This window comes from Oncorhynchus clarkii, chromosome 10, assembly GCF_045791955.1.
Source record: "Oncorhynchus clarkii lewisi isolate Uvic-CL-2024 chromosome 10, UVic_Ocla_1.0, whole genome shotgun sequence".
Lineage (NCBI taxonomy): Eukaryota > Metazoa > Chordata > Actinopteri > Salmoniformes > Salmonidae > Oncorhynchus > Oncorhynchus clarkii.
The window spans coordinates 34,472,027-34,744,092 of NC_092156.1; the positions used below are offsets into that span (position 1 = coordinate 34,472,027).

Here is a 272,066-nt window from a genome sequence, read left to right on the forward strand (position 1 = left end):
GTTGTTGTTCGTGTAGAACTGCTTTGCTTTATCTTGGTCGCAATTGTAATTGAGAACTTGTTCTCAACTTGCCTACCTGGTTAAATAAAGGTGAAAAAATACTACTAATAAAAAACAAAATGTGCGGTGAAATGTTGTTTTACAGGGTCAGCCATAGTAGTACGGCGCCCCTGGAGAAAACTAGGGTTAAGTGCCTTCGACAGATTTGTCGGCTCAGGTATTCAAAAGAACGACCTTTTGGTTACTGCCCCAATGCTCTAACTGCTAGACTACCTGATTTGCCTTAAAGCAGATGACCATCAAGTCCTACCACCAGCAGTTGAACAGAGTTTGCCACTTATGACCTGATTTGCATCTCTGATGGGTGGATTTTCATATCTGATGGGTTCATTTGCATCTAGTAGCTGACGCCGCGCCAGTAAAGCCGCTGAGCAAATCTCCTGACCACACACCGTTATTAATTTGGAGGGCCACAGGCCTGCCAATTGCTCATTGCTAACTGGTATGCTCTTAGAAATTTGGCAAGCCTAGAAGTGGGATTGTATTTTTTTACAAGGGGGTGATGAGAGAAGTCTTGTTTGTATAAGATGGTGTGGAGTATGGGTATTGCTTCGAAATGAACAGATTATGAGTTTGGAGAGAGTGAGGGGGTTACTGTCGGTCGGGTTGGTCGGTGGGACAGACCTGCTTGCTTAATCAGCCAGTGGCTGACTGAACACAGCTAATCTCTGGACCCTTCCATTGAGCAACAAGGTTGGAGACTGACACAGAGAGATCAACAGTTTGGTAAACAAAAGAGAGGGAGCCAGGAGAGAAGGACTGGAACAAAGTCAAAGAAGGAGAGAGCGGACAGAGCAGAGCAGGAGCAAGAGAGTTGAATTTGAAATAGAGGAGAGAAAACTGCAACAGCAAAAATTTAAGATTAAAAGTTAAAGATTGATAGAATTAGTGTCATGGGTGTGGCCACTTAAAGCAGTGAGGCACAACAGCAGAGACAAAAGCAACTTTTGTCTGGTGGTTAGAGGGGGAGGGTGACAGATTGAGGAAGACAGGGTGGGTCAGAGGTAAAGGGGTCAATAGAAAGACTGAGAAAGACACAGTGGGAGCTGTTCAAGAAGAGAAGGCCAGAGAACTCACTCACGAGGCAGAGGCAACGGTATGGATAGATAGAAGCTGGCAGACATAGTAGCTTGTCAAGGGGGAGAGGGGACAGAGAGGGCTAGGCTGAGTCACATACAGGCAGTCGGCATGGGGATAAAGGGCAAGGCGGCTTTGGCCATCGTGGTTCTACTGTTCTTCCTTGGCTCCATGTGGCTCCGTGAGTAACATATTTGTCTCAAGCTAACACTGAGGGGAGGCTGTGTGTGTGTTTTAGAGAATGTGTGTTACTGTGACTTGAGGTAGCAGCATGTGACTGTCTTTGAGTGGCTGAGCATGTGGCCTATACAGTAAACATTCCATGTGTTAGCCATATAGTGTAGCTTTGTTGATTTACACATGCCTCATTTGTTTGAATATATAGAATAATATCACACGGTGTCTGCTGACCTGGGAATCTATAGACGTTTGTTTTCCTCTTGTGGTGGTTAGGCTACGGTCCAGGGCCGGCCCTAGCCTTTTGGGAGCTCTAAGTGTGATTTGGTTGGGGGCCCCCCACCTCACGGGCAAGACATTTGAGTGGCCCTCCTAACATTTGAGTGGTCCCCATCTTGACTGCGGAGATAGATTTGTGTTGTTTTAAAGTACATTTCCTTCAATTTTACACATTTTGCCATGGGGAGTAGACAAGTTGTTGCAGTTTAAAATCAAGTTTTCAGCAATTCTGCACATTTTGTCATGGGGTGAGAGACGTTTAACAATTTTATAAAAACTTTCTTGCAATTCTACTCATTTTGCCATGGGACAGAGAGAATGTCCAGTTCTACAGCAAATTGTCTGCAATTCTACACATTTTGCCAAGAAGTATACCATGTTAATGATGAGCAACTAACAAAATCAATGGAGGTCAGGGCCCCTGGGCACATGCCCTGCGTGCCCATTTGGTTTATGACCATAATAGCTGGTTAGATTAATTTACCAATCTAAAAATTGTAAACTGATTGAGTGACTGTCAGCGACGGACAAAACCAGATAAAAATTGCTGATGCACAAGCAAATTTCAAAATTGCATCTTGTGTATTCTACTATTTTCTCAAAAGTAAGTTTGAGACCCCGACCAAGTTCCTAACTTCAGAAAGTATTCACACCCCTTGACTTTTTCCACATTTTGTTGTGTTACAAAGTGAGATGAAAATTGATTTGAATTGTCATTTTTGACAACGATCTACATAAAATACTCTAATGCCAAAGTGGAAGATTTTTTTATTTTTTATTAATGGAAAAAAAACGAATGTATCTTGATTAGGTAAGTATTCAACCAGTCAATGAATGTTAGAATCACCTTTGGCAGTGATCACAGCTGTGAGTCTTTCTGGGTCTCTAAGAGCTTTGTACACTTGAATTGTACAATATTTGCCCATTTTTATAAAAAAATATTCAAGCTGTGTTAAGTTGGTTGTTGATCATTACCATAGATTTTCAAACGGATTTAAGTCAAAACTGTAAGCCACTCAGGAACATTCAATTTCATCTTGGTAAGCAACTCCAGTGTCTATTTTGCCTTGTGTATGAGGTTATTGTCCTGATGAAAGGTGAATTTGTCTCCCTGTGTCTGGAAAGCAGCCTGAACCAAGTTTTCCTCTATGATTTTGCCTGTGCTTAACTCTATTCTGCTTATTTTTATCCAAACAATCACGAGCATACCCATAACATGATGCAGCTACCACCACCCGTGAAAATATTAAGTGGTACTCAGTGACGTAGTGTTGGATTTGCACCAAACATTATGCTTTGGCAGGACAAATCTTTGCATTATTACTTTGGTGCCTTATTGCAAACAGGATGCAGGTTTGAAATAATTAATGTTAGTATTGTGGAGTAACTACAATGTTTTTGATCCATCCTCCGTTCTCTTCTATCACAGCCATTAAACTCTGTAACCGTTTTAAAATCACCATTGGCCTCATGGTAAAATCCCTGAGTGGTTTCCTTCCTCTCTGGCAACTAAATTGGGAAGGGCTCCTGCATCTTTGTAGTGACTGGGTGTATTGCTACACCATTCAAAGTGTAATTAATAACTTCACCATGAGGCTTCCCGGGTGGCGCAGTGGTTAAGGGCTGTGCCACCAGAGACCCTGGGTTCACGCCCAGGCTCTGTCGTAACCGGCCGCGACCGGGAGGTCCGTGGGGCGACGCACAATTGGCATAGTGTCGTTAGGGAGGGTTTGGCCGGTAGGGATATCCTTGTCTCATTGCGCACCAGCGACTCCTGTGGCAGGCCGGACGCAGTGCACGCTAACCAAGGTTGCCAGGTGCACGGTGTTTCCTCTGACACATTGGTGCGGCTGGCTTCCGGGTTGGATGCGCGCTGTGTTAAGAAGCAGTAAATAAAACAACTTGGTTGGGTTGTGTATCAAAGGACGCATGACTTTCAACCGTCGTCTCTCCCGAGCCGTACGGGAGCGATGAGACAAGATAGTAGCTACTAACAATTTGATACCACAAAATTGGGGAGAAAAAGGGGGTAAAATTTTTAAATAAAATAACTTCACCATGCTTAACCTCTTACGGCCACTTAAACGCTAGCGTCTCTCCTAGCCAATAGCCTGGGGAAATGCGTAGCGCCAAATTCAAATAGTACTCGATAAAACTCAAACTTTCATTAAATCACACATGCAGGGTACTCAATTAAAGCTACACTCGTTGTGAATCCAGCCAACATGTCAGATTTTTAAAATGCTTTTTGGCGAAAGCATGAGAAGCTATTATCTGATAGCATGCACCCCTCCGAAATACCTGAAGGAGACGTAAACAAAATATTCAATCTCAGCTTCTTTTTTTTTACCCATCTACCAATAGGGGCCCTTCCATTGGAAAACCTCCCTGGTCTTTGTGGTTGAATCTGTGTTTGAAATTCACTGCTTGACTGAGGTACAGATAATTGTTTGTGTGTGGTACAGACACTATTATTGCACACAGAGTGAGTCCATGCAATGTGACATGTTAAGCACATTCTTACTCCTGAACTTATTTAGGCTTGCCATAACAAAGGGCTTGAATACTTATTGACACAAGAAATTTCTAAAAGCAATTCCACTTAGACATTGTGGGTTATTGTGTGTAGATCAGTGACACATTCTAAATGTAATCCATTTGAAATTCAGGCTGTAAAGCAACAAAATGTGTAAAAAGAAAAGTGGGTGTGACTAGTTTCTGAAGGCACTATATTATACGTTTTTGGGTCGGGGGCCCCCTAGTGGCCGGGTCCCTAAGCGGCCGCTTATGTCGCTTATGCCTGGAGCCGGCCCTGCTGCTCTCTATACCACATACCAACACATCTTGCTACTCTACACCATAATCAGGGCAAGCTTGTCTTCTCTTCTAACTTCATAAAGCACCATACCTTTAGTTGCAGTGAGGAAAACATGCACTCAACAAAGAAAGAGAGGAGGGAACCACAAAGAAACATTCCATTTACAAGAAGTTGACTGCTGTTTATGCTGCAAGGATGTATGTGAATTCAACATTTGTTATTCACAAGTTTGCAATAATCAATTGTATGATGTATGTTATTTAGATCAACAGGGTAGCCTATTGTCATGCATCTCCCATTATCATAGACGTCAGTCTCATGATATGAGATGGAATGCACGAGTGATCTAATTAGCCTTTATTACTCCCATTGGGCGCACCTTGCCCCTGAGGTCATGACCGTGTGTGACAGCTTGGTAGAATGTTCTAAAAGAAGGACCGTCATATAACATAATGATTATAAATGATGTCTGTCTAACAGAGCCGAGTGAGGTTTTGTCACTATTCTGAAGGATTACATGTTTTGGTTGCACTTTATTTTACAGTAAAAAAAATGACCAGGTATTAACTTAGAAATGACATGATTAATGATCATTATCGTGTAATAACCTACACATGTACATTAAATGTTTGATTCTTTGAGATTCAAAACGTACAAATTGGCACAATTTTGTACTAGTTGGTTACAAATGCCAAGTACATGCCAGTGGATACAGTGCAGTAGAATAAGGTGCTGGTAATGTTTCTGAGTGCATTCTTTAGCAGACCATAGCTACCTCTCCTCCCACTTTATTGACATTGAGATGAGTTAACACATTTTCCCCTGATCTTTGAAAACATTGTATCTTAATCTTAGCAGTTTTCTTTCTCTTTACAGAAGGAAGTTTGGATTACCAGTGGGACTCTTGTCTTAAAGGTTACATTCAGATAAACAGTGTAAGTCAACAAGAGATAGAACTATGGTAAAATGCAATTACAACCTTATTCTAAACCTATTTTCACAGCTGGATTTTATTGGAATGAACTTAATAGGGACCACCAAATTTACTCACATGAACCTCTACTCTCTCTTTCCCACTCCTCTTCCCCCATGCCCAGCCTCGCCATCTGTCTAATGGCAGTGAGGCTGATAGTGATGAGGACGGGGCCATACTGGAGGTGTGTCCCGGTCAGAAGTTCCAGGTGTCGGAGCTGTTGTCTCACCTGCTGGCTGCGCCGGCACCCACCAACGATGTGCTGCTGCAGCCTTATCTGGCTAGTTGGGACGAGCTTATCAAGTAAGCCCATCAGACAGGACATGCAGACACAGAGACCAGACTCCAGCCAGTCAATACACTCACTGGCTGAATAGAAGGGACATTCACATCCGCTTGAATGAACCAGGCTGAATGAACTCTAAACAGAGATGTGGATTATTTGGGCTCTGTGTGGTTGTTGATTGCTTCTCTCCTCCTCCTGCTCCATCCTCTGTGACAGGTTCATGGAGGCTCTTGGACCAATGGTTGGACTCATATCTCAGGAGATTGAAGCCAAAACTTCCATAATCCGTGACCTGACCCTGCGGGAGGCAGGTAGCAGCGATGAGGGAGAAGTGGGCCTAGCCTTGGGGTTGGTGTCTGGTACCAGAGCGCATAGTGGTGGACAGGAGGAGACAGAGGCCTCAGTGGCAGCACCAAGCAGTACCTACCTGTCTTTGCGCTCTATGATCCACACTGAGTTGAGCCGGGGCCTGGTAGACTTCCAGCAGATGACAGAATCTGGGTGTCGTACTCTGCTCCGGCTGCACCGGGCCCTGTTGTGGCTGCAGGTCTTCCTGGAAAAGCTGGGGGAGGGGCCTGTGGGCGGCCGGCTGCGGAGCCCCTCGGAGCTCTGCCGTGAGGCCTATCAGCACACCCTGGCCCACCACCACTCCTGGTTTGTACGCAGGGCAGCGGAGATAGCCTTCATCGCCATGCCTGAGCGGAGCTTCTTCTACAGGCTGGTGTGTGTGACGAACCAGGAAGAGGCCAGCGTGGTGCTGAACAAGGTGGTCCGGGCCATCGGAGAGGTGTATGACAGAACTCAGGGGGTCCTGGAGGAGCATGGCATGCTGGACCTGCCGTAGGAGAAGAGCGGGGGGGGGGGGGGGTTCTGTGTCTGAGGGACCAGCCACATCTGGACATTACAGTAACACTCTTTTCACACTACTGAGCCGAACCAGGCTGAGCTGAGCTGTACTGCGCTGGCCAGGTTACGCATCCATTATGGTTGGAATTATACTGGTAAGGACAATGTGAAAATAGAATAGCAAAACCAGCACATTACTGTTCGGGTTTGCATAATAGCATGAATTAGGTCTTACAGTCTATCCCCTGGTGCCTTGTTCCATATGCTGTACTATCTTTTATCAGGCTAAAGTTCACATGTGTGCAAGACCAATGAGCTGCTCAATTAATCATGAGTGAGTGCTCTCAACAGAGTTTACCAAAAGGGCCAATTTGTATTAGGGGCCATATGACCAAAGTGCTGGAGAAAACAATCAACTGAAGCTAAATGTCTTCATTGTACAAGTCAAGTCATTGTTATGTCACTGTTTGTCTGTGTGAGATCACGCACTGGACTTGTTATGGTGTTGGAAGACCATAGACTGGTTGAAAAACAAGTAACGTATCATGTATTGTTGTAAATTCTGAAGATGTTGCCAATGTAATTCCATAGGTCAGTGATTGTTGTGTTGTTGTATGTTGATGTGTAATTCAGCATTGCCATCATTGAATCAAAAGCCAATCACAAGGCAAAGGACTTTGTCCATGACCCACATTGTGATTATGTAATACTTTTATATGGGATCATTTGTGAAGATCTTCTAGGGCTGCTGGACACATCAGATGGACTTTATTCAGGGTTCTCAAAACCACATTTACAATGCAGTGATTCACTGATCTTAGCTACTGTTGTAGTTATGGTTTAAGTACGTATGCATTACTACAAAATTGACACTGCAGAAGTAATATTTTTGAGTCTGGATCTGAGTACCTCCCGTACAATTTTGAGAATGGAAATACATTCTAGAACAGGGATGGGTAACTTTGATGGGGGTGGGGGCCACAAAACATCTGAACTCATCATGGGGTGCCGCAGTGGCTCACCGGTCTGCGTGTCGACATCCATTCCCAAACATGCAGTCAGAAAGAGCCCTAACCTTTTGGGGGATCCTAGGTCAAATCTTCTAAGGGCGTGTGAGCAAAACAGCTAGAGGAGAGAAAGTTTGTTTTAGAGTTAATTTCCTGCAATTCTACACATTTTGCCATGGGGCAGAGATAAAATTCTGTTTTAAAGCAAATTCCCTGCAATTCTACACATTTTGCCATGGGGCAGAGATAAAATTCTGTTTTAAAGCAAATTCCCTGCAATTCTACACATTTTGCCATGGGGCAGAGATAAAATTCTGTTTTAAAGCAAATTCCCTGCAATTCTACACATTTTGCCATGGGGCAGAGATAAAATTCTGTTTTAAAGCAAATTCCCTGCAATTCTACACATTTTGTCATAGCGTTTTTTTATTTTATATATGATAGCTGACTTAGTGATTAACAAAATCCAGTGGGGCCCCCCCCCAGTTGGTAATTCGACCATGATTACTACAAGTTTAGATAGCTGGCTAGACTACCTTACCAACCTAAAATATGTTCGCTTACATGGGCTAATTGAGTGCATTGAGAGAAACTGATGATTTTATTTGGTTGGAAATTGATCTGTGGGCCCCGTTCTAGACCATCTGATTGGATTCCAGAAACCAATGGTTTGGGCCAGAGACAGAACACACGTGCAAAGTTTTGAAAATTCGTCTGGCTTTGATACTCTGATTGTTTAGAGATTATCCATTAGATGGTGACTTTGTTTTTTTTTATAACAGCCTCCATTTTGACATCAACACAAATGACTTCAATGATTGCAGCAAAGATGTCATGGCGACAATGTCATCGGGCCTAACGGTCGTCTCACGCCGAACTGCGCAAGTTCAGGCCGTCTAATCAAAGGCACTGCTTCGAGATAGAGTTGTTTTTTACAGAAATTAAAATGTCAGTTTGTCACTAACACGAGGTTGGAGTAAACACGTGTTCAACTGCTTAAGACATTGGCTCAGATCTAGGTTGTGCCTTCAGATTTCGAGAAAATGAACAACTAAGGAATCATTTTTTACTTCTCAAACCCCGGACATGGTCTGGTCTATGTTGCAGTACTACAGTATATCCACCAGAGGTCATAGTGTACTACACATGCACATCAGTTCACTGAACCCTGAATGCTAATAACAGTTCGTGGCAAAGTCATTTATATGAACATTTGTGACGTAATCACTTCTAAACCACAAGAATTTACCCTCCCTTCGCTTGGACATACATGCTGCGAATGGCATAATGCCACCATTTTAAGAGATGTTTCAATGTAAACTACAATTACTTTTTTACCTACAAATATATATTTTTAATAAACTGTAATTTAAAAAACTAGTTAGATTAACCTCTGTCGTACAGTAATGTTATGGTTAGATACAATATTTATATATTATTCATGAGATTGAGTATGGAGTTCCATAAACATTTTAATGGAAAGAGTCCAAACAAGTATTATGAGGAAATTAACTGGGGGTTAATGAGCACAGGTGGATGCAAGCCTAATGTGTGAGAGAGCGAGAAAGCTGGTGCTTGCCTGGTATATCAGCCGCTTGCGTTACACTTGATCACACTATTTAAACCCACAAATGCCTCTAATGCTATGTAATCATTGCTCTCTCTTCCTATTGTCCTCCACTGGATCCCAATCGCAAAAAGGATAGATTGGAGGAGGGAGAGAGAGTCAAATTCTGTTGTAATCTTGTAAAGTGGTCAAAGCAGAGTGAATGCGTCAGAACCACTATGCCATATTAACAATCATAGAACAGATAGTCGGACTCTAGCACATTTACGTATCTTGTACTTCTTATGAAGAAAGTGCAAAAATGTAGTGGTTTTGGTTGATTTGTCTCAAGGTTAATATTATACATTGTAACGCAGGTGATCTACAGTACAGTCCAAAGTCTTCCATGAAGGGTATTTATGCTCGGGGTACTTGGCTAGATGTCAAGTCCAGAGATCAGGCTTGCCAGTCTGCCAGAGGAGAGCAGAAATCAAGATACATGAGTGTTGAAGTAGCTGCCTAGGGATTGTCATGGTGAATAAAATTACATTTAGATTACATCCATCTGCCTGATGGCACCGCTTGACTCCACCACTCCCTTACTTCCTCTTTTCCCAGAGCCTCACTCTATTGGGCAGATTCAACTTTATACAAAACCAGTTTGTATCAGCCAATCATTTCGTTTGATTACTGTTTACGTTTACAAAACTAACTGTGAAAGTATTTGTCCATTTGACTTGTGAATTATTCTGTTACAGGTGTCTCCTTTTACTCAAACTGTCAAAAATTAGAATACATAAACTTCCTCTTATGTCAGTGTTGTCATCCTGTAGACTAGAGGGTATTATTTCAGACTGTCTCAGACTCAGTCTGTCTGAATGACTGATTGACTGACTAAAGGATGGATGAGCGTATACAGGCACACTGAAATGTGAAACATAATCTGAGGTGAAATGATCGGAAACAAGGGAACAAAAACAGACCTATCTGGTTGTCTGTCAATCACATTTATTGATTTCTCAAAAAAAAAAATACAATGAACATAAGCAAAAAAAATGATATACATACATACAATAATATACATCCAGCAAAAAAAATATAGAATTATCAGCCAATTCATTTTGGGTGAGAGACTATCCCAAAGTGTTTCAAAGGAGTTCTGCCTTAGATAAGTTTTTAATAAACTGTCTGATTCAAGATTTTCAGGGACATAACGTTTTTATATTATTTTCCAGGAGGACCTTTAGTGAAAAGCTGTCTTGCTAGTTCACACTAGTTTCCACATGCAGTGGTCACAGGCAAGTATTGTGCTGTTTGGGGATAAATCCTTTGCAGTTACTGTAAATATGAAGCTTTCTATTGAATCAATGTAACTGATCAAACCAATACCAGAAGAGGATGCCCTTCTTCATCTCATCATCTTGGTGCCCATATAAAGACATGCACTGTTCACCTAAAAGAGTAGCCAGTAGACAATGACTGAGAAAGCGTTTCAACAGGGCAACCATTCAATACTGCAAGGTTGAAAACAAGACAGAGAAAGTAGGGGTCAGACTTAGAAGAAAGAAAATGCTACTTGGTATGTGTTTAATTGTCAAGTTTTCTTCAGTCTCACTCAGAATTCTGAGATTACAGGTCGAAAACCTACCAGGTAGCACCCCTGTCTTAATACAATACAAAGCTAATACATTATTTCCTCTTTTCAACAAAATAACAATACAAATACTTTATCTCTTTTTGAAAACAAAACTGTTATGTTTCTATTGTTCAATCTTGAAGACGCGCATTAGCAAACATAAGTATATCTATATGTGAACGTAATATTTCTTCTTCCTCAAGCTCTTTATTATTTTTGTTACTATACATTTGTTGCAGTCTTTCCGAGAATAAAAACATACAGCCACACAGGCAAATAAATATGTTGCTTTTTGAGGAAATTTCCAAATGATCACTTAAAAAAACGGATATGTGGAGATATTATTACATAACAAGTGACACTGGGGAACAACACGATCTGTCCACCAAGAGGCACTGTTGTCATTTAGTGAAACATGCTCCTTCTATGTGTATCATTATGTAAGAATAGGACTGCTAATGAAATTACATTCACACATCATTCTGAAACATGTTTTAAATGAAATCCTTTCTCTCAGAAAGATCTGTGGTCTGGCAGTTGCAGCACGTTTTTTCCATACTAATACAATTCTCATGAATATCTTTGGTTGGAGGGAATGTGTCAGGACTAATCTTGTATGTAGCAAATAAAAGCATTACTTTTGCCATCAGGAATATATCCACATATCTGTAAGTGCGTGGCTACACACACCATGGATAGTATACACATTTACTTGTAGATTGAATTGTGAATGGAATGGGCTCATGAGGAAAAATGGCTTGTGGTACAACATGGCAATATGTGGGTCACATGGATAAAACAATGATAATATTGTAGTGTAAAGTAACTGTGGAACTAAGCTCATACCATAGTCTTTCCTAACCTTACATATTTTAACAGAAAGCATGGATGATTCATGTGTGTCTGTGTCTGTGTGAGAGAGAGAGAGAGAGAGAGAGAGAGAGAGAGAGAGAGAGAGAGAGAGAGAGAGAGAGAGAGAGAGAGAGAGAGAGAGAGAGAGAGAGAGAGAGAGAGAGAGAGAGAGAGAGAGAGAGAGAGAGAGAGAGAGAGAGAGAGAGAGAGAGAGAGAGAAAGAAAGACAGAGGGTTGACACAAGGTGGAACTACAAAGAGAAGATAAAGAAGGGGACCTGTTTTGGATTATTTTACCAGATTAAGAGATTACAGTGAAATGAAGCGTGACAGACTGAGTGGAGCAGGAATGATAAGGAATACGTAGCACTAGCACTGCTCAAAAACAAGGACTATTGGTAGGCTACATGCAGCATGCATGTTTAGCATGGAGTCAATTTACTTTGTTCAATCGCTCCTATATACCTCAACATGTATTATACAGCACATCTATCAAACAAAACATAGTATTACTGTCAGTCTTGATGATGATATTACAGAGGCACCACTTCAATCCAAATGAAGGAGAATGTATTGATATACAATACTGACAGAAAAGAATAGGCCCTAAAAGTCAACCCAATCCTTCATTTGAGTGAACAGATGCTAGTGTTCTGAAAGTGTTGCTATGATGTCATAGCAGGATCAGCCAAGGCGAGGTGCCTGGGTTCAGCAGCGCTCGCTCAGATCCACAGATTCCTCAACTGAAGGATGGGTTTTTCTTATTATGTGTACCAAATCAAGTCAGCAGCACATCCAGGATATCTATGCAACAGCACATTGACCACCATGCTCCAGCAAATTCCTAAACGTTTATAGTTAGAGTACAGCCTCCAACTTGGTTGGTCTGTTGTACTCCCCTGTTTAAAGCAATGGAATGGCAGAGAATCCTACAAAAATCTAACAAATGACCGGTATTACCAAAACAGCCCTATAGACATTCTGGTCAATGTAATCAGAAATGTTGGAGTCAGTGCATCTCAGTTTGAAGGCTATCACAGCAGTAACAAGCCATGTACAAAAGTTTAAACAAACATAGAAACAAAAACAAACTCTCTATTTGTCCTTCTCCACAGAACCATAAGCATCTCGTCTTCACAAGAAAAACACAAACCAGCGCAAATCAATACAAAATAAAATAGCATCTTATTTTTTTTACATTTCCAGAAACATGAAATATATGTGATGTACATGCAAAAAGACCTAATCCTTGAGCTGGAGGGACACAGCTGTGAACACAAACCATGTGTGTGCACTGTAAGAACAATGTATATATATATTCATGTTATGGGAGACTGATCCAATTCATGACTGATGTGCAATTCAAGTGTTTATAGCAAAAGAGTCCTGTTTAATGTGAAGAATGAATATGATTTGTCACTCTAATGAATATTGCACATTGCATATGCAACTTCCCAACCTACAGTATAACATTTTTCTTGCAAATTGAATTTTGTTATACAAACAAACACATTCTGTACATACACACATACAAACATACACATACAGTACACACACACATACAAACATACACATACAGTACACACACACAGTACACACACACAAACATACATACAAACATACACATACAGTACACACACACACACACACACACACGCAAACATACATACATACATACATACAAACATACACATACAGTACACACACACACACACACAAACATACATACAAACATACACATACAGTACACACACACACACACAAACATACACATGCAGTACACAGTACACACACATACAAACATACACATACAGTACACACACAAACATACATACATACAAACACAGTACACACACACACACAAACATACACATACAGTACACACGCACACACATACACATACCGTACACACACACACACACACACACAAACATACACATACACTACACAAACGCACGCACACATACACATACTCAAAGGTGTTGACCTCTATAACTCCCCATGTTGGAGATGCTATCTTCTTATAGCTCACATTTCATTCACACAATGGCTGTGTGGGGGGGGGGTTAAACTGGATGATCACTGCAGAGTGCTGGTGACCAGTGGTTTAACATAACCTAATGAATAATTCCCACATAGCAGAGCAGAGAGCTGGGACACTAGGCCTCCCGCTTTCTTAGGACACGAAAGACAATACACACATGAAAAATGACTCTGTCTCTGCATTCATCCACCAATATGTTTTTTACATCATATGTTTAGCTGTTGAACTATTCAAGTGCAACAAAATAGACATACTGATATAAGGATATTATATATAAATAGATATACACGTTTTGTATTGGATTTAGTGTATATTCGTATATAAAGGGGCACTCTAGAGGGAGGCAGCAAGGAAGGACCCACAGTAAACTGGTAAGACGTGTTGATAAATAGACTTCAAGTCAAACTAACTTACAGAACAGAATCAGTCCCAAATCTCACACACAAAAACAGAGACAGAATTACCCCCTTTTTACTGCACCAATCTGACATCACTAAACTGGGCATACAATGCCCGACATCGAGGGTGAATGAAAGTTGTAAACATATTCTATTCGTCAAACTGAGGGTGTTAATTCTGTTATCTGTTTCTGTATGTGTGTGTGTACCTGTGCACAGCATGTTGGTGTGAATATTTGTGAGAGAAAGAGAATGTACATCTATTGTTTAGTGTTGATCCTCAGTTTGAAAGACACTTTTCCAGCAAACTTGTCTCTTTCACTCCCAGGAGGAATGTTGTTGGAGATGATCCTGCACTCAATGTTGATGTCTTCGTTGAGGGTGATGTTGAGGAACTTAATGGCAACCAGAGGCTGGGAGTAGTTCACCTGAAACAAGACAATAGATCTGTAAGTTATTGTTACATAAGCTTTCAGCACTGTTTTCCAGAAACATTTGATCTATAATGTATTGAAAGCACATGCAGATGAATGCGTAATAACAATGTAATGACATTGGATCACTAATATGAGTTATTCTAACCATAAAAATAGGATTATAAGGGATGCTTTGTGAGTGTTGCCTGGTTGGTGTCGCGGGATTCTCACCTGAGCTTTCTTGCCATAGTAAGGGTAGTACATGAGGTTGAAGGCACCATTTTCAGGGTAGTACGCCACCTTCCCAATCTTATCAGAGTCTTCTTTCTGCAGGGGCAGAGGATCAAGGCCATTAGTTAGGGAATGTTGGGTCAAAAGTGTGTGGGCGAGCAGGGAAGGACTGCCCAATCTGAAGGAGTGGACGAGCTTTGAAAGGACACCATGACAATTAGAGTAGACTTGATGGAAATGTATCTTTGGCATTTACTGCGTGTCTATCTCTATACTGTCCTTGTGGACTTGCAATAGTAAACTACTATTTATTGGCATTTATTTTAGACAGAGTCTACCTGTACATGCTATGCTAGAACGTTATTGTATCTCTCTAGCTTGGAATATAAAAAGTTGAGGGTACCAGTGTATCACTAGTAACTATACAATACATATCTACTACAATACATATCTATATGTCGCTAAGATCACTACAGTGGCACCCTTACCCACTCATGCCAACTTTGTACCTCAGAGTGGAAGGACAGAATGGATGGTAACAGAAAAGAAGAGAACAACAACATACACATAGGGTATGAAAGGATGAAATGACATTGTATCACGCAACACAGACGAGCAAAGAAAGACACAGACAAAAAGGAAGCTAATGGATGACATAGATGAGAACAAGATTTCAAGATGGCGTAGCAGTGGGAATGTCTGTTTTGATTGTCTTGTACTGAGCATACTCTCCTGCAACCCGCCTCACCCAATGTGGTATGGATCTGTTATTTTTACACTTTCGAACTGGAACCACCTTCTGAAGCTAGCCAGCTAACTAGCTACTAGCTAGTAGTCAGTTAGCCACTGCTAGTGGTCATCACCGTTAACTCGGACTGCCAGCCTCAGCCCGGGCAACTCCTGCCAGCCTGCACAGCGCGATATCTACCCAGAGCATATCGGCCTGCTTTTCTGTACCACATCTCCGGATTCCCACCGCAAACTCTGAAACTTTACACCGGATTACCGGACCTGCTATCCGAGTGGCTACTCTTGTCTAACGTCTCTGTCCCGAAGCAAGCACCAGTTAGCCTGGAGCTAGCCTCGAACTAGGCCCATCTCCCAGCTAGCTGAAGAGATTCCACCAAGCAATCCCTGGGCTTCAATTACCTCTTGGTAATTGGCCTGGACCCTTTGCTGCCAACACGGGCCCCGCTGATCCATCACGACTGGTCTGCCGACGTAACCGTCTGAGTGGGTTTCAGACTCTCCTGTTGTGACGTCCCCGAGGCCCATCTGCTAGCCTGCTGCTAGCCCCGGCCTGCTAGCTGTCTGAATCGCCGTGTCTCCAGCTAACCTAGCTACTCACTGGACCCGATGATCACTCGACTACACATGCCTCTCCCTAATGTCAATATGCCTTGTCTATTGCTGTTTTGGTTAGTGATTTTTGTCTTATTTCACTGTAGAGCCTCCAGCCCTGCTCAATATTCCTTAGCTAGCCCTTATGGTGCCTCTAGAGACAAAACCTCTCTCATCGTCACTCAATGCCTAGGCTTACCTCCACTGTACTCACGTCCTACCATACCCTTGTCTGTACATTATGCCTTGAATCTATTCTTCCACGCCCAGAAACCTGCTCCTTTTACTCTCTGTTCCGAACGTACTAAATTACCAGTTCTTATAGTCTTTAGCCATACCCTTATCCTACTCCTCCTCTGGTGATGTAGAGATTAATCCAGGCCCTGCAGTGCCTAGATCCACTCCCATTCCCAGGTGCTCTCATTTGTTGACTTCTGTAACCGTAAAAGCATTGGTTTCATGCATGTTAACATTAGAAGCCTCCTCCCTAAGTTTGTTTTATTCACTGCTTTAGCACACTCCACCAACCCTGATGTCCTAGCCGTGTCTGAATCCTGGCTTAGTAAGGCCACCAAAAATCCTGAAATTTCCATCGCTAACTATTACACTTTCCGAAAAGATAGAACTGCCAAAGCGTGTGGAGTTGCAATCTACTGAAGAGATAGCTGCAGAGTTCTGTCATGCTATCCAGGTCTGTGCCCAAACAATTCGAGCTTATACTTTTAAAAATCCACCTTTCCAGAAACAAGTCTCACGGTTGCCGCTTGTTATAGATCCCCCTCGGCCCCCAGTTGTGCCCTGGACACCATATGTGAATTGATCGCCCCCCATCTATCTTCAGAGTTCGTACTGTTAGGTGACCAAAACTGGGACATGCTTAACACCCCGGCCGTCCTACAATCTAAGCTAGATGCCCTCAATCTCACACAAATCATCAAGGAACCTACCAGGTACAATCCTAAATCCGTAACCATGGGCACCCTCTTAGATATCATCCTGACCAACCTGCCCTCTAAATACACGTCTGCTGTCTTCAACCAGGATTTCAGCAATCACTGCCTCATTGCCTGCGTGCGTACTGGGTCCGCGGTCAAACGACCACCCCTCATCACTGTCAAACGCTCCCTAAAACACTTCAGTGAGCAGGCCTTTCTAATCTACATGGACTGGGTATCCTGGAAGGATATTGACCTCATCCCGTCAGTAGAGGATGCCTGGTTGCTCTTCAAAAGTGCTTTCCTCTCCATCTTAAATAAAGTCCATGGAGAATAAGAGCACCTACTCCCAGCTGCCCACTGCACTGAGGCTAGGAAACACTGTCACCACCGATAAATCTATGATAATTGATCATTTCAATAACCATTTTTCCACGGCTGTCCATGCTTTTCACCTGGCTACCCCTACCATGGCCAACATCTCAGAACCCCCTGCAGCAACTTGCACAATCCCCCCGTCTTATCTCAGCTCACTGGTCATCATAGCAACACCCACCCGTAGCATGCGATCCAGCAGGTATATTGCACTGGTCATCCCCAAAGCCAACACTTACTTTGGCCGCCTTTCCTTCCAGTTCTCTGCTGCCAATGACTGGAACGAATTGCAAAAATCTCTAAAGCTGGAGTCTTATATCTCCCTCTCTAATTTTAAGCATCAGCTGTCAGAGCAGCTTACCGATCACTGTACCTGTACACAGCCAATCTGTAAATAGCCCACCCAACTACCTCATCCCCATATTATTGCTTACCCTCTTGCTCTTTTGCACCCCAGTATCTCTACTTGCACACCATCATCTGCACATCTATCACTCCAGTATAAATGCTAAATTGTAATTACTTTCACCTCTAGGGCCTATTTATTGCCTTACCTCCATACTATTCTACATTTGCACACACTGTACATGAATAGAAAAATCTTTATTTTCTTTTGTGTTATTGACTGTACAATTGTTTATGTGTAACTCTATGTTGTTGTTTTTGTCACACTACTTTGCTTTATCTTGGCCAGGTAACAGTTGTAAATGAGAACTTGCTCTCAACTGGCCTACTTGGTTAAATAAATGTAAAATATATATATATATATATATACAGTGCCTTGCGAAAGTATTCGGCCCCCTTGAACTTTGCGACCTTTTGCCACATTTCAGGCTTCAAACATTAATATATAAAACTGTATTTTTTTGTGAAGAATCAACAACAAGTGGGACACAATCATGAAGTGGAACGACATTTATTGGATATTTCAAACTTTTTTAACAAATTAAAAACTGAAAAATTGGGCGTGCAAAATTATTCAGCCCCTTTACTTTCAGTGCAGCAAACTCTCTCCAGAAGTTCAGTGAGGATCTCTGAATGATCCAATGTTGACCTAAATGACTAATGATGATAAATACAATCCACCTGTGTGTAATCAAGTCTCCGTATAAATGCACCTGCACTGTGATAGTCTCAGAGGTCTGTTAAAAGCACAGAGAGCATCATGAAGAACAAGGAACACACCAGGCAGGTCCGAGATACTGTTGTGAAGAAGTTTAAAGCCGGATTTTTATACAAAAAGATTTCCCAAGCTTTAAACATCCCAAGGAGCACTGTGCAAGCGATAATATTGAAATGGAAGGAGTATCAGACCACTGCAAATCTACCAAGACCTGGCCGTCCCTCTAAACTTTCAGCTCATACAAGGAGAAGACTGATCAGAGATGCAGCCAAGAGGCCCATGATCACTCCGGATGAACTGCAGAGATCTACAGCTGAGGTGGGAGACTCTGTCCATAGGACAACAATCAGTCGTATATTGCACAAATCTGGCTTTTATGGAAGAGTGGCAAGAAGAAAGCCATTTCTTAAAGATATCCATAAAAAGTGTCGTTTAAAGTTTGCCACAAGCCACCTGGGAGACACACCAAACATGTGGAAGAAGGTGCTCTGGTCAGACAAACCAAAATTGAACTTTTGGCAACAATGCAAAACGTTATGTTTGGCGTAAAAGCAACACAGCTGAACACACCATCCCCACTGTCAAACGTGGTGGTGGCAGCATCATGGTTTGGGCCTGCTTTTCTTCAGCAGGGACAGGGAAGATGGTTAAAATTGATGGGAAGATGGATGGAGCCAAATACAGGACCATTCTGAAAGAAAACCTGATGGAGTCTGCAAAAGACCTGAGACTGGGACGGAGATTTGTCTTCCAACAAGACAATGATCCAAAACATAAAGCAAAATCTACAATGGAATGGTTCAAAAATAAACATATCCAGGTGTTAGAATGGCCAAGTCAAAGTCCAGACCTGAATCCAATCGAGAATCTGTGGAAAGAACTGAAAACTGCTGTTCACAAATGCTCTCCATCCAACCTCACTGAGCTCGAGCTGTTTTGCAAGGAGGAATGGGAAAAAATGTCAGTCTCTCGATGTGCAAAACTGATAGAGACATACCCCAAGCGACTTACAGCTGTAATCGCAGCAAAAGGTGTCGCTACAAAGTATTAACTTAAGGGGGCTGAATACTTTCGCAAGGCACTGTATATATATATTTTTTTAAAGATACAGGATAGGTTAATTCTGAGAGGGGGGGACTGAAAGAGCGAGAGAGAGGCTCACCTTCGCTCCACAAGTGACAAATGGAGCCTGGCCATCCTTTCCTGGCAACATCCCAATGACCTAGAGGGACAGACAGACCTGTGTTATCCTGGCAGTTCCACCACCATCCCCACTTCATTTCTCCTTAAAGCAGATCCATTCAACTGAGAAATGTTGTTATTCTGAAAACAATAAAACAAACAATTCTAAACTTTTCCAAAGTTGTTTGCATTTAATTGGTATGATCTCTTCCAGGCTCCCAACCATTTCCTGCTCCATTCCCCTCTCCCTTATGTCTCCAAGCAACGCCCCCCCCCCCCCGCTTCTACCATACCCGGTTCAGCTTGATGATGATGCATGGCTTGCCCGCCTGGTATCCATAGGTATGGTCATTGAGGCCAGAGCATTCTTGTAGAAGGGATCGGTTGAACTGGCAGGAGCGCTTGGGGATGTTCTTCACATCACCGCTGTCTGCCTGAATAAAATACTGGTCCGGTGTGCACTTGTCATTCTTTTCAGCCTGCAGAGAGTTGTTGTAGGCTGGATAGGAGAGAAATACAGTTTAACATGTGGTTTTCCCCAATGGAAATTACATATGAGAGCGAGAGAGCGAGAGAGCGAGAGAGCGAGAGAGCGAGAGCGAGAGCGAGAGAGAGAGAGAGAGAGGCGGGCGGGCAGGCAGGCAGGCTCACAGGAGAGGAAGTTGTCCAGGGTTTTGGTATACATGTCCCAGCTCTCAGTGTTGTGGGTGTTGATCTCCATGGTGTCTCCCCTGGGTCTGATCATCATGCCTGGTGAAAATAGAGAAAGAGGAGCGGGAGGGATCTTAGCCTGTTTACAATACAATGTGTGATTGTCTGGGGTGTTCACGACTATACAGTAGCAATTTAAAAAATGTTGGTTTGTAATGTGAGGTTTAAGTGTATCAAAACCTCTTAAATTGTGGCATTGGTGTATTAGTGTATAATACCTGGTGTGCCAAGCCTGTCTTGCCAGGTGGGTTTGTGGTCATCCAACGTCTGCAGCATGACATACATGGTGAGGCAGAACATGCCTGCTAGGAAGATGTAGAATACTAGGTAGAAGAGCAGGATGAGGCCTGGGAGGGAGACACAAACAGCACACAGACACAGTATTAATATAACACAAAAGAAAATCCAGAAAATCACATTGTAGGATTTTTTATGAATTTATTTGCAAATTATGGTGGAAAATAAGTATTTGGTCACCTACAAACAAGCAAGATTTCTGGCTCTCACAGACCTGTAACCTCTTCTTTAAGAGGTTCGTTACCTGTATTAATGGCACCTGTTTTAACTTGTTATCAGTATAAAAGACACCTGTCCACAACCTCAAACAGTCACACTCCAAACTCCACTATGGCCAAGACCAAAGAGCTGTCAAAGGACACCAGAAACAAAACTGTAGACCTGCACCAGGCTGGGAAGACTGAATCTCCAATAGGTACGCAGCTTGGTTTGAAGAAATCAACTGTGGGAGTAATTATTAGGAAATGGAAGACACACAAGACCACTGATAATCTCCCTCGATCTGGGGCTCCACGCAAGATCTCACCCCGTGGGGTCAAAATGATCACAAGAACGGTGAGAAAAAAATCCCAGAACCACACGGGGGAACTAGTGAATGACCTGCAGAGAGCTGGGACCAAAGTAACAAAGCCTACCATCAGTAACACACTACACCGCCAGGGACTCAAATCCTGCAGTGACAGACGTGTCCCCCTGCTTAAGCCAGTACATGTCCAGGCCCGTCTGAAGTTTGCTAGAGAGCATTTGGATGATCCAGAAGAAGATTGGGAGAATGTCATATGGTCAGATGAAACCAAAATAGAACATTTTGGTAAAAACTCAACTCGTCGTGTTTGGAGGACAAAGAATGCTGAGTTGCATCCAAAGAACACCATACCTACTGTGAAGCATGGGGGTGGAAACATCATGCTTTGGGGCTGTTTTTCTGCAAAGGGACCAGGACGACTGATCCGTGTAAAGGAAAGAATTAATGGGGCCATGTATCGTGAGATTTTGAGTGAAAACCTCCTTCCATCAGCAAGGGCATTGAAGATGAAACGTGGCTGGGTCTTTCAGCATGACAATGATCCCAAACACACCGCCCGGGTGACAAAGGAGTGGCTTCGTAAGAAGCATTTCAAGGTCCTGGAGTGGCCTAGCCAGTCTCCAGATCTCAACCCCATAGAATTTTTTTGGAGTTGAAAGTCCGTGTTGGCCAGCAACAGCCCCAAAACATCACTGCTCTAGAGGAGGTCTGCATGGAGGAATGGGCCAAAATACCAGCAACAGTGTGTGAAAACCTTGTGAAGACTTACAGAAAACATTTGACCTCTGTCATTGCCAACAAAGGGTATATAACAAAGTATTGAGATAAACTTTTTTTATTGACCAAATACTTATTTTCCACCATAATTTGCAAATAAAATCATAAAAAAATCCTACAATGTGATTTTCTGGATTTTTTTTATCATTTTGTCTGTCATAGTTGAAGTGTACATATGATGAAAATTACAGGCCTCTCTCATATTTTTAAGTGGGAGAACTTGCACAATTGGTGGCTGACTAAATACTTTTTTGCCCCACTGTATGTCCAAAATGGCACCCTATTACCTTTACACTGGGGCCATTACAGAATATGGCCATTCCATATTTTTCATTTATACAGATTAGGGTACCAATTAAGATTTTGCCCTATGTAAAAACAAAGCCTGAAAAGCTGAAAAGTGAAAAGGTCATGTAGAGTAGGTGTTATGTTGTCTAAGACCCAAGACAATACTTAGTTTGGCCACTTTCTGTCATTATCACACGATACCACTCTCTCTGTCTTCATCACTCTATACCACTCTGATAGGTGAGAATTGTCTGTTAATTGAACGATTACAATATTCCGCCCTGAAACATATTGTATGGAATTGATTAGAATGTATAAAATCATAATCAATAAATGTGTAGTCCTAGTCAGAATTAGGATAAAACAATGTCTTTATGGTATTTTAAACACAGACTGTCTGAGCTTGGTGCCGACCCGACTAGAGATTTGGGAGAGAACGGGCAGTACTTCAAGGACAAGGTCACTATCTCTGTCGGCTGGGTAGTGAGACAGACAGTGTTGTGCGTAGCAGGACATGTGTGTGCGTATGTTTGTGTGTATGTGTGTGCGTATGTTTGTGTGTATGTGTGGGCGTGAGAAGTCAGTATAAAATTAATTGTTTTGTATTCTTGACTTTAAAACTTTCTCTGAATAAACTGTACTAACCTTTTGTATAAGCTGAGTCTTTGACTAATTATTATTATACCCATGGTCTTACAAACCTCGGGAATTGGTCAGAGCTATTGATTGATTGTTATTATCATTGGGATTGGAAATTCTCTTATCAAATTGGTCCTTCGAGCCGGATTTCAATACCTGTTTTCTGTCGTCCCATGGGAGCGCCGAAAAACGTGCACGGACGGATCAGAGATCCGTAAGTTAAAGACCTGACCTCTGGAAATTGAGGTTCCATTTCAGGCCGGTGGCAAACTGGTACGCGACAGAACACGGTGACGAAATCCAACCAAAATTGAATTCTTAGCTGCAAGATAAGGTCTGTGATCTTTATTCATTCGTTTGGGGTTAAATTCTAAACATACAAAAAATTAGAGCAAGATAAATGTGAGGGAGGATTTTAACTGTAAAACTAACAGCAAGTAAGATTTGTATCGGGTATACCGTCCATATAATCTAATGTAGAGAAAGTTTAAGACAAAAGTATCTATGTTAGTGTTGGCGGCACTGGGTCACAGATCTAATTAAGACATTTTGAAGTACAGTGTCTAACAGTAAGGCCTGAAAGTAAAACTGGTAGAAGTACGGTATCTAACAGTAAGACCTAAAAGTAAAACTGGTTGAAGTACAGTAGCCGGAAACCGTAATATAGAAGGCGAAATAAAGTAAAGTAAGATTTTAAAAAGAAAAGGTGACGGGACCCCAGGACAGGATTTGGCAACCTTATTGAGAAAGTTACAAGAAGGATATCAGCAGGGGGGGAAGTATGTGTGTTTGAGACCTAATAACTTATCAAAAGTCATAATAGTAATTATTCCTCAATTCTGAGTAGGAGATAGAGAGAGTGACAAGGGTCAAGAGAGAGAACCAAGGGAGAGAGAGTAAGGAGAAGCCTCGCTGGGGAAACGCTTGGACCTTTAAATGATGACTATTTTCTCCCAACGCGGGAGACTCAGGTTCGTATCTCAGCCTTGGCACCGATAGACTAAAATTCATTCTGATTGTAATGCAAATACTGATATGTTTTTTTCCGGGAGAGATACTGTTAGTTAGTGTAGTGTTTGTTTAGGATATAAACTGAATGTTTTAATAGCTTGTTTAGGTTCAATTGAAAGACTAATCCATTCTAAATAATAGAGGGGCGATTTTGATGGAATGCGTTGTCTTGCCTAAATGGTCCGCTGGAATAACGTATTGGGAATGGAGTCGTATTTAAATTACTGAATCATAGAAGAGACAGTTACCCAAGTCTAATGAATTCTACATAATAGCGGAGAGATAATTGCGATAGAGTGGTGCCCACCGAAATGTTTTTCATTCCTATGGATTGACTGACATACGTTATAAATTTAGCGAAGTACATGGTACTTTTACATTTTGGACATTTCATAAAGGGGAAGCCGAAAGAGAAGAGAAAGTCACTCTTACGATAGAATTCAAGCAGAACTCAGTCTGAATAGGGGTTAGATTTTTGCCTAGAGGCAGGAATAGGAGAGTTGGTTGCAGTGTTGCAAACTAATTTTCAGGGTAAAGTTGCTAGAGGAAGGTTGATTTGTTGCTAAATGATGTTGTGATAACATTGAGTGATAACGTAAAACTGCGTCATTACTTAGAATACACAATAACGTTACTCAAATTGATTTGACAGTTGTTCAGGTAGAGACTCCCACTCTTTTCTGTACTTCTGGCAGTACAATATTGATTGAGAGATGTTGATTGATGTTGTAAGTTCTGTTCAAGATCAAACATTCGTGACCAACTATATTAATTGGGTTTGGCTTGTCGAACTGCTGCTGCAGTCAGCCAACAATGATTTGCAATTCGCTGAAGTTGCTGCTGCCTGGGCTCGGGCTGAGCGCCTGCTACTGCTATCACTCACAATGCACTTTTGCAGCCAGGCAGTGATGTTGTGACTGAGGGTGTGACAGAGAAAATTTTTGTGTCATTTAGAGGGGAAATGCGTGCATTATAGCTTTGACTCACTTTTCAAAAGTAGCTGAATTTGTCAGGATAGTCTGAAAAGATGCTAAATCTAGCAACAAAATTGCTAGGTGGGCATCACTGGTTGGTGGGGCTCACTGGGCTATATTTGGCTGTAAGAGAGGGAGGTCTGAATAGTTGAATCGTAAAAGTTACGTCATAGTTCCCGGTTATAGATTTTTGGTTTGATTGTTTAGGTAACACCAGTGAATTTGAACAGGATGTTAACGTATTCCAAACATTATAATCTGTTTCCATTACGTGGAACCATGTCCGGTCGGTAAAGGGGATTGCAGGTTAGTTCATTTTATTTTAAAGGGACAGTGCACGTTAATCCCAGTTGTGGGTATCTAATGGCAGGATATTCCTATTAAGAATTTTGGGAGACTGTCTGCAGACAGACTGAATGGGTTTCATATATCACCATTGAGGAAATCTAAAACTAATGATTGGAAGGAGTGAAATGGAATGATCATTAGGTTTTGGTTGTAGTTAACGTTAGGGTTACTGAATTGGGGTAGTTTGACAAAGGTTTTTTTGGAGGAAAAGTAATGCTTCATTGTCTTTCTGTGGAAATGTTTTCCGGGGGTTGTAATCTTGAAGGGAGTGAGTGAGTGAAATAGAGGCATGTTTCTACCAAAATTGAAAAGTCCTGGATATGTTGTGTTCGTTTTTAGCTTTAGGGTTTGTGGAGATTTCCATTTTTCTATAGACACGAAATCTTAAAAGGGGTACACATATGTGGAATATGATACGTTTTATTTTATGAGTTTTAATTAAACACGTGAATTCTTATGATACGGGAATGTTCTGGGAATATATCAATTGAGTAACACGACTGTAAAAGGGTGGTATGACTCTTGACCTCTATCATGGATATTTCCTTTGGGGTCTGATCATGCTCAGGGGAGGGCCATTTGGATAATGATTTAAGGTAATTTGTGATACTGATTTTAAGCTAAATTGAGTAACTGATAATTATTTACGAGTTTATAGTTCCTTGACATAGTTGTAATTTGAACCAATGAGAAGAAAGAAATGGCATAGCCTTGGACTAAGGGCAGACATTCTTGAGTCTCTCTTCCAATGGCCACAAGGGTACAATAAGTTCTCTTGGTGGAGGGTTCCAGAGAAGTAACTGTGATCTGGTCATGTTATTTGAAAATTTAGTTTTATCTTTTTTTTTTTTTTTTGAATTTTTACCCCTTTTTCTCCCCAATTTCGTGGTATCCAATTGTTGTAGTAGCTACTATCTTGTCTCATCGCTACAACTCCCGTACGGGCTCGGGAGAGACGAAAGTTGCGTCCTCCGATACACAACCCAACCAAGCCGCACTGTTTCTTAAAACAGCACGCATCCAACCCGGAAGCCAGCCGCACCAATGCGCCGGAGGAAACACCGTTCACCTGGCCACCTTGGTTAGCGCACACTGCGCCCAGCCCGCCACAGGAGTCGCTGGTGCGCGATGAGACAAGGACACCCCTACCGACCAAGCCCTCCCTAACCCGGGCGACGCTAGGCCAATTGTGCGTCGCCCCACGGACCTCCCGGTCGCGGCCGGTTACGACAGAGCCTGGGCGCGAACCCAGGAACTCTGATGGCACATATATATATATATATATATATATATATATATCGCTCCGGGAGAATATTTGGTTAAAAGAATCCCCGGCAGTGGAGGGACTCAAGGCCCCGTATAGTCAACAATTAAAAATTGCTTTCCTCAGTGGAATGCGTCCCGAGACAAGCCGTACCATGAAACAGAACTTAGTAGGGTGGGGGCGAGCCGAGCTAGGAGAGGTGGAGAGATAAGCAGTTCACTAGGTACAGCAAGTCTCAGATGAGAAAGTGGAATTGAGACAGGACAAATTATGGGGAGCGGGGAAATAGACTAGTGAGGAAGAAGTTCAGGATTCTGTAAACACTGTCTGTGAAGGTTTCGAATTGGCTCGTATTGATTTGGTATTACAACAGGAACAGAAATCCTATTCATCATCGATAATAAATAGGGGAAGATATGGTCCTTTGAGGTTTGGACAGGACATATTTTAAGCAAACAGGGCAGATACATTGAGATATCAATTGGTCCTTCGAGACGGATTCTAAGAGAATTTCCAATCCCAATGATAATAACAATCAATCAATAGCTCTGACCAATTCCCGAGGTTTGTAAGACCATGGGTATAATAATAATAATTAGTCAAAGACTCAGCTTATACAAAAGGTTAGTACAGTTTATTCAGAGAACGTTTTAAAGTCAAGAATACAAAACAATTAATTTTATACTGACTTCTCACGCCCACACATTCACACGCACACACACAGACAGCCGCACATACACATGCACACAAACAGACGCACACACATGTCCTGCTACCCAGCCGCCAGAGTTTTGTGACCTTGTTCTTGACAAGTACTCCCTGTTCTCTCCCAATCTCTAGTCAGGTCGGCACCAAGCTCAGACAGTCTGTGGTTATAATACCATAAAGACATATTTACCCTAATTCAGACTAGGAGGACACATGTATTGATTATGATTTTATACATTCCAATCAATTCCATATAATTATATGTTTCAGGGGTCGGAATATTCTAATCATTCAATTAACAGACAATTCTCATCTATCACCACTCTCTGTCTTTATCACACTATGCCACTCTCTCTCTGTCCTTATCACCCTATACCACTCTCTCTGTCTTTATCACCCTATAACACTCTCTCTCTGTCTTTATCACTCTATACCACTCTCTCTCTGTCTTTATCACACTATACCACTCTGTCTTTATCACAATATACCACTCTCTCTGTCTTTATCACACTATACCACTCTCTCTGTCTTTATCACACTATACCACTCTCTCTGTCTTTATCACACTATACCACTCTCTCTGTCTTTATCACACTATACCACTCCCTCTCTGTCTTTATCACCCTATACCACTCTCTCTGTCTTTATCACCCTATACCACTCTCTGTCTTTATCACCCTATACCACTCTCTGTCTAAATCACCCTATACCACTCTCTCTCTCTGTCCTTATCACAATATACCACTCTCTCTGTCTTTATCACACTATACCACTCTCTCTCTGTCCTTATCACCCTATACCACTCTCTTTCTTTATCACACTATACAACTCTCTCTGTCTTTGGTATAGGGTGGTGATAAAGACAAAGAGAGTGGTATAGGGTGAACTCTCTTTGTCTTTATCACCCTATACCACTCTCTCTTTCTTTATCACACTATACAACTCTCTCTGTCTTTATCACACTATGCCACTCTCTCTGTCTTTCTCACCCTATAACACTCTCTCTGTCTTTCTCACCCTATACCACTCTCTCTGTCTTTCTCACCCTATACCACTCTCTGTCTTTATCACCGTATACCACTCTCTCTGTCTTTATCACCCTATACCACTCTCTCTGTCTTTATCACCCTATACCACTCTCTCTGTCTTTATCACCCTATACCACTCTCTCTCTGTCCTTATAACAATATACCACTCTCTCTGTCTTTATCACACTATACCACTCTCTCTCTCTGTCTTTATCACACTATACCACTCTCTCTATCTGTCTTTATCACACTATACCACTCTCTCTCTCTGTCTTTATCACACTATACCACTCTCTCTCTCTGTCTTTATCACACTATACCACTCTCTCTCTCTGTCTTTATCACACTATACCACTCTCTCTCTCCGTCCTTATCACACTATACCACACTATCTGTCTTTATCACACTATACCACTCTCTCTGTCTTTATCACCCTATACCACTCTCTCTGTCTTTATCACCCTATACCACTCTCTCTGTCTTTATCACCCATAGTGGGAAAACAGGCTGCCTAAGTATGGTTCTCAATCAGAGACAACGATTGCCAGCTGCCTCTGATTGGGAACCATACCAGGCCAAACACATAGAAATAGAAAACATAGAACACAAAACATACAATGCCCACCCCAACTCACGCCCTGACCAAACTAAAATAGAGACATAAAAAAGGAACTAAGGTCAGGACGTGACAGTGTGCATAGGGTCGTTGTCCTGTTGGAAGATTAACCTTTGCCCCAATCTGAGGTCCTGAGCGCTCTAGAGCAGGTTTTCATTAAGAATCTCTCTGTACTTTGCTCCGTTCATCTATCCCTCGATCCTGACTAGTCTCCTAGTCCCTGCCGCTGAAAAACATCCCCACAGCATAATGCTGCCACCACTATGCTTCACTGTAGGGATGGTGCCAGGTTTCCTCCAGACGTGATGCTTGGCATTCAGACCAAAGAATTCAATCTTGATTTTATCAGACCAGAGAATCTTGTTTTCATGGTCTGAGAGTCCTTTAGGTGTCTTATGGCAAACTCCAAGCAAGCTGTCATGTGCCTTTTACTGAGGAGTGGCTTCTTGGTCATCACCTTGACCAAGGCCCTTCTCCCCCGATTGCTCAGTTTGGCCAGGTGGCCAGCTCTAGGAAGAGTATTGGTGGTTCCAAACTTCTTCCATTTAAGAATGATGAAGGTCTTTGTTTTCTTGGGGACCTGCACACATTTTTGGTACCCTTCCCCAGATCTGTGCCTCAACACAGTCATGTCGGAGCTCTACGGACAATTCCTTCCACCTCATGGCTTGTTTTTTACTCTGACATGCACAGTCAACTATGGGACCTTATATAGACAGGTGTGTGCCTTTCCAAATCATGTCCAATCAATTGCATTTACCACAGGTGGACTCCAATCAAGTTGTAGAAACATCTCAAGGCTAATGATCAATGGAAACAGGATGTACCTGAGCTCAATTTAAGTCTCATAGCAAAGGGTCTGAATATTTATGTAATTAAGATATATATATATACATACACACACATCCATTTTAGAATAAGACTATAACGTAACAATATGAGGGGTCTGAATACTTTCCGAATGCACTGTATATGTCCACACTTACCTACCATAAATTAGATTTGGTAGCTACTAGCTTGTCTAACTTCAAATCAAATCAAATTTTATTTGTCACATACACATGGTTAGCAGATGTTAATGCGAGTGTAGCGAAATGCTTGTGCTTCTAGTTCCGACAATGCAGTAATAACAAGTAATCTAACTAACAATTCCAAAACTACTGTCTTGTACACAGTGTAAGGGGATAAAGAATATGTACATAAGGATATATGAATGAGTGATGGTACAGAGCAGCATAGGCAAGATACAGTAGATGGTATCGGGTACAGTATGTACAAATGAGATGAGTATGTAAACAAAGTGGCATAGTATAGTATAAAGTGGCTAGTGATACATGTATTACATAAGGATACCGTCGATGATATAGAGTACAGTATATACGTATGCGTATGAGATGAATAATGTAGGGTAAGTAACATTTATATAAGGTAGCATTGTTTAAAGTGGCTAGTGATATATTTACATCATTTCCCATCAATTCCCATTATTAAAGTGGCTGGAGTTGAGTCAGTGTCAGTGTGTTGGCAGCAGCCACTCAGTGTTAGTGGTGGCTGTTTAACAGTCTGATGGCCTTGAGATAGAAGCTGTTTTTCAGTCTCTCGGTCCCAGCTTTGATGCACCTGTACTGACCTCGCCTTCTGGACTTAATGACCTGGATTTGTCTTTCTTTGCAATTAGTTTATGTTTGTTTTTGATCGTTAGCATTTAGCCTCAACAAAAAAAAAGTTAACGTCGGAGGTGTGGATGGGCATGAGTCTCGACAGACCTCAACATGTGATCTTTAACCAGAGATCACATTTGTTTCAAATACTGAAACTATCTGGTGGAATCTGATTTGTGGCTACCCGAATGGGCAAGTGACATTTTGTCCCGATTTTTATTTATTTATTATTGTCTTCAAGACACGTTGAATTGCTTTGACTCTAGTGTTCCATTTGTAGGCCTACATGCGCATTTGCGTAGGAAAAAACAAAAACAAGTCAGGCATCACGCAGTTCTTCTCCATAAATTCCCTTTCCCCTCTGTGTCTCACTCACTCAATTGCGTTCTACACACGTGTCCAGAGTGCACACACACACATTCAGTAAATGGCACATGACAGCCCGCCTGGAGTTTGCCAAATGGCACCTAAAGGATTCCGACCATGAGAAACATGATTCTCTGGTCTGATGAAACCAAGATTGAACTCTTTGGCCTGAATGCCAAGAGTCACGCCTGGAGGAAGCATGGTGGTGGCAGCATCATGCTGTGGGGATGTTTTTCATCAGCAGGGACTGGGAGACTAGTCAGGATTGAGGGTCAGATGAACAGAGCCTCCCGGGTGGCGCAGTGGTCTAGGGTACTGCATCGCAGCGCTAGCTGTGCCACCAGAGACTCTGGGTTTGCGCCCAGGCTCTGTCGCAGCCGGCCGTGACCGGGAGGTCCGTGGGGCGACGCACAATTGGCCTAGCGTCGTCCGGGTTAGGGAGGGTTTGTCCGGTAGGGATATCCTTGTCTCATCGCGCACCAGCAACTCCTGTGGCAGGCCGGGCGCAGTTTCCTCCGACACATTGGTGCGGCTGGCTTCCGGGTTGGATGCGCGCTGTGTTAAGAAGCAGTGCAGCTTGGTTGGGTTGTGTTTCGGAGGACGCATGGCTTTCGACCTTCGTTGTAGCGATGAGACAAGATAGTAATTACTAACAATTGGATACCACGAAATTGGGGAGAAAAAGGGGTACAATTCAAAATTAAATAAATAAATAAATAAAATATGAACAGAGCAAAGTACATAGAGATCCTTGATGAAACCCTGCTCCAGAGCACTCAGACTGGGGTGAAGGTTCACCTTCCAACAGGATAACGACCCTATGCACACAGCCAAGACAACGCAGGAGTGGCTTCGGGACAAGTCTCTGCATGTCCTTGAGTGGCCCAGCCAGAGCACGGACTTGAACCCGATTGAACATCTCTGGAGAGACCTGACAGAGCTTGAGAGGATCTTCAAAGAAGAATGGGAGAAACTCCCCAAATACAGCTGTGCCAAGCTTGTAGCATCATACCCAAGTTGATATTATGCTTTCAATAAATCAATCTTAAAATGGCACTTGTTTTTTTATTGACTGAATATATATGTATATGGGGCAATTTAGCAATTAGGATTTGTTATCTGTAATGGTTATGATAGATTAGGCATTGATGTGCACTTGTGTTCTAAAAATATATTATAATGTTTATTTGCACGAAATGGTTAAAACAATTCACAAAAAAATAATACACCATTTTTTTACACACCCACTTTCAGATAAAGTCAGGTGCCTGTGTGTGTGTGTGTCTTTGTGTGTGATTGAGTATGGCGGGTTGATAAGGGAATTTATATGTTTAAGGTAATGACTAAAGAATTCCACCCTGAAATGTAATTATTAAGATGATGTAACATATATAATGAATTAGAATGATAAACTTCAGTCTAATAAGGTTTGGTCGAGACAAGTAGAAATGTGTGTGTGTGTGACTAAGAAAATACAGAGAACAATTAAACTGTGTATGACCTGACCTGGTTAGAACGTACGACAGGACAGGGAGACAAGATAGTAACTACTAACAATTGGATACCACGAAATTGGGGAGAAAAGGGGGTAAAAAACATTTTTGGAAGAAAAGAGCCATATGCCATTAGACTGCTAAATAGCTAACAGAATGTATTTAATTATATGCATACTCACAGGACTCCACACACTGACACTGACTCTACACACACGCACACACACTCACATACAATCATAATTTATGCTGCTGCTACCCCTATACATATAGAGTGAAATGGTATTGAGTGATATGGCATTGGAACTGACTTTGTACATAGTATGCTTACTTTCTCGTGTTCTTCTTATTTCCTATTTTTATTTAATGTGTGTTTGTTCTACCTTATGTTATGTTCAGCACTACATTGATATTGATTACTGCATTGTTCGGTGTGGAGAAAGAAATGCATTTCACTACACTTCTGCACTTGAAATTAAAAACTTTCATCTTGATATGCGCACAATTATTTTCATGAACATTTGAAATAGTTTCAGGTCGGGTGTTTATGACGTAGCGGTCATCGTTTCAAATCTCGCATGTTAGATACATTACCATATATTATTGCAGATCTTGGTTGTGCAGATAATCGTGCTGATCTTGACACTTAGCAGATATAATTTCTCTTATCAAAATAATTCTTCACTGAAACAAAACCTGCATTGTAATATTGATTGCAACATAATAGCATGTAGTTGAAATCAATAGCACAAACCCACTACTTTTGCGTTTTGTATAGCCTTTTCGGGTTAATAACAGGCCTTATCAACGCTGAGGCTATTTGAAGTAGCAACTGGCCCTCAAATCTCGCTCTGCACCAGAAGACAGGTTAAAGTAATGAGTATTCAATCTAAAGAGGCCCACTGTAGTCTTTACAAAGTACAACAGAGAATAGTATTTTAAAATGGTGGTCAACGGCATATTCATTTAATTTAAAATACACTACATGACCAAAGGTATGTGGACACCTCATGGGCATTAATATGGAGTTGGTCCCCCCTTTGCTGCTATAACAGCCTCCACTCTTCTGGGAAGGCTTTCCACTAGATGTTGGAACATTGCTGCAGGGACTTGCTTCCATTCAGATTAGTGAGGTCGGGCACTAATGTTGGGCTCGCAGTCGGTGTTCCAATTCATCCCAAAGGTGTTCGATGGTGTTGAGGTCAGGGCTCTGTGCAGGCCAGTCAAGTTCTTCCACACCGATCTCAACAAACCATTTCTGTATGGACCTCGCATTGTGCACGGGGGCATTGTCATGCTGAAACAGGAAAGGGTCTTAGCCAAACTGTTGCCACAAAGTTGGAAACACAGAATTGTCTAGAATGTCATTGTATGCTGTAGCGTTAGGATTTCCCTTCACTGGAACTAGTGAAAATCTAGCCCGGACCATGAAAATCAGCCCCAGACAATATTCCTCCTCCACCAAACTTTACAGGTGTCACTATGCATTTGGGAAGGTAGCGTTCTCCTGGCATCCGCCAAACCCAGATTCATCTGCCAGATGGTGAAGAATGATTCATCACTCCAGAGAACGCGTTTCCACTGCTCCAGAGTCAAATGGTGGCGAGCTTTACACCACTCCAGCCGACAGTTATTTTGCTGACGTTGCTTCCAGAGGCAGTTTGGAACTCGGTGGTGAGTGTTGCAACCGAGGACAGACAATTTCTACACTCTATGTGCCTCAGCACTCGGCGGTCCCGTTCTGTGGGCTTGTGTGGCGTACCACTTCACGACTTAGCCGTTGTTACTCCTAGACGTTTCTACTTCACAATAACAGCATTTACAGTTGACCGGGGGGGGGCTCTAGCAGGGTGCCACCTTGAAAGTCACTGAGCTTTCCAGTATGGGCCATTCTACTGCCAATGTTTGTCTATGGAGATTGAATAGCTGTGTGCTCGATTTTATATACCTGTCTGCAACGGGTGTGGCTGAAATAGCCAAATCCACTCATTTGAAGGGGTGTCCACATAATTTTGTATATATAGTGTAGTTCCACTGCTTCAACCCTTACGTCCCAACCTGGTCACAGAGCATTTCGGATTATTCTGTACATAAATGTACGTAGGCCGTCGTTGTAAATAAGAAATTGTTCTTAACTGATTTGCCTAGTTAAATAGAGGTTAAATAAAAAAATCTGATACACTTCAATTAATTTGTTTAATTTATTTTACCTTTATTTAACCAGGTAGGCCAGTTGAGAACAAGTTCTCATTTACAATTGCAACCTGGCCAAGATAAAGCAAAGCAGTGCGACACCAACAACAAAGTTAAACATGGGATAAACAAACATACAGGCAATAACACAATAGAAAAATCTATATACAGTGTGTGCAAATGTAGTAAGATTAGGGAGGTAAGCCAATAAATAGGCCATAGTGGCGAAATAAATCAAATGTAGCATTAACATTGGAGTGATAGATGTGCAGAAGATGAATGTGAAAGTAGAGATACTGGGGTGCAAAGGAGCAAATAAATAAATAACAATATGGGGATGAGGTAGTTGGGTGGGCTATTTACAGATGGGCTGTGTCAATGATCGGTAAGCTGTTCTGACAGCCGATGCTTAACGTTAGTGAGGGAGATATGACTCCAGCTTCAGTGATTTTTGCAATTCCTTGTAGTATGACATGTTATGTTTCGTATGGCATGTATTCATTGGTGGATGTATGTGACAAATTTGCGAAATGTAAAATATGTTACAAATATTAAAAACGTATGATATGTTACGAATTCCAATTTGTTGTTGCTAATGTTAGGTAGGCTAGGGGTTAGTGTTAGAGGTTAAGCTTAGGGTTAAGGTTAGGAGTTAGGTTGAAGGATTAACTTTAGGGTTTGGGGAAGGGTTAGCTAAAAGGATTAAGGTTGGGGAAAGGGTTAGCTAACATGCTAAGAAGTTGCAAAGTAGCTCAAAAATAATAAGTATTTGCAAAGTAGCTAAAATTGTGCAAGTTGAGATTTGAACAAGATGTTTGTGTTATACGCCCACCCATCCACCCTTCAGTAACCTTTTGTCTTACGCAACCATGCCAAATGTAACATATTATACTAATTTAAGTGTCCGGGATTTACCATGTTTCGTCTAGTCTATGAAGTCAGGTTGTATGTCCAGACACATTGCGTATAAAACTCAGTGAAATTAATAAATACAAATAATAATGTAGGCAAAATTTCATGAGCTCACACAAGCTCAAACCACACATAATGGCACATCTGAGCTTCAGCACAGCCTTGCACTGGACAGCTGTCACGTTCTGACCTTAGTTCTTTTGTTATGTCTTTGTTTTAGTATGGTCATGGCGTGAGTTGGGTGGGTTGTCTATGTTCCTTTTTCTATGTTTTGGGATTTCTGTGTTTGGCCTGGTATGGTTCTCAATCAGAGGCAGCTGTCAATCGTTGATCCTGATTGAAAACCATACTAATGTAGCCTGGTTTCACTTTTGAGTTGTCGGTGAATGTTTCCTGTTGTAATGTTTGTTTCACATTTCAGGACTGTTTCGGGTTTTCGTTTGTATCATTCACTTGTTATTTGTTATTTTGTATTCAGTTTAATAAACTAAAATGGACACTTACCACGCTGCACATTGGTCCGACCTCTCTTACTCCTTGTCAGAACTGAACTTCCGGCGCCAACAGAGATGGCCGCCTCGCTTCGCGTTCCTAGGAAACTATGCAGTTTTTTGTTTTTTTACGTGTTATTTCTTACATTAGTACCCCAGGTCATCTTAGGTTTCATCACATACAGTCGAGAAGAACTACTGAATATAAGATCAGCGTCAACTCACCATCAGTACGACCAAGAATACGCTTTTCGCGACGCGGATCCTGTGCTCTGCCTTACAAACAGGACAACGGAGTGGATCCCATGCAGCGACCCAAAAAACGACTCCGAAAAAGAGGGAAACGAGGCGGTCTTCTGGTCAGACTCCGGAGACGGGCACATCGTGCACCATTCCCTAGCATTCTTCTTGCCAATGTCCAGTCTCTTGACAACAAGGTTGATGAAATCCGAGCAAGGGTAGCATTCCAGAGGGACATCAGAGACTGTAACGTTCTTTGCTTCACGGAAACGTGGCTTACTGGAGAGACGCTATCCGAAGCGGTGCAGCCAACAGGTTTCTCCACGCATCGCGCAGACAGGAAAAAACATCTTTCTGGTAAAAAGAGGGGCGGGGGCGTATGCCTTATGACTAACGTGACATGGTGTGATGAAAGAAACATACAGGAACTCAAATCCTTCTGTTCACCTGATTTAGAATTCCTCACAATCAAATGTAGACCGCATTATCTACCAAGAGAATTCTCTTCGATTATAATCACAGCCGTATATATCCCCCCCCAAGCAGACACATCGTTGGCTCTGAATGAACTTTATTTGACTCTTTGCAAACTGGAAACCATTTATCCGGAGGCTGCATTCATTGTAGCTGGGGATTTTAACAAGGCTAATCTGAAAACAAGACTCCCCAAATTTTATCAGCATATCGATTGCGCAACCAGGGGTGGAAAGACCTTGGATCATTGTTACTCTATCTTCCGCGACGCATATAAGGCCCTGCCCCGCCCCCCTTTCGGAAAAGCTGACCACGACTCCATTTTGTTGATCCCTGCCTACAGACAGAAACTAAAACAAGAGGCTCCCACGCTGAGGTCTGTCCAACGCTGGTCCGACCAAGCTGACTCCACACTCCAAGACTGCTTCCATCACGTGGACTGGGACATGTTTCGTATTGCGTCAGACAACAACATTGACGAATACGCTGATTCGGTGTGCGAGTTCATTAGAACGTGCGTTGAAGATGTCGTTCCCATAGCAACGATTAAAACATTCCCTAACCAGAAACCGTGGATTGATGGCAGCATTCGTGTGAAACTGAAAGCGCGAACCACTGCTTTTAATCAGGGCAAGGTGTCTGGTAACATGACCAAATACAAACAGTGCAGCTATTCCCTCCGCAAGGCTATCAAACAAGCTAAGCGTCAGTACAGAGACAAAGTAGAATCTCAATTCAACGGCTCAGACACAAGAGGCATGTGGCAGGGTCTACAGTCAATCACGGACTACAGGAAGAAATCCAGCCCAGTCACGGACCAGGATGTCCTGCTCCCAGGCACACTAAATAACTTTTTTGCCCGCTTTGAGGACAATACAGTGCCACTGACACGGCCTGCAACGAAAACTTGCGGTCTCTCCTTCACTGCAGCCGAGGTGAGTAAGACATTTAAACGTGTTAACCCTCGCAAGGCTGCAGGCCCAGACGGCATCCCCAGCCGCACCCTCAGAGCATGCGCAGACCAGCTGGCCGGTGTGTTTACGGACATATTCAATCAATCCCTATACCAGTCTGCTGTTCCCACATGCTTCAAGAGGGCCACCATTGTTCCTGTTCCCAAGAAAGCTAAGGTAACTGAGCTAAACGACTACCGCCCCGTAGCACTCACTTCCGTCATCATGAAGTGCTTTGAGAGACTAGTCAAGGACCATATCACTTCCACCCTACCTGACACCCTAGACCCACTCCAATTTGCTTACCGCCCAAATAGGTCCACAGACGATGCAATCTCAACCACACTGCACACTGCCCTAACCCATCTGGACAAGAGGAATACCTATGTGAGAATGCTGTTCATTGACTACAGCTCGGCATTCAACACCATAGTACCCTCCAAGCTCGTCATCAAGCTCGAGACCCTGGGTCTCGACCCCGCCCTGTGCAACTGGGTACTGGACTTCCTGACGGGCCGCCCCCAGGTGGTGAGGGTAGGCAACAACATCTCCTCCCCGCTGATCCTCAACACTGGGGCCCCACAAGGGTGCGTTCTGAGCCCTCTCCTGTACTCCCTGTTCACCCACGACTGCGTGGCCACGCACGCCTCCAACTCAATCATCAAGTTTGCGGACGACACAACAGTGGTAGGCTTGATTACCAACAACGACGAGACGGCCTACAGGGAGGAGGTGAGGGCCCTCGGAGTGTGGTGTCAGGAAAATAACCTCACACTCAACGTCAACAAAACTAAGGAGATGATTGTGGACTTCAGGAAACAGCAGAGGGAACACCCCCCTATCCACATCGATGGAACAGTAGTGGAGAGGGTAGCAAGTTTTAAGTTCCTCGGCATACACATCACAGACAAACTGAATTGGTCCACTCACACAGACAGCATTGTGAAGAAGGCGCAGCAGCGCCTCTTCAACCTCAGGAGGCTGAAGAAATTCGGCTTGTCACCAAAAGCACTCACAAACTTCTACAGATGCACAATCGAGAGCATCCTGGCGGGCTGTATCACCGCCTGGTACGGCAACTGCTCCGCCCTCAACCGTAAGGCTCTCCAGAGGGTAGTGAGGTCTGCACAACGCATCACCGGGGGCAAACTACCTGCCCTCCAGGACACCTACACCACCCGATGTCACAGGAAGGCCATAAAGATCATCAAGGACATCAACCACCCGAGCCACTGCCTGTTCACCCCGCTATCATCCAGAAGGCGAGGTCAGTACAGGTGCATCAAAGCTGGGACCGAGAGACTGAAAAACAGCTTCTATCTCAAGGCTATCAGACTGTTAAACAGCCACCACTAACATTGAGTGGCTGCTGCCAACACACTGACACTGACTCAACTCCAGCCACTTTAATAATGGGAATTGATGGGAAATGATGTAAATATATCACTAGCCACTTTAAACAATGCTACCTTATATAATGTTACTTACCCTACATTATTCATCTCATAGGCATACGTATATACTGTACTCTATATCATCGACTGTATCCTTATGTAATACATGTATCACTAGCCACTTTAACTATGCCACTTTGTTTACATACTCATCTCATATGTATATACTGTACTCGATACAATCTACTGTATGTGCCTATGCTGCTCTGTACCATCACTCATTCATATATCCTTATGTACATATTCTTTATCCCCTCACACTGTGTACAAGACAGTAGTTTTGGAATTGTTAGTTAGATTACTTGTTGGTTATTACTGCATTGTCGGAACTAGAAGCACAAGCATTTCGCTACACTCGCATTAACATCTGCTAACCATGTGTATGTGACAAATAAAAAATTGATTTGATTTGAAGAAGAGGAAAATCGTTACAACAGCAACCAATCTTATTAACTGATGCTCGGGTGAGGCAGAAGCTTTAAATTGCGCATTACAGGCTATGCTACAATCTGTTCACAAATTCTACATTTCCGCCGGGTCAAATTGACTCTACGCATTCCTAAGTGTACAATGAAAGGATGCTCATGACATCATTGTAAAGCCTATAGATAACGAGATGCTGCGGACCTGCTAATTTAAAAATTAAATAACTTTGACCATTTATTTCAAACTATGAAGCCGAAGTAGTAAAATTCTAACTAAATGCAGTAACTGCATGCAGGCGGGTGTCACTGTAAAAACAGACATGTTTGCTGGGTTCTTATCTAGCGTGAGTGGGAACATTATCATTGAGTTTTTCTTTACTTCTCCACTGCAGTGTATTTCTGGAGGCTAGGACTGGAACTATATCGTGCACATTATGGGTTGGATTACTTAGCAGCCATGACTGGCTGACAAAGTAGCTAGCTAATATCGATGAGACAACTAAAACGAGGAGCGTTTGTCAATTGTCATGACTAATTGTCATGACTCGTGCATGTTTATGCATACCTAACTAGCTATATATAGCTTGTGGCAATTCAGAAACAGTGTCTGTCACTCTTCATCAGCATAAATAAAAACATATTGATGAGAAAACGACATCACCACTTTGTGCAAATTAAAGACCCGAGCCAGCTAGTTGTTGTCAATTACAAATCTGTTTTGAATAACATGTGTTTTACGGTCGGGACTGACTGCGCGGTCTAAAGTGACTGATTAAACTGCAAGCTGTTGAGCATTTTGAACATGACAACTTTCAAGCAACCCAAATACTACAAATTAGCTAGTTAGCTAATTTATCGAATTAGGAATTTGTTTCATAACCCAAATAAGGTTACACGCTAGCTTAATCTAGCCGGCATAATACTTTATAACTTTTTGTCGATCTGTAATGCTAGTTATCTATGCCATACCAACCTGCCTACACTGTGTGAAATTGCGGGCTATACTTTGGGGTGCTGTAAGTAGTTTTTGATAAAGAAACTGTGTGTGTGACGTCGGATATCCAGTCCGCACACACTAGTCACTGCTCAACTCCATCGTAAATCGTTGAGTTTAATCCGCTAGCCGCCCATCCAACCAGCTAGCGATGGGCACCTAGCTAGCGAAATACTTACACTACAGAAAATACTGTAATGAAACAGCAGGGAGCAGGTCTCGAACCCTCGACCTTTGAGTTCGAGGTCCGGCGCGCTATCGACTGTGCCGCAAAAGAATGCTCGTACGGCAGTCGATTTCCGCACGAGCTTATAAACCCAGGCTCGTTACAAAACATTATTCAAGTCCAAGTTGAATATTAGTAGTGCTGTAGTAAATTATCTATTATACAGACATTTCAAATCGCACGAATACTTTTTAAACCTACAAATATAGCATGTTAATTTCAAGCAAAACATATGTAATTGGATTTCCCGATGTTTTGAAGCTTTCTTTACCTTTCGTGGTTGTTGCTAAACTAAACAATGGGCTTCACGCCATTGATGACAGACAGACCTGTCTTCCTCCATGGTTTTAGAGGTAGAGGGGCCATATGTGCTGCATTGCTGCAGGCGACCATCACCAGGTCAACGAGTAGACTCACCCCAGCTGCTCGCTGTCCTGCCACAAAATTCCCGCGTACTGGGGTTCCATATGGTGTCCTTCCAAGTGCTCTTCTCGGCATCTTTTGCCATTTCTAGATGTTTTTATTACCGGGCTTTATAGCCTAATGTAGATAGTCGTTAGGGTGATATGTGAAGTATCTAGCTGTGAGGTAGGCCTACACTACAAAACTTGTTACAGAGTTGCTCTGGAAACAAACGGGTGCCAATTACTCAGATAGAAAGCAGAAAACCGCTATAAAGTGCACAAATGAAGAGCTGCTTTGCAAGAAGGGTGAAAATCTGGCAGCTCCGTGCTAGGGTATCTAATTACAGTTAATGTTGACACTACACTCGGTACAACCCCGGCATCTGCCGTTCTCGTCAGCATGCCGCAGAGTTTTGATGAGTGACGCTGAAATGTAGTGATACTGCAGTAAAGCGCTCTCTCTTCATCTCTCTCTCTCTCTTTACCAGTCTCTCTCTCGCTCATCGTCACTCAAACCTCACCCCTACCCACCCCTCTCTAACCAATCATATGGCCCCCTACAACCTGTGTTGTTCAGTTAACGTCAGAGGAAGGACTTGAGTGACAAGCATTCCAGCTAATTATAAGCACTGGAGATTCCAACTGCAGCCTGTGCATGTGTCTAAAGACAGTGGTGCCACAGAAATATATTCAATATTTGGTGGGATTGAATGAGAGTCTTGAACATAGCTCATAGTCACATCCATCTGAATGAAATGTCTCCCCCCTCAACATCCCCTTCCTGAAACCCACACGGTGAATAATGGTGATTCCCCCGAGGATGTGTTTATTATTTTGTGGTTAATTCCCCTGCAGTCCTCTAAACCTGGCCGTCACAAGGGAAGGAAGGAAGAGGAAGGAGAGCCATATGGAGCTGACTCACACAATATCAATGTGATGCTTATTTGCACACAACTGGCAACTGGATGTCAATGATAACGTAGCTTACTGTAAAAGAGGCTAGCCAACAAGGAAAAGCAGGGTGATCTGATTATAGGCAGAGTCAGTATAAAGCCTGTCCAGATCTTTTGGGGAGTTACCTTGGTTAAATTGATCCCTGCATTGCGTGGCAGTGGTGTCTGGGCACGGTCAAGTCTAAAGTCTGATGGATTACTCTGCAGTAGTCCCGGTGCCATATTATGACGTGGCCTGCTCTGCCGCTGGCATCCATCCGCGTGTGTGTGTGTGTGAGTGTGCGTGTACATACAGTATACTGCATTGATGAATCTCAGAGATTGGTAACTGGTACAGTTACTGGTACAAGCATTTCCCTACACCAGCAATAACATCTGCTAAATATGTGTATGTGACCAATGAAATTTGATTTGATGAGAATGGTGCCCTCACATGGAGATCTAAGACATTACAACACGTGTGTGTCTGGGCGGTGTCACCGGGTCCATGGCCTTGCAGCAGAATCCTGTTAGAGTGCATTCTGACTGTCTGCAATGGTTTAAACCAGAGACAATCTTCTACATTCACCACTACTTGTGTTACCAATGATAGCAGATATAAGACCTAAAACATAAGAAATGTGAAGATATAATGCAAAGCAAAGAGTTTGTTAGCACGCTTGTATGTCATGACATGAAACATAAACATGCAAAAATCCTGTTCATTATATAAAATGTATTTAATTACGATATCAATGCGAATATAGCACTACAGTGATTTCCAAGGTACACCGTATCTTACCATATCAATATAGTATGGCACTCATATATTGGCCACTGTTTTAGTCAACACACAAAGCTGACAGCTTCTGTAAACTAGTTAGTAAATTATGCATAAGTTATCAATTGTTGTGATGAATTAAAAACAATATGATAACTTGGTATATCTGAAATACAATTGGGCACACTTTTCAATGGATTTGGGATAGAACCCAAACTCTGACATGTTTTCAATGTAAGGAATCCCTGCATGCATTGCAGTTCCTTCTCTCCCTCAAGATGGTCATCATCATTGCTTGTTTGTTTTAAACTATAGTCACATGACTGATAATAACCTGGACCATCAAAACTGACTGGTGAAGGGGGCAAAAAGTGAAGCAGTGACTTAGTAACATTGGTGCAATGTCACCTCAACATTTTGGATACTTTTTCACGGGGTGGAACTGTAAATGTACAGGTTGGTGCGAACTATTAAAACAACAACATCAACCAGGAGACATTCAAGTGCCAGAATACAAGTACAGAGGGATTGACTCATCAAAGTACAAACTTCATCTCACATGGCTTTTTCAGTAAATAAAAACAAGTATGTAACAACCACAATAGTAGTCATGTTAGATATGGCCATGAATACTGAAATTGTATTTGTAATTTAATTAACAACAACAGTAGTAGTAGTAGTTCGAGATAGCAGCAAAGTATTTAAGAAAATGTCCAAACATTGTTCAAACTGAGTTGTTCAAACCTGTACATAAATACAATGTATGTAGAAAAGGGCATAAATACAACAACTGTATGTACTGCATAAAGGGAATATTGCACAAATATGATACGACAATTGTGAGACATTGCCTTCGTCTTGAGGGCTTGTCATTTATTGGTGGAATCATACAGTAATGTGTGTGTAGACCAATTGCAACAGATAAAGTAACTAATTCTTTTTTTTAAACAATTGAACAAATGTACGTTTATACATTATATGCTACATTATATTTATTGATTACAAGTATGAAAGTGGAAACAATTGCTACATTTTCAATACAGTTGTACATCTATTTACAGTAATATATAGGGGGTTTGTTTCTCGTAAGTCTATGCTATGTTTTTATGCAGGATCTTCCAGCATTCTGTTTGAGGTGTGTGTGTGATGATGTTACACAGCCCTATCAACTGCAGCTTCTTCTACTGTCTGTGTTGATAGGTGTGTCCGTGCTTTGTTTTCATCAGCAATATGCAACAGTGAGTCACATGACCAGTGGTGTTTTCTTTCACTGGTGATGTTTTTTGTCCATTAATCTGTGTCCTTTTGTATTGCATTTGAGTGTACAGAATGTGCCATCTGTCATAATGTATTTTTAAATGATTCCCCCAGCAACACTTTCATCTTTTTAAACAACTCCAATTTAACATTTCAGCAGGACTTTTCAAGTTATATGTAGTTATATAATGGCATCTTCAAGAATAATGTTAAAATCTCAAATGACCATCTCCTCACAATTTATTGATGGGGTTTTAAACAGTACTGTATGTCTGATCAATGACATGCAGGATATGACACGTTAACTGTGACTTTGAGTTCAAGTCTGAGATATGTTTTGGCCAGCTGACACGCTTTAACATCGTTACTCCCACATTGGGAACATATTGCTATAAAATTGCAGAAACTTTGAGAAAGTCTGTATATTTACATTACAAATATGCAAACAGTCAGGTTGTATTTCCCTCTTCAATCATGATTACTTCATCTCCACAATAACAATTTACTTCTACCCAAACAACAAGGCAAACCAATCCATCTCATATGTACTCAACATCTTTCAATGTTTCTATAATAGTAAGAATCCCTTATCCCATCTCATTTTTATAAAAGGCTAGAGAGAAGTGTGTTTTAAATGTCTGTAACCAGGTTTCCATCCAAACTTTTTTTGTGAGGAAAGTACCAAAAAAATGTAATGCCAGGCCTGATGAAAACAGACATTTTTTTGGTAAACTTTTCAAACGTCGACAAAACAAAATATGCTAGAGAAGGTGGGATCTTTTTGTGTCGGTAAAATTATTTATGCGAGAAATATAGGTGGAAATGCTATTATGCGCAAATATTAATATTATAACCATCATATCGAAGTAAATTTGAAGTCACACGATGACATGTTGTGTGGTCATCTCACTAGGACTCGTCGGGAAAGGATGCAGTTTATAAGGCTACAGATTAAATAAATTACGATGAAGTTCACAGGGTGGTGAACGTGCAAGGTGATGAGCTTGATGCTACTTTCCAATAAATATTGATGGTCTTATTTGGGTGACATGATCATCGATGCTTGGCTGCCGTTTGACAAATGCACATAATCTTGCTCTTTTGTCCATGATAATCTTTCATCAATATCGGTGTACACACTCGCTATAATAAAGCAACATGTTTTGTTCGAAAACCACCAGTAGACTTGAAAAATTATTTTTTATGCAGTACAATTTAACAGCAACATTTATTTTTATGTGCACTAATTCATCACTCACAGCCTTTTATGTGCAGCAAGTTCATTTAATGGAAACACATCTCTGGTGGGAAAATGCACGTATTGTTTTTATGTGGATTTGAGAATATTCGCATGTAAATCTGTCGTCAATTGGATGGAAACCAAGTTTATGTCTATATGCTTGAACACAAGTGTGTATAAAATGTATCTTGCTGAGGATCAACCTTAAGTCTCATTCAAACTCTCCCTCCCAATGTCCATGACATTTGAGGGAGAGAGGTTTCATGTCAACCATGAGTTGATGTAAACTGTACTTAAAGTAACTGTTCAGTGAAAATCTCACATCAAAAGTTCATATTCTGTTAACTCATACCAAATAATGTTGTTGATTTGTCCTATACTTGTATTTGTGGCCAAAGTATACATTGGAGAGAAAAAACTACTTAAACTTGTATCTCAGAGGTTTAAAAAATGCATGCTATTTCCTCATACTCCTGAGTGGCCTACTCACATTCATATTTTGAATCACCAGTATACGCCCACACCCTTCTGTTGTTCTGGTACGCCCACACCATTCTGTTGTTCTGGTACGCCCACACCATTCTGTTGTTCTGGTACGCCCACACCATTCTGTTGTTCTGGTACACCCACACCATTCTGTTGTTCTGGTACGCCCACACCATTCTGTTGTTCTGGTACGCCCACACCATTCTGTTGTTCTGGTACGCCCACACCATTCTGTTGTTCTGGTACGCCCATACCATTCTGTTGTTCTGGTACACCCACACCATTCTGTTGTTCTGGTACGCCCATACCATTCTGTTGTTCTGGTACACCCACAACATTCTGTTGTTCTGGTACGCCCACACCATTCTGTTGTTCTGGTTCGCCCACACCATTCTGTTGTTCTGGTACGCCCACACCATTCTAACACAGAAAAGCTGATTTTTAACATACTTAATTATAAAATGTTGGAAGGAAAACTATTTCACTCATAATGTAAGTAGTTATAGGTAATATTTCATAGTAATCTGGAAACACTGGACATTTACTTTAATTTAGGGAAAATTAGGCCAAATTAATTGAACCAGTGTTGCTCTTATAGTATAAATACTCCCTCATATAGAGTATAAATACTCCCTCTAGGGGTATAAATACTCCCCCTTAGAGTATAAATACTGCCTCTTAGAGTATAAATACTCCCTCTTATAGTATAAATACTCCCCTTTTATTTTATATCAGCGAAGTTGAGTCGACTAGAGTTTAATAAATGAATAAAGAGTCAAGGAAGGGCTTTTAGAATACTACATTTAAAGGGTAAGAAATCACATTTAAAGTGTAAAATATCACACAGTACTGACTGATTGTATGTCTCTTCTTGGTTTCATGTTGTATTGGTATATCCCTCAACTGAATCTTCCCCATATTTTTCCATCTCTACAAAGTCATACTTTAAATCACGTTTATGTTTCAGTTGTTCATTATTTTTCTGGCCCACACACCTCTAAACATCTTAGTAACCTTGACGACCTTGTATCAGCTCCACATGAAGTGTGTCTTACCATGTGAGAGCACAAAACTCTCATCTTATTCTCATGCATATTCTCTCTCTTCTGTGGTCAGCGGTAATCACACTGTCACTCCTAAGAGAGAAAACAGTCCTCCACCTTTTGTAGAAAGTGATTTCCACCATCTCTCTCCACTTGTAAACTTCTTGTGTCTCACAACAGTTGTGCCCAATAGTACTTATTTAGTACATAGTACTTGCCCCTATCTTTCTACTGTACCTCTCCTGCCCCACCCGCCCCCCTCAGATGGCAGTGTCCCACACCACAGCCTGGGGCCTCTGGCAGGGAGGTGTGCCCGTCTTGCGGGGTTCAGGGGTCCGTCTCCAGCTGGGCAGGATAGGCATGCTGTCCTGCTTACACAGGCTCTTGTCTGGGCGCCGCTGGGCCTTGATCTCTTTGCATAGGCAGCGCTTCCTCTCGATGACCTCCAGCAGCTTACCATCCCTCTGGGTCTGGGCTGCGGATGCGGCGGCGCCCCCGGTGTTGGGAGGCTGTCCCTGGGCTAGCTGAGCCAGGTGCTGGAACTGCAGCTGGAGGTGGTGCTGCTGCTGCAGCTGCTGGAGCTGTTGCTGTAACTGCAGCTGCTGCTGATGGAGTTGGAGCTGCTGCTGCTGTCGAGACAGACTGGGACTGCAGGGTGTCTGGGAGGAGTGGGACAGCCCATGCAACTGGCCAGAGAGAGGCAGATAGGGAGAAAGAAGGGGAGTTAAAGGAAGATGCATGATTTGGGTATTTTGTATCAGTACATTACCTTCAATTTAACCTGGGGTATGCATGAATACGGCATCCATGTTGTATCCCTGTAAACACTGAATCTTTGTTGTAGCACTGAATGCCTGAACAGCTTCTATCCCCAAGCCATAAGACTACTAAACAAGACTGCTAAATACCCGGACTACCTGCATTGATGCTCTTGCACTGACTCTATGCACACACACTGGACGCTACCCACACACTCACACATACTTACACTGACACTCCAACACACATACACCCACACACAAATAACATGTGTACACATGCATACTAATGCCACACTCACACACACCCACACACTTTCACACTCACCACATACGCTGCTGCTACTGTCTATTATCTATCCTGTTGCCTAGTCACTTTACCTGTACCTATACAGTGGGGCAAAAAAGTATTTAGTCAGCCACCAATTGTGCAAGTTCTCCCACTTAAAAAGATGAGAGAGGCCTGTAATTTTCATGATAGGTACACTTCAACTATGACAGACAAAATGAGAAGAAAAAAAATCCAGGGAGGTGTGCCCGTCTTGTCTAGCGTTGGCTGTAAAGCATATTTTGAAAATCTGAGATGCCAGGGTGATTAACAAAAGGCTAAGCTGTGTCTCAATATACACTGCTCAACAAAAATAAAGGGAACAAATAAACAACACAATGTAACTCCAAGTCAATCACACTTCAAATTATGTGGATATTTTGAAGCAACATCTCAAGACATCAGTCAGGAAGTTAAAGCTTGGTCGCAAATGGGTATTCCAAATGGACAATGACCCCAAGCATACTTCCAAAGTTGTGGCAAAATGGCTTAAGGACAACAAAGTCAAGGTATTGGAGTGGTCATCCTCAAGCCCTGACCTCCCTCCTATAGACAATTTGTGGGCAGAACTGAAAAAGTGTGTGCGAGCAAGGATGCCTACAAACCTGAGTCAGTTACACCAGCTCTGTCAGGAGGAATGGGCCGAAATTCACTCAATTTACTGTGGGAAGCTTGTGGAAGGCTACCTGAAATGTTTGACCCAAGTTAAACCATTTAAAGGCAATGATCCCAAATATTAATGGAGTGTATGTAAACTTCTGACCCACTGGGAATGGGATGATAGAAATAAAAGCTGAAATAAATAATTTTCTCTACTATTATTCTGACATTTCACATTCTTAAAATAAAGTGGTGATCTTAACTGACCTAAGACAGGGAATTTTTACTAGGATTAAATGTCAGGAATTGTGAAAACTGAGTTTAAATGTATTTGGCTAAGGTGTATGTAAACTTCCAACTTCAACTGTATATACTGTAGTTACCTCATTCCCCTGCACATCGACTCAGTACTGGTACTCCTTGTATAGAGCCATGTTATATTTACTCGTTATTGTTATTCATTTTTCACTGTGTATTTATTCCTTGTGTCACTAATTCTATTTTTTATTTTATCTTTAACTCTGCATTGTTGGACCCATAAATAAGCATTTCACTGTTAGTCTACACCTGTTTTTTTCTAAGCATGTGACAAATACAATTCCATTTTATTTGAGTATTGAAGACCAAGCTCAGCAACCACCACAGGGTCAATAATAATGTGTTGCACCATATCCTGCCACTAGGGGGCAGTGTGACACCATCTTTGGGCCTGTGGCTCCCCGTGGTGTGCGAGGGAGGGTCAGGCAGCACACGCAGACAGTCTCTGCAGCACAGCACAGCACACTTGAACTGCGTCAGCATTTGAGATGCAGCCAAGTGACTGGGCAAAACGCAACACGATTGGACATCGGCTCACTGCTCCAAAACACTGTAGAGAAGCATACTCCTTACATCTCCGCATACGTCAGTTAGAGCATTGCTCTCTCCTGGACTTATTCTTTAAGGCTGCTGGCCACATCCTTATTCTGCTCACTGAACATATCTCCACACTATAAATAGCTCAGGAGGAGGGTTGTTGCTATCAGCACAGGGCATGATAAGAATGACCATATTCTTCAGAATAATTCCAATACTACTACTTGTACAAATTATAGTAATCACAGTAATACCAAAGATCATCGTTATTATAATAATAGGTATTATTCACCTGACTCAGTGCCTCTCGATGAGGCAGGCTGCTCTGCCTCTGAACGTCGCATCCACCCACCTGCCTCGCACCAGAGGTGGATGATGAGCGGCCGAATCGACCCAGTTCTGGAACACAAAAATAACAAGCAATGTTCATACACCTGTCTATAGCCACAAATCAATAATGGTTATTGTGCTGTTCATGTTGCCAGGGAGAACAGCTGTGCATATAGAAGGCAGTGCATTCTTATATGTGTCTATGTACAACCGCTGGTACATGTGGGGGAGGTATTGTGTGCATAAGTATGTGTATATGTGTGTATATATAGCTCTGGTACTACACATGCTGCCACTGATGATCTTAACCCATAACACCATGATCATGTGACTGTGGATGGAAGAAATCCACCTAATAGGATCTTCAGAGGCATCTGCTGATGTTATCTCTTTTCTAAATAACTTTTTGTGTGCTAGTGAAATCCTTGACATACTTTAGAGCACTTTCCCTCAGAAAGATTCTGCTAGAAGGATTCTGTTCTAGGTGTCTAGGTGCTTACCTCCATTGCGATAGGCTGGGAAGGTTTGGCAGGGGAGAGGGAGACCCCCTCTAGGCAGGGCTCGGAACCCCAAGAACCCCTCCTCCATCCCGGCCAGGGACTCACTGTGGCCCAGCCCCCTCGCTCCAGTGAAGCGTACTGGGATCCCAGAGTGGCCTCCTCCTCCTCCTCTTCCTCGATGCCCTGGGACCAGTTCCTCCTTGTCCACCCTCAGGAGGGCATCGGCACTACCATTCCATGCACGTCCTTCATCCTCTGAGAGGGGAATGACAGAAGGGAATTGTTGAGTAAACATACAATGATTGTCTATTGACAGTATAGTAACAGATGACACTCAATTTACAGTCGAATAGTCTGATTATCCCTCAAAGGGATGAGAGGAACTTCTCATAAAAATACATATTTAATTTTAACCCATGATGCCCCCCCAGCACATGTTAACTTACTTTCTCTTGCTGTCTCTCGGCTGCCATGGCTGAAGGAGAGTTTCCTCTGCAAGGGCCAGTAGGACCCGTCGTCTCCAAAGCCACTGCTGTCCCAGGGCATGAATCCAGCCTTCCCCTGGACGGGCCCAGGCACCGTGCTGCTTTTGGAGGCCACATCACCGTGACCCTGGTGGTGCAAGGAGGGCAGATGAGACCCTCCTCGCAGGCTGTCGTACGCCGGGGGTCTCCGGAAGCCCACTGAGGGGTAGGTCCAGAGCAGGGGGCTGTCTGAGGAGGGGGGCTTGTAGGCAGGCAGGCCATGAGGGGTGTGGGAGCGTTGGAGGTGGGAACGAGAGTGAGGGCGAGAGTGAGAGGAGGTGGAGGAGGACTGGTTTGGGTTTGAACTGGTGCTGGTCTGTGATGAATGGCTGTTGGTGGTGGGAGTGCTCTCAGCCTGAGAGGAGGTAGAGTGGGACCCTGTTTCTCTGTCTCTGTCACGGTCTCGCTCTCTGTCTCTCTCCCTGTGTCTCTCTCTGTCACTGTCCCTGTCTCTGTCTCTGTGATTGTCCCTGTGACCGTCTCTTTCCCTATCTCTGTCCCTCTCTCTGTCCCTGTCCCTGTCTCCTTTGTCTGACTTCAAGTAGAAGCTCACAGACTTGCCCTCCTTGCCAGAGCCCTGGGTCTGGGTCTGGGCAGTGGACTTGGAGGAGGTTTCTGAGCCATTCTTGTTGTTGGTGTTGGGGTTGGGCGAGTCTCCTCTATCTGGCTTGCGGTAGTGGTGGTAGTGTGAGGGGCGGTGGTGGGGGTGGTGGTGCTGGTGGGAGTAAGGGGAGGTGGACTTGGAGGAAGGGGGCAGCGGTGTGGAGTGGCTCCTGGCCCTTAGACCCGGTGCAGGGTCGAGCTGGCTGTCTCTGTCTCTGTCTCTGTCTTTGTCTTTGTCTCTGCTCTGCTTGTCTCTTTCCTTAGACTCCTTACAGCCTGACAGGAGCATGGGGAGATTGGAGGAGGGGGTGGTAGAGGCAGAGGAGGTGCTGGATGGCGTTGTCATACTGGAGGAGGTCTGGATGCTGATGGTTCCCAGTTTGGCAGCAACAGCTTTGTGTTGGACCCCGACCCCGCTGGAGGCAGCAGCAGGCTGGGGGAAGGCGAGCAGCGGAGGCCGGTGCTGCAGCAGGTTGGGGAAGGGGGCCGGGATCTTACTGGTGGACTCTGTCTCTGATTTGTTCCCCTGGAGGAGATAGGGAGTAGGGGCCCGTGGGGGTTGCGGGCTGGAGGAGAGTGGCTGGGGGACAGGGGTGGTGGAGGTGGAGGAGGGGAGGGGCGAGGAGTGGGAAATGGACACTGTGGCTTTAGGTTTGGAACAGGAGGGGGAGGAGGAGGGGCGAGGTAGAGGGGCAGAGATGCCAGAGGAGTGGTGTTTGGAGGATTTGAGTCTCTCGTGTTTGAGAGGGATGCGTTTGTGTCCCTCTCTGTCCTCTGGCAACGGGTACTTCATCTCCTCATAGATGGCCTCGTTTTGGTCTGAGTCTGAGTCGGGTGTGGTGGCGACAGGAGTGACAGGGTGAGGGGTGGCAGTCTGGCTCTCCCTTGTGAACACCTGGCCCACCATCTCTATGTAGACAGGCTCATCATCCCCCTCCTCACCCTGGGGCTTACCCTCACCCCCCTGGAAAAGCAGGGGCGTGGCAGGAGGGGGCACGCGGGCCGGTGGGGGGTCAAACGAGAGCTGAGTGCTGGGACTTCGTTTGGGCTTCAGAGGCGGCACCTTCTTGGACATGTCCCCCGAGTCTGACTTCTTCATTGCTGGAGGGGAAAGAGACAGAGCAATGAACTAGAGATATTTCAATCATCACAACAGGGACAATAATAATAACCCGAATTTCCAAATTTCCCCACTTCACTGCCCTCATTACTGTTGCAGTAGCCTACCATTCTTCTTCTCTGAGTGTTTGGCCTGTGAGTGAGTGGGTAGGGGCGGTGGAGGGGTGTCCGGGAGGACGTAAGGTGCTCTGGGGTCTGAGGAGCTGAGGCGGGTGCTGGGGTGTCGTTTGGGTTTGGTAGGGGGGCAGCGCCCGCCGTGCTGTGACTGGGTGTCAGAGTAATCCTCCCCATTCTCCAGATCTGTGTCTCTAGCGCCCACGGCATGGCAGGACTGGGAGCGGGGGGCCATGGCAGAGGCACAGGAGTGAGGGGACAGATCCTGGGAGGCAGGCATGGTCATGAAGCCCATGCGGAAGTGGCGTCGGAAGGACGCCAGGTCACGGACCTTGCCCACCGTGGCTGAGGAGGGGTCTTTCTGGCTGGAGCTGGAGAACACAGGAAGCACAGCATTCCGTCATTCAGCAGTTAATCACGTCTCAGTCAAGGACCTTAATTTATTTCCCCATTGTGTTGCCCCTCCCCTTTTCTGCCTCGCTCCCTTTTTCTCTTCAGAAACGTTCTTTAAATAGCTTCAGTCCTTTACTCCTCTTCCTCTCCCTCTGTCTGTCACACACACACTGCTGCTCATACATGGATGGCACAGAGAGACTAGCTTCCCGTTGAAGAGTGAGTGATGAGAGATTGGGCGAGGCAGTGCAGCAGCTGTGCATGCCAGTATTGTGTGTAGGGGGGACTCTTCCGTCCTTCCATTTCCCTCCACATCTGCTCCCCTAGCTCACAAACACATTCAATTAGGAAATGACTTCCCCTAAAATCAAACTCTCCAAAATCTAGCAACTCCTCTCTGACTGTAATCTCCCTGTATGTACATCACCGTGTCACTGGGTATCTCTAACTAATTCTTTATCTGTTTTATTACGTTGTCTCTTCACTACACTCGTCATGACCTCTGCCAAGCATTTGATCTGTTTCCATGGCAACTGGCTTGCCTATTTATTGGTTTAGTGGTTTGTCTTAAAAACCCATGAAATTTCACATGGTATTGCTTGCCAATGTACAGTACTAAACATACTGCAAACAAGCACACAAAGGAACTGCACTTTTTGGGGGCTATTTATTGCCTGGGAAAAAAAGGTGTGGCAGTGCAGCATAAAAATTCAAACTGGAGTTTTCTTCAATTAAAATATATTGGAGTTGAATGTATAAAGTACTGTGCTGTTCCTTTGATTAAACAGATTACTCCATTCTTATTTGCTCTCTAAAGCCAATTTTACTTTCAAAAACTTCATATGGATAATCCCTGAAGGTCTTTTGAAGGTCATCAAGACCACATCCAAACTACCATCATGCATGAACACCAAAGATTCAGAACATCTTTGGTTTCCTAACAGGTGAAACCAAAATCTATATCTCTACAATAAAGCTACTGATTTATTCAATTGGAGCAGAATCCATACAACAGTGTATCTCGATGAGCAAAAACATGGGATGGGGAGTTGCAGCTGACATGGTCCAAATCTGGAGTTATTGCATATAAAATATACAGTATAGGTCTGTAAATTAACCTTTATAAAGCTGACTCAGCTGTAACAACAGTGGCTGAAGTCATTAGAAAAACACTGTGCACAACAACTACAGGGGAAAAGAGCTGAAATGATACCGCTACAACCATCTAGAAGGAAATGATTGGCTGTCTGGCACAGAACAGAAAGCCTCTACTGAGTGTCAGCTATGGCTCGTGTCCTTTTCAACCTGTTTCTCCGATTCTATTGATCCTGTTCCACCGTGGCGACGAGAGGAGAGGTAGCCATTGTAATGAAGGAAAGAGGGGATGAATGGGCGGGATCTGACTTCCCTAGCAGGACCAGAGGAATGGTGCTGGAGAAATGGTGCTGGAGAAATGGTGCTGGAGGAATGGTGCTGAAGAAATGGTGCTGGGGAAATGCTGCCGGGGGCAACAACCGCCTTTTTGTTTCCCTGCTGGGAACGAGTGAGGGCTGAGTGTGTGGGTGCACACATCTGTGCATGTGTATGTCTGGTATGTGTGTGTGTTGGTGAGAAAGAGAGAGAGAGAGAGAGAGAGAGAGAGAGAGAGAGAGAGATAGAGAGAGAGAGAGAGAGAGAAAGAGCAAGCCGAGGTAACTGGGTCTTTACGTGTGTGAGAAGAGGAGGAGGAGATGTTGAGCTTCCGAGCATGCAATCAAAGGCCTCATTTAGGAGGTTATCGCAGGTGAGTGAACCCTGAGTGCATGTTGCCTTGTTTGTTTGAGCTAGAGGAAGCAAGAGCGATAAAACATAACAAACTACACGTCAAATGTAGGCCTCATTTTTAGGTCACAATGTGTCCTGTACTACTGATGAGCCTTAATTCTGCCATCATTCTTTATGAAGCGGTGAAGCAGCAGGGAGACAACGTGAGCTTTGCACCTTCCTTTTGAGGGGAGGGAAGCTGGCGCAGGGAGAGGAAACAGCACTGAGCATGTTCATCATGGAGAACAGAGATGCAACTGTTTTCTGTCTCATTGCATTATGTGAAGAAAAGCCAAGAGCAGAGCTCTCTGTGTGTGTGTGTGTGTGTGTGTGTGTGTGTGTGTGTGTGTGTGTGTGTGTGTGTGTGTGTGTGTGTGTGTGTGTGTGTGTGTGTGTGTGTGTGTGTGTGTGTGTGTGTGTGTGTGTGTGTGTGTGTGTGTGTCTTTAAGTGTGCCTGTGTGTATATGTGTGTGTGTGCGCCTGTGGGTGTGGAAGTGTGTGTGCGTGCCATAATCTAGATAGACACCAATGGGCCACATTGGCCCTGTAATGAAGGCCATAAAGCTCCTCTCTTCCCATTTTCTGTTCCTCTCATCTGGTTTCTTATCTTCCCTTCTACATGCCCCCACTCCCCTTAGGATGACAATTAAGAGGTTGCACATAAAATATGAACAACAAAACTCTTCCACTTCAGTTCAGAAATGTACAATTGAACTGAACTGAATAATCTTCATTCCATCTCTCCAGTGCAGCATGCAGCTGTGAGTTGAGATCAGTTCACCTCTCCTCACCTCTTCTTATTGCCATCCTGGTCCTTGTGCCTCCAGTCCAGCCGGCTCTTACGATACAGCAGGTTCATGTCGCCGCGGGGACACTGCTCCTCCTCGCAGCCAATCACAGCGCAATGTAGCCGCTTGCTCCTCCTCTCTATGTCACGCAAGAAATGCTCCACCGCCACATCCTGGGCGGAGCCAGAGCTCATGGTATAGAAGACCAATAGGGTGAAGGGGATGAATGTCACTGCAGACCAAGCTTGAGTCACCTAGACATGGAGAAGATGGGGACATTGTCATTGTTAATAGTCATGTATTATATGTTGAGCTGACATGACAGAGCCCTGTCCAGTTGTCCTCTTATACAGCTCCCCTACACAGCTCTCATGTCGACATGCTGTATGTAGGGCAGTAGCAATTACAACATGGTTATAGTACCTGGCTCCTTCTCTTCATTACAGGTGAACAGGGCAGGAGGGATTCCTCCAGACATAATGAGGTGCTCAGAGACAGGGTAGGACTTACCAGAAGTGAAAGTTAAAAACCAGAGAAGTCGCATTATAAACCATGTCTGACACAATATCTGACCAAAATATGTGAAAACATCCATATAGATGGACAGGCAGGAAACATAACTAATAAGGCTCCTTGTGTCATGGACATCCTTTCCTCCAGGGTAAAATAAACTGGGCATTGAACCAGGTAGCCAGGTAGCCAGGTAGCCAGGGAGCCAGGGAGCCAGGGAGCCAGGGAGCCAAGCAGCCAGGTAGCCAAGCAGCCAGGTAGTGAGGTAGCAAGGTACTGTATGTTTACCCAGTCCACTGTGTTGTTTACCCCAACGCCCAACCTACAGTGGATCACATGAAAACACTATTTATATTTTCATTATCCAATTATGACTATCTGAGTAAGCATGGTAACTCAGCTGCAGTGTTTCTCTCTGGCTGGGGGCCTTGGGGTGGCCTAACTAGGGCTGTTTGCTACCCAGGCAGTAATGTGGTTTGTCATATGTAGCGCACGCAGGGCTTCCTGCACACGCTATTCACCCCATGAAGAGTCAGGCTTGTTGTGGGGCAGATATTTGAGGGCCCAACAGTGTTGTGTGCATTGGAGTATGTATGTGAGCGCGGTGCTGCGATTGGCTAAGAAAAGCGCAGCTGTCAGCTGGTGTGCGAGGGTTCCCAGTATTTTTCCATCTTAAATGTAAAAAAAAATGGAGTGTGAGTGTTCAAGTGCTTTTGGTGGTTTAACTTATACTGCATGGGACACTCCTTGCAATTGGTTTTAGTTTGAACATAATCACGCAAACACTGGATGAAACGCACACCAACATACAATGTAGACTAATTCATTTAGAGGCCTACTGCTACTACACATTCAAGAATGCACTCAATGAACCCACCCATACATAACCTTATTAACCCTTCTCCAACAGCACGGGGAATTCTCTAAACTGATTCCATTAGGTTACACATCAATTATTGTCTCTGTACTTTGTTGTTCTGTTGAACTATCTATTTTTACTGATTGGCATTCTATAAGTAAGAGACCAATTTAATATCTATAACCAATACAAATCTAAACCTTAATCTGATTCCAGTGGAAGAGCGCAGTCTGCAGAGTCATGAACAATATGGCTCTGAGAACACAGGGTTCTCTACAGTGAGAGATGACATCATACAGAGAGCAGTGTCATCCCATCATGATTCTGACATGGCCCTGTGTGTCACCCTGTGTGCCATCGTAGCTCCCTCTATTCCTATTGTCCAGTGCCCTGGCCTCGCTACACACAATGCAGCTGTGGCCTGGCTGCCCTGCGTGGCATGGCGTGGGGTGGCGTGTTGTATGACTCAGTGTTAATTAGGTTAGGGAGTTGAGACGGTGTAGGTTGGGCTTCTGTTAACAGGGCCGCTGATTTGGGCCGTACAATTGTCGCATTACAGCTGTGGGGAAGTGTGCAATTACGCAGGCTGCTGAGGAAAAGGACACTGCTTGGGAGACGGTTCGTCAGGTTCACTAGTCCACTATACAGCACACTTCCTCTACTCCTAGAGCATGTCTTATCCATAGCCTTGGGCCATTCAACATCTTTTCCCCCAAAATGATATTGCTCCTGTCTGTACAGACATAAATAAAATTATTCTAAATACTACACCAGAGAGCATCATTTAGCTACAGAGGATCAATAGCTTCAAAAAATAGCTGTGGATTAAGCTTTATCACAAGTCACAATTTGGGCAGAACATGTGCCAAATATAGAACAGCTTGTAGCATTGTGATCATAGATATCAGTGAGAAAACGTAGGCCTACCATTTGGAAAGCAAATGCCTACTGCTGAAAATAGAAGACTAATCTGTCTGTAGAAGCGAACAATTGTTTTATCAACAACTGTTGAGGGATTCTGAGTGAACAGCATTGTTTTTCAAAGTATCTTATCACTGGTGAGTAGCCTATGCTTCATCTTCATCATTGGGTGAGTCAGTGTCACTGGACACACAGTATTTATATATATATATATATATATATATACTGTATATATATATATATATACAGTACCAGTCAAAAGTTGACATACCTACTCATTCAAGTGTCTTGTTTTACTATTTTCTACATTGTAGAATAATAGTGAAGACATCAAAACTATGAAATAACACATATGGAATCATGTAGTAACCAAAAAAAGTGTTAAACAAATCTAAATATATTTGAGATTTTAGATTCTTCAAAGTAGCCACCCTTTGCCTTGATGACAGATTTGCACATTCTTGGAATTCTCTCAACCAGCTACACGAGGAATGCTTTTCCAACAGTCTTGAAGGAGTTCCCACATATGCTGAGCACTTGTTGGCTGCTTTTCCAACACTCTGTGGTCCAACTCATCCCAAACCATCTCAATTTGGTTGTGGTCGGGTGATTGTTGAGGCCAGGTCATCTGATGCAGCACGCCATCACTCTCTTTCCTGGTCAAATAGCCCTTGCACAGTCTGAATGTGTGATAGTCTAAATGATAGTCCCACTATGCGCAAACCAGATTGTGCATTGCTGCAGAATGCTGTGGTAGCCATGCTGGTTAAGTGTGCCTTGAATTTTAAATAATTCAGACAGTGTCACCAGCAAAGCACCCCGACACCATCACACCTCCTCCTCCATACTTCAAGGTGGAAAGCACACATGTGGAGATCATCCATTCACAAAGACACGGCAGTTTGAACCAAAAATCTCAAATTTGGACTCATCAGGCCAAAGGACAACCAATTCAGGCCACCATAGGCCTACATATACCTAGACATACTAAAACCCCATAGATATACAAAAACACCTAGACAATACAAAAACTAAACCAACCACACTTGTCACACCCTGACCTAACCAAAATAATAAAGAAAACAAAGATAACTAAGGTCAGGGTGTGACCCCCCAAAAGTGTGGACTCCCGGCCGCAAACCTAAACCTATATGGGAGGGTCTGGGTGGGCATCTAACCTCGGTTGGGGCTCTGGTTCTGGACACCGCCCCCCTTCTTTACACTGAGTCCGCTCTTGTATCACTGACCCGTGGATCATCGTCGGAGGCTCTGGACTGCGGATCCTCGCCGATCCCCGCTGTGTGGATCATCGCCGGATGTTCTGGACTGGGGACCCGTCGTTGGACCCGTTGACTGGACCGTCGTTGGAGGCCCCGGACTGTGGCCCGTTGTTGGAGGCCCCGGACTGTTGCCCGTTGTTGGAGGCCCCGGACTGTGGCCCGTCGTTGGAGGTTCCGGTCTGTGAACTGTCGCCGGACGCTCTGGACTGGGTACTGTCGCCGGACGCTCTGGACTGGTTACTGTCGCCGGACGCTCTGGACTGGGTACTGTCGCCGGACACTCTGGACTGGGTACTGTCGCCGGATGCTCTGGACTGGGTACTGTCGCCGGACGCTCTGGACTGGGTACTGTCGCCGGACGCTCTGGACTGGGTACTGTCGCCGGACGCTCTGGACTGGGTACTGTCGCCGGACGCTCTGGAATGCCGAGGCGCACTGTATGCCTGGTGTGTGGTGCCGACACTGGTGGTACCAGGCTGGGGACACGCATCTCAGGGCGAGTGCGGGGAGGAGGAACAGGGCGTACTGGACCCTAGAGGCGCACTGGAGGCCTGGTGCCAGAACTGGTGGTACTGGGCTGGTGACACGCACCTCAGGGCGAGTACGGGGAAGAGGCACAGGATACACTGGATACTCCCCCGGCTGTGTCCAGGGTCCTGCTCCACCTAATATCTCCTCCCAGGTCCATCTCCCCATTAAGCGCTGTTCCTCCTTTTCACGCTGCTTGGTCCTTGTTTGGTGGGTTATTCTGTCACGTTCGTCATAACAAGGAGACCAAGGCGCAACGTGATATGAATACATTCTTCCTTATTAAACAAAGAACACTAAACAAAATGAACGTGACGCTATAACACGAGTGCTGACATGCAACTACACAAAGACAATAACCCACAAAACCAAAACCTGAATTGGCCTGAACCAATTCAGGCCACCATAGACCTACATATACCTAGACATACTAAAACCCCATAGATATACAAAAACCCTAGACAGGCAAAAACACCTAGACAATACAAAACTAAACCAACCACCCTTGTCACACCCTGACCTAACCAAAATAATAAAGAAAACAAAGATAACTGAGGTCAGCGTGTGACATGCATATAGGCTTATAGGCCTAGGCTTCCACTGTATGATATGATAGAAGCCTATGATATGTATGATATGAAGAGAAGCCTCGGCCTAGACACAGAGAAAGAGAGAGTGAGAGATATGCTTTATCGTTGACGGATAGGCTACTGCTGTCTGCTATAAAGATATAGGCATAAAGAAGAAGGCAAATGTTTTATTTTTTCGATCAAAATATTTTTTATAAAAATAAGCATTATGTTGTTAGATTATAGGAGTAACTCTGGTAGGCCTAAAACATTAATCCTTACCTCAAGTTCAACTGTCAGTTGTCAGAGTCAGTTGGAGCACCAAGTCAAGCCATTGTTTATAGGGAAAATACCAGCAGGATATTATATCATGGCAAACACAACATTACAGTTGGAAACTTAATTTGGCCAAAGAAAATGGCTCAACAGAATTAAACAAAACACTTGCTAAGTGGTTTAAACCTTCATAAAAGTTTTGAAAAGGCTATATTGCCGAAATTACCAAGAAAGGCTAGTGCCTGCAGTACCCAACAAATGACAGCAATAGGCTAATGATATTGAAAGGCCTACTTATAACCTTATAATCTTAAACCAAATAAGGAACACACAATTAAAAAGACAGATCAAACTTCATTTAGCCAACAAAACTGTCTCAACAGAATGAAACAAAACATAATTTGCATATTTAAAGAACTGGTTTAGATGAATAAATAGGTCTACAAAAATAACAATGATTTAAAATAATAATAATGATAGAACAAAAAAAACAAAAAATAAAGTAAAAAAATTGCATCCTACCTGAATAGTGAGTTGCCTGCATTTGGCCATTTGTGTGGTATTAAAACATATTCTACTAATGTCTTCTAGCATATAAATGATGCAGAAATGCATTTATAAAAGGCAACTAAAAACATGTCTGCTCAACTGTATGTGTTATAGATGCATGCAATGCTTTACTTTAAAGGGGTATGTTTTTACCCCCCACCCTCCAGCACCCACAAATCAAAACAAATTCTGCAGCTACTGTATGTCCTTAACGGAGCCTAAATTAATATGGAGGAAACAGCATCGCTCACATAGACGTCCCAGTTTTAATCAGGTCTTACATGTGCTATAAGCATACACACGCATACACACGCACACACACACACACATACACATACACATACACACACACACACACACACACACACACACACACACACACACACACACACACACACACACACACACACACACACACTACATAGGCTATACTTACACTGTATATGCAGCCCACAATGTAGATATGCAACCAAAGCCCCCACACTGACACATTAAATCAGCAATTCAGGGATTGTAAAATAAGCTTAAGAGGCATTTACAGGGTCAGAAGTCATTTAAATCCACCTCGTTAGAGCTAGGAGGCAGATGGAGGCAGATGGAGGCAGATGGAGGCAGATGGAGGCAGATGGAGGCGTGATTCGCATTCCTGGATCTGCATGCAAGGCTGCAGAAAATTTAGCCATTCAGCACTTAAACAAACACAACACACACACACAGACACACACACACAGACACACACACTGTGACACATGAACAAACAAAACACACAAACACAGACATACACACTGTGTCACATAAACAAACACAACACACACAGACACACACACAAACAAAACACACTGTGACACATGGACACAAACACACACACACTGTGACACATGGACACAAACAAACACATTGTGACACATGGACAACAAAAACACACTGTGACATATGGACAACAAACACACACTGTGACACATAAACACAAACACACACATTGTGACACATGGACAACAAACACACACACTGTGACACATGGACACAAAAACACACATTGTGACAAATGGACAACAATTACACACATTGTGACACATGGACACAAACAAAACCCTTTGAGCTACAACCCCAAAATGCTCCCAGAATTAGAATGTAGAGGCTTGCCACAGAATTAGAATGTAGAGGCTTGCCACAGTATTAGAATGTAGAGGCTTGTCACAGTATTGGGATGTAGAGACTTGCCACCGTATTGGAATGTAGAGGCTTGCCACGGTATTAGAATGTAGAGGCTTGCCACAGAATTAGAATGTAGAGGCTTGTGACGGTATTAGAATGTAGAGGATTGCCACAGAATTAGAATGTAGAGGTTTGCCACAGAATTAGAATGTAGAGGCTTGCCACGGTATTAGAATGTAGAGGCTTGCCACGGTATTAGAATGTAGAGGCTTGCCACGGTATTACAATGTAGAGGCTTGCCAAGGTATTAGAATGTAGAGGCTTGCCACAGAATGAGAATGTAGAGGCTTGCCACGGTATTAGAATGTAGAGGCTTGCCACAGTATTAGAATGTAGAGGCTTGCCAAGTTATTAGAATGTAGAGTCTTGCCACAGTATTAGAATGTAGAGGCTTGCCAAGGTATTAGAATGTAGAGGCTTGCCACAGTATTAGAATGTAGAGGCTTGCCACGGTATTAGAATGTAGAGGCTTGCCACGGTATTATAATGTAGAGGCTTGCCACGGTATTAGAATGTAGAGGCTTGCCACAGAATTAGAATGTAGAGGCTTGCCACGGTATTAGAATGTAGAGGCTTGCCACAGAATTAGAATGTAGAGGCTTGCCACGGTATTAGAATGTAGAGGCTTGCCACGGTATTAGAATGTAGAGGCTTGCCAAAGAATTAGAATGTAGCGACTTGCCACAGAATTAGAATGTAGAGGCTTGTCACAGTATTAGAATGTAGAGGCTTGCCACGGTATTAGAATGTAGAGGCTTGCCACAGAATTAGAATGTAGAGGCTTGACACGGTATTAGAATGTAGAGGCTTGCCACGGTATTAGAATGTAGAGGCTTGCCACAGAATTAGAATGTAGAGGCTTGCCACGGTATTAGAATGTAGAGGCTTGCCACAGTATTAGAATGTAGAGGCTTGCCACGGTATTAGAATGTAGAGGCTTGCCACGGTATTAGAATGTAGAGGCTTGCCACAGAATTAGAATGTAGAGGCTTGTCACGGTATTAGAATGTAGAGGCTTGCCACATAATTAGAATGTAGAGGCTTGCCACGGGATTAGAATGTAGAGGCTTGCCACGGTATTAGAATGTAGAGGCTTGCCACAGAAGTAGAATGTAGAGGCTTGTCACGGTATTAGAATGTAGAGGCTTGCCACAGTATTTGAATGTAGAAGCTTGCCACAGAATTAGAATGTAGAGGCTTGCCACAGTATAAGAATGTAGAGGCTTGCCACGGTATTAGAATGTAGAGGCTTGCCACGGAATTAGAATGTAGCGACTTGCCACAGAATTAGAATGTAGAGGCTTGTCACGGTATTAGAATGTAGAGGCTTGCCACGGTATTAGAATGTAGAGGCTTGCCACGGTATTAGAATGTAGAGGCTTGCCACGGTATTAGAATGTAGAGGCTTGCCACAGAATTAGAATGTATAGGCTTGCCACGGTATTAGAATGTAGAGGCTTGCCACAGCATTTGAATGTAGAAGCTTGCCACAGAATTAGAATGTAGAGGCTTGCCACAGTATTAGAATGTAGAGGCTTGCCACGGTATTAGAATGTAGAGGCTTGCCACGGAATTAGAATGTAGCGACTTGCCACAGAATTAGAATGTAGAGGCTTGTCACGGTATTAGAATATAGAGGCTTGCCACAGAATTAGAATGTAGAGACTTGCCACAGAATTTGAATGTAGAGGCTTGTCACGGTATTAGAATGTAGAGGATTGCCACAGAATTAGAATGTAGAGGCTTGCCACAGAATTAGAATGTAGAGGCTTGCCACGGTATTAGAATGTAGAGGCTTGCCACGGTATTAGAATGTAGAGGCTTGCCACAGAATTAGAATGTAGAGGCTTGACACGGTATTAGAATGTAGAGGCTTGCCACGGTATTAGAATGTAGAGGCTTGCCACAGAATTAGAATGTAGAGGCTTGCCACGGTATTAGAATGTAGAGGCTTGCCACAGTATTAGAATGTAGAGGCTTGCCACGGTATTAGAATGTAGAGGCTTGCCACGGTATTAGAATGTAGAGGCTTGCCACAGAATTAGAATGTAGAGGCTTGTCACGGTATTAGAATGTAGAGGCTTGCCACATAATTAGAATGTAGAGGCTTGCCACGGGATTAGAATGTAGAGGCTTGCCACGGTATTAGAATGTAGAGGCTTGCCACAGAAGTAGAATGTAGAGGCTTGTCACAGTATTAGAATGTAGAGGCTTGCCACAGTATTTGAATGTAGAAGCTTGCCACAGAATTAGAATGTAGAGGCTTGCCACAGTATAAGAATGTAGAGGCTTGCCACGGTATTAGAATGTAGAGGCTTGCCACGGAATTAGAATGTAGCGACTTGCCACAGAATTAGAATGTAGAGGCTTGTCACGGTATTAGAATGTAGAGGCTTGCCACGGTATTAGAATGTAGAGGCTTGCCACAGAATTAGAATGTAGAGGCTTGCCACGGTATTAGAATGTAGAGGCTTGCCACGGTATTAGAATGTAGAGGCTTGCCACAGTATTAGAATATAGAGGCTTGCCATGGTATTAGAATGTAGAGGCTTGCCACAGTATTAGAATGTAGAGGCTTGCCACGGTATTAGAATGTAGAGGCTTGCCACTGTATTAGAATGTAGAGGCTTGCCACAGTATTAGAACGTAGAGGTTTGCCACAGAATTAGAATGTATAGGCTTGCCACAGTATTAGAATGTAGAGGCTTGCCACGGTATTAGAATGTAGAGGCTTGCCACATAATTAGAATGTAGAGGCTTGCCACGGTATTAGAATGTAGAGGCTTGCCACGGTATTAGAATGTAGAGGCTTGCCACAGAATTAGAATGTAGAGGCTTGCCACGGTATTAGAATGTAGAGGCTTGCCACGGTATTAGAATGTAGAGGCTTGCCACGGTATTAGAATGTAGAGGCTTGCCACGGTATTAGAATGTAGAGGCTTGCCACGGTATTAGAATGTACAGGCTTGCCACAGTATTAGAACGCAGAGGTTTGCCACAGAATTATAATGTATAGGCTTGCCACGGTATTATAATGTAGAGGCTTGCCACGGTATTAGAATGTAGAGGCTTGCCACAGAATTAGAATGTAGAGGCTTGCCACAGTATTAGAATGTAGAGGCTTGCCACAGTATTAGAATGTAGAGGCTTGCCACGGAATTAGAATGTAGTGACTTGCCACAGAATTAGAATGTAGAGGCTTGTCACGGTATTAGAATGTAGAGGCTTGCCACTGTATTAGAATGTAGAGGCTTGCCACAGTATTAGAATGTAGAGGCTTTCCACAGAATTAGAATGTATAGGCTTGCCACGGTATTAGAATGTAGAGGCTTGCCACGGTATTAGAATGTAGAGGCTTGCCACAGAATTAGAATGTAGAGGCTTGCCACGGTATTAGAATGTAGAGGCTTGCCACGGTATTAGAATGTAGAGGCTTGCCACAGAATTTGAATGTAGAGGCTTGCCACAGTATTAGAATGTAGAGGCTTGCCACAGTATTAGAATGTAAAGGCTTGCCAAGTTATTAGAATGTAGAGTCTTGCCACAGTATTCGAATGTAGAGGCTTGCCATGGTATTAGAATGTAGAGGCTTGCCACAGTATTAGAATGTAGAGGCTTGCCACGGTATTAGAATGTAGTGGCTTGCCACTGTATTAGAATGTAGAGGCTTGCCACAGTATTAGAACGTAGAGGTTTGCCACAGTATTAGAATGTAGAGGCTTGCCACGGTATTAGAATGTAGAGGCTTGCCACAGAATTAGAATGTAGAGGCTTGCCACGGTATTAGAATGTAGAGGCTTGCCACGGTATTAGAATGTAGAGGCTTGCCACGGTATTAGAATGTAGAGGCTTGCCACGGTATTAGAATGTAGAGGCTTGCCACGGTATTAGAATGTACAGGCTTGCCACAGTATTAGAACGTAGAGGTTTGCCACAGAATTATAATGTATAGGCTTGCCACGGTATTATAATGTAGAGGCTTGCCACGGTATTAGAATGTATCGGCTTGCCACAGAATTAGAATGTATCGGCTTGCCACGGTATTAGAATGTAGAGGCTTGCCACGGTATTAGAATGTAGAGGCTTGCCACAGAATTAGAATGTATAGGCTTGCCACGGTATTAGAATGTAGAGGCTTGCCACGGTATTAGAATGTAGAGGCTTGCCACAGAATTAGAATGTATCGGCTTGCCACGGTATTAGAATGTAGAGGCTTGCCACGGTATTAGAATGTAGAGGCTTGCCACAGAATTAGAATGTAGAGGCTTGCCACGGTATTAGAATGTAGAGGCTTGCCACAGTATTAGAATGTAGAGGCTTGCCAAGTTATTAGAATGTAGAGTCTTGCCACAGTATTAGAATGTAGAGGCTTGCCATGGTATTAGAATGTAGAGGCTTGCCACAGTATTAGAATGTAGAGGCTTGCCACTGTATTAGAATGTAGAGGCTTGCCACAGTATTAGAACGTAGAGGTTTGCCACAGAATTAGAATGTATAGGCTTGCCACAGTATTCGAATGTAGAGGCTTGCCACGGTATTCGAATGTAGAGGCTTGCCACATAATTAGAATGTAGAGGCTTGCCACTGTATTGGAATGTAGAGGCTTGCCACGGTATTAGAATGTAGAGGCTTGCCACAGAATTAGAATGTAGAGACTTGCCACATAATTAGAATGTAGAGGCTTGTCACGGTATTAGAATGTAGAGGATTGCCACAGAATTAGAATGTAGAGGCTTGCCACAGAATTAGAATGTAGAGGCTTGCCACGGTATTAGAATGTAGAGGCTTGCCACGGTATTAGAATGTAGAGGCTTGCCACGGTATTAGAATGTACAGGCTTGCCACAGTATTAGAACGTAGAGGTTTGCCACAGAATTAGAATGTATAGGCTTGCCACGGTATTATAATGTAGAGGCTTGCTACGGTATTAGAATGTAGAGGCTTGCCACAGAATTAGAATGTAGAGGCTTGCCACGGTATTAGAATGTAGAGGCTTGCCACAGAATTAGAATGTAGAGGCTTGCCAAGGTATTAGAATGTAGAGGCTTGCCACGGTATTAGAATGTAGAGGCTTGCCAAGGAATTAGAATGTAGCGACTTGCCACAGAATTAGAATGTAGAGGCTTGTCACGGTATTAGAATGTAGAGGCTTGCCACGGTATTAGAATGTAGAGGCTTGCCACGGTATTAGAATGTAGAGGCTTGCCACGGTATTAGAATGTAGAGGCTTGCCACAGAATTAGAATGTATAGGCTTGCCACGGTATTAGAATGTAGAGGCTTGCCACGGAATTAGAATGTAGAGGATTGCCACGGTAATACAATGTAGAGGCTTGCCACAGAATTAGAATGTAGAGACTTGCCACGGGATTAGAATGTAGAGGCTTGCCACGGTATTAGAATGTAGAGGCTTGCCACAGAAGTAGAATGTAGAGGCTTGTCACGGTATTAGAATGTAGAGGCTTGCCACAGTATTTGAATGTAGAAGCTTGCCACATAATTAGAATGTAGAGGCTTGCCACAGTATAAGAATGTAGAGGCTTGCCACGGTATTAGAATGTAGAGGCTTGCCACGGAATTAGAATGTAGCGACTTGCCACAGAATTAGAATGTAGAGGCTTGTCACGGTATTAGAATGTAGAGGCTTGCCACGGTATTAGAATGTAGAGGCTTGCCACGGTATTAGAATGTAGAGGCTTGCTACAGTATTAGAATGTAGAGGCTTGCCACAGAATTAGAATGTATAGGCTTGCCACGGTATTAGAATGTAGAGGCTTGCCACAGTATTTGAATGTAGAAGCTTGCCACAGAATTAGAATGTAGAGGCTTGCCACAGTATTAGAATGTAGAGGCTTGCCACGGTATTAGAATGTAGAGGCTTGCCACGGAATTAGAATGTAGCGACTTGCCACAGAATTAGAATGTAGAGGCTTGTCACGGTATTAGAATATAGAGGCTTGCCACAGAATTAGAATGTAGAGACTTGCCACAGAATTTGAATGTAGAGGCTTGTCACGGTATTAGAATGTAGAGGATTGCCACAGAATTAGAATGTAGAGGCTTGCCACAGAATTAGAATGTAGAGGCTTGCCACGGTATTAGAATGTAGAGGCTTGCCACGGTATTAGAATGTAGAGGCTTGCCACAGAATTAGAATGTAGAGGCTTGACACGGTATTAGAATGTAGAGGCTTGCCAAAGAATTAGAATGTAGAGGCTTGCCACAGAATTAGAATGTAGAGGCTTGCCACGGTATTAGAATGTAGAGGCTTGCCACAGTATTAGAATGTAGAGGCTTGCCACGGTATTAGAATGTAGAGGCTTGCCACGGTATTAGAATGTAGAGGCTTGCCACAGAATTAGAATGTAGAGGCTTGTCACGGTATTAGAATGTAGAGGCTTGCCACATAATTAGAATGTAGAGGCTTGCCACGGGATTAGAATGTAGAGGCTTGCCACGGTATTAGAATGTAGAGGCTTGCCACAGAAGTAGAATGTAGAGGCTTGTCACGGTATTAGAATGTAGAGGCTTGCCACAGTATTTGAATGTAGAAGCTTGCCACAGAATTAGAATGTAGAGGCTTGCCACAGTATAAGAATGTAGAGGCTTGCCACGGTATTAGAATGTAGAGGCTTGCCACGGAATTAGAATGTAGCGACTTGCCACAGAATTAGAATGTAGAGGCTTGTCACGGTATTAGAATGTAGAGGCTTGCCACGGTATTAGAATGTAGAGGCTTGCCACGGTATTAGAATGTAGAGGCTTGCCACGGTATTAGAATGTAGAGGCTTGCCACAGAATTAGAATGTATAGGCTTGCCACGGTATTAGAATGTAGAGGCTTGCCACGGTATTAGAATGTAGAGGCTTGCCACAGAATTAGAATGTAGAGGCTTGCCACGGTATTAGAATGTAGAGGCTTGCCACGGTATTAGAATGTAGAGGCTTGCCACAGAATTAGAATGTAGAGGCTTGCCACGGTATTAGAATGTAGAGGCTTGCCACAGTATTAGAATGTAGAGGCTTGCCAAGTTATTAGAATGTAGAGTCTTGCCACAGTATTAGAATATAGAGGCTTGCCATGGTATTAGAATGTAGAGGCTTGCCACAGTATTAGAATGTAGAGGCTTGCCACGGTATTAGAATGTAGAGGCTTGCCACTGTATTAGAATGTAGAGGCTTGCCACAGTATTAGAACGTAGAGGTTTGCCACAGAATTAGAATGTATAGGCTTGCCACAGTATTAGAATGTAGAGGCTTGCCACGGTATTAGAATGTAGAGGCTTGCCACATAATTAGAATGTAGAGGCTTGCCACGGTATTAGAATGTAGAGGCTTGCCACGGTATTAGAATGTAGAGGCTTGCCACAGAATTAGAATGTAGAGGCTTGCCACGGTATTAGAATGTAGAGGCTTGCCACGGTATTAGAATGTAGAGGCTTGCCACGGTATTAGAATGTAGAGGCTTGCCACGGTATTAGAATGTAGAGGCTTGCCACGGTATTAGAATGTACAGGCTTGCCACAGTATTAGAACGTAGAGGTTTGCCACAGAATTATAATGTATAGGCTTGCCACGGTATTATAATGTAGAGGCTTGCCACGGTATTAGAATGTAGAGGCTTGCCACAGAATTAGAATGTAGAGGCTTGCCACAGTATTAGAATGTAGAGGCTTGCCACGGTATTAGAATGTAGAGGCTTGCCACGGAATTAAAATGTAGCGACTTGCCACAGAATTAGAATGTAGAGGCTTGTCACGGTATTAGAATGTAGAGGCTTGCCACGGTATTAGAATGTAGAGGCTTGCCACAGTATTAGAATGTAGAGGCTTTCCACAGAATTAGAATGTATAGGCTTGCCACGGTATTAGAATGTAGAGGCTTGCCACGGTATTAGAATGTAGAGGCTTGCCACAGAATTAGAATGTAGAGGCTTGCCACGGTATTAGAATGTAGAGGCTTGCCACGGTATTAGAATGTAGAGGCTTGCCACAGAATTTGAATGTAGAGGCTTGCCACGGTATTAGAATGTAGAGGCTTGCCACAGTATTAGAATGTAAAGGCTTGCCAAGTTATTAGAATGTAGAGTCTTGCCACAGTATTCGAATGTAGAGGCTTGCCATGGTATTAGAATGTAGAGGCTTGCCACAGTATTAGAATGTAGAGGCTTGCCACGGTATTAGAATGTAGTGGCTTGCCACTGTATTAGAATGTAGAGGCTTGCCACAGTATTAGAACGTAGAGGTTTGCCACAGTATTAGAATGTAGAGGCTTGCCACGGTATTAGAATGTAGAGGCTTGCCACAGAATTAGAATGTAGAGGCTTGCCACGGTATTAGAATGTAGAGGCTTGCCACGGTATTAGAATGTAGAGGCTTGCCACGGTATTAGAATGTAGAGGCTTGCCACGGTATTAGAATGTAGAGGCTTGCCACGGTATTAGAATGTACAGGCTTGCCACAGTATTAGAACGTAGAGGTTTGCCACAGAATTATAATGTATAGGCTTGCCACGGTATTATAATGTAGAGGCTTGCCACGGTATTAGAATGTATCGGCTTGCCACAGAATTAGAATGTATCGGCTTGCCACGGTATTAGAATGTAGAGGCTTGCCACGGTATTAGAATGTAGCGACTTGCCACAGAATTAGAATGTATAGGCTTGCCACGGTATTAGAATGTAGAGGCTTGCCACGGTATTAGAATGTAGAGGCTTGCCACAGAATTAGAATGTATCGGCTTGCCACGGTATTAGAATGTAGAGGCTTGCCACGGTATTAGAATGTAGAGGCTTGCCACAGAATTAGAATGTAGAGGCTTGCCACGGTATTAGAATGTAGAGGCTTGCCACAGTATTAGAATGTAGAGGCTTGCCAAGTTATTAGAATGTAGAGTCTTGCCACAGTATTAGAATGTAGAGGCTTGCCATGGTATTAGAATGTAGAGGCTTGCCACAGTATTAGAATGTAGAGGCTTGCCACGGTATTAGAATGTAGTGGCTTGCCACTGTATTAGAATGTAGAGGCTTGCCACAGTATTAGAACGTAGAGGTTTGCCACAGAATTAGAATGTATAGGCTTGCCACAGTATTCGAATGTAGAGGCTTGCCACGGTATTAGAATGTAGAGGCTTGCCACATAATTAGAATGTAGAGGCTTGCCACGGTATTAGAATGTAGAGGCTTGCCACGGTATTAGAATGTAGAGGCTTGCCACAGAATTAGAATGTAGAGGCTTGCCACATAATTAGAATGTAGAGGCTTGTCACGGTATTAGAATGTAGAGGATTGCCACAGAATTAGAATGTAGAGGCTTGCCACAGAATTAGAATGTAGAGGCTTGCCACGGTATTAGAATGTAGAGGCTTGCCACGGTATTAGAATGTAGAGGCTTGCCACGGTATTAGAATGTACAGGCTTGCCACAGTATTAGAACGTAGAGGTTTGCCACAGAATTAGAATGTATAGGCTTGCCACGGTATTATAATGTAGAGGCTTGCCACGGTATTAGAATGTAGAGGCTTGCCACAGAATTAGAATGTAGAGGCTTGCCACGGTATTAGAATGTAGAGGCTTGCCACAGAATTAGAATGTAGAGGCTTGCCAAGGTATTAGAATGTAGAGGCTTGCCACGGTATTAGAATGTAGAGGCTTGCCAAGGAATTAGAATGTAGCGACTTGCCACAGAATTAGAATGTAGAGGCTTGTCACGGTATTAGAATGTAGAGGCTTGCCACGGTATTAGAATGTAGAGGCTTGCCACGGTATTAGAATGTAGAGGCTTGCCACGGTATTAGAATGTAGAGGCTTGCCACAGAATTAGAATGTATAGGCTTGCCACGGTATTAGAATGTAGAGGCTTGCCACGGAATTAGAATGTAGAGGCTTGCCACGGTAATACAATGTAGAGGCTTGCCACAGAATTAGAATGTAGAGACTTGCCACAGAATTAGAATGTAGAGGCTTGCCACGGTATTAGAATGTAGAGGCTTGCCACAGTATTAGAATGTAGAGGCTTGCCAAGTTATTAGAATATAGAGTCTTGCCACAGTATTAGAATGTAGAGGCTTGCCAAGGTATTAGAATGTAGAGGCTTGCCACAGTATTAGAATGTAGAGGCTTGCCACAGTATTAGAATGTAGAGGCTTGCCACGGTATTAGAATGTAGAGGCATGCCACAGTATTAGAACGTAGAGGTTTGCCACAGAATTAGAATGTATAGGCTTGCCACAGTATTAGAATGTAGAGGCTTGCCACGGTATTAGAATGTAGAGGCTTGCCACAGAATTAGAATGTAGAGGCTTGCCAGCGTATTAGAATGTAGAGGCTTGCCACATAATTAGAATGTAGAGGCTTGCCACGGGATTAGAATGTAGAGGCTTGCCACGGTATTAGAATGCAGAGGCTTGCCACAGAATTAGAATGTAGACGCTTGTCACGGTATTAGAATGTAGAGGCTTGCCACAGTATTTGAATGAAGAAGCTTGCCACATAATTAGAATGTAGAGGCTTGCCACAGTATTAGAATGTAGAGGCCTGCCACGGTATTAGAATGTAGAGGCTTGCCACGGTATTAGAATGTAGAGGCTTGCCACAGAATTAGAATGTAGAGGCTTGCCACAGTATTAGAATGTAGAGGCTTGCCACATAATTAGAATGTAGAGGCTTGCCACGGTATTAGAATGTAGAGGCTTGCCAAGGAATTAGAATGTAGCGACTTGCCACAGAATTAGAATGTAGAGGCTTGTCACGGTATTAGAATGTAGAGGCTTGCCACGGTATTAGAATGTAGAGGCTTGCCACGGTATTAGAATGTAGAGGCTTGCCACGGTATTAGAATGTAGAGGCTTGCCACAGAATTAGAATGTATAGGCTTGCCACGGTATTAGAATGTAGAGGCTTGCCACGGAATTAGAATGTAGAGGCTTGCCACGGTAATACAATGTAGCGGCTTGCCACAGAATTAGAATGTAGAGACTTGCCACAGAATTAGAATGTAGAGGCTTGCCACGGTATTAGAATGTAGAGGCTTGCCACAGTATTAGAATGTAGAGGCTTGCCAAGTTATTAGAATATAGAGTCTTGCCACAGTATTAGAATGTAGAGGCTTGCCAAGGTATTAGAATGTAGAGGCTTGCCACAGTATTAGAATGTAGAGGCTTGCCACAGTATTAGAATGTAGAGGCTTGCCACGGTATTAGAATGTAGAGGCATGCCACAGTATTAGAACGTAGAGGTTTGCCACAGAATTAGAATGTATAGGCTTGCCACAGTATTAGAATGTAGAGGCTTGCCACGGTATTAGAATGTAGAGGCTTGCCACAGAATTAGAATGTAGAGGCTTGCCAGGGTATTAGAATGTAGAGGCTTGCCACATAATTAGAATGTAGAGGCTTGCCACGGGATTAGAATGTAGAGGCTTGCCACGGTATTAGAATGCAGAGGATTGCCACAGAATTAGAATGTAGACGCTTGTCACGGTATTAGAATGTAGAGGCTTGCCACAGTATTTGAATGAAGAAGCTTGCCACATAATTAGAATGTAGAGGCTTGCCACAGTATTAGAATGTAGAGGCTTGCCACGGTATTAGAATGTAGAGGCTTGCCACGGTATTAGAATGTAGAGGCTTGCCACAGAATTAGAATGTAGAGGCTTGCCACAGTATTAGAATGTAGAGGCTTGCCACATAATTAGAATGTAGAGGCTTGCCACGGTATTAGAATGTAGAGGCTTGCCACGGTATTAGAATGTAGAGGCTTGCCCCAGAATTAGAATGTAGAGGCTTGTCACGGTATTAGAATGTAGAGGCTTGCCACAGTATTTGAATGTAGAAGCTTGCCACAGAATTAGAATGTAGAGGCTTGCCACAGTATTAGAATGTAGAGGCTTGCCACGGTATTAGAATGTAGAGGCTTGACACGGAATTAGAATGTAGCGACTTGCCACAGAATTAGAATGTAGAGGCTTCTCACGGTATTAGAATGTAGAGGCTTGCCACAGAATTAGAATGTAGAGACTTGCCACAGAATTAGAATGTAGAGGCTTGTCACGGTATTAGAATGTAGAGGATTGCCACAGAATTAGAATGTAGAGTCTTGCCACAGAATTAGAATGTAGAGGCTTGCCACGGTATTAGAATGTAGAGGCTTGCCACATAATTAGAATGTAGAGGCTTGCCACAGAATTAGAATGTAGAGGCTTGCCACGGTATTAGAATGTAGAGGCTTGCCACGGTATTAGAATGTAGAGGCTTGCCACGGTATTAGAATGTACAGGCTTGCCACAGTATTAGAACGTAGAGGTTTGCCACAGAATTAGAATGTATAGGCTTGCCACGGTATTATAATGTAGAGGCTTGCCACGGTATTAGAATGTAGAGGCTTGCCACAGAATTAGAATGTAGAGGCTTGCCACGGTATTAGAATGTAGAGGCTTGCCACAGAATTAGAATGTAGAGGCTTGCCACGGTATTAGAATGTAGAGGCTTGCCACGGTATTAGAATGTAGAGGCTTGCCAAGGAATTAGAATGTAGCGACTTGCCACAGAATTAGAATGTAGAGGCTTGTCACGGTATTAGAATGTAGAGGCTTGCCACGGTATTAGAATGTAGAGGCTTGCCACGGTATTAGAATGTAGAGGCTTGCCACGGTATTAGAATGTAGAGGCTTGCCACAGAATTAGAATGTATAGGCTTGCCACGGTATTAGAATGTAGAGGCTTGCCACGGAATTAGAATGTAGAGGCTTGCCACATAATTAGAATGTAGAGGCTTGCCACGGTATTAGAATGTAGAGGCTTGCCACTGTATTAGAATGTAGAGGCTTGCCACAGAATTAGAATGTAGAGGCTTGTCACGGTATTAGAATGTAGAGGCTTGCCACAGTATTTGAATGTAGAAGCTTGCCACAGAATTAGAATGTAGAGGCTTGCCACAGTATTAGAATGTAGAGGCTTGCCACGGTATTACAATGTAGAGGCTTGCCAAGGTATTAGAATGTAGAGGCTTGCCACAGAATTAGAATGTAGAGGCTTGCCACGGTATTAGAATGTAGAGGCTTGCCAAGTTAATAGAATGTAGAGTCTTGCCACAGTATTAGAATGTAGAGGCTTGCCAAGGTATTAGAATGTAGAGGCTTGCCACAGTATTAGAATGTACAGGCTTGCCACAGTATTAGAATGTAGAGGCTTGCCACAGTATTAGAACGTAGAGGTTTGCCACAGAATTAGAATGTATAGGCTTGCCACAGTATTAGAATGTAGAGGCTTGCCACGGTATTAGAATGTAGAGGCTTGCCACAGAATTAGAATGTAGAGACTTGCCACGGTATTAGAATGTAGAGGCTTGCCACATAATTAGAATGTAGAGGCTTGCCACGGGATTAGAATGTAGAGGCTTGCCACGGTATTAGAATGCAGAGGCTTGCCACAGAATTAGAATGTAGAGGCTTGTCACGGTATTAGAATGTAGAGGCTTGCCACAGTATTTGAATGTAGAAGCTTGCCACAGAATTAGAATGTAGAGGCGTGCCACAGTATTAGAATGTAGAGGCTTGCCACGGTATTAGAATGTAGAGGCTTGCCACATAATTAGAATGTAGAGGCTTGCCACGGTATTAGAATGTAGAGGCTTGCCACATAATTAGAATGTAGAGGCTTGCCACGGTATTAGAATGTAGAGGATTCCCACGGTATTAGAATGTAGAGGCTTGCCACATAATTAGAATGTAGAGGCTTGTCACGGTATTAGAATGTAGAGGCTTGCCACGGTATTAGAATGTAGAGGCTTGCCACATAATTAGAATGTAGAGGCTTGCCACGGTATTAGAATGTAGAGGCTTACCACATAATTAGAATGTAGAGGCTTGCCACGGTATTAGAATGTAGAGGATTCCCACGGTATTAGAATGTAGAGGCTTGCCACATAATTAGAATGTAGAGGCTTGTCACGGTATTAGAATGTAGAGGCTTGCCACAGTATTTGAATGTAGAAGCTTGCCACAGAATTAGAATGTAGAGGCTTGCCACAGTATTAGAATGTAGAGGCTTGCCACGGTATTAGAATGTAGAGGCTTGACACAGAATTAGAATGTAGCGACTTGCCACAGAATTAGAATGTAGAGGCTTGTCACGGTATTAGAATGTAGAGGCTTGCCACAGAATTAGAATGTAGAGACTTGCCACAGAATTAGAATGTAGAGGCTTGTCACAGTATTAGAATGTAGAGGATTGCCACAGAATTAGAATGTAGAGGCTTGCCACAGAATTAGAATGTAGAGGCTTGAAACGGTATTTGAATGTAGAGGCTTGCCACGGTATTAGAATGTAGAGGCTTGCCACGGTATTAGAATGTAGAGGCTTGCCACATAATTAGAATGTAGATAATTGCCACGGTATTAGAATGTAGAGGCTTGCCACAGAATTAGAATGTAGAGGCTTGCCACGGTATTAGAATGTAGAGGCTTGCCACGGTATTAGAATGTAGAGGCTTGCCACAGAATTAGAATGTAGCGACTTGCCACAGAATTAGAATGTAGCGACTTGCCACAGAATTAGAATGTAGAGGCTTGTCACGGTATTAGAATGTAGAGGCTTGACACGGTATTAGAATGTAGAGGCTTGCAACGGTATTAGAATGTAGAGGCTTGCCACAGAATTAGAATGTATAGGCTTGCCACGGTATTAGAATGTAGAGGCTTGCCACAGAATTAGAATGTAGAGGCTTGCCACGGTATTAGAATGTAGAGGCTTGCCACAGTATTAGAATGTAGAGGCTTGCCAAGTTATTAGAATGTAGAGTATTGCCACAGTATTAGAATGTAGAGGCTTGCCAAGGTATTAGAATGTAGAGGCTTGCCACAGTATTAGAATGTAGAGGCTTGCCACGGTATTAGAATGTAGAGGCTTGCCACGGTATTAGAATGTAGAGACTTGCCACAGAATTAGAATGTAGAGGCTTGTCACGGTATTAGAATGTAGAGGCTTGCCACAGTATTTGAATGTAGAAGCTTGCCACAGTATTAGAATGTAGAGGCTTGCCACGGTATTACAATGTAGAGGCTTGCCAAGGTATTAGAATGTAGAGGCTTGCCACAGAATTAGAATGTAGAGGCTTGCCACGGTATTAGAATGTAGAGGCTTGCCAAGTTAATAGAATGTAGAGTCTTGCCACAGTATTAGAATGTAGAGGCTTGCCAAGGTATTAGAATGTAGAGGCTTGCCACAGTATTAGAATGTACAGGCTTGCCACAGTATTAGAATGTAGAGACTTGCCACAGTATTAGAACGTAGAGGTTTGCCACAGAATTAGAATGTATAGGCTTGCCACAGTATTAGAATGTAGAGGCTTGCCACGGTATTAGAATGTAGAGGCTTGCCACAGAATTAGAATGTAGAGACTTGCCACGGTATTAGAATGTAGAGGCTTGCCACATAATTAGAATGTAGAGGCTTGCCACGGGATTAGAATGTAGAGGCTTGCCACGGTATTAGAATGCAGAGGCTTGCCACAGAATTAGAATGTAGAGGCTTGTCCCGGTATTAGAATGTAGAGGCTTGCCACAGTATTTGAATGTCGAAGCTTGCCACAGAATTAGAATGTAGAGGCGTGCCACAGTATTAGAATGTAGAGGCTTGCCACGGTATTAGAATGTAGAGGCTTGCCACATAATTAGAATGTAGAGGCTTGCCACGGTATTAGAATGTAGAGGCTTGCCACATAATTAGAATGTAGAGGCTTGCCACGGTATTAGAATGTAGAGGATTCCCACGGTATTAGAATGTAGAGGCTTGCCACATAATTAGAATGTAGAGGCTTGTCACGGTATTAGAATGTAGAGGCTTGCCACGGTATTAGAATGTAGAGGCTTGCCACATAATTAGAATGTAGAGGCTTGCCACGGTATTAGAATGTAGAGGCTTACCACATAATTAGAATGTAGAGGCTTGCCACGGTATTAGAATGTAGAGGATTCCCACGGTATTAGAATGTAGAGGCTTGCCACATAATTAGAATGTAGAGGCTTGTCACGGTATTAGAATGTAGAGGCTTGCCACAGTATTTGAATGTAGAAGCTTGCCACAGAATTAGAATGTAGAGGCTTGCCACAGTATTAGAATGTAGAGGCTTGCCACGGTATTAGAATGTAGAGGCTTGACACAGAATTAGAATGTAGCGACTTGCCACAGAATTAGAATGTAGAGGCTTGTCACGGTATTAGAATGTAGAGGCTTGCCACAGAATTAGAATGTAGAGACTTGCCACAGAATTAGAATGTAGAGGCTTGTCACAGTATTAGAATGTAGAGGCTTGCCACATAATTAGAATGTAGATAATTGCCACGGTATTAGAATGTAGAGGCTTGCCACAGAATTAGAATGTAGAGGCTTGCCACGGTATTAGAATGTAGAGGCTTGCCACGGTATTAGAATGTAGAGGCTTGCCACAGAATTAGAATGTAGCGACTTGCCACAGAATTAGAATGTAGAGGCTTGTCACGGTATTAGAATGTAGAGGCTTGACACGGTATTAGAATGTAGAGGCTTGCCACGGTATTAGAATGTAGAGGCTTGCAACGGTATTAGAATGTAGAGGCTTGCCACAGAATTAGAATGTATAGGCTTGCCACGGTATTAGAATGTAGAGGCTTGCCACAGAATTAGAATGTAGAGGCTTGCCACGGTATTAGAATGTAGAGGCTTGCCACAGTATTAGAATGTAGAGGCTTGCCAAGTTATTAGAATGTAGAGTATTGCCACAGTATTAGAATGTAGAGGCTTGCCAAGGTATTAGAATGTAGAGGCTTGCCACAGTATTAGAATGTAGAGGCTTGCCACGGTATTAGAATGTAGAGGCTTGCCACGGTATTAGAATGTAGAGGCTTGCCACAGAATTAGAATGTAGAGACTTGCCACAGAATTAGAATGTAGAGGCTTGCCAAGTTATTAGAATGTAGAGTCTTGCCACAGTATTAGAATGTAGAGGCTTGCCAAGGTATTAGAATGTAGAGGCTTGCCACAGTATTAGAATGTAGAGGCTTGCCACGGTATTAGAATGTAGAGGCTTGCCACGGTATTAGAATGTAGAGGCTTGCCACGGTATTAGAATGTAGAGGCTTGCCACAGAATTAGAATGTAGAGACTTGCCACAGAATTAGAATGTAGAGGCTTGTCACGGTATTAGAATGTAGAGGATTGCCACAGAATTAGAATGTAGAGGCTTGCCACAGAATTAGAATGTAGAGGCTTGAAACGGTATTAGAATGTAGAGGCTTGCCACGGTATTATAATGTAGAGGCTTGCCACGGTATTAGAATGTAGAGGCTTGCCACATAATTAGAATGTAGATAATTGCCACGGTATTAGAATGTAGAGGCTTGCCACAGAATTAGAATGTAGAGACTTGCCACAGAATTAGAATGTAGAGGCTTGTCACGGTATTAGAATGTAGAGGATTGCCACAGAATTAGAATGTAGAGGCTTGCCACAGAATTAGAATGTAGAGGCTTGAAACGGTATTAGAATGTAGAGGCTTGCCACGGTATTATAATGTAGAGGCTTGCCACGGTATTAGAATGTAGAGGCTTGCCACATAATTAGAATGTAGATAATTGCCACGGTATTAGAATGTAGAGGCTTGCCACAGAATTAGAATGTAGAGGCTTGCCACGGTATTAGAATGTAGAGGCTTGCCACGGTATTAGAATGTAGAGGCTTGCCACAGAATTAGAATGTAGCGACTTGCCACAGAATTAGAATGTAGAGGCTTGTCACGGTATTAGAATGTAGAGGCTTGACACGGTATTAGAATGTAGAGGCTTGCCACGGTATTAGAATGTAGAGGCTTGCCACGGTATTAGAATGTAGAGGGTTGCCACAGAATTAGAATGTATAGGCTTGCCACGGTATTAGAATGTAGAGGCTTGAAACGGTATTAGAATGTAGAGGCTTGCCACAGAATTAGAATGTAGAGGCTTGCCACGGTATTAGAATGTAGAGGCTTGCCAAGGTATTAGAATGTAGAGGCTTGCCACAGAATTAGAATGTAGAGGCTTGCCACGGTATTAGAATGTAGAGGCTTGCCAGAGTATTAGAATGTAGAGGCTTGCCAAGTTATTAGAATGTAGAGTCTTGCCACAGTATTAGAATGTAGAGGCTTGCCAAGGTATTAGAATGTAGAGGCTTGCCACAGTATTAGAATGTAGAGGCTTGCCACGGTATTAGAATGTAGAGGCTTGCCACGGTATTAGAATGTAGAGGCTTGCCACGGTATTAGAACGTAGAGGTTTGCCACAGAATTAGAATGTATAGGCTTGCCACAGTATTAGAATGTAGAGGCTTGCCACGATATTAGAATGTAGAGGCTTGCCACAGAATTAGAATGTAGAGGCTTGCCCTGGTATTAGAATGTAGAGGCTTGCCACATAATTAGAATGTAGAGGCTTGCCACGGGATTAGAATGTAGAGGCTTGCCACGGTATTAGAATGCAGAGGCTTGCCACAGAATTAGAATGTAGAGGCTTGTCACGGTATTAGAATGTAGAGGCTTGCCACAGTATTTGAATGTAGAAGCTTGCCACAGAATTAGAATGTAGAGGCTTGCCACAGTATTAGAATGTAGAGGCTTGCCACGGTATTAGAATGTAGAGGCTTGTCACGGTATTAGAATGTAGAGGATTGCCACAGAATTAGAATGTAGAGGCTTGCCACAGAATTAGAATGTAGAGGCTTGAAACGGTATTAGAATGTAGAGGCTTGCCACGGTATTATAATGTAGAGGCTTGCCACGGTATTAGAATGTAGAGGCTTGCCACATAATTAGAATGTAGATAATTGCCACGGTATTAGAATGTAGAGGCTTGCCACAGAATTAGAATGTAGAGGCTTGCCACGGTATTAGAATGTAGAGGCTTGCCACGGTATTAGAATGTAGAGGCTTGCCACAGAATTAGAATGTAGCGACTTGCCACAGAATTAGAATGTAGAGGCTTGTCACGGTATTAGAATGTAGAGGCTTGCCACGGTATTAGAATGTAGAGGCTTGCCACGGTATTAGAATGTACAGGCTTGCCACAGTATTAGAACGTAGAGGTTTGCCACAGAATTAGAATGTATAGGCTTGCCACGGTATTATAATGTAGAGGCTTGCCACGGTATTAGAATGTAGAGGCTTGCCACAGAATTAGAATGTAGAGGCTTGCCACGGTATTAGAATGTAGAGGCTTGCCACAGAATTAGAATGTAGAGGCTTGCCACGGTATTAGAATGTAGAGGCTTGCCACGGTATTAGAATGTAGAGGCTTGCCAAGGAATTAGAATGTAGCGACTTGCCACAGAATTAGAATGTAGAGGCTTGTCACGGTATTAGAATGTAGAGGCTTGCCACGGTATTAGAATGTAGAGGCTTGCCACGGTATTAGAATGTAGAGGCTTGCCACGGTATTAGAATGTAGAGGCTTGCCACAGAATTAGAATGTATAGGCTTGCCACGGTATTAGAATGTAGAGGCTTGCCACGGAATTAGAATGTAGAGGCTTGCCACATAATTAGAATGTAGAGGCTTGCCACGGTATTAGAATGTAGAGGCTTGCCACTGTATTAGAATGTAGAGGCTTGCCACAGAATTAGAATGTAGAGGCTTGTCACGGTATTAGAATGTAGAGGCTTGCCACAGTATTTGAATGTAGAAGCTTGCCACAGAATTAGAATGTAGAGGCTTGCCACAGTATTAGAATGTAGAGGCTTGCCACGGTATTACAATGTAGAGGCTTGCCAAGGTATTAGAATGTAGAGGCTTGCCACAGAATTAGAATGTAGAGGCTTGCCACGGTATTAGAATGTAGAGGCTTGCCAAGTTAATAGAATGTAGAGTCTTGCCACAGTATTAGAATGTAGAGGCTTGCCAAGGTATTAGAATGTAGAGGCTTGCCACAGTATTAGAATGTACAGGCTTGCCACAGTATTAGAATGTAGAGGCTTGCCACAGTATTAGAACGTAGAGGTTTGCCACAGAATTAGAATGTATAGGCTTGCCACAGTATTAGAATGTAGAGGCTTGCCACGGTATTAGAATGTAGAGGCTTGCCACAGAATTAGAATGTAGAGACTTGCCACGGTATTAGAATGTAGAGGCTTGCCACATAATTAGAATGTAGAGGCTTGCCACGGGATTAGAATGTAGAGGCTTGCCACGGTATTAGAATGCAGAGGCTTGCCACAGAATTAGAATGTAGAGGCTTGTCACGGTATTAGAATGTAGAGGCTTGCCACAGTATTTGAATGTAGAAGCTTGCCACAGAATTAGAATGTAGAGGCGTGCCACAGTATTAGAATGTAGAGGCTTGCCACGGTATTAGAATGTAGAGGCTTGCCACATAATTAGAATGTAGAGGCTTGCCACGGTATTAGAATGTAGAGGCTTGCCACATAATTAGAATGTAGAGGCTTGCCACGGTATTAGAATGTAGAGGATTCCCACGGTATTAGAATGTAGAGGCTTGCCACATAATTAGAATGTAGAGGCTTGTCACGGTATTAGAATGTAGAGGCTTGCCACGGTATTAGAATGTAGAGGCTTGCCACATAATTAGAATGTAGAGGCTTGCCACGGTATTAGAATGTAGAGGCTTACCACATAATTAGAATGTAGAGGCTTGCCACGGTATTAGAATGTAGAGGATTCCCACGGTATTAGAATGTAGAGGCTTGCCACATAATTAGAATGTAGAGGCTTGTCACGGTATTAGAATGTAGAGGCTTGCCACAGTATTTGAATGTAGAAGCTTGCCACAGAATTAGAATGTAGAGGCTTGCCACAGTATTAGAATGTAGAGGCTTGCCACGGTATTAGAATGTAGAGGCTTGACACAGAATTAGAATGTAGCGACTTGCCACAGAATTAGAATGTAGAGGCTTGTCACGGTATTAGAATGTAGAGGCTTGCCACAGAATTAGAATGTAGAGACTTGCCACAGAATTAGAATGTAGAGGCTTGTCACAGTATTAGAATGTAGAGGATTGCCACAGAATTAGAATGTAGAGGCTTGCCACAGAATTAGAATGTAGAGGCTTGAAACGGTATTTGAATGTAGAGGCTTGCCACGGTATTAGAATGTAGAGGCTTGCCACGGTATTAGAATGTAGAGGCTTGCCACATAATTAGAATGTAGATAATTGCCACGGTATTAGAATGTAGAGGCTTGCCACAGAATTAGAATGTAGAGGCTTGCCACGGTATTAGAATGTAGAGGCTTGCCACGGTATTAGAATGTAGAGGCTTGCCACAGAATTAGAATGTAGCGACTTGCCACAGAATTAGAATGTAGCGACTTGCCACAGAATTAGAATGTAGAGGCTTGTCACGGTATTAGAATGTAGAGGCTTGACACGGTATTAGAATGTAGAGGCTTGCAACGGTATTAGAATGTAGAGGCTTGCCACAGAATTAGAATGTATAGGCTTGCCACGGTATTAGAATGTAGAGGCTTGCCACAGAATTAGAATGTAGAGGCTTGCCACGGTATTAGAATGTAGAGGCTTGCCACAGTATTAGAATGTAGAGGCTTGCCAAGTTATTAGAATGTAGAGTATTGCCACAGTATTAGAATGTAGAGGCTTGCCAAGGTATTAGAATGTAGAGGCTTGCCACAGTATTAGAATGTAGAGGCTTGCCACGGTATTAGAATGTAGAGGCTTGCCACGGTATTAGAATGTAGAGACTTGCCACAGAATTAGAATGTAGAGGCTTGTCACGGTATTAGAATGTAGAGGCTTGCCACAGTATTTGAATGTAGAAGCTTGCCACAGTATTAGAATGTAGAGGCTTGCCACGGTATTACAATGTAGAGGCTTGCCAAGGTATTAGAATGTAGAGGCTTGCCACAGAATTAGAATGTAGAGGCTTGCCACGGTATTAGAATGTAGAGGCTTGCCAAGTTAATAGAATGTAGAGTCTTGCCACAGTATTAGAATGTAGAGGCTTGCCAAGGTATTAGAATGTAGAGGCTTGCCACAGTATTAGAATGTACAGGCTTGCCACAGTATTAGAATGTAGAGACTTGCCACAGTATTAGAACGTAGAGGTTTGCCACAGAATTAGAATGTATAGGCTTGCCACAGTATTAGAATGTAGAGGCTTGCCACGGTATTAGAATGTAGAGGCTTGCCACAGAATTAGAATGTAGAGACTTGCCACGGTATTAGAATGTAGAGGCTTGCCACATAATTAGAATGTAGAGGCTTGCCACGGGATTAGAATGTAGAGGCTTGCCACGGTATTAGAATGCAGAGGCTTGCCACAGAATTAGAATGTAGAGGCTTGTCCCGGTATTAGAATGTAGAGGCTTGCCACAGTATTTGAATGTCGAAGCTTGCCACAGAATTAGAATGTAGAGGCGTGCCACAGTATTAGAATGTAGAGGCTTGCCACGGTATTAGAATGTAGAGGCTTGCCACATAATTAGAATGTAGAGGCTTGCCACGGTATTAGAATGTAGAGGCTTGCCACATAATTAGAATGTAGAGGCTTGCCACGGTATTAGAATGTAGAGGATTCCCACGGTATTAGAATGTAGAGGCTTGCCACATAATTAGAATGTAGAGGCTTGTCACGGTATTAGAATGTAGAGGCTTGCCACGGTATTAGAATGTAGAGGCTTGCCACATAATTAGAATGTAGAGGCTTGCCACGGTATTAGAATGTAGAGGCTTACCACATAATTAGAATGTAGAGGCTTGCCACGGTATTAGAATGTAGAGGATTCCCACGGTATTAGAATGTAGAGGCTTGCCACATAATTAGAATGTAGAGGCTTGTCACGGTATTAGAATGTAGAGGCTTGCCACAGTATTTGAATGTAGAAGCTTGCCACAGAATTAGAATGTAGAGGCTTGCCACAGTATTAGAATGTAGAGGCTTGCCACGGTATTAGAATGTAGAGGCTTGACACAGAATTAGAATGTAGCGACTTGCCACAGAATTAGAATGTAGAGGCTTGTCACGGTATTAGAATGTAGAGGCTTGCCACAGAATTAGAATGTAGAGACTTGCCACAGAATTAGAATGTAGAGGCTTGTCACAGTATTAGAATGTAGAGGATTGCCACAGAATTAGAATGTAGAGGCTTGCCACAGAATTAGAATGTAGAAGCTTGAAACGGTATTAGAATGTAGAGGCTTGCCACGGTATTAGAATGTAGAGGCTTGCCACGGTATTAGAATGTAGAGGCTTGCCACATAATTAGAATGTAGATAATTGCCACGGTATTAGAATGTAGAGGCTTGCCACAGAATTAGAATGTAGAGGCTTGCCACGGTATTAGAATGTAGAGGCTTGCCACGGTATTAGAATGTAGAGGCTTGCCACAGAATTAGAATGTAGCGACTTGCCACAGAATTAGAATGTAGAGGCTTGTCACGGTATTAGAATGTAGAGGCTTGACACGGTATTAGAATGTAGAGGCTTGCCACGGTATTAGAATGTAGAGGCTTGCAACGGTATTAGAATGTAGAGGCTTGCCACAGAATTAGAATGTATAGGCTTGCCACGGTATTAGAATGTAGAGGCTTGCCACAGAATTAGAATGTAGAGGCTTGCCACGGTATTAGAATGTAGAGGCTTGCCACAGTATTAGAATGTAGAGGCTTGCCAAGTTATTAGAATGTAGAGTATTGCCACAGTATTAGAATGTAGAGGCTTGCCAAGGTATTAGAATGTAGAGGCTTGCCACAGTATTAGAATGTAGAGGCTTGCCACGGTATTAGAATGTAGAGGCTTGCCACGGTATTAGAATGTAGAGGCTTGCCACAGAATTAGAATTTAGAGACTTGCCACAGAATTAGAATGTAGAGGCTTGCCAAGTTATTAGAATGTAGAGTCTTGCCACAGTATTAGAATGTAGAGGCTTGCCAAGGTATTAGAATGTAGAGGCTTGCCACAGTATTAGAATGTAGAGGCTTGCCACGGTATTAGAATGTAGAGGCTTGCCACGGTATTAGAATGTAGAGGCTTGCCACGGTATTAGAATGTAGAGGCTTGCCACAGAATTAGAATGTAGAGACTTGCCACAGAATTAGAATGTAGAGGCTTGTCACGGTATTAGAATGTAGAGGATTGCCACAGAATTAGAATGTAGAGGCTTGCCACAGAATTAGAATGTAGAGGCTTGAAACGGTATTAGAATGTAGAGGCTTGCCACGGTATTATAATGTAGAGGCTTGCCACGGTATTAGAATGTAGAGGCTTGCCACATAATTAGAATGTAGATAATTGCCACGGTATTAGAATGTAGAGGCTTGCCACAGAATTAGAATGTAGAGACTTGCCACAGAATTAGAATGTAGAGGCTTGTCACGGTATTAGAATGTAGAGGATTGCCACAGAATTAGAATGTAGAGGCTTGCCACAGAATTAGAATGTAGAGGCTTGAAACGGTATTAGAATGTAGAGGCTTGCCACGGTATTATAATGTAGAGGCTTGCCACGGTATTAGAATGTAGAGGCTTGCCACATAATTAGAATGTAGATAATTGCCACGGTATTAGAATGTAGAGGCTTGCCACAGAATTAGAATGTAGAGGCTTGCCACGGTATTAGAATGTAGAGGCTTGCCACGGTATTAGAATGTAGAGGCTTGCCACAGAATTAGAATGTAGCGACTTGCCACAGAATTAGAATGTAGAGGCTTGTCACGGTATTAGAATGTAGAGGCTTGACACGGTATTAGAATGTAGAGGCTTGCCACGGTATTAGAATGTAGAGGCTTGCCACGGTATTAGAATGTAGAGGGTTGCCACAGAATTAGAATGTATAGGCTTGCCACGGTATTAGAATGTAGAGGCTTGAAACGGTATTAGAATGTAGAGGCTTGCCACAGAATTAGAATGTAGAGGCTTGCCACGGTATTAGAATGTAGAGGCTTGCCAAGGTATTAGAATGTAGAGGCTTGCCACAGAATTAGAATGTAGAGGCTTGCCACGGTATTAGAATGTAGAGGCTTGCCAGAGTATTAGAATGTAGAGGCTTGCCAAGTTATTAGAATGTAGAGTCTTGCCACAGTATTAGAATGTAGAGGCTTGCCAAGGTATTAGAATGTAGAGGCTTGCCACAGTATTAGAATGTAGAGGCTTGCCACGGTATTAGAATGTAGAGGCTTGCCACGGTATTAGAATGTAGAGGCTTGCCACGGTATTAGAACGTAGAGGTTTGCCACAGAATTAGAATGTATAGGCTTGCCACAGTATTAGAATGTAGAGGCTTGCCACGATATTAGAATGTAGAGGCTTGCCACAGAATTAGAATGTAGAGGCTTGCCCTGGTATTAGAATGTAGAGGCTTGCCACATAATTAGAATGTAGAGGCTTGCCACGGGATTAGAATGTAGAGGCTTGCCACGGTATTAGAATGCAGAGGCTTGCCACAGAATTAGAATGTAGAGGCTTGTCACGGTATTAGAATGTAGAGGCTTGCCACAGTATTTGAATGTAGAAGCTTGCCACAGAATTAGAATGTAGAGGCTTGCCACAGTATTAGAATGTAGAGGCTTGCCACGGTATTAGAATGTAGAGGCTTGTCACGGTATTAGAATGTAGAGGATTGCCACAGAATTAGAATGTAGAGGCTTGCCACAGAATTAGAATGTAGAGGCTTGAAACGGTATTAGAATGTAGAGGCTTGCCACGGTATTATAATGTAGAGGCTTGCCACGGTATTAGAATGTAGAGGCTTGCCACATAATTAGAATGTAGATAATTGCCACGGTATTAGAATGTAGAGGCTTGCCACAGAATTAGAATGTAGAGGCTTGCCACGGTATTAGAATGTAGAGGCTTGCCACGGTATTAGAATGTAGAGGCTTGCCACAGAATTAGAATGTAGCGACTTGCCACAGAATTAGAATGTAGAGGCTTGTCACGGTATTAGAATGTAGAGGCTTGACACGGTATTAGAATGTAGAGGCTTGCCACGGTATTAGAATGTAGAGGCTTGCCACGGTATTAGAATGTAGAGGGTTGCCACAGAATTAGAATGTATAGGCTTGCCACGGTATTAGAATGTAGAGGCTTGAAACGGTATTAGAATGTAGAGGCTTGCCACAGAATTAGAATGTAGAGGCTTGCCACGGTATTAGAATTTAGAGGCTTGCCAAGGTATTAGAATGTAGAGGCTTGCCACAGAATTAGAATGTAGAGGCTTGCCACGGTATTAGAATGTAGAGGCTTGCCAGAGTATTAGAATGTAGAGGCTTGCCAAGTTATTAGAATGTAGAGTCTTGCCACAGTATTAGAATGTAGAGGCTTGCCAAGGTATTAGAATGTAGAGGCTTGCCACAGTATTAGAATGTAGAGGCTTGCCACGGTATTAGAATGTAGAGGCTTGCCACGGTATTAGAATGTAGAGGCTTGCCACGGTATTAGAACGTAGAGGTTTGCCACAGAATTAGAATGTATAGGCTTGCCACAGTATTAGAATGTAGAGGCTTGCCACGATATTAGAATGTAGAGGCTTGCCACAGAATTAGAATGTAGAGGCTTGCCCTGGTATTAGAATGTAGAGGCTTGCCACATAATTAGAATGTAGAGGCTTGCCACGGGATTAGAATGTAGAGGCTTGCCACGGTATTAGAATGCAGAGGCTTGCCACAGAATTAGAATGTAGAGGCTTGTCACGGTATTAGAATGTAGAGGCTTGCCACAGTATTTGAATGTAGAAGCTTGCCACAGAATTAGAATGTAGAGGCTTGCCACAGTATTAGAATGTAGAGGCTTGCCACGGTATTAGAATGTAGAGGCTTGCCACAGAATTAGAATGTAGAGACTTGCCACGGTATTAGAATGTAGAGGCTTGCCACATAATTAGAATGTAGAGGCTTGCCACGGGATTAGAATGTAGAGGCTTGCCACGGTATTAGAATGCAGAGGCTTGCCACAGAATTAGAATGTAGAGGCTTGTCACGGTATTAGAATGTAGAGGCTTGCCACAGTATTTGAATGTAGAAGCTTGCCACAGAATTAGAATGTAGAGGCTTGCCACAGTATTAGAATGTAGAGGCTTGCCACGGTATTAGAATGTAGAGGCTTGCCACATAATTAGAATGTAGAGGCTTGCCACGGTATAAGAATGTAGAGGCTTGCCACATAATTAGAATGTAGAGGCTTGCCACGGTATTAGAATGTAGAGGCTTGCCACAGTATTAGAATGTAGAGGCTTGCCACATAATTAGAATGTAGAGGCTTGTCACGGTATTAGAATGTAGAGGCTTGCCACAGTATTTGAATGTAGAAGCTTGCCACAGAATTAGAATGTAGAGGCTTGCCAGAGTATTAGAATGTAGAGGCTTGCCACGGTATTAGAATGTAGAGGCTTGACACAGAATTAGAATGTAGCGACTTGCCACAGAATTAGAATGTAGAGGCTTGTCACGGTATTAGAATGTAGAGGCTTGCCACAGAATTAGAATGTAGAGACTTGCCACAGAATTAGAATGTAGAGGCTTGTCACGGTATTAGAATGTAGAGGATTTCCACAGAATTAGAATGTAGAGGCTTGCCACAGAATTAGAATGTAGAGGCTTGAAACGGTATTAGAATGTAGAGGCTTGCCACGGTATTATAATGTAGAGGCTTGCCACAGAATTAGAATGTAGAGGCCTGCCACATAATTAGAATGTAGATAATTGCCACGGTATTAGAATGTAGAGGCTTGCCACAGAATTAGAATGTAGAGGCTTGCCACAGTATTAGAATGTAGAGGCTTGCCACGGTATTAGAATGTAGAGGCTTGCCACAGAATTAGAATGTAGCGACTTACCACAGAATTAGAATGTAGAGGCTTGTCACGGTATTAGAATGTAGAGGCTTGACACGGTATTAGAATGTAGAGGCTTGCCACATAATTAGAATGTAGAGGCTTGCCACGGTATTAGAATGTAGAGGCTTGCCACGGTATTAGAATGCAGAGGCTTGCCACAGAATTAGAATGTAGAGGCTTGCCACAGTATTAGAATGTAGAGGCTTGCCACGGTATTAGAATGTAGAGGCTTGCCACAGAATTAGAATGTAGAGGCTTGCCACGGTATTAGAATGTAGAGGCTTGCCACATAATTAGAATGTAGAGGCTTGCCACGGTATTAGAATGTAGAGGCTTGCCACGGTATTAGAATGTAGGGGCTTGCCACAGAATTAGAATGTAGAGGCTTGTCACGGTATTAGAATGTAGAGGCTTGCCACAGTATTTGAATGTAGAAGCTTGCCACAGAATTAGAATGTAGAGGCTTGCCACAGTATTAGAATGTAGAGGCTTGCCACGGTATTAGAATGTAGAGGCTTGACACGGAATTAGAATGTAGCGACTTGCCACAGAATTAGAATGTAGAGGCTTGTCACGGTATTAGAATGTAGAGGCTTGCCACAGAATTAGAATGTAGAGGCTTGCCACGGTATTAGAATGTAGAGGCTTGCCACGGTATTATAATGTAGAGGCTTGCCACGGTATTAGAATGTAGAGGCTTGCCACATAATTAGAATGTAGAGAATTGCCACGGTATTAGAATGTAGAGGCTTGCCACAGAATTAGAATGTAGAGGCTTGCCACGGTATTAGAATGTAGAGGCTTGCCACGGTATTAGAATGTAGAGGCTTGCCACAGAATTAGAATGTAGCGACTTGCCACAGAATTAGAATGTAGAGGCTTGTCACGGTATTAGAATGTAGAGGCTTGACACGGTATTAGAATGTAGAGGCTTGCCACGGTATTAGAATGTAGAGGCTTGAAACGGTATTGGAATGTAGAGGCTTGCCACAGAATTAGAATGTAGAGGCTTGCCACGGTATTAGAATGTAGAGGCTTGCCACGGTATTAGAATGTAGAGGCTTGCCACAGAATTAGAATGTAGCGACTTGCCACAGAATTAGAATGTAGAGGCTTGTCACGGTATTAGAATGTAGAGGCTTGACACGGTATTAGAATGTAGAGGCTTGCCACGGTATTAGAATGTAGAGGCTTGAAACGGTATTGGAATGTAGAGGCTTACCACATAATTAGAATGTAGAGGCTTGCCACGGTATTAGAATGTAGAGGATTCCCACGGTATTAGAATGTAGAGGCTTGCCACATAATTAGAATGTAGAGGCTTGTCACGGTATTAGAATGTAGAGGCTTGCCACAGTATTTGAATGTAGAAGCTTGCCACAGAATTAGAATGTAGAGGCTTGCCACAGTATTAGAATGTAGAGGCTTGCCACGGTATTAGAATGTAGAGGCTTGACACAGAATTAGAATGTAGCGACTTGCCACAGAATTAGAATGTAGAGGCTTGTCACGGTATTAGAATGTAGAGGCTTGCCACAGAATTAGAATGTAGAGACTTGCCACAGAATTAGAATGTAGAGGCTTGTCACAGTATTAGAATGTAGAGGATTGCCACAGAATTAGAATGTAGAGGCTTGCCACCGAATTAGAATGTAGAGGCTTGAAACGGTATTAGAATGTAGAGGCTTGCCACGGTATTAGAATGTAGAGGCTTGCCACGGTATTAGAATGTAGAGGCTTGCCACATAATTAGAATGTAGATAATTGCCACGGTATTAGAATGTAGAGGCTTGCCACAGAATTAGAATGTAGAGGCTTGCCACGGTATTAGAATGTAGAGGCTTGCCACGGTATTAGAATGTAGAGGCTTGCCACAGAATTAGAATGTAGCGACTTGCCACAGAATTAGAATGTAGAGGCTTGTCACGGTATTAGAATGTAGAGGCTTGACACGGTATTAGAATGTAGAGGCTTGCCACGGTATTAGAATGTAGAGGCTTGCAACGGTATTAGAATGTAGAGGCTTGCCACAGAATTAGAATGTATAGGCTTGCCACGGTATTAGAATGTAGAGGCTTGCCACAGAATTAGAATGTAGAGGCTTGCCACGGTATTAGAATGTAGAGGCTTGCCACAGTATTAGAATGTAGAGGCTTGCCAAGTTATTAGAATGTAGAGTATTGCCACAGTATTAGAATGTAGAGGCTTGTCAAGGTATTAGAATGTAGAGGCTTGCCACAGTATTAGAATGTAGAGGCTTGTCACGGTATTAGAATGTAGAGGCTTGACACGGTATTAGAATGTAGAGGCTTGCCACGGTATTAGAATGTAGAGGCTTGAAACGGTATTGGAATGTAGAGGCTTACCACATAATTAGAATGTAGAGGCTTGCCACGGTATTAGAATGTAGAGGATTCCCACGGTATTAGAATGTAGAGGCTTGCCACATAATTAGAATGTAGAGGCTTGTCACGGTATTAGAATGTAGAGGCTTGCCACAGTATTTGAATGTAGAAGCTTGCCACAGAATTAGAATGTAGAGGCTTGCCACAGTATTAGAATGTAGAGGCTTGCCACGGTATTAGAATGTAGAGGCTTGACACAGAATTAGAATGTAGCGACTTGCCACAGAATTAGAATGTAGAGGCTTGTCACGGTATTAGAATGTAGAGGCTTGCCACAGAATTAGAATGTAGAGACTTGCCACAGAATTAGAATGTAGAGGCTTGTCACAGTATTAGAATGTAGAGGATTGCCACAGAATTAGAATGTAGAGGCTTGCCACAGAATTAGAATGTAGAGGCTTGAAACGGTATTAGAATGTAGAGGCTTGCCACGGTATTAGAATGTAGAGGCTTGCCACGGTATTAGAATGTAGAGGCTTGCCACATAATTAGAATGTAGATAATTGCCACGGTATTAGAATGTAGAGGCTTGCCACAGAATTAGAATGTAGAGGCTTGCCACGGTATTAGAATGTAGAGGCTTGCCACGGTATTAGAATGTAGAGGCTTGCCACGGTATTAGAATGTAGAGGCTTGAAACGGTATTGGAATGTAGAGGCTTGCCACAGAATTAGAATGTAGAGGCTTGCCACGGTATTAGAATGTAGAGGCTTGCCACGGTATTAGAATGTAGAGGCTTGCCACAGAATTAGAATGTAGCGACTTGCCACAGAATTAGAATGTAGAGGCTTGTCACGGTATTAGAATGTAGAGGCTTGACACGGTATTAGAATGTAGAGGCTTGCCACGGTATTAGAATGTAGAGGCTTGAAACGGTATTGGAATGTAGAGGCTTACCACATAATTAGAATGTAGAGGCTTGCCACGGTATTAGAATGTAGAGGATTCCCACGGTATTAGAATGTAGAGGCTTGCCACATAATTAGAATGTAGAGGCTTGTCACGGTATTAGAATGTAGAGGCTTGCCACAGTATTTGAATGTAGAAGCTTGCCACAGAATTAGAATGTAGAGGCTTGCCACAGTATTAGAATGTAGAGGCTTGCCACGGTATTAGAATGTAGAGGCTTGACACAGAATTAGAATGTAGCGACTTGCCACAGAATTAGAATGTAGAGGCTTGTCACGGTATTAGAATGTAGAGGCTTGCCACAGAATTAGAATGTAGAGACTTGCCACAGAATTAGAATGTAGAGGCTTGTCACAGTATTAGAATGTAGAGGATTGCCACAGAATTAGAATGTAGAGGCTTGCCACCGAATTAGAATGTAGAGGCTTGAAACGGTATTAGAATGTAGAGGCTTGCCACGGTATTAGAATGTAGAGGCTTGCCACGGTATTAGAATGTAGAGGCTTGCCACATAATTAGAATGTAGATAATTGCCACGGTATTAGAATGTAGAGGCTTGCCACAGAATTAGAATGTAGAGGCTTGCCACGGTATTAGAATGTAGAGGCTTGCCACGGTATTAGAATGTAGAGGCTTGCCACAGAATTAGAATGTAGCGACTTGCCACAGAATTAGAATGTAGAGGCTTGTCACGGTATTAGAATGTAGAGGCTTGACACGGTATTAGAATGTAGAGGCTTGCCACGGTATTAGAATGTAGAGGCTTGCAACGGTATTAGAATGTAGAGGCTTGCCACAGAATTAGAATGTATAGGCTTGCCACGGTATTAGAATGTAGAGGCTTGCCACAGAATTAGAATGTAGAGGCTTGCCACGGTATTAGAATGTAGAGGCTTGCCACAGTATTAGAATGTAGAGGCTTGCCAAGTTATTAGAATGTAGAGTATTGCCACAGTATTAGAATGTAGAGGCTTGTCAAGGTATTAGAATGTAGAGGCTTGCCACAGTATTAGAATGTAGAGGCTTGTCACGGTATTAGAATGTAGAGGCTTGACACGGTATTAGAATGTAGAGGCTTGCCACGGTATTAGAATGTAGAGGCTTGAAACGGTATTGGAATGTAGAGGCTTACCACATAATTAGAATGTAGAGGCTTGCCACGGTATTAGAATGTAGAGGATTCCCACGGTATTAGAATGTAGAGGCTTGCCACATAATTAGAATGTAGAGGCTTGTCACGGTATTAGAATGTAGAGGCTTGCCACAGTATTTGAATGTAGAAGCTTGCCACAGAATTAGAATGTAGAGGCTTGCCACAGTATTAGAATGTAGAGGCTTGCCACGGTATTAGAATGTAGAGGCTTGACACAGAATTAGAATGTAGCGACTTGCCACAGAATTAGAATGTAGAGGCTTGTCACGGTATTAGAATGTAGAGGCTTGCCACAGAATTAGAATGTAGAGACTTGCCACAGAATTAGAATGTAGAGGCTTGTCACAGTATTAGAATGTAGAGGATTGCCACAGAATTAGAATGTAGAGGCTTGCCACAGAATTAGAATGTAGAGGCTTGAAACGGTATTAGAATGTAGAGGCTTGCCACGGTATTAGAATGTAGAGGCTTGCCACGGTATTAGAATGTAGAGGCTTGCCACATAATTAGAATGTAGATAATTGCCACGGTATTAGAATGTAGAGGCTTGCCACAGAATTAGAATGTAGAGGCTTGCCACGGTATTAGAATGTAGAGGCTTGCCACGGTATTAGAATGTAGAGGCTTGCCACAGAATTAGAATGTAGCGACTTGCCACAGAATTAGAATGTAGAGGCTTGCAACGGTATTAGAATGTAGAGGCTTGCCACAGAATTAGAATGTATAGGCTTGCCACGGTATTAGAATGTAGAGGCTTGCCACAGAATTAGAATGTAGAGGCTTGCCACGGTATTAGAATGTAGAGGCTTGCCACAGTATTAGAATGTAGAGGCTTGCCAAGTTATTAGAATGTAGAGTATTGCCACAGTATTAGAATGTAGAGGCTTGTCAAGGTATTAGAATGTAGAGGCTTGCCACAGTATTAGAATGTAGAGGCTTGTCACGGTATTAGAATGTAGAGGCTTGACACGGTATTAGAATGTAGAGGCTTGCCACGGTATTAGAATGTAGAGGCTTGAAACGGTATTGGAATGTAGAGGCTTACCACATAATTAGAATGTAGAGGCTTGCCACGGTATTAGAATGTAGAGGATTCCCACGGTATTAGAATGTAGAGGCTTGCCACATAATTAGAATGTAGAGGCTTGTCACGGTATTAGAATATAGAGGCTTGCCACAGTATTTGAATGTAGAAGCTTGCCACAGAATTAGAATGTAGAGGCTTGCCACAGTATTAGAATGTAGAGGCTTGCCACGGTATTAGAATGTAGAGGCTTGACACAGAATTAGAATGTAGCGACTTGCCACAGAATTAGAATGTAGAGGCTTGTCACGGTATTAGAATGTAGAGGCTTGCCACAGAATTAGAATGTAGAGACTTGCCACAGAATTAGAATGTAGAGGCTTGTCACAGTATTAGAATGTAGAGGATTGCCACAGAATTAGAATGTAGAGGCTTGCCACAGAATTAGAATGTAGAGGCTTGAAACGGTATTAGAATGTAGAGGCTTGCCACGGTATTAGAATGTAGAGGCTTGCCACGGTATTAGAATGTAGAGGCTTGCCACATAATTAGAATGTAGATAATTGCCACGGTATTAGAATGTAGAGGCTTGCCACAGAATTAGAATGTAGAGGCTTGCCACGGTATTAGAATGTAGAGGCTTGCCACTGTATTAGAATGTAGAGGCTTGCCACAGAATTAGAATGTAGCGACTTGCCACAGAATTAGAATGTAGAGGCTTGTCACGGTATTAGAATGTAGAGGCTTGACACGGTATTAGAATGTAGAGGCTTGCCACGGTATTAGAATGTAGAGGCTTGCAACGGTATTAGAATGTCGAGGCTTGCCACAGAATTAGAATGTATAGGCTTGCCACGGTATTAGAATGTAGAGGCTTGCCACAGAATTAGAATGTAGAGGCTTGCCACGGTATTAGAATGTAGAGGCTTGCCACAGTATTAGAATGTAGAGGCTTGCCAAGTTATTAGAATGTAGAGTATTGCCACAGTATTAGAATGTAGAGGCTTGCCAAGGTATTAGAATGTAGAGGCTTGCCACAGTATTAGAATGTAGAGGCTTGCCACGGTATTAGAATGTAGAGGCTTGCCACGGTATTAGAATGTAGAGGCTTGCCACAGAATTAGAATGTAGAGACTTGCCACAGAATTAGAATGTAGAGGCTTGCCAAGTTATTAGAATGTAGAGTCTTGCCACAGTATTAGAATGTAGAGGCTTGCCAAGGTATTAGAATGTAGAGGCTTGCCACAGTATTAGAATGTAGAGGCTTGCCACGGCATTAGAATGTAGAGGCTTGCCACGGTATTAGAATGTAGAGGCTTGCCACGGTATTAGAATGTAGAGGCTTGCCACAGAATTAGAATGTAGAGACTTGCCACAGAATTAGAATGTAGAGGCTTGTCACGGTATTAGAATGTAGAGGATTGCCACAGAATTAGAATGTAGAGGCTTGCCACAGAATTAGAATGTAGAGGCTTGAAACGGTATTAGAATGTAGAGGCTTGCCACGGTATTATAATGTAGAGGCTTGCCACGGTATTAGAATGTAGAGGCTTGCCACATAATTAGAATGTAGATAATTGCCACGGTATTAGAATGTAGAGGCTTGCCACATAATTAGAATGTAGAGACTTGCCACAGAATTAGAATGTAGAGGCTTGTCACGGTATTAGAATGTAGAGGATTGCCACAGAATTAGAATGTAGAGGCTTGCCACAGAATTAGAATGTAGAGGCTTGAAACGGTATTAGAATGTAGAGGCTTGCCACTGTATTATAATGTAGAGGCTTGCCACGGTATTAGAATGTAGAGGCTTGCCACATAATTAGAATGTAGATAATTGCCACGGTATTAGAATGTAGAGGCTTGCCACAGAATTAGAATGTAGAGGCTTGCCACGGTATTAGAATGTAGAGGCTTGCCACGGTATTAGAATGTAGAGGCTTGCCACAGAATTAGAATGTAGCGACTTGCCACAGAATTAGAATGTAGAGGCTTGCTAAAGGTATTAGAATGTAGAGGCTTGCCACAGTATTAGAATGTAGAGGCTTGCCACGGTATTAGAATGTAGAGGCTTGCCACGGTATTAGAATGTAGAGGCTTGCCACAGAATTAGAATGTAGAGACTTGCCACAGAATTAGAATGTAGAGGCTTGCCAAGTTATTAGAATGTAGAGTCTTGCCACAGTATTAGAATGTAGAGGCTTGCCAAGGTATTAGAATGTAGAGGCTTGCCACAGTATTAGAATGTAGAGGCTTGCCACGGTATTAGAATGTAGAGGCTTGCCACGGTATTAGAATGTAGAGGCTTGCCACGGTATTAGAATGTAGAGGCTTGCCACAGAATTAGAATGTAGAGACTTGCCACAGAATTAGAATGTAGAGGCTTGTCACGGTATTAGAATGTAGATAATTGCCACAGAATTAGAATGTAGAGGCTTGCCACAGAATTAGAATGTAGAGGCTTGAAACGGTATTAGAATGTAGAGGCTTGCCACGGTATTATAATGTAGAGGCTTGCCACGGTATTAGAATGTAGAGGCTTGCCACATAATTAGAATGTAGATAATTGCCACGGTATTAGAATGTAGAGGCTTGCCACAGAATTAGAATGTAGAGACTTGCCACAGAATTAGAATGTAGAGGCTTGTCACGGTATTAGAATGTAGAGGATTGCCACAGAATTAGAATGTAGAGGCTTGCCACAGAATTAGAATGTAGAGGCTTGAAACGGTATTAGAATGTAGAGGCTTGCCACGGTATTATAATGTAGAGGCTTGCCACGGTATTATAATGTAGAGGCTTGCCACATAATTAGAATGTAGATAATTGCCACGGTATTAGAATGTAGAGGCTTGCCACAGAATTAGAATGTAGAGGCTTGCCACGGTATTAGAATGTAGAGGCTTGCCACGGTATTAGAATGTAGAGGCTTGCCACAGAATTAGAATGTAGCGACTTGCCACAGAATTAGTATGTAGAGGCTTGTCACGGTATTAGAATGTAGAGGCTTGACACGGTATTAGAATGTAGAGGCTTGCCACGGTATTAGAATGTAGAGGCTTGCCACGGTATTAGAATGTAGAGGGTTGCCACAGAATTAGAATGTATAGGCTTGCCACGGTATTAGAATGTAGAGGCTTGAAACGGTATTAGAATGTAGAGGCTTGCCACAGAATTAGAATGTAGAGGCTTGCCACGGTATTAGAATGTAGAGGCTTGCCAAGTTATTAGAATGTAGAGTCTTGCCACAGTATTAGAATGTAGAGGCTTGCCAAGGTATTAGAATGTAGAGGCTTGCCACAGTATTAGAATGTAGAGGCTTGCCACGGTATTAGAATGTAGAGGCTTGCCACGGTATTAGAATGTAGAGGCTTGCCACGGTATTAGAACGTAGAGGTTTGCCACAGAATTAGAATGTATAGGCTTGCCACAGTATTAGAATGTAGAGGCTTGCCACGATATTAGAATGTAGAGGCTTGCCACAGAATTAGAATGTAGAGGCTTGCCCTGGTATTAGAATGTAGAGGCTTGCCACATAATTGGAATGTAGAGGCTTGCCACGGGATTAGAATGTAGAGGCTTGCCACGGTATTAGAATGCAGAGGCTTGCCACAGAATTAGAATGTAGAGGCTTGTCACGGTATTAGAATGTAGAGGCTTGCCACAGTATTTGAATGTAGAAGCTTGCCACAGAATTAGAATGTAGAGGCTTGCCACAGTATTAGAATGTAGAGGCTTGCCACGGTATTAGAATGTAGAGGCTTGCCACAGAATTAGAATGTAGAGACTTGCCACGGTATTAGAATGTAGAGGATTGCCACATAATTAGAATGTAGAGGCTTGCCACGGGATTAGAATGTAGAGGCTTGCCACGGTATTAGAATGCAGAGGCTTGCCACAGAATTAGAATGTAGAGGCTTGTCACGGTATTAGAATGTAGAGGCTTGCCACAGTATTTGAATGTAGAAGCTTGCCACAGAATTAGAATGTAGAGGCTTGCCACAGTATTAGAATGTAGAGGCTTGCCACGGTATTAGAATGTAGAGGCTTGCCACATAATTAGAATGTAGAGGCTTGCCACGGTATTAGAATGTAGAGGCTTGCCACATAATTAGAATGTAGAGGCTTGCCACGGTATTAGAATGTAGAGGCTTGCCACGGTATTAGAATGTAGAGGCTTGCCACATAATTAGAATGTAGAGGCTTGTCACGGTATTAGAATGTAGAGGCTTGCCACAGTATTTGAATGTAGAAGCTTGCCACAGAATTAGAATGTAGAGGCTTGCCACAGTATTAGAATGTAGAGGCTTGCCACGGTATTAGAATGTAGAGGCTTGACACAGAATTAGAATGTAGCGACTTGCCACAGAATTAGAATGTAGAGGCTTGTCACGGTATTAGAATGTAGAGGCTTGCCACAGAATTAGAATGTAGAGACTTGCCACAGAATTAGAATGTAGAGGCTTGTCACGGTATTAGAATGTAGAGGATTTCCACAGAATTAGAATGTAGAGGCTTGCCACAGAATTAGAATGTAGAGGCTTGAAACGGTATTAGAATGTAGAGGCTTGCCACGGTATTATAATGTAGAGGCTTGCCACAGAATTAGAATGTAGAGGCTTGCCACATAATTAGAATGTAGATAATTGCCACGGTATTAGAATGTAGAGGCTTGCCACAGAATTAGAATGTAGAGGCTTGCCACGGTATTAGAATGTAGAGGCTTGCCACGGTATTAGAATGTAGAGGCTTGCCACAGAATTAGAATGTAGCGACTTACCACAGAATTAGAATGTAGAGGCTTGTCACGGTATTAGAATGTAGAGGCTTGACACGGTATTAGACTGTAGAGGCTTGCCACATAATTAGAATGTAGAGGCTTGCCACGGTATTAGAATGTAGAGGCTTGTCACGGTATTAGAATGTAGAGGCTTGCCACGGTATTAGAATGTAGAGGCTTGCCACATAATTAGAATGTAGAGGCTTGCCACGGTATTAGAATGTAGAGGCTTGCCACATAATTAGAATGTAGAGGCTTGCCACGGTATTAGAATGTAGAGGCTTGCCACGGTATTAGAATGTAGAGGCTTGCCACATAATTAGAATGTAGAGGCTTGTCACGGTATTAGAATGTAGAGGCTTGCCACAGTATTTGAATGTAGAAGCTTGCCACAGAATTAGAATGTAGAGGCTTGCCACAGTATTAGAATGTAGAGGCTTGCCACGGTATTAGAATGTAGAGGCTTGACACAGAATTAGAATGTAGCGACTTGCCACAGAATTAGAATGTAGAGGCTTGTCACGGTATTAGAATGTAGAGGCTTGCCACAGAATTAGAATGTAGAGACTTGCCACAGAATTAGAATGTAGAGGCTTGTCACGGTATTAGAATGTAGAGGATTTCCACAGAATTAGAATGTAGAGGCTTGCCACAGAATTAGAATGTAGAGGCTTGAAACGGTATTAGAATGTAGAGGCTTGCCACGGTATTATAATGTAGAGGCTTGCCACAGAATTAGAATGTAGAGGCTTGCCACATAATTAGAATGTAGATAATTGCCACGGTATTAGAATGTAGAGGCTTGCCACAGAATTAGAATGTAGAGGCTTGCCACGGTATTAGAATGTAGAGGCTTGCCACGGTATTAGAATGTAGAGGCTTGCCACAGAATTAGAATGTAGCGACTTGCCACAGAATTAGAATGTAGAGGCTTGTCACGGTATTAGAATGTAGAGGCTTGACACGGTATTAGAATGTAGAGGCTTGCCACGGTATTAGAATGTAGAGGCTTGCCACGGTATTAGAATGTAGAGGCTTGCCACAGAATTAGAATGTATAGGCTTGCCACGGTATTAGAATGTAGAGGCTTGAAACGGTATTAGAATGTAGAGGCTTGCCACAGAATTAGAATGTAGAGGCTTGCCACGGTATTAGAATGTAGAGGCTTGCCAAGGTATTAGAATGTAGAGGCTTGGCACAGAATTAGAATGTAGAGGCTTGCCACGGTATTAGAATGTAGAGGCTTGCCACAGTATTAGAATGTAGAGGCTTGCCAAGTTATTAGAATGTAGAGTCTTGCCACAGTATTAGAATGTAGAGGCTTGCCAAGGTATTAGAATGTAGAGGCTTGCCACAGTATTAGAATGTAGAGGCTTGCCACGGTATTAGAATGTAGAGGCTTGCCACGGTATTAGAATGTAGAGGCTTGCCACAGTATTAGAACGTAGAGGTTTGCGACAGAATTAGAATGTATAGGCTTGCCACAGTATTAGAATGTAGAGGCTTGCCACGATATTAGAATGTAGAGGCTTGCCACAGAATTAGAATGTAAAGGCTTGCCACGGTATTAGAATGTAGAGGCTTGCCACATAATTAGAATGTAGAGGCTTGCCACGGGATTAGAATGTAGAGGCTTGCCACGGTATTAGAATGCAGAGGCTTGCCACAGAATTAGAATGTAGAGGCTTGTCACGGTATTAGAATGTAGAGGCTTGCCACAGTATTTGAATGTAGAAGCTTGCCACAGAATTAGAATGTAGAGGCTTGCCACAGTATTAGAATGTAGAGGCTTGCCACGGTATTAGAATGTAGAGGCTTGCCACAGAATTAGAATGTAGAGGCTTGCCACGGTATTAGAATGTAGAGGCTTGCCACATAATTAGAATGTAGAGGCTTGCCACGGTATTAGAATGTAGAGGCTTGCCACGGTATTAGAATGTAGGGGCTTGCCACAGAATTAGAATGTAGAGGCTTGTCACGGTATTAGAATGTAGAGGCTTGCCACAGTATTTGAATGTAGAAGCTTGCCACAGAATTAGAATGTAGAGGCTTGCCACAGTATTAGAATGTAGAGGCTTGCCACGGTATTAGAATGTAGAGGCTTGACACGGAATTAGAATGTAGCGACTTGCCACAGAATTAGAATGTAGAGGCTTGTCACGGTATTAGAATGTAGAGGCTTGCCACAGAATTAGAATGTAGAGGCTTGCCACGGTATTAGAATGTAGAGGCTTGCCACGGTATTATAATGTAGAGGCTTGCCACGGTATTAGAATGTAGAGGCTTGCCACATAATTAGAATGTAGAGAATTGCCACGGTATTAGAATGTAGAGGCTTGCCACAGAATTAGAATGTAGAGGCTTGCCACGGTATTAGAATGTAGAGGCTTGCCACGGTATTAGAATGTAGAGGCTTGCCACAGAATTAGAATGTAGCGACTTGCCACAGAATTAGAATGTAGAGGCTTGTCACGGTATTAGAATGTAGAGGCTTGACACGGTATTAGAATGTAGAGGCTTGCCACGGTATTAGAATGTAGAGGCTTGAAACGGTATTGGAATGTAGAGGCTTGCCACAGAATTAGAATGTAGAGGCTTGCCACGGTATTAGAATGTAGAGGCTTGCCACGGTATTAGAATGTAGAGGCTTGCCACAGAATTAGAATGTAGCGACTTGCCACAGAATTAGAATGTAGAGGCTTGTCACGGTATTAGAATGTAGAGGCTTGACACGGTATTAGAATGTAGAGGCTTGCCACGGTATTAGAATGTAGAGGCTTGAAACGGTATTGGAATGTAGAGGCTTGCCACAGAATTAGAATGTAGAGGCTTGCCACGGTATTACAATGTAGAGGCTTGCCACAGAATTAGAATGTAGAGGCTTGCCACAAGTATTAGAATGTAGAGGCTTGCCACGGTATTAGAATGTAGAGGCTTGCCACGGTATTAGAATGTAGAGGCTTGCCACAGTATTAGAACGTAGAGGTTTGCCACAGAATTAGAATGTATAGGCTTGCCACAGTATTAGAATGTAGAGGCTTGCCACGGTATTAGAATGTAGAGGCTTGCCACAGAATTAGAATGTAGAGGCTTGCCACGGTATTAGAATGTAGAGGCTTGCCACATAATTAGAATGTAGAGGCTTGCCACGGTATTAGAATGTAGAGGCTTGCCACAGTATTAGAATGTAGAGGCTTGCCACGGTATTAGAATGTAGAGGCTTGCCACGGTATTAGAATGTAGAGGCTTGCCACATAATTAGAATGTAGAGGCTTGCCACGGTATTAGAATGTAGAGGCTTGCCACGGTATTAGAATGTAGAGGCTTGCCACGGTATTACAATGTAGAGGCTTGCCAAGGTATTAGAATGTAGAGGCTTGCCACAGAATTAGAATGTAGAGGCTTGCCACGGTATTAGAATGTAGAGGCTTGCCACAGTATTAGAATGTAGAGGCTTGCCAAGTTATTAGAATGTAGAGTCTTGCCACAGTATTAGAATGTAGAGGCTTGCCAAGGTATTAGAATGTAGAGGCTTGCCACAGTATTAGAATGTAGAGGCTTGCCACGGTATTAGAATGTAGAGGCTTGCCACGGTATTAGAATGTAGAGGCTTGCCACAGTATTAGAACGTAGAGGTTTGCCACAGAATTAGAATGTATAGGCTTGCCACAGTATTAGAATGTAGAGGCTTGCCACGGTATTAGAATGTAGAGGCTTGCCACAGAATTAGAATGTAGAGGCTTGCCACGGTATTAGAATGCAGAGGCTTGCCACAGAATTAGAATGTAGACGCTTGTCACGGTATTAGAATGTAGAGGCTTGCCACGGTATTAGAATGTAGAGGCTTGCCACGGTATTAGAATGTAGAGGCTTGCCACAGAATTAGAATGTACAGGCTTGCCACGGTATTAGAATGTAGAGGCTTGCCACATAATTAGAATGTAGAGGCTTGCCACGGTATTAGAATGTAGAGGCTTGCCACGGTATTAGAATGTAGAGGCTTGCCACAGAATTAGAATGTAGAGGCTTGTCACGGTATTAGAATGTAGAGGCTTGCCACAGTATTTGAATGTAGAAGCTTGCCACAGAATTAGAATGTAGAGGCATGCCACAGTATTAGAATGTAGAGGCTTGCCACGGTATTAGAATGTAGAGGCTTGACACGGAATTAGAATGTAGCGACTTGCCACAGAATTAGAATGTAGAGGCTTCTCACGGTATTAGAATGTAGAGGCTTGCCACAGAATTAGAATGTAGAGACTTGCCACAGAATTAGAATGTAGAGGCTTGTCACGGTATTAGAATGTAGAGGATTGCCACAGAATTAGAATGTAGAGTCTTGCCACAGAATTAGAATGTAGAGGCTTGCCACGGTATTAGAATGTAGAGGCTTGCCACATAATTAGAATGTAGAGGCTTGCCACAGAATTAGAATGTAGAGGCTTGCCACGGTATTAGAATGTAGAGGCTTGCCACGGTATTAGAATGTAGAGGCTTGCCACGGTATTAGAATGTACAGGCTTGCCACAGTATTAGAACGTAGAGGTTTGCCACAGAATTAGAATGTATAGGCTTGCCACGGTATTATAATGTAGAGGCTTGCCACGGTATTAGAATGTAGAGGCTTGCCACAGAATTAGAATGTAGAGGCTTGCCACGGTATTAGAATGTAGAGGCTTGCCACAGAATTAGAATGTAGAGGCTTGCCACGGTATTAGAATGTAGAGGCTTGCCACGGTATTAGAATGTAGAGGCTTGCCAAGGAATTAGAATGTAGCGACTTGCCACAGAATTAGAATGTAGAGGCTTGTCACGGTATTAGAATGTAGAGGCTTGCCACGGTATTAGAATGTAGAGGCTTGCCACGGTATTAGAATGTAGAGGCTTGCCACGGTATTAGAATGTAGAGGCTTGCCACAGAATTAGAATGTATAGGCTTGCCACGGTATTAGAATGTAGAGGCTTGCCACGGAATTAGAATGTAGAGGCTTGCCACATAATTAGAATGTAGAGGCTTGCCACGGTATTAGAATGTAGAGGCTTGCCACGGTATTAGAATGTAGAGGCTTGCCACAGAATTAGAATGTAGAGGCTTGTCACGGTATTAGAATGTAGAGGCTTGCCACAGTATTTGAATGTAGAAGCTTGCCACAGAATTAGAATGTAGAGGCTTGCCACAGTATTAGAATGTAGAGGCTTGCCACGGTATTACAATGTAGAGGCTTGCCAAGGTATTAGAATGTAGAGGCTTGCCACAGAATTAGAATGTAGAGGCTTGCCACGGTATTAGAATGTAGAGGCTTGCCAAGTTAATAGAATGTAGAGTCTTGCCACAGTATTAGAATGTAGAGGCTTGCCAAGGTATTAGAATGTAGAGGCTTGCCACAGTATTAGAATGTACAGGCTTGCCACAGTATTAGAATGTAGAGGCTTGCCACAGTATTAGAACGTAGAGGTTTGCCACAGAATTAGAATGTATAGGCTTGCCACAGTATTAGAATGTAGAGGCTTGCCACGGTATTAGAATGTAGAGGCTTGCCACAGAATTAGAATGTAGAGACTTGCCACGGTATTAGAATGTAGAGGCTTGCCACATAATTAGAATGTAGAGGCTTGCCACGGGATTAGAATGTAGAGGCTTGCCACGGTATTAGAATGCAGAGGCTTGCCACAGAAATTAGAATGTAGAGGCTTGTCACGGTATTAGAATGTAGAGGCTTGCCACAGTATTTGAATGTAGAAGCTTGCCACAGAATTAGAATGTAGAGGCGTGCCACAGTATTAGAATGTAGAGGCTTGCCACGGTATTAGAATGTAGAGGCTTGCCACATAATTAGAATGTAGAGGCTTGCCACGGTATTAGAATGTAGAGGCTTGCCACATAATTAGAATGTAGAGGCTTGCCACGGTATTAGAATGTAGAGGATTCCCACGGTATTAGAATGTAGAGGCTTGCCACATAATTAGAATGTAGAGGCTTGTCACGGTATTAGAATGTAGAGGCTTGCCACGGTATTAGAATGTAGAGGCTTGCCACATAATTAGAATGTAGAGGCTTGCCACGGTATTAGAATGTAGAGGCTTACCACATAATTAGAATGTAGAGGCTTGCCACGGTATTAGAATGTAGAGGATTCCCACGGTATTAGAATGTAGAGGCTTGCCACATAATTAGAATGTAGAGGCTTGTCACGGTATTAGAATGTAGAGGCTTGCCACAGTATTTGAATGTAGAAGCTTGCCACAGAATTAGAATGTAGAGGCTTGCCACGGTATTAGAATGTAGAGGCTTGCCACGGTATTAGAATGTAGAGGCTTGACACAGAATTAGAATGTAGCGACTTGCCACAGAATTAGAATGTAGAGGCTTGTCACGGTATTAGAATGTAGAGGCTTGCCACAGAATTAGAATGTAGAGACTTGCCACAGAATTAGAATGTAGAGGCTTGTCACGGTATTAGAATGTAGAGGATTGCCACATAATTAGAATGTAGAGGCTTGCCACAGAATTAGAATGTAGAGGCTTGAAACGGTATTAGAATGTAGAGGCTTGCCACGGTATTAGAATGTAGAGGCTTGCCACGGTATTAGAATGTAGAGGCTTGCCACATAATTAGAATGTAGATAATTGCCACGGTATTAGAATGTAGAGGCTTGCCACAGAATTAGAATGTAGAGGCTTGCCACGGTATTAGAATGTAGAGGCTTGCCACGGTATTAGAATGTAGAGGCTTGCCACAGATTTAGAATGTAGCGACTTGCCACAGAATTAGAATGTAGAGGCTTGTCACGGTATTAGAATGTAGAGGCTTGACACGGTATTAGAATGTAGAGGCTTGCCACGGTATTAGAATGTAGAGGCTTGCAACGGTATTAGAATGTAGAGGCTTGCCACAGAATTAGAATGTATAGGCTTGCCACGGTATTAGAATGTAGAGGCTTGCCACAGAATTAGAATGTAGAGGCTTGCCACGGTATTAGAATGTAGAGGCTTGCCACAGAATTAGAATGTAGAGGCTTGCCACGGTATTAGAATGTAGAGGCTTGCCACAGAATTAGAATGTAGAGGCTTGCCACGGTATTACAATGTAGAGGCTTGCCACAGAATTAGAATGTAGAGGCTTGCCACAAGTATTAGAATGTAGAGGCTTGCCACGGTATTAGAATGTAGAGGCTTGCCACGGTATTAGAATGTAGAGGCTTGCCACAGTATTAGAACGTAGAGGTTTGCCACAGAATTAGAATGTATAGGCTTGCCACAGTATTAGAATGTAGAGGCTTGCCACGGTATTAGAATGTAGAGGCTTGCCACAGAATTAGAATGTAGAGGCTTGCCACGGTATTAGAATGTAGAGGCTTGCCACATAATTAGAATGTAGAGGCTTGCCACGGTATTAGAATGTAGAGGCTTGCCACAGTATTAGAATGTAGAGGCTTGCCACGGTATTAGAATGTAGAGGCTTGCCACGGTATTAGAATGTAGAGGCTTGCCACATAATTAGAATGTAGAGGCTTGCCACGGTATTAGAATGTAGAGGCTTGCCACGGTATTAGAATGTAGAGGCTTGCCACGGTATTACAATGTAGAGGCTTGCCAAGGTATTAGAATGTAGAGGCTTGCCACAGAATTAGAATGTAGAGGCTTGCCACGGTATTAGAATGTAGAGGCTTGCCACAGTATTAGAATGTAGAGGCTTGCCAAGTTATTAGAATGTAGAGTCTTGCCACAGTATTAGAATGTAGAGGCTTGCCAAGGTATTAGAATGTAGAGGCTTGCCACAGTATTAGAATGTAGAGGCTTGCCACGGTATTAGAATGTAGAGGCTTGCCACGGTATTAGAATGTAGAGGTTTGCCACAGAATTAGAATGTATAGGCTTGCCACAGTATTAGAATGTAGAGGCTTGCCACGGTATTAGAATGTAGAGGCTTGCCACAGAATTAGAATGTAGAGGCTTGCCACGGTATTAGAATGCAGAGGCTTGCCACAGAATTAGAATGTAGACGCTTGTCACGGTATTAGAATGTAGAGGCTTGCCACGGTATTAGAATGTAGAGGCTTGCCACGGTATTAGAATGTAGAGGCTTGCCACAGAATTAGAATGTACAGGCTTGCCACGGTATTTGAATGTAGAGGCTTGCCACATAATTAGAATGTAGAGGCTTGCCACGGTATTAGAATGTAGAGGCTTGCCACGGTATTAGAATGTAGAGGCTTGCCACAGAATTAGAATGTAGAGGCTTGTCACGGTATTAGAATGTAGAGGCTTGCCACAGTATTTGAATGTAGAAGCTTGCCACAGAATTAGAATGTAGAGGCATGCCACAGTATTAGAATGTAGAGGCTTGCCACGGTATTAGAATGTAGAGGCTTGACACGGAATTAGAATGTAGCGACTTGCCACAGAATTAGAATGTAGAGGCTTCTCACGGTATTAGAATGTAGAGGCTTGCCACAGAATTAGAATGTAGAGACTTGCCACAGAATTAGAATGTAGAGGCTTGTCACGGTATTAGAATGTAGAGGATTGCCACAGAATTAGAATGTAGAGTCTTGCCACAGAATTAGAATGTAGAGGCTTGCCACGGTATTAGAATGTAGAGGCTTGCCACAGAATTAGAATGTAGAGGCTTGCCACGGTATTAGAATGTAGAGGCTTGCCACAGAATTAGAATGTAGAGGCTTGCCACGGTATTACAATGTAGAGGCTTGCCACAGAATTAGAATGTAGAGGCTTGCCACAAGTATTAGAATGTAGAGGCTTGCCACGGTATTAGAATGTAGAGGCTTGCCACGGTATTAGAATGTAGAGGCTTGCCACAGTATTAGAACGTAGAGGTTTGCCACAGAATTAGAATGTATAGGCTTGCCACAGTATTAGAATGTAGAGGCTTGCCACGGTATTAGAATGTAGAGGCTTGCCACAGAATTAGAATGTAGAGGCTTGCCACGGTATTAGAATGTAGAGGCTTGCCACATAATTAGAATGTAGAGGCTTGCCACGGTATTAGAATGTAGAGGCTTGCCACGGTATTAGAATGTAGAGGCTTGCCACAGTATTAGAATGTAGAGGCTTGCCACGGTATTAGAATGTAGAGGCTTGCCACGGTATTAGAATGTAGAGGCTTGCCACATAATTAGAATGTAGAGGCTTGCCACGGTATTAGAATGTAGAGGCTTGCCACGGTATTAGAATGTAGAGGCTTGCCACGGTATTAGAATGTAGAGGCTTGCCAAGGTATTAGAATGTAGAGGCTTGCCACAGAATTAGAATGTAGAGGCTTGCCACGGTATTAGAATGTAGAGGCTTGCCACAGTATTAGAATGTAGAGGCTTGCCAAGTTATTAGAATGTAGAGTCTTGCCACAGTATTAGAATGTAGAGGCTTGCCAAGGTATTAGAATGTAGAGGCTTGCCACAGTATTAGAATGTAGAGGCTTGCCACGGTATTAGAATGTAGAGGCTTGCCACGGTATTAGAATGTAGAGGTTTGCCACAGAATTAGAATGTATAGGCTTGCCACAGTATTAGAATGTAGAGGCTTGCCACGGTATTAGAATGTAGAGGCTTGCCACAGAATTAGAATGTAGAGGCTTGCCACGGTATTAGAATGCAGAGGCTTGCCACAGAATTAGAATGTAGACGCTTGTCACGGTATTAGAATGTAGAGGCTTGCCACGGTATTAGAATGTAGAGGCTTGCCACGGTATTAGAATGTAGAGGCTTGCCACAGAATTAGAATGTACAGGCTTGCCACGGTATTTGAATGTAGAGGCTTGCCACATAATTAGAATGTAGAGGCTTGCCACGGTATTAGAATGTAGAGGCTTGCCACGGTATTAGAATGTAGAGGCTTGCCACAGAATTAGAATGTAGAGGCTTGTCACGGTATTAGAATGTAGAGGCTTGCCACAGTATTTGAATGTAGAAGCTTGCCACAGAATTAGAATGTAGAGGCATGCCACAGTATTAGAATGTAGAGGCTTGCCACGGTATTAGAATGTAGAGGCTTGACACGGAATTAGAATGTAGCGACTTGCCACAGAATTAGAATGTAGAGGCTTCTCACGGTATTAGAATGTAGAGGCTTGCCACAGAATTAGAATGTAGAGACTTGCCACAGAATTAGAATGTAGAGGCTTGTCACGGTATTAGAATGTAGAGGATTGCCACAGAATTAGAATGTAGAGTCTTGCCACAGAATTAGAATGTAGAGGCTTGCCACGGTATTAGAATGTAGAGGCTTGCCACATAATTAGAATGTAGAGGCTTGCCACAGAATTAGAATGTAGAGGCTTGCCACGGTATTAGAATGTAGAGGCTTGCCACGGTATTAGAATGTAGAGGCTTGCCACGGTATTAGAATGTACAGGCTTGCCACAGTATTAGAACGTAGAGGTTTGCCACAGAATTAGAATGTATAGGCTTGCCACGGTATTATAATGTAGAGGCTTGCCACGGTATTAGAATGTAGAGGCTTGCCACAGAATTAGAATGTAGAGGCTTGCCACGGTATTAGAATGTAGAGGCTTGCCACAGAATTAGAATGTAGAGGCTTTCCACGGTATTAGAATGTAGAGGCTTGCCACGGTATTAGAATGTAGAGGCTTGCCAAGGAATTAGAATGTAGCGACTTGCCACAGAATTAGAATGTAGAGGCTTGTCACGGTATTAGAATGTAGAGGCTTGCCACGGTATTAGAATGTAGAGGCTTGCCACGGTATTAGAATGTAGAGGCTTGCCACGGTATTAGAATGTAGAGGCTTGCCACAGAATTAGAATGTATAGGCTTGCCACGGTATTAGAATGTAGAGGCTTGCCACGGAATTAGAATGTAGAGGCTTGCCACATAATTAGAATGTAGAGGCTTGCCACGGTATTAGAATGTAGAGGCTTGCCACGGTATTAGAATGTAGAGGCTTGCCACAGAATTAGAATGTAGAGGCTTGTCACGGTATTAGAATGTAGAGGCTTGCCACAGTATTTGAATGTAGAAGCTTGCCACAGAATTAGAATGTAGAGGCTTGCCACAGTATTAGAATGTAGAGGCTTGCCACGGTATTACAATGTAGAGGCTTGCCAAGGTATTAGAATGTAGAGGCTTGCCACAGAATTAGAATGTAGAGGCTTGCCACGGTATTAGAATGTAGAGGCTTGCCAAGTTAATAGAATGTAGAGTCTTGCCACAGTATTAGAATGTAGAGGCTTGCCAAGGTATTAGAATGTAGAGGCTTGCCACAGTATTAGAATGTACAGGCTTGCCACAGTATTAGAATGTAGAGGCTTGCCACAGTATTAGAACGTAGAGGTTTGCCACAGAATTAGAATGTATAGGCTTGCCACAGTATTAGAATGTAGAGGCTTGCCACGGTATTAGAATGTAGAGGCTTGCCACAGAATTAGAATGTAGAGACTTGCCACGGTATTAGAATGTAGAGGCTTGCCACATAATTAGAATGTAGAGGCTTGCCACGGGATTAGAATGTAGAGGCTTGCCACGGTATTAGAATGCAGAGGCTTGCCACAGAAATTAGAATGTAGAGGCTTGTCACGGTATTAGAATGTAGAGGCTTGCCACAGTATTTGAATGTAGAAGCTTGCCACAGAATTAGAATGTAGAGGCGTGCCACAGTATTAGAATGTAGAGGCTTGCCACGGTATTAGAATGTAGAGGCTTGCCACATAATTAGAATGTAGAGGCTTGCCACGGTATTAGAATGTAGAGGCTTGCCACATAATTAGAATGTAGAGGCTTGCCACGGTATTAGAATGTAGAGGATTCCCACGGTATTAGAATGTAGAGGCTTGCCACATAATTAGAATGTAGAGGCTTGTCACGGTATTAGAATGTAGAGGCTTGCCACGGTATTAGAATGTAGAGGCTTGCCACATAATTAGAATGTAGAGGCTTGCCACGGTATTAGAATGTAGAGGCTTACCACATAATTAGAATGTAGAGGCTTGCCACGGTATTAGAATGTAGAGGATTCCCACGGTATTAGAATGTAGAGGCTTGCCACATAATTAGAATGTAGAGGCTTGTCACGGTATTAGAATGTAGAGGCTTGCCACAGTATTTGAATGTAGAAGCTTGCCACAGAATTAGAATGTAGAGGCTTGCCACAGTATTAGAATGTAGAGGCTTGCCACGGTATTAGAATGTAGAGGCTTGACACAGAATTAGAATGTAGCGACTTGCCACAGAATTAGAATGTAGAGGCTTGTCACGGTATTAGAATGTAGAGGCTTGCCACAGAATTAGAATGTAGAGACTTGCCACAGAATTAGAATGTAGAGGCTTGTCACGGTATTAGAATGTAGAGGATTGCCACATAATTAGAATGTAGAGGCTTGCCACAGAATTAGAATGTAGAGGCTTGAAACGGTATTAGAATGTAGAGGCTTGCCACGGTATTAGAATGTAGAGGCTTGCCACGGTATTAGAATGTAGAGGCTTGCCACATAATTAGAATGTAGATAATTGCCACGGTATTAGAATGTAGAGGCTTGCCACAGAATTAGAATGTAGAGGCTTGCCACGGTATTAGAATGTAGAGGCTTGCCACGGTATTAGAATGTAGAGGCTTGCCACAGAATTAGAATGTAGCGACTTGCCACAGAATTAGAATGTAGAGGCTTGTCACGGTATTAGAATGTAGAGGCTTGACACGGTATTAGAATGTAGAGGCTTGCCACGGTATTAGAATGTAGAGGCTTGCAACGGTATTAGAATGTAGAGGCTTGCCACAGAATTAGAATGTATAGGCTTGCCACGGTATTAGAATGTAGAGGCTTGCCACAGAATTAGAATGTAGAGGCTTGCCACGGTATTAGAATGTAGAGGCTTGCCACAGTATTAGAATGTAGAGGCTTGCCAAGTTATTAGAATGTAGAGTATTGCCACAGTATTAGAATGTAGAGGCTTGTCAAGGTATTAGAATGTAGAGGCTTGCCACAGTATTAGAATGTAGAGGCTTGCCACGGTATTAGAATGTAGAGGCTTGCCACGGTATTAGAATGTAGAGGCTTGCCACAGAATTAGAATGTAGAGACTTGCCACAGAATTAGAATGTAGAGGCTTGCCAAGTTATTAGAATGTAGAGTCTTGCCACAGTATTAGAATGTAGAGGCTTGCCAAGGTATTAGAATGTAGAGGCTTGCCACAGTATTAGAATGTAGAGGCTTGCCACGGTATTAGAATGTAGAGGCTTGCCACGGTATTAGAATGTAGAGGCTTGCCACGGTATTAGAATGTAGAGGCTTGCCACAGAATTAGAATGTAGAGACTTGCCACAGAATTAGAATGTAGAGGCTTGTCACGGTATTAGAATGTAGAGGATTGCCACAGAATTAGAATGTAGAGGCTTGCCACAGAATTAGAATGTAGAGGCTTGAAACGGTATTAGAATGTAGAGGCTTGCCACGGTATTATAATGTAGAGGCTTGCCACGGTATTAGAATGTAGAGGCTTGCCACATAATTAGAATGTAGATAATTGCCACGGTATTAGAATGTAGAGGCTTGCCACAGAATTAGAATGTAGAGACTTGCCACAGAATTAGAATGTAGAGGCTTGCCAAGGTATTAGAATGTAGAGGCTTGCCACAGTATTAGAATGTACAGGCTTGCCACAGTATTAGAATGTAGAGGCTTGCCACAGTATTAGAACGTAGAGGTTTGCCACAGAATTAGAATGTATAGGCTTGCCACAGTATTAGAATGTAGAGGCTTGCCACGGTATTAGAATGTAGAGGCTTGCCACAGAATTAGAATGTAGAGACTTGCCACGGTATTAGAATGTAGAGGCTTGCCACAGAATTAGAATGTATAGGCTTGCCACGGTATTAGAATGTAGAGGCTTGAAACGGTATTAGAATGTAGAGGCTTGCCACAGAATTAGAATGTAGAGGCTTGCCACGGTATTAGAATGTAGAGGCTTGCCAAGGTATTAGAATGTAGAGGCTTGGCACAGAATTAGAATGTAGAGGCTTGCCACGGTATTAGAATGTAGAGGCTTGCCACAGTATTAGAATGTAGAGGCTTGCCAAGTTATTAGAATGTAGAGTCTTGCCACAGTATTAGAATGTAGAGGCTTGCCAAGGTATTAGAATGTAGAGGCTTGCCACAGTATTAGAATGTAGAGGCTTGCCACGGTATTAGAATGTAGAGGCTTGCCACGGTATTAGAATGTAGAGGCTTGCCACAGTATTAGAACGTAGAGGTTTGCCACAGAATTAGAATGTATAGGCTTGCCACAGTATTAGAATGTAGAGGCTTGCCACGATATTAGAATGTAGAGGCTTGCCACAGAATTAGAATGTAAAGGCTTGCCACGGTATTAGAATGTAGAGGCTTGCCACATAATTAGAATGTAGAGGCTTGCCACGGGATTAGAATGTAGAGGCTTGCCACGGTATTAGAATGCAGAGGCTTGCCACAGAATTAGAATGTAGAGGCTTGTCACGGTATTAGAATGTAGAGGCTTGCCACAGTATTTGAATGTAGAAGCTTGCCACAGAATTAGAATGTAGAGGCTTGCCACAGTATTAGAATGTAGAGGCTTGCCACGGTATTAGAATGTAGAGGCTTGCCACAGAATTAGAATGTAGAGGCTTGCCACGGTATTAGAATGTAGAGGCTTGCCACATAATTAGAATGTAGAGGCTTGCCACGGTATTAGAATGTAGAGGCTTGCCACGGTATTAGAATGTAGGGGCTTGCCACAGAATTAGAATGTAGAGGCTTGTCACGGTATTAGAATGTAGAGGCTTGCCACAGTATTTGAATGTAGAAGCTTGCCACAGAATTAGAATGTAGAGGCTTGCCACAGTATTAGAATGTAGAGGCTTGCCACGGTATTAGAATGTAGAGGCTTGACACGGAATTAGAATGTAGCGACTTGCCACAGAATTAGAATGTAGAGGCTTGTCACGGTATTAGAATGTAGAGGCTTGCCACAGAATTAGAATGTAGAGGCTTGCCACGGTATTAGAATGTAGAGGCTTGCCACGGTATTATAATGTAGAGGCTTGCCACGGTATTAGAATGTAGAGGCTTGCCACATAATTAGAATGTAGAGAATTGCCACGGTATTAGAATGTAGAGGCTTGCCACAGAATTAGAATGTAGAGGCTTGCCACGGTATTAGAATGTAGAGGCTTGCCACGGTATTAGAATGTAGAGGCTTGCCACAGAATTAGAATGTAGCGACTTGCCACAGAATTAGAATGTAGAGGCTTGTCACGGTATTAGAATGTAGAGGCTTGACACGGTATTAGAATGTAGAGGCTTGCCACGGTATTAGAATGTAGAGGCTTGAAACGGTATTGGAATGTAGAGGCTTGCCACAGAATTAGAATGTAGAGGCTTGCCACGGTATTAGAATGTAGAGGCTTGCCACGGTATTAGAATGTAGAGGCTTGCCACAGAATTAGAATGTAGCGACTTGCCACAGAATTAGAATGTAGAGGCTTGTCACGGTATTAGAATGTAGAGGCTTGACACGGTATTAGAATGTAGAGGCTTGCCACGGTATTAGAATGTAGAGGCTTGAAACGGTATTGGAATGTAGAGGCTTGCCACAGAATTAGAATGTAGAGGCTTGCCACGGTATTACAATGTAGAGGCTTGCCACAGAATTAGAATGTAGAGGCTTGCCACAAGTATTAGAATGTAGAGGCTTGCCACGGTATTAGAATGTAGAGGCTTGCCACGGTATTAGAATGTAGAGGCTTGCCACAGTATTAGAACGTAGAGGTTTGCCACAGAATTAGAATGTATAGGCTTGCCACAGTATTAGAATGTAGAGGCTTGCCACGGTATTAGAATGTAGAGGCTTGCCACAGAATTAGAATGTAGAGGCTTGCCACGGTATTAGAATGTAGAGGCTTGCCACATAATTAGAATGTAGAGGCTTGCCACGGTATTAGAATGTAGAGGCTTGCCACAGTATTAGAATGTAGAGGCTTGCCACGGTATTAGAATGTAGAGGCTTGCCACGGTATTAGAATGTAGAGGCTTGCCACATAATTAGAATGTAGAGGCTTGCCACGGTATTAGAATGTAGAGGCTTGCCACGGTATTAGAATGTAGAGGCTGCCACGGTATTACAATGTAGAGGCTTGCCAAGGTATTAGAATGTAGAGGCTTGCCACAGAATTAGAATGTAGAGGCTTGCCACGGTATTAGAATGTAGAGGCTTGCCACAGTATTAGAATGTAGAGGCTTGCCAAGTTATTAGAATGTAGAGTCTTGCCACAGTATTAGAATGTAGAGGCTTGCCAAGGTATTAGAATGTAGAGGCTTGCCACAGTATTAGAATGTAGAGGCTTGCCACGGTATTAGAATGTAGAGGCTTGCCACGGTATTAGAATGTAGAGGCTTGCCACAGTATTAGAACGTAGAGGTTTGCCACAGAATTAGAATGTATAGGCTTGCCACGGTATTAGAATGTAGAGGCTTGCCACGGTATTAGAATGTAGAGGCTTGCCACAGTATTAGAACGTAGAGGTTTGCCACAGAATTAGAATGTATAGGCTTGCCACAGTATTAGAATGTAGAGGCTTGCCACGGTATTAGAATGTAGAGGCTTGCCACAGAATTAGAATGTAGAGGCTTGCCACGGTATTAGAATGTAGAGGCTTGCCACATAATTAGAATGTAGAGGCTTGCCACGGTATTAGAATGTAGAGGCTTGCCACAGTATTAGAATGTAGAGGCTTGCCACGGTATTAGAATGTAGAGGCTTGCCACGGTATTAGAATGTAGAGGCTTGCCACATAATTAGAATGTAGAGGCTTGCCACGGTATTAGAATGTAGAGGCTTGCCACGGTATTAGAATGTAGAGGCTTGCCACGGTATTACAATGTAGAGGCTTGCCAAGGTATTAGAATGTAGAGGCTTGCCACAGAATTAGAATGTAGAGGCTTGCCACGGTATTAGAATGTAGAGGCTTGCCACAGTATTAGAATGTAGAGGCTTGCCAAGTTATTAGAATGTAGAGTCTTGCCACAGTATTAGAATGTAGAGGCTTGCCAAGGTATTAGAATGTAGAGGCTTGCCACAGTATTAGAATGTAGAGGCTTGCCACGGTATTAGAATGTAGAGGCTTGCCACGGTATTAGAATGTAGAGGCTTGCCACAGTATTAGAACGTAGAGGTTTGCCACAGAATTAGAATGTATAGGCTTGCCACAGTATTAGAATGTAGAGGCTTGCCACGGTATTAGAATGTAGAGGCTTGCCACAGAATTAGAATGTAGAGGCTTGCCACGGTATTAGAATGCAGAGGCTTGCCACAGAATTAGAATGTAGACGCTTGTCACGGTATTAGAATGTAGAGGCTTGCCACGGTATTAGAATGTAGAGGCTTGCCACGGTATTAGAATGTAGAGGCTTGCCACAGAATTAGAATGTACAGGCTTGCCACGGTATTAGAATGTAGAGGCTTGCCACATAATTAGAATGTAGAGGCTTGCCACGGTATTAGAATGTAGAGGCTTGCCACGGTATTAGAATGTAGAGGCTTGCCACAGAATTAGAATGTAGAGGCTTGTCACGGTATTAGAATGTAGAGGCTTGCCACAGTATTTGAATGTAGAAGCTTGCCACAGAATTAGAATGTAGAGGCTTGCCACAGTATTAGAATGTAGAGGCTTGCCACGGTATTAGAATGTAGAGGCTTGACACGGAATTAGAATGTAGCGACTTGCCACAGAATTAGAATGTAGAGGCTTCTCACGGTATTAGAATGTAGAGGCTTGCCACAGAATTAGAATGTAGAGACTTGCCACAGAATTAGAATGTAGAGGCTTGTCACGGTATTAGAATGTAGAGGATTGCCACAGAATTAGAATGTAGAGTCTTGCCACAGAATTAGAATGTAGAGGCTTGCCACGGTATTAGAATGTAGAGGCTTGCCACATAATTAGAATGTAGAGGCTTGCCACAGAATTAGAATGTAGAGGCTTGCCACGGTATTAGAATGTAGAGGCTTGCCACGGTATTAGAATGTAGAGGCTTGCCACAGTATTAGAACGTAGAGGTTTGCCACAGAATTAGAATGTATAGGCTTGCCACGGTATTATAATGTAGAGGCTTGCCACGGTATTACAATGTAGAGGCTTGCCACAGAATTAGAATGTAGAGGCTTGCCACGGTATTAGAATGTAGAGGCTTGCCACAGAATTAGAATGTAGAGGCTTGCCACGGTATTAGAATGTAGAGGCTTGCCACGGTATTAGAATGTAGAGGCTTGCCAAGGAATTAGAATGTAGCGACTTGCCACAGAATTAGAATGTAGAGGCTTGTCACGGTATTAGAATGTAGAGGCTTGCCACGGTATTAGAATGTAGAGGCTTGCCACGGTATTAGAATGTAGAGGCTTGCCACGGTATTAGAATGTAGAGGCTTGCCACAGAATTAGAATGTATAGGCTTGCCACGGTATTAGAATGTAGAGGCTTGCCACGGAATTAGAATGTAGAGGCTTGCCACATAATTAGAATGTAGAGGCTTGCCACGGTATTAGAATGTAGAGGCTTGCCACGGTATTAGAATGTAGAGGCTTGCCACAGAATTAGAATGTAGAGGCTTGTCACGGTATTAGAATGTAGAGGCTTGCCACAGTATTTGAATGTAGAAGCTTGCCACAGAATTAGAATGTAGAGGCTTGCCACAGTATTAGAATGTAGAGGCTTGCCACGGTATTACAATGTAGAGGCTTGCCAAGGTATTAGAATGTAGAGGCTTGCCACAGAATTAGAATGTAGAGGCTTGCCACGGTATTAGAATGTAGAGGCTTGCCAAGTTAATAGAATGTAGAGTCTTGCCACAGTATTAGAATGTAGAGGCTTGCCAAGGTATTAGAATGTAGAGGCTTGCCACAGTATTAGAATGTACAGGCTTGCCACAGTATTAGAATGTAGAGGCTTGCCACAGTATTAGAACGTAGAGGTTTGCCACAGAATTAGAATGTATAGGCTTGCCACAGTATTAGAATGTAGAGGCTTGCCACGGTATTAGAATGTAGAGGCTTGCCACAGAATTAGAATGTAGAGACTTGCCACGGTATTAGAATGTAGAGGCTTGCCACATAATTAGAATGTAGAGGCTTGCCACGGGATTAGAATGTAGAGGCTTGCCACGGTATTAGAATGCAGATGCTTGCCACAGAAATTAGAATGTAGAGGCTTGTCACGGTATTAGAATGTAGAGGCTTGCCACAGTATTTGAATGTAGAAGCTTGCCACAGAATTAGAATGTAGAGGCGTGCCACAGTATTAGAATGTAGAGGCTTGCCACGGTATTAGAATGTAGAGGCTTGCCACATAATTAGAATGTAGAGGCTTGCCACGGTATTAGAATGTAGAGGCTTGCCACATAATTAGAATGTAGAGGCTTGCCACGGTATTAGAATGTAGAGGATTCCCACGGTATTAGAATGTAGAGGCTTGCCACATAATTAGAATGTAGAGGCTTGTCACGGTATTAGAATGTAGAGGCTTGCCACGGTATTAGAATGTAGAGGCTTGCCACATAATTAGAATGTAGAGGCTTGCCACGGTATTAGAATGTAGAGGCTTACCACATAATTAGAATGTAGAGGCTTGCCACGGTATTAGAATGTAGAGGATTCCCACGGTATTAGAATGTAGAGGCTTGCCACATAATTAGAATGTAGAGGCTTGCCACAGTATTTGAATGTAGAAGCTTGCCACAGAATTAGAATGTAGAGGCTTGCCACAGTATTAGAATGTAGAGGCTTGCCACGGTATTAGAATGTAGAGGCTTGACACAGAATTAGAATGTAGCGACTTGCCACAGAATTAGAATGTAGAGGCTTGTCACGGTATTAGAATGTAGAGGCTTGCCACAGAATTAGAATGTAGAGACTTGCCACAGAATTAGAATGTAGAGGCTTGTCACGGTATTAGAATGTAGAGGATTGCCACATAATTAGAATGTAGAGGCTTGCCACAGAATTAGAATGTAGAGGCTTGAAACGGTATTAGAATGTAGAGGCTTGCCACGGTATTAGAATGTAGAGGCTTGCCACGGTATTAGAATGTAGAGGCTTGCCACATAATTAGAATGTAGATAATTGCCACGGTATTAGAATGTAGAGGCTTGCCACAGAATTAGAATGTAGAGGCTTGCCACGGTATTAGAATGTAGAGGCTTGCCACGGTATTAGAATGTAGAGGCTTGCCACAGAATTAGAATGTAGCGACTTGCCACGGTATTAGAATGTAGAGGCTTGACACAGAATTAGAATGTAGCGACTTGCCACAGAATTAGAATGTAGAGGCTTGTCACGGTATTAGAATGTAGAGGCTTGCCACAGAATTAGAATGTAGAGACTTGCCACAGAATTAGAATGTAGAGGCTTGTCACGGTATTAGAATGTAGAGGATTGCCACATAATTAGAATGTAGAGGCTTGCCACAGAATTAGAATGTAGAGGCTTGAAACGGTATTAGAATGTAGAGGCTTGCCACGGTATTAGAATGTAGAGGCTTGCCACGGTATTAGAATGTAGAGGCTTGACACAGAATTAGAATGTAGCGACTTGCCACAGAATTAGAATGTAGAGGCTTGTCACGGTATTAGAATGTAGAGGCTTGCCACAGAATTAGAATGTAGAGACTTGCCACAGAATTAGAATGTAGAGGCTTGTCACGGTATTAGAATGTAGAGGATTGCCACATAATTAGAATGTAGAGGCTTGCCACAGAATTAGAATGTAGAGGCTTGAAACGGTATTAGAATGTAGAGGCTTGCCACGGTATTAGAATGTAGAGGCTTGCCACGGTATTAGAATGTAGAGGCTTGCCACATAATTAGAATGTAGATAATTGCCACGGTATTAGAATGTAGAGGCTTGCCACAGAATTAGAATGTAGAGGCTTGCCACGGTATTAGAATGTAGAGGCTTGCCACGGTATTAGAATGTAGAGGCTTGCCACAGAATTAGAATGTAGCGACTTGCCACAGAATTAGAATGTAGAGGCTTGTCACGGTATTAGAATGTAGAGGCTTGACACGGTATTAGAATGTAGAGGCTTGCCACGGTATTAGAATGTAGAGGCTTGCAACGGTATTAGAATGTAGAGGCTTGCCACAGAATTAGAATGTATAGGCTTGCCACGGTATTAGAATGTAGAGGCTTGCCACAGAATTAGAATGTAGAGGCTTGCCACGGTATTAGAATGTAGAGGCTTGCCACAGTATTAGAATGTAGAGGCTTGCCAAGTTATTAGAATGTAGAGTATTGCCACAGTATTAGAATGTAGAGGCTTGTCAAGGTATTAGAATGTAGAGGCTTGCCACAGTATTAGAATGTAGAGGCTTGCCACGGTATTAGAATGTAGAGGCTTGCCACGGTATTAGAATGTAGAGGCTTGCCACAGAATTAGAATGTAGAGACTTGCCACAGAATTAGAATGTAGAGGCTTGCCAAGTTATTAGAATGTAGAGTCTTGCCACAGTATTAGAATGTAGAGGCTTGCCAAGGTATTAGAATGTAGAGGCTTGCCACAGTATTAGAATGTAGAGGCTTGCCACGGTATTAGAATGTAGAGGCTTGCCACGGTATTAGAATGTAGAGGCTTGCCACGGTATTAGAATGTAGAGGCTTGCCACAGAATTAGAATGTAGAGACTTGCCACAGAATTAGAATGTAGAGGCTTGTCACGGTATTAGAATGTAGAGGATTGCCACAGAATTAGAATGTAGAGGCTTGCCACAGAATTAGAATGTAGAGGCTTGAAACGGTATTAGAATGTAGAGGCTTGCCACGGTATTATAATGTAGAGGCTTGCCACGGTATTAGAATGTAGAGGCTTGCCACATAATTAGAATGTAGATAATTGCCACGGTATTAGAATGTAGAGGCTTGCCACAGAATTAGAATGTAGAGACTTGCCACAGAATTAGAATGTAGAGGCTTGCCAAGGTATTAGAATGTAGAGGCTTGCCACAGTATTAGAATGTACAGGCTTGCCACAGTATTAGAATGTAGAGGCTTGCCACAGTATTAGAACGTAGAGGTTTGCCACAGAATTAGAATGTATAGGCTTGCCACAGTATTAGAATGTAGAGGCTTGCCACGGTATTAGAATGTAGAGGCTTGCCACAGAATTAGAATGTAGAGACTTGCCACGGTATTAGAATGTAGAGGCTTGCCACAGAATTAGAATGTATAGGCTTGCCACGGTATTAGAATGTAGAGGCTTGAAACGGTATTAGAATGTAGAGGCTTGCCACAGAATTAGAATGTAGAGGCTTGCCACGGTATTAGAATGTAGAGGCTTGCCAAGGTATTAGAATGTAGAGGCTTGGCACAGAATTAGAATGTAGAGGCTTGCCACTGTATTAGAATGTAGAGGCTTGCCACAGTATTAGAATGTAGAGGCTTGCCAAGTTATTAGAATGTAGAGTCTTGCCACAGTATTAGAATGTAGAGGCTTGCCAAGGTATTAGAATGTAGAGGCTTGCCACAGTATTAGAATGTAGAGGCTTGCCACGGTATTAGAATGTAGAGGCTTGCCACGGTATTAGAATGTAGAGGCTTGCCACAGTATTAGAACGTAGAGGTTTGCCACAGAATTAGAATGTATAGGCTTGCCACAGTATTAGAATGTAGAGGCTTGCCACGATATTAGAATGTAGAGGCTTGCCACAGAATTAGAATGTAAAGGCTTGCCACGGTATTAGAATGTAGAGGCTTGCCACATAATTAGAATGTAGAGGCTTGCTACGGGATTAGAATGTAGAGGCTTGCCACGGTATTAGAATGCAGAGGCTTGCCACAGAATTAGAATGTAGAGGCTTGTCACGGTATTAGAATGTAGAGGCTTGCCACAGTATTTGAATGTAGAAGCTTGCCACAGAATTAGAATGTAGAGGCTTGCCACAGTATTAGAATGTAGAGGCTTGCCACGGTATTAGAATGTAGAGGCTTGCCACAGAATTAGAATGTAGAGGCTTGCCACGGTATTAGAATGTAGAGGCTTGCCACATAATTAGAATGTAGAGGCTTGCCACGGTATTAGAATGTAGAGGCTTGCCACGGTATTAGAATGTAGGGGCTTGCCACAGAATTAGAATGTAGAGGCTTGTCACGGTATTAGAATGTAGAGGCTTGCCACAGTATTTGAATGTAGAAGCTTGCCACAGAATTAGAATGTAGAGGCTTGCCACAGTATTAGAATGTAGAGGCTTGCCACGGTATTAGAATGTAGAGGCTTGACACGGAATTAGAATGTAGCGACTTGCCACAGAATTAGAATGTAGAGGCTTGTCACGGTATTAGAATGTAGAGGCTTGCCACAGAATTAGAATGTAGAGGCTTGCCACGGTATTAGAATGTAGAGGCTTGCCACGGTATTATAATGTAGAGGCTTGCCACGGTATTAGAATGTAGAGGCTTGCCACATAATTAGAATGTAGAGAATTGCCACGGTATTAGAATGTAGAGGCTTGCCACAGAATTAGAATGTAGAGGCTTGCCACGGTATTAGAATGTAGAGGCTTGCCACGGTATTAGAATGTAGAGGCTTGCCACAGAATTAGAATGTAGCGACTTGCCACAGAATTAGAATGTAGAGGCTTGTCACGGTATTAGAATGTAGAGGCTTGACACGGTATTAGAATGTAGAGGCTTGCCACGGTATTAGAATGTAGAGGCTTGAAACGGTATTGGAATGTAGAGGCTTGCCACAGAATTAGAATGTAGAGGCTTGCCACGGTATTAGAATGTAGAGGCTTGCCACGGTATTAGAATGTAGAGGCTTGCCACAGAATTAGAATGTAGCGACTTGCCACAGAATTAGAATGTAGAGGCTTGTCACGGTATTAGAATGTAGAGGCTTGACACGGTATTAGAATGTAGAGGCTTGCCACGGTATTAGAATGTAGAGGCTTGAAACGGTATTGGAATGTAGAGGCTTGCCACAGAATTAGAATGTAGAGGCTTGCCACGGTATTACAATGTAGAGGCTTGCCACAGAATTAGAATGTAGAGGCTTGCCACAAGTATTAGAATGTAGAGGCTTGCCACGGTATTAGAATGTAGAGGCTTGCCACGGTATTAGAATGTAGAGGCTTGCCACAGTATTAGAACGTAGAGGTTTGCCACAGAATTAGAATGTATAGGCTTGCCACAGTATTAGAATGTAGAGGCTTGCCACGGTATTAGAATGTAGAGGCTTGCCACATAATTAGAATGTAGAGGCTTGCCACGGTATTAGAATGTAGAGGCTTGCCACAGTATTAGAATGTAGAGGCTTGCCACGGTATTAGAATGTAGAGGCTTGCCACGGTATTAGAATGTAGAGGCTTGCCACATAATTAGAATGTAGAGGCTTGCCACGGTATTAGAATGTAGAGGCTTGCCACGGTATTAGAATGTAGAGGCTTGCCACGGTATTACAATGTAGAGGCTTGCCAAGGTATTAGAATGTAGAGGCTTGCCACAGAATTAGAATGTAGAGGCTTGCCACGGTATTAGAATGTAGAGGCTTGCCACAGTATTAGAATGTAGAGGCTTGCCAAGTTATTAGAATGTAGAGTCTTGCCACAGTATTAGAATGTAGAGGCTTGCCAAGGTATTAGAATGTAGAGGCTTGCCACAGTATTATAATGTCGAGGCTTGCCACGGTATTAGAATGTAGAGGCTTGCCACGGTATTAGAATGTAGAGGCTTGCCACAGTATTAGAACGTAGAGGTTTGCCACAGAATTAGAATGTATAGGCTTGCCACAGTATTAGAATGTAGAGGCTTGCCACGGTATTAGAATGTAGAGGCTTGCCACAGAATTAGAATGTAGAGGCTTGCCACGGTATTAGAATGCAGAGGCTTGCCACGGTATTATAATGTCGAGGCTTGCCACGGTATTAGAATGTAGAGGCTTGCCACGGTATTAGAATGTAGAGGCTTGCCACAGTATTAGAACGTAGAGGTTTGCCACAGAATTAGAATGTATAGGCTTGCCACAGTATTAGAATGTAGAGGCTTGCCACGGTATTAGAATGTAGAGGCTTGCCACAGAATTAGAATGTAGAGGCTTGCCACGGTATTAGAATGCAGAGGCTTGCCACAGAATTAGAATGTAGACGCTTGTCACGGTATTAGAATGTAGAGGCTTGCCACGGTATTAGAATGTAGAGGCTTGCCACGGTATTAGAATGTAGAGGCTTGCCACAGAATTAGAATGTACAGGCTTGCCACGGTATTAGAATGTAGAGGCTTGCCACATAATTAGAATGTAGAGGCTTGCCACGGTATTAGAATGTAGAGGCTTGCCACGGTATTAGAATGTAGAGGCTTGCCACAGAATTAGAATGTAGAGGCTTGTCACGGTATTAGAATGTAGAGGCTTGCCACAGTATTTGAATGTAGAAGCTTGCCACAGAATTAGAATGTAGAGGCTTGCCACAGTATTAGAATGTAGAGGCTTGCCACGGTATTAGAATGTAGAGGCTTGACACGGAATTAGAATGTAGCGACTTGCCACAGAATTAGAATTTAGAGGCTTCTCACGGTATTAGAATGTAGAGGCTTGCCACAGAATTAGAATGTAGAGACTTGCCACAGAATTAGAATGTAGAGGCTTGTCACGGTATTAGAATGTAGAGGATTGCCACAGAATTAGAATGTAGAGTCTTGCCACAGAATTAGAATGTAGAGGCTTGCCACGGTATTAGAATGTAGAGGCTTGCCACATAATTAGAATGTAGAGGCTTGCCACAGAATTAGAATGTAGAGGCTTGCCACGGTATTAGAATGTAGAGGCTTGACACGGAATTAGAATGTAGCGACTTGCCACAGAATTAGAATGTAGAGGCTTGTCACGGTATTAGAATGTAGAGGCTTGCCACAGAATTAGAATGTAGAGGCTTGCCACGGTATTAGAATGTAGAGGCTTGCCACGGTATTATAATGTAGAGGCTTGCCACGGTATTAGAATGTAGAGGCTTGCCACATAATTAGAATGTAGAGAATTGCCACGGTATTAGAATGTAGAGGCTTGCCACAGAATTAGAATGTAGAGGCTTGCCACGGTATTAGAATGTAGAGGCTTGCCACGGTATTAGAATGTAGAGGCTTGCCACAGAATTAGAATGTAGCGACTTGCCACAGAATTAGAATGTAGAGGCTTGTCACGGTATTAGAATGTAGAGGCTTGACACGGTATTAGAATGTAGAGGCTTGCCACGGTATTAGAATGTAGAGGCTTGAAACGGTATTGGAATGTAGAGGCTTGCCACAGAATTAGAATGTAGAGGCTTGCCACGGTATTAGAATGTAGAGGCTTGCCACGGTATTAGAATGTAGAGGCTTGCCACAGAATTAGAATGTAGCGACTTGCCACAGAATTAGAATGTAGAGGCTTGTCACGGTATTAGAATGTAGAGGCTTGACACGGTATTAGAATGTAGAGGCTTGCCACGGTATTAGAATGTAGAGGCTTGAAACGGTATTGGAATGTAGAGGCTTGCCACAGAATTAGAATGTAGAGGCTTGCCACGGTATTACAATGTAGAGGCTTGCCACAGAATTAGAATGTAGAGGCTTGCCACAAGTATTAGAATGTAGAGGCTTGCCACGGTATTAGAATGTAGAGGCTTGCCACGGTATTAGAATGTAGAGGCTTGCCACAGTATTAGAACGTAGAGGTTTGCCACAGAATTAGAATGTATAGGCTTGCCACAGTATTAGAATGTAGAGGCTTGCCACGGTATTAGAATGTAGAGGCTTGCCACATAATTAGAATGTAGAGGCTTGCCACGGTATTAGAATGTAGAGGCTTGCCACAGTATTAGAATGTAGAGGCTTGCCACGGTATTAGAATGTAGAGGCTTGCCACGGTATTAGAATGTAGAGGCTTGCCACATAATTAGAATGTAGAGGCTTGCCACGGTATTAGAATGTAGAGGCTTGCCACGGTATTAGAATGTAGAGGCTTGCCACGGTATTACAATGTAGAGGCTTGCCAAGGTATTAGAATGTAGAGGCTTGCCACAGAATTAGAATGTAGAGGCTTGCCACGGTATTAGAATGTAGAGGCTTGCCACAGTATTAGAATGTAGAGGCTTGCCAAGTTATTAGAATGTAGAGTCTTGCCACAGTATTAGAATGTAGAGGCTTGCCAAGGTATTAGAATGTAGAGGCTTGCCACAGTATTATAATGTCGAGGCTTGCCACGGTATTAGAATGTAGAGGCTTGCCACGGTATTAGAATGTAGAGGCTTGCCACAGTATTAGAACGTAGAGGTTTGCCACAGAATTAGAATGTATAGGCTTGCCACAGTATTAGAATGTAGAGGCTTGCCACGGTATTAGAATGTAGAGGCTTGCCACAGAATTAGAATGTAGAGGCTTGCCACGGTATTAGAATGCAGAGGCTTGCCACAGAATTAGAATGTAGACGCTTGTCACGGTATTAGAATGTAGAGGCTTGCCACGGTATTAGAATGTAGAGGCTTGCCACGGTATTAGAATGTAGAGGCTTGCCACAGAATTAGAATGTACAGGCTTGCCACGGTATTAGAATGTAGAGGCTTGCCACATAATTAGAATGTAGAGGCTTGCCACGGTATTAGAATGTAGAGGCTTGCCACGGTATTAGAATGTAGAGGCTTGCCACAGAATTAGAATGTAGAGGCTTGTCACGGTATTAGAATGTAGAGGCTTGCCACAGTATTTGAATGTAGAAGCTTGCCACAGAATTAGAATGTAGAGGCTTGCCACAGTATTAGAATGTAGAGGCTTGCCACGGTATTAGAATGTAGAGGCTTGACACGGAATTAGAATGTAGCGACTTGCCACAGAATTAGAATTTAGAGGCTTCTCACGGTATTAGAATGTAGAGGCTTGCCACAGAATTAGAATGTAGAGACTTGCCACAGAATTAGAATGTAGAGGCTTGTCACGGTATTAGAATGTAGAGGATTGCCACAGAATTAGAATGTAGAGTCTTGCCACAGAATTAGAATGTAGAGGCTTGCCACGGTATTAGAATGTAGAGGCTTGCCACATAATTAGAATGTAGAGGCTTGCCACAGAATTAGAATGTAGAGGCTTGCCACGGTATTAGAATGTAGAGGCTTGCCACGGTATTAGAATGTAGAGGCTTGCCACGGTATTAGAATGTACAGGCTTGCCACAGTATTAGAACGTAGAGGTTTGCCACAGAATTAGAATGTATAGGCTTGCCACGGTATTATAATGTAGAGGCTTGCCACGGTATTAGAATGTAGAGGCTTGCCACAGAATTAGAATGTAGAGGCTTGCCACGGTATTAGAATGTAGAGGCTTGCCACAGAATTAGAATGTAGAGGCTTGCCACGGTATTAGAATGTAGAGGCTTGCCACGGTATTAGAATGTAGAGGCTTGCCAAGGAATTAGAATGTAGCGACTTGCCACAGAATTAGAATGTAGAGGCTTGTCACGGTATTAGAATGTAGAGGCTTGCCACGGTATTAGAATGTAGAGGCTTGCCACGGTATTAGAATGTAGAGGCTTGCCACGGTATTAGAATGTAGAGGCTTGCCACAGAATTAGAATGTATAGGCTTGCCACGGTATTAGAATGTAGAGGCTTGCCACGGAATTAGAATGTAGAGGCTTGCCACATAATTAGAATGTAGAGGCTTGCCACGGTATTAGAATGTAGAGGCTTGCCACGGTATTAGAATGTAGAGGCTTGCCACAGAATTAGAATGTAGAGGCTTGTCACGGTATTAGAATGTAGAGGCTTGCCACAGTATTTGAATGTAGAAGCTTGCCACAGAATTAGAATGTAGAGGCTTGCCACAGTATTAGAATGTAGAGGCTTGCCACGGTATTACAATGTAGAGGCTTGCCAAGGTATTAGAATGTAGAGGCTTGCCACAGAATTAGAATGTAGAGGCTTGCCACGGTATTAGAATGTAGAGGCTTGCCAAGTTAATAGAATGTAGAGTCTTGCCACAGTATTAGAATGTAGAGGCTTGCCAAGGTATTAGAATGTAGAGGCTTGCCACAGTATTAGAATGTACAGGCTTGCCACAGTATTAGAATGTAGAGGCTTGCCACAGTATTAGAACGTAGAGGTTTGCCACAGAATTAGAATGTATAGGCTTGCCACAGTATTAGAATGTAGAGGCTTGCCACGGTATTAGAATGTAGAGGCTTGCCACAGAATTAGAATGTAGAGACTTGCCACGGTATTAGAATGTAGAGGCTTGCCACATAATTAGAATGTAGAGGCTTGCCACGGGATTAGAATGTAGAGGCTTGCCACGGTATTAGAATGCAGAGGCTTGCCACAGAAATTAGAATGTAGAGGCTTGTCACGGTATTAGAATGTAGAGGCTTGCCACAGTATTTGAATGTAGAAGCTTGCCACAGAATTAGAATGTAGAGGCGTGCCACAGTATTAGAATGTAGAGGCTTGCCACGGTATTAGAATGTAGAGGCTTGCCACATAATTAGAATGTAGAGGCTTGCCACGGTATTAGAATGTAGAGGCTTGCCACATAATTAGAATGTAGAGGCTTGCCACGGTATTAGAATGTAGAGGATTCCCACGGTATTAGAATGTAGAGGCTTGCCACATAATTAGAATGTAGAGGCTTGTCACGGTATTAGAATGTAGAGGCTTGCCACGGTATTAGAATGTAGAGGCTTGCCACATAATTAGAATGTAGAGGCTTGCCACGGTATTAGAATGTAGAGGCTTACCACATAATTAGAATGTAGAGGCTTGCCACGGTATTAGAATGTAGAGGATTCCCACGGTATTAGAATGTAGAGGCTTGCCACATAATTAGAATGTAGAGGCTTGTCACGGTATTAGAATGTAGAGGCTTGCCACAGTATTTGAATGTAGAAGCTTGCCACAGAATTAGAATGTAGAGGCTTGCCACAGTATTAGAATGTAGAGGCTTGCCACGGTACTAGAATGTAGAGGCTTGACACAGAATTAGAATGTAGCGACTTGCCACAGAATTAGAATGTAGAGGCTTGTCACGGTATTAGAATGTAGAGGCTTGCCACAGAATTAGAATGTAGAGACTTGCCACAGAATTAGAATGTAGAGGCTTGTCACGGTATTAGAATGTAGAGGATTGCCACATAATTAGAATGTAGAGGCTTGCCACAGAATTAGAATGTAGAGGCTTGAAACGGTATTAGAATGTAGAGGCTTGCCACGGTATTAGAATGTAGAGGCTTGCCACGGTATTAGAATGTAGAGGCTTGCCACATAATTAGAATGTAGATAATTGCCACGGTATTAGAATGTAGAGGCTTGCCACAGAATTAGAATGTAGAGGCTTGCCACGGTATTAGAATGTAGAGGCTTGCCACGGTATTAGAATGTAGAGGCTTGCCACAGAATTAGAATGTAGCGACTTGCCACAGAATTAGAATGTAGAGGCTTGTCACGGTATTAGAATGTAGAGGCTTGACACGGTATTAGAATGTAGAGGCTTGCCACGGTATTAGAATGTAGAGGCTTGCAACGGTATTAGAATGTAGAGGCTTGCCACAGAATTAGAATGTATAGGCTTGCCACGGTATTAGAATGTAGAGGCTTGCCACAGAATTAGAATGTAGAGGCTTGCCACGGTATTAGAATGTAGAGGCTTGCCACAGTATTAGAATGTAGAGGCTTGCCAAGTTATTAGAATGTAGAGTATTGCCACAGTATTAGAATGTAGAGGCTTGTCAAGGTATTAGAATGTAGAGGCTTGCCACAGTATTAGAATGTAGAGGCTTGCCACGGTATTAGAATGTAGAGGCTTGCCACGGTATTAGAATGTAGAGGCTTGCCACAGAATTAGAATGTAGAGACTTGCCACAGAATTAGAATGTAGAGGCTTGCCAAGTTATTAGAATGTAGAGTCTTGCCACAGTATTAGAATGTAGAGGCTTGCCAAGGTATTAGAATGTAGAGGCTTGCCACAGTATTAGAATGTAGAGGCTTGCCACGGTATTAGAATGTAGAGGCTTGCCACGGTATTAGAATGTAGAGGCTTGCCACGGTATTAGAATGTAGAGGCTTGCCACAGAATTAGAATGTAGAGACTTGCCACAGAATTAGAATGTAGAGGCTTGTCACGGTATTAGAATGTAGAGGATTGCCACAGAATTAGAATGTAGAGGCTTGCCACAGAATTAGAATGTAGAGGCTTGAAACGGTATTAGAATGTAGAGGCTTGCCACGGTATTATAATGTAGAGGCTTGCCACGGTATTAGAATGTAGAGGCTTGCCACATAATTAGAATGTAGATAATTGCCACGGTATTAGAATGTAGAGGCTTGCCACAGAATTAGAATGTAGAGACTTGCCACAGAATTAGAATGTAGAGGCTTGTCACGGTATTAGAATGTAGAGGATTGCCACAGAATTAGAATGTAGAGGCTTGCCACAGAATTAGAATGTAGAGGCTTGAAACGGTATTAGAATGTAGAGGCTTGCCACGGTATTAGAATGTAGAGGCTTGCCACATAATTAGAATGTAGATAATTGCCACGGTATTAGCATGTAGAGGCTTGCCACAGAATTAGAATGTAGAGGATTCCCACGGTATTAGAATGTAGAGGCTTGCCACATAATTAGAATGTAGAGGCTTGCCACGGTATTAGAATGTAGAGGCTTGCCACAGAATTAGAATGTAGCGACTTGCCACAGAATTAGAATGTAGAGGCTTGTCACGGTATTAGAATGTAGAGGCTTGACACGGTATTAGAATGTAGAGGCTTGCCACGGTATTAGAATGTAGAGGCTTGCCACGGTATTAGAATGTAGAAGGTTGCCACAGAATTAGAATGTATAGGCTTGCCACGGTATTAGAATGTAGAGGCTTGAAACGGTATTAGAATGTAGAGGCTTGCCACAGAATTAGAATGTAGAGGCTTGCCACGGTATTAGAATGTAGAGGCTTGCCAAGGTATTAGAATGTAGAGGCTTGCCACAGAATTAGAATGTAGAGGCTTGCCACGGTATTAGAATGTAGAGGCTTGCCAAGTTATTAGAATGTAGAGTCTTGCCACAGTATAAGAATGTAGAGGCTTGCCAAGGTATTAGAATGTAGAGGCTTGCCACAGTATTAGAATGTAGAGGCTTGCCACGGTATTAGAATGTAGAGGCTTGCCACGGTATTAGAATGTAGAGGCTTGCCACGGTATTAGAACGTAGAGGTTTGCCACAGAATTAGAATGTATAGGCTTGCCACAGTATTAGAATGTAGAGGCTTGCCACGATATTAGAATGTAGAGGCTTGCCACAGAATTAGAATGTAGAGGCTTGACCTGGTATTAGAATGTAGAGGCTTGCCACATAATTAGAATGTAGAGGCTTGCCACGGGATTAGAATGTAGAGGCTTGCCACGGTATTAGAATGCAGAGGCTTGCCACAGAATTAGAATGTAGAGGCTTGTCACGGTATTAGAATGTAGAGGCTTGCCACAGTATTTGAATGTAGAAGCTTGCCACAGAATTAGAATGTAGAGGCTTGCCACAGTATTAGAATGTAGAGGCTTGCCACGGTATTAGAATGTAGAGGCTTGCCACAGAATTAGAATGTAGAGACTTGCCACGGTATTAGAATGTAGAGGCTTGCCACATAATTAGAATGTAGAGGCTTGCCACGGGATTAGAATGTAGAGGCTTGCCACGGTATTAGAATGCAGAGGCTTGCCACAGAATTAGAATGTAGAGGCTTGTCACGGTATTAGAATGTAGAGGCTTGCCACAGTATTTGAATGTAGAAGCTTGCCACAGAATTAGAATGTAGAGGCTTGCCACAGTATTAGAATGTAGAGGCTTGCCACGGTATTAGAATGTAGAGGCTTGCCACATAATTAGAATGTAGAGGCTTGCCACGGTATTAGAATGTAGAGGCTTGCCACATAATTAGAATGTAGAGGCTTGCCACGGTATTAGAATGTAGAGGCTTGCCACGGTATTAGAATGTAGAGGCTTGCCACATAATTAGAATGTAGAGGCTTGTCACGGTATTAGAATGTAGAGGCTTGCCACAGTATTTGAATGTAGAAGCTTGCCACAGAATTAGAATGTAGAGGCTTGCCACAGTATTAGAATGTAGAGGCTTGCCACGGTATTAGAATGTAGAGGCTTGACACAGAATTAGAATGTAGCGACTTGCCACAGAATTAGAATGTAGAGGCTTGTCACGGTATTAGAATGTAGAGGCTTGCCACAGAATTAGAATGTAGAGACTTGCCACAGAATTAGAATGTAGAGGCTTGTCACGGTATTAGAATGTAGAGGATTTCCACAGAATTAGAATGTAGAGGCTTGCCACAGAATTAGAATGTAGAGGCTTGAAACGGTATTAGAATGTAGAGGCTTGCCACGGTATTATAATGTAGAGGCTTGCCACAGAATTAGAATGTAGAGGCTTGCCACATAATTAGAATGTAGATAATTGCCACGGTATTAGAATGTAGAGGCTTGCCACAGAATTAGAATGTAGAGGCTTGCCACGGTATTAGAATGTAGAGGCTTGCCACGGTATTAGAATGTAGAGGCTTGCCACAGAATTAGAATGTAGCGACTTACCACAGAATTAGAATGTAGAGGCTTGTCACGGTATTAGAATGTAGAGGCTTGACACGGTATTAGAATGTAGAGGCTTGCCACATAATTAGAATGTAGAGGCTTGCCACGGTATTAGAATGTAGAGGCTTGTCACGGTATTAGAATGTAGAGGCTTGCCACGGTATTAGAATGTAGAGGCTTGCCACATAATTAGAATGTAGAGGCTTGCCACGGTATTAGAATGTAGAGGCTTGCCACATAATTAGAATGTAGAGGCTTGCCACGGTATTAGAATGTAGAGGCTTGCCACGGTATTAGAATGTAGAGGCTTGCCACATAATTAGAATGTAGAGGCTTGTCACGGTATTAGAATGTAGAGGCTTGCCACAGTATTTGAATGTAGAAGCTTGCCACAGAATTAGAATGTAGAGGCTTGCCACAGTATTAGAATGTAGAGGCTTGCCACGGTATTAGAATGTAGAGGCTTGACACAGAATTAGAATGTAGCGACTTGCCACAGAATTAGAATGTAGAGGCTTGTCACGGTATTAGAATGTAGAGGCTTGCCACAGAATTAGAATGTAGAGACTTGCCACAGAATTAGAATGTAGAGGCTTGTCACGGTATTAGAATGTAGAGGATTGCCACAGAATTAGAATGTAGAGGCTTGCCACAGAATTAGAATGTAGAGGCTTGAAACGGTATTAGAATGTAGAGGCTTGCCACGGTATTATAATGTAGAGGCTTGCCACAGAATTAGAATGTAGAGGCTTGCCACATAATTAGAATGTAGATAATTGCCACGGTATTAGAATGTAGAGGCTTGCCACAGAATTAGAATGTAGAGGCTTGCCACAGTATTAGAATGTAGAGGCTTGCCACGGTATTAGAATGTAGAGGCTTGACACAGAATTAGAATGTAGCGACTTGCCACAGAATTAGAATGTAGAGGCTTGTCACGGTATTAGAATGTAGAGGCTTGCCACAGAATTAGAATGTAGAGACTTGCCACAGAATTAGAATGTAGAGGCTTGTCACGGTATTAGAATGTAGAGGATTGCCACAGAATTAGAATGTAGAGGCTTGCCACAGAATTAGAATGTAGAGGCTTGAAACGGTATTAGAATGTAGAGGCTTGCCACGGTATTATAATGTAGAGGCTTGCCACAGAATTAGAATGTAGAGGCTTGCCACATAATTAGAATGTAGATAATTGCCACGGTATTAGAATGTAGAGGCTTGCCACAGAATTAGAATGTAGAGGCTTGCCACGGTATTAGAATGTAGAGGCTTGCCACGGTATTAGAATGTAGAGGCTTGCCACAGAATTAGAATGTAGCGACTTACCACAGAATTAGAATGTAGAGGCTTGTCACGGTATTAGAATGTAGAGGCTTGACACGGTATTAGAATGTAGAGGCTTGCCACATAATTAGAATGTAGAGGCTTGCCACGGTATTAGAATGTAGAGGCTTGACACGGTATTAGAATGTAGAGGCTTGCCACGGTATTAGAATGTAGAGGCTTGCCACATAATTAGAATGTAGAGGCTTGCCACGGTATTAGAATGTAGAGGCTTGCCACATAATTAGAATGTAGAGGCTTGCCACGGTATTAGAATGTAGAGGCTTGCCACGGTATTAGAATGTAGAGGCTTGCCACATAATTAGAATGTAGAGGCTTGTCACGGTATTAGAATGTAGAGGCTTGCCACAGTATTTGAATGTAGAAGCTTGCCACAGAATTAGAATGTAGAGGCTTGCCACAGTATTTGAATGTAGAGGCTTGCCACGGTATTAGAATGTAGAGGCTTGACACAGAATTAGAATGTAGCGACTTGCCACAGAATTAGAATGTAGAGGCTTGTCACGGTATTAGAATGTAGAGGCTTGCCACAGAATTAGAATGTAGAGACTTGCCACAGAATTAGAATGTAGAGGCTTGTCACGGTATTAGAATGTAGAGGATTTCCACAGAATTAGAATGTAGAGGCTTGCCACAGAATTAGAATGTAGAGGCTTGAAACGGTATTAGAATGTAGAGGCTTGCCACGGTATTATAATGTAGAGGCTTGCCACAGAATTAGAATGTAGAGGCTTGCCACATAATTAGAATTTAGATAATTGCCACGGTATTAGAATGTAGAGGCTTGCCACAGAATTAGAATGTAGAGGCTTGCCACGGTATTAGAATGTAGAAGCTTGCCACGGTATTAGAATGTAGAGGCTTGCCACAGAATTAGAATGTAGCGACTTGCCACAGAATTAGAATGTAGAGGCTTGTCACGGTATTAGAATGTAGAGGCTTGACACGGTATTAGAATGTAGAGGCTTGCCACGGTATTAGAATGTAGAGGCTTGCCACGGTATTAGAATGTAGAGGCTTGCCACAGAATTAGAATGTATAGGCTTGCCACGGTATTAGAATGTAGAGGCTTGAAACGGTATTAGAATGTAGAGGCTTGCCACAGAATTAGAATGTAGAGGCTTGCCAAGGTATTAGAATGTAGAGGCTTGGCACAGAATTAGAATGTAGAGGCTTGCCACGGTATTAGAATGTAGAGGCTTGCCACAGTATTAGAATGTAGAGGCTTGCCAAGTTATTAGAATGTAGAGTCTTGCCACAGTATTAGAATGTAGAGGCTTGCCAAGGTATTAGAATGTAGAGGCTTGCCACAGTATTAGAATGTAGAGGCTTGCCACGGTATTAGAATGTAGAGGCTTGCCACGGTATTAGAATGTAGAGGCTTGCCACAGTATTAGAACGTAGAGGTTTGCCACAGAATTAGAATGTATAGGCTTGCCACAGTATTAGAATGTAGAGGCTTGCCACGATATTAGAATGTAGAGGCTTGCCACAGAATTAGAATGTAAAGGCTTGCCACGGTATTAGAATGTAGAGGCTTGCCACATAATTAGAATGTAGAGGCTTGCCACGGGATTAGAATGTAGAGGCTTGCCACGGTATTAGAATGCAGAGGCTTGCCACAGAATTAGAATGTAGAGGCTTGTCACGGTATTAGAATGTAGAGGCTTGCCACAGTATTTGAATGTAGAAGCTTGCCACAGAATTAGAATGTAGAGGCTTGCCACAGTATTAGAATGTAGAGGCTTGCCACGGTATTAGAATGTAGAGGCTTGCCACAGAATTAGAATGTAGAGGCTTGCCACGGTATTAGAATGTAGAGGCTTGCCACATAATTAGAATGTAGAGGCTTGCCACGGTATTAGAATGTAGAGGCTTGTCACGGTATTAGAATGTAGGGGCTTGCCACAGAATTAGAATGTAGAGGCTTGTCACGGTATTAGAATGTAGAGGCTTGCCACAGTATTTGAATGTAGAAGCTTGCCACAGAATTAGAATGTAGAGGCTTGCCACAGTATTAGAATGTAGAGGCTTGCCACGGTATTAGAATGTAGAGGCTTGACACGGAATTAGAATGTAGCGACTTGACACAGAATTAGAATGTAGAGGCTTGTCACGGTATTAGAATGTAGAGGCTTGCCACAGAATTAGAATGTAGAGGCTTGCCACGGTATTAGAATGTAGAGGCTTGCCACGGTATTATAATGTAGAGGCTTGCCACGGTATTAGAATGTAGAGGCTTGCCACATAATTAGAATGTAGAGAATTGCCACGGTATTAGAATGTAGAGGCTTGCCACAGAATTAGAATGTAGAGGCTTGCCACGGTATTAGAATGTAGAGGCTTGCCACGGTATTAGAATGAAGAGGCTTGCCACAGAATTAGAATGTAGCGACTTGCCACAGAATTAGAATGTAGAGGCTTGTCACGGTATTAGAATGTAGAGGCTTGACACGGTATTAGAATGTAGAGGCTTGCCACGGTATTAGAATGTAGAGGCTTGAAACGGTATTGGAATGTAGAGGCTTGCCACAGAATTAGAATGTAGAGGCTTGCCACGGTATTAGAATGTAGAGGCTTGCCACGGTATTAGAATGTAGAGGCTTGCCACAGAATTAGAATGTAGCGACTTGCCACAGAATTAGAATGTAGAGGCTTGTCACGGTATTAGAATGTAGAGGCTTGACACGGTATTAGAATGTAGAGGCTTGCCACGGTATTAGAATGTAGAGGCTTGAAACGGTATTGGAATGTAGAGGCTTGCCACAGAATTAGAATGTAGAGGCTTGCCACGGTATTACAATGTAGAGGCTTGCCAAGGTATTAGAATGTAGAGGCTTGCCACAGTATTAGAATGTAGAAGCTTGCCAAGTTATTAGAATGTAGAGTCTTGTCACAGTATTAGAATGTAGAGGCTTGCCACAGAATTAGAATGTAGAGGCTTGCCACAGTATTAGAATGTAGAGGCTTGCCACGGTATTAGAATGTAGAGGCTTGCCACGGTATTAGAATGTAGAGGCTTGCCACAGTATTAGAACGTAGAGGTTTGCCACAGAATTAGAATGTATAGGCTTGCCACAGTATTAGAATGTAGAGGCTTGCCACGGTATTAGAATGTAGAGGCTTGCCACAGAATTAGAATGTAGAGGCTTGCCACGGTATTAGAATGTAGAGGCTTGCCACATAATTAGAATGTAGAGGCTTGCCACGGTATTAGAATGTAGAGGCTTGCCACAGTATTAGAATGTAGAGGCTTGCCACGGTATTAGAATGTAGAGGCTTGCCACGGTATTAGAATGTAGAGGCTTGCCACATAATTAGAATGTAGAGGCTTGCCACAGTATTAGAATGTAGAGGCTTGCCACGGTATTAGAATGTAGAGGCTTGCCACGGTATTACAATGTAGAGGCTTGCCAAGGTATTAGAATGTAGAGGCTTGCCACAGAATTAGAATGTAGAGGCTTGCCACGGTATTAGAATGTAGAGGCTTGCCACAGTATTAGAATGTAGAGGCTTGCCAAGTTATTAGAATGTAGAGTCTTGCCACAGTATTAGAATGTAGAGGCTTGCCAAGGTATTAGAATGTAGAGGCTTGCCACAGTATTAGAATGTAGAGGCTTGCCACGGTTGCCATAGAATGTAGAGGCTTGCCACGGTATTAGAATGTAGAGGCTTGCCACGGTATTAGAATGTAGAGGCTTGCCACAGTATTAGAACGTAGAGGTTTGCCACAGAATTAGAATGTATAGGCTTGCCACAGTATTAGAATGTAGAGGCTTGCCACGGTATTAGAATGTAGAGGCTTGCCACAGAATTAGAATGTAGAGGCTTGCCACGGTATTAGAATGTAGAGGCTTGCCACAGTATTAGAATGTAGAGGCTTGCCACGGTATTAGAATGTAGAGGCTTGCCACGGTATTAGAATGTAGAGGCTTGCCACATAATTAGAATGTAGAGGCTTGCCACGGTATTAGAATGTAGAGGATTGCCACAGTATTATAATGTAGAGGCTTGCCACATAATTAGAATGTAGAGGCTTGCCACGGTATTAGAATGTAGAGGCTTGCCACATAATTAGAATGTAGAGGCTTGCCACGGTATTAGAATGTAGAGGCTTGCCACGGTATTAGAATGTAGAGGCTTGCCACAGAATTAGAATGTAGAGGCTTGCCACAGAATTAGAATGTAGAGGCTTGCCACGGTATTAGAATGTAGAGGCTTGCCACGGTATTATAATGTAGAGGCTTGCCACGGTATTAGAATGTAGAGGCTTGCCACATAATTAGAATGTAGAGAATTGCCACGGTATTAGAATGTAGAGGCTTGCCACAGAATTAGAATGTAGAGGCTTGCCACGGTATTAGAATGTAGAGGCTTGACACGGTATTAGAATGTAGAGGCTTGCCACAGAATTAGAATGTAGCGACTTGCCACAGAATTAGAATGTAGAGGCTTGTCACGATATTAGAATGTAGAGGCTTGACACGGTATTAGAATGTAGAGGCTTGCCACGGTATTAGAATGTAGAGGCTTGCCACGGTATTAGAATGTAGAGGCTTGAAACGGTATTGGAATGTAGAGGCTTGCCACAGAATTAGAATGTAGAGGCTTGCCACGGTATTACAATGTAGAGGCTTGCCAAGGTATTAGAATGTAGAGGCTTGCCACAGTATTAGAATGTAGAAGCTTGCCAAGTTATTAGAATGTAGAGTCTTGTCACAGTATTAGAATGTAGAGGCTTGCCACAGAATTAGAATGTAGAGGCTTGCCACAGTATTAGAATGTAGAGGCTTGCCACGGTATTAGAATGTAGAGGCTTGCCACGGTATTAGAATGTAGAGGCTTGCCACAGTATTAGAACGTAGAGGTTTGCCACAGAATTAGAATGTATAGGCTTGCCACAGTATTAGAATGTAGAGGCTTGCCACGGTATTAGAATGTAGAGGCTTGCCACAGAATTAGAATGTAGAGGCTTGCCACGGTATTAGAATGTAGAGGCTTGCCACATAATTAGAATGTAGAGGCTTGCCACGGTATTAGAATGTAGAGGCTTGCCACAGTATTAGAATGTAGAGGCTTGCCACGGTATTAGAATGTAGAGGCTTGCCACGGTATTAGAATGTAGAGGCTTGCCACATAATTAGAATGTAGAGGCTTGCCACGGTATTAGAATGTAGAGGCTTGCCACGGTATTAGAATGTAGAGGCTTGCCACGGTATTACAATGTAGAGGCTTGCCAAGGTATTAGAATGTAGAGGCTTGCCACAGAATTAGAATGTAGAGGCTTGCCACGGTATTAGAATGTAGAGGCTTGCCACAGTATTAGAATGTAGAGGCTTGCCAAGTTATTAGAATGTAGAGTCTTGCCACAGTATTAGAATGTAGAGGCTTGCCAAGGTATTAGAATGTAGAGGCTTGCCACAGTATTAGAATGTAGAGGCTTGCCACGGTATTAGAATGTAGAGGCTTGCCACGGTATTAGAATGTAGAGGCTTGCCACAGTATTAGAACGTAGAGGTTTGCCACAGAATTAGAATGTATAGGCTTGCCACAGTATTAGAATGTAGAGGCTTGCCACGGTATTAGAATGTAGAGGCTTGCCACAGAATTAGAATGTAGAGGCTTGCCACGGTATTAGAATGTAGAGGCTTGCCACAGTATTAGAATGTAGAGGCTTGCCACGGTATTAGAATGTAGAGGCTTGCCACGGTATTAGAATGTAGAGGCTTGCCACATAATTAGAATGTAGAGGCTTGCCACGGTATTAGAATGTAGAGGCTTGACACGGTATTATAATGTAGAGGCTTGCCACATAATTAGAATGTAGAGAGTTGCCACGGTATTAGAATGTAGAGGCTTGCCACATAATTAGAATGTAGAGGCTTGCCACGGTATTAGAATGTAGAGGCTTGCCACGGTATTAGAATGTAGAGGCTTGCCACAGAATTAGAATGTAGAGGCTTGCCACAGAATTAGAATGTAGAGGCTTGCCACGGTATTAGAATGTAGAGGCTTGCCACGGTATTATAATTTAGAGGCTTGCCACGGTATTAGAATGTAGAGGCTTGCCACATAATTAGAATGTAGAGAATTGCCACGGTATTAGAATGTAGAGGCTTGCCACAGAATTAGAATGTAGAGGCTTGCCACGGTATTAGAATGTAGAGGCTTGACACGGTATTAGAATGTAGAGGCTTGCCACAGAATTAGAATGTAGCGACTTGCCACAGAATTAGAATGTAGAGGCTTGTCACGATATTAGAATGTAGAGGCTTGACACGGTATTAGAATGTAGAGGCTTGCCACGGTATTAGAATGTAGAGGCTTGCCACGGTATTAGAATGTAGAGGCTTGCCACAGAATTAGAATGTATAGGCTTGCCACGGTATTAGAATGTAGAGGCTTGAAACGGTATTGGAATGTAGAGGCTTGCCACAGAATTAGAATGTAGAGGCTTGCCACGGTATTACAATGTAGAGGCTTGCCAAGGTATTAGAATGTAGAGGCTTGCCACAGAATTAGAATGTAGAGGCTTGCCACGGTATTAGAATGTAGAGGCTTGCCACAGTATTAGAATGTAGAGGCTTGCCAAGTTATTAGAATGTAGAGTCTTGCCACAGTATTAGAATGTAGAGGCTTGCCAAGGTATTAGAATGTAGAGGCTTGCCACAGTATTAGAATGTAGAGGCTTGCCACGGTATTAGAATGTAGAGGCTTGCCACGGTATTAGAATGTAGAGGCTTGCCACAGTATTAGAACGTAGAGGTTTGCCACAGAATTAGAATGTATAGGCTTGCCACAGTATTAGAATGTAGAGGCTTGCCACGGTATTAGAATGTAGAGGCTTGCCACAGAATTAGAATGTAGAGGCTTGCCACGGTATTAGAATGTAGAGGCTTGCCACATAATTAGAATGTATAGGCTTGCCACGGTATTAGAATGTAGAGGCTTGCCACGGTATTAGAATGTAGAGGCTTGCCACAGAAGTAGAATGTAGAGGCTTGTCACGGTATTAGAATGTAGAGGCTTGCCACAGTATTTGAATGTAGAAGCTTGCCACAGAATTAGAATGTAGAGGCTTGCCACAGTATTAGAATGTAGAGGCTTGCCACGGTATTAGAATGTAGAGGCTTGCCACGGAATTAGAATGTAGCGACTTGCCACAGAATTAGAATGTAGAGGCTTGTCACGGTATTAGAATGTAGAGGCTTGCCACGGTATTAGGATGTAGAGGCTTGCCACGGTATTAGAATGTAGAGGCTTGCCACGGTATTAGAATGTAGAGGCTTGCCACAGAATTAGAATGTATAGGCTTGCCACGGTATTAGAATGTAGAGGCTTGCCACGGTATTAGAATGTAGAGGCTTGCCACAGAATTAGAATGTAGAGGCTTGCCACGGTATTACAATGTAGAGGCTTGCCACGGTATTAGAATGTAGAGGCTTGCCACATAATTAGAATGTAGAGGCTTGCCACGGTATTAGAATGTAGAGGCTTGCCACAGTATTAGAATGTAGAGGCTTGCCACGGTATTAGAATGTAGAGGCTTGCCACGGTATTAGAATGTAGAGGCTTGCCACAGAATTAGAATGTAGAGGCTTGCCACGGTATTAGAATGTAGAGGCTTGCCACATAATTAGAATGTAGAGGCTTGCCACGGTATTAGAATGTAGAGGCTTGCCACAGAATTAGAATGTAGAGGCTTGCCACGGTATTAGAATGTAGAGGCTTGCCACAGTATTTGAATGTAGAAGCCTGCCACGGTATTAGAATGTAGAGGCTTGCCACGGTATTAGAATGTAGAGGCTTGCCACGGTATTAGAATGTAGAGGCTTGCCACAGTATTAGAACGTAGAGGTTTGCCACAGAATTAGAATGTATAGGCTTGCCACAGTATTAGAATGTAGAGGCTTGCCACGGTATTAGAATGTAGAGGCTTGCCACAGAATTAGAATGTAGAGGCTTGCCACGGTATTAGAATGTAGAGGCTTGCCACATAATTAGAATGTATAGGCTTGCCACGGTATTAGAATGTAGAGGCTTGCCACGGTATTAGAATGTAGAGGCTTGCCACAGAAGTAGAATGTAGAGGCTTGTCACGGTATTAGAATGTAGAGGCTTGCCACAGTATTTGAATGTAGAAGCTTGCCACAGAATTAGAATGTAGAGGCTTGCCACAGTATTAGAATGTAGAGGCTTGCCACGGTATTAGAATGTAGAGGCTTGCCACGGAATTAGAATGTAGCGACTTGCCACAGAATTAGAATGTAGAGGCTTGTCACGGTATTAGAATGTAGAGGCTTGCCACGGTATTAGGATGTAGAGGCTTGCCACGGTATTAGAATGTAGAGGCTTGCCACGGTATTAGAATGTAGAGGCTTGCCACAGAATTAGAATGTATAGGCTTGCCACGGTATTAGAATGTAGAGCCTTGCCACGGTATTAGAATGTAGAGGCTTGCCACAGAATTAGAATGTAGAGGCTTGCCACGGTATTACAATGTAGAGGCTTGCCACGGTATTAGAATGTAGAGGCTTGCCACATAATTAGAATGTAGAGGCTTGCCACGGTATTAGAATGTAGAGGCTTGCCACAGTATTAGAATGTAGAGGCTTGCCACGGTATTAGAATGTAGAGGCTTGCCACGGTATTAGAATGTAGAGGCTTGCCACAGAATTAGAATGTAGAGGCTTGCCACGGTATTAGAATGTAGAGTCTTGCCACATAATTAGAATGTAGAGGCTTGCCACGGTATTAGAATGTAGAGGCTTGCCACAGTATTAGAATGTAGAGGCTTGCCACGGTATTAGAATGTAGAGGCTTGCCACGGAATTAGAATGTAGCGACTTGCCACAGAATTAGAATGTAGAGGCTTGTCACGGTATTAGAATGTAGAGGCTTGCCACGGTATTAGGATGTAGAGGCTTGCCACGGTATTAGAATGTAGAGGCTTGCCACGGTATTAGAATGTAGAGGCTTGCCACAGAATTAGAATGTATAGGCTTGCCACGGTATTAGAATGTAGAGGCTTGCCACGGTATTAGAATGTAGAGGCTTGCCACAGAATTAGAATGTAGAGGCTTGCCACGGTATTACAATGTAGAGGCTTGCCACGGTATTAGAATGTAGAGGCTTGCCACATAATTAGAATGTAGAGGCTTGCCACGGTATTAGAATGTAGAGGCTTGCCACAGTATTAGAATGTAGAGGCTTGCCACGGTATTAGAATGTAGAGGCTTGCCACGGTATTAGAATGTAGAGGCTTGCCACAGAATTAGAATGTAGAGGCTTGCCACGGTATTAGAATGTAGAGTCTTGCCACATAATTAGAATGTAGAGGCTTGCCACGGTATTAGAATGTAGAGGCTTGCCACAGAATTAGAATGTAGAGGCTTGCCACGGTATTAGAATGTAGAGGCTTGCCACAGTATTTGAATGTAGAAGCCTGCCACGGTATTAGAATGTAGAGGCTTGCCACGGTATTAGAATGTAGAGGCTTGCCACGGTATTAGAATGTAGAGGCTTGCCACAGTATTAGAACGTAGAGGTTTGCCACAGAATTAGAATGTATAGGCTTGCCACAGTATTAGAATGTAGAGGCTTGCCACGGTATTAGAATGTAGAGGCTTGCCACAGAATTAGAATGTAGAAGCTTGCCACGGTATTAGAATGTAGAGGCTTGCCACATAATTAGAATGTATAGGCTTGCCACGGTATTAGAATGTAGAGGCTTGCCACGGTATTAGAATGTAGAGGCTTGCCACAGAAGTAGAATGTAGAGGCTTGTCACGGTATTAGAATGTAGAGGCTTGCCACAGTATTTGAATGTAGAAGCTTGCCACAGAATTAGAATGTAGAGGCTTGCCACAGTATTAGAATGTAGAGGCTTGCCACGGTATTAGAATGTAGAGGCTTGCCACGGAATTAGAATGTAGCGACTTGCCACAGAATTAGAATGTAGAGGCTTGTCACGGTATTAGAATGTAGAGGCTTGCCACGGTATTAGGATGTAGAGGCTTGCCACGGTATTAGAATGTAGAGGCTTGCCACGGTATTAGAATGTAGAGGCTTGCCACAGAATTAGAATGTATAGGCTTGCCACGGTATTAGAATGTAGAGGCTTGCCACGGTATTAGAATGTAGAGGCTTGCGACAGAATTAGAATGTAGAGGCTTGCCACGGTATTACAATGTAGAGGCTTGCCACGGTATTAGAATGTAGAGGCTTGCCACATAATTAGAATGTAGAGGCTTGCCACGGTATTAGAATGTAGAGGCTTGCCACAGTATTAGAATGTAGAGGCTTGCCACGGTATTAGAATGTAGAGGCTTGCCACGGTATTAGAATGTAGAGGCTTGCCACAGAATTAGAATGTAGAGGCTTGCCACGGTATTAGAATGTAGAGTCTTGCCACATAATTAGAATGTAGAGGCTTGCCACGGTATTAGAATGTAGAGGCTTGCCACAGAATTAGAATGTAGAGGCTTGCCACGGTATTAGAATGTAGAGGCTTGCCACAGTATTTGAATGTAGAAGCCTGCCACGGTATTAGAATGTAGAGGCTTGCCACAGTATTAGAATGTAGAGGCTTGCCAATGTATTAGAATGTAGAGGCTTGCCACAGTATTGGAATGTAGAGGCTTGCCACAGTATTGGAATGTAGAGGCTTGCCACAGAATTAGAATGTAGAGGCTTGCCACGGTATTAGAATGTAGATGCTTGCCACAGTATTAGAACGTATAATGCTTGCCACAGAATTGGAATGTCGAGGCTTGCCAAGGTATTAGAATGTCGAGGCTTGCCACAGTATTAGAATGTAGAGGCTTGCCACAGTATTAGAATGTAGAGGCTTGCCACAGAATTAGAATGTAGAGGCTTGCCACGGTATTATAATGTAGAGGCTCGCCACGGTATTAGAATGTAGATGCTTGCCACGGTATTATAATGTAGAGGCTCGCCACGGTATTAGAATGTAGAGGCTGGTCACGGTATTAGAATATAGAGGCTTGCCACAGTATTAGAATGTAGACGCTTGCCACAGTAAATGATGTGGGAAAATATGTGAAAATGAGATATGCCCACAATTTAAACTAATCAAACAATAATTACTGTGAGAAGTATCTCTGGTTATAAAAAAAGGGAAGGGAGTGGCTAACCATTATAGGCCTACAGTATATTGAGGATCTGGGGTGTCAAAGGACTGTGGCTGTTTCTACATTTCCTATTTAAACTCAACCTTGGATGACTTCTGGATGCAGGCTTTGCATTCACTGCCATCTGGATTGTTTGTGGTAGACAGTGCTCCCGAGACAGTGAGCCCAACATCATCAACCCCTTCTCCCCCTCCTACTGTCTCCCTAATTTCTGTCTCCCCACCCGTCTCCCATGTCTCCCCTCGTCCCTTCCTCTCTCCCTGCCTCTCTATCTGTCTCCCTCCTCCCTCCCTGCCTCCACCTGCATCTCCCTCCCTCCCTCCTCCCCCATCCTGCCTCCCAGTGGTGGCAGAGACCTAGCTGCACCTAGCTGTCAGGTCGTCTGCTCTATTGGGCCGTGGGGCAGCTGTCTGTCACTCCACATTGCTGGCCTGTTACAGGGCTCCACCACACCGCCACACCGTCACAGCATACAGCACAGATCCACATGGCGTATTATTATGGCCTGACCCCTGTGGCCGTGTTATGCCGCACGCATTCACAATGTCACTATCACCACACTCTGACACGCCCGGCTATACGCTGTGGCAGTCCAACACACTGCAGCCAATCAGTCAGGGAGAGAGGGACCGAGAGGAAGGGAGAGAGATAGCGATTGAAAGAGATACAGAGAGTGAGAAAGAGAGCGATAAGGGAGAGGGAGAGGTAGAGAGGGGAGGAGTGGGTGAGGGAGAGAGAGAGACAGGGGAGGAGTGGGGAGGAGGGGAGAAATAAATGGTCCTCTAGAGTAGGATGGGTAGAGATGCATAGACAAGGAGAGAGAAAAGAAGAGGAAGGGAGAGGAAGGAAGACAGCTCAGGCAGGAGCTTGACGGAGAGAGGAGAGGAGGTATGGGGGAGATAGGAGAGGAGGTATGGGGAAGAGAGGAGAGGAGGTATGGGGAAGAGAGGAGAGGAGGTATGGGGGAGAGAGGAGAGGAGGTATGGGGAAGAGAGGAGAGGAGGTATGGGGGAGAGAGGAGAGGAGGTATGGGGAAGAGAGGAGAGAAGGTATGGGGGAGAGAGGAGAGGAGGTATGGGGGAGAGAGGAGAGGAAGTATGGGGAAGAGAGGAGAGGAGGTATGGGGGAGAGAGGAGAGGAGGTATGGGGAAGAGATGAGAGGAGGCATGGGGGAGAGAGGAGAGGAGGTATGGGGAAGGATGAGGGAATCCGATAAATAGAGATAGAGAGAGAGATCAAGGTAGAGATAAACAAGAAAACGAAATGGGGACAGATTGATAGAGAGAAATAGAGATGGAGAAAGAGAGCGAGGGGATGAGTAAATGGAGAAAAAAGGAGGCAATAGATAAACAGTGAAAGAGAAAAGGAGCTGGACTGTAAGAATGGGGAGGGCTGCATGTGAAACCAACATGTCTTTCACACCAGTCAATGCGTGTGTGGTCTCCTAGCAACACTGTCTGCTACTTGTCTCTCTCCAACCGCTAAATATTCACAAAGGGGGATGTTAGCGCTGTCGTTCATGATTATCTGAATGGGAAAGTTAACATGCTAGGGATCCAATTCTACCCCGCTTAATTAGCCTTTCTGTGTACACCTACATTGTGTCTTAATTTCCATAGTATATCTACAATATAGATACCATACACTGTGTAGAGTGCCATTTTCACATGTTCTCCAAATGATACACAGTCATCTCTAAGGCTACCAGTCGATTCCACATATATGTATTACGAAAATCCATACAGGCCTACTATGAAATTAAATTGGACGCAACTTTTCCGATGGTGTGATGATGTTATCACGCTGTATTTGGTGTATATTGTTGTGGTAGTTAAGATAATACAGCGTGTTGAGTCACTGTGATGTAATGTATGGTCAGAAAGGAACCCCACTGGGACACTCCATGGGATCACTGCCAACCACTGGGCTCCTCACACTAAAACAAATGAATACAAAGACCTTCATTCTTACAATGCATGAGAAATAGAGCAGTATTGGGTGTCAAATGACTGCATGTGACCGGCAGCACTTCAGAATGAAGATAATTAAATAATGCAATGTATAGAATATAGATTGAGTACAAGACAAGTACAATACAATTCTGAAGGTCAGTGATGGGCAATTTAGATGGGGTGGGGACCACAAAAAAATCTGAACTCATGAGGGGTCGCATTGGCTCAAGAGTCTGCTTACCCACATCCATACCCACACATGGAGTCAGAGTCAGTCGGCCCTAGACTTTTGGGGACCCTAAGTGAAATTTTGGTGCAGTTTTTAACCTGACATCTGAGTGATAGAGACTAACAAAATCATTGGGGGCACCCCGTTCTGTAATTCGACCATGATTAATACAAGTTTAGATAGGTGGCTAGACTAATTTACCAATCTGCAAAATGTTAGCTGACATGAGCTAATTGAGTGATTGTCAGTGTCTGACATAGCAAGAGAAAAACTGCTGATGCACAACCACATTTCGAAATTGCACCTTGTGTATTCTACTATTCTAACTCTCAACAGTAAGTTGAGACCCCAATTGAGTCCCCCCCCAAAAAGAAAAAAAATGAATAGATTATCTGGCATTCCACAGATGTATTCCCGAGAATACTGGGGGAGGAGGAGCAATGAAAATGTACTGTTAAAATGCATGAGGACTTAAAAATACAATTGACTAAGCTGACTAAAACTGATATGGTAGGCAGTATAATCTTCAATTTCTGTGTGATAATTATGACAGACTCAATTTTACCAGATCAATAAAATTAGAATAGAAAGAGAAAGACACTGAAACAAATTTAACTGAGAGAGTACACTTTTAAATAAAAACATTGGATGCTGACCCTAACAAAGTGCACTGGGTATAGTCACCTAGTTCAAGCCAATAGCAGAGCTCTGTGTGTGTGTGTGTGTGTGTGTGTGTGTGTGTGTGTGTGTGTGTGTGTGTGTGTGTGTGTGTGTGTGTGTGTGTGTGTGTGTGTACAGTGCCTTGCAAAAGTATTCATCCCCCTGGCCGTTTTTCCAATTTTGTTGCTTTACAACCTGTAATTTAAATGGATTTCTATTTGAATTTCATGTATCAAGCCCGTAAATAATATCTGGTGCAACTAATTACCTTCAGAAATCACATAATTAGTCAAATAAAGTCCACCTGTTTGCAATCTAAGTATCACATGATCTGTCACATGATCTCAGTATATATACACCTGTTCTGAAAGGCCCCAGAGTCTGCAACATCACTAAGCAAGGGGCACCACCAAGCAAGCAGCACCATGAAGACCAAGGAGCTCTCCAAACAGGTCAGGGATGCAGTTGTGGAGAAGTACAGATCAGGGTTGGGTTATAAAAAATATACAAAACTTTGAACATCCCATGGAGCACCGTTAAATCCATTATTAAAAAATGGAAAGAATATGGCACCACAACTGTCACAACTTCCGCTGAAGTCGGCTCCCCTCCTTGTTCGGGCGGCGTTCGGCGGTCGACATCACTGGCCTTCTAGCCATCGCCGCTCCATTTTTCATTGTTCCATTTGTTTTGTCTTGTTCCCCGCACACCTGGTTTACATTCCCTAATCACACTGCATATATATATATTCCTCTGTTCCCCCCATGTCTTTGTGTGGAATGGTTTTGTTTTGTGTTTGTTGTATCGCGCCAGTCTGGTTTTTCACCATGGGCATTGCCTGTTCCCCATTTGAGGAATTATTGATGAACCTTATTGTTATAAGGTATTTTGGGCTTGTCACTTTTGCCAGTTGGCTTGAGTTGTAGCTGTTTGCGCCCATCTGTTTGTTGCTCTTGGCTAATGAAGTCGCCTGATCACCTATTCTCTGCTGTCCTGCACTTGACTCGAATGACCAGCAGTGAAAACCCTGACAACAACAAACCTGCCAAGAGAGGGCCACCCACCAAAACTCACGGACCAGGCAAGGAGGGCATTAATCAGAGAGGCAATAAAGAAACCAAAGATAACCCTGAAGGAGCTGCAAATCTCCATGGCAGAGATTTGAGTATCTGTCCATAGGACCACTTTAAGCCATACACCCCACAGAGTTGGGCTTTACGGAGGAGTGGGCAGAAAAAAAGCCATTGCTTACAGAAAAAAAATAAGCAAAAACGTTTGGTGTTCGCCAAAAGGCATGTGAGAGACTCCTCAAACATATGGAAGAATGTACTCTGGTCAGATGAGACTAAAATGAAGCTTTTTGGCCATCAAGGAAAATGCTATGTCTGGCGCAAACCCAACACCTCTCATCACCCTGACAACACCATCCCCACAGTGAAGCGTGGTGGTTGCAGCATCATGCTATGGGGATGTTTTTCATCGGCAGGGACTGGGAAACTGGTCAGAATTGATGGAATGATGGACGGCGCTAAATACAGGGAAATTCTTGAGGGAAACCTGTTTCAGTCTTCCAGAGATTTGAGACTGGGACGGAGGTTCACCTTCCAGCAGGACAATGACCCTAAGCATAGTGCTAAAGCATCACTCGAGTGGTTTAAGGGAAAACATTTAAATGTCTTGGAATGGCCTAGTCAAAGCCCAGACCTCAATCCAATTGAGACTTAAAGATTGATGTACACCAGCGGAACCCATCCAACTTGAAGGAGCTGGAGCAGTTTTGCCTTGAAGAATGGGCAAAATACCAGTGGCTAGATGTGCCAAGCTTATAGAGACATACAGCTGTAATTGCTGCAAAAGGTGGATCTTTAAAGTTTTGACTTTGGGCACGTGAATAGTTATGCATGCTGAGGTTTTCATTTTTTTTGTCTTATTTCTTGTTTGTTTCACCAAAAAATATATTTTGCATCTTCAAAGTGGTAGGCATGTTGTGTAAATTAAATGATACAAACCCCCCAAAAGTATATTTTAATTCCAGGTTGTAAGGCAACAAAATAGGAAAATTGCCAAGGGGGGGTGAATACTTTCCCAATCCACCGTACACTTGCGTACATAGTGAATTAGTGTAACTTTTTTTGAGTATGTTTTTAAGGCCAAAACCATACTGTATATTACCTTATTATTCTTTCTTATTTTTGCAAGCAAATTAAAATTACAGTAAACTAGTCGTGCTCTCTCTCTCTCTCGTTCTCCCACCATGGTGTAGTCAACATACAAAGGCACTCAATGACCTCCCTCTCCCCCTCCCTCCCTCCTGCCCTCCATTCCCTACCCCAACCTGCCGTTGGCTTCATCATCTCTGGCTGGTATCTGCAGTAACCAAGGTGACTCAGTGCACTCAGCACACATGAACATTCACTGGCCACACGCACACACACACACACACACACACACACACATACTGTGCTCAAGAAAATTACAAATGGAAGAGAAGCTAAAACAACCCCAGAGCTCCAGACACACACAACCACCTCTACTGTCTCAGACAATACCTTAGTGCTGCTCTGAGAGAGAGAGAGAGAGAGAGAGAGATAGAGAGAGAGAGAAAGACAGAGAGCGAGAGATAGAGAGGGGTGAGGAAGAGAGAGAGAGAAGGGGGGACGAAGAGAGTGGAAGTGAGAGAGAGAGAGAGAGAGAAAGAAAGTTGAGAGATAGAGGAGGCAGAGAAGAAGAGAGAGAAAGAGAATGAGAGAGAAGGGGGGAGAGGAAGAGAAAGAAAGAGAGAGGAAGAGACAGAGTATATACTGCCACTGAAAGCTCAGCATGTGTGGTACAGTATGTGCATAATGAGAGGCTTGGCACAACAGCACATCACACTCCTCAGTGACACCAATGGGTTGCTGCTGAGTCTCTCATACAACAGGATAGCTTGCCCTTGAGACACAGACACACTCTGCCTCAGCTGCCTCTGTGAGCCGAAATTCACACACTCCAAATGACCAGGCCAGCTTGACCTGCTGCTGGTGTCCTGCGTTGCCATGGGAAATTTGGTATCCACCATCATGTCTTACACCCACAGACAGGAACACACACAAACACTCACTTACTTACACTCAATCATGCACACACACAAAACAACATGTCATGCAAACAAACACACACTGATATCCCTCCCACCTCGAAATCTCTGGGGAGCATTTTGGCTAGTTGAGGGTACTTCCTGTGACTACTTCCTGTCATGTGCTGTCTGTGCTACTGGGTTCATCCCTCCCATCTGGGTAGCTCAGGTATAGAGAAGGCATGTGAGTGTGGAAAGAGGTGTGTGTGTGTGTGTGTGTGTGTGTGTGTGTGTGTGTGTGTGTGTGTGTGTGTGTGTGTGTGTGTGTGTGTGTGTGTGTGTGTGTGTGCGTGTGCGTGCGTGCGTGCGTGCGTGCGTGCGTGCGTGCGTGTGTGTGTGTGTGTGTGTGTGTGTGCATATGAAAGAGAGAGAGAGAGCGAGAGAGAGAGAGAATGAAAGAGAGAGAGGAGTGAAAAAGAGAGAGAGAGGGTTGATATCAGTAATGAAAATGGTAAAAATGCAGTTCCTCAGGGAGGACGGGGCGCCCCGTTCTGCTGAAGCCTAAAGACACACACTCCTGAACACTAAGCCAGCATTCTTTCCGAAACAGGATCTGACTATCCTATCGTCTGATGCCAATTTCCCTGCAACATTGCCCTGCGCCCTCCTTGGTACTCTGAAATCTTTTGTATAATTCAGAGCATTTGTTTGTTTCTTGACCAATCAAAAAATTATGAAACTATATGAAACATTAAAAAACATGGATGCAAATGTGTTTTTAGGCAAACCTACAATGCCTCTGACATCATTAAAAATATAGTAGCATCATGAGGCAATGAATCAGGACTATGTGAAATACATACAACATGATCCACAGCCATGTACCAACCCCTTTAATTTCTACCATCTCCCAAAATTGTCATCATATTCTGTCTGAGAAGACACCAATGTCTAAGAGTGTGTCTGTCTGTCTACTGTAGTTGAGGTTTCTGAGTTAAATATATTAAAATTTCTGAGTTAAATATATTTACATACTGTGTGGCAAACCCAGATGAGATGAGATCCATGACAATTAACACAGTATTTGGAGAAGATAGAGCCCTACCCCTGGGGGTGTGTACCCTTTGACCTCTTCTGAAGTGGAGCGAGCAGCAAGGAGCAGTGTTTCTGTAATGTTTACCTGTTTCTGGGCCAGCCAGCGAAAGAGAGGAGAAAGGGATGCTACTGGAAGGAGGTCTGCTGCTCTGCACTGCCTTCCATGCCTGTTTCGCTCCCTCGCTGTTGTGTATGATTCATGTTCCAATAAACCACTTCTTTGAAACATTTATGTGGTTTATTTGTTTGTATCCTATCGCTGCCCTCTTTTGTTCCTTTCAACTGCCTCTTTTCCCCCAAAACAATTCTGCACTGTTACTGAGCAGGAATCATATTCTAAATCTACCTCTCTCTCCCTCTCTCTCTTGTTCACTACAGTCTAAATAGTTGATTAACCCTTTCCCCTTCATTTATCTTCATTTATACTGTATGTCAGCTTTGTGCAGTTCAGTGGGTGAATGGCTTTTATTGCTGGCTCCAACAAAATGGACTTAATCAACACAACACTAACACTAATCACATTATGGTCATTTCAACCAGCATTCTACTGTAAGGCATATTGTACTGTGCCTCCAATTTGAAAGGTCAACTCGACCAGATCACAAATAGATGTTGGACTAGTCTCGCTGCTAGACTCATGATACAGCGACTGATGTTGGAAGATACTAATGTTGGACTAATGTCTGCGCAGAAAAATATAGTGTTTAATAAATTAATATCTGGGTTTCGATCAGACGGAGAGGAGCTCATCCACACAAGCTGAGTTCTCAAAGAGGAGAGAAGAGGAGAGGTGGGGGCTGTTGTTATGAGAGACATACACATCACAATATCTCATTGAAACCCTCATCTCTGTCAAGTTTATTGCCATATAAAGACAGTTATTATGATTGATCTAGACTTCCATGTGACTCAGAACCTTACATCATTTGGGGATATTCTGTGTAGGGGAACTTTTATTTTATTATAATGTATATGTTTTTAGAGGTTAGATCAGCTTTAATATTGCAGATAGATTGTAGCTTCCATCAATGTAATGTTCTGCATAATTTCCAATCCCCCATATATATTGTATATATATATATATACAGTGGGGCAAAAAAGTATTTAGTCAGACACCAATTGTGCAAGTTCTCCTACTTAAAAAGATGAGAGAGGCCTGTAATTTTCATCATAGGTACACTTCAACTATGACAGACAAGAAAAAAAATCCAGAAAATCACATTGTAGGATCTTTTATGAATTTATTTGCAAATTATGGTGGAAAATAAGTATTTGGTCACCTACAAACAAGTAAGATTTCTGGCTCTCACAGACCTGTAACTTCTTCTTTAAGAGGCTCCTCTGTCCTCCACTCGTTACCTGTATTAATGGCACCTGTTTGAACTTGTTATCAGTATAAAAGACACCTGTCCATAACCTCAAACAGTCACACTCCAAACTCCACTATGGCCAAGACCAAAGAGCTGCCAAAGGACACCAGAAAAAAAAATTGTAGACCTGCACCAGGCTGGGAAGACTGAATCTGCAATAGGTACGCAGCTTGGTTTGAAGAACTCAACTGTGGGAGCAATTATTAGGAAATGGAAGACATACAAGACCACTGATAATCTCCCTCGATCTGGGGCTCCACGCAAGATCTCACCCCGTAGGGGTCAAAATGATCACAAGAACGGTGAGCAAAAATCCCAGAACCACACGGGGGGACCTAGTGAATGACCTACAGAGAGCTGGGACCAAAGTAACAAAGCCTACCATCAGTAACACACTACCCCGCCATGGACTCAAATCCTGCAGTGCCAGACGTGTCCCCCTGCTTAAGCCAGTACATGTCTAGGCCCGTCTGAAGTTTGCTAGAGAGCATTTGGATGATCCAGAAGAAGATTGGGAGAATGTCATATGGTCAGATGAAACCAAAATATAACTTTTTGGTAAAAACTCAACTTGTCGTGTTTGGAGGACAAAGAATGCTGAGTTGCATCCAAAGAACACCATACCTACTGTGAAGCATGGGGGTGGAAACATCATGCTTTGGGGCTGTTTTCTGCAAAGGGACCAGGATGACTGATCCATGTAAAGGAAAGAATGAATGGGACCATGTATCGTGAGATTTTGAGTGAAAACCTCCTTCCATCAGCAAGGGCATTGAAGATGAAACGTGGCTGAGTCTTTCAGCATGACAATGATCCCAAACACACCACCCGGGCAACGAAGGAGTGGCTTTGTAAGAAGCATTTCAAGGTCCTGGAGTGGCCTAGCCAGTCTCCAGATCTCAACCCCATAGAAAATCTTTGAAGGGAGTTGAAAGTCCGTGTTGCCCAGCAACAGCCCCAAAACATCACTGCTCTATAGGAGATCTGCATGGAGGAATGGGCCAAAATACCAGCAACAGTGTGTGAAAACCTTGTGAAGACTTACAGAAAACCTTTGACCTCTGTCATTGCCAACAAAGGGTATATAACAAAGTATTGAGATAAACTTTTGTTATTGACCAAATACTTATTTTCCACCATAATTTGCAAATAAATTCATTAAAAATCCTACAATGTGATTTTCTGGATTTTTTTTCTCATTTTGTCTGTCATAGTTGAAGTGTACCTATGATGAAAATTACAGGCCTCTCTACTTTTTTGCTCCACTGTATATACCCCATAATGACAAAGCGAAAACATGTTTTTAGAAATTATAACAACTTTATTAAAAATAGAAATACCTTATTTAAATAACTATTCAGACCCTTTGATATCCTGTTTCCATTGATCATCCTTGAGAGGTTTCTACAACTTTGATTGAAGTCCACCTGTGGTAAATTTAATTGATTGGACATGATTTGGAAAGGCACACACCTGTCTATATAAGGTCCCACGGTTGACAGTGCATATCAGTACAACCAAGAAATGAGGTCGAAGGGAATTGTCCGTTGACCTCTGAGACAGGATTGTGTTTAGATAAAGATCTGGGGAAGGGTACGAAAAAATGTCTGCAGCATCCATCATTCTTAAATGGAAGAAGTTTCAAACCACCAACCCCTTTCCTAGTGCTGGCCGCCCAGCAAAACTGAGCGATTGGGGGAGAAGGGCCTTGGTCAAGGAGGTAGCCAAGAACCGATGGTCACTCTGACAGAGCAACAGAGTTCCTCTGTGGCGATGGGAGAACCTTCCAGAAGGGCAACCATCTCTGCAGCACTCCACCAATCAGGCCTTTATGGTAGAGTGGCCAGACGGAAAGCCACTCCTCAGTAAAGGAACATGACAGCCCGCTTGGAGTTTGCCAAAAGGCACCTAAAGACTCTCAGGCCATGAGAAACAGAGAAACAGATTCTCTGGGCTGATGAAACCAAGATTGACCTCTTTGGCTTGAATGCCAAGTGTCAGGTCAGGAGGAAACCTGGCACCATCCCTATGGTGAAGCATGGTGGTGGCAGCATCATGCTATGGGGATGTTTTTCAGTGACAGGGACTGGGAGACTAGTCAGGATCAAGGGAAAGATGAATGGAGCAATGTACAGAGAGATCCTTGATGAAAACCTGCTCCAGAGCACTCAGGACCTCAGGCTGGGGCGAAGGTTCTCCTTCCAACAGGACAACGGCCCTAAGCACACAGCCAACACAACGCAGTAGTGGCTTTGGGACAAGTCTCTGAATGTCCTTGAGTGGCCCAGCCAGAGCTCGGACTTGAACCTCTGCAGCAATGCTCCCCATCCAGCCTGACAGAGCTTGAGAGGATCTGCAGAGAAGAATGGGAGAAACTGACCAAATACAGGTGTGCCAAGCTTGTAGTGTCACACCCTCGAAGACTCGAGGCTGTAATTGCTGCCAAAGGTGCTTCAACAAAGTAGTGAGTAAAGGATCTGAATAACTATGTAAAAGGGATATTTCCATGTTTTTGCTTTGTCATTGTGTGTATATTGATGAGGGAAAACATGTTTTCATCCATTTTAGAATACGCTGTAACATAACAACATTTTGAAAATGTCAAGGCTACCTGCCACCCCACATATATATACAGTACCAGTCAAAAGTTTGGACATAGAATAATAGTGAAGACATCAAAACTACAAAATAACACATATGGAAACATGTAGTAACAAAAAGTGTTAAACAAATCAAAATAGATTTCAGATTTTTCAAAGTAGCCACCATTGCCTTGATAACAACTTTGCACACTCTTGGCATTCTCTCAACCAGCTTCACCTGGAATGCTTTTCCAACAGTCTTGAAGGAGTTCCCACATATGCTGAGCAGTTATTGGCTGCTTTTCCTTGCTCGTGTTTCTTGGCCCAAACTAGTCTCTTTTTCTTATTGGTGTTCTTTAGTAGTGGTTTCTTTGCAGCAATTAGACCATAAATGCCTAATTCAAGCAGTCTCCCCTGAACAGTTGATGTTGAGATGAGTCTGTTACTTTGACTCTGCATTTATGTGGGCTGCAATCTGAGGTGCAGTTAACTCTAATGAACTTATCCTCTGCAGCAGAGGTAACTCTGGTTCTTCCTTTCCTGTGGCGGTCCTCATGAGAGCCAGTTTCATCATAGCGCTTGATGGGTTTTGCGACTGCACTTGAAGAAACTTTCAAAGTTCTTGAAATTTTCCAAATTGACTGACCTTCATGTTTTAAAGTAATGATGGACTGTTGTTTCTCTTTGCTTATTTGAGCTGTTCTTGCCATAATATGAACTTGGTATTTTACCAAATAGAGCTATCTTCTGTATAGCACCCATACCTTGTCATATATATACTGTACTCTATATGTCATGACGTTGGCCGGTGGGTAAGGTTTATGACCCCCCATAAATACCTTTCTCCCTTCCCTCTCTTGACTCTACAGAGGGACTCTTGAATAGCCTTTGTTAAACATAGAGAGTCTGGGAATATCAAACAAGTGGAGGGAAAGGAACCATATTTCGGTAATAGAACCAGTTGAAAATATGTGTTGGTACTTAATGAATATGATGTCAGTTCGGTTGTCATCTGAGACATTATGACTGATGACAGGACAACCTAAACTGTATCTGGGAAAGTCTACACATTATAGTTATCAGATTCACATGTAATTGTTGTGCAATTCAAATTTTTAAATATACAATTATTTATGAAAATATTAAATGTAATTTTAGCTTCCAAATGAGAGATTTGGGTTTTCATAAGGTTAGGGCTCGGCTCAATCAGTGGCCCGCCCCTGTGAAGAGACATGGGTTATAAACTATGAAACACACCCTTCTCTCCCTCCACTATATAAGCCCTTGACGAAAATGTAACCTCCTGTTCCGAGGACGATAGGAAGATGGTCCATATGTTGAAAAGGACTAACATGTCAACTACAGAACTAAGCCAACCTCAGCGTGAGCTTTGGATGTGAATGGTATGAACTTTGATCTCTTATTCACTAAAGAAGTGAGAAATCCTAGCCATTGAGTTAGCAACAGCAGCTGTAAACGTGGGCTAGGAAAGGACAGACAGAGTATCCCTTCTACCACACAACGACGACACTACAACATAACCCGTTCACCACCAGAGACACTCTTCAAAGGACAAAGGACTCTGTTGGGCAGCACGGCCTTCCATCTACCACCAACCTATTGAAGCGCAGCTCAGAGTAAATATTTATTGCATTTTCCTTTTCCAAATGGGCAGTAATTTAGAATGCATAAGATACTGTATTTACGATAGCATGGCTTCTACCTTTGTTCCTCAAGTCTTCCCGCTCTTTCACTCAAACCCAGACCCCGTTCTTTGTGTAACCAGCTGTCATATCTGTTCCGCCCACTAGGGACGTTTTCCTTCATGACATAATTTGTAATCAATGTATGATTCATTCTGTGTATATGTAATTCTGTGTGATTAGTTAGGTATTTAGTAAATAAATAAATAAACCCAATTTTGTATTGCTGATTCAACTTGTTAGCCAGGGTTCGTGAAGATAACCAAGAATTTACAACTTTCAGATGAGACTGAAACAATGTGACGATTAATGTTGACTGCTATTGATGTAAAATATTACTAGATCTTTAAGAGTTTATTTGGAAGATAACAGCTCCATAAATATTATTTTGTGGTGCCCCGACTTTCTAGTTAATAACATTTACATGATTAGCTCAATCAGGTAATATTAATTACAGAGAAAGGATTTTATAGCATGTCATATCACTTAATCCGGCAAAGCCAAAGACACGACATATACTATCTATTGCATCTTAGTCTATGCCGCTCTGACATTGCTCATCCATATATTTATTTGTTCCTATTCCATTCCTTTACTTAGATTTGTGTGTATTGGGTATCTGTTGTGGAATTGTTAGATATTACTTGTTAGATATTGCTGCACTGTCATAACTAGAAGCACAAGCATTTCACTACACTCACAATAACATCTGCTAATCACGTGTATGTGACCAATTACATTTGATTTGATTTGACAATACAACTGATTGGCTCAAACGCATTAAGAAGGAAAGAAATTACGCGAATGAAATTTTAACAAGGTACACCTGTTAATTGAAATCCATTTCAGGTGACTACCTCAAGAAGCTGGTTGAGAGAATGCCACGAGTGTGCAAAGCTGTCATCAAGGCAAAGGGAGGCTACTTTGAAGAATCTCAAATATAAAATATGAGTATATTTAAATATAATATGAAAATATGTATTGATTACTACATGATTCCATATGTGTTATTCCATAGTTTCGATGTCTTCACTATTATGCTACAATGTAGAAAATAGTAAAAAAATAAAGAAAACCCTTTGATTGAATAGGTGTGCCCAAACTTTTGACTGGTACTGTATATTTTCAAAGAAGAGTGAATCATCATTATTTGGACCGTATAGGTTAATAAGCCATATCTGTTATGGGCCAATAACATATTTAAAATCATCCATCTACCTTGAGGATCTGTTTAGACAATTTGCACATTCGGATCAAAATTACTATTAATTAATATCATCACCCCTTTTGAATTTCTTTACCCATGGGAGAAGTATACCCCCCCCCCCCCCCCCCCAGTCCTTTTTCCACACAACTTCATCTAAAATTGTTGACTGAGTTTCCTGTAAAAAAATTAGATATCATATTCCTTCTCTTTTAGCCAGGTAAACACTGATAGTCTTTTCTTATTATCTGCTAGGTCATTACAATTATAACTGGCTATACTTATTTCACCATTTACCATAATGAGACACAAGTTTCAAATCTATTTATCATAATATATGTTTGTAAACTCATCATTAAAAAGTACCATAGTGAAGCAGATCAACAGCCAAAAGCATTTCCATCGCCCTCACCTCAATTTGCATTAAAATATTTAAAAAAATATATATAAAAAATCCTGCTTATCTTAATTTCCATAATTAACAAATAATATTTGTAATAATGTAGGTGGATTGTTACCTACCATCAGGATTGTTACCTCTAACCAGGATTGTTACCTCTAACCAGGATTGTTACCTCTAACCAGGATTGTTACCTCTAACCAGGATTGTTACCTCTAACTAGGATTGTTACCTCTAACTAGGATTGTTACCTCTAACCAGGATTGTTACCTCTAACCAGGATTGTTACCTCTAACCAGGATTGTTACCTCTAACTAGGATTGTTACCTCCCACCAGGATTGTTACCTCTAACCAGGATTGTTACCTCTAACTAGGATTGCTACCTCTAACTAGGATTGCTACATCTAACTAGGATTGTTACCTCTAACCAGGATTTCCATTACAAAAATTACATTTTTAGCAAGCAATTATTATTTTAGCAAACAATTATTGTAATTCATCCTATATTGTCCTTAACATCTTTACTCCCTAGCAACAGTTGTGGGATACACACACACACACACACACACACACACACACACACACACACACACACACACACACACACACACACACACTCAACCCCTTTCCCCACAACCAACCATAGTCTCAGATTCTCAACAGTTGCACCATCCCCGAGCCCAACTCAAGAAACGTCTTGATTTACAAATGCATATACAGTTGCAGCTGTTTGAGAAGGCAGGGAAAACTGAGCAAAAAAGGCAAAAAATTGGTAGATTTGATTAACCATTTCATGGTATCCAATTGTTTGTAGTTACTGTCTTGTCTCTTCGCTTCAACTCCCGTACGGGCTCGGGAGAGACGAAGGTCGAGAGCCATGCGTCCTTCGAAACACAACCCAACCAAGCCGCACTGCTTCTTAACACAGCGCGCATCCAAACCGGAAGCCAGCCGCACCAATGTGTCAGAGGAAACACTGTACACCTAGCGACCTGGTCAACATGCACTGCGCCTGGCCCGCCACAGGAGTCGCTAGTGCGCGATGAGACAAGGATATCCCTACCGGCCAAACCCTCCCTAACCCAGACGACGCTAGGCCAATTGTGTGTCGCCCCATGGCCCTCCATTTGCGGCCGGCTGCGACAGAGCCTGGGCTCGAACCCAGAGACTCTGTTGGCACAGCTCGTGCTGCCATGCAGTGCCTTAGACCACTGCGCCACCCGGGAGGCCTCACAGGATCAGAATCTTGAGGGGGCGGTGCTGCTCTAGTAGGTCTCTGAACACATTCATCTTTCTGATTTGGCTGCATATAGGCTACTTACAGTAGGCCCATAAACAGATAAGGACTTCTCCTTAGTGTATGGGTCTCTCAGGTGGGTGTCTAGGGTATAGGGTTGGGGAGTGTTCCATAATGATAGGACAATAAATAAATCAACTATATTTCTCATTTATTTTCAAATGTACAGTGCCTTGCGAAAGTATTCGGCCCCCTTGAACTTTGCGACCTTTTGCCAAATTTCAGGCTTCAAACATAAAGATATAAAACTGTATTTTTTTGTGAAGAATCAACAACAAGTGGGACACAATCATGAAGTGGAACGACATTTATTGGATATTTCAAACTTTTTTAACAAATCAAAAACTGAAAAATTGGGCGTGCAAAATTATTCAGCCCCTTTACTTTCAGTGCAGCAAACTCTCTCCAGAAGTTCATTGAGGATCTCTGAATGATCCAATGTTGACCTAAATGACTAATGATGATAAATACAATCCACCTGTGTGTAATCAAGTCTCCGTATAAATGCACCTGCACTGTGATAGTCTCAGAGGTCCGTTAAAAGCGCAGAGAGCATCATGAAGAACAAGGAACACACCAGGCAGGTCCGAGATACTGTTGTGAAGAAGTTAAAGCCGGATTTGGATACAAAAAGATTTCCCAAGCTTTAAACATCCCAAGGAGCACTGTGCAAGCGATAATATTGAAATGGAAGTAGTATCAGACCACTGCAAATCTACCAAGACCTGGCCGTCCCTCTAAACTTTCAGCTCATACAAGGAGAAGACTGATCAGAGATGCAGCCTCATGATCACTCTGGATGAACTGCAGAGATCTACAGCTGAGGTGGGAGACTCTGTCCATAGGACAACAATCAGTCGTATATTGCACAAATCTGGCTTTTATGGAAGAGTGGCAAGAAGAAAGCCATTTCTTAAAGATATCCATAAAAAGTGTGTTTAAAGTTTGCCACAAGCCACCTGGGGGACACACCAAACATGTGGAAGAAGGTGCTCTGGTCAGATGAAACCAAAATGGAACTTTTTGGCAACAATGCAAAACGTTATGTTTGGCGTAAAAGCAACACAGCTGAACACACCATCCCCACTGTCAAACATGGTGGTGGCAGCATCATGGTTTGGGCCTGCTTTTCTTCAGCAGGGACAGGGAAGATGGTTAAAATTGATGGGAAGATGGATGGAGCCAAATACAGGACCATTCTGGAAGAAAACCTGATGGAGTCTGCAAAAGACCTGAGACTGGGACGGAGATTTGTCTTCCAACAAGACAATGATCCAAAACATAAAGCAAAATCTACAATGGAATGGTTCAAAAATAAACATATCCAGGTGTTAGAATGGCCAAGTCAAAGTCCAGACCTGAATCCAATCGAGAATCTGTGGAAAGAACTGAAAACTGCTGTTCACAAATGCTCTCCATCCAACCTCACTGAGCTCGAGCTGTTTTGCAAGGAGGAATGGGAAAAAATTTCAGTCTCTCGATGTGCAAAACTGATAGAGACATACCCCAAGCGACTTACAGCTGTAATCGCTGCAAAAGGTGGCGCTACAAAGTATTAACTTAAGGGGGCTGAATAATTTTGCACGCCCAATTTTTCAGTTTTTGATTTGTTAAAAAAGTTTGAAATATCCAATAAATGTCGTTCCACTTCATGATTGTGTCCCACTTGTTGTTGATTCTTCACAAAAAAATACAGTTTTATATCTTTATGTTTGAAGCCTGAAATGTGGCAAAAGGTCGCAAAGTTCAAGGGGGCCGAATACTTTCGCAAGGCACTGTAACTCCACACTTTTCCAAACACAAAAACACACACCCCACCTTCCATCACAATACACCTGTACATACCAACATACTGAGCCTTCTATGTCCTCTGTGTTTTATCTCTACCATGTTGATTCAGTACTTTTGTGTTCCAGTTCCTTATATTTGAAAATGTATTATTTCGTGAATTATCTTTTCTTCTAATGCTGTCTTATCAATTCATGAAATAATATAAATGGAAAATCTAATACTAATTATTTTACAACATTCCCCATCTAGAATGGTATAGTGTAGTTGTAGTTTATTTCTTTAACAATAGTTGTTTTATTACAATCCCTAACATGGCTAGTATTGGGTGTTCCATTATTCAACTCCTCCATGGGAACGTTGTAATATTTAGAATGGCCATGGAGTCATCTTTGTGTCTCAGAACATTTGTATCAATATACAGTTTATTGACTCTGAGAGCCTCACGCTTCCCATTTATTCTATTCTCCTTGAATATTAGGAACAAAACTCTGCGCCATTCTTCATTTTCCTTCGGGAACTGATCATTCATGCCTATTTTTGTGTTAGCAAGTATTTTACCCAGGCTTTAAGCATTATTTTATCTTTAAATAGCAAATTTGGCAACGATTGGGCGCTCATATCTCAGTCCTCTCTGTCCAAAACGGTGTACACATTCCATTTGGATTTTGTCGACAGCTTTGCGTGGGATCTGAAGCGCTGTAAGGAGGAACTTCCTCACTACACCCTCAGGAACATCTCCTTCTTTCTCTTGGATACCAGTAATACAGGATGTTCTCTCCTAGATCTGGTCTGCATGTCAATTAAGGCTTCTCTCAGAAAGATGTTTCCTTTTTAAGTTCATTAACGTCCGTTTCAATCTTATTGACTGTCCCTTTTAGCTTGTTTGTTTCTTTCTCCATTGTCACAGCTTTTTCATCACTCATCTCAAGGCTCGCCTTCAACTCCTTAATACCTTCACTACCTAATTCAAGTATGCCCAGTTTGTGATTTATCAATTTTAACAGATCGGTTATCCACCCTTCCCATTCCTTAGACTAACTTACAGATATTGAATATTAAGTTTTTATATTGAGGTGAACTGCACTGCTGTGTTCAGTCCGCCACCTTGTTCCTCTTATTCCTTAACTTAATCTACTAACAAATCTGGGAATTATCCTGATCCCGTGAGCACCCCACTCCTCCTCCCATCAGTCCTCAGCTTTAGAGAGGACTACAGCTGGACTCCACAGTCACACTACAGTCTGTGCTACTCCTACACCTGCTCTGGTTCCTTTACCCACACTCACAGACTCTCTCTCTCCCTCTCTCTACCCCTCTCTCCCGCTCTCTCTTTCTCTCCCCCTCTCCCCACAAACAGGGCTCTGAATCATACTGTATATAATCATACTGTTCACACTCTGGTCCAGTCAAATTAAATTTTGCGCTTCCAGGACATCTGCAGTAAAAGATTCATTGCGGATCAGCCAGATCAGGAGCCCAGCAGTGCGGAACTCTAGTGGAGAAATTAGCTTTAAATGTGAGCATCTGCCATGTCTGTCTGACACTCGTCAGTTCCTCCCTTCATCTCTCTCGCGCTGTCTTTCTCTCTCTCTCTGTCCTCTCTTACTCTCTGTCCTCTCTCTCTCTTTGTCCTCGCTCTGTCCTCTCTCTCTCTCTCTGTCCTCTCTCTGTCTCTCTCTTCTCTCTCTCTCTCTCTCTCTCTCTCTCTCTCTCTCTGTGTTCTCTCTCTCTCTCCTCTCTCTCTCTGTGTTCTCTCTCTCTCTCTCTCCTCTCTCTCTCTGTGTTCTCTCTCTCCTCTCTCTCTCTCTCTGTGTCCTCTCTCTCTCACTCTCTCGGTGCTCTCTCTCTCTCTCTGTCCTCTCTCTCTTTGTCTCTCTTCCGTCTTTCCCTCTGTGAGCCTTTTCTTGCCCCCTGTCTGTCAGGCTCATTTGAGTATCCCTCCATCTTTCAATCACTCAACATCTCTGGAATCCCACTGCATGTCTGTGTCTGATGGAATGTCTAAGCCTCCTCAGGCAAATGGCCAGATAGTGGGCTCTCTCTCTTTCCCTCTCGTTCATTGCAGTGGACCCTTTCGTTTTCCCTCTTTTAGTCATCACCAGTTTTACACCGACAGTGCCTTCAGAAAGTATTCACATCCCTTGAGTTTTTCCACATTTTGTTGCGTTACTGCCTGAATTTAAAATGGATGAAATATTGTTTGTCACTGGCCTACACACAATACCCCATAATGTCAAAGTGGAATGATGTTTTTCAAAATGTTTACAAATTAAGAAAAAATGAAAAGCTCAAATGTCTTGAGTCAATAAGTATTCAGCCCCTTTGTTATGGCAAGCCTAACTAAGCTCAGGAGTAAACATTTGCTTAACAAGTCACATAATAAGTTGCATGTGTGCAATTATAGTGTTTAACATGATTTATGAATGACTACCTCATCTCTGAACCCCACATATACAATGATCTGTCAGGTCCCTCAGTCGAGCAGGGAATTTCAAACACAGATTCAACCACAAAGACCAGAGAGGCTTTCCAATGCCTCGCAAAGAAGGGCGCCTATTGGTAGATGGGTTTTAAAAAAGCAGACATTGAATATCACTTTCAGAATGGTAAAGTTATTCATTACACTTTGGATGTAGCAATTTACCCAGTCACTACAAAGATATAAGCATCCATAAAACAGTTAAAGAGTTTAATGACTGTGATAGGAGAAAACTGAGGATGGATCAACAACATTGTAGTTAGTCCACAATACTAACCTAATTGACAGAGGGCAAAGAAGGAAGCCCGTACAGATTTTTTTTTTCAGAAACATGCATCCGGTTTGCAACAAGGCACTAAAATAATACTGTAACAAAATGTTTCAAAGCAATTCACTTTTTGTAGTGAATACAAAGTGTTGTGTTTGGGGGAAATCCAATTCAACATATTACTGAGTACCACTTTCCATATTTTAAAGTATAGTGGTAGCTGCATCATGTTATGGGTATGCTTGTAATCGTTAAGGACTGGGTAGTATTTCAGGATAAAAAAAGAAACGGAATGGAGCTAAGCACAGGCAAAATCCTAGAGGAAAACCTGGTTCAGTCTGCTTTCCACCAGACACTGGTAGATGAATTTACCTTTCAGCAGGACAATAACCTAAAACACAAGGCCAAATCTACACTGGAGTTGCTTAACAAGAAGACAGTGAATGTTCCTGAGTGGCCGAGTTAAAGTTTTGACTTAAATCTACTTGAAAATGTATGACACAGACTTAAATTGGTTGTCTAACAATGGTCAACAACCAATTTGATAGGTCTTGAAGAATTTTGAAAAGAATAATGGGCAAATGTTGCACAATCCAAGTGTGGAAAGCCTTTAGAGAGTTTGAATACTTATGTAAATGAGATATTAATGCATTTAATTTTCAATACATTTGCAGGAGATTTTAAAAACATGTTTTCTCTTTGTCATGATGGGGTATTGTGTGTAAATAGGTGAGAAAAACATATATTTAATCCATTTTGAAATTAGACTGTGACACAACAAAATGTGGAATAAGTCAAGGAGTATGAAATCTTTCTGAAGGCACAACACTATCCACGCCGGTGTCGCTGTTTGCATCCTACTCATTGATATCTGGAAATGGATGTCAAAATGAATGTGAGGGTTCCTGCAATGCTGCTGAAACATGTGCTTTTCATTCATGTACTTTCAGTCAGAAGCTGCTCAATATAGAGAGGGTTCATTAGGTCCATCGACTCCACTGTAACTGTCCTTTCTCAGGTGGATGGTAGCATTGGCAAAGAAAAAAAAACAGAATTCTGTGACATTCAGGGAGAAAGGGTTCGGTGGCATCAGCCACCTTAGTAGGAAGAGAAATATGTAGGCTGTGTGTTCTAATCCACAACCACTAGGAGTTTCTATAGATGATCTTGTTGCTATAATCACTGAACACTGGAGGAGTTTAGGGACTTTGGGTGAGGATGATGATACTTTTTCTACCATTTTATCTTTATTTAACTAGGAAAGTCAGTTAAGAACAAATTCTTATTTACAATGAAGGCCTAGGAACAGTGGGTTAACTGCCTTGTTCAGGGGCAGAACGACAGGTTTTTACACATTGTCAGGGCAGGGATTTGATTTAGCAACCTTTCGGTTACTGGCCCAAAGCTCTAACCACTAGGCTACTTAATGCTTTTAAGTTTTGTTTTCAACAATATTTTAGGATACATTGGTATCCTATAATAATATAGACATACACAGAGACACACGCACATAAATACCTATATGGAGATTGATTTTCATATAAAAATATGATCAAATCCCGACATATGCATGCACATTTATAGTATAATACCAATATGTATGTAAACTTTCACGATAGCAGAAAATTGTCAAACAAACACACAAGCGAGTAAGAAGCAGTTTGCCATCTTGATGCCAGTCAATTCAGGCATTGCACTGGAAGTTGATGTTAAATTCAACTGACCAGAAATTAAATGAAAATGACCACAAATCAGACACATATTACTGCACATGTACACTCATAGGAACATACAGTTGAAGTCGGAAGTTTACATACACCTTAGCCAAATACATTTAAACTCAGTTTTTCACAATTCTGGACATTTCATCTGAGTAAAAATTCCCTGTCTTAGCTCAGTTAGGATCACAACTTTATTTTAAGAATGTGAAATGTCAGAAGAATAATAGTAGAGAGAATTATTTATTTCAGCATTTATTTCTTTCATCACATTCCCAGTGGGTCAGAAGTTTACATACACTCAATTAGTATTTGGGAGCATTGCCTTTAACTTGGGTCAAGCGTTTCGGGTAGCCTTCCACAAGCTTCCCACAATAAGTTGGGTGAATTTTGGCCCATTCCTCCTGACAGAGCTGCTGTAACTGAATCAGGTTTGTAGGCCTCCTTGCTCGCACACGCTTTTTCAGTTCTGACAACAAATGTTCTATCGGATTGAGGTCAGGGCTTTGTCATGACCACTCCAATACCTTGACTTTGTTGTCCTTAAGCCATTTTGCCACAACTTTGGAAGTATGCTTGGGGTCATTGTTCATTTGGAAGAACCATTTCCGACCAAACTTTAACTTCCTGACTGATGTCTTCAGATGTTTCTTCAATATATCCACATAATTTTCCTCCCTCATGATGCCATCTATTTTATGAAGTGCACCAGTCCCTCCTGCAGCAAAGCACTGCCACAACATGATGCTGCCACCCCCGTGCTTCACGGTTGGGATGGTGTTCTTCCGCTTGCAAGCCTCCCCCTTTTTCCTCCAAACATAACGATGTTATTGTGGCCAAACAGTTTTATTTTTGTTTCATCAGACCAGAGGATATTTCTCCAAAAAGTATGATCTTTGTCCCCTTGTGCAGTTGCAAACCGTAGTCTGGCTTTTTTATGGCGGTTTTGGAGCAGTGGCTTCTCCTTGCTGAGCGGCCTTTCAGGTTATGTCGATATAGGACTCGTTTTACTGTGGATATAGATACTTTTGTACCTGCTTCCTCCAGCATCTTCACAAGGTCCTTTGCTGTTGTTCTGGGATTGATTTGCACTTTTTGCACCAAAGTACGTTCATCTCTAGGAGACATCTCCTTCCTGAGCGGTATGACGGCTGCGTGGTCCCATGGTGTTTATACTTTTGTACTATTTTTTATACAGATGAATGTGGTACCTTCAGGCGTTTGGAAACTTCTGACCCACTGCAATTGTGATACACTGAATGATAAGTGAAATAATCTGTCTGTAAACAATTGTTGGAAAAATGACTTGTGTCATGCACAAAGTAGATGTCTTAACCGACTTGCCAAAACTATAGTTTGTTAACAAGACAATTGTGGAGTGTTTGAAAAAACTAGTTTTAATGACTCCAACCTAAGTGTTTGTAAACTTCCAACTTCAACTGTACATACAGTGGGGACTTGTGACAGGACATGGAATTGGATTCAGTCACATAAATTGTTAGCCTCCAGACATGTGTAGACATCATTGTACATGTGGAGTTTCTTATCATGTGGAGCTTCTTATCTTTTCATTTTTATCAAAGCTTCCTTCCCCAAGCTAAAACTCCTCACTACACCCTGGTATTCAAATACAATTATTTACAAGTATTGGCATAGAAAATATGCTTGTATGGAAAAGCTCCACATGGAGCTTTTCTATACAAGGGTGGAGACAAATGGCTGCAGTCACAGTCACACAAATAACTTACAGATAGTGTATATTGGAATCCCCCACCACACCAAACTCCCTCCTGTAATTTAATAGGCCTATATTCTGTGTTAATTTCTCAGTCTGCAATACAAATATTTTATCCTGAAAGGTGTATCTGAGTACTCGTCACGTCTCAGCGTATCCAGCACTAAAATGTTACACACGCCACGCCCCCACGCCTCTGTTTGTCCAATTTAACGACCAGCTTGATAGATGCATTCTGTACATGTGGCATATGCATTCTCACGCTGTCATTAAATGTGTTTAAGACGAAATTATATTAGCTAAAGCACTGATATCAAAATAGCTTCATGAACTCAAAATAAATTATCATCCCAGCCAGACGAGCACATCCCCAACCCCAACACCCCATAGACGCGCGCATGATAAACCCATTCACCTGACTACGCGCACAGACGCGGTGCGTAGGCCTAATGTCTACACATTTATTCACATAAACAACAGAAACAATGTCATTATTATGAATTCCAACGACACTGTCGGTATGTTTACGCGATGACCACGTCTGATAAGAGGTTTTTTGACAAAGCCATCCGTTAAAATATGATTAGAAAGATACCGTGCATGGGATCCATCATCACAAGTCAGCTGCTGGACTTTTTTGTTTTTCTGTGAAATATTTACGAGCACTAGTCACGTCACGACTGAAGTTAAACGCACAGTACTAAAACATTGGATACGTTATCTTTATTCTATCGCCAATAAAGCAGACATGCTGACTAGAGTTTCTGTGGGAAATGGCATAGCATACAAACACACGATATATCATCTACCATGCCTACGTGTGCTACAGCAGAAATTGCATACATGTAAATTATTGTGGAAAAACAACTTGCACCGACCTCTAGCTCCTATTTACATTGACTTCACATGCAGTAAGGAAGGCTGTATGCAAAAACCTATTTAAGGGATCTGATTTAATCTATGGTGTTTGGGGCAACATTTGCTGTTCCTATAACATGGTATGGGAAATGAAGGTAAAGGCATTACCTTATAGAAATACTGATGTATGGCTTGGCGCAGGGGTAACTGCCGATATCCAGTAGTAAAATCAGACAACAACAAAACCACGCCGTGATGTTGATGATGACATTGCCGTCTTTTCCAAATGTGTCAAGAAATACTGAAAGATATAATAAATAAATGGGGCGGATCTGAGAGGATTCTCGGTTCTTGTTTACATGAACAGCGTTTCCCTCTTTCCACCGATTAAACCGGCACCATACCCTAAGAAATCTGATTGAAATCCATGATGCAGTTCATTGCGACGTTATAAAAATGTTCCTCTCCAAAAAAACAGAGGGATAAACCCCATTCACAAATAAAATAATGTAATGCTATTAAATTATGCGCCTTTTCGGAACCATCAGATGAAACATGGATGGTTTTGGCTGAAAATAACAACAGCACAAATAAACACAGACATTTCGGTTCAAGCAGTGCGCTACCAGATATTTGCATTTATATTCATATGCATAGCTGTCCAGAAGAGGCCATTGGTTGATAAAAAAAAACGGATGCAACGAGGCAGGTTTATGAAGATTATATAATGCGCGTCTCGTTCAACCCGATGTGACGTCGTTTTTTCGATGGTCGAGTCGACATATCTGCCCGCCTGACCGAGTAGCCTACGAATTTTCTATACGTCGTTTTTTTTCAAAATTTATATGTCTGCCCTTTTCTCCACCTCTATCAACTGACTCGGCTCCAGGAGGCTATTTACAATTTCGTCTGCGGACTCGTTGCAGACGTAACAGACTGACAGCGTGTGCATTCCTAAACGCACATCCCCAATAGCAGCCCATCTTCACCTTAGGAACTGACAGACATAGGCTACAACATTACATTCACACATAAAATAACACACGGCTTGCGAAAAGCACATTGTGCACCGGTTGACATGACACATATTCACACCAAACTCATTGAACTTCAACAGACAGGGTCAAAACAATTATTCAGAAATACATTAAACCATTTCAGGACGTTGCCGATTAGCCAGTTATAGCCTACTCATGAACAGTTTATTACAGGCATTAACCCTGTCACTTCGTTAGGCTAGTCCTATTTCCCATCCTGAGGTCTGTATTTTCAATATTGTGAACTGCAAACTGAATTGGGATTGAGTTAAATTGGGATTTTGTCGGCGGTGGAAGTGTCCCAAAACTGTTTGACATTCCACTATGATCTTTTTTAAACAGATAGCCAGTCTATTCAATTACCACTCTATAATAGTTGCCTATTTAGCCTAAAGTTCTCTAAGGCTTACTTTCATGTTGGTATTCCTTCAATCCCGCCTAGTTTCTCCTCTCCATCCCATCACTCGCCTCTTAATCTATAAATAGAAGCACCTTTGAAAATGGCTGCACCATCATCACTGTCTTATATGACAGGTTGGCATGTGAAGAAGGGAAACATGTAGCAGATTTATTCTCAGAAGCTGAACACTCTCAGGGTGTAACGGGATACCAAAGAGCCTGAGAGCAGTTTTGCAGTTATGTTCTATTTATTTCCTACAAATTCGCAATTCTAAAGTTCAGGGGGGACTGGAAAGGGGAATGGAAACAATAGCAAAGTATGTAATCTGTCAGCAGGCTTTCCGCCTACAATTAGAGGTTTAAAATGTTCACTCAGGATATGAGCTGCCTGGGTGCGGCGCTGTTCAGAAGCTGTGGTGCTGAATCTAGATGGTCTTCTCTTTACTTAGCTTTTCGCCTTTGCGGTATTGTCCATGGTGCTGAACTACCGTGCTCATGAGCGCAGCGCTGTTCAGTGGCATGGTGCTGAATCAACTGTCAGTCTTCTGTTTAGGCTAGCCTACTTCATGCTGGTCGCGGGCCTGTCCACGGTGCTAAAAGGTGTGTGGGCCTGAGCGCATTGCTGTTCAGTTGAACAGTGGTGCTAAAGTTTCTGTTGACTTTGAGCTGAACTCTTAACTGCCCATGTTGCCATGTTGCTGAATGTTTGTGAGGTGGTGAGGCTTATCAATGGATTCCTGCAGGCTAGAGATATCTTCATTGTACTTGCGGCTTCTACAATGTCAGTTACAACGCAGGGAGGGGTTCAATGCTTGGGGTCTCAGTCATGCAGTCAACAGTCCATTACATGCTTTGTTACAGGTAATATAAAAAGTTGTGCATTCCTGGTCCCTCCTGAGAAATGTTTGTATAAGTGTATTCTTTGTCTGTATGTAGCCATAGGCTCTCCGTGGTTATACAGTTAAAGTCGGAAGTTTACATACACTTAGGTTGGAGTCATTAAAACTCGGTTTTCAACCACTCCACAATTTTGTTGTTAACAAACTAAAGTTTTGGCAAGTCGGTTAGAACATCTACTTTGTGCATGACACAAGTCATTTCTCCAACAGTTGTTTACAGACAGATTATTTCACTTATCATTCAGTGTATCACAATTGCAGTGGGTCAGAAGTTTACATACACTAAGTTGACTGTGCCTTTAAACAGCTTGGAAAATTCCAGAAAATGATGTTATGGCTTTAGAAGCTTCTGATTTACATATTTGAGTCAATTGGAGGTGTACCCTGGCTGTATTTCAAGGCCTACCTTCAAACTCAGTGCCTCTTTGCTTGACATCATGGGAAAATCAAAAGAATTCAGCCAAGACTTTTGAATAAAAAATGGTAGACCTCCATAAGTCTGGTTCATCCTTGGGAGCAATTTTCAAACGACTGAAGGTACCACATCCATCTGTACAAACAATAGTACGCAAGTAAAAAGATCATGGGACCACACAGCCATCATACCACTCAGGAAGGAGACGCATTCTGTCTCCTAGAGATGAACGTACTTTGGTGCGAATCAATCCCAGAACAACAGTAAAGGACCTTGTGATGATGCTGGAGGAAACAGGTACAAAAGTATCTATATCCACAGTAAAACAAATCCTATATCGACATAACCTGAAGGACCGCTCAGCAAGGAAGAAGCCACTGCTCCAAAACCGCCATAAAAAAGCCAGACTACGGTTTGCAACGGCACATGGAGACAAAAATCATACTTTTTGGAGAAATGTCCTCAGGTCTGATGAAACAAAAATAGAACTGTTTGAGGGAGGAAAATTATGTGGATTTATTGAAACAACATATCAAGACATCTGTCAGGAAGTTAAAGCTTGGTCGCAAATGGGTCTTCCAAATGGACAATGACCTCAAGCATACTTCCAAAGTTGTGGCAAAATGGCTTAAGGACAACAAAGTCAAGGTGGCCATGACAAAGCCCTGACCTCAATCTGATAGAGAATTTGTTGTCAGAACTGAAAAAGCGTGTGCGAGCAAGGAGGCCTACAAACCTGATTCAGTTACACCATCTCTGTCAGGAGGAATGGGCCAAAATTCACCCAACTTATTGTGGGAAGTTTGTGGAAGGCTAACTGAAACATTTGACCCAAGTTAAACAATTTAAAGGCAATGCTACCAAATACTAATTGAGTGTATGTAAACTTCTGACCCACTGGGAATGTGATGAAAGAAATAAAAGCTGAAATAAATAATTCTCTCTACTATTATTCTGACATTTAACATTCTTAAAATAAAGTGGTGATCCTAACTGACCTAAAATAGGGATTTTTTACTCAGATTAAATGTCAGGAATTGCAAAAAACTACATTTAAATGTATTTGGCTAAGGTGTATGTAAACTTCTGACTTCAACTGTATGCAAATATCGCTATCGTAGAAAGAATCATATCCATTAGGCTACTGTGTAGGCCTAAGCTCCAAACCAGGGAGATGGACGAAATGAGAGAAAAGATAGGGAAAGGGGGATACCTAGTCAGTTGCACAACTGAATGCATTCCACTGAAATGTGTCTTTCGCATTTAACCCAACCCCTCTGAATCAGAGAGGTGCGGGGTGCTGCCTAAATCGAAAATAGCTGAGTGCATATGTGTAATATCCTTTCTAGATAAATAAATAACATTTTTTATGTATTCTCTATTCGACTCATACTCTTAACTTAATTTTACCATTAGTTAAAGGCCAACCTTTTGTGCTTTATACCCTTTCAAATCAAATCAAATGATATTCGTCACATTTTTATTTTTATTTATTTTTTATTTCACCTTTATTTAACCAGGTAGGCTAGTTGAGAACAAGTTCTCATTTGCAACTGCGACCTGGCCAAGATAAAGCATAGCAGTGTGAACAGACAACACAGAGTTACACATGGAGTAAACAATAAACAAGTCAATAACACAGTAGAAAAAAAAGAGAGTCTATATACATTGTGTGCAAAAGGCATGAGGAGGTAGGCGAATAATTACAATTTTGCAGATTAACACTGGAGTGATAAATGATCAGATGGTCATGTACAGGTAGAGATATTGGTGTGCAAAAGAGCAGAAAAGTAAATAAATATAAACAGTATGGGGATGAGGTAGGTAAAATTGGGTGGGCTATTTACCGATAGACTATGTACAGCTGCAGCGATCGGTTAGCTGCTCAGATAGCAGATGTTTGAAGTTGGTGAGGGAGATAAAAGTCTCCAACTTCAGCGATTTTTGCAATTCGTTCCAGTCACAGGCAGCAGAGAACTGGAACGAAAGGCGGCCAAATGAGGTGTTGGCTTTAGGGATGATCAGTGAGATACACCTGCTGGAGCGCGTGCTACGGGTGGGTGTTGCCATCGTGACCAGTGAACCGAGATAAGGCGGAGCTTTACCTAGCATGGACTTGTAGATGACCTGGAGCCAGTGGGTCTGGCGACGAATATGTCGCGAGGGCCAGCCGACATGGGCTGAATACAACACCTTACCGTGAAATGCTTACTTGCAAGCGTTAACCAAAAATGCAGTTCAAGAAATAGAGTTAAGAAAATATTTACTAAATAAAGTTTAAATAAATAAATACAAATAAGTAATACAACAAAATGACATAACAATTTCCAGGCAATATACAGGGGGTACCAATACCAAGTCAATGTGCGTGGTACAGGTTAGTCGAGGTCATTTGTAAAGTGACTATTCATAGATAATAAACAGCGTGTAGCAGTAAATAGTCCCGGTGGCCATTTGATTAATCGTTCAACAGTCTTATGGCTTGGGGGTAGAAGCTGTTAAGGAGCCTTTTTGTCCTAGACTTGGTGCTCTGGTACCACTTGTCATGCGGTAGCAGAGAGAACAGTCTGTGAATTGGGTGACTGGAGTCTTTGACAATTTTTGGGGCCTTCCTCTGACACCACCTAGTACATAAACTCAGCAAAAAAAGAAACGTCCTCTCACTGTCAGCTGCGTTTATTTTCAGCAAACTGAACATGTGTAAATATTTGTACAGTGAGGGAAAAAAGTATTTGATCCCCTGCTGATTTTGTACGTTTGCCCACTGTCAAAGAAATGATCAGTCTATAATTTTAATGGTAGATTTATTTTAACAGTGAGAGACAGAATAACAACAACAAAATCCAGAAAAACGCATGTCAAAAATGTTATAAATTGATTAGCATTTTAATGAGGGAAATAAGTATTTGACCCCATCTCAATCAGAAAGATTTCTGGCTCCCAGGTGTCTTTTATACAGGTAACGAGCTAAGATTAGGAGCACACTCTTAAAGGGAGTGCTCCTAATCTCAGTTTGTTACCTGTATAAAAGACACCCGTCCACAAAAGCAATCAATTAATCAGATTCCAAACTCTCCACCATGGCCAAGACCAAAGAGCTCTCCAAGAATGTCAGGGACAAGATTGTAGACCTACACAAGGCTGGAATGGGCTACAAGACCATCGCCAAGCAGCTTGGTGAGAAGGTGACAACAGTTGGTGCGATTATTCGCAAATGGAAGAAACACAAAATAACTGTCAATCTCCCTCGGCCTGGAGCTCCATGCAAGATCTCATCTCGTGGAGCTGCAATGATCGTGAGAATGGTGAGGAATCAGCCCAGAACTACACGGGAGGATCTTGTCAATGATCTCAAGGCAGCTGGGACCATAGTCACCAAGAAAACAATAGGTAACACACTACGCCGTGAAGGACTGAAATCCTGCAGCGCCCGCAAGGTCCCCCTGCTCAAGAAAGCACATATACATGCCCATCTGAAGTTTGCCAATGAACATCTGAATGATTCAGAGGACAACTGGGTGAAAGGGTTGTGGTCAGATGAGACCAAAATGGAGCTCTTTGGCATCAACTCAACTCGCCGTGTTTGGAGGAGGAGGAATGCTGCATTTGACCCCAAGAACACCATCCCCATCATCAAACATGGAGGTGGAAACATTATACTTTGGGGGTGTTTTTCTGCTAAGGGGATGGGACAACTTCACCGCATCAAAGGGATGATGGATGGGGCTATGTACCATCAAATCTTGGGTGAGAACCTCCTTCCCTCAGCCAGGGCATTGAAAATGGGTCGTGAGTGGGTATTCCAGCATGACAATGACCCAAAACACACGGCCAAGGCAACAAAGGAGTGGTTCAAGAAGAAGCACATTAAGGTCCTGGAGTGGCCTAGCCAGTCTCCAGACCTTAATCCCATAGAATATCTGTGGAGGGAGCTGAAGGTTCGAGTTGCCAAATGTCAGCCTCGAAACCTTAATGACTTGGAGAAGATCTGCAAAGAGGAGTGGGACAAAATCCCTCCTGAGATGTGTGCAAACCTGGTGGCCAACTACAAGAAACATCTGACCTCTGTGATTGCCAACAAGGGTTTTGCCACCAAGTACTAAGTCATGTTTGGCAGAGAGGTCAAATACTTATTTACCTCATTAAAATGCAAATCAATTTATAACATTTTTGACATGCGTTATTCTGGATTTTTTGTTGTTGTTATTCTGTCTCTCACTGTTCAAATAAACCTACCATTAAAATTATAGACTGATAATTTCTTTGTCAGTGGGCAAACGTACAAAATCAGCAGGGGATCAAATACTTTTTTCCTTCACTGTATGAACATAACAAGATTCAACAACTGAGACATGTGACTAACATAAATTGAATAATGTGTCCCTGAACAAAGGGGGGGTCAAAATCAAAAGTAACAGTCAGTATCTGGTGTGGCCACCAGCTGCATTAAGTATTGCAGTGCATCTCCTCCTCATGGACTGCACCAGATTTACCAGTTCTTGCTGTGAGATGTTACCCCAATCTTCCACCAAGGCACCTGCAAGTTCCTGGACATTTCTGGGGGGAATTGCCCTAGCCCTCATCATCCGATCCAACAGGTCCCAGACATGCTCAATGGGATTGAGATCCGGGCTTTTCGCTGGCCATGGCAGAACACTGACATTCCTGTCTTGCAGGAAATCACGCACAGAACAAGCAGTATGGCTGGTGGCATTGTCATGCTGGAGGGTCATGTCAGGATGATTCTGCAGGAGGATGTCTTCCCTGTAACGCACAGCGTTGAGATTGCCTGCAATGACAACAAGCTCAGTCTGATGATGCTGTGACACACCGCCCCAGACCATGATGGACCCTCCACCTCCAAATCGATCCCGCTCCAGAGTACAGGCCTCAGTGTAATGCTCATTCCTTCGACGATAAACGCGAATCCGACCATCGCCCCTGGTGAGACAAAACCGCGACTTGTCAGTGAAGAGCACTTTTTGCCAGTCCTCTCTGGTCCGTCCAGCGACGGTGGGTTTGTGCCCATAGGCAACGTTGTTACCGGTGATGTCTGGTGACGACCTGCCTTACAACAGGCCTACAAGCCCTCAGTCCAGCCTCTCTCAGCCTATTGCGGACCGTCTGAGCACTGATGGAGGGATTATGATTTCCTGGTGTAACTCGGGCAGATGTTGTTGCCATCCTGTACTTGTCCCGCAGGTGTGATGTTCGGATGTACCGATCCTGTGCAGGTGGAGTTACATGTGGTCTGCCACTGCGAGGACGATCAGCTGTCTGTCCTGTCACCCTGTAGCGCTGTCTTCGGCATCTCACAGTACAAACATTGCAATTTATTGCCCTGGCCACATCTGCAGTCCTCATGCCTCCTTGAAGCATGCCTAAGGCATGTTCACACAGATGAGCAGGGACCCTGGGCATCTCTCTTTTGGTGTTTTTCAGAGTCAATAGAAAGGCCTCTTTAGTGTCCTAAGTTTTCATAACTTTGACCTTAATTGCCTTCCATCTGTAAGCTGTTAGTGTTTTAACGACCGTTCCACAGGTGGATGTTCATTAATTGTTTATGGTTCATTGAACAAGCATGGGAAAAAAAACCTTTACAATGAAGATCTGTGAAGTTATTTGGATTTTTACGAATTATCTTTGAAAGACAGGGTCCTGAAAAAGGGACGTTTCTTTTTTTCTGAGTTTAGGTCCTAGATGTCAGGAAGCTTGGCCCCAGTGATGTGCTGGGCCTTATGCATTACCCTCTGTAGCGGCTTTACGGTCAAATGTCAAGCAGTTGCCATACCAGGTGGTGATGCAACCGGTCATGATGCTCTCGGTGGTGCAGCTGTAGAACTTTTTGAAGATCTTGGGACCCATGCCAAATCTTTTCAGTCTCCTGAGGGGAAAAGGTGTTGTCATGCCCTCTTCACAACTGTCTTGGAGTGTTTGGACCATGATAGTTTGTGGCCCTTTGAAGGGAAACAGGTGACGCTAGGCATATAGAGCACCAGTAGATCTACACTTTTAGAAAAAAGTGTCCCAAAAGGGTTCTTCGGTTGTCCCCATAGGATACATATTTTTGCTTAGAGGTACAACCCTTTTTGATTCTAGGTAGAACCCTTTTGGATTCCATGTAGAACACTCTGTGGAAAGGGTTACTCTTGGATCCCAAAATGGTTATACCTTGAACCAAAAGGGTTCTATCTAGAACCAAAACAGGTTCTTCAAAGGGTCCTCTTATGGGGAAAGTCCCATTTTAGGTTCTAGATAGCATCTTTTTTTCTAAGAGTGTAGCCTATTTAAGAAATGTGCCAGAGATATAATCAATAATCAACTCAATAAGAAACATATCCAAGATAATGTAGCTTATGGTGAGTCCCTTTTAATATTTATTAATATTTGGAGAGTCCACACCTTGCTTTTCATATTCCACAGCCCCTGAATAGCCAGATGTGGTAATCAACACACGCTTTCGGAAGGGCCCTTCCATCTCTATAGTATTAGACCTACAGGCCTCCTCCCATGGTCTCGAAAGTCAAAAGACAATGGGCTTGTTCGACATTGCAGCCAAAGGTGCAGGCAACTACCAACTTACTGATCTACAAAGAACATTGCATCATAAATAACTACTCATTATTATTTGTAGATCAGTCAGTCTCAATTTACTCATGATACATTACAGTAATGATCATTTTCGAACACAGCCATAGTCAGAAGACATATAAGGAGCGTATCAGATACACAAATTCTGGGCAGGCGTGTGTAGAACATCAGATGTTTTCAACACAGGAGGTTGGTGACACCTTAGTTAGGGAGGATGGGCTCATGGTAATGGCTGGAGCGGAATCAGTGGAATGGTATCAAATACATCATGCCATTCCATTCGCGCCATTCCAACCATTGTTATGAGCTGTCCTCTCAGCAGCCTCCACTGCTTTCCAATGCCAGGATAAGCTTTTACGTCTCATGAACCACATGAATATCATATAATTATCTTCTAATATGAGCAGGCTTGCGCAGAATGCATATCTGGAATGCATGCATTCATGTAAGATGTAAATGTGCGTCCAAGCTGGTACATTGCGATTGACATGATTTCCCGAAACTTGCCAAGCACTCCATGCATTGTCTCCCTGTTATGAGCTGTCACCAATGGCTGTCATCAGAGATGGAAGAGGAAGTGCCGCTCGCTGTTTTTTTGTTTTGTTTTCTGGTTCAATGAAAGTCAATGAAACAAGTAGACCAGGCTGACCTGCTATTGCATTGGTGTCTATGGGAGACACCCAGTTAAGTAGACTGGAACTTACCATTTTTTCCAATGGTAAATGGCCTGAGTGAACTATCTTTAGTTACCCACCAACTTTTCTGTCACTTGACAGTCTAGACCAGGGGTGTCAAACTCATTCCATGGAGGACCTATTGTCTGCAGGTTTTTGTTTTTTCCTTTCAATTAAGCCCTAGACAACCAGGTGTGGGGAGTTCCTTACTAATTAGTGACCTTAATTCATTAATCAAGTACAAGGGGAGAGCAAAAACCCGCACTCGGCCCTCCGTGGAATGAGTCTGACACCTATGGTCTAGACTCTAGAGTTTAGACCGAGTAGTATAGACACAGATAGAACAATGAGCCAGACGTTTCACCAGATGTTTCATCTGAGCCAAATATGGTGATGAGAGGAAGCCCAGTGGCCGGCAGTGGGAGAAGATTGAGTGAGATGGATTTCGGACAACATTCTGCTAATTTTCTCATCGATGAAACCTTTGATCTCAATATATTTTTCTGTTCCTAAAACTAGAATCTATTACGAACAGAGTGGACTAAGTTTTGTAGATTTTACCGTTTGCCAAAGTTTCTGAAAATTAGAAGGAGTGCAAGGGCGAATTGAGTTATTGCAAACGTGCACTTCGTGAAGTAGGCATTCCCTAATGGAAATATGAAAATAAATACTCAAACACACCAATAGGATCTCGCTAGCTCATACATGGCTCTGCCCACCTCCTTGCTTGTTCTGCCCACTATGATTATTTTGTCGCATTGAAAATGACAGGCTGGGGTTTTGGGGCCGTCGTTGACTGAGGTTGGTGGATGAAGGAGTTGTGACACTTCTTATGCTCTCAAAATGTTGGCACCCGGAGAATACACGTTTCAGAGGTGAGCAGGACGATCAAGAGATGGAGTTATGTCGGGATGCCACCAGGCCACTAGCAAAGCCGGTAGAAGAGGAATATTGGGACAGGAACATGGAAAAGTGGATTTCGGAGGAGGAATGGAGGAGGGCAAAGAGAAAGGAGAGGTCAAAGGGAATGAGGAAAGCTGAGGTTAAATCTGAATTTGATGAAGATAGTGATTAAAAGGGAGATGGTCTGTCGAAGATGACTGGGGTCAAGTAAAAACAGAGTGAGATGTCTGAACAGAGTGAGATGTCTGCCAGACCGAGTTCTGGAGGTAAAATGGAAGTGAATGAGGGAGTTTTAAGTGAGATGAAAGGTGCGGTGAGTCTTGCATCGATGGACATGGTTATAATAAAGTTGAGTTTGGCCCAGTGGGAGTGAGATTCAGGCCTTTTGGCTGTTCCATGTGTGGTATCAGGTTGGGTGGAAAAGATGTTGAGTACTGTTAAATCAGTGAAGGTAACTCAAAGTGGACTTGTAATGTTTGTCTGTGTTTCTTCTGCCAAAAGGGAATGGCCACGCAACTCGGGTCAAGTACAGTTTCTTAATTTGCTCTTAGGAACATGGCACCATTGAAATGATTGATTTCTGGGGTACCGTTTAGTGTGGAGGTGGAGCAACTGAAGTTGAACATCCCTGGTGTTTGTGACGCCCGTCGTTTGGTGTGACGCAGACCCGATAGGGAGTGTGGTGAAGCAGAGTTGTCACAGGTGTCCTCTGTCCTTTTGCGTTTTGAATCAGAGTCATGTTAGGATATATCAGTCATCCTGTTAGAGCTTAAGTGCCGAATCCATATCGGTGTTTCGGGTAAAATGCTTATGGTCATGTCGCAGCAGTGTGTAGGAAAGAGATTCCAAGATGTGAGAAGTGTGCAGGAGTGCATGGGACAGAGGATTATGTTGTTTCGGTGGAAAGAGTTGTCTGTGTCAACTGTAGGGCTGCCTATGTTGCTGGGGATCAGAAGTGTCTGGTGAAAGAGAGGCAGGTTGAGGTGGCCAGAGTCAGAGTAGTGCAGAAGGTGTCGTATGCTGAGGCAGTGAAGAAAGTAGAGGAGGATGGGTCAAGAGTGAGGAATCCTGAGAGGATCCCTGTGAGTAGTAGATCTGTGCAGCACAGAGGGATAAGCAAACGAGTGAAATATATATTTTTATTTTATTTATTTCACCTGTATTTAACCAGGTAGGCCAGTTGAGAACAAGTTCTCATTTACAACTGCGACCTGGCCAAGATAGAGCAAAGCAGTGCGACAAAAAACAACACAGAGTTACACATGGGAAAAACAAACGTACAGTCAATAACACAATAGAAAAGTCTATATACAGTGTGCGCAAATGTAGTATGATTAAGTAGGTAAGGCAATAAATACAGTGAGGGAAAAAAGTATTTGATCCCCTGCTGATTTTGTACGTTTGCCCACTGACAAAGAAATGATCCGTCTATAATTTTAATGGTAGGTTTATTTGAACAGTGAGAGACAGAATAACAACAAAAAAATCCAGAAAAACGCATGTCAGAAATGTTATAAATTGATTAGCATTTTAAAGAGGGAAATAAGTATTTGACCCCATCTCAATCAGAAAGATTTCTGGCTCCCAGGTGTCTTTTATACAGGTAACGAGCTGAGATTAGGAGCACACTCTTAAAGGGAGTGCTCCTAATCTCAGTTTGTTACCTGTATAAAATATACCCGTCCACAGAAGCAATCAATCAAATCGGTGGGTACGGTGGGATTCTAAATGGTCGGTGATCTGTTTGTTAACAAGACTTTAGAAAGGCAGGGTGGGATAGATATAGGTCTGTAACAGTTTGGGTCTAGAGTGTCACCCCCTTTGAAGAGGGGGATGACCGCGGCAGCTTTCCAATCTTTAGAGATCTCAGACGATATGAAAGAGAGGTTGAACAGGCTAGTAATAGGGGTTGTAACAATTACGGCGGATAATTTTAGAAAGAGACGGTCCAGATTGTCTAGCCCAGCTGATTTGTAGGGGACCATATTTTGCAGCTCTTTCAGAACATCAGCTATCTGGATTTGGGTGAAGGAGAAATGGGTGAGGCTTGGGCAAGTTGCTGTGGGGGGTGCAGTGCTGTTGACCGGGGTAGGGGTAGCCAGGTGGAAAACATGGCCAGCCTTAAAGAAATGCTTATTGAGATTCTCGATTATTGTAGATTATCGGTGGTGACAGTGTTTCCTAGTCTCAGTGCAGTGGGCAGCTGGGAGGAGGTGCTCTTATTCTCCATGGACTTTACAGTGTCCCAGAACTTTTTGGAATTAGTGCTACAGGATGCAAATTTCTGTTTGAAAAAGCTAGCCTTTGCTTTCCTAACTGACTGTGTATATTGGTTCCTAACTTCCCTGAAAAGTTGCATATCGCAGGGCTAATCGATGCTAATGCAGTAACGCCACAGGATGTTTTTGTGCTGGTCAAGTGCAGTTAGGTCTGGAGTGAACCAAGGGCTATATCTGTTCTTAGTTCTACATTTTTTTGAACGGGGCATGCTTATTTAAAATAGTGAGGAAAGCATTTTTAAAGAATAACCAGGCATCCTCTACTGACGGAATGAGGTCAATATCCTTCCAGGATACCTGGGGCAGGTAGATGAAAAAGGCCTGCTCGCTGAAGTTTTTCAGGGAGCGTTTGACAGTGATGAGTGGAGGTCATTTGACCGCTGACCCATTACGGATGCAGGCAATGAGGCAGTTATCGCTGAGAACCTGGTTGAAGACTGCAGAGGTGTATATAAAGGGCAGGTTGGTCAGGATGATATCTATGAGGTGCCCGTGTTTACGGATTTAGGGTTGTACCTGGTGGGTTCCATGATAATTTGTGAGATTGAGGGCATCTAGCTTAGATTGTAGGACGGCCGGGGTGTTAAGCATGTCCCAGTTTAGGTCACCTAACAGTACAAACTCTGAAGATAAATGGGGGGCAATTAATTCACATATGGTGTCCAGGGCACAGCTGGGGGTTGAGGGGGATCTATAACAAGTGGCAACAGTGAGAGACTTATTTCTGGAAAGGTGGATTTTTAAAAGTAGAACCTCAAACTGTTTGTGCACAGACCTGGATAGCATGACAGAACTCTGCAGGGAACTCTGCAGTAGCTTGCAACTCCACTCCCTTTGGCAGTTCTATCTTGGTGGAAAATGTTGTCGTTGGGGATGGAAATATTGGAATTTTTGGTGGCCTTCCTAAGCCAGGATTCAGACACGGCTAGGACATCTGGATTGGCAGAGTGTGCTAAAGCATTGAGTAAAACAAACTTAGGGAGGAGGCTTCTGATGCATGAAACCAAGGCTTTTGCGGTTACAGAAGTCAACAAAGGATAGCGCCTGGGGAATAGGAGTGGAACTAGGGGCTACAGGGCCTGGGTTAACCTCTACATCACCAGTGGAACAGAGGAGGAGTCGGATGAGGGTACGGCTAAAGGCTATAAGAACTGGTTGTCTAGTGCGTTGGGGACAGAGAATAAAAGGAGCAGATATATGCTTCAGTAAGGTTGGCTTCTTATCGTTCATAGCAATGGTAATCAACGTATCGCTGAAATGGAACGTAAATCACAGAAAATATGGGTTGTGGTGGCAGCTGCAGAGACGTACTTGAGTGTATGAGATACAGGGTGTGTTGAGTGGTGGTGTTCTGTCCTCCCAGGCAGTTGGCATGGTGCAGGAACAGATAAGGTCAAAGTAGTGGAAAGGGGTAGGGTTAGTGTTAGTTGGGTGTTTTTTTTTATTTTCCTTTTTTGCCATTTTGTATCAAAAAGTATAATGGAATTATACTATTGTCCAATTGGGGGCGGTAATGCAACATATTGAACGCCAACCGCAGTTAAACCACACAGAAGAAGAATCCAGGCTGCTGTCTATCGTTTGACCAAATACTTTTTATAGCTAAACCAAGATAGACCACAGCCCGTCGTTTCTATTGGGAACAAATGAGTCATAGTGGGCAGAGCCAAGCACAAGCTGGCAGGTCCTATTGGTGCGTTCTTACAGACATTTGCATATTTCCGTTAGGGAACGTCTGCTCTGTGAAGTGTGCGGGTGCAAAAACCCAATTCGCCTTTGCACTCCTTCTTAAACAATGCAATTTTTTTTACATCTTTGGGGAAAAGTCTAAAAAACGTTGTTCGCTCTGTTCGTAACAGATTATAGTGTTTGGAAAAATTCTGCGGAACGTTGGACAAAATCAATCTAACGTCATCACTACCATATTTATTATTGAGTGGAAACGCCAAGCGGATGCTTCATATTTATACATCCAGTGAAATATCTGTCTCATTGTTCTATCTGCGGTTCGACTGTTGATCCGGAAACTCACTGAGGGACATACTCTTCCGCTCCGAGATTTGTTCTAGTAAATAGATGATATTGAGTTACTATTAAAGATAAAAGTATTGTTAATATGGTAACTTGTTCTACTGTCAATGGTTCAACATATTAGACACACTAACAATAGCTCGTTAGTGTGTCAAAGTGTTGGGGGAGTGGAAGTGATCGTTATTTGCCATATATGCAACTTGAACTGTGATCGAAGTAGCCTACGTCCATGCAAGATATAACGTCAGGTCTGCTAGGCTACTCCGGACAGTCGATCGAAGTAGCCTACGTCCATGCAAGGTATAACGTTAGGTCTACTAGGCTACTCCGGACAGTCGATCGAAGTAGCCTACGTCCATGCAGGGTATAACGTTAGGTCTACTAGGCTACTCCGGACAGTTGCTCTGTGAACAATTTAGGGGAAATGACAGGAAAGGTAACAGGAATCAAATCCTTTTCCTATTAAATGTAATTTAATCAGTTTGCCAAAATGCATTGTCGTTTGTCAATTATATTATTTTGGTGGATTATCGATGTTACATTTAATACATTGCCCTGATCTTTTGATTGATATTCCGTAGGCTAGACATAATTATATATTGATGCACAGACATTAGTGCTATCGCCAATGTTAACGTCACAAGTAAAATTGAATTTAGATTAGTGATGTAGACAATACCACTGCATTTGATTTATCATCTCAAGTCTCCAACAAGTGTAGTAGCCTAGCCTAAAGGCCTACACGTCCCCAAGACAATCTCATTTGAAACACACAAATTGCTGACAGATGGGAATGCCTGATCATATTGAACTATCTATTTTTGCTCTTTAGGTTGAAGGGATGAAGCAGAAAAAGACTAAATTGAAGGATTTCCTCGAGAATATCAGTGTGCTGCAATGGATACTGACCTTCCTCTTATTAGGTGAGACCCCATGTTTACATGTATCTGTGCTTGTACATTTGTGTGTGTGAGAGAGAAACATGCTTTTTAATTAAATGTTTGTAACCATTATTTAACTAGGCAAGTCAGTTAAGAACAACTTCTTATTTACAATGACTGCCTACACCGACCTAACCCAGACAATGCTGGGCCAATTGTTCACCGCCCTATGGGACTCCCAATCACAGCCGGATGTGATACAGCCTGGAATCAACCTGGGTCTGTAGTGACGTCTCTAGCACTTAGATGCAGTGCCTTGCGCCACTCGGGAGCCCTTATGCTGACTGGCATTGAGCATAATGTATGTGTCATATTTTGCATCCCTCCCTGTGGACCCACTCACCATTCCCTATTCCTCAGGTCTGGCTTGTATTGGGTTGATGGTGTACCTTATGTTTACCTCTCTGTGGCCACTGCCTACTCTCTACTTCATATGGCAGTTGAAGGACTGGCACACACCTGAAAGAGGTACTGGCATACTGAATGTTGCCCTGAATTCTTCAATGTTGTGCATTTTTCAAGTGATACTAATCTCTTTTTTAAGGTCTCTTTTAACTCTCAAGTAAACAAAAAAATGAATTCCTGAATGTGTGCAACTTAATTTGCTTGTGTGAAAGTTCTGCTCTGTCACCACCAGGTGGCAGGAGAACTGCATTTGTGAGAAACTGGAAAATGTGGAAACATGTAAGGGACTACTTCCCAATGAAGGTATGTTGATGATGACAAGCTTTGTAAATTGACCTGAATGATTGTTTTGTTTTTTGTCTTAATCATTTTAAACACCCTGCTTCTCTCTCCCAATCTGTATATCTCTCCCTGCCTTTGTTCAGTTGGTGAAGACAGCAGAGTTGAATCCAAACAAGAACTACATCTTAGGGTGTCATCCTCATGGAGTCATGAGTATGGGAGCCTTTACCTCTTTCAGCACTGAGGCCTGTGGCTTTATGGACCTCTTCCCTGGGGTGCGCTCCTGCCTCTGCATACTAGGTGGCATCTTCAAGGTCCCCCTCTACAGGGAATATGCCATGGCCACAGGTATATATGGCTTCCAGGGAAGTTTAGCTCTCTGGAAGCTGTAGTAGTGGATATTGTAAGGAGATGTAAATGTTTTCTGTGAGGAAAAGGGATGTTGTGGTGTTGCCAATCAATCACCATGAATTCCCCCCTTAATGTAACACAATATCCTTTTACTCGCCTCTGTTCAATAAATTACTCTGTCTGTTATTCCTCTCATCAGGTTGTTATCCAGTCAGCAGGCCCAGTCTAGAGCACCTTCTGTCTAAAAGTGGGAAAGGCAATGCGGTAGTGATTGTGATAGGGGGCGCTGCTGAGTCTCTGCTGAGTCTGCCTGGGGTCAATACTGTGTATATGAAGCAGAGGAAAGGCTTCGTCCGGGTGGCCCTGGAGTTTGGGTGAGTTATCTATCTTATCACTCACACTGATGCAGACTACTGCCAATCTAGTAAGGCCAACCTTACTTTGCTACCTGACACCTTTACGGTTTTTACTTTTTAATTACCGTTTATATTTTGGGATTTTCCCTTACTCAACTTTTTTTCATTCAACTTTTTCACTCCGGAAGCTTTATCGGGACATGGTTCGTCAGGACCTCATACAGTCGAAGCTAAGTAGTAACATTAACATGATGCCTTCTAATTGCAGTCGCTGTACTCATAATATACAGGAGAACGATCGCCTTATGGCGAGGATAGCTGTGCTACAAGTCAGCTTCAGACGCAATCGTTAGGCAAGGGTAATTTCAGTGTAGGAAAGGATGAAACAGCGTGTGCCACCAGTAAGTACAAATAGTAACGTTAGTATAAATCCCCTGGCACAGTCCCCGCAGCCGGACAACATTCATGGTTTCTGGAGGGAAATGCTGTAGAAATGCTCAACCGCTGTCGCTCATTCAGCCGACAAACTTTCAACCGGTTTTCCCCATTAAGCAACGAGTCGGAGTCAGAGGCCGAGCCTTCTCTTGTCTCTACTCCTCCCGTTACGGGGTCTGAGACACCGAAGCTTCCCACCATTAGCTCTGACATATTGAAAACCCTAGTCATTGGCGACTCCATTACCTGCAGTATTAGACTTAAAACGAATCATCCAGCGATCATACACTGTTTACCAGGGGGCAGGGCTACCGACGTTAAGGCTAATCTGAAGATGGTGCTGGCTAAAGCTAAAACTGGCGAGTATAGAGATTGTTATCCACGTCGGCACCAACGATGTTAGGATGAAACAGTCAGAGGTCACAAAGCGCAACATAGCTTCAGCGTGTAAATCAGCTAGAAAGATGTCGGCATCGAGTAATTGTCTCTGGCCCCCTCCCAGTCAGGGGGAGTGATGAGCTCTACAGCAGAGTCTCACAACTCAATCGCTGGTTGAAAACTGTTTTCTGCCCTCCCAAAAGATAGAAATGTAGATAATTGGCCCTCTTTCTGGGACTCACCCACAAACAGGACCAAGCCTGGCCTGCTGAGGAGTGATGGACTCCATCCTAGCTGGAGGGGTGCTCTCATCTTATCTACCAGCATAGACAGGGCTCTAACTTCTAGCTCCACAATGAAATAGGGTGCAGGCCAGGCAGCAGGTTGTTAGCCAGCCTGCCAGCTTAGTGAAGTCTGCCACTAGCACAGTCAGTGTAGTCAGCTCCGCTATCCCCATTGAGACCGTGTCTGTGCCTCGACCTAGGTTGTGCAAAATTAAACATGGCGGTGTTCGCCTTAGCAATCTCACTAGGATAAAGACCACCTCCATTCCTGTCATTATTGAAAGAGATCGTGATACCTCACATCTCAAAATAGGGCTACTTAATGTTAAATCCCTTGCTTCAAAGGCAATTATAGTCAATGAACTAATCACTGATCATAATCTTGATGTGATTGGACTGACTGAAACATGGCTTAAGCCTGATGAGCCATCATCGACTCAGTGGGTTTTGTCCAACATGTCTCTCTCTGGACCTACTCACTGTCACAATCATACTCTGGACCTAGTTTCGTCCCATGGAATAAATGTTGTGGATCTTAATGTTTTTCCTCATAATCCTGGACTATTGGACCACCATTTTATTACGTTTGCAATTGCAACAAATAATCTGCTCAGACCCCAACCAAGGAGCATCAAAAGTCGTGCTTTAAATTCACAGGCAACACAAAGATTCCTTGATGCCCTTCAAGATTCCCTCTGCCTACCCAAGGATGTCAGAGGACAAAAATCAGTTAACCGCCTAACTGAGGAACTCAATTTAACCTTGCGCAATACCCTAGATGCAGTTGCACCCCTAAAAACTAAAAACATTTCTCATAAGAAACTAGCTCCCTGGTATACAGAAAATACCCGAGCTCTGAAGCAAGCTTCCAGAAAATTGGAACGGAAATGGCGCCACACCAAACTGGAAGTCTTCCGACTAGCTTGGAAAGACAGTACCGTGCAGTATCGAAGAGCCCTCACTGCGGCTCGATCATCCTATTTTTTTCCAACTTAATTGAGGAAAATAAGAACAATCCAAAATTACTTTTTGATACTGTCGCAAAGCTAACTAAAAGGCAACATCCCCCAAGTGAGGATGGCTTTCACTTCAGCAGTAATAAATTAATGAACTTCTTTGAGGAAAATATCATGATTATTAGAAAGCAAATTACGGACTCCTCTTTAAATCTGCGTATTCTTTCAAAGCTCAGTTGTCCTGAGTCTGCACAACTCTGCCAGGACCTAGGATCAAGAGACACTCAAGTGTTTTAGTACTATATCAATGATGAAATGAAAATAATCATGGCCTCTAAACCTTCAAGCTGCATACTGGACCCTATTCCAACTAAACTACTGAAATAGCTGCTTCCTGTGCTTGGCCCTCCTACGTTGAACATAATAAATGGCTCTCTATCCACCGGATGTGTACCAAACTCACTAAAAGTGGCAGTAATAAAGCCAAACCTTGACCCAGAAAATATAAAAAACTATCGGCCTATATCGAATCTTCCATTCCTCTCAAACATTTTTAAAAAGTCTGTTGCGCAGCAACTCACTGACTTCCTGAAGACAAACAATGTATACGAAATGCTTCAGTCTGGTTTTAGACCCCATCATAGAACTGAGACTGCACTTGTGAAGGTGGTAAATTACCTTTTAATGGCATCAGACCGAGGCTCTGCATCTGTCCTCGTGCTCCTAGACCTTAGTGCTGCTTTTGATACCATCGATCACCACATTCTTTTGGAGAGATTGGAAACCCAAATTGGTCTACACGGACAAGTTCTGGCCTGGTTTAGATCTTATCTGTCGGAAAGATATCAGTTTGTCTTTGTGAATGGTTTGTCCTCTGACAAATCAACTGTACATTTCGGTGTTCCTCAAGGTTCTGTTTTAGGAGCACTATTGTTTTCACTATATTTTACATTTTGGGATGTCATTTGAAAACATTTAACTTTCACTGCTATGCGGATGACACACAGCTGTAAATTTCAATGAAACATGGTGAAGCCCCAAAATTGCCCTCACTAGAAGCCTGTGTTTCAGACATAAGGAAGTGGATGGCTGCAAACATTCTACGTTTAAACTCGGACAAAACAGAGATGCTTGTTCTAGGTCCCAAGAAATAAAGATCTTCTGTTGAATCTGACAATCTTAATGGTCGTACAGTCATCTCAAATAAAACTGAAGGACCTTGGCGTTACTCTGGACATTGATCTCTCTTTTGATGAACATATCAAGACTGTTTCAAGGACAGCTTTTTTCCATCTACGTAACATTGCAAAAATCAAACTTTCTGTCAAAATGATGCGGAAAAATTAATCCATGCTTTTGTTACTTCTAGGTTTGACTACTGCAATGCTCTACTTTCCGGCTAGCCGGATAAAGCACTAAATAAACTTCAGTTAGTGCTAAATACAGCTGCTAGAATCCTGACTAGAACCAAATAAATTGATCATATTACTCCAGTGCTAGCCTCCCTACACTGGCTTCCTGTCAAGGCAAGGGCTGATTTCAAGGTTTTACTGATAACCTACAAAGCATTACATGGGCTTGCTCCTACCTATCTCTCAGATTTGGTCCTGCCGTACATACCTACACGTACGTTATGGTCACAAGACGCAGGCCTCCCCCCCTTGGGTTGTGCCGTGGTGGAGATCTTTGTGGGATATACTCGGCCTTGTCTCAGGATGGTAAGTTGGTGGTTGAAGATATCCCTCTAGTGGTGTGGGGGCTGTGCCTTGGCAAAGTGGGTGGGGTTATATCCTTCCTGTTTGGCCCTGTCCGGGGGTATCATCGGATGGGGCCACAGTGTCTCCTTGACCCCTCCTGTCTCAGCCTCCAGTATTTATGCTGCAGTAGTTTGTGTCGGGGGGCTAGGGTCAGTTTGTTATATCGGGAGTACTTTTCCTGTCTTATCCGGTGTCCTGTGTGAATTTAAGTATGCTCTCTCTAATTCTCTCTTTCTCTCTTGGAGGACCTGAGCCCTAGGACTATGCCTCAGGACTACCTGGCATGATGACTCCTTGCTGTCCCCAGTCCACCTGGCCGTGCTGCTGCTCCAGTTTCAACTGTTCTGCCTGCGGCTATGGAATCCTGCCTGACCTGTTCACCGGACGTGCTACCTGTCCTAGACCTATTATTTGACTATGCTGGTCATTTATGAACATTTGAATATCTTGGCCATGTTCTGTTATCTCCACCCGGCACAGCCAGAATAGGACTGGCCACCCCTCATAGCCTGGTTCCTCTCTAGGTTTCTTCCTAGGTTTTGGCCTTTCTAGGGAGTTTTCCTAGCCAACGTGCTTCAACACCTGGATTGCTTGCTGTTTGGGGTTTTAGGCTGGGTTTCTGTACAGCACTTTGAGATATCAGCTGATGTACGAAGGGCTATATAAATACATTTGATTTGATTTATGGATGGACCAGTAGTGTATATAAAAAAATACAACCATACATCACATAGCTACATCATTGATCCACTGAACTGACTGGCTAACTGCTTGTGGCTGTGTTTTAAGAATTACTTTTTTGTACATTTATTAGATAACAACCCAGTGTGTCAGTTCTCATCTCTCTCGTTGTTCCTCAGGGCTGACCTGGTGCCTGTCTACTCGTATGGAGAGAACAATATCTTCCGCCAGGTGATCTTCACAGAGGACAGTGTGGGCTGGAGGTTGCAGCAACTCTTTAAGAAGCTCATGGGCTTTGCCCCCTGTCTGTTCGTGGGTGAATGCTGGTTCTGGATGCCTTACCACTGCCCTATTACCACTGTCGGTCAGTGACTATGTCAACGAAATGCCTTGCTTAATTTACTGATTAACTTATCATTTTGAAAATGCACAGCGTTGTCTTATGATCTACAATCACTTCCAGAGTCGCCATCGGTTACTGAGGTATAGCTTTTTTCTGTTACACAGTAGTTTGCAAAAGTAGTGGCTTCAGAAGTGTTTTAGTGAGTTTTAAAGTCACTTTAGTAATTCACTAGATTAGAAAACCGCTTCGAGTGACTCTGATTATAGAACGTAGCTTTAAACAAATGCGCTCTCTCTTTGTGATACGGTATGCACAGCAACATAGTGTTAAGTATCTCACTCTGCTCCACCCATTTTTGTGTATTCCTCTCCAGTGGGTAGTCCTATCCCAGTGCCAAAGCGGCCTTCCCCCACTCAGGAGGAAGTGGATCACTACCATGGCCTCTACATGGAGGCCCTGGCCAAGCTCTTCCATGGACACAAGGCCAGCTGTGGACTCTCAGACAGCCACGAGCTGCGCATCATATAGGCCAATCATTTAGACTGCTCCCACAAGGACTATGTGAATGACGAGATTTGTCATGGTGTCTTTCTGTCAGATACTGTAGCCAACCTCCACAGTGAGACTACTTGAATGAACATATTCCAACTCAAGATCCAGCGATGTCCCAATCATTGATCCCTGGATCCACTAAGCTGCCTGGCTAATAACTTTGGACTGTATTTACTGTAAGGGAACAGTGCATGTGCTTTAATGTACCAATAATTTAACCACTTTGGTAAGGGTTTTTTCAGTTGTTCAGGTACACAACATTTTTTTTCTTGAGGCAAGCCGAAGTCGGTAACCCCTTCGTCGGTAGGTAGGATTAGGATTCTTCAGTAAAATCTTGACTCTCATTTTCATGCACATTTTTTCATTGAGAAATACTGCACCAAACATGTAAAATGCAAAAACGTCAAAATTAATGACAGATTTCTTGAGTCATCTTAGATGAATTCGGACTATTTTGAGAAAGTGTATACTGACTAGGACTTTGGCTAGCCAACCAGCCGAACTGAAGCATACTGACGCTTTCCACTCATCCAACATCCCACATCTCAATGTTATTACCCCCCCCCCCCAACACCACAACTTTTTTATTTTTTTTTAACCCCTTTTTCTCCCCAATTTCGTGGTATCCAATTGTTGTAGTAGCTACTATCTTGTCTCATCGCTACAACTCCCGTACGGGCTCGGGAGAGACGAAGGTTGAAAGTCATGCGTCCTCCGATACACAACCCAACCAAGCCGCACTGCTTCTTAACACAGCACGCATCCAACCCGGAAGCCAGCCGCACCAATGCCCTGGAGGAAATACCTGGCCACCTTGGTTAGCGCACACTGCGCCCAGCCCGCCACAGGAGTCGCTGGTGCGCGATGAGACAAGGACACCCCTACCGACCAAGCCCTCCCTAACCCGGGCGACGCTAGGCCAATTGTGCGTCGCCCCACGGACCTCCCGGTCGCGGCCGGTTACGACAGAGCCTGGGCGCGAACCCAGGAACTCTGATGGCCCTTAACCACTGCGCCACCCGGGAGGCCAACTCAACAACTCCCGGGTAATAATATTGATTGATACTGGCAAGATGCACAGTGCAACAGGTAGATATTATATTTTTAGTAGTTGTAATGTGTGTGTTATATATCCATCACAGACCATCGGAGGTGGTGGTGGTACAGGTTGCCATGGAGATGTATGGATGAGTGGAATGCCCTGCAGGAGTTGAGGCGGAGTTTAACCTCCATAAGCCTGACAGCATGGTGCCCTCTAAAGGAGTCATTATGCTTCAGTTTGGGTGGCACCTAGCCAAACCTAACGAGTGTGCTCGCATACTCCATTGTTTGAAAAATGAGAAAAAAAGTGGCATATGAGACGCTGTAGCCAATATATACTTTCTCAAAATAGTTAGAATTAATCTAAGATAACTGAAAAATTCTGTCATTAATGTTGACGTTTTTGCCAGAGGGATCTTAGTAACACAATTGTACATCTGAAAAAGAATGCACCAAACATCTTAGTTAATGAAAAAATGTGCATGAAAATGAGTCGTCTCTCATTAAATGACACAGACATTATTAAAGAATCCCTACTGTTGACCAATCACCGACGAAGGGGCGTAGACTTCAGCTCCGAACTTAGGCTCGCCTCCAGAAAAACATTTGTGTTCCCGAACAGCGGAAAAAACCCTCACCGAAGTCCATAACGAACAAAAACGTCTCAAAATGTTGTCTTAATTAATGCACAAACTCTACTAAACAGTTTCGGCTGGGAATCATGCTGACGCCTTTAAGATACTCTCCATTTCATAACAAACAGAGATTGATTGTGATTTAGGATTTATAAGGAAATACTGTGCATACACTTCTACATGAATGTGGATGCTACCATGATTACAGGTAGTCCTGAATGAATCGTGAATAATGACGAGGGAGAAAGTTAGAGACATAAATATCAGACACCTGTGAAAGGAGGGAGAGAGGGAGTCATTGCTAAATTATGAGTGGAGAAACTCTCACAAGTTCTACCCATCACAACACTAACAACATTCAACCAAAAGAGAAGAGACCAGGTACACCCTCTGCAGTACCAGTGGTGTACCTGGTTTCATGTTGCGTGCCCAGGCAGCGGACACAGCAGTAGCGCGCCCCACAGGAAAAAGTGACGCTGGGGCAGTTTGGAGGGCTCGGCACAGGCAGTCGAGTCCCTCATTCCGACTCAGTTCCTACAGCGAGCAGCTGGAGATGAAAGGAAACATGGATTGTGAAGAGAAGGAGCAAATGATTAAAGAGAGGGGAGGAACGCAGGGCCAGATTTATGGACCTCACCTCTTCTTCCAGTAGAGCCAGGATTTTTTTCTGAAATCTCTATTTGAAATAATCTCCTCCCTCGTGTCTTCTTCTTCTGGACAGATCAGTGATTGGCTGGAATGAGGATCATCAATTGTCCTTTTCGAAGTGTCTTTAGCTGTCTGGTTAAAGGCCAATTTATGCTTCATCCGAAAATGTGGTCGGAGGCTTCGTATGGAGGTTGTGACGCCATTGTGGAGCCTCCGGAAGCATGCAGAGGCCAAATCAAGCTCCATGCACATCTCAAATGTTGTAACAATGCAGCGGGCTCCGTATAGCTCCGCATTGACGTGATTGGTTGAAGCATGTTGTCTTCTTTTGACTCTATACTCCAAAAGTATGGATTTGAAATCAACTTTAATTATCTTCATCCATATTGGGTGAACCGTATAGAAATTACAGCACTTTTGGTACATAGTCCCCCCATTTTAGGGGAGCAAAAGTATTGGGACAAATTCACTTACCGGTATGCGTATTAAAGTAGTAAGAAGTCAGGTATTTGGTCCCATGGGAGCGGTTCTTCCTGTATAAACGCATACTCAATTATTTTTGAATATTATTTTAGTTATTTGCAACAAGGAAAACTAAGTGATAGACGACAATACAGATTAAAACAAAAGAAACATGTCTGGTTGGAACCCCAAGGGGTTATATGAAAACGTCACATCAAAATAAACAATATACAATACATAAGTACAAAAATAAAAAAGGTTTGTTAAAACAGATAACAAAACTTACTAATTATAAATGTATAAATGAATTGTAATCATGAAAAAAATATATATGTTTTTGTTTATTTGGGTGTGTACATGTGAGTGTATTGACACCATATGGAGAAGATTACAGAGTAGTTTGGTTCATCAGGCTGACCCCAAGTCTTTGCTTGGAAGTTATTGCGGGATGATGATGTTTTGGCAATGTGAAGATAAGAATTCCAGGGTATGGTACCTCCATGTCTGACAGTGACCTGGCAATGTGAAGATAAGAATTCCAGGGTATGGTACCTCCATGTCTGACAGTGACCTGGCAATGTGAAGATAAGAATTCCAGGGTATGGTACCTCCATGTCTGACAGCGACCTGGCAATGTGACGATAAGAATTCCAGGGTATGGTACCTCCATGTCTGACAGTGACCTGGCAATGTGAAGATAAGAATTCCAGGGTATGGTACCTCCATGTCTGACAGCGACCTGGCAATGTGACGATAAGAATTCCAGGGTATGGTACTCCATGTCTGACAGTGACCTGGCAATGTGACGATAAGAATTCCAGGGTATGGTACCTCCATGTCTGACAGCGACCTGGCAATGTGAGGTCTTGTGTTATTTCGGTGGATTTCAGAATTAACCTGGAAGAGTCCATTGAAGGGTTTAAGTAAACTGTCTGGGCTGTATAAATATTTGTAGATAGAAGTGCATAATTGGCGTACATTAATGTCATAAATAGACAACATATTGAATTTCTTAAACAAATGTGCAGTTGGTGCCAGGTATTTACAGGTGGCCAGTCTTGAAAATGTATTTTCAATTGTACTGGAATTTTTTTAATGTTTGTGCTTTTCTAATGACTGTTTTCTGTGTTCATGCAAGTGTGACTGACTGAACAAATCCTCACTGTCAGTAGCTGCATTTTGACAGTACGTCCAGACCTTTGTTTTGAGAATGAAAGATATCTGTTTCAAGATCTCAGCTTAGAGAGAAGAAGCCTCGTGAGGTATTGGTCTGTCGCATGTTATGAGCCAGTATTGGTCAGTCACATGAATGAAACAAAATGGCAATGATGAATTAATTATGCTAAATCATGGAAATATAACTTGTCTGTGTATATCCCTATTTAAGACAACTGCTGGGACTGCCCCTGCAGAGCTCCTGATTGACAAGTGTACTATAGGGCATTGAGTTGGTTGGAACCTCTCCAGCGTGCTGATAATAAAGGATGATTCATTTAAGATTGACTTTGAGAGTCTCTGGTGGTAATTTCCACAACATGGTAGTGAATTTCCACGACAATTTGGCGTCACGAACTACATAATTGATTCTGCCTGCAGAGTTTTCCCAGTGGGGGTCTGCGAGGAAAACCGGTGGCCCATTTTATGAAGCGTGAGGGAAATTCCCATCTGACCAAAAGAGGACAAGAACCCGCCCAGATCAGACTCTTACTGTGAGCTGCGCAGGAGGAGACACATCATCTGCAAACAATTGAGGGATGGCAACTGATTTCAGTAAGTCAATTTAAAGGAATTTGTTTAAAAATTATATTTAAAATATAAATAAACAAAGATGTAAAAGGATGGTACCACTAACCTACAAGATAACACAAGGTGTTTTTGAATACCAGGTGTTATTTACATGTATGGTAAGTGGCAAGACTATAGAACCTATAGAGACCATAGCAATCTATTACTATATCAACTATTGACACAATGGATGCTGAGGAACTGTAGATGCTGAGGCACTATAGATGCTCAGGGACCATGGATACTGTAGAGACTATGGCGACTGTAGAGACTATAGAGGAACTGCAGAAGATACATATGATGTGGAAGAAGGCTAGACCTAGTCTTAGAGAGAAGACTAGAGCGAGGGCAAGTAACAGTAGCACGCTCCACTGACTGCTGTCTGTAGGCGTTTATAAGATAAATGTGCACGTGGTCTGCAGCCACTGGTAGAGAATAGCATAAGGTGCACTCTGTGCTATTTTATATGTATAGTGAAGATATGATGCATAGGAGATAACGGCAGAGAATCGTTGAAGATGCTCATGGGGTAATAAGGGAGATTACAGAGTGTGTTTGGGAATTGTACTAAGTGAATGTGGATGTGAAAGTTGTGTATGGTTGTGTTAGTGAGGAAAGGATGTGTTAAGCTGATTGGAATTTGGATAATAAGCTGATTGATTGAAATTTGGGTGTTAAGCTGATTGGAATTTGGATAATAAGCTGATTGATTGAAATTTGGGTGTTAAGCTGATTGGAATTTGGATAATAAGCTGATTGATTGAAATTTGGATGTTAAGCTGATTGAAATGTGGATAAAAAGCTGACTGAACAGAGTGAATGAGAGCTGTAAGGGGACTAGCTCCAGTGGGAAAGAGGATTACTGATTCTGTGTGAGCTGAGTTTTCAGATCTATAACATTATCATGGGGTTCTGTCCACCACTGCCCATCGATCTACAGGCTGTGAGCACAGACAGGAGAATACCTATAACGTTATAAAGGGATTCTGTATGGAGATATGAGAGGAGAATATGCTGAATATATTTCTGGACACCTAGCCTGGACACCTAGCCATGGCCCGGGACTGGAAGATGCTTGTCGATATTGGCCAGCAACTCATTTTTCCACCTGAGATTGCTTCTACCAACCTTAGGCCAGACATGGTACTCTGGTCCCCTTCACAAAAGCCTGTGTACATCATAGAGCTCACAGTCCCGTGGGAAAACTCTGTTGAAGAGGCCTACGAGCGTAAGAAACTGCGTTACACAGAGTTGGCAGCAGACGCAACTCAGCGTGGCTGGAATGCAAAAGTCTGGCCAGTTGAAGTGGGATGCAGAGGATTCGTGGCTTCTTCCACCATCAGGTTGCTGAAAGAACTTGGAATCCATGGACAGGCTCTGCGGCAGACCATCAGAGCAGTTTCTCAAGCAGCTGAAAGAGGCAGCCAGTGGATCTGGATCAAACGGAAGGACCCTTGCTGGGCTAAAACTTCATGACCACCCCACCCCCACCTGAGAACCCAGTTCAGATCCCTCCAACTTGAGGAGGGCATATGAGGTATGCGGTCAGCTGTAGGGCTGGCTCAGGGAAGAGGACGCCCCTGCCTTGCATAGTCCCGTGGGAAATCTTAATTGGCCATGGGACACAAGCTAAGGCTTGATCACCCTTTAGCTGGCCACCTTTGATGAGGGTGTTTAGTGATTAAAGGCCAAAACACCCACTGATTCGAAGGCACACTACTGAGGATGTGTCCCAAAATTGACATCTTAACCCAGTCTAAGAAATAAACCTCCCATGCCACTCTGTCAACATCACAGCAAATCTCATGTAAGTGCATACCATCTATTGGCACAATGGACAGTTTTTAACATCTCGTCCCGTGTTTTATGATTCTGAATATGCTGTTAAATAGAACACTACTGTAGAGGAGGAATTTGTGATGTAGTACAAATGTATACTGGGTTACTAGAGATAAAGTAACACAATATTTGTATAATGGGTTACTAGAGATAAAGTAACATAATATTTGTATAATGGGTTACTAGGGATCTGATGAAGTAGCAATATAAATAATAATAATAATATACAACTTGCACACCCTCACGTAGACGTACGTAAGTGGTGTAAAAAGTATTCTGTTCAGAGTGGTCCCTTTATGGATCATATATTAAAGTTGAGGTTAAAGCATTGTACGGGACTTGACTTTCCCCTAACCAATAAAACTATACACGCTTATGAGATTTCCTCCATCCTGGTAATACATTTTGAAATAAGCCCATACCCTGTTAAATAGAAAATAGAACCAATGATTTTCTGTATGCTAGGTAGAGACTTATTATGGACAGAGCATGCCATCTACAGGGGACTGATAGACAGTGCAGAGTGATTGGAGTGCTGCATCAGATCACCTGGCCTCCACAATCACCCGACCTCAACCTAATTGAGATGTTTGGGATGAGTTGGACCACAGAGTGAAGGAAAAGCAGCTAACATGTGTGGCAACTTCTTCAAGACTGTTGGAAAAACATTCGTCATGAAGCTGGTTGAGAAAATGCCAAGAGTGTGCAAAGTTGTCATCAAGGCAAAGGGAGGCTACTTTGAAGAACCTCAAATAAAAAAAATATATATATTTTTTTTGGTTACTACATGATTCCATATGTGTTATTTCATAGTTTTGATGTCTTTGCTATTATTCTACAATGTAGAAAATAGTACAAATAAAGAACAACCCTTGAATGAGTAACTGTGTCCAACCTTTTGACTGGTACTGTACGTTAGAAGCTCAGTAATCGATGAAGACACTGATTTCATCAGAGGCACCAATCTCACCTTGACCTGCTGCTGAAGTTACCAATTACCTCCATCACCTCCATTATTATATCAGGAGGATCAAACCGAAGCAGAGAAGGGAAATGTCCCTTAATGTAATCCAAGGGATTTCCATCAGTTTTCTCTATTTTCTTTGACATAGAGGAACCCATTCACAAAAAAAAGTTATTAAATTCACATGAAATAACATCAAATAAATGTATTGGTCACATACACATATTTAGCAGATGTTATTGCGGGTGTAGCAAAATGTTTTTGTTCCTAGCTCCAACAGTGCAGTAGAAAAAACTTCTGGATAATAATGTAAGAAATAACACACAAAAAAACAAAACACTGCAAAATTGCTTAGGAGCTAGAAGCAGAGCTGCCGTTGTCTGTCGGCACCATCTTAGCAACTTATCATCAAGTCTTATTTTCAACAATAAATTGAGATGGGATAATTGTAAATGCCTTTTTCTTATTCAACAGTTGATTGATGATTTTCCAAGTTGATGTTATATTATTTAGGATTCTTGGAATTTGTTAGTAAATCTATATTTTTGGGGATATCTTAAGTAGGTGATTCAATTTGTTCTTATACTTTCTGTAATATGCAGAAATCAGGGGAGAGGACATTTGTGAGAAACGTTTTATACAACTTTGTTTTTAACTGAGGATGTTTTAGCGACCGGTCAGTATAAAGTTAGCCACATTATTAAAATAATTTGTAAAAATATCAATAAGGGTGTCAGATGAATTGATCACTCTTGTGGGTTTATAGATGAGGGGATACAGATAGCTGGAGTATAAAGTATTTATAAAGTCAGATGTCAGTGAGTGGTTCTCACTTTTAAATACATTTATGTTGTAATCACCCAATAGAAAACACATTTTATCTTCATTATTAATCAAATCCAAGGTTGATGCAAGGATATAAAAAAAAAAGCGACCAATGTCAGAATAGGGTGGTCGACAGATGCATCCAATTACCACTTTTTTACCACCCCAAAAAAACAGGAGGGAATTTCTATGAGAAGAGATTCAGCATCACTGTTATCAGATGTAAGTGCGAGGTCCTCTCTTACAAAAAATTGAAACGTTTATGAACAAAAATGGATATTCCTTCTCCATTGCTATTTTCTTCTCCACCCACCCCTAAAAATCCCACCCGTAATCATTTTTCAGGGTGGGAGGGACATGTTATTGGACCATAATAACGCATTTTCGATTGCAATGTTGCAATAAAACATTATGTTCAAGAAGAAAACAGTAGAAGTCTGTGATGTAGTTTCCGCATGCGCGAGGTAGGGTATTGCATGGCAGTCATGGCATAAACCAAGTTCAAGTGCAGCGCTGTCTCTCTAGTAGTTATATACTGTATATTAACAAGTCATACTATAACATTACCAAGGGTAAACAACAGGATATTACAAAATTCTATTATATACAGTGCCTTGCGAAAGTATTCGGCCCCCTTGAACTTTGCGACCTTTTGCCACATTTCAGGCTTCAAACATAAAGATATAAAACTGTATTTTTTTGTGAAGAATCAACAACAAGTGGGACACAATCATGAAGTGGAACGACATTTATTGGATATTTAAACTTTTTTAACAAATCAAAAACTGAAAAATTGGGCGTGCAATATTATTCAGCCCCCTTAAGTTAATACTTTGTAGCGCCAACTTTTGCTGCGATTACAGCTGTAAGTCGCTTGGGGTATGTCTCTATCAGTTTTGCACATCAATAGACTGACATTTTTTCCCATTCCTCCTTGCAAAACAGCTCGAGCTCAGTGAGGTTGGATGGAGAGCATTTGTGAACAGCAGTTTTCAGTTCTTTCCACAGATTCTCGATTGGATTCAGGTCTGGACTTTGACTTGGCCATTCTAACACCTGGATATGTTTATTTTTGAACCATTCCATTGTAGATTTTGCTTTATGTTTTGGATCATTGTCTTGTTGGAAGACAAATCTCCGTCCCAGTCTCAGGTCTTTTGCAGACTCCATCAGGTTTTCTTCCAGAATGGTCCTGTATTTGGCTCCATCCATCTTCCCATCAATTTAAACCATCTTCCCTGTCCCTGCTGAAGAAAAGCAGGCCCAAACCATGATGCTGCCACCACCATGTTTGACAGTGGGCATGGTGTGTTCAGGGTGATGAGCTGTGTTGCTTTTACGCCAAACATAACGTTTTGCATTGTTGCCAAAAAGTTCCATTTTGGTTTCATCTGACCAGAGCACCTTCTTCCACATGTTTGGTGTGTCTCCCAGGTGGCTTGTGGCAAACTTTAACCGACACTTTTTATGGATATCTTTAAGAAATGGCTTTCTTCTTGCCACTCTTCCATAAAGGCCAGATTTGTGCAATATACGACTTGATTGTTGTCCTATGGACAGAGTCTCCCACCTCAGCTGTAGATCTCTGCAGTTCATCCAGAGTGATCATGGGCCTCTTGGCTGCATCTCTGATCAGTCTTCTCCTTGTATGAGCTGAAAGTTTAGAGGGACGGCCAGGTCTTGGTAGATTTGCAGTGGTCTGATACTCCTTCCATTTCAATATTATCGCTTGCACAGTGCTCCTTGGGATGTTTAAAGCTTGGGAAATCTTTTTGTATCCAAATCTGGCTTTAAACTTCTTCACAACAGTATCTCGGACCTGCCTGGTGTGTTCCTTGTTCTTCATGATGCTCTCTGCGCTTTTAACGGACCTCTGAGACTATCACAGTGCAGGTGCATTTATACGGAGACTTGATTACACACAGGTGGATTGTATTTATCATCATTAGTCATTTAGGTCAACATTGGATCATTCAGAGATCCTCACTGAACTTCTGGAGAGAGTTTGCTGCACTGAAAGTAAAGGGGCTGAATAATTTTGCACGCCCAATTTTTCAGTTTTTGATTTGTTAAAAAAGTTTGAAATATCCAATAAATGTCGTTCCACTTCATGATTGTGTCCCACTTGTTGTTGATTCTTCACAAAAAAATACAGTTTTATATCTTTATGTTTGAAGCCTGAAATGTGGCAAAAGGTCGCAAAGTTCAAGGGGGCCGAATACTTTCGCAAGGCACTGTATATAGTCAGGTCCATAAGTATTTGGACAATGACACAATTTGCATCATGTTAGCTCTGTACGCCGCCACAATGGATTGGAAAGGAAACAATCAAGATTTGCTTTAAGTATAGACTTTCACCTTTAATTTAAGGGTTTTGTCAAAATTATTGTATGAACCGTGTAGGAATTACAACCATTTTTATACAGCCCCCCCCCCCCCCATTTTAGGAGCTCAGGAGTAATTGCACAAACAATCATTAATTAAATTGTGAGTTGTAATACTTGTTTGCAAATCCTTTGCAGTCAATGACTGCTTGAAGTCTGGAAACCATAGACATCGCCAGATGCTGGGTTTCTTCCCTGGTGAGATCATCTGTTCACCTGTTCACCTCTGCGTCTCACAAAAACATGGCATTTGGAACCAAAAATCTCACATTTGGACTCGTCAGACCAAAGGACAGATTTCCACCGGTCTAATGTCTAATGCTCACGTTTCTTGGCCCAAGCAAGTCTCTTCTTATTGGTGTCCTTTAGTAGTGGTTTCTTTACAGCAATTTGACCATCAAGGCCTGATTCACAGTCTCCTCAATGAAGCATTTATTTGGGCTGCAATCTGAGGTGCTGTTAATGACAGATTTCCGATGCTCGTATCTCTAATTAATTTATCCTCTGCAGCAGAGGTAACTCTGGGTCTTCCTTTCCTGTTGTGGTACTCATGAGAGCCAGTTTCATCATAGCGCTTGATGGTTTTTGCAACTTCACACATTTTTGGGGTGTTACTACATGATTCCTTGTGTTATTTCATAGTTTTGATGTCTTCACTATTATTCTACAATGTAGAAAAATAGTAAAAATTAAGATAAACGCTTCAATGAGTAGGTGTGTCCAAACTTTTGATTGTGTGTGTGTATGTATATATACACACACATATACAGTGCCTTGCGAAAGTATTCGGCCCCCTTGAACTTTGCGACCTTTTGCCACATTTCAGGCTTCAAACATAAAGATATAAAACTGTATTTTTTTGTGAAGAATCAACAACAAGTGGGACACAATCATGAAGTGGAACGACATTTATTGGATATTTCAAACTTTTTTAACAAATCAAAAACTGAAAAATTGGGCGTGCAAAATTATTCAGCCCCTTTACTTTCAGTGCAGCAAACTCTCTCCAGAAGTTCAGTGAGGATCTCTGAATGATCCAATGTTGACCTAAATGACTAATGATGATAAATACAATCCACCTGTGTGTAATCAAGTCTCTGTATAAATGCACCTGCACTGTGATAGTCTCAGAGGTCCGTTAAAAGCGCAGAGAGCATCATGAAGAACAAGGAACACACCAGGCAGGTCCGAGATACTGTTGTGAAGAAATTTAAAGCCGGATTTGGATACAAAAAGATTTCCCAAGCTTTAAACATCCCAAGGAGCACTGTGCAAGCGATAATATTGAAATGGAAGGAGTATCAGACCACTGCAAATCTACCAAGACCTGGCCGTCCCTCTAAACTTTCAGCTCATACAAGGAGAAGACTGATCAGAGATGCAGCCAAGAGGCCCATGATCACTCTGGATGAACTGCAGAGATCTACAGCTGAGGTGGGAGACTCTGTCCATAGGACAACAATCAGTCGTATATTGCACAAATCTGGCCTTTATGGAAGAGTGGCAAGAAGAAAGCCATTTCTTAAAGATATCCATAAAAAGTGTCGTTTAAAGTTTGCCACAAGCCACCTGGGAGACACACCAAACATGTGGAAGAAGGTGCTCTGGTCAGATGAAACCAAAATTGAACTTTTTGGCAACAATGCAAAACGTTATGTTTGGCGTAAAAGCAACACAGCTGAACACACCATCCCCACTGTCAAACATGGTGGTGGTGGCAGCATCATGGTTTGGGCCTGCTTTTCTTCAGCAGGGACAGGGAAGATGGTTAAAATTGATGGGAAGATGGATGGAGCCAAATACAGGACCATTCTGGAAGAAAACCTGATGGAGTCTGCAAAAGACCTGAGACTGGGACGGAGATTTGTCTTCCAACAAGACAATGATCCAAAACATAAAGCAAAATCTACAATGGAATGGTTCAAAAATAAACATATCCAGGTGTTAGAATGACCAAGTCAAAGTCCAGACCTGAATCCAATCGAGAATCTGTGGAAAGAACTGAAAACTGCTGTTCACAAATGCTCTCCATCCAACCTCACTGAGCTTGAGCTGTTTTGCAAGGAGGAATGGGAAAAAATGTCAGTCTCTCGATGTGCAAAACTGATAGAGACATACCCCAAGCGACTTACAGCTGTAATCGCAGCAAAAGGTGGCACTACAAATGATTAACTTAAGGGGGCTGAATAATTTTGCACGCCCAATTTTTCAGTTTTTGATTTGTTAAAAAAGTTTGAAATATCCAATAAATGTCATTCCACTTCATGATTGTGTCCCACTTGTTGTTGATTCTTCACAAAAAAATACAGTTTTATATCTTTATGTTTGAAGCCTGAAATGTGGCAAAAGGTCGCAAAGTTCAAGGGGGCCGAATACTTTCGCAAGGCACTGTATATACTGCTCAAAAAAATAAAGGGAACACTAAAATAACACATCCTAGATCTGAATGAATGAAATGTTCTTATTAAATACTTTTTTCTTTACATAGTTGAATGTGCTGACAACAAAATCACACAAAAATGATCAATGGAAATCAAATTTATCAACCCATGGAGGTCTGGATTTGGAGTCACACTCAAAATTAAAGTGGAAAACCACACTACAGGCTGATCCAACTTTGATGTAATGTCCTTAAAACAAGTCAAAATGAGGCTCAGTAGTGTGTGTGGCCTCCACGTGCCTGTATGACCTCCCTACAACACCTGGGCATGCTCCTGATGAGGTGGCGGATGGTCTCCTGAGGGATCTCCTCCCAGACCTGGACTAAAGCATCTGCCAACTCCTGGACAGTCTGTGGTGCAATGTGGCGTTGGTGGATGGAGCGAGACATGATGTCCCAGATGTGCTCAATTGGATTCAGGTCTGGGGAACGGGCGGGTCAGTCCATAGCATCAATGCCTTCCTCTTGCAGGAACTGCTGACACACTCCAGCCACATGTCTAGCATTGTCTTGCATTAGGAGGAACCCAGGGCCAACCGCACCAGCATATGGTCTCACAAGGGGTCTGAGGATCTCATCTCGGTACCTAATGGCAGTCAGGCTACCTCTGGCGAGCACATGGAGGGCTGTGCGGCCCCCCAAAGAAATGCCACCCCACACCATGACTGACCCACCGCCAAACCGGTCATGCTGGAGGATGTTGCAGGCAGCAGAACATTCTCCACGGCGTCTCCAGACTGTCACGTCTGTCACATGTGCTCAGTGTGAACCTGCTTTCATCTGTGAAGAGCACAGGGCGCCAGTGGCGAATTTGCCAATCTTGGTGTTCTCTGGCAAATGCCAAACGTCCTGCACGGTGTTGGGCTGTAAGCACAACCCCCACCTGTAGACGTCGGGCCCTCATACCACCCTCATGGAGTCTGTTTCTGATCGTTTGAGCAGACACATGCACATTTGTGGCCTGCTGGAGGTCATTTTGCAGGGCTCTGGCAGAGCTCCTCCTTGCACAAAGGCAGAGGTAGCGGTCCTGCTGCTGGGTTGTTGCCCTCCTACGGCCTCCTCCACGTCTCCTGATGTACTGGCCTGTCTCCTGGTAGCGCCTCCATGCTCTGGACACTACGCTGACAGACACAGCAAACCTTCTTGCCACAGCTCGCATTGATGTGCCATCCTGGATGAGCTGCACTACCTGAGCCACTTGTGTGGGTTGTAGACTCCGTCTCATGCTACCACTAGAGTGAAAGCACCGCCAGCATTCAAAAGTGACGAAACCAGGAAGCATAGGAACTGAGAAGTGGTCTGTGGTTATCACCTGCAGAACCACTCCTTTATTGGGGGTGTCTTGCTAATAGCCTATAATTTCCACTTGTTGTCTATTCCATTTGCACAACAGCATGTGAAATTTGTCAATCAGTGTTGCTTCCTAAGTGGACAGTTTGATTTCACAGAAGTGTGATTGACTTGGAGTTACATTGTGTTGTTTAAGTGTTCCCTTTATTTGTTTGAGCAGTGTATATATGTGTATATATATATATCTATATAAACAGCCAAAAATAATTGTCCCTTTTCAGGACCCTGTCTTTCAAAGATAATTCGTAAAAATCCAAATAACTCCACAGATCTTCATTGTAAAGGGTTTAAACACTGTTTCCCATGCTTGTTCAATGAACCATAAACAGTTAATGAACAGGCACCTGTGGAACGGTCGTTAAGACACTAACAGCTTACAGACAGTTGGCAATTAAGGTCACAGTTATGAAAACTTAGGACACTAAAGAGGCCTTTCTACTGACAAAAACACCAGAAGATGCCCAGGGTCCCTGCTCATCTGCGTGAATGTGCCTTAGGCATGCTGCAAGGAGGCATGAGGACTGCAGATGTGGCTGGGGCAATAAATTGCAATGTCCGTACTGTGAGACGGGACAGACAGCCGATCGTACCTCACAGTGGCAGACCACATGTAACACCTGCACAGGATTGATACATCCGATCATCACACCTGCGGGACAGGTACAGGATGGCAACAACAACTGCCCAAGTTACACCAGGAACGCACAATCTCTCCATCAGTGCTCAGACTGTCTGCAATAGGCTGAGAGAAGCTGGACTAAGGGCGTGTAGGCCTGTTGTAAGGCAGGTCCTCACCAGACATCACCGGCAACCTATGGGCACAAACCCACCGTCGCTGGACCAGACTAGCAAAAAGTGCTCTTCACTGAAAAGTCACGGTTTTGTCTCACCAGGGGTGATGGTCAGATTTGCGTACATGGTCGAAGGAATGAGCGTTACACCAAGGCCTGTACTCTTAGAGCGATTTGGAGGTGGAGGGTCCGTCATGGTCTGGGGCGGTGTAACACAGCGTTGATATTGCCTGCGTTACAGGGAAGACATCCTCCTTCCTCATGTGGTACCCTTCCTGCAGGCTCATCCTGACATGACCCTCCAGCATGACAATGCCACCAGCCATACTGCTCGTTCTGTGCGTGATTTCCTGCAAGACAGGAATGTCAGTGTTCTGCCATGGCCAGCAATGAGCCCGGATCGCAATCCCATTGAGCACGTCTGGGACCTGTTGGATCGGAGGGTGAGGGCTAGGGCCATTCCCCCCAGAAATGTCTGGGTACTTGGTGGAAGAGTGGGGTAACATCTCACAGCAAGAACTGGCAAATCTGGTGCAGTCCATGAGATACACTGCAGTATTTAATGCAGCTGGTGGCCACACCAGATACTGACTGTTACTTTTGACCTCCCCCCCTTTGTTCAGGGACATAGTATTCCATTTCTGTTAGTCACGTCTGTGGAACTTGTTCAGTTTATGTCTCAGTTGTTGAATCTTATGTTCATACAAATATTTACACATGTTAAGTTTGCTGAAAAAAAACGCAGTTGACACTGAGGACGTTTCTTTTTTTGCTGATATATATATATATATATATATATTTTAAAAAATGCCATTGTCATCAAATGTTTTTTATTGAGGTTATACATTCTTTTAATTCAAGTTGGTTACAATTGTACTGAGACTTTGCGCTGCAGACACTGAACAAAAAAATAGGAGGCTAATTCATCACTTAACATAAGGGGATAAGAAGGGGAAATTACAATGATTAGAAACAAAAGAGATTAAAATAAATGGAGTCTAGAAGAAGTCCATGTCATCAGGTGCATCCAGGTCACGGTATTCAATGATGTTGCGTGGATCTCCCCGAGACATTCTGAAGGAGTGCAAAGAGGCACAGCATAGAAATAGGAAAGATTGAGAGAAAAATTAAGAGGTTTCTAAACGTAAGTCTGTCATTAGCAGAAAAGGAAAGCTTTTTAAAAATGTTTTAATTTAACTAATTTTACCAGGCAAGTTGACTGAAAACACATTCTCATTTACAACAACGACCTGGGAATAGTTACAGGGGAGAGGAATGAGCCAATTGGAAGCGGGCAATGATTAGGTGGCCATGATGGTCAGATTGGGAATTTAGCCAGGACACCAGAGTTAACACCCCTACTCTTACTCTTACAATAAGTGCCATGGGATATTAGTGACCAGAGTCAGGACACCCGTTTAACGTCTCATCCGAAAGACGGCACCCTACACAGGACAATGTCCCCAATCACCGCCATTGGGAATTCAGAGGAAGAAGTGCCTCCTACTGGCCCTCCAATACCACTTCCAGCAGCATCTGGTCTCCCATCCTGGGACCGACTAAAACCAACCCTGCTTAGCTTCAGAGGTAAGCCAGCAGTGGGATGCAGGGTGGTATGCCGCTGGCCGAAGATAATGGTGCGGTATTCGTCCCTAACTGACCATGGTCTCACCTGTTGTTGCGGGGTTTACCAGGGTAGCCACCACCCTGTCCACGGAAGTTGTCATAGTTACCCCGACCGCCCCCATACTGGTTTGGTGGGTAAGGAGGTCCACCTTGGGAAGAGTAAGGTACAGTATGTGTGTCATGTCAGAACAGAACACCTGAGAGCTGCAACCAAATTAATTACATAGTTGTGGTAAACTTAAATTTGTTAAATTCTCAGGATAAGTGGTGATGTAAAAAGAGCTTAATAAATCAATGTGATAATATGATAGGAGATGAGGCAGAGGCTCACCTCCGTAACCCATGACAGGAGGACGAGGCTGGCCGGGACCGAAGCCCATGAGGCCCTGGGGAGGGAAGGGCATGCCTGGAGAAAGAACTCCTACAGAGAGATGGAGAGAAACAGGGTCAGTGGAAAAATACACACTTAGATTCAATGATACAGCTACACCTAAACTCTTCTAGAAACATTTGCTCCCCGGGGGGCCTTTTCAGGAGGATGTAACATTACAGAACGTTTGAATACAAAATGTATGGTGTAGAACAAATATGATTGTCAGCGACAACATGGAATCGTGTCAGTGCTATTCATTCTATTTCTATGTGCAACGTGTCCCTCACCCTGTCCTGGGCCAGGCGGAGGAGGTGGCTTCATCTCCGGGAGGGAAGGTCGCTTGGCATCCATGAGGAAATTGTTGAAAAACACCACCTCCTTTTTCACCTCGTCAATTTTGTCCCCGTGTTTGTTCAGGATGTGCTTGCGCACAAACTCTGGGCCCTGGCCAGGCAGAGGGATCAAATTAATTCACATTTTAATCTGCACCACACCGTGGCAAGGGAAACACAGACCAGTACATGCTTAATGCTTTTTGGATATACAATATTTCTGTTGACAATTTACTTCCATCCTAACAGACACACACCTTGAACTTCTTGCCACTGAGGGGGCAGAGCCACTTGTCCTTGCCCAGCTCCTGGGTGTTTGCCGACACAAACTTCTCCACCTCATGCTCTGGGTCCTTCCGGCCCATCTTGCCTGCCTCCTCTTCTGATAGCTTCTCCTTCACACTGAATAGGGGGCTTAGCCTCTCCTCAAATGTCTTCTGCCACTCCAACACTGAGTGCATGACAGGGGGAGGGGGAGACAGTCAGTCAATCGTGTGTCAATGTATGATGCAGCCATCTCAAATGTGTGCCTAGCCAGTGTTGAATAGTACAGTAGTGTCCTGCTCACCTTCCCCGTGTGTGATGCGGTTGGGAGGGATGGGCCCACGCACATGGATCATGCCACAGCGGTTGGGCATCTCATCCTCGCTGGGGTACTCGCAGTTGTTGTAGTAGTCAATGGAATGGACAATACGCAGGTACAAGAGAAGACGGTCCAACACCTGGGAAGAGATGAAGGAAATCAAGTCAAGATAATGTACTTTTTCCTTTTCATTTGACCACTTTAGCATCAGACAAACCCCAAACATTTCACTGCATAAAAATAATGTAAAGCAGCTGTGTGCCAAGGCAGATGGATGGACCTTGACCAGCGTGTCATCCCTCTCCACAGTGATCTCGGCTGGGTTCCCCTCCTTGCTGCCCTCCTCTGCATCAGCTCCGCCCACACTGCCCAGTAGCTCCTCCTCCTCAGCGCTCACCTCCTCTATCAAGTAGTCAGTGATGTTCTTCAGGATGGGGTTCTGAGCCGCCATCTGATACAACCACACAATACGGGATTAAACATCCAAGAAACTGATAAGTTCATGATACATACTGCAAAGACGCCAAATTGCTTTCAGTGTCTTGTACCTCCACAGCAGACACATTATCTCCCCGGGCCTTTTGGCTCCACAGCCTGCCTCTGTCGTCCAGAGAGTGGATGAGTTTGGCTGACAGTTTGATGTCATTGCGCAGCACCTGTTTGTGCTGAGTGATGCCATTGATGTTGCGGACCCTCCGGGCTAGGTCTCTGTTCACCCCCGGGGCCAGCTCACAGTCACGCAGCTACACACAGTCAAGAGAACACATACAGGGTCAGAACACTCACTAACCAGCTGTGTGACTCAAGTGCCATATCTTGCTCATCATCAGATTCCAGTACTGCCTAATGTTGTAGTCTTGAAAGGTTGTTAAACTCACTCTGATGTTCTGGAGGTTCCAGCAGGTCTCCTTGATGTTGACACTACGGTCAAACGTCACCCAGCAGCGTCGGAAGAACCTGAGGTGAATGACAGACGTTACATTTTCAACCGTCCACTACAGTCCATTAGCAGCAAGGAGCAGCAGACAGGGTCCAGCTGTGGATGTGGTCACGTGAAAGTGGAACTAACCTGCGCTCCGGTTGGGGATCAGACAAGCACACTCGCATAAACCCAGGATATCTCCGACATAACTGAGGGAGGCAAAAACAACAGGTTAGTTCTTCCTCCTTCTTCCTCCTGGATGCCTCCAGTCATTGTGTGTGGGTAACAGCTGTATCTGAGAGTCCCATGTATCAATGTAACTTCAGAGTAGAGTGTCATTCTGACAGTCCATATAAGTGTTCAGTATGTTTGTACAGTCAAATAGCTTAAACTCACAGCTATGATCTCAGCCTTGGAGATTGTGGGGGCGATGCTCCTCATGAATAAAGAGCAGGTCCTGTGGAGAGGCCTGGGTCTCAGGGGCTGGTCCTCCTTGGGTTTCTTCTCCTCTTGTTTCTCCCTCTCTCTCGCCCTTTCCTTTGGTTTCTCCTCTTTGCTTTTCTTACCGTCAGCTACACAATGAGTGGAGCAGAGAAGTCATTACCTTAACAAAAATACACTGCTCAAAAAAATAAAGGGAACACTAAAATAACATCCTAGATCTGAATGAATTCAATTCTTATTAAATACTTTTTTCTTTACATAGTTCAATGTGCTGACAACAAAATCACACAAAAATTATCAATGGAAATCAAATTTATCAACCCATGGAGGTCTGGATTTGGAGTCACACTCAAAATTAAAGTGGAAACCCACACTACAGGCTGATCCACCTGTTGTCTATTCCATTTGCACAACAGCACGTGAAATGTATTGTCAATCAGTGTTGCTTCCTAAGTGGACAATTTGATTTCACAGAAGTGTGATTGACTTGGAGTTACATTGTGTTGTTTAAGTGTTCCCTTTATTTTTTTGAGCAGTGTATATTTGAATACTAGAATTTGTGAAAACAGTGACCCCAACGCAGTGCCTTCATCACTCACCTTCACCCTCTTCTTCCTCTTCATCCTTGTCCTCCCCCTCCTCCTTTTCCTCATCGTCCTTGTCCTCCCCTTCCTCCTTTTCCTCACCCTCATCCTCCTTCTCTGCATTTTTATCAGAGGAATGATGGGAGTTGGAGTCGGAATCGGAGTCACTCTCAGAGGCACTGGCCTCATCTTCACTGTCTCCACTGTGCTTCCGCTTCCTCTTCTTACTCAGCTAACAAACACATGGAAAGAAAAATAGGTGGTGGTAAAGGTCAATAGATCCATCACTGATACAAATCAATTAGCCCAAATCCTAACTTGAGTACTCTTTTAGTGCAAATTTCCCACCGTCATTGATGCAAGTTAGGATTTGGCCCATTAAGAGCAGCACATTCAAAAAGTCAGAAAGACAGACTAAGACACATGGACGCTAAACACTAACCTTCTTAGGCTCAGGCACAACTTCTTTGCTTTTCACCTCTTTTTCTCCTTTCTCTTCTCCCTCACTCCCTTCTGCTGCTGCTGCTTCACCACCACCGTTTGCCCCCTTCTCCGTGCTGCAGGCATCACTCTCCCCCTGTGGCAGAGTTTGCTACATCAATGACTAGTTGACAAGCATTTCACTACATCCACAATAACATCTGCTAAATAGGAGTATGTGACCAATAAAATTGGATGACTCCCTGTCTCGAGGGGGAAGAATAGAGCAGGGCAAAGAAAAGGTGGTTACGACAAGACAGCATACATTCTCTTTGTCAGCTGGGGGTTTGCGGTCATTGTCCTGATTCTTATCCTTGGGCTCCTCTTTTTTGGGGGGTTCAGTTCCAGGACCAACAGCTGCCGCCCTGTCAGCTCTCTCCCTCTCCTCTTCCTCCTCAGACGGCAGCTCCAATATACGCAGGTCATGATCTGTCCCTCCCTCCATCTTTATCACCGCTGAATGACAGAGGGAGGACAGGGGTAAGGACACTGGTCACCAACCGGTCGATCGTGATAAAGCCTTGCATATCTATTTTTGTCTTATTCATTTCATGCTGTTGGCAGTAGGTGCACTAGCTGCCCTAGCGCTGGCATAGTGAAGTGTTCCCAGTTTGAACCATTTCATGTGTCTGAAGGTAAAACTGTGCCTACCCGGCAGCCCCAGGGAGAAAAATCAAGATAACTGCAGACACTGATCTGAGCTTCCTTATGTAAAGACTGTAAAAAGAAGCCTCAAACGCACAGCAAAGTTGATACTGTGAGATTTAAACCATGACTAAAGAGTGTCAATGAATACAGCAAAGACCTGCTGTTTTTACAAGGAAGTTCACATTTAAGTTATTCAACACTTCACCGTCAAACACTTTGTTCAACACTTTTATAAGTCATTAAATGTGCTTCTCCCTACTTCCACTACAACCAACACTGCAGTTACAGTGCATAAGTAGCAAATTGTATAGATAAGCTTGCGTTATTTTTATCAGCTTGTCTTCAATATTAAGAAATATTCAACTTTCTCTGGTCATAGGAGTAACAACATGAATTACTGCATGGGGCAGAAATAATGCAGTGCGACTAAAGTTGCCATTAGCTGGAATAATGTGTGTCCTTTTGGTCAGTCTCAGGGAGGGACGGTGAGAGGAAGCCTTAGACGCAGGCCATCAGTGCAGTACATTTTTAAAAAGCAAATTATTCTCACTCAGCTGTGCCTCAAGTAATACAACAAATTATATATTACCAGTGTGATTTTTACATTTTTAAATACCATTTCAAAATGGTCTGAGAAAAACATTGAACCACCCTCATTGCTACAGAACTGTTTTTAAATAGGTTCATGTTGCATAGGCGTACATTTTTTAAGCCAGGTTACAAAATTGTGAATGGTAGAACTTGGCTTGCATTTTGACTCAGAAAGTGATATTGAATCAGAAAAGGTTTGGTGACCACTGGGTTAGGATATATAACCTGTTGAGGTAACTAAACCTACCAACAAATAACACCCATCCTGACACTGCTCGAAACTAAGGTTGACATCCAAGTACTGTGCAAGAGAGCTGAATGAAGCCATTAGAGGTCTCCCACTGCCACCCACCTCCAACCACACCCACTACTCTACCTGCATCCAAGACCTTCATGATGGCCTGGGCCTTCTCCATGTCCAGGGAGACGGTGTCGAACCAGCCGTTCTCCATCAGGAATATGTAGACATTCAGCCGGTTCTGCAAGCCACTGTGGGCCTCAGCCTTCCGCCGGCCCGCCTCATCCGGGTGGTATTTGGATCTGAACCTGAGTTCACAACAATGTCCCCAAAAGAGCACGGGAGAGAGACAGGGCAGGGATGGAGGGGAGGAGAGCAGAATGTTAGAGAATGTCCTTGTATGTATGGCCAGGCCAAATAAACTGGCCTACAGCAATGAACTGGGACTAATATTCTGCCATTCTATACCCAAACACTAAATCAAATTTAAAAAACAAAATTAAAATACTGGAGGACAACTTTTTTCTGAACGTTCCTGTATCCTGCAATGTCTTATTTTGGGGGAACACAGCATGTCCATCAATTAAATGCAACTACAATATATACTCAAACGTATGTGGACACCACTTCAAATTAGTGGATTCGGCTATTTTCTTTACCCCCCTTTCTCCCCAATTTCATGGTATCCAATTGTTTTTAGTAGCTACTATCTTGTCTCATCGCTACAACTCCCGTACGGGCTCGGGAGAGACGAAGGTTGAAAGTCATGCGTCCTCCGATACACAACCCAACCAAGCCGCACTGCTTCTTAACACAGCGCGCCTCCAACCCGGAAGCCAGCCGCACCAATGTGTCGGAGGAAGCACCGCGCACCTGGCAACCTTGGTTAGTGCGCACTGCGCCCGGCCAGCCACAGGAGTCGCTGGTGCGCGATGAGACAAGGACATCCCTACCGGCCAAGCCTTCCCTAACCCGGGCGACGCTAGGCCAATTGTGCGTCACCCCACGGACCTCCCGGACACGGCCGGTTACGACAGAGCCTGGGCACGAACCCAGAGTCTCTGATGGCACAGCTGGCGCTGCAGTACAGCACCCTTAACCACTGTGCCACCCGGGAGGCCCCGAGCTCAGTGACTTTCATCGGGGCTCCATCATAGCATGCCACCTTCCCAATTTGTCACATTTTTGCCCCAGTCAACTTTAAGTGCTGTTATTGTGAAGTGGAAACAACTATGAGCAACAACGGCTCAGCCATGAAGTAGGCCACACAAGCTCACAGAACAGGACCGCCGAGTGCTGAAGAGTGTAAAAACCATCTGTTCTTGGTTGCAATACTCACGACAGAGTTCCAAACTGCCTCTAGAAGCAACATCAGCACAATAACTATTTGTTGAGACCTTCATGAAATGGGTTTCCATGGCCGAGCAGCTGCACACAAGCCTACGAGCCTATAAAAACTACAGCATACAATGACATTCTAGACGATTCTGTGCTTGCAACTTCGTGGCAACAGTTTAGGGAAGGCCATTTCCTGTTCCAGCATGACAATGGCCCCGTGCACAAACCGAGGTCCATACAGAAATGGCTGGTTTGTTGAGATCGATGTAGAATAACTTGACTGGCCTGCAGAGCCCTGACATCAACCCCATCGAACATATTTGGGATGAATTGGAATGCAGACAAGCCAGGCCTAATCTCCCAGCATCAGTGCCCAACCTCACTAATGCTCGTGGCTAACTGGGAGCTAGTCCCCCGCAGCAATGTTCCAACATCTAGTGGAAAGCCTTCCGAGAAGAGTAGAGGCTGTTATAGCAGCAATGTGTGGAGCAACTCCATATTAATGCCCATGATTTTGGAATGAGATGTTAAACAAGCAGGTGTCCACATACTTTTGGTTATGTAGTGTATCTAGGTCCACTCAAGTGACTGGCATATGAAGAAACACTTTTGTTCTGCACCTGGAAATGCTCTGGTGTCCTACTGTGGATTCTTCACAAAGTTTGCATGGTGTTATGTTTGTGTGTGAGTATAGCCGTTTGTGAAACATATCAGGATGCTTTAGGTCAACGCACCAAAAATAACTCAAAGGCAAAAGGGACACAGATATTCAAATAAAATAACACAGCACAGTTTAGAATTTTACAGTTCAGAAGAGCAAATTTGCCATGGAGTGGACAAAATTTACCTTTTTTTCTCCCAGTATAACAACACATATATACTGAGAGGGGTCTCTTCTGTAAAAATGGGCTCCACTTCACCCCCCTACTGTGTTTGTGTGCGCACACAATTTCATTTTCGGTTTTGGGATTCGATTTGATCCAAATATAAAAACAAAAATGGGGGAAAAAAGCATCACATACTAAAGAAAATAAAATATTTCCATGCGCGCAAGTGGTTTATTTGTCTGTCTAGCTAGTATCCCTGGTACTGTACGTCTAAAAGCAACTGCATTGTGCGCAGTGCAAACCCTAGCTGTCTAACAACGATTCCTGCGAGGAGTTCCAGTTTTTCCTCATCTTCAAAAACCTTGTTGTGAAGGGCGGGGGAGGAGTGGGAGGGAAGAAGGTTTGGTTAAGTTAAGAAAAAAAAATAACATTGACATTGTTTCATAATCCCTGGACACACTTGTGTAAAGTGTGATAAGCAAAACCGACAAACATACTCTGTTAAAAACTGTGTCAACTGATAATCCAAATCAGACTCACTTAAGAGCCAAATCTCTATCCTGTACTGTTTACTAGCTAGGCTATTTATTGACCTCTCTATTCATGATGGTAACCACCCAAAGCATTAACCAACTATTCTTATCTGAAGGTGGCATGGTATGCATGATAAGCCTGCCCAAAATACCAAGTATTATCTTAACACTTTCAATAATAGATCAAAATCGTTATAAAAATAGCTTAAATTAAGTATGTTCAGGATGTTTTAAATACACCCATTCAACTATACCCTTTTTTAGTTAGATAACCAACTAAAAGTATTGTATGCCTTGATAATGCAACCTGTCAAATATAGGCCTAACGTCTTCCACAAACTATACTGTCTTTACCAAGCTATTAACGAACAGCTCCGATAGCACCAGATCCATTTGACTGACAATTTCTGTGAATAGAAAGGTTGTCAGTGTTGCCAGCCTAATTCACAACGAACTGATCATGAATACTAATAATAGAGCAGCAAAGGCTATGATAATCGTACCACTCTTCATCTTTGTGCGCAAGGAAGAAGTCCTGCATCTGCTGCCGTCGGAAGTCTATCTTGTACTCATTATAACGTTTGACTGCCTCGGTCTCATCCACAGAGTCATCCAGGGACAGAAGGAACTCCTTAAAGCTCTTCATCACCGGAGGTGGCAGGCCCAGATCCATATCATGGATGTTTCCTAGCCTAGTAGACAAATGACAAGGTTAAAAAGAGTGTGAGAAAACCAGTTACTTAGAAACGGACTAACTAAGGGCAAGCTAATCTATTGGGTGGAACAGTCACAGCTCCAGTCAAGGACATGGTGCCATTTTATTGTCATCTGCTTTCCACAGATGACAAAGTCTGCATGAACAGGTTGGTTGTGTCCAGTCTACTCTCCTCTCCTCACCTTGCCTGGATGGGTATGCCATGGTGAGGCTGCATGAGATGAAGGTCAGGGTGGCCCCAAGGCTGTGGAGGGGCGTAGCTGGGGCCTCCGCCACCACCGTAGCCCAAGTCATACCCACCATGGTAGGGATCTCCTCCATGGTCATCCCTGATCAAAACAGAGGGAAGATTAACTCAAACATTGTGTACAGCAATGTAGGTAGTGTAGATAAATGTGATTCTCACCAATCTCTCCTCATGCGTTTCTGTTGGGGACTCATGTCGTGCCTGGGTGGGGAGAACCTCTCCCTGCGACCTCTCTCGTAGTCCCGATAATCCCCCCGGCTACGCCGCTCCCTGCCCCTGTCCCACTCCCTTGCAGATGGGCGCCAGTAAACGGAAATAACAAAAATATACATGTGAAACACCATGTATGTATGACATGGATTGGAATTGTTCTCTCCAATTTCAAAAGTTGCTTCCAATGTGCCATTATTTCTCTTTTGTTTTATACAAGTATATTCCCTCTTCCTCACCTGTCATTCCAGTCATCCCTACGCCTTTCCTCTCTCTCTCGGGAGCGGTCATAGTTGTCGCTCCTCTCACGACGGAACTTGTCTCTCCTTCTGCGATCATATTCATCATCACTGTCCGCCATCACCCTAAAAATGTAGGTCTGTAGCCAAATAGCATAGACATTAAAATGGTAAGTAGCTAACGGCAGCAAACAAATGAAATCGAACGGGTCACAGTAATCAAGCTAATCATCATAATTTGTTAAACACCAACATTACGTTGTCCTTAGCCAAATGTGTGTAGCAAAGCATGTGCCTCCTGATTGAGTTATGCTACTGGGAGTCACATGACCAGATAGCTAACCAACATCTTACATGGCATTTCAAGTAGCTAGCTAGCCGTTTATGTAGCTAACGTTAATTAGCTAGCTTGAATATCTGTTTTTCGAAGTAGGTTTAGTCAAGCTAGCTACTTCTTTCTCCATTAGTAGGCTAGTCGTAGTTTAATTAGGTACTTCCAATTTACTGCTAGCTTAGTTTACATGTTCATAGTAGCAAGCTAAAGTTAGCTTAGCTAGCGTCCCCAGCACTGTAATTTATCTATCTAACTAGCCGCGTTAGTTGGAAGAAGCTAGCTAGTCCCGGTAGACGCAAACAAAGCAAGGTCGGTATTTTTACTAGGCCGTTGTATTTTACGTGCTACAAAACATATGCTGTTACTTTCTTTACATAACATCAGCTTTCGCATACATCTCGTGACAGCATGAAATGAAACTTTATAGGGGGTAAATTACCTGTTAATAAATCACGTTATTTTAGCAATGCTGCGTGGTCTCTTAATGGCGACGCCGTTAGACAGGAAATACATTTCCCGGAAGTTGGATTACACGTTCAAACTGCATATTTAGTTAAGCATAAAGCCAAACACACAGAAAAAAAGAACAATAAAACGTATAATAAAATTTACTTTTACAAACTTCACAAATGTCTTATATCCATTTAATTACACATATATATGTTGAATGCTTCAAAGGCAACATATGAATTTCAGGGGACGTTAATAATTGCACAAAAATATGAATCATAAAGGGGTAGTTTTCATAAATATACACTGAACAAAAATAAAACACAACATGTAAAGTGTTGGCCACATGTTTCATGAGCTGAAATAAAAGATCCCAGAAATTTTACAAGAGCACAAATGCTTATTTCTCTCAAATTGTGTGCACAAATTTGTTTACATCCTTGTTATTGAGCATTTATTATTTTCCAAGATAAATCATCCACCTGTGAGTGTGACTCAGATCACAGGGCTGGGACCACCAGGCTACATGATCCTGTCTGGTCCAATACTGTGTGCTGTAGCCAACTCCTCTATCATTGGCATGACACACATGGCATGACAACAACAATAGAAGAGTTGGCTAGAGCACATACAGTCCAGTACTCACCTTTGTCATTCAATGGTATGACACATCCTTTTGGCTCTTAGTCTTGCCCCTGAACTTATTATGCTGGTGATCCAGGAAGTCCCAGAGGATGTGCGACCAGACAGGAGTGGGTTCAACACCCTGATCCACGTTAGACCATACATCCTTGTATGATGATAATATACGAACATCCCCTGACTTGTCATTGACATCTGGCTGCTTAAGAGACATGAAATTAATTTGTAGTACAAAATAGTAATTTGACGAAACCGACGATGGACAGGAAAACACAATACAAACAGTCTGAAACCATCATTTGTATTATACATGAATTACAGTACAAGTGTTTATTTCAGCTTTAAATGGAACAAAGGGTCCCCTAAAACAGTGATGTTCCTGTAGCTAACATATTTTTATTCAGCACAAAGGCAAATACATTTGGTCACGTTCCTCCCTGTCCAGTTTTTAAGGGAACTCTTTGGAAACAAGCAAAAAATATGATATCAATTAGAATAGTAAGCGGGAGACACAGGAGAGGGGGAAGGTGATGATCCAGGCATCCTTTCCCACAACAGACAGTAAGAAATATCAGCTATGTTGTATTAGGTGTAATGAACATTGAAGGTTTTAGATCATTGGAGGTTGTATACAGTGGGGCAAAAAAAGTATTTAGTCAGCCACCGATTGTGCAAGTTCTCCTACTTAAAAAGATGAGAGAGGCCTGTAATTTTCATCATAGGTACACTTCAACTATGACAGACAAAATGAGAAAAAAAAATCCAGAAAATCACATTGTAGGATTTTTAATGAATTTATTTGCAAATTATGGTGGAAAATAAGTATTTGGTCACCTACAAAGAAGCAAGATTTCTGGCTCTCACAGACCTGTAACTTCTTTAAGAGGCTCCTCTGTCCTCCACTCGTTACCTGTATTAATGGCACCTGTTTGAACTTGTTATCAGTATAAAAGACACCTGTCCCAGCTTGGTTTGAAGAAAACAACTGTGGGAGCAATTATTAGGAAATGGAAGACATACAAGACCACTGATAATCTCCCTCGATCTGGGGCTCCACGCAAGATCTCACCCCGTGAGGTCAAAATGATCATAAGAACGGTGAGAGAGAAAAAAATCCCAGAACCACACGGGGGGACCTAGTGAATGACCTGCAGAGAGCTGGGACCAAAGTAACAAAGCCTACCATCAGCAACACACTACGCCGCCAGGGACTCAAATCCTGCAGTGCCAGACGTGTCCCGCTGCTTAAGCCAGTACATGTCCAGGCCCGTCTTAAGTTTTTTTGAGAGCATTTGGATGGTCCAGAAGAAGATTGGGAGAATGTCATATGGTCAAATGAAACCAAAATATAACAATATAATTATAATATAATATATTTTTGGTAAAAACTCAACTCGTCGTGTTTGGAGGACAAAGAATGCTGAGTTGCATCCAAAGAACACCATACCTACTGTGAAGCATGGGGGTGGAAACATCATGCTTTGGGGCTGTTTTTCTGCAAAGGGACCAGGACGACTGATCCGTGTAAAGGAAAGAATGAATGGGGCCATGTATCATGAGATTGAGTGAAAACCTCCTTCCATCAGCAAGGGCATTGAAGATGAAACGTGGCTGGGTCTTTCAGCATGACAATGATCCCAAACACACCATCCGGGCAACGAAGGAGTGGCTTCGTAAGAAGCATTTCAAGGTCCTGGAGTGGCCTAGCCAGTCTCCAGATCTCAACCCCATAGAAAATCTTTGGAGGGAGTTGAAAGTCCGTGTTGCCCAGCAACAGCCCCAAAACATCACTGCTCTAGAGGAGATCTGCATGGAGGAATGGGCCAAAATACCAGCAACAGTGTGTGAAAACCTTGTGAAGACTTACAGAAAACCTTTGACCTCTGTCATTGCCAACAAAGGGTATATAACAAAGTATTGAGATAAACTTTTGTTATTGACCAAATACTTATTTTCCACCATAATTTGCAAATAAATTCATTAAAAATCCTACAATGTGATTTTCTGGATTTTTTTTCCTAATTTTGTCTGTCATAGTTGAAGTTTACCTATGATGAAAATTACAGGCCTCTCTCATCTTTTTAAGTGGGAGAACTTGCACAATTGGTGGCTGACTAAATACTTTGTTGCCCCACTGTATATGCTTTCACAGGGGTGATGTGTACTTGCCCTTTAGAAAGTGTTTGACAACTGATTTGTGTGATGACTGTTTACTAGCTGAATGTCTTTCATAAATGGAGTTTAAACAAAGAAAATGTGTGGGGGAGAGCCTTATTGAAATGAAAACAGTCAGGGAACATATCGTAGCCAGACTTGTTGAGCTATGCTCAATGTTAATTAGCCTAATCACTGAACTCTGAGGTATTTGCTTATAAATGAACCTGTGTCTCTTCGACGCAGAATAGAAATGAGAGAGGCGTGGTGACTGGTCCAATCCATTGACCATAACCATTCATGGCTCAGTTCAATTCAACCAATGGAACTGCAGGGCTGGTAAACTGCAGGGGGCTAGAAGCAAATTCATGCTGTCATTCAGTTATGGTACAGTATGAGTCACTAGGTTTGTAGTTGGTAATGATTTAGAACATTTATCATCAAATAAATTGCCTATTTTTAGAATTATTCTGATTTCAACGACTGTTGTGAATCTTATGACAATTGTTCTTCACTTTCAAACACAGCCAGGAAAGACACCATTCCCACTAATCATGGTACTTTGGTGGAAGGAGAGGGGATATTTAAGTTAATTTACCGTATTCTAACTAATGTCAATAGGAAGTTGATTCCTGGCTGATAAAAACTCTAGACTTAAAACAGAAGCCCAAAATATGTAATTTATTTTTATGGGACCAACATAAAATGTCACAAGACTATATAAATCTTCAGCAGTGAGAAAGGAGGTTATGGAAATGCAGCAGTCAAGGACTAACCGACAATGACATAATAAATGAAAGCATTACATAACACTTCAAACTTGGTCCCAATGGCATGAGCGCCACAGAAGCTTATAGCCAGTTCCATTACTATTGTTACTAGCGTTTTGCTTGTGCTTAAAGGTACATTGACATAAGTCTTTCATTTGATTTCCAAAATGTTTAAAAAAATACATCTACAAATTAAATTGTGGTATATGAACATTGATCATTTATCAGCAATAAAGATACATTCTGACTGAAATTAGGCACATTCTACTCAAAAGCTAAATCATACATCATGTCATATGGGAGGAGATGTCAACATATAATTTGTCAACAAATAATTGCCATCCTAGGAATACTAGAATACGCAATGTACACAGACAATCAAGAAATTGCATACAGAAAGCAATAGATTCATAGCCGAGGTGGAGACCAACGTGAATATGTAACAATGTGTAAGTACTGGCATCCCCCTTCTCCTGCTATTTTCAGGGGGAAAAAATATCTAAACAGAGTGTATTTTGATGCATGGACATATAATCATATACATGGTTGCCTACCTTGTTCCTAAAGTGTGTACTGTGTATAAAAGGCTACACAGAAAATAAAATAAAAAAACACTGTTACATGAGTAATAGTCCCTTAAGATACACACTATTCTCCTAACAATAAATCTGTACTTCTACAGGTAGACAAAGGCTGATGTGAGGAGACTGACAAAACTGGAAAGAATTGTGCCGATGGTTTGCTATATTCTATGGTGTAATATGTTCATTCTGTATGAAAATAAAACAAGAATATCCATGAAGAATTCTGAAATGTAATTTCCAAACAGAGTGAATATGTTCCTATTCCTGAGTTTGTTCAACTTCTTCAGAGAGCAGATGGAATCTCTTTTAGACGGACCATATCACCAGTTATGTCAAAAACAAAAACAGAAAGAAAACAAACAAACATTACAACATCATGAAGAACTCTGAACGATCGATCATAGAAGAGGCTGAAATAAAATCAAACTGGACAAATTCTGAACTTTTAAAAGGAGTAAAAGAAGTTCAAAGAAACCATGCTGGATAATAAAAATGTATTACAGTGAAGTAAAAAATAAATAATCTCCTATGGCATTCCCCAATTACAGGTCAATGATGCATAACAAATTAACAGTCCAAAAACTCCATAAACCCATCAGACAGAGAAACACCCCATAGAGTAAACTATACTCCCACTTAACCAATATAATGACAGAAACCCGTTACAGAGATGCATACAGGTATACTACTAGCATGGGGAAGAGATCTTATTAATGAGACTGCAGCGCTGTAGTTTCCTTTCAACTCAAGTTTTACGTTTTAATGTCACATGCACAAGTACAGTGACATGCCTTTCTTTCAAACTCAAAACCCAACAATGCAATAACAATGTAATACTAGAATAAAAATGTTGAAGAAATATGAAGAACAACTGGTGGACGACTTGAGTCTACTCAATAACTACAAAAATAATCTCAGGTGGGTTATCTCCTTGTACAATATGTTCATTGAAAATAAGAATTTGGGGTATGTCAATTGTCAAGTAGTGCATTGAAAAAATGTATTCAACTAAATACTGCTAGTTAAGATTTAGACTACCTGTCAGTTGATTCATTTTGTGCAAATCTTAAGTTTTAGGGATGGGTGGGGGGTTATAGTTCACTGGCAAAGACTCAAAGCTAACTGATTTACTGTACTTATCAATGTGTGCCTCATGTTGAAGACAGAACTGCTAAAACATAACAGAATCTTGGCTACATATTAACATCTTAGAGCTAGCAACATTGAGTCTAAGTTGGAAAAAATATGTAAATCTGTTCAATGTAACCAAAGTGACAATAGTGTTCTAGAAAGTCTATGGCTGAGACAACTCCATAGCCACAACTCCATAAACCATTTAAAAACACCCTGCGGGGACAAGCCTGACCCTATTGAGCTAACACAAAGTAATTTTATCTCAGCTCCCTCCAGGCTTTCAGACCCCCACTGCACCCCTAACAATGAGCTGGGCAGTGTCATCATCTGAGGGATGGGAGTCCATCCCCTCTTCCTCGGTATCAGAGTCTGACTCCCCCTGAGGGGAGTAGTAGCCCTCGTACTCCAGGATGGGCGAGTCGCTGTGCCCAGGGGAGCCTAGGCACTGGGCGGTGGTTACCGTGGTGACAGTGGCAGAGTAGGCCCCTGGGTTGCCAGAAGGGGAGCCTGGGTTGGAGGGGCGGAGCAGAGGGGTGCGCTCGGTGTCAGCTTCACCCCCTGCCCCCTCTTCATCTGCACGAGATGCCCCATCATCCTCAGACTCGGACTCAGAATACTCTGGATTAGGTCGGGTTACGCGTTGTTTACACACGGGGCAAGTTTTCTTAGTCCCTGTAAGCCAGGGGTCCACACACTTGCTGTGGTACGCTGAAGAGATGACAGAAATAAAACAGTTACCATATGGCCTTGGACCTGTGAGAACAACTTCTGAGTGAGACAGGGCCAAATGTGATCACTTGCAATTACCGTGTGAGCAAGGCAAAACTCGCAGTCTGTCACCCTCTTCATACTCATCCAGACAAATAGCACAAACATCATATTCATCACCTAGAATACAAATAAGATTGACATGTGACAGGTGGAAATACAATGCATTGTAATGCTACGTGTAATGTAATAATAACAGGAGCAGACAATCAGATTACCCTTCTTGTTAAATCAGGTTTCTCAACATTCCAGAGAAGAAATACTGTACTGCTGTTTCACAAAGTGTTTTGCAATGTCTTTGACTAGTTACACGGGTGACAGATTCTCATTTGAATGTGTGGAGGGACTCTCTCGTTACCTTTAGTGAACTTGTGAATGGGGATCTTCTTCAGCTGTTCCTTAGTCAGCCTATATTTCCTCATTCTTTTCCTGTACTGCACACAGCGCACAATCTAAACCAAGATGAGACACAGACCACACCAAAATCTAAGGATTGAGAGTCACAGTGCTTTTAATATGCGAATACAATTATTGAATTCCATTGATTTAGGATGTATGAAATGAATATTTAACTATTCAATTGTGAAATCAACTCTGTTTCCTAAAGGCACTTACCAGGATGACAACCATCACAAGGATGATCATGCCCACTATTCCAGTGAAGGGGATGAGATAGTATGAGAGTGGGAAGGCAAACTCCGGCTTGAGGATCACATAGGCCCTGCGTACCAAATACAGCACCATCCGCATTAGTATGGGGGCATTGTTCAGAAAAGCGATCACCTCCGGATCACAAATCTGTACGACTAAGAGGGACAGCAGTGCCAGACTCAACACCACCTGCAACATAGTGATGACGTCCACATAGGACCAGCCAATCACACTTTATTCCTAGTCATATGTACATATCTACCTCAATTACCTCGTACCCTTGCACATCGATTCGGCACTGGTACTCCTTGTATAATGTCAAGTTATCGTTACTCATTGTGTATCTACTATTACTTTTATTATTACGTGTTTTACTTTTCTATTATTTCTCTATTTTATTTTTATCTGTATTGTTGGGATGGGCCATAAGTAAGCATTTCACTGTCAGTCCACACCTGTTGTTTACGAAGCACGTGACAAATATAATTTGATTTGAGACCCTCAGCAGGGTTGACATGATGAGTGCAAAGATGTGAAGAATATGACTGAATCTCAGTGCAAATCTGATCAATAATGGTCCGGTCTTCACTATGGTGCAAGACCATGAACAAATATCCCAAAAAATATTTGTTGAATGGTTACATTAGCAATCATAACCCCTCAACAGACAGTTAAGTCATACCTCCATCTAACATTGTGACTAGGGGTAGAAATGAACAAATAAATAACCAATTAAAAGCTTGTCATGGAAGTTGAGCTTGACAAAAATAAAAAACGTCACAATGGTACTCACCCATGTTCAGGAATGATGAAAGTCCTTAGAATTTGGGAGGCGTAGTAGCTGGTGAATACGGAGGGGATCTCAATCTCCTCTGCAATAGTTTCTACACACAAACAAACAAAAAGGGGAGAACTGCCACTCAGCATTACCAATGTATTTAATTATTAGGATGATACTGGTTTATAAAGACTACTTGAGATTTTGAGGAGAGACCTGGTTAAGTAAACGTTGTACTAACTGAACTGATTCTGTAAGAAATGGATATAGGCAGCTTAGAGAAGGTGATGATTGTAGGATCCTCACCATTGCTGTAGTTCATGTTGAGTAGAGTCTCTGAGTACATGTTGTGAACAATGGCTGCACTGAATCCAGCTTGCTGTGCATGCAGCACCTGCGTTAAAAACAAAACCATAATTGACATTGTAACATTTGAAAACACTAGGCGCAGTGTGATTTTACACTGAATATGTTGCAATACATAATCTGTTGAATTCATATATATATTTGCAACACCTTATATCCTAGGCAACCCAACAGCATAGCTACACACACCAACCTTGATATCAAAATTGCAGTCATAGCGTCGGATGAGGACTATGTACTTAGTAGTGGTCGTGTTGGGATCACTAGATGTGGGCAGTGGTGGTGGAGGTTCTATCGGAGTGCAGCCGTTGAGTGGTCGTGACTCTACTAACACACCCTTGAAGAGAGAGAAAGGATGTTTCAGCTGATGTTTGCAATGGATCAAAGGACATGTTGCTCCTGTATTCACTCTTCCATTACCCTTCTCTCACATTAGTGTTGCATGGTATAGGGAAACGTCTATACTTTTTCGATACTAGAAAATGAAAACGGTTCGGTACTACACCCCAACCCGAGCACTCCGTTCTGCCACCTTAGGTCTCTTGGGCCTCCCACCCCTACGAGAGGGTAGCTCCCGCTCAGCCCAGTCCAAGCTCCTCTCTGTCCTGGCATCCCAATGGTGGAACCAGCTTCCCCCTGAAGCTAGAACAGCAGAGTCCCTGCCCATCTTCCAAAAAAAAATCTGAAACCCTATGTTAAACAATCGCACAGCACTCCCCTTCCCACCCTGAACCTCACAAAAAAACAAGGGGAAAAAAGCCTTTTGTGAACGAACACTTCCACTTTAAATTGAGGAAAAATGTACTTACTATAACTGTGAGATGTGGTGGTCCCACCTAGCTATCTTAAGATGAATGTACCAAGTCGCTCTGGATAAGAGCATCTGCTAAATGACTCAAATGTAAATATACTATCATTTGTATTTACTTTCGGTACTTCTGTGAAATGTGTCTCACGGATCAAGTCTGTTGAGCGAAGCCGATGTCCCCCTTAAAAGAAAATCTTTTGGTATTTCTTTCATTAATGAATTGTTGGCATAGTCCCAACATATTTTGCATGTTAGCAATCAAGTTTAAGATATATAACTTTAAAAATACAGAAATATAGCTGGTATGAAACCATAACAAAAAATGTGGACATTCTATCTTTTAGCTGATATGGGAGCGAAGACATCGAAGAAGCATATCAAAGTAGGAAGTGTTTTAAGCCACACCGGAAAGTTTAAGAATAGTGGCCAGGGCATATTATTTCATTATATTATTTCACATGGCGATGTGGGATGCTAAAAGGCTAGCTAGCTTGCAATGTTTAGCCAACTTGCTAGCAAGGGAAGAAAAGAAGACAATACTCTTATTTTGCTTTCACAGCAAATGAGAAGGCAACAAGAACACATCTGTCACCCCCTTGTGAATGATGCTATTTGGGAGTATGGACTGATGAGATATCATGTAACAAAGGATGCATGACTCCACCCAGCGTACGCACAACTCTACGCACATTAAGTGTGTAGAAACCTTTATACGGTACCTGCTCCTACACTGGGAAGGCTGCATCATATGTTAGCTCCCCACTCATACTGCACAGAAGTTAACACACTTGAATAATGCGACACGGTATGTACAAACTGTTCATTACTGTTCGCAAAACAACATCCATAATGGTTAGAACACTCGACATTGCAAGAAGATACCAGTAGCTTCCAGCGTTGTAAACTAACTTTCATTGCTAGCTTACAGCAGAAGCGAATATCAATTATCTACCCTAGTACTTGGTGATAATATGCTAACCATAATGCAAAATATGCTGATTTAAAAGCTGATTGAATAAAGTTTGTGCCATTCACTTAAAATTGGTCTCTCCGAAAGATGATCTATTGCCTCAACGAAACTGTGTATGAATCACTGAGGTATAATAAGAACTGGAGACTGACTCTAAAATGCCTGACCTCTGTTTTCAAGGTAATCCACTCATGTTTGTATACGCCGATTCATGGACCGGCTATATCCAGGTTACATTTGGTTTACATAGACCAACATCACATGCACACTAGCACCCAGGGTGCACAGGGAGACATTGGGATGAATATAAAACGTTAGGATCTGTGGCTGAGCAATGAAAAAAAAAACGGGCCTTATTTGAATAATTCAATGGCTGTTTTGTGAACAAAGGTGTTGACTAAAGTGTCTTATTAGGAAATGTCTAATCTGACTTCTCTATTTGGCCATATATGGAAAATATTTTTCTGGGCCGGGTGTCACTTAAACTGCAGTAAAATAAAATAAATCCCATATGGTTCCATGAAATAAGGCAAAACAAGCCCAATAACTGAATGCATACACACACTGCTATTGAATATGCATTCACTTGTATAGGTATATGCAGTTTCACTTGGTAAAATAAGAGTAAACTAAAAAAAAATATGAATAAGCAATAGGCCTAGGCTACATCTCAATTTTCCAAAGACATTTACCATTCAAATAAATGAATACCATTATGTTATGTAGTATGGTTAGAAAAAGAAAAAAAAACTAAAATTGATTGTATGACTGTATAATTGATTCATTAATGCATACAGTGCATACGGAAAGTATTCAGACCCTCTGATTTTTTCCACATTTTGTTACGTTACAGCCTAAAATTGATAAATTGTTTGTTCCCCCAAGCAATCTACATACAATACCCCATAATGATAAAGCAAAAACAGGTTTTTATACATTTTCGAAAAAGTATTACAAAAATGTACTGAAATATCACATTTACATACAGTTGAAGTCAGAAGTTTACATACGAGACATTAAAACCCGTATTTCAACCACTCCACAAATAACTTGTTAACAAACTATAGTTTTGGCAAGTCGGTAGGACATCTACTTTGAAATGACAAGTACTTTTTCCAACAATTGTTAGACATATTATTTCACTGTAAAACAATTCCAGTGGGTCAGAGGATTAAATACCCTACGTTTACTGTGCCTTTAATAAACAGTTTGGAAAATTCCAGAAAATGATGTCATGGCTTTAGAAGCTTATGATAGGCTAATTGACATAATTTCAGACTATTGGAGGTGTACCTGAAGATGTATTTCAAGGCCTACCTTCAAACTCAGTGCCTCTTTGCTTGACATCATGGGAAAATCAAAAGAAATCAGCCAAGACCTCAGAAAAAATTGCAGACCTCCACAAGTGTGGTTCATCATTGGGAGCAATTTCCAAAGGCCTGAAGGTACCAGGTTCATCTGTACAAACAATAGTACGCAAGTATAAACACCATGGGACCACGCAGCCGTCATACCGCTCAGGAAGGAGACGTGTTCTGTCTCCTAGAGATGAATGTATTTTGCTGCGAAAAGTGCAAATCAATCCCAGAATAACAGCAAAGGACCTTGTGAAGATGCTGGAGGAAACAGGTACAAAAGTATCTACAGTTGAAGTCAGAAGTTTTTATTGCTTTCATCACATTCCCAGTGGGTCAGAAGTTTACATACACTCAATTAGTATTTGGTAGCATTTCCTTTAAATTCTTTAACTTGGGTAAAACGTTTCAGGTAGCTTTCCACAAACGTAAAACAAGTCCTATATCGACATAACCTGAAAGGCCGCTCAGCAAGGAAGAAGCCACTGCTCCAAAACCACTATAAAAAAGCCAGAGTACGGTTTGCAACTGCACATGGGGACAAAAGATCATACTTTTTGGAGAAATGTCCTCTGGTCTGATGAAACAAAAATATAACTGTTTGGCCATAATGACCATTGTTATGTTTGGAGAAAAAAGGGGACGCTTGCAAGCCGAAGAACACCATCCAAACCGTGAAGCACAGGGGTGGCAGAATCATGTTGTGGGGGTGCTTTGCTGCAGGAGGGACTGGTGCCCTTCACAAAATAGATGGTATCATGAGGAATGACAATTATGTGGATATATTGAAGCAACATCTCAAGACATCAGTCAGGAAGTTAAAGCTTGGTCGCAAATGGGTCTTCCAAATGGACAATGACCACAAGCATACTTCAAAAGTTGCGGCAAAATGGATTAAGGACAAAGTCAAGGTATTGGAGTGGCCATCACAAAGCCCTGACCTCAATCCTATAGAACATTTGTGGGAGCAAGGAGGCCTACAAACCTGATTCAGTTACACCAGCTCTGTCAGGAGAAATGGGCCAAAATTCACCCAACTTATTGTGGGAAGCTTGTGGAAGGCTACCTGAAATGTTTGAAATGTTAAACAATTTAAAAGGGCAATGCTACCAAATACTAATTGAGTGTATGTAAACTTCTGACCCACTGGGAATGTAATGAAATAAATAAAAGCTGAAATAAATCACTCTCTCTACTATTATTCGGACAGATCACATTCTTAAAATAAAGTGGTGATCCAAACTGACAAGACTAAATGTCAGGAATTGTGAAAAAATGAGTTTAAATGTATTTGGCTACGGTGTATGTAAACTTCCGACGTCAACTGTAAGTATTCAGACCCTTTACTCGGTAGTTTGTTGAAGCACCTTTGGCAGTGATTACAGCCTCGAGTCTTCCTGGTTATGACGCTACAAGCTTGATACACCTATACTTGTGGAGTTTCTCCTACTCTTTTCTGCAGATCCTCTGTAGCTCTGTCAGGTTGGATGGGGAGCGTCGCTGCACAGCTATTTTCAGGTCTCTCCAGAGATGTTCGATCGGGTTCAAGTCCGGGATCTGGCTGGGTCCCTCAAGGATATTCAGGGACTTGTCCTGAAGCCACTACTGCATTGTCTTGGCTGTGTGCTTAGGGTCTTTGTCCCTTTGGAAGGTGAACCGTTGCCCCAGTCTGTGGTCCCTTTTTTATTGAACCTTTATTTAAGGAGCGGCATCCGTCTGGCCACTCTACCATTAAGGCCTGCTTGGTGGAGTGCTGCAGAGATGGTTGTCCTTCTGGAAGGTTCTCCCATCTCCATAGAGAGGAACTCTGCCAGAGTGACCATTGGGTTGTTGGGTACCTCCCTGACCAAGGCCCCACCCCACCCCCCACCCCCGATTGTTCAGTTTGGCCGGGCAGCCAGTTCTAGGAAGAGTCTTGGTGGTTCCAAACTCCTTCCATTTAAGAATAATGGAGGCCACTGTGTTCTTGGGGACCATCAATGTTGCAGAAATGTTTTGGTACCCTTCCCAAGATCTGTGTCTTGACATAATCCTGTCTCGGAGCTCTACGGAAAATTCCTTCCACCTCATGGCTTGGTTTTTGCTCTGACATGCAGTGTCAACTGTGGGACCTTATATAGACAAGTGTGTGCCTTTCCAAATCATGTCCAATCAATAAAATCTACCACAGGTGGACTACAATTCAAGTTGAAGAAACATCTCAAGGATGATCAATGAAAACAGGATGCATCTGAGCTAAATTTTGAGTTTCATAGCAAAGAGTCTGAACACTTATGTAAATAAGGTACTTCTGTTTTTATTTTTTATACATTTGCAAACAAAAAAAAAAAAACTGTTTTCACATTGTCAATATAGGGTAGTGTGTGTAGAATGATGAGGATTTTTTAGTATTTAATCAATTTTAGAATAAGGCTGTAATGTAACAAAATGTGGAAAAAGTCAAGGGGTCTGAATTAGAGGTCGACCGATTATGATTTTAACGCCGATACCGCAAACTGGAGGGCCAAAAAAAAGCCAAAAACCGATTAAATCGGCCAATTTTTATATTTATAATAATGACAATTACAACAATACTGAATGAACACTTATTTTAACTTAATATAATACATTGATAAATTCAATTTAGTCTCAAATAAATAATGAAACATTTTCAATTTGGTTTAAATAATGCAAAAACAAAGTGTTGGAGAAGTAAAAGTGCAATATGTGCCATGTTAAAAAGCTAATGATTAAGTTCCTTGCTCAGAACATGAGAACATATGCTGGTGGTTTCTTTTAACACGAGTCTTCAATATTCCCAGGTAAGAAGTTTTAGGTTGTAGTTATTATAGGAATATTTCTCTCTATACCCTTTGTATTTCATATACCTTTGACTATTGGATGTTCTAATAGGTACTTTAGTATTGCCAGCCTAATCTCGGGAGTTGATAGGCTTGAAGTCATAAACAGCGCAATGCTTGAAGCATTGGGAAGAGCTGCTGGCAAATGCAGTAAAGTGCTGTTTGAATTAATGCTTACGAGCCTGCTGTTGCCTACCACCGCTCAGTCATTCTGCTCTATCAAATCATAGACTTAATTATAATATAATAACACACAGAAATACCAGCCTTAGGTCATTAATATGGTCAAATCCGGAAACTATCATTTAGAAAACAAAACGTTTATTCTTTCAGTGAAATACAGAACCGTTCCGTATTTTATCTAACGGGTGGCATCCTTAAAGTCTAAATATTGCTGTTACATTGCACAACCTTCCATGTTATGTCATAAAATTCTGGCAAATTAGTTCACAACGAGCCAGGCGGCCCAAACTGTTGCATATACCCTGACTCTGCATGCAATGAACGCAAGAGAAGTGACAATTTCACCTGGTTAATATTGCCTGCTAACATGAATTTATTTTAACTAAATATGCAGGTTTAAAAAATATACTTCTGTGTTTTTGATTTTAAGAAAGGCATGGGTGTTTATGGTTAGGTACAGTCGTGCAACGATTGTGCTTTTTCACAAATGCGCTTTTGTTAAATCAACCCCCGTTTGGCGAAGTTGGCTGTCTTTGTTAGGAAGAAATAGTCTTCACACAGTTCGCAAAGAGCCAGGCGGCCCAAACTGCTGCATATACCATGACTCTGTTACACAGAAAGCAAGAGAAGTGACACAATTTCCCTAGTTAGAAGAAATTCATGTTAGCAGGCAATATTAACTAAATATGCAGGTTTAAAAATATATACTTGTGTATTGATTTTAAGAAAGGCGTTGATGTTTATGGTTAGGTACACATTGGTGCAACGACGGTGCTTTTTTTGCGAATGCGAATGCGCTTGTTAAATCACCAGTTTGGCGAAGTAGGCTGTGATTCAATGATTAACAGGCACCGCATCGATTATGTGCAATGCAGGACAAGCTAGATAACCTAGTAATATCATCAAGCATGTGTAGTTAACTAGTGATTATGTTAAGATTGATTGTTTTTTACAAGATACATTTAATGCTAGCTAGCGCCTTACCTTGGCTCCTTACGCAGTCTCCTCGTGGAGTGCAATGTAATCGGCCACGATCGGTGTCCAAAAATGCTGATTACCGATTGTTATGAAAACTTTAAAATCGGCCCTATTTAATCGGCCATTCCGATTAATCCGTCGACCTCTAGTCTGAATACTTTACGAACACGCTGTCTCTGAAAAAGTTGACCCAAAAATGTAAAGTGTAATGATATTGAACTCTAAAGATGCCTAACGATTGAATAGAGCAGTAGCGGAGTTTCTGTCTGGATCAAGTGCCATTCTGTTACTTTGGCTAATATGCCTTCTTTTTCCATGGTATCATTTTGGTATTGAGTATTTTGATATTAAACCTTACTCACTACTCACCATAAGTCCTTCTTTGGGTAGTGATGATCCAAAAAAGGCAGGCAGGTCCTCAAACAACATGTTGGTCATATTGCTGTAATGCTACCAGACAGAGACACAAGTGTTCAAATCAATGCCAGTACACTGAGATCACATGTAAATCCACAACAAACTTGATCACACAGTTCAACAATCATGAGGACTCACAGCATAGATGTACGCGTGTGCAGGTAAGGGAGCCAGTGTACAGCACAGCGCCAGAGTGAGAACGCCCAGTCGGGCACCCATGCACCACAGACCCAACATCCTGCCTCACTGTCTGTCTGGAGAATGGGATGAGTAGAGCCAGGAAGTTCAGCCTGGGGAGTGGAAGAGGCAAATCTCATACATCATTCATCAATTGCATAATAACAAATGATTCCAATACCAGACCAAATAAACAAGGGTGGAATTGCGGCCTGCATTTCGGCGTGTTCCTGCATTTGCAGGAACCTCTCTTTATACTTCTATTGGTACATTGTTAAACTAGCAGAGGCGCTCCAGTACAGTACGTGGCGTTAATGCACAATAACGTTGGATGTCAGTCGCCGATAAAGCCCATAGAAGGGCCGGGGCGACAATGGTATCTAGCTAGCCGTACACCGGCAGACAGTGTCATTCGTCCCCGCCTGTCGGGCACTGTTTTCCCGCAGTTTACGTGTGTTAAAGTGTGCCAGCTAGTCCGGTACCAGCTGGCGGGAACGACACCGTGTGCTAGCTAGCATACACACCGTGTAGCCCCATCCTATCGCGCTAGCGGGAGCGACCGGTAGACAGTAAACCCCCCGACTGTACACAACAGGCGATAGCTAACGGTGTCGCGAACTAGCCATCACCCCATGGCGGGGAAAGCCCACAATACAGGAACGCCCAGAATTGCGGGATGCAGTTGCAAGCTGTTGAAATAAACGAACACACTTTCACGGTATAATAGTTTTACTATCAATGGTGCCTGTAAATACAACACAAAGAGCTATTTAGCGTTCCCAGCTAGCAAATAGCGAAAACACGTAAAAAAATTGTAATCAATGGGGGGAAAACATTCGGTCTGGTGGACAAAACTATTATGTTCGGTAACAACTCAGCTAGCTAAAGTTAGTTAGTTTACTTGGCCTGATAAGTTCACGTTAGCTCGCTAGCCGGGTGCGCTAAGACAACAACAAACACGAATTTGATTTACCACGGATTGATAGCTACGCTTACATTAGCTAGCTGTAATCTTAGCCAATATATTTTAACGTTAGCTAGCTAGCGATCTTAAAACTACGGTACTTTATGTCAGGTTGATCATCACTGACTGTCCGATCAACTGATCAGAACCATATCAATAATCGGAAGTAAAGCATATCTAATTAGCTATCTAGGGAGAAGTGGTGTGATAATTGATTTATAAAATAAAGGGGTTATGATCCTTCTTGTACCAGTCCAGTGCCTTGTTGTTTTGTCCTCTCCTTCCCGGTTCCAGAGGCTAGATTTAGCGAACTAATTTAACTAGTTAAAAGCTTCGAATTTTTAGAAGACTCAAGTAGCTAACGGTGTATGCCACAGCTAGCAAACTAAAGTATAATTGGAAAGATAGCTAGATACGTTATAATAGTGTATAACTATATTGTTTGGTGCCTAAAGCCACTCTTATAAAAATACTATGCTAAAGATTTATGCATTTCCTGTATAATAATATCCTGCCGCTAGGTGAACGATCACAGATAGAAAAATAAGACAGAAGTTTCCCCGGATGTATAAATCTGAAGCATCCGGTTGGCGTTTACGCTTCCCACCAAATATGGTGATGAGAGGAAGCCCATTGATGGAGTTTGGCCAACATTCTGCAATTTGTTTAACATCGATGAAACGTTTGATCTCAATACCGTTTTCTGTTCCCAGAACTAGAATATGTGACGAACACACTTTACCCTTTGCCAAATGAATTGCGTTGTTTAGAAGGAGTGCAAGGGCCAATTGAGTTATTACATACGCACACTTGACAGTAGGCGTTCTCTAACGGAAATATGCAACGACATGCTAGAACGCGCCAATAGGATCTCTCTACATCGTGCTTGGCTCTTGTTTGTTCCCATTCGAAACGCCAGTTGGTGGTCTATCTTGGGTTAGTTATACACATCTTTGGAATGGTAATCTGTTCTTCTTCTTCTTCTGTGTTTTTTAAAGGTGCATTAAGAAATCGTTCCGCCATTTCCTGGTTGCTAAAATTTCAGACAAAACAAGCAGGTATTAAACCGGTGTGAAATATATTTTCCATAACCAAAAATATTGTATTTTCAGCTGTTTGAAGCTGGTGTACAAAACCGAAAGTAAAAGCATAGAAATAATGCACATATAACAGATCTAGCACTTCTTCAAATCAAATGTTATTTGTCACATACACATGGTTAGCAGATGTGAATGCAAGTGTAGCGAAATGCTTGTGCTTCTAGTTTCGACAATGCAGTAATATCCAACGAGTAATCTAACCTAACAATTTCACAACAATTACCTTATACACACAAGTGTAAAGGAATGAATAAGAATATGTACATAAAAACATATATGAATGAATGATGGTATAGAAAGGCATAGGCAAGATGCAGTAGATGGTATAGAATACAGTATATACATATGAGATGAGTAATGTAGGGTATGTAAACATATAAAGACTTGCTTTCAATGAACATGACAGATCTATAACTTATTTCTATGTGAATTTGGTAGGGTCAACCAAGCAGTTACATATTGCAGCTTTAAATGGAGGTTGGCAACCTAAATGTGAATTACTGCCACCAACTGGAGATTAATGTAAATATATTTCACTTTGTGATACAAAAGGGAAAGAAATTACCCTGCCAACTAATCCATCACTTATAAAATAAAAACCCACCACCCCATTCCACTACTTTCTGAATCTACCCCAGGCCAACAGCCTAGGAGGATGGGACACCACCATTCAACACTCCTTGTAATCCTCTGCAGTAAAATCTGAAGTGCTTCCCTGCAGCTTCCCCTACAACACCTATTGTCTGTGATTTGCGTTCCATTTCTGCGGTAGAGTTGATAACCATGGCAATGAATGCTAAAAAGCCAACCTGACTGAAGCACATTTAATTCGTGGAACTATTACTCTGTACTGGCAAAGGACTACTATTCACCGGGAGCATTTGTAGAATCCCTCATCCTTGACCCATCTTCCTCTACTCTCTTCATAGCCCAATCAGTTGTGAGTCTACTCTCCACAGATTATAGAAAGTAGCAGGCCAGTCTGACTGCATGTTTACTTCTGATATGACCCTGAAACACGACAGGTCGGAGCCAACCGTAAGTATATCTTTCTCTCTAAGCATCTGCAACCGATACCGAGTCATACACCTAGACACACCAAAACAAAAAGCTATTTTTTGTTACCATTTTCTGTAAACTGCATTGAAAATGTCATTTGAATAATGGCGTAAAAGCCTTGTTATTTGAATTTTTATTCCATTCACTCACATGTTTGGATCAGTTGTGGGTGTACTCTCAACAGATTGTAGAAAGGCATAGTAGCAGGCCAGTCTGGCTTTATTTTTTTTACTTCTGATACTGATGCGCTGTCTGTTGCCAATCATCATTCTCCATAGTTGTCCTATGTGCCACATAGGCCTATGCACCCAGCAGGCAGTTATTCAGGAAAGTTTAACACGTGTTCTGCTTTCTTTCCGATCCTAGCGGCTATTCCTCGACCTAAAACCTAGCACTTCAATAAAGCCTAAATATTTGTCATTTCACTTTTAAAATGTATGATTAGGCTATTTCAAAAATCACTTCCTGGGCTTGACATTGGACATTGAAATCATGTGTGCAACACTCTGGTATCTTTGGCAAATTGTCTTTCAACATTCAAACTGAGAAAACAGGTGACAATGCTAGTCATAGGCTCCTTGGCCTCCTAGCTGCTGCAGTTAATTTTGTACCATTGGGCTTGTTCCACATGCGGCCAATACAGCACTGATACAAGAGTCACAATCTATGTCCCAGAAGGGACAAACCAAAAAATCTCACAATTTCAATGAGTTGATGGAGAGCAATAGAATCATGGAGCCTAGCACTTCGAACTCCCAGTGGAGCTCTCCTAGTCGTAGTTCACAAATGGGTGATTTTGACCACAGAGGCCTCCCTACAGGGATGCGTAGTTGGTCTTGAACCAGTCAGGGGTCCATGGTGTATGATCAGCACCATGGAAAATGGTTCACATCAACGTACTGAAGCTCGATTCGGAAGTGCCATCGTCGTTCTGTTTGCATCGCAAGACTCAACCCATTGTCCTATGTGGTTCTCCATAAAGGGTCCAGCAGGCCCGCTCAGGGTTGATGCCCTATCACACAGATGGCCAAGGGGGATGCTGTATGCGTTTACAGGAAGTGGTGTGTCGACCATGCAGAATCGCCATCTTCCTGCCCAATTTCTGTCATTTTGACTTTCCTCCAGGAGCTTATAGCTGTAGGGAAGTTCCCATCTACATTGAAAGTGTATATGGCAGCCATCTGTATGGGACATGACCAGATTACGGGTGCATCACCAGGGGCACACACTCTAGTATCACAATTCATGGAAGGTGCCCACAGGCTACGGCTCCCAGGCTTCTTCAGTACACTCATGGGAGTTAGATGTTGTCCTATGATCACTTCAGCCAGGGTCTTCACTTAAACTATGTGAGCTCTCAGTCAAGACTGCCTTTCTATTGGCCATTGTTTCAGCCAAGCGTATTGGAGAATAACATGCGTTTTCTACACATCCTTCATGCCTCAATTTAGCAGAAGATGGATTTATGGCAGTGCTTGGGAAAAATACAGCATTCTTACCTAAAGTGCTTTCATCATCATATGCCATTCAGCCCTTAATCATAGCGGCATTTCACCCGCCTCCCCACTTGTCACAGGAGAGTCGTGAGACTGCATACACTTTGCCCTATTAGGGCATTGAGTGCCTATCTTGCTGCAACAAGAAATGTTCATCAAATAGAACAGCAATTTGTGTGTTATGGGGAGAACACCAAAGGGCGTGCTGTCTCAAAGCAGAGACTGGCATTTTGGATTACCAATGCAGTGTCAAAATCATACGCTGCAGCAGGTAGACCAACTACAGACAGTGTGGTAGCACATTTTACCAGGGCTGTGGTCACTTCATGGTCCATGTTCAAAGGAACCTCCCTGGGCTCTATCTGTGCTGCTGCAAATTGGGCAACACCCATGACTTTCATGAGGTACTACAGGCTCAATGTTATGTCCACACCATCAGTGGGGTCTGTGGTTCTGGACACGGAACTCTCTCTCAACCTAGATAAGTGAGCGTACCGAGAACATTGAGATACTTATCAACCATCAGTGAGATGGATGTTCTATACAGAGGCCTTCCACTCTTGGTGCTGTTGCACCCAATTTGTTGCCTCATGTTGTAAGTTCTAGCTTTCAGCTTGCATGTGTATACAATTGTATACCACAGCTGAATTCTGTGTTATCCTGTTATACTGTTGAATCCTGTGGTGGATACAAGGACGTCCCAGGGACTCATCTGGACTAAGTTAAAAGGTGCGTTATCCTGACTGTGTTGTCCAAACGATCTCTTTGGTACAGCCTCTCCCATAGGTCGTTTGGTGACCTGTTATGAAAACGAAATAAAATGTTGGGTTACAGATGTCACGTCACACCACCTTTTATAGTGACAGATCACATGGGTACAATAAGGGTGTGGCGTGACTGTAAACATCTTTGATATTAAGCATCTCAATCACGTCTCGTGATTTGGTGTTTGGCGACCTGTTACGAAAACTAAAGAGAACCAAGGTTACATCCGTATCCCAACGTTATGTGTTGCTTATTGGATGTGTGTGGTGCATTTTTAACAGTACAAGGGGAGGGTCAGGTGAAAATATTTGTATTTAAAAATAGCCGCATGAAGATTTTGGGTGTGGGGGTGCTGCGGTTTAAAAATATATATTTGTTTTAATTCAGATTTTCTCTTACACCTACTTCTTACCTTCCACTGCTATGCCCCCCACCCCCTCCCTTTAGTCTCAAATCATATGAACAAGTACAAGGTTGTTGTAGTTCGACAGGTCATTCATCCTCCGCAGGGTCTCAAGTTGGAAAAACTCATAGCCCACTGTGAATGTTTTACAAAGCTTTACAATGTTATCTAAATGTCCTTTCACTATTTACAGGAGTTAATTTATCCAGAATCAGAAACAGAATCATGCTACTATGAGGCTGAACAAGAATTGTTCCACTGCACCAGGGTACAGACAGGGATGAAAGGCACCTTCCCTCGACATCTTCACTGAGTCTACATTTTCGCAAGTCATTCCATGTTTGCTTCATGATTATATCATCCTGTAAAATAAAAAACATTTTGTACATGTTCTCTGTTTTCTTTATCCTTACATTAGTAAATATTGCATTAGATATACACTACCGTTCAAAAGTTTGGGGTCACTTAGAAATGTCCTTGTTTTTGAAAGAAAATAAAAAATAAAATAAACTTGATCCGAAATACAGGTTAGACATTGTTAATGTTATAAATAACTATTGTAGCTGGAAACAGCAGATCATTTTTTTCAAACTTCATTTCTCAAAACAAAAATAGACTGACGAGTTTCAGAAGAAAGTTCTTTGTTTCTGGCCATTTTTAGCACATAATCGCAATAATCGCATAACCCACAAATGCTGATGCTCCAGATACTCAACTATTCTAAAGAAAGACAGTTTTATTGCTTCTTTAATCAGGACAACAGTTTTCAGCTGTGCTAACATAATTGCAAAAGGGTTTTCTAATGATCAATTAGCCTTTTAAAATTATAAACTTGGATTGGCTAACACAACGTGCCATTGGAACACATGGTTGCTGATAATGGGCCTCCATGTACTGTAGATATTCCATAAAAAATCAGCAGTTTCCAGCTACAATTGTCATTTACAACATTAACAATGTCTACACATGTATTTCTGATTAATTTGATGTTATTTTAATGGACAAAAAATGTGCTATTCTTTCAAAAACAAGGACATTTGTAAGTGACCCTAAACATTTCAACGGTAGTGTACATTTTTGGTTAACTTGATGAAAGATGATTCATGTCTCTTTTGGTTTTGTTGGTCATACTTGCTGTAGTCTGATATTTTGGGCCAGACTATGAACTATGTTTAGGGTACTTCATGTTCATGCATTGACAAAATTTGCCAGAAGTGAACATGGGTAGTACAGTAGTAGCTAGCTAGCTAGAACATCCAAGAAGGAACATTTATAACTCCCGTGGGTACGGAAATGTTCAGCCTATGTAGTTAATGTATAACTACAATATACATTTGTTAAGCCATTCAATTTCGAGTTGATAGCAAGCAAGCCAAAGTTATTAGCGGGCTGACTTTCTATGGGCTGAACAATGCTAGCTAGAGTTAGATGTGCTAGCTAACGTTAGTTGCTACTTGCTAGCCACAAGATCGTAATGTTTAACAGGTTGCAGTTGTCTAATATGTCACTTGTTTTAGTGTAGAAGGGTTGTTATAACATGATTTATGCATCCTATTCATGATGGGTGGGGTCCAGTGGCAACTCCCTCTGTGCAAGGGATCAATTATCCCAGGCACACAGGCAGGTTTGGCACCCTCAGCCAGAGATTTTGGGGTCTGTGGTTCTTGGCATCTGAGAGGTCCAATCTCGGGAATAGAGGTTTACCTCCGAACGTGATTGCTACTATTCGTCCACATTGACGCTGTATAAGAGGCAGGCATTGGAGCTGGCATATAGCAGCAAGGGGCAAGTGTTATCTATTGATGTACACGCCCACTCCACCAGGGTCTGGCAGCGTCTTGTGTTATTTTAAGGGTTGACTATAGGAGATATTTGAGATGCGGCGAGTTGGCCATCACCACACACTTTTGTGAGGTTTTATCACTTTGATGTCACTGCTCCCAGTGTGCTCACAGCTGGGACAGAGGAAAGTGACTAGGCACCATGACTTGTGCGCAATACCCACACTGTCTCATCTTGCGGGGTCAGGTCTGGGTGGTCTGCGATGCTCTGTTTCATTTTAGTATCTGGTGCGTGATTCTTTTTACCCATAGTATGTTGTACCGAAGTTGACTGAAAGGGAACATAACACATAACGTTATGACTTTAACTACTGTTACTTGAAGGAGGGAAACAAGGTACAAAACATGTTTGCCACCACACTGCCCGTTCCTGTGCTTGGTGAAGACAGGTATTGAATTGAAGGAATTCATCTGAGCCTCACGCTTATCACTTGTGGAAGGCGGAGCTTCCAGCAAGGTGTGGATTTCATTGGCCTTTTTTAGATTTTCAATCCTTCAACTAAAGTCGCGAGAGTGCAACTCCCCATAGTATGTTGTACCTCGTTTCCCTCCCTTGGGGAACAGTAGTTATAGTCATGACATTATGATTTCAGTCTTGGGGGTGTGGTTTGATGTGGCAGTTACCGATGTTTGTCCCCCATGAGACACCGTAGGATCAAAGCCAGTATCACTTACTCAAAATAGTCCGAATGAATCTAAAATAATTTAAGAAATATGTGTGATGGATGTTATGTTTGTGCTTTTCTAATAACCAATTTCTTTGTTCTGTGTTTGTGCATTTCCGTGTTCAAGCAAGTGACTGTTTGAACTTGCCTGGGAGGAATCCTCACTATCAGTATCTACAATTTGGCAGTATGCCAAGAATCTTGTTTTGAGAACGAAAGGGATATCTCAGTTTCAAGGTCTCAGCTTGGAGAGAAGAAGCCTGGAGAGGTATTGGTCTGTCACATGCATGAACCAGTTTTGGTCGGTCACATGAATGATAATAAATGTTAATGATTAATTGATTATGAATGAGGAATAAGCTAAATCACGCAAATGTAGCTTGTCTTTGTAAGCAATATATAAGAGATCTAGTGGGACTGCCCCAACGGAGCTCACTTCAGACTGATACTTTATGCATCTAAATTTGACTGTGACCTCTCCAACTTACTGTTAATAAACAATGATTAATGACTTTGAGTGTCCCTGTGTAGAATTTCCACGACATATGTAATACATTTTTACGTTTTTGTTGAGGTTTTAGTGGCACATTTTAACATCTAGCTAAAGTGTTTGGTGCAGTATTTCACAATAAAGAAATATGACAGTGTCTAATAATTTTTTATATTTGAAGTGTTTCTATTACCCATTTAGGCAAATTGTGCATTAATAAATTGGCGATAGCCTGTCGGCCCTCCCTCTATGTTTCAAGTCTCAGGTCACCCGCGAAAGCCAGCATGGATAGAATGCAATAATTGACTAATATTTGCCATATTCAAATAATTCTGATGTGCCATTGTAGCACATGGGGATGTGTGATTTGATCCCTAAGATTAAGGTGTAGGCATTTTTTCAGTTATTTATAATATATTTTTTAATTCATAATACAGATCAACAATTTACATTGTTACATCATACAAAACAAACAAAAAAATAAATAAATAAGAAAATACTAAAACATACAAAAAATATCAATGAAATAAAAAAATAAAAAATACAATTCTAGTGCAATTGTAATCACTCTGAAAAAATCTTATTATAATGATTCAGGAAAATGTTATTCTTGTTGTTATTCACTAGGGTTAATGTTTTAATAAGATCGTTGAATTCAATCAAAAATATGTGTAATTTTGGTAAAGAATTTTGGAATTTTTGTTTGTGTATAAAGTATTTTGCAACAAGAATTTAAAAAAATCACAATCATTTCAATGGTCTTGTTGTCTTTGCAATAGTAGCATACTATATCCTTCATGTCAAAAACATGGGTAGTGTTCATAATGGTAAATATGTATTTTGCAAGGTTTTCCCAAAATTCTGACACAAATTTACATTCAAAGAACAAGTGAGACATATTCTTTTTCACAGAAAACGCAGATATCATCAATACCCACACATTTGGATAACATAGAATTACATGGATATACCTTATGTAAAATTTTAAAGTGCACTTCCTTAACTTTATTTGGTATACAATATTTGAAAGGCCTTAACTATGCATTTTTCCAGACAATGTCAGGAATAAGAATGTTCCAGAAAAAAAATCCTCTCGGTGTAAGTTGGTTTTGTGAATGGAGAATTTGTCTTATATATTTATTACAACAATATTTCTCAAGTAAGCCCACACCTTCCAAACTGAGTACTGGATAAAATGTGTGATCATTACTAAAGCTAAGATGAGTTTTCATTAGTGTAGTTAGACCACTGGAAATGGCTTTGATCACAGAAATAAACTCTCTGAAAGGTATTGGAAACTCTTTCAATGTTATAAATTGCTATAAATTGTTCATATGTAAGACTATTACCCCTGTTGTCGAAAACATCAAGAACAAAGTCAATATTCCTCTCATGCCAGCTGGGGTAGAACAATGACTTATTATTTACAGTTATGTCTGAATTATTCCACAAAAGTGTTTAATGTGGAGAGAAATTGTGCAGGAAACATATTTTCCAGGCCATTAAAGCTTGTTGGTGAAACCTAGCCAATTTAGCAGGTAATATTTCAGGAATATAATTACATTTCAGTAAAAATTGAAGACCTCCCAACACATTATTTGGAATGAAATACCATATTGAATCAGTATTGATCAAACATCTTTTCAACCAGTTGATCTTGAAAGTGTTATTTAAGTCAACAAAATCCAACACTTCCAGACCTCCTTCTGCTCTTTTATTAGAAAGGACTGACTTTTTTAGTTTGTGAGACTTACTGTTCCAGATGAAGTCAAGAAAGGTCGTATTGATCTCTTTGCAAGTAGAAGGATTTACAAATAAAGATAGGGGTACACAAAATGAGACAGCCCCTCTGTCTTGGACATAACTATTCCCCCAAGTATAGAAAGATCTCTTTGTAGCCAATTATTCATATATTTTTGGTTTTCTTAATTTTAGAAGAGAAATTCATATGTTGTCTGACTAAGTGTTTTTTTTGACAGATGTATTCCTAAATATTTAACACAGTCCTTTACAGGAATATTTTATATTTCTTTATCATCAGAGTCAAATAAACATAAGATTTCACATTTAGAAACGTTCAGTTTTAATCCTGATGCATTAGAAAATGCAGTTATTGCATTAAGGGCATGGGCGACCTGGTCTTTTTCTCTTAAAAAAAGAGTAGTATCATCAGCCAGTTGGGAAATGTTTATTTCTTTGTTAAAAATCGTTAAGCCATACAAATGGACAGTATTCAGAACATCTAGAGATAGAAGTCCATAACCAAAATGAATAAAAATGGCAAAATTGGGCATCCCTGTCGTACACTTCTGTTGATAATGAATCTTTTGAAAGTATTAAGGTTTAGTAACAAAGAACTATTTATATCTTTGTAAAACATGCGAATGACTTTGATAACATTTTCGCCGAATCCAAACAGTTTCAGAGACCTAAACAGAAATTTGTGTTCAATTGTATCAAAGGCTTTACAGAAGTCCAAAAATAAGACAACCGCATCTGAGTCAATTGCATCTGAATCATCTATAAGGTCCAAGACTAAACAAATGTTAGAGCTTATGTGACGGCCCTACATAAATCCCCTTTGAGTCTCATTTATAAGGGTATCTAGTCCTTTCTTTCATCTTTTGGCATAAACCAGAGCAAACAATTTGTAATCAATATAATTGGTTAAGTAATTGGTCTCCAATTGTCAATGAGAGAAGGGTCTTTATCGGGCTTCGGAATCAATTAAATAAGGCCCTGTTTCATAGTGGAGACCATTTCCCCACTTTTAATGCAATCTTGAAACACTAAAAATAGGGTCTTCTATAGTAACTCTCAAAACTGTCTATAGAATTCAACTGATAGGCCTTCAGGGCCAGGTGATTTCCTTTTTTTCATTGAATTCGAGCCTCTCTAATTTCTTCAATTGCATTTAGAACTAAATGTGGAGCTTTATAGTTACGTGATGACATCACATGCCCAGCGTAGGCATTCTTTCAAAATGATTCAGCAATTCGATAAACACAGTTTCCATCATTATTTGTTGCAGTAAAGAAAGTCAGACAAACACATCCCTATCGAACAAATTTTTTTTTCAATCTATAGAGCATTTCTCCTGTATCTGCCATTTCCATTACACATTGCAATTATTTTGCTTTTGTCGAATATACCTGGGTCAATGGATACCTGCCTATTGTCTGTGTTCGGTGGTAGGATTGGGTAGAGCGGTAATCTTCGCAGCTGTGTATCCTGTTTTAGTGGTTTGTCGAAATTAAAACCCAACTCTCAAGTCATGAACTCACTTACAAAACTCAGTTATTGTCAATTCTGACAATAAAATAAATGTTTATGACTAATATCGATGCCACTTAGGCCGTTTTCTATCAGAGAAATTGTTTATTGCCTTCAGCTGCATGCTTTTTTATTTTCTTGTAGTGCTCCAAAGAGCAAAAGTCCAAAACTTTGCACTAAATACCTGAGTGACCAGAGAGTGACCAGAGAGTGACCAGAGAATGACCAGAGAGTGACCAGGGAGTGAGCATAAACCTGGCCTGTGGGCTGGACACAGCCACACTTCCCTTGAAACTCCTGTTCTTGAAATTCTAGGACAGGGGTTCTATCACGTTTGAAGGTAAGACCCAGGTGCAGATAATGTCGAAGTAACAAAAGTTTATTCATTCGAACATGGGCAGGCAAAGGTACAGGACGGCAGGCAGGCTCAGGTCAGGCAGAGGTCGGTAATCCAGAATAGTGGGGCAAAGGTACCGGACGGCAGGCAGGCTCAGGGAAGGGCAGGCAGAGGTTGGTAGTCCAGATTAGAGGGCAAAGGTACAGGATGGTAGGCAGGCTCAGGGTCAGGGCAGGCAGAAAGGACAAAACCGGGAAAACTAGAAACCAGGAACATAGACAAGGCAGGCGCAAGGGGAAAACCACTGGTAGGTTTGAGGAACAAAATGAACAGGCAACAGACAAACAGAGAACACAGGTATAAATACACATGGGATAATTGGGAAGATGGGTGACACCTGGAGAGGGGTGGAGGCAAGCACAAAGACAGATGAAACAGATCAGGGTGAGACAGGTTCACAAACCTTTTTGGCCCACGACCCTATTTTGATATCTGAAAATTCACCGACCCCAGCCATTTGAAAATTATGTAATTAACCGCAATGTTTACTTTTTGAATTGGGGTCATTGCAGTCAATTTCAAAACATTCAAACAGTATTTCTGATTGTATTCTAAACTCACCATCATATACTTTTAATGTGGGGCAATTACAGTCAATTTCAAATTAGTCTGACAATTTCTCTAATCTCACCATCACTAATAAGATGGGTGTCCTTGATGCATGTTGCTTCGGCGCTTCTCTAAATCAGGGGGTGTGGTCAACAGTGCGCACCTCATCTCTCCTGTCACATCCAACCTGGATTGATTTGTTTTTAATGCAGGCGAGAGTACTGAATCAGTGCATTGAATAAATGCTCGGAGGGAGATGGCATAGTATTCCCTTTTAGTCAAGAACCAAAATTCCTTTATAGTGACCAGTGAATGTGTTGTCTGCAGTATTCGGTCACATGACAGCTTGATCAGCTGTTCAATTTAATTTACTCATCTATAGAATTCTTTTGTATTTCTCGTGCATCCTTGCGTTCAGTTCGTTCAGTTTCCCAAATATGTCTGTTACATAGGCAAGGAGACACATTTTATTTTCAAACCGCTAGTTTGGGAACCACTGTTCTAGGAGAGCTCCATAAGCTTCTTCTTCTTTGGTGGGGTTTTAAGGTGGACTACATCATGAAAAGTTGTATTGCCTGTGAGGCCTGTGAGGGCGGAACATTCGTTGCCAGGATAGTGGGCATTAGATCTGCACTATCGTTTAAGATTGATGTGCCTAGCCAGTAATACACTAGTGTCCCCCGTGGACCTGCTCATAAATAAAGTATCCTCCATTCAGGCTGCAAAGGCATTATTTTCCTCTTTAACTAGCTTTAATGACGTGCCATCTGAAAAGAAATGTGTGCTGTCTTATTAATAAAACAAAAATGTCCATCACCATTTTCTGATAACTTAGTATGTTACACACCACGTTCAGCTAAGGGTAAGTTGTCCGAAATCCCGAAAATTGTGGTGGAAGATTGTGTTTTATTAAGACATTCCCCTTTTTTCTTCCCAGACGGCCTGCAATTTTAAGCTAGTTAAAGTGGAAAATCATGACTTTGCTGCCTGAATGGAATATGCTTTATGTACAAGCTGGTCCACAGGGGACAGGAGAGTATTACCGGCTGTGCACATCAATCATAAACAATAGTGCAGATCTAGCACCCACTATCAGCTGCCTAGGCTAAATGCCTCTGCTGTAAATTCCCTGAGCCCCAAAAATACACCTGGCCGCACTAGCGTTGATTCCTATTTTCTCTGATTTCCTCTGTTTATGCTGTGCAGTTTGTAATCACTGCCATAAACAATACAAAGTCCACCTTCTTAACATGCAACATGTCAGGGTCCCTCTGTTGGCATGGAACATTCACTAATGTCTCTAATCCAGGGGTCTCTAACAGGTCGATTGCGAACTACCAGTAGTTTAAATTAAATTGGAATTACACTCAAAAATCTATTTGTTCATTTTCTTCCAGACAAAAAAAAACTATATTCTGATGTGATTTAACCATTGAAATGTACTTAAAACATCCAATTGAGTTGTTTCTTTATGAACAATTATAATTTCGAGAGTGACATTTTCTTCTCAAAACAGGAGAACCTAATTTGGGAAAGTATTAAAAAGAATCTGCAAAAAAAATCACTGATTTTATTAACCATTATTTGACCAGGTATATTAACAGAAAACATAGTGCATTACTTCCTCTTGTACACCAAGGACCAGGGGAAGAGTTGCAGGGCAGAGGAGCTAGAAAACAATGAGTAGCTTGTGACATGTACATTTGTTTAAAGTAGCTCTCATGCTAGAAAAGGTTGGAGACCCCTGCTCTAACCCTGCTACCTATGCCTCTTCAACGTCACTCCCTTCTTTCACTCTTGTCATTTCCTCTGGATAGGAGACATGCTGGACAGCCCTTATTCTTGCCACCTTTGCTTCCTTCACCCTAACAGGACAATCTCCAGAAGCCTGCCAGATAGCGGCTTAAATACTTTTCTAGCCCCAATGCATTTTTTATTATATTTATAATGTAAGTCTTAATTTTAAATTATTTATTCATTAGGCTTATAAAAATTCTGAGCATAATAGTTGCGTTACTGGTAAATCCAAACCAGAAAGATACCACCCTCTCCATGAACAGATGAGTGCCTGCGCAGTTAAAACACCCTCAATCAGGCGTGCACATCCCATTAGGCCTACCTGCTACTCCACCACTCTGTCCCGAGAGAGAATCTCAGACAAAGATGAGATGCAAGATAATGTTCATGTTAAACAACGCAAACAAATATTTGAAACAGTACTAAATATAGAGGATTCTACATTTCTTTGTACTGTCAGGTCCATAATTATTGGCACCCTTGATAAATATGAGCAAACAATACTGTATCAAATAAATAATACAAATACTGAGCTATATTACATGCTCAAAAGGTTCTAAAATTACATTTTTTTATACTAATACAATTGCTCAGAGAAAGAGATTTTGTTTAACAAGTAATAAAATAAATCTGATACGATAGGGGTCATAATTATTGGCACCCGTTTCAGTACTCCAGCACCCTCCCTTTGAGAGGATAACGACACTGAGCCTTTTTGTGGGGAACACATTGAGAGGGCTCTTAGACCATTATTCCATACAGAATCTTTCCAGATCTTTGTCTATCCTTTGTCTGTGCTTATGGACTACCCTCTTCAATTCAAGCCACAGGTTTTCAATGGGGTTCAAGTCTGGAGACTGAGTTAGCCATTCCAACATTTTGATTCTGTGCTCAATTTTAAAAAATGGTGGATGTTTTTGTGTACTTGGGGTTATTGTCTTACTGAAAGATCCACTTGCGGCCAAGGCAACCAGGTGTTTGGCTAAAATGTCCTGGTACTTGGTAAAGTTCATGATGCCGTTGACCTTAACAAGGGCCACAGGACCAGTGGAAGCAAAATAGCCCCATAACATCAAAGATGCACCTCTATATTTAACGTAGGTACTTTTCTGCATATGCTTCCGTTTTTGACGCCAAAGCCACCAATGGTGTGTGTGGCCAAAGAGCTCTATTTTCATGTCATCTGACGATAGCACCAGCTGGAGTTTTATAAACGGCAATGGCACACGGCTTGGAGCCGCTGCTATGGTCAGATGACATGAAAATAGAGCTCTTCGGCCACGCACACCAGTGGTGGGTTTTTACTCATCTTCATCAAGGGTGCCAATAATTATGGACCTGACTGTAAATGCTTTTCTCCACAAAACCCTAGGCTTAGTTTTATCACATGCCTTATTACCGGTAAATGTGTATTATCACAGAGAGGATACTTTTAAGGAGACATAACGTGACTTCTGAATTGATCCTAAATGTGTATTTTCTTTGCTATAAAACCCCTCCAAAAAACTCAGGATTAAAGGGAAAATCTGCAAAACAAAGAATAACAAAGCGGACACCCTGCCACTTAATTATTAAATAGCTGAGGGATGGGGCTGGGCTGGAGAAATGTAACCATTCTCGCATTCATAGAGAGATAGTTAACCATGTTTTTATACAGTGTTTGCTTACAATGGAATTGTTTATACAGCGTTTGTTTACAATGGCATTGTTTACAAACAATGTGGTAAAACAAGCTTATATTTGGGGTTCTGATGGGGTAAGACAGTTGAACTAAGCTCATGAGGCATTTATAAGTTATATTCAAGAGTGAGTGGATATTAACAATGCCTAGCGGATGTCTACATAGCCCTTGCACAGTTTTCACATTTTGCTGCCTTAAAATTCAATCTAAAAAGGGATTCAATTGGATTTGTTTCCTACTTACAGTATTTACACAACCTACATTATAGACATGTTTCTTTATTAATAAAAGCAAAGTTTGAATATGGCTGTCCATCAATGATTCCCAACCAAATGTCCTGAGCTTGTGCATTTTGACAAAAACAATGGATGTAGCAATCACAGATTGCCCCTTTATGCTTTATAAGTTCTTCCAAACAAGAGTGGTGAATACCATTATAGCACCACAATATAACAGAACAGCTTTTTTAACCATCCACTCCTCACAGGAGAGCTGTATCACTAATACATGCATTTATTACATTGTTTCCCAGTGTATTTATCATCCCACTCCGCCACCACCATCATCTAAGCCGTGAGGATGGCGGTGATACTATTAGATACAAAGTAGGATTTGTTATTTCTTGGGGGGTGTTACAAACAGAAAACTGCAACAAATAAATACGAAGGTAGTCAGACACACAGTTAAGTCATGGAAGGAAGTCCACAGAATCCAAGGTCAAGTGGAGGGACATAAGAAGAAAGACCATACATGGGGATGTGATGTCTTCATGTGTGATTGATCAGAAACAATCTAGTAATTATTCAGTTGTCATTAGAAATGAGAAACACAGCACCTGAAAATAAAATAATAGATTAGTAAGTGCACATATTCAAAAATGAAAGTGTGTCCCACTATTTAATACATTTACTTGATGTGGAACTGTTGAAATATAGACTTACAAGAATCCCTTTCCACAGCCCAGTGGTCCAAAGAACATCTCTGTTGGCAGGCAAAGTTTTCGACAGACTCCACTCAGGGTGGGGCAAGAGAAGGGAAATGATGCAGCCTCATCCTCCACAACTTAAGATCGAACCAAAAGGAGTACAAATTGGAATCAATAAAACAATAGAAACCTAAGAAAAACATATGGCATATACTGTATATACCAATGCAGAGATATAACCATTTCATTTAGCAGTGCTATTTTCATAAGACATGTAAACACAAATGTAATCCAAACTTACCATTAAGCAATAGGAAAACCAGGAGCACCAAGGTGACCATACGTTGACAAGACATTCTGGTGGCTGAAGAAGATGATGTTGCTACTCCAATGACTTTGACACGGAATTCAACTTTTTAGTCATGGCCTGTTTTGTATGTTGGTCTTGAGGGAGGAGTGACTTTAATGGGGAACACTATGGTCACTGTGAGAATCTCAGGATGGAATTATGTGGATGTCTGAATAGACATACTGTTCCTAATCACATTAGTAAAACTGCTTCACTGCAAAGGGTAGGCTGCTCATGATGCAGTAGTGTCACGGTATCCGAGAGCAAATTCTTTTTTCACCTAATCTCAAACTCGTGCTTTAGTCCTTATGTTAATCATTTCCAGGGAATGTTTTTCTCTCTGTGAGAGACAGTCATGTTAGCCAGACTACTGGATAGGATGTGTTGTTTGTATAAAATGTACTTTGATTATTCTATATTGTCATATCGTTGCCCTCTTTGGGTACAGCAAGCCCATCCCCCTCTCCCTGCCTCCCCCTGCCTCCTTCAACTAGGCTGCTGTGGTCAGAGAGAGGTCATAAATTCCTGAGAAGACCCTGCCTCATGGCCACACAGTATAGAGAGAGAGTGAAGTTTCATAGAGAACAAAGGAATTTCTTCCAACTCACAGAACTGGAGGTCCGAACAAATTTCATGTTCCGGAGAAGGTATAAAAGATCGGTGAAGAATCCAGCTACGAACTGGTCCGTTTGTTACATTTTGGGGAAGCTCATGGGAGACGGTGCAGCCACATTACCATAATTCTGTTTATATAATAGCCTCAGATATGAGGTTTACATCTAATTGTTGTATAATATGAATGAGTGAGTATGATACTGTTTGTAAAATTGTGTAATATGATTTTGGACTGTTTAATGAAGGAAATTCCAATTCCAATTGAGTTTAACTAAATCAGAGGACCGCCCCTGAGCCCAGTTAGGGTCAAGCATCCTGGGACAGTCCCTTTTCTGCAATTCCAAATAAAACTTTGAGAAATTCTCAACCAGACCATGTTTCTCTCAATCACGGGAGTACAAAGGTTGTAGACCATTGCTGAATCTTTTAACCATACCACGTGGTTAAACTCTTAGACTCTCAATACCGATAGAATAAGAACAAGTCTTTGATATTAATTACTAGTCTGCAGCTAGGAATTCGGTATCATTGAACGCGAAGAACGACAACCGCCGAAACCACCATTCTATAACAAAACGAATGAATGTCACTTTGAACTATACACTCTAACCACATCAGAGAGAGAGAGGGAGAGAGACAAAAGAAACAACTTTTCAACAGCGATCAAGACGACACACTGAGCGTAAATATATATATTGATTGCAATTGTTCCCGAATGAGTGAGCGTTAATGTGCAAAGGATTAGCATTTCAATTGTTATAATTATCACTCTGTAGTGACTTCTCAGCTGACTCCCCCTTTTGTCCACCAAGCCGCGATGCCGGTTTAGCCCACTAGGGCACATTCCCCTATCATTTCTTGTAACCATATTTACCTTGTTTGTTTGATTATGCATTTCTGTGAATTACTTAGTTAGTAATAAATCAATTATTTAAGACAATTGATGTATAGATGACATAGTGAAGACTGGGTTTGTGCAGATAACCAACAATTTACGACGTTTGGAATGAGACTAACGTGAGGTAAAGTAAATCATTCATTAATCAGAAGACTATTTGATCAGATATAAAATATCTGAAAAGTTATTTTAGGAAATTATAACTTTGTAATCTGAATATTTTCCTTGGTGCCCCGACTTCCTAGTTAATTAGGGTTACTGATTAATCAGTTTGATCGCGTAATACTAATTACAGAGAATCTTTGATAAACCTATTAAGTCTTCCATTTAATGATAGTAAAGACACAACAATATTGACAAGTTGGAGTTTGCGAGTTCTCCTCAGAAGACAAGTTACAAGTTGCACCATGTTTTAGCTGTATTTATGCGTGCATAATATGAAACCACACTATCTACAATTATTACTGGGTTGAAATTTAGGACCAAGGGCCTCTTCATTGTTGTAACCGGATGTTCTGTAGTGGTTACAACCGGCCTAATACCAGCACCTAACTTGTATTTTGCATGGTCCTTTCGAGGCGGATTAAGTACTGTAACTGCTACAGCCCAAGAATGCCAGTACACAGAGAAGATCCTCCACACGATGTGGTTTGTCCCCGCCATCAGACTCGCCACCCACATCATCCAAATGACTATGGGGTATGGCACAGACCACCACACACAGCAGCACCCACCTCATCCCAGTCTTCTCTCCCTGAACGAAGACGAACAGACAAGCCTCAGAACACGGCATGCCACTTCCCCCCTACTGGTTGGGGTGACCACTGGGTAGAAGATCAGTTGAATGCTATCAGGCCTCTGCCTACAACCGAGATCCTCCGCCACAGCCCACCTCTGACCTGATGCTACTTGGATCTAAAGCAGATGGAGCATAAGATGGAGCAGCTCATGGCTACACTAACCAAACCACGCCCACAGCCAGCTGAACCTCTTGTGCCACAGGCTCGTACCAGCACACCATGGAGGTCCAGTGAGAAGACGCAGGGAAGGAATGGCTCAGTATCTACGATGAGGAGAAGATCACCACCACTGGTTACCAGAAGAGATGCCCATCCTGACCAAGAGGGGGCTGACCAGTTTTCACATCTCCTTTCTCATGCACCTTCTCTCTCACTGTCAGCTGCTGTAGCACAGCATCAAGGCGGTGCTGCAGATTTACACCCTGCAGCCCCACTACACTGTCACCAGCCTTAAGCTGCTCATCAGCGCCTCCGTCAGCATGAGCACTCACCATCAGCATCAAAGTAGCCATCAGCCCCGGTCTCGGATCTGACTCTAGCTGTGGGCTGCCTAGTGATTAAGAGTGTTGGGCCAGTAACCGAAAGGTCACTGGTTCGAATTCGAATTCCTTGAGCAAGGAACAACTCTAATTGCTCCTGTAAGTCACTCTGGCATCTCTGGTCCCTGTCTGGTGGGTTATGCCTAGTCCAGCCTGCTGCTCTAAAAAAGATGTCCCCCTTCTCCTACCTTTGACGTCCAGCCTGCTGCTGTCCAAAGACTTCTACCTGCTCCTCTGTGCGAGTTCCCTCTCAGCTGAAGTGGCTTGGTCCATGTCTGCTGTCAGTCCCTGTCTGGTGGAACCTGCTAGTCTGAGCCTTGGGGTTCTTGCTAGCCCCTACAAACTGTGCCCTGGTAGCTCCAACCTTGCGAGACCCTCCTGATGTCCCTGTGGGGAACCCTCCCGATGTCCCAGTGGGGGACCCTCCTGTCGGAGGTATTCAGTGTCCTGATGTAGGAGACACCTCACCTTCTTCCCTGCTAGGTCCTCAATCTATAACCCCAGTAGGTCCAGACCACCTTAGCCCTGAGTTCCCTGATCACCTACTGGCTTCACAGTCTCCTGCTAAACTAGGTCCCCATTTTTATATCCCAGCAGGTCCGGAGCTTTCTGTCCTAATAGATCTAACACCCCCTAGTTCACTGCCTGTAGCCCAGTCAGGCCCCAAGTCACAAGCTCTGTCAAGCCCCAAGTCAACAGCTCTGGGCACTCAGTCAGTTTCACCTGGACCAGGGGTCCAGCTCTCTCCCGCTTTTTTCTTCCTCTTGTTCAGGTGTGCAGCTGTCTCATGTCCTGAGATCTCCACCTGTCACTGCTGTGAGGATCCAGCTGATCTCAGCTCCTGACCAGCAGCCCTTTCCTGTCACTGATGTGGGGTTCTGGCTGTCTGCTGTCCTGAGATCTCCTGCCAACACTGCTTTGGAGATCCATCCAATCTCAACTCCTGTCCCGGGGGCCTCTCCTGTCGCTGATGGGGCGACTTCCCTATCTGCAGTCCGGACACCCTCGAAGAGCTCTGCTGTTGCGGACCTGCAGTCTCTAGTTGATCCGTGGCCCTCATCTGGTCACTCTGTATGGGCCCGGCCTGTCCGGTGACCACCGCCCGTTGATGCTTCCTGTCTGCCCTGCAGTCCTGCGGTCTCCATTCCTGAGACCATTGTAAAGCTCTGCCGCTGCGTCCCTGATGTCTCCAGTCCTGGTGTCCTCAGCTGACATGCCGGGGGTCTAGATGGCTCCTGTTCCTTCCCTGGAGGTCTTGCAAGCCCTCACTGCTGAGGTCCATGTTGCATGTTGCATGTTTCTGGGCAGAGAAGGCGGCAGAGACATTCTCTATCAGTTACTCGTTGTAAGTCCCACCTCTAGCCAGTGAGTTGTGGAGAAGCCAAGTGGACTGTTTGAGTTCTCCTCAGAAGACAAGTTAGCTGTACTTGTGCATGCATAATATGAAACCATACTACTATATCTACAGATATTACTGGGTTAGAACTTAGAACCAAGAGTGGTCAGTGTGTGTGTGTGAGTGAGTGAGTGAGTGAGTGAGTGAGTGAGTGAGTGAGTGAGTGAGTGAGTGAGTGAGTGTGTGTGTGTGTGTGTGTGTGTGTGTGTGTGTGTGTGTCTGGATCTTCAATAAACACCCATTATCTGGAAACACTGCCTCTTCATTGTTCTTACCGGACATTCTGTAGTGGTTACAATCGGCCTAATAACAGCAATCTAGGTTTTCCCCTATCTTAATGGTCCTTCAAATCTACAACCTAGCCATATTTTCCAAATACTTTGTAGAATCACATTCGGTGGCGATTGCAGCTTTGAGTCATCTTGGTGAACAACAATCTTCAAATCTTTCAAATCTTCAAACCATTCCAGCTTTGGTTTGGCTGTATGCTTGGGGTCATTGTCCTGTTGAAATGTATATATTCTCCCCAGTCTAAGGTTGTTTGCACTCTGAAGCAGGTTTTCATCAAGAATTTTCCTGTGTTTGGCTCCATTCATTGTTCCCTCTATCCTTACCAGTCTCCCAGTTCCTGCTGCTGAAAAGCATCCACATAGCATGATGCTGCTACCACCATGCTTCATGGTAGGGATGGTGTTATATGGGTGATGAGCTGTGTCTGGTTTTCTCTATTTCCATTTTTGTCTTATCAAACCACATCATCTTTTGGCTCATTATCTTAGTCTTTCATGTGCCTTTTTGCTGGACAGTCTCAGGGTCAGGGCAGGCAGGGGTCAATAATCCAGAACTGTGAGGTAAGGAACAAAACGACAGGCAGCCTCAGGGTCAGGGCAGGCAGAATGGTCAAAACGGGAAGGACTAGAAAACAGGAGCAGAAAAACAGGCAGGAGCAGGGAAACAAACGCTGGTAGGTTTGATGAACCAAACAAACTGGCAACAGACAAACAGAGAACGCAGGGGATAAATACACAGGGGATAATGGGGAAGATGGGTGACACCTGGTAGGGGGTGGAGACAATCACAAAAACAGGTGAAACAGATCAGTGTGTGACACTATGATGAAACTGGCTCTCGTGAGGACCGCCACAGGAAAGGAAGACCCAGAGTTACTTCTGCTGCAGAGGACAAATTCATTAGAGTTACCAACCTCAGATTGCAGCCCAAATAAATATTTCACAGAGTTCAAGTAATAGACACATCTCAACATCAACTGTTCAGAGGAGACTGCATGAATCAGGCCTTCATGGTCAAATTGAAACCATTACTAAAGGACACCAATAAGAAGAAGAGACTTGCTTGTGCCAAGAAATACAAGCAATGGACATTAGACTGGTGGAAATCTGTCCTTTGGTCTGTTGAATCCAAATTTGCAATTTTTGGTTCCCACTGCCGTGTTTTTGTGAGACGCAGAGTAGGTGAATGGATGATCTCTGCATGCGTGGTTCCCACCGTGAAGCATGGAGGGGAGGTGTGATGGTGTGGGGGTGCTTTGCTTGTTACACTGTTGGAGATGTATTTCGAATTCAAGGCACACTGAACCAGCATGGCTACCACAGATTTCTGCAGCGATACGCCATCCCATCTGGTTTGCACTTAGTGGGACTATCATTTTCAACAGGACAATGACCCAGCACACCTCCAGGCTGTGTAAGAGCTATTTGACCAAGAAGGAGAGTGATGGAGTGCTGCATTAAATGACCTGGCCTCCACAATCACCCGACCTCAACCCAATTGAGATTGTTTGGATGAGTTGCACCGCAGAGTGAAGGAAAAACAGCCAACAAGTGCTCAGCATATGTGGGAACTCCTTCAAGACTGTTAGAAAAGAATTCCAGGTGAATCTGGTTGAGAGAATGCCAAGAGTGTGCAAAGTTATCATCAAGGCAAAGGGTGGCTACTTTGAAGAATATAAAATATATTTTGAATTGTTTAACTCTTTTTTAGGTTACTACCAGATTCCATATATGTTATTTCATAGTTTTGATGTCTTCACTATTATTCTACAATGTAGAAAATAGTACAAATAAAGAAAGACCCTTGAATGAGTGCGTGTGTCTAAACTTTTGACTGGTACTGTATTTATATATTATATAAATAGTACATCCTATGACGGTGCCACATTGAAAATCACTGAACTCTTCACTAAGGCCATTCTACTGCCAAAATGTGTCTATGGAGATTACATGGCTGTGTGGCCGATTTTATCCACCTGTCAGCAACGGGCAGGGGTGTAAAGTTCTTTGAAGTACTACTTAAGTAGTTTTTGGTGTATCTGTACTTTCCTAAAGAAAATAATGTTATTTTTACTCCTTACATTTTCCTTGACACCCAATAATACTAGTTACATTTTGAATTCCTAGCTGGACAGAAAAATGGTCTACTTCACACACTTATCAAGAGAACATCCCTGGTCATCTCTACTGCCTCTGACTCACTAACACCAAATGCTTTGTTTGTAAATTATGTCTAAGTGTTGAAGTGTGCCCCTGTCTAGTCGTAAATTTAAAAAACAACAAGATCGTGCTGTCTGTTTTAGTACTTTTGATACTTATGTATATTTTAGCAATAACATTTACTTTTGATAATTCAGTAAATTTTAAACCAAATCCTTTTAGACTTTTACTCAAGTAACATTTTACTGGGTGACTTTCAGTTTTACTTGAGTCATTTTCTATTAAGGTATCTTTACTTTTACTCAAGTATAACTTCATCACTGAGCTAAAGGCTAGAGCTGCCGCTTTCAAGGAGCGGTACACTAATCCGGACACTCATAAGAAATCCCGCTACGACCTCCATCATACAGGCAAAGCGTGAATACAGGATTAAAATGGAATCCTCCTGCCCTGGCTCTGACGCTCAACGGATGGCTTGTGTTTACAATCTGTTTATCTCAGATTACTAATGGAAGCCCAGCTGTGAGCTGCTCAGCGACACAAGCCTACCGAGCTAAATGAAAGCACTAGCTGTTCCGGAGTGCTTTGTGATTTCACTCTCCATAGCCGATGTGAGTAAGACCTAGGTTAACATTCACAAGGCCGCAGGGCCAGACGGAATACCAGGACGTGTACTCAGAGTATGCTCTGACCAGCTGGCAAGTGTCTTCACTGATATTTTCAACCTATTCCTGATCCGGTCTTTTTCAAGCAGACCGCCATATTCCCAGTGCCCAAGAACACCAAGGTAACCTGCCTAAATGACTATCACCCTGTAGCACTCATCTCTATAGCCATGAAATGCTTTGAAAGACTTGTCATGGCTCACATCAACACTATCATGCCAGACACCCTGGACCCACTCCAGTTCTCATACTGCCCCAACAGATTCACAGATGATACAATCTCTGTTGCTCTCCACACTGCCCTTACCTACCTGGACAAAAGGAATAACTATGTAAGAATGCTGATCATCGACTACAGCTAAGCATTCAACACCATAGTCCCCTCCAAGCTCATCACCAATCTCAGGAACACCTCCCTCTGCAATTGGTTCCTGGACTTCCTGACAGGCCTCCCACAGGCGGTGAGGGTAGGCAACAACATATCCGCCATGCTAATCATCAACACTGGGGCCCAGTGTGGTGCCAGGACAACAACCTCTCTCTCAGCGTCAGCAAGACAAATTAGCTGTTTGTGGGCTACAGGAAATAGAGGGGAGAGTACGCCCCCATCCACATCGATGTGGCAGTAGTGGAGAAAGTTGAGAGCTGTAAGTTCCTCAGTGTCCACATCACTAAGAAATGAACATGGTCCACACACACAGTTGTGAAGAGGGCACGACATCCCCTCTTCCTCCTCAGGAGGTTGAAAAGATATGGCATGGGACATCCCCTCTTCCTCCTCAGGAGGCTGAAAAGATATGGCATGGGACATCCCCTCTTCCTCCTCAGGAGGCTGAAAAGATATGGCATGGGACATCCCCTCTTCCTCCTCAGGAGGCTGAAAAGATATGGCATGGGCCATCCCCTCTTCCTCCTCAGGAGGCTGAAAAGATATGACATGGGCCCTCAGATCCTCATAAAGTTCTATAGCTACACAACTGACAGCATCTTGACTGGCTGCATCACTATTGGTACAGCAACTGCAAGGTACCCGACCGTAAGGCGCTACAGAGGGTGGTGATTACAGCCCATTACATTACTGGGGCTGAGCCGCCAACCAACCAGGACCTCTATACCAAGCGGTGTCCAAAAAAATTGTCAAGGACTCCAGCCACCCAAGCCAAGGAATGTTCTCTATGCTACCACATGGCAAGCAGGTACCAGTGTACCACGTCTGGAATGAACACTACCCTGAACAGCTTCTACCACTATGTCAGAAGACTGCTAAACAAGGCCGCAAAATATCTAATCAAATGGCCACCCAGATTACCTGCATTGACCCTTTTTTGCACAAACTCTTGCACTGACTCTATGCACACACACTGGACTTTACCCACACACTCACACATACATACACTGGCACCACAACACACACACACACACTACATACGTCCACACACACATAACATGGGCACATATGCACACTGATTGATGGAAAATGACCTGTAAGTAAGCATTTTACTGTTAGTCTACACCTGTTGTTTACAAAGCATATGACAAATAACATTTGGTTTGGATTTGATTTGATTTTCCTAGTAATTGACAGATGACCTATGGACAGTGTCATTATGAAAAGAATGTAACTTTAGAGTTACAGCATATTAATTTTCAACTATAGATGTTGCTATCTAATTTTGGATATTCTAACGTTGTGCACATTCTGGAGGGTTCTCAGTACCTTCTGGGAAATCACTGATGAACTGCAAAGTGGATAAACATGTTTATCAGAGGTCATTATCCACTTGATACTTTCATCCCCTGGAAAGCAATTAAAAACCACACACTGATGAGACCTAAAGGACACTCCGACCAAATGGAGCACTCTGTGGCCAGTGTCTGGAGGATAGGGTGAAGCAGATGAGGACAGCGCAGTAATTACCTCCCGTCAGACAACACTGATGTAACTCTGATGGAACTGGATGGAGGGAGAAGGGAGCCATGTACCCAATGTGGCCATGCGAACACTGGCAACCCACGTTTGAGGGGGTTAAAATTACTGTAGGCCTATATCGCTTTGTGACCTCTACATATAGCATTACCTTCCTGGCTAGGGCCTTATTGTAGATGAGAGCTTAGGTCAAATCAAATCAAATGTTATTTGTCAAATGCGCCGAATACAGCAGGTGTAGACCTTACAGTGAAATGCTTACTTACAAGCCCTTAACAATGCAGTTTTAAGAAAATACCTAAAAAAGTAAGGGATAAGAAAAACAAATAATTAAAGAGCAGCAGTAAATCACAATAGTGGGGCTATATACAGGGGGTACCGGTACAGAGTCAATGTGTCAATGTGCGGGGGCACTGGTGTCGAGGTAATTGAGATAATTATGTACATCTAAGTAGGGTTATTAAAGTGGCTATGCATAGATAATAACAGAGAGTAGTAGCAGCTTTTTTTGGGGGGTGGGAAATAGTCTGGGTAGCCATTTGATTAGCTGTTCAGGAGTCTTATGGCTTGGGGGTAGTAGCTGTTTTAGAAGCCTCTTGGACCTAGACTTGGCGCTCCGGTACCACTTGCTGTGCGTTAGCAGAGAGAACAGTCTATGACTAGTGTGGCTGGAGTCTTTGACCATTTTCAGGGCCTTCCTCTGACACCGCCTGGTATAGAGGTCCTGGATGGCAGGAAGCTTGATCCCGGTGATGTACTGAGCCGTCAACATTGTGTTTTTGAAATGTACAACATACAGTCTGTTGTACATAGAGTGAGTGAGGATGAAATCTTTTTCAATGACTGAGGAAAATATATTCATAGTATACTTCATTCAGACTGATTCAAAAGCACAAAAATAAAAGTAGCTGGTTGGTCCATGTTATCACTATCTGTGTGTTAGGGCAGTAAATATCATAGCTAAAATGCTTTGTTTTCAGGGGATTTTTACTTAAAGTCCCACACCAGCTTTTTTTTTTACTTTTCCAGTTAAAAAACGATATTCCAAGTACAAATACAGTAAAGAACACACACTCAATGGTTAAAATAAAAAAAAAATTTTTTTTAGTTTAGACACAACTGCGAAAATTAAGTGTTTGGCAATTCAAGGAGTTGGTCTGATCGTGTACTGTGATGTCATCGGCCTCCCCCTTGCTTGCGGGAACATTTGAGGAGCAATTGAGGACAAAAGAGAAAAGACCCACCCCCACTTGTGCCATGTCAGAGGACACCTGGACTACCTATTGAGCCTTTTGTTAAGTAAATGAGGTAATAAATTAGGTTCTTCAGAGGCTGGCGGGGATCTTTAAGTGTTTTATATGGTGTGTGTGCGCGCTGTTTTTTTTATAGTTCTTAGGAAGAATACTTGCAATACTTGGCTCCCATAAGAATATAGATGTTTTGCCCTGACCTAGGGTGCTGTTTTTTTCATCCAAACTGAATACATTTCATTGAATCTCCCCCAAAAATGTACCTGTTATGTTTGTTTGCCAATTATTTAAATCTTTGAGCTGCATTCTGTGTATTAAATGTGCTATGCAAATAAATTAATTGTTGTAATTATTATTATTATAAAATCCTGGACATTTCTAAATAACAGCAATAACCAGCAACCAAACCAATCAACTCCAGCCACTTTAATAATGGGAATTGATGGAAATTGATGTAAAATATATCACTAGCCACTTTAAACAATGCTACTTAATATAATGTTTACATACCCTACATTATTCATCTCATATGTATACGTATATACTGTACTCTATATCATCTACTGCATTTTTATGTAATACATGTATCACTAGCCACTTTAAACTATGCCACTTTGTTTACATACCCTACATTACTCATCTCATATGTATATACTGTACTCGATACCATCTACTGCATCTTGCCTATGCCATTCTGTACCATCACTCATTCATATATCTGTATGTACATATTCTTTATTCCTTTACACTTGTGTGTATACGGTAGTAGTTTTGGAATTGTTAGGTTAGATTACTCGTTGGTTATTACTGCATTGTCGGAACTAGAAGCACAAGCATTTCGCTACACTCGCATTAACATCTGATAACCATGTGTATGTGACAAATAAAATGTATTTGATTTGATTTGAACCTATAAACAGTTTGGATCAAACGACAACACCCTTGTTAAGTCAAACATAAGATAAAACTTTTTAAAAACAAACTATCCCTTTAATGTCAGGGCCCTAACCAACAAAAGTATTGCTCACTGTGTGTGACCCTGTCCCAAGATGTTTTTCTCATTAAATAAATAAGTTGATCAATTAAAATGCAATTAATTTGTGCAGTTAAGTATATTTTTCATGTCACTACTATATTTGACATTGTTTCAGCAGTGTTATTGACACAGTGTGTCTGGGAACACACAGATTACAGCTAGTGTCCTGTGGGATTGGAATACTCAACATCGGTCAAATATGTTGCACAAATAACTGACGTCATGTTTTCACATGTCTTAACAAAAAGACACTTGATGCAACATTTTCATTCACTTCTGCCAACCTGGGGAGGTGTAACACTGGCAGTGTTGGATTGAGAGGGACATTTCATTGAATTTTTATTGAACCTTTATTTAACTCTCAGACTCTCAGAAACAGGTAAATCATGCACACTGCATTTTCGTTTTCTGAATAACTCTTAATTTATGGTTTCTCCTTTAATTGTTTTCTTTAAAATGTGTTTATTGTATACATTTGTTTCCTTGTTTTGAATTATTTCCTGTTGAGTTATTATTGTTTAATTAAATAACTAGGGATCACTGGAGCTAAGTTGTCTGAAGGTACAATGATATTTAGCAATAGTGTATTTATAAAGGCTAGTTAAAGCCATTTCATTAGTTCATTATCAAATCATTTCTGTGTAACATTTAAGTACCTTACTGTGATTGTTTTCAATACTGAAACTGAAAACGAGCTGTTATTAGAAGAGCGGTTTGGAATTCTCTTTCTTTCTTGGTCTACAAGGGGCGGCAGGTATCCTAGTGGATAGAGCGTTGGACTAGTAACTGAAAGGTTGCAACATCAAATCCCCGAGCTGACAAGGTAAAAATCTGTTGTTCTACCCCTGAACAAAGCAGTTAACCCACTGTTCAGAGGCCACCATTGAAAATAAACATTTGTTCTTAACTGACTTGCCTTGTTAAATAAAGATTAAAAATAACTAATTTGACCAAAACTCCATCCCACCAAAACAGGTAGAAATTTCATGTGGTCTTTTCAAACAGTTCGTACACTAAAAGGGTATTAACATCATTTTCACAATTTCATAGAATTATTCTGACCTCATAGTGTGGAAATATATGTAAAACACAGGAAATTACCTTTTTAACCGCAACAGGCCTTTAACAATTCTCTATCCAGTTTGAATAATGACATGCACTTCCTTCTCAGAGGTAATTGTTCCCTGACGTCCCTGCCAGTCGGAACATGGGAGAACCTTAATGCTTTTAATTAAACAAATCAAATTACCACATTCATACAATGGATAAGAGATTAATGTAGATCATATTTACTAAGTGTTTGCACTAGGTGGAATTTAAAGATTGTTGAGAATAATAAGTCATTTCGATGAAGAATAAATGAAGACAATTTCATGTTTTATCTTATTTATGTGTGTTTTACCTCTTGAAAAAACAGGTAGTACCCACAAAACACCAGGTAGTACCCACAGAACACCAGTCTCAACGTCAACAGTGAAGAGGCGACTCCGGGATGCTGGCCTTCTAGGCAGAGTTCCTCTGTCCGTGTCTGTGTTCTTTTGCCCATCTTAATCTTTTATTTTTATTGGCCAGCCTGAGATATGGCTTTTTCTTTGCAACTCTGCCTAGAAGGCCAGCATCTCGGAGTCGCCTCTTCACTGTTGACATTGAGACTGGTGTTTTGCAGGTACTATTTAACAAAGCTGCCAGTTGAAGACTTGTGAGGTGTATGTTTCTCAAACTAGATACTCTAATGTACTTGTTCACTTGCTCAGTTGTACACGGGGCCTCTCACTCCTCTTTCTATTCTGGTTAGAGCCAGTTTGCGCTGTTCTGTGAAGGGAGTAGTACACAGCATTATACGAAATCTTCAGTTTCTTGGCAATTTCTCACATGGAATAGCCTTCATTTCTCAGAACAAGAACAGAATGATGAGTTTCAGAAGAAAGTTCTTTGTTTCTGGCCATTTTGAGCCTGTAATTGAACCCACAAATGCTGATGCTCCAGATACTCAACTGGTCTAAAGAAGGCCAGTTGTATTGCTTCTTTAATCAGGACAACATTTTTCAGCTGTGCCAACATACTTGCAAAAGGGTTTTCTAATGATCAATTAACCTTTTAAAATGATCAACTTGGATTAGCTAACACAACGTGCCATTGGAACACAAGAGTGATGGTTGCTGATAATGAGCCTCTGTACGCCTATGTAGATATTTCCAGCAGTTTCCAGCTACAATAGTCATTTACAACATTAACAATATCTACACTGTATTTCTGATCAATTTGATGTTGTTTTAAAGGACAAAAAATGTGCTTTTCTTTCAAAAACAAGGACATTTCTTAGTGACCCCAAACTTTTGAACGGTAGCTTATGTAAATTAGATATTTCTGCATTTAATTTTCTATACATTTGCAAAACAATGTATAAACATGTTTTCACTTTGTCATAATAGGGTGGGTGAGAATAAAACATACTTCATCCATTTTGAATTCAGGATGTAACAAAATGTGTAATAGACAAGTGGTATAAATACTTTCGGAAGGCAGAGTTGTATAAAGGCAATGTTTCTTGTCTTTTCAGAATTCAAGACAAACATGGACAACACATCTGTAACAGTATTTACCATGACTGCGTATGCTGTCATGGAAAATAACAAGTACCTGCAGTTTTCTATATTTATGTTGTTGTATATTTTGATCATCTCGTTAAATTTGCTGCTGATTGCTGTGATATGCTGTCAGAGAGCTCTGCATCAACCCATGTATGTGTTCATATGTAACTTAGCTGCTAACGGACTATACGGCTGCACTGGATTTCTTCCCTCGACTCTGATTCTACTTTTGTCTGAGACATATGAGATATCGTTGCCATGGTGTCTAATACAAATCTATTGGATACATACATATGCATCGGTTGAATTTCATATTTTGGCTGTCATGGGATATGACCGGTATGTTGCCATCTGTTATCCACTACATTATCACAGCATCATGTCTATTCCCAAGATGTGTAAACTTATTGCATTGGCATGGCTATATCCCTTTTCTCTCTTTCTGATGTACTTCGGCTTTACTTTGAGATTGAGGTTTTGTGGGAGGTTCATACATTTTAAATTGTTTTGTGTCAATTTTGAATTGGTGAAAAATGCGTGTTCTACTACATCTTACCACAGTATTGTAGGACTTGTGCTAATAGCTTTCCTTATGATCCCACAGGTCCTCATGATTATATTCTCATATGCACACATTTTCAGGGTCTGTCTGAAATCCTCAAAAGAATCTCAGGTCAAAGCACTGAAAACGTGCATCCCTCATTTACTTTCAGTAATAAACTACTCTATTGGAGGGTTATTTGAAATAGCTCAAAGTAGATTTAACATGAGTGGGACATCTTTTATGGTTCGGCTCATCATGTCACTATACTATACATTGCTTACACCATTGATAAACCCTGCAATTTACGGAATGGCCAATCAAGCCATCAGAACGCATGTCTTAAATAAATGCCGTGTGTCTAACAGGTTGGCCTCCTGTTAAAAATGGGTTAGACACAGTTCTAGTCCTGTAGACAAAGTTTTCATAATGAATAACGAATAAATTGTTAAAGTAAAAGCAATGTCACCGAAAAACTGCAACGTGCAATGAATGTACATGAAACAGATACTGTATATAAATGTCTCATCAAGATGTGGGTGGAGCCTGTCGAGCTTTACATGAACCCTATTATAACAGAATTGAATGTGATATTTACACTTCACATTTGTGAATGTACTTTTCAAAACCACCATGTAGACCTACAATTATGCTGTAAACATTATTTTAGTTCTAAAGTCACTATAAATAAAGTGTATGAAAACAATGAAAAGCATCTGTAATCCACAATAGTGTATATTTTCATGTTGTCATCATTATTAGTACGATTACTTGTATAATTAGAACTATTTCTGCCACTGTCTGCCCTGTCTCAGAGAGCTGCCCTTCACCTCTGTTGATTTTTTGTTTAGCTATAATCATTTATGTATGTATCTAAATACACAATTGGTCAAAAAAGGGCTCCATGTGGGTTTTCTTAGGCAAGTCTAGGTTTTATATTTAATATCTTATACAGCATACAGCCGCATCAGTCACCAGACTACATTTTAGTCTGAGGCCTACTGTACATAGAGAATGAGACAGAATAAGTTCACATTTGTTAAGTGATGAACAATAATTGTAACTTATTTCATGGATTTCTCTGTCAATTTAATAATAAAAATGAAAAGTACCAGATTAAACAACTGTGTTTTTTGTGTGCGATTTCCTTTATTTTGGAAATATCAATCATCAACCTAAATCATGGGTTATCTACGGTATGTATAAACGAATACAAGAGTTTGTAATGATCAAAATGGAAAATATAGACTGGCTGTAATCCATCATTTCTGAAATTTTTACTTTGCTTGACAAATGGCTGATGTTAGTAATGATGATTGGGAGAACCTTGCATTGATGCGCTATTCACATTGGCCCCGATTCCAACCCAGGGTAAGCACACGCAAGTGGAAAGTAATTCCTTTTTATGTACTTTTATCTCTATGCATATTCTGACCTTCTGACCTTCTGAAGCATGAGAATAGCATGCTATTCACTCGTTGGCTCAGGGTGGAGATTTAAGAAATGAAGGTGTGGCGGAGGTGTCTACAGATGAACCCTATTCTGACCTTCACTTCATTCCCTCATAATCCCACCACCTTTACGCGCCAAGAAACCTTGAATAAGGTCGAGCAAACCTGCCGGGTTCTCATTAGAGAAAGCATCTACTTTCTTTTTTTCTGACAGAAATAATAGCATTCTCCATGCACTGTAATTTATAAATGTATAAGAGCAATATAAAAGAGCTAGGAAAATAAGTAGTCCGTTAGGAGAAGGGAATTGTGAATACACATAGCAATTGTTTTAGATTGTTTTTCCTTAGGAACCATGTAGACAAATGTGAAACTAGCCATATGGAAGCAAACTGAAAATCATATAAACATGATGTACCCTTTTCCACAGTGAAATAGGCTAGAATAAACAGCTGTATCGTTATTCAACATTTGAATTGTGTGCCCTCACAATTTGCATGGATGAAATTTGGACACCCAAGTTAGAGGCTTCTATAGGGCTGAACTTGCCGAGTTGATGTATGTTTTAATTATAGCCTATACTTGGGCTTTTCTCCGTTTTATATTAAATTGTGTATCATGTCATATATTAGCCACTATCGGGAGCCACCGTCAGTAATACACACATACATTTATAACTGTTACTTTAGTGTTAGTTTTCTTCAATTTGTAGCGTACATTTTTCATCATTCCATTCTGTTTACCTTTCTTTCCTCTATCACGTGGATCACATTAGTGGATCATATTAGGCTAACGTTGTGCAGTAATTTGGGACATGTAGTCTATTTGAATCATTATGGAACTCAGACCAGGTAGCAGTTTAAACCTGGAGCCTGGCTCACGGTTCACGGTTGTCATACAGTACCATGAATAGTGAGGATTAAGGGTATATTTATCGGACTATTGTTCAACCCCTATTGTACACTTTTTTTCCACCATCCAATATTTCATGTGTTTCAGGATGAATCAAACCCATGTATTTTTGATTCATCAATATATTTTGTGTGTAAAGGCTCTCCAAACACGTTTATTTAATGATTCATACATGCTTTCCTAACCCTAAAATGTGCCTAAAGAATCTACAGGATCAGGCTATTTTTAAATCTACAAGTTGCTGCTGAAACGGAGACGAAGATGCATAGATGGCATTCTTTCATTAATCCATCTATTCTGAATCTGTTCTGTCCACAAAATTATAATTAAATGTACACCGTATTGAAAGGGATAGCTTAAGATAAATGTACTGAAAACCATATTGAATGGAAACTACAGAGAAAATATGTTGGCCAGCAAGTGGGAGGGTTTTCAGTAGTTGAATTAAATTAATTCAGAGAGTGCAGTGGCGACCTGTCATTCAGCACAGGTGAGGCAGAGCCCTAACCCTAACCGACATGTTTTGCCCCCCAAAAAACAAACAGGCTTGTTATATTGGCAATAATATGTGTCACATATCAAAATATCTTACAGGCATAACCTGTTGCTGTGTCTCTCTGTCCCTGTGTGTCTATGTGCCTGTGTTTTGCTACAGATTTGATTGTGAATACAATTTGACCCACTACAGTTGAGTCTGAAGTTTACATACACCTTAGCCAAATACATTTAAACTCAGTTTTTCACAATTCCTGACATTTAATACAAGTAAAAATTATCTTAGGTCAGTTAGGATCACCACTTTATTTTAAGAATGTGAAATGTCAGAATAATAGTAGAGAGGATGATTTATTTCAGCTTTTATTTCGTTCATCACATTCCCAGTGGGTCAGAAGTTTACATACGCTCAATCCGTATTTGGTAACATTGCCTTCAAATTCTTTAACATGGGTCAAACATTTCGGGTAGCCTTCCACAAGCTTCCCACAATAAGTTTGGTGATTTTTGTCCCATTCCTCCTGACAGAGTTGGTGTAACTGAGTCAGGTTGGTAGGCCTCCTTGCTCG

The 272,066-nt window shown here is 42.4% G+C and overlaps 7 protein-coding genes across 11 annotated transcripts; 3 read left to right on the forward strand and 4 right to left on the reverse strand.

Annotated features, from left to right (window-relative positions):
* Positions 1-782: 782 nt before the first annotated feature.
* LOC139418323 (glycolipid transfer protein domain containing 2b) lies at positions 783-7,732 on the forward strand. Its single transcript, XM_071167691.1, has 4 exons — positions 783-1,318; positions 5,288-5,346; positions 5,509-5,687; positions 5,887-7,732. Exons 1-4 carry the CDS (start codon positions 1,249-1,251, stop codon positions 6,512-6,514), a joined length of 936 nt encoding a protein of 311 aa, XP_071023792.1. The 5' UTR covers positions 783-1,248; the 3' UTR covers positions 6,515-7,732.
* Positions 7,733-11,833: 4,101 nt separating this feature from the next.
* LOC139418324 (sodium/potassium-transporting ATPase subunit beta-2-like) lies at positions 11,834-41,563 on the reverse strand. The gene is made up of 7 exons (XM_071167692.1): positions 41,088-41,563; positions 20,531-20,659; positions 20,253-20,351; positions 19,895-20,100; positions 19,582-19,641; positions 14,646-14,741; positions 11,834-14,426 (listed from the first exon to the last, which is right to left on the reverse strand). Exons 1-7 carry the CDS (start codon positions 41,176-41,178, stop codon positions 14,259-14,261), a joined length of 849 nt encoding a protein of 282 aa, XP_071023793.1. The 5' UTR covers positions 41,179-41,563; the 3' UTR covers positions 11,834-14,258.
* A 4,885-nt stretch (positions 41,564-46,448) lies between these two features.
* On the reverse strand, positions 46,449-171,020 carry LOC139419520 (neuronal tyrosine-phosphorylated phosphoinositide-3-kinase adapter 1-like). 2 transcript variants are annotated; one of them, XM_071169479.1, is made up of 7 exons: positions 170,944-171,020; positions 55,532-55,782; positions 52,539-52,915; positions 50,631-52,412; positions 50,185-50,439; positions 49,647-49,753; positions 46,449-47,499 (listed from the first exon to the last, which is right to left on the reverse strand). In XM_071169479.1, exons 2-7 carry the CDS (start codon positions 55,720-55,722, stop codon positions 47,074-47,076), a joined length of 3,138 nt encoding a protein of 1,045 aa, XP_071025580.1. In that variant the 5' UTR covers positions 55,723-55,782; positions 170,944-171,020; the 3' UTR covers positions 46,449-47,073. The 2 variants fall into 2 exon arrangements, with proteins under 2 accessions (XP_071025580.1, XP_071025581.1); XM_071169480.1 differs by lacking the exon at positions 170,944-171,020 and adding an exon at positions 58,997-59,016.
* Positions 171,021-185,975: 14,955 nt separating this feature from the next.
* On the forward strand, positions 185,976-195,484 carry LOC139418326 (diacylglycerol O-acyltransferase 2-like). 3 transcript variants are annotated; one of them, XM_071167694.1, is made up of 8 exons: positions 185,976-186,439; positions 186,836-186,926; positions 187,305-187,412; positions 187,582-187,652; positions 187,775-187,979; positions 188,182-188,356; positions 193,009-193,193; positions 193,546-195,484. In XM_071167694.1, the coding sequence occupies exons 1-8, from the start codon at positions 186,428-186,430 to the stop codon at positions 193,698-193,700; spliced, it is 1,002 nt and encodes a 333-aa protein (XP_071023795.1). In that variant the 5' UTR covers positions 185,976-186,427; the 3' UTR covers positions 193,701-195,484. The 3 variants fall into 3 exon arrangements, with proteins under 3 accessions (XP_071023795.1, XP_071023794.1, XP_071023796.1); XM_071167693.1 differs by lacking the exons at positions 193,009-193,193; positions 193,546-195,484 and adding an exon at positions 191,991-192,382 and having other exon boundaries at positions 185,999-186,439; XM_071167695.1 differs by lacking the exons at positions 193,009-193,193; positions 193,546-195,484 and adding an exon at positions 191,991-192,382 and having other exon boundaries at positions 185,999-186,303.
* Positions 195,485-209,701: 14,217 nt separating this feature from the next.
* Positions 209,702-220,785, reverse strand: LOC139418328 (serrate RNA effector molecule homolog). Its single transcript, XM_071167699.1, has 20 exons — positions 220,592-220,785; positions 219,819-219,958; positions 219,529-219,657; positions 219,305-219,451; positions 218,911-219,099; positions 215,848-216,017; positions 214,498-214,688; positions 214,195-214,329; positions 213,768-213,984; positions 213,121-213,296; positions 212,872-212,933; positions 212,681-212,759; positions 212,351-212,545; positions 212,083-212,253; positions 211,788-211,941; positions 211,477-211,670; positions 211,175-211,331; positions 210,846-210,935; positions 210,561-210,663; positions 209,702-209,962 (listed from the first exon to the last, which is right to left on the reverse strand). The coding sequence occupies exons 2-20, from the start codon at positions 219,938-219,940 to the stop codon at positions 209,887-209,889; spliced, it is 2,757 nt and encodes a 918-aa protein (XP_071023800.1). The 5' UTR covers positions 219,941-219,958; positions 220,592-220,785; the 3' UTR covers positions 209,702-209,886.
* A 3,278-nt stretch (positions 220,786-224,063) lies between these two features.
* LOC139418329 (E3 ubiquitin-protein ligase RNF167-like) lies at positions 224,064-237,680 on the reverse strand. 2 transcript variants are annotated; one of them, XM_071167700.1, is made up of 10 exons: positions 237,392-237,680; positions 236,139-236,290; positions 235,953-236,033; positions 228,643-228,786; positions 228,390-228,477; positions 228,099-228,189; positions 227,270-227,375; positions 227,013-227,106; positions 226,694-226,774; positions 224,064-226,594 (listed from the first exon to the last, which is right to left on the reverse strand). In XM_071167700.1, exons 2-10 carry the CDS (start codon positions 236,235-236,237, stop codon positions 226,167-226,169), a joined length of 1,212 nt encoding a protein of 403 aa, XP_071023801.1. In that variant the 5' UTR covers positions 236,238-236,290; positions 237,392-237,680; the 3' UTR covers positions 224,064-226,166. The 2 variants fall into 2 exon arrangements, with proteins under 2 accessions (XP_071023801.1, XP_071023802.1); XM_071167701.1 differs by lacking the exon at positions 237,392-237,680 and adding an exon at positions 236,702-236,781 and having other exon boundaries at positions 224,065-226,594.
* A 30,401-nt stretch (positions 237,681-268,081) lies between these two features.
* On the forward strand, positions 268,082-269,023 carry LOC139419522 (olfactory receptor 1496-like). Its single transcript, XM_071169481.1, has one exon. The coding sequence runs from the start codon at positions 268,082-268,084 to the stop codon at positions 269,021-269,023; it is 942 nt and encodes a 313-aa protein (XP_071025582.1).
* Positions 269,024-272,066: the final 3,043 nt, after the last annotated feature.

What these genes read in the sequence shown, in the direction of transcription:
- LOC139418324 (XM_071167692.1), bottom strand. Translation starts at nt 41,178, where the DNA reads ATGGCAAAAGATGCCGAGAAGAGCACTTGGAAGGACACCATATGGAAC. An exon ending in TCATCATCAAGCTGAACCGG is followed by an intron (nt 19,642 to 19,894) that starts GTATGGTAGAAG and finishes CTGTCCCTCTAG; the next exon opens with GTCATTGGGATGTTGCCAGG. An exon ending in TTGTCACTTGTGGAGCGAAG is followed by an intron (nt 14,742 to 19,581) that starts GTGAGCCTCTCT and finishes CTGCCCCTGCAG; the next exon opens with AAAGAAGACTCTGATAAGAT.
- LOC139418329 (XM_071167700.1), bottom strand. Translation starts at nt 236,237, where the DNA reads ATGTTGGGTCTGTGGTGCATGGGTGCCCGACTGGGCGTTCTCACTCTG. An exon ending in CACACGCGTACATCTATGCT is followed by an intron (nt 236,034 to 236,138) that starts GTGAGTCCTCAT and finishes TCTGTCTGGTAG; the next exon opens with CATTACAGCAATATGACCAA. An exon ending in TACCCAAAGAAGGACTTATG is followed by an intron (nt 228,787 to 235,952) that starts GTGAGTAGTGAG and finishes TCTCTCTTCAAG; the next exon opens with GGTGTGTTAGTAGAGTCACG.
- LOC139418323 (XM_071167691.1), top strand. Translation starts at nt 1,249, where the DNA reads ATGGGGATAAAGGGCAAGGCGGCTTTGGCCATCGTGGTTCTACTGTTC. An exon ending in CCTTGGCTCCATGTGGCTCC is followed by an intron (nt 1,319 to 5,287) that starts GTGAGTAACATA and finishes TTCTCTTTACAG; the next exon opens with AAGGAAGTTTGGATTACCAG. An exon ending in AGTTGGGACGAGCTTATCAA is followed by an intron (nt 5,688 to 5,886) that starts GTAAGCCCATCA and finishes CCTCTGTGACAG; the next exon opens with GTTCATGGAGGCTCTTGGAC.
- LOC139419522 (XM_071169481.1), top strand. Translation starts at nt 268,082, where the DNA reads ATGGACAACACATCTGTAACAGTATTTACCATGACTGCGTATGCTGTC.
- LOC139418326 (XM_071167693.1), top strand. An exon ending in CTGGCACACACCTGAAAGAG is followed by an intron (nt 187,413 to 187,581) that starts GTACTGGCATAC and finishes TGTCACCACCAG; the next exon opens with GTGGCAGGAGAACTGCATTT. An exon ending in GGAATATGCCATGGCCACAG is followed by an intron (nt 187,980 to 188,181) that starts GTATATATGGCT and finishes TCCTCTCATCAG; the next exon opens with GTTGTTATCCAGTCAGCAGG.
- LOC139418328 (XM_071167699.1), bottom strand. Translation starts at nt 219,940, where the DNA reads ATGGCGGACAGTGATGATGAATATGATCGCAGAAGGAGAGACAAGTTC. An exon ending in TTGTGCCTGAGCCTAAGAAG is followed by an intron (nt 213,985 to 214,194) that starts GTTAGTGTTTAG and finishes TGTGTTTGTTAG; the next exon opens with CTGAGTAAGAAGAGGAAGCG. An exon ending in ATAATGTGTCTGCTGTGGAG is followed by an intron (nt 212,254 to 212,350) that starts GTACAAGACACT and finishes TGGTTGTATCAG; the next exon opens with ATGGCGGCTCAGAACCCCAT.
- LOC139419520 (XM_071169479.1), bottom strand. Translation starts at nt 55,722, where the DNA reads ATGAGCTCTGGCTCCGCCCAGGATGTGGCGGTGGAGCATTTCTTGCGT. An exon ending in CCGAGAGACAGCAAGAGAAA is followed by an intron (nt 50,440 to 50,630) that starts GTAAGTTAACAT and finishes TTCCCCTCTCAG; the next exon opens with AGGATGAAGGACGTGCATGG. An exon ending in ATCGAGAGGCACTGAGTCAG is followed by an intron (nt 47,500 to 49,646) that starts GTGAATAATACC and finishes CTCTCTGGCCAG; the next exon opens with TTGCATGGGCTGTCCCACTC.